Source organism: Schistocerca gregaria, chromosome 4, assembly GCF_023897955.1.
Source record: "Schistocerca gregaria isolate iqSchGreg1 chromosome 4, iqSchGreg1.2, whole genome shotgun sequence".
Taxonomy (NCBI): Eukaryota; Metazoa; Arthropoda; class Insecta; order Orthoptera; family Acrididae; genus Schistocerca; species Schistocerca gregaria.
The window spans coordinates 678,382,170-678,670,527 of NC_064923.1; the positions used below are offsets into that span (position 1 = coordinate 678,382,170).

The window sequence follows — 288,358 nt, forward strand, 5'->3', positions numbered from 1 at the left end:
TCTGGAGTGTACTCTCGTCCGACAGTGAAACGCTGACGGAAAACAGTCCACGCGAAAAGAGAATAGAACCTTTTCTACATCTACATCCACATCCATACTCCGCACGCCACCTGACGGTGTGTGGCGGAGGGTACCCTGAGTACCTCTATCGGTTCTCCCTTCTATTCCAGTCTCGTATTGTACGTGGAAAGAAGGATTGTCGGTATGCTTCTGTGTGGGCTCTAATATCTCTGATTTTATCCTCATGGTCTCTTCGCGAGATATACGTAGGAGGGAGTAATATACTGCTTGACTCTTCGGTGAAGGTATGTTCTCGAAACTTTAACAAAAGCCCGTATCGAGCTACTGAGCGTCTCTCCTGCAGAGTCTTCCACTGGAGTTTATCTATCATCTCCGTAACGCTTTCGCAATTACTAATTGATCCTGTAACGAAGCGCGCTGCTCTCAGTTGGATCTTCTCTATCTCTTCTATCAACCCTACCTGGTGCGGATCCCACACTGCTGAGCAGTATTCAAGCATTGGGCGAACAAGCGTACTGTAACCTACTTCCTTTGTTGTCGGATTGCATTTCCTTAGGATTCTTTGAACTGCGATGGTATAGGAACGGCAGAAGATTATATGGGTAGACTGAGTGACCAGTAAGGAGGTGCTGAATCAAACTGGGTAGAAAAGAAATTATTGGCACAATCTGACTAAAAGAAGGGTTCAGTTTATAACAGACATCCTGAGGCATCAAGAGGATTTGGTAACGGAGCTGATGTGTGAGGGGTCAAAATTTTGGAAGAGTCCAAGCCACAAATACAGTAACGAGGTTCAGATGCATATGTTGTTATGTTGTTGTTGTTGTTGTTGTTGTTGTTGTTGTTGTGGTCTTCAGTTCAGAGACTGGTTTGATGCAGCTCTCCATGCTACTCTCTCCTGTGCAAGCTTCTTCATCTCCCAGTACCTACTGCAACCTACATCCTTCTGAATCTGCTTAGTGTATTCATCTCTTGGTCTCCCTCTACGATTTTTACCCTCCACGCTTTCCTCCTATACTAAATTGGTGTGATCCCTTGATGCCTCAGAACATGTCCAACCAACCGATCGCTTCTTCTAGTCAAGTTGTGGATATAAGTTGCAGTAATAATGTAGGGATGAAGAGGCTTGCACAGAATAGACTATCGTGGAGAGTAATATTAAAAAAGAAAACATTTCCTAATGTTTTGCTAAATTATATTTATTTTGTCATGAACAGGCTTCCGGCTTCTCAGTTCGTCTTCAGGTGACAACTGAATGTCGATAACACAGATAAACGTGATATGGGACTTACACAGATATTATCTGTACAGAAGACACAAAAATGACAAAACGTTAGCATATGAAAGCATTGTAATAATTACAACAACTAAAAAAGGTGGAAACAAACTTTTTCTGTGGAGATACATTTAATTTTCATGAACAGGTTCGAACAAATTTTCTTACAGAAAGGGCCGTTGATTGTAAAATTAAGTACTGGTTCAGATATGTCAATGATGTGCTGTGTTTGTGGACCAGTACCATTACACAGTTATACACATTGCAACGGCATTTAAACTCACAACATAAGAAAATTTAGTTTACAATGGAGATGGGAAGCTCTTCTGTAAATTTCTCGTGCTTTAATATAGCTATTAGTAAGAGAAAAAATTGTTTAGTATTTACAGAGAAAACATAGTTACTGATACGTTATCCCTGCTACCTCCCTGCAACCACACAGCCTCAAACATGCAGCTCTCCATTCAATGGTGTATCGCCTCTTATCTGTTCCATTATCCAAATCAGCTTATCAAACAGAACTACAAACCTTCAAACGCAGCACTTCCGGCAACGGCAAGAGCTTTAACCTGACACATAATAATCTAAAAAAAAGAAGAAAGAATGAATAGAATTGCACCACTGCTGTACGCTGGCTGGTCAACAGCAATCACTCGGTAGTTGGAAAGTCTGATGCAAAATTCCATATACTGGCAAAATGTCAGTTAATGTGTCGCAGCGACAGGCCTACATTTTATAATACCAATAACATATAAAAAAATTTATCCAGTATTAAAGATAAATTGTAACAACTGGCACAGACATAAAAGCATTTGCAAGCAGTATGACAGAGTGTATATTGGTCAGTCAGGCAGAGCAATAGCAATTAGGCTACGTGAACATTAGAGAAGCTGCAGATTTACAGAGGAAGGATTCGACCTTTGCTGATCATCTTTTAGCAGAAAACCAGTCCTATGATGTGCAATGTGAAGTTTTGCATTTTGAGAGGAAATGTGAAAAGATGACCTTACTGGAAATCAACAAACATATGACACAGAATGTATTAAATGTATGTATTAAGTGATCAGGCTCAATGTCCGCTTTCCCCATTGTTAAATTAAGTTTCCGTTACAAACACTAGATTCACACTGTAAATTTATCTTATTTCTGATCATTTGTTAAATGTATTATTTCCACATAAAAACTTGTTTACTCCTTTTGTAGTTAATGTAATTATTGTAATGTTTTCCTGTGTTACCAAATTGTCATTTTTGCATCTTCTGTACAAATAATACACACTACTGGCCATTGAAATTGCTACACCAAGAAGAAATGCATATCATTGGACAAATATATTATACTAAAACTGACATGTGATTACATTTTCACGCAATTTGGGTGCATAGATCCTGAGAAATCAGTACCCAGAACAACCACCTCTGGCCGTAATAACGACCTTGATACGCCTGGGCATTGAGTCAGAGTTTCGATGGCATGTACAGGTACAGCTACCCATACAGCTTCAACAAGATACCACAGTTCATCAAGAGTAGTGACTGGCGTATTGTGACAAGCCAGTTGCTCGGACACCATTAACCAGACGTTTTCAATTGGTGAGAGATCTGGAGAATGTGCTGGCCAGGGCAGCAGTCGAACATTTTCTGTATCCAGAAAGGCCCGAACAGGACCTGCAACATGAGGTCGTGCATCATCCTGCTGAAATGTAGTGTTTCGCAGGGATCGAATGAAGGGTAGAGCCACGGGTCGTAACACATCTGAAATGTAACCTCCACTGTTGAAAGTGCCGTCAATGCGAGCAAGAGGTGACCGAGACATGTAACCAATGGCATCCCATACCATCACGCCGGATGATAAGCCAGTATGGCGATGACGAATACACGCTTCCAATGTACGTTCACCGCAATGTCGCCAAACACAGATGCGACCATCATGATGCTGTAAACAAAACCTGGATTCATCCGTAAAAATGACGTTTTGCCATTCGTGCACCCAGGTTCGTCGTTGAGTATACCATCGCAGGCGCTCCTGTCTGTGATGCAACGTCAAGGGTAACTGCAGCCACGGTCTCCGAGTTGATAGTCCGTGCTGCTGCAAACGTTGTCGAACTGCTCGTGCAGATGGTTGTTGTCTTTCACGTCCCCATGTGTTGACTCAGGGATCGAGACGTGGCTGCACGATCCGTTACAGCCATGCGGATAATATGCCTATCATTTTGACTGCTAGTGATACGAGGCCGTTGGGATCCAGCACTGCGTTCCGTATTACCCTCCTGAACCCACCGATTCCATGTTCTGCTAACAGTCATTGGATCTCGACCAACGCGAGCAGCAATGTCGCGATACGATAAACCGCAATCCCGATAGGCTACAATCCGACCTTTATCAAAGTCGGAAACGTGATGGTACGCATTTCTCCTCCTTGTACGAGGCATCACACCAAAGTTTCATCAGGCAACGCCGGTCAACTGCTGTTTGTTTATGAGAAATAGGTTGGGAACTTTCCTCGTGTCAGCACGTTGTTGGCGTCGCCACCTGCGCCAACCTTGTGTGAATGCTCTGAAAAGCTAATCATATGCATATCACAGCGTCTTCTTCCTGTCGGTTAAATTTCGCGTCTGCAGCACGCCATCTTCGTGGTGTAGCAATTTTAATGGCCGGTAGCGTAACCGGCTGCGCGACTTTGCCTAGTCATGCCAGTGCGACGACGCCGTCTGGGTTTGTTTGGTGCCGGAAGCGTCCGCCTCGCACACGTGAAGCAGCTTCTGGCTACGCCGCGTTGACTCAGAGCGGCTGGAGGCGACTCGTCGGTGATTGGTCGCGCAGCAGCCGGTCTCCCCCTCCGATTAGATAGCCGCTGCCACTCAGTCGCTTCCCGCGCGCGGCCCTATCACCTCGCCAGTCGTGTTAGCTCGCTTCTAGCATCGCACGCGCTCCGCCAGTTTCCGTCCGGCTCAGACATGAAGAGAGCCGCTAAAGACAAGGACAAGCAGGCGTCGTCGGCGCAGCTGTGGGGTTGGCTGTTCGCGACGCGTAGGGGCCTGCCCTCCCTCGGTAAGCGTGAATGAACACACGTCATCTCTACAACACTGGCTCTTAACACCTCTTTTCAGTTCACCTCGAGCGACGTCGCTTTACGCCTTTGTCTCAGATGGGAGCTTCTACTTAGCTGAAAGTTAAGAACACTATATAATATAAAAATTTGTCCTTCAGAAACGCAAGCTGCAGGAGGACGTCAGAGCCCGACAAAGCACTATCAAATATTACAAGTATTCCCTGCGATGAAAACAAAGCACATGTATTACAGAATAATAATGATTATTATTATTACTATCATTGTTATATCAACCAGCTAGGATCATGTAACCACTTCAGTTCTTCATATTTCTTTGTTGCTTTATTTTCCAGTACTCCTCCGCCTTTTCCTCGTGTTATCCTCTTTCCGCGGTCACTGTCTTTCCTGATTTTATTTTTTCTGCCTTTAAAGCTTTCTAAACGTAGTATTTTTCTTTAAAAATGTTGCTTCCTGTTATGAAAAGGATAGTTGCTACTCACCATATAGCGGAGATGCTGAGTCGCAGATAGGCACAACAAAAGACGGCGGCAAATAAGTTTTCGAGCAGCAAGGCCTCTCTGGAAACTCACTTGCTAGAGACTGCAGTCGTTTGTAAGAGATGCGCTTGCGTGAGTGTGTGTATGTGTGTCCACCGTCTATTTCTGACGAAGGCGTTGCTGTCCGAAAGCTTATTTGTGACAGTCTCTTTGTTGTGCCTCTCTGCGACTCAGCATCTCCGCTACATGGTGAGTAGCAACTTTCCTTTTCATAATATTGTTACATTCCATCCTTGATCTTCCGCTGTTTCTTTCTGTTATATCTGGTTAATTTTTCTTTTTTTTTTTTTTCTTTCTGCTTCTCCTTTTCTCATATCTGTAATCCATGCTATTGTTCACTTCTTTTTCCACAAATATAGGAGTCGATTGTGTTTTGTTAGCCTATTAATTGGACAAAGGTGGACAAAGAACACTAACCTCCGCTTTGCCATTACATCTGACATTTCCTTTATGTCTTAGTAGACCTGTTTACTTTTTATTTTCCAACCACCTGTCATTTCTATTGCACCCATTATTTTTCTAATAATGCATCTTTCAACTAATTGCTCGTATATCCTGTACTGCCTTTAGTCCATTACTGACTGCGACACTGAGATTTATTGTACTTACATGGTAGATTTTTTATTTTATTTTTGAGGTGTTACTCTTCTTTCATTACTCCTGTATCCCGGCTTATGACAGGCAACCTTGGAACGCTTCAGGCGCAGGTTGGGGAGGTAGAAGAGTAATTATTGTTGATAGTAAACACAGCAAATGGGTTCACGGTGCTGAGGTTCGTATACAGAGTGTCCCAGGAACAATGGTCAGTACTGAAGGACACGAAAGGAATGATCATTCGAAGCAAGAAAGTCTAGTAAACATTGACTCTAAAAAGCATACCTTAAGGGCTACGACTACTTGTTCCGTAGAAGAGGTGTTTTTCACAGTAGCGAAGATAAACAGATGCTCATAGCTCCTAAGATATCCATTTTAGAGCACATGTTTGCTACACTCTTTTTCCTGTCGTGAACGTTCCTGTCATGTACCTGAATATAGACCAATACTGCTGGGATACCCTTTGTTTTTATAAGTACAACATTTCCCAAGTATTGAGGACTGTATAGTGTGTCAGAGGATAATTCGTGCAGATCCCAGTATAGCGGCTTTCTGTGGTTGGCAGATAGATTTTTATTAGTGCCAATGATTTTCAGGGGCCCACTAAGGTCTTTCAGCATAGCTCCCAGTCTGCTGAGAACCACTGGGACCGCTTACACTGGTGTTCCGGAAGAGTTGCTGAAGTTCTGTTTTCAAGTCCTCGCATCTAGCAAGATTTGCAACTTGTTTTTCGTCGATTTTGCTATCATTTTGGATGGAAACGTCAGTGATCCACACAATTACAATTATTATTATTATTATTATTATTATTATTATTATTATTATTATTATTATTCAAAGAGGATACAAATTATGTACTTTCTTTATGGCTGACTTAACACAATTCTGACAGACAGGTCTGTTTTTTACAAATTTATCCACAGGTTGACCATAAAATTGACTTCTTCTTCTAATATTTCGACTGAATAACGTCCAGCCATCTTCAGAGTGAGCCGAGGTGTTTACCACATACACTTGGCATCAACATACAAATGCGGAAGGAAGGGAACCCCCTACCATCGAAAGTAGTCGCCGTTGTTGAGTTGGCTGGCTTGCTCGCAGCAACTCTGCAGCCTCGATATAGCGCCGATTAAGTTCAGGAAAAGTACCGAAAAACTGAAAGCAACACAAATTAGCAACATTTTACAATAATAAAATAACATTATTACAGATTATGTAATGTGAGGGTAAAGATGCGTGGTAGTGTAGTTAAACGTTCTTGCAGTTATCAGTCTGGTCTTGTCCTGAATCTAAAGATTACTTGTGTAACTTGCAGAATGGCCAGTTCGGCTGTTCTGGGCGGCAACTTTATATATCTCCTGCCGCTGTCGTGAGGTACGGTGTTGAGACTGTCGGACTAACAAGACTGTTGATATACTCTGATAGGACCAGTGCGTCTGCTTGTATCTGCATTTGATGGACGAATGTTTACTTGGCAGTTACTTGCTTGATGTGAGGCGGAAGCATAACACAGTCCGTGTTGTGTTCGCCCTCTATGGCGTCTGACCACATCTCTGTAGCGTCTCTCCATACGCTTGCCTTCCCGTGTGGCTCCCTCGTTGTGTACGCCTGTGTACCGTATCCACTGGCGGACATTGCACCACATTTATTAACTGAAAAATTAAGCTGTTTTCCACATCATCGAAACGTCCATTCTTGAACGTCCTGGTGGTCTTCCTACACACTAATAATTGTTTTCATATGATCTCATTACACCTAATATTTTTAGCTTATAATTTTGGTACAGTGCAAATTTCTTTAAATACGTTATACAGTTCTAAGTAATTTTCGTATTAGTCATTCTCCACTACCTGAGTCCTTCAGTGCTCCAAAAAGTTAATGTAATATTTTCCTCTCAAAGTTTGAGACCTTTTTCTCTCTCCTCACCTCTCTCTCTCCCTCCCCCTCCCCCCTACTCTCTTTTTCCCTCCTCCCCCCCCCCCCCCCCTCTCCCACACACAGACACACCGCCTCTTAAAACTTGGCTCTTTCTTGCACGTCTTAGACCTGATTCCATAAACGATTGTAGATTTATATTTTGGTTTTCATCGAGTCATTTCTGCTCTTTAACGTATGTGACAGACCATTGGAAGTTCTGTTTGCATTTTTAACAATAATTTTATTTTCATCTTTTGTATTATTTACTGTATTCAAGGTGGTTCTGCATCATTAAATTCGTTTATTTGCAAATGCGTTTTTAGAACAACTACTTGATGTATCTACGGCGGTCTAAATCTGTAACTTGGTAAATCAACAGATTCTGTTGCATGTCCAGAAAAGATTGTTTTCTTTTATGAGTCACAATCCTCCAATTGGAAGCCAAGTTCTATTTAAGAGCTTGACTGGGTAGTTATTGTTGACTTTAAATTATCGCTGCGAAGTAGTTATGGCTGTCCTTGGGCAGCGTTGTGTGGTGACCGTTTGTGTTTCGTATCTTTTTCTGATATGAGATGGTCAAGTGGGGTAAAGATTGTCTGCGTGTGTGCGTGAAGTGTAACTGAGTCGGAAAGTGGGTACCAGCCTGCCATTCACCCAGGAGGATGTGGAAAACCGTCTAAGAACCATATCCAGGCTGACCTTCCCGTGTCCCGTAAGCGGCATGTTAGAGCGGTCGTCTGTCCAGGCGGGTTTTGTCTCTCCTATGTACGACAGGCGTCCAGTAAATAACGCGAAACTTTTTTTCTAGGCCAATGTCGGCTGAAAAAATACAGAATTTGTTGTTGGATCGTGGAATATTCCTGCTTCAGCAACCATAGTTTCACGAAGTTCCTATAGGTGACAGCGCCATACGGAGCCTTCAAAAAGGCGTCTGTAACGGAGGTGCGTTCCAAGCGGAGAGCTGTCGCTGAGTTTCTTCTGACGGAAAACCAGATCATCGCAGATATTCGTTAGGAACGTGCTGTACGCCTACGGCGGTCTGGAAGTGAACAAAAGCACGGTGAGTAGTTGGGCGAGACGTCTGACGTCATAGCAAACACAAAACGTCACTGGACGCTTCTTCCTCATCCTTCCCAGAGCTCGGGTCTCACACCCTCTGGCTTCCATTTTGTGGGAAATAGTATGTGGTTGACGGGGAGTTTATTGGTGCAACAAAACCTTGGCTCACACGTCGACCAGTAGAGTAGTACAGGCGGCCTTACATGTGCTCCCATTAAGGTGGCTTAAAGCTGTCATATTTTACAGACATTGTGATTTTAAAAAAACAGGGTTTTGTAGCCAAATCAGTGGGGAGTACTGTGGTGTCTTGGAAACCGGAATAAAACCAGCCTGCTTTCAGAAGAAAATGAGTTGTATTGCTTATTGAGCGCCCTTCGTACATTAGAAATTATAATATGAAGATCAACCACAATAAACCAAACGCATATAAATATGTGATTACAGCTCCAAGTTAAAAGACGTTAGTTTACCAGCCAGAAGTCAATATTTTAAAAATAGCAATATACAAAGTGTAACAAAAAGATATCGCTAGACTTCCAGGAAACATTCCTTAAAAGTAAAGGTAGAAAGTATGTTATATGGACGTGTGACCTGAAACGTTTTACTTCCATGATGGAGTTCTGTTTCGACAATTCTTCAACACAGCCACGTACTTTGAAAACAACCGTCGTCTGTGAACAGCAGTTTTGCACCAAAGAGAGAGTTAACACAATGTTGAATGAACCATTCGTAGAAGTGAACCAGTGTAAGAGAATCTGCTGCTGATAGTACATGTACACGCTGTACATGGTACAGATACAGAAAGTTCTCATGTCGCACTATTCAGACAGTCATATGGTCAACATTACTTGTTGCAAATGGTTCAAATGGCTCTGAGCACTCTGGGACTTAACTTCTGAGGTCATCAGTCCCCTAGAACTTAGAACTGCTTAACCTAACTAACCTAAGGACATCACACACATCAATGCCCGAGGCAGGATTCGAACCTGCGACCGTAGTGGTTGTGTGGTTCCAGACCGTAGTGCCTAGAACCGCTCGACCACTCCAGCTAGCTTACTTGTTGCAGGAAACTGTCTTACTCTGACACTAGGGTTATCGTCATCTGCACGAAGAAGTTCCTCCTGCAGTTGAGGTGTCCTTGTCCTAGGCCTCCCCCACTTGCGAGCAGCAAGCTTATAGATCCATATTCCCTACGACGATGATCAATTGCTTCAAACATCCTCCCGTTGGGCACTGTCATTAATGAAATTTCCTCTGATAGAAACGTTGAGCGCCACAGCCATTACCATTTGCTAATCCATTCATCAAACGGGCATCTGCCAATTCCGCATTTGAGCACACTTTCTTTGAACTGTGTCCAAAACCAAGTACATGATGAACACTAAACTGTTGATGCTACGTGCATTCACAGTCCGTTATGAACACTAAACAGTTCATACTATGTTCCTGATCTTAGTGGAGCAATGAAGCGACTAACATGTCAACATTAGCATCGTCCAATTGGAACAGCAAACACTGGTGGTGAAACTAAGAATTAAACTTACTGTACAGTCTCGCCAAACATAACCAAGAGAGCATTATGAGAACTTCCTATAAAAAAACGCCGCATGTAATGCTGGTACGTTGTGTTCCTGTGCGTTTTCCATGATTGATATGATTACGAAGAGAAATACAAAATGAGTTCTAACGTGGAAATAAAGCGTTTTCGGACCCACGTTCTATAACACATTTTCTTCCTCTGTGTGTGAGGATGTAACGGCACAAGTTGTTGGTTCGACTGCCGTAGGGTAGACCGAATCTGACATGTCGGCTGTGGGCCGGCGTGAATGTTTGTTGGGGCGGCCACCACGACAGGCGAGCTTGCGCAAGTAAAGGTGGCTAGCAAGTAGCAGGCCGCGAGGCCCCGCGGTCAACGTGGTATCTGGGCTGAAAAACGAGCGTGTTCCGGCGGCAAGGCCACGGCTTAAGCTAAGATGGCAGAACCTGTGACTTGGAATATCGTCATTAATATAATTTTAAAGAAAATATGTAAAATGCCTTACGGGACCCCGTGCCCGGGAAGCGAGAACGCTACCGCGAGACTACCAGCGGCGGACGCTTAGAAGCGTGGTAGAAAGAAAACAGTGACAGCTTTGGAACCGCAGCTATGAAACTAGCTCTTTGAACATAAATCCATGCCTGAAGCCTTAAGTTGTTAACATTATTACCATCATTGTTTATAATACATTGTTACAACTGAACCCATCAGGAAACTCGTATTTGTGATACATCAGGTGGGAGAACAGACTACTCCTCTCATTAAAGAAATGTATAAAAATGTTATAAACAGTTTAGTGAATGTAAATACCGTGTGGCTAGGGCCTCCCGTCGGGTAGACCGTTCGCCTGGTGCAAGTCTTTCGAGTTGACGCCACATCGGCGACTTGCATGTCGATGGGGATGAAATGATGATGATTAGGATAACACAACACCCAGTCCCTGAGCGGAGAGAATCTCCGACCCAGCCGGGAATCGAATCCGGGCCGTTAGGTATGGCATTCCGTCGAGCTGACCATTCAGTTACCAGGGGCGGACAATAATTTAGTTAATTTACGTAAATAGTGCCATAAATATGGAATCCTCCACAGGCACACAGGTGATCTTACCAACATGACTTTCCTTGTTTAACTTTTCAATGACGTATATTTAATTCTAGTTGTGATTTATGGAAGAGGTCAAGTCAGTGTTTTGACTCGAATGCCAGAAGTGGCGATTTATATGTTTGATATTTGTTTAAAATTGTTGAAATGATGCATTAGTGATTTTATTAAAGGTTAGCAAACTGAGCGCAGACAATTTCCGTATGTTTTATCAGAAGTATTTCTATGAAATTATTGTGAAAAGCATAATTTGTGATCAAGATGAAAGTATCTGCACTGCATTGAGGAATGGTCGTCTGAACGAACCCTTAAGTAAGCATGCAGAGCAGAGCTCGTGGTCTTTCGGCTTGCGTCTGGAGTTTCTTGTTGAAGTGTTTTCGTCTGGAGTCGGAGAAGTTATGGGTGGTGTGTGTGCTGCGAATGTTCCTTTCGTGTAGCGGAACTTGGGATAACCTTGGACGCTTGTGATAATTTCTAAATCTCTGGACTTGGATTAGAATCTTTAGAGGCAGTTGATTTAGTGTCGCTTGAGCGACTTGAGTTTCTGTTGTACGTCATTGCAATTGTGTGCTTGTAAAGGCTTGTATTTTAACGCACTTATGTTGTGATGGACTTGAAATGATTTATTTGGAATAGCACTGATTGCTATAAAAAATATATTTTTAAATATTGTACACGGCTAGATCAGCAACCGTAGAATGAAATCTTCTTGTACAAATAGTAAACAACCAAGCAGCTGCAAATTGTAAGGCGTATTAAAACCCCTTTACCTTGGTTTCGACTTTATAAAAACGTGTTCTCCAGGAGGAAATGTAGATAACTGGATTACATGTCGTGGCATAGTACGTTAAAATATAGCCAAAAGTCGTTAGTTGAAAACAATTTCACCTCCATAAATTAAAACACGCAGCATGGTTGTCATTTGGTGTATGCACATCCCCACCAATGTACTGCTAGTGCACCAGCGTCACGTACGCAACGCTTGCGCTAAAGTAAGCTTCTCACAAGAGAGGACAATAGTAGTATGCGGAATTAGGCTGCGCACAGCAAATGACGACAAGCATGTTGTGCATGTTGTAATTTATTGTGTAGGTGAAATTTTATATTTGACTGTCGCCCTTCGGCTATATTATAACGTACCTCTGCCACAATACGTAATACAGTTACCTATTTTTCCTTCTGAAAAAAGACAACGTTGAAACCATAGTAAAGTGGTTTCAATAAACCTTACAATTTGCAACTGACTGGCTGTGTACTATTTCTACAGGAAAATTTAGTGTCACTGGGAATGATTACGCTAATGGAAGCGGACTTTGATTTTCTAGGTTTTCGAAAATGTATAGCACTGTTGTACTGTATTGTTCATCGCATGCTGCTGGGTGTAGATGCACAAAGTAATTCCAAATTTAGTATTGCTGATAGATACTGAACATTTATTCAACAAGTCATTTGTATGTGGCCATCATTCGCATACATTGTGCGCATCTGAGAAATGAAAGGGATTCAAATGGGTCTGAGCACTATGGGACTCAGCTTCTGAGGTCATCAGTCCCCTGAAACTTCGAACTACTTAAACTTAACTAACCTAAGGACATCACACACATCCATGCCCCAGGCAGTATTCGAACCTGCGACCGTAGCGGTCGCGCGGTTCCAGACTGTAGCGCCTAGAACCGTTCGGCCACTACGGCCGGCGAAAGGGATTTATGACAAAGTTATAATCAGTCTGTTTTGAGCAATATTGTTATCCTTTGGGATTTCAACCAACGGATCCAACCACGGTTCATTTTTTATCGAATTATTCGCTAATGTGCCTCATTCCTAGTATAATGTTTTGGTATAAATATTATTGTGTTCTTGGACTATAGGGCGACGGTGTATGCCCATCCACTATTGTTGACGGCGAGCCACGCTCGAAGTTAATGGCCGCACATTGCCCGGACTCTGGGGAACTTAAACGGCGTCGTAATTGTTTCTGTCGAAAGGGGTACACGACTGACGAGCAGGAGCAGCAACGCAGCGAGTAACGCCGTAAGGAATGATGCTTGGAAGTCTGGCCACACATTTTTGTCACACCCTGTAGTTTTGTTTGGAAATTAGCTATGCACTAACCGGATGAGATAAAAGCCTAAACTGATAATGAGGGCAGCAGGATCCATTCAATTTGTTGGATAAACACTGATGAGCCTAAACATTACGACCATCCGCTGCATAGCGTATTGGTCCACCTTTGTTAACACGGCACAGCAGACTGTCTGTGTAGCACGGACTCTATAGGTCCTTCATATGTTTGCGGAGATATGCGGCACAAGATGTGTACGCAAAGGTCAAGCATTTACAGTAAATTGCGCGTCGGAGGTCTGTGGGGGTGGAGCTGCGCCATATAGCGCCCCAGATGTGTTCCACGAAGTTCAGATCTGGCGAATATGGCGGGTGAGACATCAACGTGAGTTCACTATTATGCTCCTCGAACCGCTGTAGCACGATTCTGACTTGTGACACGGACAGTTATCCTGCTGGAAAATGACACCAAGCACGGAGTGATGCAGATGACTGCAATAATGTCCACGTAGCCCACAGCTGTCATGATACCTTCAGTAACTACTACACGCATTATGGAAGCCCACGTGAATGTCCCCTGTAGTTCCCCACCGGCCAGCGTCCTTGCGTGGTGCAACTTCCGGTAAGTTCCCAGTAGTTCATTTCCGAATAATTTCATGTTTATGTGGTAAATATGGTCTCTGTGAACGCGTCACTTGGATTTTGATACTAACAATAAATCAGTAAATTACTCTTTGCAGTATGACACCATGTGTACAAGAACAGATAGCGAAACCTTAGAAGACAACTTAGATATGTAACGTGACGACTTTCAAACATAGTGAGTACGCTTACGTCATAGTACTCTTCACTATATGTTTCTCTTGTGTGAGTCTACATAACTGTATCTTTGAAGTAACTGTCTAAATTGTCGGCATCCATGATTATGATTCACGACATACAGTAGAGATGCTTATCAAGCACTGTCGGATACAGCCTCGCATCCTAAGTTACTGACGCGCAGATTCGTTAGTGCGACGATCGTAGGAATGAGGTCTACGTGACTGTCAACTGTAGCATCCTACGCCACACTCTTCACAAAACTCCACGTCAGTAGCAAACACGACTATATTTCTATAAACTTTAATAAACCCCGCCCCCCATCTCCCACCAAGTATCCGAACTTGAGGCCTTCAATCAACCTTGCTTCAATTAGTCTTCACCAGTGTGCGATTTGCAGGGGGGGGGGGATGTGGGGGATTTCCCCCCTCTGCATCAGACCATCCCCTCCTCTGGTTTTAGTTTATGCATCCCAACCTGGGATGTTTATTTCTCACGCACTGGAGTAAAACTTTACATATAATTTAAATTTGTGGAGCCGAACACTGAAAGTTTTTAATAAGTCTTACTATTAATACTATTAAGATGTTTCAGTTTTCTATCATCAGAATAAGTACAGCGTTTTACAAACGTGCCTCTACTTTTTTAATTCCCCTCGTATACCTGTATGTAGACGATTTTGTAAATAAGCTTTACCTATAATGTGCTTTTAAAGATATAACAAGGCATCGCTTTTCTGATAATGCATAGGCGTGAATAGTGAGTTTCGGCATTAACATCTATTTATAAATAGCTGTTTAGCCATGCGTAACACCAAAGTCCAAGCTAGTAACATATATAATTCTACTAACCCCCTAAGACATCCCCCCCCCCCCCCCCCCCCCTGGCAAAAGCACAAATCGCACCCTGGTCTTCACCTAGGATAAAATAGAATTTACTTTTTTGAAAACATGCTTTATAGCAGAAGAGGACATGAGAGCTACCATTACGAGAATTAATGACGTCGTAACAAAAAGTTCTTCTCCCAATCCGATTGATGGGATGAACCTAAACTGGGACCTGAACTTCACTTGGCACAATAACATTTACAACGCCTGTCAGAGCAGTGTGGTGCAGAGTAGTCCGCGACACAATTCCGTCGACAGAGTGACTACAAGATTAAACTAGGACTTAGAAAGTACTGCGATAATTGCAGTATGATCGCCTTCCTCACACACACTTTGTATGTAAGGAACAAACATGGGTGAAAAACTGCACCCATAAGAAATTCGATATGTCAAACAGAACCGTTCCGCACACTGTCCAAATTATTAATATCCTACAGCCTAAATCCTGCAGGTTTCCTAATTCGAAACAAAACAGCAGTACAATTCACCTACAACACACGGCGAATCATAAATAACAGTGGAAACTGACACACGTTCCCAGATATGTGAGTCATTCGAAGATTTCGTAAATAACGGAATCCAGTGCATTGTTCCCGAAGACGTGTGTTCATAAGAGACAAGGGTATCGTCAGGAGTTCCCCATTGAAGCATGATAGGGCCGCTGCTACCTTCTGTGTAAAGGAATGATCTGGCGGATAGAGTAATCAGCAATTTGTGGCAGTTTGCTGACGATGCTGTGGTCTACTGGAAGATGTCGTTGTGGAGTGGTTGTAGGAGGATACAAGATGACTAAGACAAAATTTCTAGTTTGTGCGATACACTAAATGTAGAAAAATATAAGTTAATGCAGATGAGTAGGAAAAGAAATCCGTAATGTTCGAATACAGCGTTAGTAGTGTGCTGAATGACACAGTGAAGTCGTCTAAATATCTGGACGTAACGTTGCAAAGCGATATCAATTGGAACGAGCATGTAAGGATTGTGGTAGGGAAGGCCTCTGTTTCAGCTACAATGTATTAAATTCCACTTTCGGAAGAAATATGTGTAATGCGAACTCCACTAGTTTCATGTTGTTTATTGAAAACTCTGAATCGTCCCCAAAACTTGTTAAGCATCAATTTAGACGAGAAAGTCCGAAACATCAAATGCTACATGGATGTACCGTATGTAGGCACACTAGCAAATCTGACGAGGTGCATTACTCACGTCCATCGGCGCTCTGCGCGTAAATTTCGAGCAGTCGTATCTCCAACCAATGGAAAATTGACACACACCAACGTGAATTTTTGAACTATATGTCGTGTGCATAATAATTTGTTGAAAATAGAATATTTCATCGATAAAACCCTACATTGAATGTCGGACAAATTCAGACACCCAGTTAACAGAATACGTGATATCTTCCTCTGTTTACTCCAGGCTGATTCCAGCATTTTATTAATCAAGTGGATTTCCGAAGCACGCCCAAAAATAACCTCTCAAGTGACTCCTGACGACTGCGGCTGGCGTGTAAAAATACACGCTTCCAGGAAGCAGCTGCCCGCAGCTACTGTATACGAAACGTTCCTTGAGACATCTGACGTACTGAAGACAATGTGCGCGAGCGAACACACGCAAACACACACACACACGAGAGAGAGAGAGGGGAGAAGGATGAGAGGAAGAAGATTCAGGTTTGAACGTCCCGTGATTCGAGATCGGACATGTTCGGATTTGACAAAGATATCACGAGAATTCTACCGTCACAGAGTTAAGGAAAAACTATTAGGTTGGTGCATAATTTCGTAGCGATTTCGTTCTGCATGGTTTTATTCTGGTTGCTATGGTTTTTTTATAGATTGGCATTTTTCATTCGTAGTTCAGTGTTGCCGTATGGGTTTATATATCGTCAAATTGTCATTTGGAGATAGCGAGTGGAGCTGTGCACGCTAGAAAATGGAATGCCAGGTAGAGAAATCGGAACATTTCCAACATATTCTTCTTTTTGAGTTCAGTAAAGGGGTGACAGCATCGGAGGCAGCCAGAAACATTTGCGCCATGTCGGGAATCGCTCGACCGATACGGTCGAGGTTCGAATCCTGCCTCGGGAATGGATGTGTGTGATGTTCTTAGGTTAGTTACGTTTAAGCAGTTCTAAGTTCTAGGGGACTGATGACCTCAGAAGTTAAGTCCCATAGTGCTCAGACCCATTTAAACCATTTGCGCCATCCATGGGGATAATGTCACTAGACAGAGCACAGCAAGAAAATGGTTTTAAAGAGGATGGTTTTGAGGTCAGTGACTCTCCATGTTCTGTAGTGGTTAATAAAAAAAAAAGAGAAGAAAAGGTTGAAAATGTGGGAAGAAATGGTGAATAAAAAGGGGGTTTTAAAATCGTAAATGACCATGCAAAAGGGAAAGAATGAAATGCAAATCGGACTTCGTATTACAGAAAAGTTATCGGACTTCGTGATTCGGAAAAGCTATTGTTGGGGTGGTCCTTGTGTCGTTTCTGAGCACAAGTTAAACCAATTTCCACTACAAAAATTATTGAAAAAGAACAGAGAATAACAAAATGTAACTGACAGGTGGAAATGGCGTAGATAAGAGTTCATCCTTTAGCATGTTAACATGTCTTCTTTCGTGCGGCGTCTAGGTCTTCAAAAATGTCCTACTTCATTTCTGGGTGAAAAGTCTTCTCCGAAATCTTGCAGTCGTCCAGGAATCACTAATTTATACAAATTAAAATCATCTTATACTCAATGCAATTTAATTTACTTTGCTACTTCCATCCTCCGAATTTCATTACAACTTCCACAATATGTCCACACATTAAAAACAGATCAAGACTAGCTAATAAGTTTTTACGTCTGCATTAAGCTTCCGCTGTCGAGAGACAATAAAAGACGGATAGAAAACAAAGAAAAGTTACAATTTTAGTATTTTCTCTGCCGTCGAGCGCTCATACCACTGCGACGGTATAATTTATATCTGAGGGAACGAGTGTAGCACGGCGAAATTCAAAGTCCCACTACAATGGAGATAATGTCTAGACAGAGAACAGCAATAAAATGGTTTTAAAGAGGATTGTTTTGACGTCAGCGACTCTCCTTGTTGAGGAAGACCTTCAGAGTTTGATGAAGATCGTTTAAACGCATTAATCAACAATGATACACGCCAGTGTACTCGAGAACTGGCAAATGTGATGAACTGTGATAATTCCGTCGTAGTGCGATATACACTCCTGGAAATTGAAATAAGAACACCGTGAATTCATTGTCCCAGGAAGGGGAAACTTTATTGACACATTCCTGGGGTCAGATACATCACATGATCACACTGACAGAACCACAGGCACATAGACACAGGCAACAGAGCATGCACAATGTCGGCACTAGTACAGTGTATATCCACCTTTCGCAGCAATGCAGGGTGCTATTCTCCCATGGAGACGATCGTAGAGATGCTGGATGTAGTCCTGTGGAACGGCTTGCCATGCCATTTCCACCTGGCGCCTCAGTTGGACCAGCGTTCGTGCTGGACGTGCAGACCGCGTGAGACGACGCTTCATCCAGTCCCAAACATGCTCAATGGGGGACAGATCCGGAGATCTTGCTGGCCAGGGTAGTTGACTTACACCTTCTAGAGCACGTTGTGTGGCACGGAATACATGCGGACGTGCATTGTCCTGTTGGAACAGCAAGTTCCCTTGCCGGTCTAGGAATGGTAGAACGATGGGTTCGATGACGGTTTGGATGTACCGTGCACTATTCAGTGTCCCCTCGACGATCACCAGAGGTGTACGGCCAGTGTAGGAGATCGCTCCCCACACCATGATGCCGGGTGTTGGCCCTGTGTGCCTCGGTCGTATGCAGTCCTGATTGTGGCGCTCACCTGCACGGCGCCAAACACGCATACGACCATCATTGTCACCAAGGCAGAAGCGACTCTCATCGCTGAAGACGTCACGTCTCCATTCGTCCCTCCATTCACGCCTGTCGCGACACCACTGGAGGCGGGCTGCACGATGTTGGGGCGTGAGCGTAAGACGGCCTAACGGTGTGCGGGACCGTAGCCCAGCTTCGTGGAGACGGTTGCGAATGGTCCTCGCCGATACCCCAGGAGCAACAGTGTCCCTAATTTGCTGGGAAGTGGCGGTGCGGTCCCCTACGGCACTGAGTAGGATCCTACGGTCGTGGCGTGCATCCGTGCGTCGTTGCGGTCCTGTCCCAGGTCGACGGGCACGTGCACCTTCCGCCGACCACTGGCGACAACATCGATGTACTGTGGAGACCTCACGCCCCACGTGTTGAGCAATACGGCGGTACGTCCACCCGGCCTCCCGCATGCCCACTATACGCCCTCGCTCAAAGTCCGTCAACTGCACATACGGTTCACGTCCACGCTGTCGCGGCATGCTACGAGTGTTAAAGACTGCGATGGAGCTCCGTATGCCACGGCAAACTGGCTGACACTGACGGCGGCGGTGCACAAATGCTGCGCAGCTAGCGCCATTCGACGGCCAACACCGCGGTTCCTGGTGTGTCCGCTGTGCCGTGCGTGTGATCATTGCTTGTACAGCCCTCTCGCAATGTCCGGAGCAAGTATGGTGGGTCTGACACACCGGTGTCAATGTGTTCTTTTTTCCATTTCCAGGAGTGTATGTATGCACTGGGGAAGATTAAAAAATCGGGCGTATGGATACCGCATATTGTAAGCCAAAGTCACAAAAATCAACGACTGGCCATATGTGCGTTTCTGCTTGCTCGGCATCAATTGGCTCGTGGACAATACCGACCATTCGTATCCTGTCTCGTTACTGGTGATGATAAATGGTGTCTTTATGCTAACATAAGGTAAAGAAAGGAGTGGTTGTGCCCAGACAAAAGCAGCAACTCCCCGTACAAAGAACTGCGGGCGACAACAAAGCCACGCATCTGGTGGAACAGCGACGGCGTGGTGTACTACGAATTGCTTCTCCGAACTGTAGCCATCAATGCTGACATTTATTATCAACAACTGAGATACCTTGCAGACGCAATCCAAGAACAACGACCAGGGAGATTGCGTGAAGCAGTGCTACTTCACGATAACACCCGACCGCATTATACCAGACTAACAAAGAACACTATACGGGAGTGACGTTGGAAAATCATTCCATTAGATTTTCACCATTTACACTATCTATTGAACAACCTTTAAGGAACCTCGTCTCGAATGAAAATGAGATACGAACAAGGTTCGACGTGTGCTTCGCCTCAAAACCACGTGATTTCTACAGTCGCGGAATCGAAATTTACCCCCGCTTTGGCAGACTATTGTAAATAGTGAAGGAGAATATATGATTGATGACTAAAGTCGCTGTTATGCGCATCTGTTGTTTTATTAAGCTTACGGAGAAAAACGCTACGAACTTATGCGCCAACCCAATAAATCTCGATGGCTGGTTAAACCGGCAAACTCTGGGAGCTCTAAAGCAAACATTTTTCTTTAATGTCATAATTACCTGTGAGCATCATTTAAGCCAGCAAAGGGCGTGATCGCTCTCAGCGCTAGTGCAGTTGTGCAGTGCACGACACGGGGTGAATCAAACGAATGTAAGGAACGGCCTTCATGAGCAATTGTTAAGCGGTTTGACTTGCAGCGTGTGCACAAACTGGACGATATGTTTTCGCAGTGATACCTAGAACAGTGTCATATGAACCTACATTTATGTCCTCTGTGCTGTTTACAGATGAAGTAACGTTGGGCCGTGATGACCTCTTCAATGTCCACAACTCATTTTTTGAGTGGAGTTAAAGCATGTGCCACATTTACTCGCGCTCATCAGTTGCGATTCTACGTGAATGTGTGAGCAGATGTTGTTTGTTTAATTGGACCATATCTCCTAACTAGGCCATTAAAAGACAACCATCCTTAGAATTTCCTCGCTAGAGAATTGTCAGAGTTGATGGATGACGTGCCACTCCCTACATGTTCCCCGGTCGGTTACATATCACTCAAAATGGAGTGTCTAAGATGTGGAGAAAGCACAGAGAGACAAGATATGTGAATCATACAACTCGCAGTGGACCTCCTCGTATGGCAACGCCAACGTTTCCTTCAACTGTCGGCGCCCCACATTAGCTGCCAAAAATATTGAAAAAGACTTCCCCCAGGCAAAAGGAATTCGTATCTCAGGCCGAACAGTGCGTAGACGATTGCATCAGGGTGCTGTTCATTCCAGAAGACCAATGAGAGGTTCTGCACTGAACCAACGGAACCATCGCAATCGAACGACTGGACTCTTGCACATCAACATTGGACCATTTAAGAATGCAATAATGTCATGTTTGCTGACAAGACCAGGAGTGGTTTGCGACCGGACACTAGACGCGTTAGGGTTTGGAGAAGCGCTAGACGACACTAGGAACGCCGATATGTTCAGGAAGTCAAGGTTGTGTTCAAAATGACCACCGGCAGAGGCAATATACGCTTCCAGTCTGGAACGACTGCTGCACACGTATTGCGTTCATTGGAGATATCCGAGCATGCTGCAGTAATACGTCGTTGCTTATTATCGGTGTAGTTAATACGAGGGTCACTCCAAAAGAAATACACACTATTTTTGTAAAAATACAGTTTTCATTCTGCATGTGTGAAAGTTTTACAGTGTGTAGATACATCCTTCCCGCTTGTTTTCAAACTTAGTTCAACCTGTTCCCTTGAGTGACGCCGTCACAGCATGTCTTCAAGATGGCTGCTACACTTGACATTCATCAAAAGCAACGTGCTATCATAGAATTCCTGTGCTGTGAAAACGAGACAGTGGGAAACATCACCAAGAGGTTGGAAAAGGTGTATTGAGATGCTGCTGTCGATCGCAGTACAGTTAATCGGTGGGCAAGCAGGTTGCGTGACGATTGCGTGACGAAAGCGGGCACGACAATATTGAGGATTGTCCTAGCAGCGGCAGGCCTCATACTGCACACACTCCAGACAATGTGCAGAGAGTTAACGAATTGGTGACTGCTGGCAGATGCATTACAGTAATGAATTGTCACTCTACGTTGGGCTAGGGGAAGGGAGTGTTTGCAGAATACTGAAAGTGTTGGCGTTAAAAAAGGTTTGTGCCGGGTGGGTTCCCAGGATGTTGACAGTGGCTCACAAAGAAACAAAAAAAAAAAAAAAAAAAAACGGTATGCAGCGAACTTTTGGAACATTACGAGAATGGCGGAGATAAATTTCTTGGAAGAATTGTGACAGGTGATGAAACATGGCTCCATCATTTTTCACCAGAGACGAAGAGGCAATCAGTGGAATGGCATCATGCAAATTCACCCAAGAAAAAAAAAATCCAAAACCAGACCTTCTGCTGGAAAAGTTATGGCTACAGTGTTTTTCGATTCCGAAGGACTCTTGCTTGTGGATATCATGCCAAGTGGAACCACCATAAGTTCTGATGCATATGTGACGACACTGAAGAAGCTTCAAGCTTGACTGAGTCGTGTTTGACCACATCGGCAAAAGCAGGATGTTTTGCTGTTGCACGAGAATGCACGACCACATGTCAGTCAAAAAACCACGGAAACAATCACAAAACTCGGATGGACAACACTGAAACACCCACCTTACAGTCCTGACCTGGCTCCATGTGACTATCATCTCTTTGGGACACTGAAAGACTCTCTTCATGGAACAAGGTTTGAAGATGATGACTCCCTTGTGCACGCTGCCAAACAGTGGCTCCAACAGGTTGGTCCAGAATTTTACCGGGCGGGTATACAGGGGTTGGTTCCAAGATGGCGTAAGGCAGTTGGAGGGATGGAAATTATGTAGAGAAATAAAAATATTGTTCCTAAAGGACTTATCTACACATTGTAAAACTTTCAAACATGTAGAATAAAAGATGGATTTAAAAAAAATAGTGTGCATTTCTTTTGGGATGACCCTTGTATGTACTTCTAGACAGCATCTTTCAGCTTTCCCCCACAGAAAAAAGCCTATGGGAGTCAAATCCAGGGAACGGATGGACCAATGTGTAGGTCCTCTGCGTCAAATCCATCGATTTGGGAACAATTCGTGAAGGTATGCTATAGTATTTCGTGCAATATGGGCTGGATAGCTGTCACGTTGGTACCACAGGTTCCTCCTAGTCTGCAGAGGAACGTCTTCTAGCATCCGTGGAAGATGATCCGTTAGGAGGCTGCGATATTTCTGGCGCGTTCAGTGTTCCATATACGAAAAACTGGCCTATGAACTGATGGTTACCTATCCCACACGTTTATACTCCATGAAACCGGACGATCCACCTGATGTAACCAACAGGCATTGTCAACAAACCAATAGTGCATGTTTCGGCAGTTTACCTAAACGTGGCTTGATCACTAAACAAGATACATGATTCATTTGGAGTATCCTGCCTTAATGCCCATGTACCGAAATTAACATGATTCTCATAATCTAGGACACTTGCCTGGCTCATGCCACTACCTAATGCGATTGCGCGGGAGTTAACGTGCAGATCAACTGCAACAGCAGCAAAAACATTAACTTCCCTCTCTTCTGTCGTCACTTGTTTCCTTCTGTTACATTGTCTAGGTGTTACAATACCACTTCCCTGAACTGGTTAACGAGGACGATAAATAATTGCCTAGATAGTTGACGCATATAGGAATATCTTGCCACATACAAAAACAAACTGCATTCTTCCTACACTCTCCATTCACCATGAGCACGTCGGCTTTTTCTGTAGTATCGTCCACTCACGACCCACTTTTTGGATTGTCAGACACTGACTAGCAAGTTGCAATACACTCAAGGAAAACACAAGCACACTGTAAGCAAACATTAACAACATCGTACCTAGCGACTACACAGGTTGAGTAGCACAAACAAGTGTCTATGTGGCAACATTTCAAAATATTATATCTCGTAAACGACTCGCACTAAAATCCAGCAACGAAAGCCATTGACATTTTAATTTACCCTCCTTTTTGTCTGTTAACGTCAATAGGCATTGTTCCATTAAAAAGTGTATGTTTGCATAAAAAATACACTTGCTAAGTATTATTACAGACTGTCGATTGGCTAACAATACGAGCGCCAGATTACCAATTCATTCTGTGAAAACAACACATCACTAGCACTTTCCATTTCCGCAATATTTGCGGTGCAAGTTTTTTTGTGATCGACCATGTATAATTGAGAGCCTTTACTGGGAGTCTTCCTCCACCCTTGTGGTCTGCATGTTCCATTTTCTCCTGTTTTCTTTTATTTTTTGTTTATGTTATATATTCCCAAATCTTTCTTTTTAATGCCCGTTTCTTTTACCTTGTCTTGTGCACACTTCCATTCTTCTTAGAAATCTTATTCCTTGAGCCTGTATTGTACGTTCTTGGTGTCTTGTTTCTGGAGGGAAAAAAACAGCAACTACTCACATTTAATAAATTATTAATTGTAAAATGATAATAGTTTTAGAGGTTTGCGATTATAATGTCTTCGAACTCTGACATAATTTAAAAAAACCTTCTCTTGCCACATACACCTCTTGTAACCACGTTGTTAGATGCGTATTTCAACCTTATGTCACTTCTGGTAAAAATCCACGAATCAAGAGTGGTATGCTAAACTCGGTACATGTTGTTTGTCACATGTTACGTAGTACGACAGTTTGGAAAAAGGGAAATTTTCATTGTTCATTATTAATTTGCCACTCCCTTCCAAAAGATCAATGTTTGACCTGAAGAATGAACTCGTCACGCGCATCTTAATAATAAAGAGTCTCTTCTGTTGCTGATAAATGGAAATTCCTGTCACTACAGGTGTAGATTTTTTTTTTCTTCAAATAATTTCTGGATATGCAAGAATGTGTCGGACGATCATGTATAATAGATGTCGGGGTCAGCTGGAATAAAAATACATAAATAATATCACTAATGTGATAGAATATTATAGGGAGCCTCTATCTAAAACACGCATTTTGTATTTTGCCTTTCTGTAAATGTTACCTACATATACTTACATTCATATTCTGCAAATCCATGTGATATGCATGGTAGAGGAAACTTAGCATCATACCACATTTTAGGTTTCTTTCTGTTCCAATTGTGTATGGAGCGCGAGAATAATAGCTGCTTAAATAAATCTGTGCGCTCTGTGATTAATATAATCTTGTCTCCGCTGTCCGCAAGGGTTTGATAAGTAGCGAGCTGAAGAATATTAATAGGTTCTTCACTTAATACTGGTTCTTGAAACTTTGCTCTTGCCTTAATTGTATAGAAATACGAAATCGTGCACTTCACAAAAACCTCAAAAGTACTATTCTATGAGTACAACAACAATGAGTCACAACTGTAATCGGTCAACTTAGACAAACACCTGAGTTTAACAGTGTGTCCAGATGCGTTGAAAAGCTCATAAAACAAAGGCAGACTTCGATTCTTTGGTAAGATACTGGAAAATTTTCACTGTGCAAAGGTATCTGTTTGTAACACCTATATCTCTTATGTCGGTCAGTTGTACAATTTTGTAATATGTTTTATGACATTTTTGGAAGCCTAAAATCTCCTCTATAGGAATCAACAAGAATTCCGAGAACAACGCCGTGTGAAACACAGCTTGCTCTGTTCGTCCACGGCACCCTGAAAGCAACAGATACAGGCACCCAGGCAAATAACGTGCTCCTTAATTTCCAGGAGTCATTCGAGAAAACTCCACGCTGCCGCCTAATGAACGAAATACGAGTGTGCGTAATATGAGAAAAATGTTTGACTGGAATGAGGAGATTATAGCAAACAGAACACAGTTTGTCATTCAGGTCGGAGTGACGTTTTCAGATGTGCAAGTAACTTTGGGCGTGCAATAGGGGCGTGTTACAGGACCATTACTTTTCACAATATATACAAATGACCAAGAACATAACATGGGAAGTTCCATGAGCCTTTTCGCGGATGATGCTGTTGTATAGGGAGAGGTCGTGACGCTAGTAAATTGTAGCGAAACACAGGAAGATCTGCAGGGGATAGACAAATGGTGCAGAGAGTGGCAATTGACCCTCAACTTAAACAAATGCAATGTATTGCAAATACATACACAGAAAAGCCCTTTATTGTGTAATTACACAATTGCAGAATAATCACTTGAAGCAATTACTTCCACAAAATACACTACTGGCCATTAAAACTGCTACACCATGAAGATGTGCTACAGACGCGAAATTTAACCGACAGGAAGAAGATGCTGTGATATGCAAGTGAATAGCTTTTCGACCATTCACACAAGGTTGGCGCCTGTGGCGACACCTACACGTGCTGATATGTGGAAAATTTCCAACCGGTTTCTCATACACAAGCAGCAGTTGCCCGGCGTTGCCTGGTGAAACGTTGTTGTGATGACTCGTGTAAGGAGGAGAAATGCGTACCATCACGTTTCCGACTTTGATAAAGGTCGGATTGTAGCCTATCACTATTGCGGTTTATCGTATCGCGACATTGCTGCTCGCGTTGGTCGAGATCCAATGACTGTCAGCAGAATTTTGAATCGGTGGGTTCAGGTGGGTAATACGGAACGCCGTGCTGGATCCCAACGACCTCGTATCGCTAGCAGTCGACATGACAGGCATCTTATCCGCATGGCTGTAACGGATCGTGCAGCCACGTCTCGATCCCTGAGTCAACAGATGGGGACGTTTGCAAGACAACAACCATGTGCACGAACAGTTCGACGACGTTTGCAGCAGCATGGACTATCAGCTCGGAGACCACGGCTACAGTTACCCTTTACTCTGCATCACAGACAGGAGAGCCTGCGATGGAGTACTCAACGACGAACCTGGGTGCAAGAATGGCAAAACGTGATTTTTCGGATGAATCCAGGTTCTGATTACAGCATCATGATGGTCGCATCCGTGTTTCGCGACATCGGGGTAAACGCACATTGGAAGCGTGTATTCGTCATCGCCATACTGGCGTATCACCAGGCGCGATGGTACGGGGTGTCATTGGTTACACGTCTCTGTCACCTCTTGTTCGCATTGACGGCACTTTGAACAGTGGACGTTACGTTTCAGATGTGTTACGACCCTTTGCTCTACCCTTTGTTCGATCCCCGCGAAACCCTACATTTTAGCAGGATAATGCACGACCGCATGTTACAAGTCCTTTACGGGCCTTTCTGGATACAGAAAATCAGAAGATGTTCGACTGTTGCTCTGGCCAGCACATTCTCCAGATCTCTCACCAATTGAGAACGTCTGGTCAATAGTGACCGAGCAACTGGCTCGTCACTATACGCCAGGCACTACTCTTGATGAACTGTGGTATCATGTTGAAACTGCATGGCAGCTGTACCAGTACACGCCATCCAAGCTCTGCTTGGCCCAATGCCCAGGCGTATCAAGGCCGTCATTACGGCCAGATGTGGTTGTTCTGGGTACTGATTTCTCAGGATCTATGCACCCAAATTGCGTGAAAATGTAAGCACATGTCAGTTCTAGTATAATATATTTGTCCAGCGAATACCCGTTTATCATTTGCATTTCTTCTTGGTGTAGCAATTTTAACCACCAGTAGTGTATTTAGGTGTATGCTTACGGAGCGACGTGAAGTGGAACGACTATACAAAATTAATCGCGAATGAGGCAGATTGTAGACTGAGATTGATTGGAAAAATCATCAGGAAATGTAGCCCATCAACTACGGAGGTGGATTTCAAAACACTCGTTCGACCAATGCAAGTGCGTCAGTATGGGATTCATACCAGGTAGGACTGATAGAGGAAATAGAGTAGATCCAAAGATGAGCAACGCGTTTCGTTACAGGTTCATTTGGTAAGCTCGAAAGCATCACAGAGATGAACAAGCAACTCCAGTGGCAGACGCTCAAAGAGAGGCGCTCTGCATCGTGGTGTGGTTTATTGTTAAAGTTCCGAGAGAGTACATTCCTAGAAGTGCCAACAAATGTATTGCTTCCTTCTACGAATATCTCTGCGAAAAGATCACGAAAATAAAATTAGAGAGATCGGGCTCACACGGAGGCTGACGACAGTTGTGCGAAAAGCACCCTCCGCTACATACCGCAAGGCGTCTTGTGGATTGTAGATGATGTAAGATACTTGTGTGTCCCACCTTAGAATATTACTTTCGTCACTATTATTGGTTTTGAACGAAAGAGGACCATGAAAATAATAGTGTTTAGATCATACGCTACTAGAAAAATTCGTAGTATTAATGATTTCTTATGAAGCGTATTGCAGAAGTACTTCGCCGTCTTATTCTCTCGATGTACGAGGAAATTTCACTCGGTAACGCGGGGAGACTCCAGCAGCTAGTGTGTTGATGGTTCCATTCGGACCTAAAGCCTGTCCACTGTCGCACTAGCCGCCAAACGTGACGTTATGATTCCACGAAACAGTGAGTGTACACCCCTAACACGAAGAGTCCACCGCACGCACAGCTACGAGTGCGGAGTGCCCTATACGAGACAAAATGTGAGCGCCTCAAATGGGCTGATAAGCGCAATTTGTCCATCCTGCTCTCACTTCTGCTGCTCGTTAACTTTCCAGATAGAGAACCTTATAACCATTAACAGGCAAGTTTATGAACAAAAGCTATCTGTTTATTTTTTTGTACAAGGCAAACCATGTCTTTTCCCTATTTGACTTCTGCTTTTGCCGATGCCGTTGTGCGTTCTGTATGCGTCAACCTATTCCACAGGCTGATAAAGAACAATCAGGCTATCCTGTGAAAGGCGATATCTGAGACAAAAGTTAGGCCTACACGAGGTCTGCAAAAAAACGAACATAAAGTGTTCGCGCTCCTGAGCAGATAGTTCTACTGGCGCATTAGTGCGTGACCGTTTTTCCAACTTCAACGATATCCTTTACCTGTGTTGGGCTTCATCTGACATGATCTACTCTTTCCCGGGGCATGAGCACATCAGCCCGTCGTCAAGGTCCTGAAGTGATGTCAGCCGGCCTCCACGTCATCCTCTGCCACTGGGTGTCTGCGGATGCGTTATGGAGGTGCATGTGTTCAGCACATCGGCACGAGCAGTTAACTAAAGACATATTCGATACACTCTCTTCGGACTGAATTGGCTTTTATTCTTAAGATGTTACAGGAGAGTCTTCGTGCTAAAAAAATCTGTATTTGGTGGTGACCACACCATCCATCTCAAGAACAGAAGACACACACCCATGTCCGAGGGAGGACCAGAACCTAGGCCGGGACCAGCCGCGCAGTCGACGACTGCAGCGCCTTAGACCGCTCGGCTAATCCCGCGCGGCTCCTAGGGTTCATCAGAGATCACATCCAGTCGTAGTGGCTGGCGATTGGTGGCATGCAAGTATCTAGGTAACTCACGATTGAACGTTTACAGTGCGTGAGAGATGTGGATGATGTGCTGGCGAGGACAACAGACGAAAAAAAAAAACCCTGCGTATCGAGATAGTTTAGGACACCACGGACAACACGCGGTCTAACGTAACGGATAACTCAATGATAGGGCACAGCCGCCGGCCTTAACACGCCAGAAGTATTAACAACCGCTGATCCACGCAGCCGGTAACTTGGACAGCATGATCGTGTCGTGTATCTAATGGTAATGTATATGGGTCGATTTGACGACGACGAATGCAGCCTGGTAGTGTTCACTCTTGTCGGAATTTCCACGCGTGGATATGTCGATTGCGATGTACGCAGAATCGGAACTCGTCTGAAAAGATGAAGTGGAGGCACCCATGTCTACAGTGATGTCATTGCGCACGCCACAGGTGTTGACACTAGGGCTGCTGATAAAATATTTATATATCGATATTTTTGCAAGGAGAATTGATATATATCGACGATGTTTTTCCCCGATCTATTGTTATATCGATATCTAAATGGCAATCTCGAGTGCTGATATTAATTTTTTATGAGTTTTTCGCAATTTTTGGTAAATATGCGAAATGTTCCTTTTGAAATTGTAGTAGAACATAATTTTACTTTCACTGTCTGAAGGAGCCTCCCATCATGTCCAGTCTTTCTCTTTGATTGTGTGAAGCAAATATAGATGGCACGAAGAAGAAGTCCGATTGAACTGGGAGTGGCTGTGTGAATGGTATAACAAGTTTCAGATGAAAAAAAAAAGAACAAAAAAAACGCAGCTAGAGTGCTACTTGGCCACTTCAGCGTTCCTCAAAAACGGTTGCTCAAAAAGATGTTCATAATCTAAATGAAAAGATTTTGCCGCGAGCGTAGACGTGACAGGAGATATGCTGATGTAATCGGCGCTCGGCGCTCGGTGCTACCAACAGAAACTGTAACGTTCAGCTTCACCACGCTATTTTGAAACCACAACTGCTAGTTCGCTGGCGTTCGCAGAAATGAAATTAAAAAAAAAAAAAAACCACGCAAGTCGACATGAAGTGTTCCAGAGAAATCCGACATGTGACGAAACCGAACGACGGACCCATCGGACACCTTTTATTGTGCTACTTACATGCAGTTACCGTTGTTAGCAGAGTGGGTATCACCAAGCTTGAACATGCGTCGTTTTCCTTTCAGTTCTTGCTCTAAGGGGCATAATTAGGCAGCTAGGTTGTTGATGCACAGAATATCTAACAATAAATCAGTTCTTAAATACTCAGATCTAAAACCCACAGTATATTCACAATGTACAACCGATAGTTTTACAGACCGAAACGTCGATACTTTTTTCGTTTATATGCAGGTACTTTTTTTTCAATGTATCGAGAATCTATAATGATATCTTTTTAAATATCAATACATCAAATTCCCGATATTTTTAAAACTATCAACAGTCCTAGTTGTTATACAGTCTGTGCAGATAACTGTCCAGTGACGGCTGGTTATCACGTGCTAATGCGCTACAAAAAAAAAAAAAAAAAAAAAAAAAAAAGGTTCAAATGGCTCTGAGCACTATGGGTCTCAACATCTTAGGTCATAAGTCCCCTAGAACTTAGAACTACTTAAACCTAACTATCCTAAGGACATCACACACACCCATGCCCGAGGCAGGATTCGAACCTGCAACCGTAGCAGCCTCTCGGTTCCGGACTGCAGCGCCAGAACCGCACGGCCACCGCGGCAGGCAATGTGCTACAGCACACTGTAAAAATCGCACTGAAATTTTGCCATTTCTCTTCGAATGCGAATCTAAAATTGCACTGAAATAACGTCATTTCTCTTCGATTGTGTGCTGGTTTAAAAATAAAGGTGATGGTAAAAAACTATTATACTAAGAAATTTAGTGTGGAAGTGTTTTCTGTAGATGACATCCACATCTACTAGACTACTCTGTTATTCACACTTAAGAGGCTGGCAAAGGGTTCTTCAAACCACGTTCAGACTGTTTCTCTACCATTCCACACTCCAGTAGTGCGTGGGAAAAATTTGTGCTTGAAATTTCGTGAAAGAATATCACCGTAACTAAAAATGCCTTTGTTCTAATGATTGCCATCTTAATTCGTTTATCATATCCGTATCACTCTCTGCCTCATTTCTCGATAATACAAAACGAGGTGCCCTTCTTTGAACTTTTTCGATGCCCTCCACCAGTCCTATCCGGTAAGGATCCCATACAGCACAGCAATACTTTAGCACAGCTCTTTAGTATACCAGTTGCATTTCATAAGTGTTGTGCCAATAAAACGCAATCTTTGGTTTGTCTTTCTCACAACATTATCAATGTAATCGTTCCATTTGTAATTTCTAGTATTTAATCGAACTGACAGCCTTTAGATTTTTCTGATTTATCTTGTGACTGAAATTTAAAGGATTTCTTTGTATACTCATGTGGACGATCTCACACTTTCCCTTTTTGAGAGACAAGTGCCACATTTCACATCATCCAGATTTCATGTCTAAGTCATTTCGCGGTTGGTTTTGATCTTCCTATGACCTTAATTGAAGGTAAATGACAGAATCATCGGCAAACAATCGAAGGGGGCTGCTCAGATTATCTCCTAAATTGTTTGTGTAGATTAGTAACAGCAGAGGGTCCTTAACATTTCCTTGGCGAAAGCCATATATCACTTCTGTTTTACTCGATGATTTTTCTTCGATTATTACATACTGTAACCTTTCTGAGAGGAAATTACGGATCCTGTCGCACAGCTGAAACAACACTACATAGGTACACAATCTGATTAGATGTCTCTTGTGAAGAACGATGGCAAAAGCATTGTGGAAATCTAGAAATGTGGTATCAATTTGAGATCCCCTGTCGACAGGACTCATTGCTTAGTGAGAATAAAGAGCTAGTTGTATTTCACAAGAACGATCTACCAAAGTTTTTATGTTTTGGAAAGGAGTTCCTTTCAGCATCTATACACCGGCGAAGTCATTGTTCCCAGTCTTGGTAGCAGCGCTGAAAGGCTTCAACTGTTGTGGCCTTTAACATGTCGGTCACATTCTTCTGAATGCTCTCAAGAATCCTAGAATAACGTCCCTTTGAGACATTTTCCAATTTCGGGAAAAGAAAAAAGTCGCTAGCACTCAGATCAGGTGAATAGGGGGCTCTGAAGCAACAGGAATGCTTTTGAGCCAAAAATTCTGTGATGGAAGTGGCCGTGTAACATAGGATGTTGTCATGATGCAGCGCCCACTTGTTTGTAATGTAATGTAATCCACCTTTTTTCTGAGACTTTCAAGGTCATGTTTGTAAAACATGTGGTTGGAAATTTGTCCTTGAGGAAGAACCTCAAAAGAACACGCACACTTTTGACGTTTTCGTCCGTTTTTGAAGCTGAAGATCTCCCTGAGCAAGGTTCATCTTCAACGTGTTCTCGGTCTTCCAAAAATGATTTGTGCCAACGAGAACCATTTGCTTTCGATAATGAATGTTCTAGACCAGTTTCAACTCCCCAAGTTTAACACAAAACTCGATGGCAAAGCGTTGCTCTAAATTCCGCTGTTCCATTTTCTTAACACACAACAAAAACACAACTTCACTGACGGCGCTCGCAAAAATTACGCGATGGCTGTGCGGAGCTGAAACTCGGACTGAGCATCTGGTAGGGATGAACACACCGGTCTACACATGTAGAACAACATAGCGTTGTCATATCGCTCGCATTGTTGTCTGTCTCATTATATTTGTCAGGCATTTCGTATATTTAAACAGTTTAATAAATACATAAAATTAATATATTTAATTTGGTTACTACCCTTGTAAGTCAAAAGACTTTGCCACAGCAGCACATCTGTAAAATTTTACACGAGTCGCCACTGTAGTTGTCTTCCTGTAAAGAAGTCCATTTCCTTACCCAAGGAACAAGACGTGGTCGATTTATCCTGCTCGAGCGAGTGAAAAATTGTCTTTTATGGGGCAGTGGTCCCCCAGGCCATTGAGATTCTGCACGGCGTTGTTTATGGTCCTCCTGAACCCATGGATTCACTATTCACATGGCAGTCGTGGGGACACTTAATAACGTGGAACGGTAAACAATAATCTCAGTAGGCCACGATCGTAGCTTTTCTTTTTAATATGGCACGTTTATCATTCCTGAATGAGGAGTAAAAAGAACTTCTCACAAAAAGCAACATTCAGATGCAATTTCTGAATAAGAAACTCGCTGTATAATCGCTCCTTATACACAGAATGTAGATGGCGTTACTCCTATGGCCAGTCAAATGACAACGAAACATAGTACGTAAACTGCTTATTATTTCAAAAGTAATTGCCATTGCTGTTAATACATTTATCCCGCTATGAGGCCTTCATGGAAACGTGTTATGCATTTTCCTACGCAAGCAAGAGAACACTGCAGAAATTTCCCTGGAAATCCCGTCCACGTCCACCATACAGTCCCAGTCTGCTCCCCATGCGGTTTATATATTTCTGGAGCCTTATAGAAAGACATAGGTGGCCGTAGATTTGCCTCGAACGAAGAGGCGCACGTTTGGCTACGATCATGATTCCGTAGGCAACCACAAATACATTTTCCATGAAGGCGTCGACCCTCTTATCACACAGTGGGACTGTTGTATTAACAGTTATAACGATTACTTTTGAAGTAATAAACAATTTACTTAATTTTTTTACCGTCTATCGCGTTTTCATGAGACTGCCTCTTCTAGGAAGGAGATTCAATAAGTAATGCAACATATTTCTTTTTCTGAAGGCAGGTTGGTTTTACTCAGCATTACAATACAGCATATTATTGCCCAATCTTTTAGATACAAAAACTAGTTTTTCAACATAATCTCCGTTCAGTGCGACAACCTTACGCCACTTTACTGCAACGACCTGTTTGCCCATATGGTACCCCTCTGTTGGTCGATGTCGGAGCCAACGACTTGCTGCATCAATAACCTAACCATCACCCACGTATTGCCTCCCGCGGGTTGGGTCCTTCATTATGCCAAACAGAAGGAAGTCGGAAGGTGCGAGATCGGGCTGTAGGGTGGATGAGGAAGAACAGTCCAATGACGTTTTGTGAGATCTTCTCGAATGCGCAGACTTGTGTGAGGCCTTGCATTGTCATGGAGAAGGAAAACTTCGTTTGCTTTTTGTGGCGACGAACACGCTGAAGTCGTTTCTTCAATGTCCTCGAGCGGTCTAAGGCGTTGCAGTCATGGACTGTGTGGCTTGAGCCGGCGGAGGTTCGAGTCCTCCCTCGGGCATGGGTGTGTATGTTTGTCCTTAGGATAGTTTAGGTTAAGTAGTGTGTAAGCTTAGGGACTGATGACCTTAGCGGTTAAGTCCCATGAGATTTCGCACACATTTGAACTTTTTCAATGTCCTGCGAGTAACACAATATCCTTCAGACTTGATCGATACACCTTAGGGAGGACATCAAACAGAATAACCCCTTCAGAATCCCAGAAGACCGTTGCCATGACTTTACCGGCTGAAGGTGCGGCTTTGAATTTCTTCAGGGAGCAGAGGTGGTGTGGCGAGCCACTCCATGGACTGCCGTTTTAGCAAGCGAAGTGGTGGGCGAGTGTGTCACCACTGCCAACAGAGACGTCAAGTTGTGCAGAGAGGTGATTGATTGTGATCCGTCGATCGCCTCGAATGTGAGTATTCGCACGTTCGAACATTGCAGAAGTCACAGCTGTGTGGGGCCGGTTGGCGCGCGAGAGGTCGACGAGTTTTGCGGAACCTTGTTGCGACCATGAATGATGTCCGCCAGATTGCTACGGCTTCGATCCCCGGCCGCGTCGGAGATTTTCTCTGCTCGGGGATTGGATGTTGTGTGGTCGATACGCTCGTATAGTCATAACTGACATTGCACTATCGAGATGGCTGAATTAATGCGTGAAAGAAAAACCCAGACGCCTTGCTCAACGATTCACGTGCTTTTGTTCTGCGCCAAGTGTCCGTAGACATTCTGCAAGAGCCTACGAATATCTGCGGTGCTCTAGTTTACCGCCAAAAGTAACTCAATGGGAGCTCTCTGCTTGGAACGCACCTCTTACAGACGCCATTGCGAAGGCTACGTATAGCGCCACAACATTTCGGAACGTCATAACACTATAGGGACCGAAGCAGGAAAATTCCACGATGTCCAACAACAAATGTCACATTTTTTTCAAATGAAATTTGCCGAGAAAAAAAATGTGTTGCACTATTATTGAACGCCCCTCGTACAGTTGCACTGAAATATTAATAATTTGCATATCCAAACATGTAATACATGCCACTATGACGTCTGTTGCATGCCTTCCTTACGGTGTGGCAATTTTAATGGGAAGTGGTACAGTTCAGATGTTAAAATGGATATTCAACATCTTAGCTGGTGGCTTATTAAGAGATCGTTGCTGTTCAATTTTGACGAGACTAAGAAATGCTCAAGAGTCGTGACCTCCTCTGCCGGATTGTTCTTACAAAAGTGAACCGAACCAAGCGTTCGAGTATAAGAGTGTTGCGCACTTTCTACACTGCAGAGTCGAAGAAAATGGTATAATAACTGAACAAGGATATGTTAGGGCATATCTTTCTGATATTTCCGACGGAAAAAAGGATGATCAGTACCTGACGTTCCGTTACCACTACTCAGTTGATAGCGAAGCACTAGTTCAATTAAACTTTTCAGAACAATATTGTGGAAATGGTCAAAGGTGTACTGCTTCGGAGGTCGTTTTACTTTTCCCCTGGACGGTCTAACAATACCACCACTCGCAAAGTAGGCTTGAAATCAGATTAATAATGTTGCACACGCAGCATATGTTCGCTTTATCGGGCAACAACAAAGTTAATTGACTGTGGATGGTATCGTCAGAATGGAAATAATGAAGTCACTGCAAAAAAGGTCATTAATTTTGGCACTTATCTTGAATGGATTCACACGTAGATTTCGTCAAAGTTGTTATGGCTCATCTTGTTGATTCTAGGGTGATTCCACTTTGACTGCTAAAAGGTCCAGATCTGTATTTTAGCAATTTTTGAAGACCTAACAAATGCGTTTTTCAGGAAATTCTTAATGATCAAACAATCCCAGATCAGAACAATGGTATGGTAGAAATAATTTTTGACTTGATGATTACGAACCACATTTTTATTAAACTTCTTGTAAATTCACATATACACTCCTGGAAATGGAAAAAAGAACACATTGACACCGGTGTGTCAGACCCACCATATTTGCTCCGGACACTGCGAGAGGGCTGTACAAGCAATGATCACACGCACGGCACAGCGGACACACCAGGAACCGCGGTGTTGGCCGTCGAATGGCGCTAGCTGCGCAGCATTTGTACACCGCCGCCGTCAGTGTCAGCCAGTTTGCCGTGGCATACGGAGCTCCATCGCAGTCTTTAACACTGGTAGCATGCCGCCACAGCGTGGACGTGAACCGTATGTGCAGCTGACGGACTTTGAGCGAGGGCGTATATTGCGCATGCGGGAGGCCGGGTGGACGTACCGCCGAAATGCTCAACACGGGGGGCGTGAGGTCCCCACAGTACATCGATGTTGTCGCCAGTGGTCGGCGGAAGGTGCACGTGCCCATCGACCTGGCACCGGACCGCAGCGACGCACGGATGCACGCCAAGACCGTAGGATCCTACTCAGTGCCGTAGGGGACCGCACCGCCACTTCCCAGCAAATTAGGGATACTGTTGCTCCTGGGGTATCGGCGAGGACCATTCGCAACCGTCTCCATGAAGCTGGGCTACGGTCCCGCACACCGTTAGGCCGTCTTCCGCTCACGCCCCAACATCATGCAGCCCGCCTCCAGTGGTGTCGCGACAGGCGTGAATGGAGGGACGAATGGAGACGTGTCGTCTTCAGCGATGAGAGTCGCTTCTGCCTTGGTGCCAATGATGGTCGTATGCGTGTTTGGCGCCGTGCAGGTGAGCGCCACAATCAGGACTGCATACGACCGAGGCACACAGGGCCAACACCCGGCATCATGGTGTGGGGAGCGATCTCCTACACTGGCTGTACACCTCTGGTGATCGTCGAGGGGTCACTGAATAGTGCACGGTACATCCAAACCGTCATCGAACCCATCGTTCTACCATTCCTAGACCGGCAAGGGAACTTGCTGTTCCAACAGGACAATGCACGTCAGCATGTATCCCGTGCACCCAACGTGCTCTAGAAGGTGTAAGTCAACTACCCTGGTCAGCAAGATCTCCGGATCTGTCCCCCATTGAGCATGTTTGGGACTGGATGAAGCGTCGTCTCACGCAGTCTGCACGTCCAGCACGAACGCTGGTCCAACTGAGGCGCCAGGTGGAAATGGCATGCCAAGCCGTTCCACAGGACTACATCCAGCATCTCTACGATCGTCTCCATGGGAGAATAGCAGCCTGCATTGCTGCGAAAGGTGGATATACACTGTACTAGTGCCGACATTGTGAATGCTCTGTTGCCTGTGTCTATGTGCCTTTGGTTCTGTCAGTGTGATCATGTGATGTATCTGACCCCAGGAATGTGTCAATAAAGTTTCCCCTTCCTGGGACAATGAATTCACGGTGTTCTTATTTCAATTTCCAGGAGTGTAATTCTTCTTAATTGTCACATCATTAAGAAAACTGTTTTGTATCAGTCTTCATACATTTAATTTCCACTTTAACCAAACACAAGACTTGACTGGTCTCTTACAAAGCGAAATAACAACTTAAGTTCTGCAAAGTGAAACAAAAAATGCCCTGTGATTCGCGCAAAAAGGGTTACAAGTAAGTCAAAGATTATGACAGTCTCTCAGACATGAATAAACACAAGAACCATATCACTGTAATATATCGATATATCGGAGTACCTATACATTAATAAAACCAAATGTGAATATTGTCACAAAAATATGTCTGTTACTTCGCAGAAAAGTAGTACGATATTACTGGTATCGAGAACTGAGGTTGGAGTACCGTAATGGTCACGTAAATAAAGAACTATTACAACGGTCAGAGCTCACGCATCTACATCGACATAATTACTTTGCTCTTCACAATAAAGTGCCTGGCAGAGGGTTCAATGAACCACCTTCAAGCTATCTCTTTACCTTTCCACTCTCGAACGGCGCGCGGAAAGAAAGGCATAAATGGAGGTATATCTGTGTTTCATTCATGCTTTGTTAGAAGAACCTACTTTTTTTAAGGAGTCCAAATAGAAAGAAAGATACCTCCATCAGATTTTACGCTTAGAAGAGACGGTAAATCTGCTTCATTCCTCACTACAGTCTCGCTTTTCGTGAAACAGCTAACACAAAGCAATCTTTCGAGGACTTTTCCTGCAGCCGAAAATTGTTCACGTCGTTTCCCGTTATCTTCGGAGGTATTGCTGCGAGATAACATCTCTTGAGAGAACGATGCTGTTTTCCTGTTAATAATCTTGAAAGATTTTTTTTCCTTGTTTCGTCCTTATCAGTATCTCTGGACCGCTGAAAGTCCCTTTGTTTCACAGAGAAGTGGACCATACAGCGACGTAGTGTCGTAGTTAAAAGCTACCCTATTTACATTTCAAGCCTTTTCCATATTTACAAACAGATTTATTTTCTCTCGACAGTGAAATCATACAATCTTTAGCTATAAATTGAATGGTTGGAGGTGGATGCAGTCACAAATGCTATTTCATTCTGTTGAAAGTAGCATTACGCGCAGAGCGTTCATTTGTGTGACCGGGAGGTAATTTCCACCTAAACCGAATCCGGCTTCCGTATTAACGAACTAGAATACAGCCCATGATGGGTGTGGTTATTCAGATATTTTTCATTCCTGAATTTGCAAATTTCTTTCTTGCTCTCGTTTTTCCGAAACACAGAGGACAAAATTTACTCGTTTTGAAAGCAGCAACATTAGAAAACTTTTATGGCATTCCTCGGAATTAAAATACAGAAACTGTGTGGTGTCTTCTTCTGTCCAGGTTAACCATAGAACACTAACGCCTCGTTGCCTTTACTAAAAGCTAATGATACGTAGAATGTACATGTAGTTCTTTAAATGGATTAAATTTATGACATTTTATAATCAAAAGCTTATTATTGGTTTGAATCTTTTACTACAAGAACGCGTATTGTACAGAAGCGGTTTCTGAAAAATGCTACATATGTTTACATTGTTATATGAAAATGGCTGCCCAAACTGTCATTTAGATATACAATGATTTAGTAATGGAAACCTCGGTTTGTATGTGTAAAAATAAAATTAGACACGGCAGCAGTATGAACAATCAGCACGCACCTTTGTTTGGTTTTTGCAACACATTAGCTTCTTACAACCTGCACAGTAAATTGTGTCACGCGATTCTCGGTGTAGTGAGATTAAGAACTGTACTTTCTCGCGTTGTTTTGCGAAAGAGGTCTCTGGTGTTCTTGCACATACGTTTATGATGCTGCTTTTATTGAAGTCCTCAGCTCGTTGTTTAGGTTTGACATAGTCTCACTGGATGAGCCAGGCAAATGTGAGCTGTTGATACGATTCTAACATGAAGTTCATTCTTTTCAGTGGAGTTGCCCTTGGAGCTTTTTTGAAGCATGTGCATTATCTTATTGATGCAATATCAAAAAAGCTGTAAAAGAAACACAATGGCTACCTTCGTGTTTTCCGCCCGCAGTTCATGTTCTGGCAGAGTATCGACGGCTCCCTTGGTTTGGTTGTACGTGAATACTATTTTTTTAAAAATCTGAATGGAGGCGTCGTCACGCATGCTTGAAACTAAAATTACAAGTTTGTTCTATCTAGGTTTATAGGAGACGGCTGTCAGTCATATCGTCTGAAAATAAGAAAAGGTGTATCCACTCCGCTGCTGCGGCATTTCACGTCCACAAACTCAGTTCGACACTTTTTCTTACTTTTCTTTATTGTTCCTACAACTGTTAAACCATGATCAATGTTTAGTTTCCTTACAAGAGGCACACTCACAAAAACAGCCTCCACGGTAACATTTGCGTGCAAGCCCCTCAATTCATCTACCAATTTTTCTATAAAATTGTCAGCAACTGCCACTCTATCTGGAGTTGTTCCTTTAACAAGATATGGAATAGCCTTCATCATGTAATTGGTGGCATTATCACAAAACATGACAAGTTTCTTGATTTTTTTTGGCTTATGGCTCATCTAAATCCTAAAAGGGCATCTTCCACGAAAGCCAATGACTGTAAGAACATGGCTTATAGTTTGTTACACAGTTAGTTATAATCGCATCCCACGTGCGTTTGACAGTCCTAGTTTATTTCCTTGGTTTTTCTGTCATCGAATCTGCTGCAGTATACTAGGAACATAAACCTTTCTCGAGACAGTGCGACGATAACGATCGCCACAGAACTCGATACCCAATAGTAATTTAGCAGATAAATGATTATCTTTCATAACGACTCAGACAATCAAGATACCTATCAATGCTTGAAATTCGTCCTTACAAGTATCTCTCAGTGTAGCATTCATTATTTTTTAGTTTTGACTTTGTCTTTAGAACACTCTCATTTATGATATCTTCAGTCAAAAATAGCTCAGTGGAATAGTATCGACGTTTTTAGTGGGTCTAGGTCTCATGTGTATTATATTTTTACTTGATATTTTCCCACCCTGCTTAATTGGTTGTGGTTTCCAGCGGTAACCTGTTTACCCGATGAATTTGTTATTCTCAGTTACTAAGAAGGAAATAGAAGCAAGTTGTTCTTCATTACAAGATGTAGGAAAGGTATTTCGCGAAATTCTTCTCTTTCTTCTTTTATTGGTACCAGCAGAGGAATCTCTCTTCCTTTTGTTGTTCCCACTCTGTCTCTTGGATTCTATGTCATGGATTTTCATCTTCATCGTTTTCTTCCTCGTCTGGGGAAACAGCAGGGTCTCAAAGTTTTTCAACGCTGTCTTCCTCTTCTTCATCTAATATCTCTATTCACCTATCCTCTAACTCCAATTCATTGACAGTCTGATGCATTCAGTCTCTTTCATCAGTGGATGGGACCCTCTCCAATACTTTGAAAATGCGGTAACACTTACCCCGCTCATGCTCAGTGCTTACAAATATTGTATTTCGCATTCATACGGTAACCATTTACACCGAAAAGTTCTTTGAAAAATTAATTTAGTACAACCAAATGCTAAAGCGCACAAGCAACGTAGATAATCTGTAACACCCGTTGACGCTAATGATACGTATTCTTTTGGTAGAAAAATTTTCTACAAGCCCTAACCGGCTAGGCCGGCCGGAGTGGCCGAGCGGTTCTAGGCGCTACAGTCTGGAACCGCACGACGGCTACGGTCGCAAGTTCGAATCCAGCATCGGGCATGGATGTGTGTGATGTCCTTAGGTTAGTTAGGTTTAAGTAGTTGTAAGTTCTGGGGGACTGATGACCTCAGAAGTTAATTCCCATAATGCTCAGAACCATTCGAACTATTTTTGAACAAGCCCTAACCATACGAAAATTTGAGGTGATGAACTTGCTTTTCGTCTCCGTTGTTGACACTTCGACGATTAGCCACTTTCGTTCCCCCTGGGTTCCACTTCCTTACAACATGCTTGAAGCACTTACACTGAAGTGACAAAAGTCATGGGATACCTCCTAAAACCGTGTCGGACCTCCTTTTGGCCAGCGTAGTGCAGCAAATTGACTTGGCATGGACTTAACAAGTTGTTGGAAATGACCTGCAGAGATATTAAGCCATGCTGCCTCTATGGCCGTCCACAATTGCATTGCCGGTGCAGGATTTCGTATGCGAACTGACCTCTCGATTATGTTGTATAAATAATCGATGGGATTCATGTCGGTCTATCTGGGTGGCCAAATCATTCGCTCGAACTGTCCAGAATGTTCAAGCCAACTGCGAATAGGTGTTGCCCGGTGACATGGCGCCTTGTCATCCATAAAAATCCCATCGTTGTTCGGGAACATGAAGTCTACGAACTTCTGCAAATTGAGTCAGTTGGACCAGAGGACCCAGTCCATTCCATGTAAACACGACCCACACCATTATGGAGCCACCACCAGCTTGCAGAGTGCCTCGTTCACAGCTCGGTTCCATGACTTCGTAGGATCTGCATAACACTCGAACTCTACCATCAGCAATTACCAACTGAAATTATGACTCATCTGACCAGGACACGGTTTTCCAGTCGTCTAGGGTCCAACCAATATGTCCACGAGCCTAGTAGAGGCGCTGAAGGCGACGTCGTGCTGTTAGCAAAGGAGCTCTCGTCGATGGTCTGCCGCCATAGCCCCATTAACGCCAAATCTCGTCTCACCGTCCTACCGGACACCTTTGTCGTACGTCGGACATTGATTTCCGCCGTTAGTTCACGCAGTGTTGCTTGTCTGTTAGCACAGACAATTCTACGCAAACGCTGCTGCTCTCGGTCGTTAAGTGAAGGCCATCGGCTACTGCTTTGTCTGTGGTGAGAGATAACGCCTGAAGTGTGTTCCTGGCACACTCTTGGCACTGTGGATTTCGGAATATTGAATTCCTTAACGATTTCCGAAATGGAATGCCCCATGTGTCCAGCTCCAACTAACATTCCACGTTCAAAGTCTTAATTCCTGTCGTGCGGCCATAATCACGTCAGAAACCTTTTGACATGAAAGACCCGAGTGCAAAAGTCAGCTCCACCAATGCACTGCCCTCTTATACCATATGTACGCGAAACTACGCCATATCTACATGTGCATATAGCTATCCCGTGACTTATGGTCACCGCAGTGTAGTGCGACCCTGACATGCACTGCGGAGGTTATAACTTGTAACGGACCACTCACTATATATACATACTACGTGTCATCTGGGTTCTAGGGTGCCAACGAGAAGCCGTCAAAGACGTTTTAGCACAACATACAGAACCATTACAATCGCTTATGGAAATAGATGTTCCAAACTGGAGCCAATTGGGATTATACTACTTTTAATTTGCTAATTTATTTACACTAGTAAGATTAGTGTCAACAGGTCTTTTCTTACATCTAACCAGGCATATTACAGTATTTTCAGAACGATACACATGTTATAGAAAGCCTGGATTTAATATGGGATACAGCACTTAGAAAAACTATAACATAATAATGGAAAACAGTAGTTATAAGAAAGCACAGTTTATGTTAGATCATGAATAGCAGAACCATTAAGAGAGATTACAGTCAGACAGATTTAAAGGCCTGGTACTGGTAGCAGTCTTCACGAGAGACAAGGTGGCAGAAAGAGAGAATGAGGAGTGAGAAGTAATGAGAGAGGGCCAGAAAAAATAGGACGAGCGAATGATAAACGAAAAGAGAAAGAAGCGTGAATGGGAGAAGATGGAAGCGTTTGCTTTAATGACTGACACAGAGAAAACTGGCCCTATATGTTAACAGGGAGAAGTTATGAGGTTGATAAAATGAAGACCGTCTAGTAAATGCAACAGGGCTCTTTTTTTTTTTTTATTGTGCATTGATCCAGGGGCGGATAGCAGACAGACAAGGAGTTTGCGAATGTTTCTGTTTTATGGTGGCAGCAATTAGGATACTAGATTAAATAAGGCTGTGTTGCGATTGTGACTAGATAGATCTCTGACTTGATGTACAGGGGTGCACGCACACTGAGAAGCCGATGAACCAGACATTGCTTAAGATATTTAGGTAACTTTTTTGGCTGGAATCGTCCTAACTATAAAACACTGGCTTCGTCAAGTAGACGGATATTGCCAAATGCGACGCACAGAAGCATCCATGGTTAGGTCTGACCGTCAAGATTCTTTACTGCTCGTGCCGTGTTGAATTATATCGCAATCGTGGAGGTTCGAGAGAGCACTCTGATTGCACAATTGTACGTTCCACACTCTGAAGAGATACGTTTAGAAATTTCTGTAAATTCCTGTAAATACTCATCCAAACATAGGTAGACTTTGCCATGACTGTGGTATTGGTTCAAATGCTCTGAGCGCTATGGGACTTAACATCTGAGATCATCAATCCCCTAGAACTTAGAACTTCTTAAACCTAACTAACCTAAGGACATCACACACATCCAAGTCTGAGGCAGGATTCGAACCTGCGACCGTAGCGGTCGCGCGTTTCCGGTCTGAAGCGCCTAGAACCGCTCGGCCACAGCGGCCGGCGACTGTGGTATTATCTGCAAGCGTTTGGTAAATAAGAAATACTCTAGCTAAGTGCAACTGCTGCAACAGTCCGCTTTTTCTTTTTGTTAACAGTACGATGTCGTGAGTACATCTTTGGCGCTGTCCAGATGCTGCCGGCACGGTAGCTCAGTGTGTTCGGTCAGAGGGTTAGATGACCTCTGTAATAAGGAGGCTGAGAGAATGGATCAACGCTGTACTGCAACGGATGTCATGGGACGTCCGCCCGAACAAATGCAACGAACAATGACGAAAAGAAGCGAGATATTAGAAAATGAAGGTGTTTGCGACACACGCGTCCCCTCAATGTGGTACAATTGAACCACTATCAGCGAGTCAACTGTCAATCGGATGTGTTGCTGGAAATCTCTCTGCAATAACGATCGGTAGTCTGACTTTAACCTGCGAGAGAAGGTTTGAAAATCACAGCTCTCACACTGCTGATCACTGTCCCGCAACAATCCGATTTTACCCACAATGAAAGTCTCCGACTGGGACTTTGGCTTTCGAAGTGTGCAAAAAAGCCACCTGTTGGTGACTATGAACGGAATGTGTCTACAAAGCCAGCGGTTTCTGTACAAATCGCTTTTAATTGCTTAAATTTAAAAGTGGTCGTAGAAACGTGCACTTTTGTTCGTACGTACATCTCACCGAGAGGAACAAAAACAGGTAACACCATTCTACTCTACCACTGGTAGTTTATTTAATAGATTATGTGTTTCCCCACTGCCCGGTCGGTATCCAACTCCCTATTTTGTGCAACCTATGACAGCTATATGAGTTAGTTAAGAATTCAGGCTTCTCTACTGATAAGCGTCGTCGCTACAGAATGCTTGCTTTTTCTCCTAATTTCTCACTAGTGCTTGTCGAACAGAACCTCGCCTTCCCTTCAGTGACTTCCATTTGAGTTCCCGAAGCATCGCCGTAATATTTACGTATTTTTCGAACATACCAGTAATAAATAACCTACCAGTAACGAATCTAGCAGTTCGCCTCTGTATGCGTGGAAAGGGCAAGCTGAGCTTCCCACGAGCGATGTTTTCTAAAACGTGCTGATTTATGGACAGAGGGTTTTCCCTCTCTAGTACATTTATTATATTCTAACTGAGAATGTGTTCCAGGTTTCTGTAGCAAACCAATGTTAAAAAATTTGTCTATAGTTACGCAGGTCCTTTCTTTTACCCTTCTTATACACAGCAGTCACCTGCTGTTTATTCCAGCCACTTGGGACTTTGCTCTGGGCAAGGAATTCGCGGTACATGCAACTAAGGGCCAATGCCGTAGATACTCAACTGACATTCCATCAGGACCTGGCAACTTTTTCTTTTCAACTCTTTCAATTGTTTCTGTGGGATGCTTATTACTATGTCCTCCACAAGGAAGTCCGTGCGATGGTCAGATGACAAAATGAATGCATGATTCTCATGCGTGAATGATTGGGCTAAATTTAGGTTTGCTTTCTTGTACTGCCACAACAGACTGGTCCACGAGTGACTAGGCAGAAGCGTTAGAAGCTCTTTTTTCTACGTAGGACCAGAATTCTCTCGTGTTCCTGGCAGGATTTATTGCTAAATGACGGTGGTAGCTGTTGTAAGTATCGCTCATCAATCTTTTACAGATGCGCGAATTTCTATTAACTTTGCCTGTCGCCATTTCCGCGTTCTCTTTTGAACCGAGTGTGCAACAGCCTTTGCTTCCTCAGCGTTTTTCGAATTTCGTTGTTAAACCACAGTGGGTCTTTTCCTCCTCAATCCAGTTACTCGACACATACTTGCCACAGTATGATTTACAATCCGTTTAAGCTTTGCCGATAATTGCTCTACGTCGATCGTACTGTAACTAAATAATGTCAATTCATTTTGTAAGTGGAGTGCTAACAACTGTCCTCTGCTCGCTGTAGCAGAAATCTTGACTGATTTATTAACTACAGTAACGAAGATCACTATAATGACACCATGTTCACTAATCCGTGTCTCCACACTAACGTTATCGATTACGTCAGGCCTGTTTCTAGCTATAGGGTCTAAAATACTTCAATTTCGTATGGGCTGTCGAACTAGCTGCCTAAGACAGTTTTTGGAAAACGTGTTCAAAAGAACTTCGCAAGACTGCCTGACTGTACACCCTGATGTACTGGAAAAATGAATACCCACTAGAAGAAGCATATCCGAATGCCACGCTGTGCTCAGATTTAGGGGAAAATCGCATCCCTCCTGGACTACCGATAAAGGGATTGTTCCATTTTCGGTGCAGATCGGAACTCCAGTCGAAAATCATGCTGAGGTTGGCGCTCGTCTCGACGACTACAAGGGTCTGCCAATACAGAACCCAAAAATACTCTCCGGATCGTTTAATAATAATTATTATTATCATGGGAAAGATACACTAATGAGTCACAACATTTTGGTCACTGCCCACAGCGAGATAGAATGCCCTCTGATGGCGTTGTGGTAAGTGAAGCACACAAGCGGAGCAGAGACGAATTGTGAATCATTCTAGCGATTATACGGGCCGCTAATGGGGAAATCCACTGACGTAAACAACTTTGACAAAGGGCAAATTGTTATACCCCAGCGCCTGAGAACGAAAATCTCGGAAGCGGCGAAGCAGCGGTTCACGGGGTACCGTAATGAGCCTGTGCCCATGGAAAGTGGCTGAATGACGCTGAAGACACGAGTGAGCGACGAAGTGTTGAACGTCCACGCCTCATCACAGGAAGTGCAAGAGGAAGGCTTGCTCATTCTTTAAAGGATAGATGGTTGTAAAAGGCGATTCAGCTGCCCCTACCGCTGGGTTTTATGCAACCTGCAGTGCCTTCGTATACGACACACAAGATTTTCACTTTCTCTCACCCGCTACACCCAAACTGTCAGTCACACAGAAAAAATAAACATGATATTTTTGTAGGACATTTAATGTAGTTAAAATTTGTACTGGAATGTATACTCGCTAGAGGCTGCAGTTTTCGAATTATTCAAGAAAAACATGCAAAAATGAGTTTCAAACGCATTTTTCTTGAATAATTTGAAAACCATGGTCTCTGGCGAAAACGTACCCCAGAACAAAATTTAACTACATAAAAATTTCTACAAAATTGTCCAGCTTATTTTTTCTACAAGACCAACAGTTTGCATTTAGAGAGTGAAAACAAAAAGCACTCCGTCATCAGGCCACAAGTGGCCCATCGGAACCATCCGACCGCCGTATGATCCTCAGCTAGGATGCGGATAGGAGGGCATGTAGTCAGCAAACCGCTCTCCCGGTCGTTACCATGGTTTTCTTTGACCGGAGCCGCTGCTATTCGGTCGAGTAGATCCTCAATTAGCATCACGAGGCTGAGTGCACCCCGAAAAATGGCAACAGCACATGGCGGCCCGGATGGTCACCCATCCAAGTGCCGGCCACGCCCGACAGCGCTTAACGTCGGTGATCTGACGGGAACCGGTGTATCCACTGCGGCAAGGCCATTGCCATCTAGTGAGAGAGAGAGAATAATAAATTCTTGCACTTGAGTTTTGAAGGCATGGCAGATTGCATAAAACCGATCGGGAAGGACAGCTGAATCATCCTGTGCGTGGCAGATATAATGACGGAGTGCAGTACTGGTGCAGGCACAAGTGTTTCAGAGCACACCATTCTGCAGCCATTGTTGAACGTGGGGCTCCAAAGCAGATGAAACATAGGTGCACCTGTGTTGATCCTCAGTTATGATTGTAGTGGGCACAGCATGATCGATATTGGACCATTGATCAATGAAACAGTGTCACCTGTTTGGACGTATCATGTTTCATGTTATACCAGGGTGACTGTTGCTTCCGGGTACACTGTCATCCAGATGAATAACTGCTTGAAACAGTCCACAAACACAGTCTGATAGGGATAGCAGTATAGTGCAGGTGACCCCAATGGGACCTGCCGTACTAATCCAAGGCACCATGACAGTTATGGGCTACAAAAGATTGTTGCAGACCACCTGCATCCCTTCCTACTTAATGACCTCGCCGATGGCAATGGCATCTTCCAGCAGGATAACTCTCCATGTCGCAAAGCAAATATTGTGCTGTAGTGGTTCGAGGGTGATGATAGTGAACCCACGTTGACGCGTTGTCCACATAATTTTCCCGATTTGAACTTGATGCAACGTGTGTGGGACACAATCGGGCACCAGCTCTGTGCCCACAAATCGTCGCCTCGTAGTTTACGGAAATTGCGTAGCATGTTCGTAGCATGTGTGGTGTATACCTATGGAAACACACCAAGGAATTTTCGACTCTGGTACTGCGTTACATAGGTGGACCAACAAAGACGCCTTGAAGCAACTGGCTAATAGCTTTTACCTCGTCGTCGTACATTTTACTGTCTCGTTCCTTAAAATACACAACAAAGAACCAAGTGGAGACAAACATTCTGTGGTAAATTCTACTTCATTAACAAAACGATATTAAGTTCCGACTTATTCTACAATACGTCATGCATTTTTATCTTATGGTCCGTTAATTTACCGATATCACTGCCACCAGATCGCCTTATAGTAGCTGTGCTAATATAGTCTGCAGACTGCCTATAAAGTTTAAACAAATAGCACAGATAACTGGTTCAAGCAGAAGGAAACACGCAACTGTAGAGTGAGTGACAAACGCACAGTCCACTTAAGTGTATAGCGATTTCAAAAGGATTCACATTGATGCGTTTAACCAAGAAACTTTCTTACACAATTAATTTAAATGATTCGAATAAGGTGGAGAAACTAACTTGGTCTTCATCAGGTGTTGTGTTTATTACAAGTATTTTTTTAATTTATGGCATGGTCGCAAGTTAGCATCAGTTATGTGCATCTTCAGCTTATGTTGTTCGCATACATGTGTAGGGTTGAAGATGCTTAAACGACCAATTCTTTGATTCTACTTCATGTGCTAAAAATCATTAAAGTCAGCGTTCTCTCACTCTTTTGTGGAAGTCTTCTTGCGTCCAGAAATCAGACTATAATACTCTATTTACATTACCAAGAATCCAAATTTGGTGTCCCATGACTCTTCCCTCATAAACTCTTGTATTTTAGAATTAGTCGTATCAACATGATGCGCAAAGAAATTTCTATTCTCTACTTTGAAACAAAATTGCGAGCTACTTTATAGTCTTAGGATTCCCGAAACCTGTGAAGAAAAGATATCTCTTCTTTGTAATCGTTACCTTGAAATAATCTCTGTGATATTGAAACGAGTTTGGTAAACTGTTGCGAAAATAAATAGTTTATTTTCAAGCAAAACTAATACGACTCGGATAGACAAAACTCCATATTCGTTTTCAGTTTTATTTCCGGCCTAAATGAACGGTGCGGTTCGTGAGCTGAAGTCTGTAAATATCAGCTCAAGTCCAGAGTAACAGCAGTAAAGTACTGATACAAGCGACCTCCCTCATCTTTCCCTTTCACAGTACTTGGTTTTATTTACGCAACAAAGTGCGCGAGGGCTGCCTTGAATGACGTACAGCATGACGTCACGCCGCCCGGCGGAGATCTGCTGGCGGAATGCCGTTAGTTACCTGCGTCTTGCGCCACACTTCTGCAATATCGGAGACCGTATCGGCGTATAGCTGACTAGGTTCACACGCAGTGCCGAGTGGCTACGTTGAGGAAGCTCCGCCCCGCTCTGTTGACCTTTAGTCACAAGACGTTCTTAAACCGGCTATCTTAACCGCATTCATAAACGTTCTGAAACTTATTCCCAGCTAAGGGATAGACTCATTAGAAAAGTTGGTTTCCTGAACGGTTTACAAAAGAAAAGTCTCGTTATTTGCTTCTTCTTTGAACCATTAAAATTATCGCATTAGCTGCTATACATCCATACATTTATCCAACATTCCTTGAGTAACGTAAACGTATTTGTCCCTGTGGTCTGAATTGATCGACGATGTGCATTATATTCGACGCCCACATTTGTATTCGGCAATTTCTTATAACGGTGTGTGCCAGAGGGTACATAATACACTACTGGCCACTAAAATTGCTACATCAAGAAGAAATGCGGATGATAAACGGGTCTTCATTGGACTAATATATTATACTAGAACTGACATGTGATTACATTATCACGCAATTTGGGTGCATAGATCCTGAGAAATCAGTACCCAGAACAACCACCTCTGGCCGTAATAACGGCCTTGATACGCCTGGGCACTGAGTGAAACATAGGTTGGATGGCGTTTACAGGTACAGCTGCCCGTGCAGCTTCAACACGATACCACAGTTCATCTAGAGTAGTGACTGGCGTATTGTGACGAGCCAGCTGCTCGGCCACCATTGACCAGACGTTTTCAGTCGGTGAGAGATCTGGAGAATGTGCTGGCCAGGGCAGCAGTCGAACATTTTCTGTATCCAGAAAGGCCCGTACAGGACCTGCAACATGCGGTCGTCCATTATCCTGCTGAAATGCAGGGTTTCGCAGAGATCGAATGAAGGGTAGAGCCAAGGGTCGTAACACATCTGAAATGTAGCGTCCACTGTTCAAAGTGCCGTCAATGCGAACAAGAGGTGACCGGGACGTGTAACCAATGGCACCACATACCATCACGCCGAGTGATACGCCAGTATGGCGATGACGAAAACGCGCTCCCAATGTGCGTTCACCGCGATGTCGCCCTGATAGTCCATGCTGCTGCAAACGTCGTCGAACTGTTCGTGCAGATGGTTGTTGTCTTGCAAACGTCCCCATCTGTTGACTCAGGGATCGAGACGTGGGTGCACGATCCGTTACAGCCATGCAGATAAGATGCCTGTCATCTCGACGGTTAGTGATACGAGGCTGTTGGGATCCAGCACGGCGTTCCGTATTACCCTCCTGAACTCACCGATTCCATATTCTGCTAACAGTCATGGATCTCGACCAACGCGAGCAACAGTGTCGCGATACAATAAACCGCAATCATGATAGGCTACAATCCAACCTTTATCAAAGTCGGAAACTTGATGGTACGCATTTCTCCTCCTTACATGAGGCATCGCTACAACGTTTCACCAGGCAACGCCAGTCAACTGCTGTTTCTGTATGAGTAATCGATTGGAAACTTTCCTCATGTCAGCACGTTGTAGGTGTCGCCACCTGCGGCAACCTTGTGTGAATGTTCTGAAAAGCTAATAATTTACATATCACAGCATCTTCTTCGTGTCGGTTAAATTCCGCGTCTGTAGCACGTCATCTTGGTGGTGTAGCAATTTTAATGGCCAGTAGTGTATATTACCATCATTTCCCCTACCTCCCTCCCTTTTTCCACCATCACGCAGGTAATCCACAGGGAGAGCTACTGCCGAAAAGCCTCCGTTAAGAGCAAGTATCCCAAATTTCAGTTTCTCGATAATCATGCAAGCTGTATGCAGCAATAATTTATACATTTCTTGATTCATCTGCAAGCGTGGTTCTCCGAATTTGAAAAGTAAGCTATTTCACGGTATTTGAAGACCTTTCAATAGCGCTTCCTGGTGGAATGTTTTAATAATTATGTAGAGTTTTCCAGCCTACTTCCTACCGCCCCCCCCCCCCCCCTCTCTTTCCATCCGCTTGATCCAAAATAGTAAAAGTCTCAGACGGACAAGCAGTACCTAAGAATCGGTTGGAAAAGAGTTTTGCAAACGATGTTCTTTTCGGATATTTTCCACTTCGTTAGAAGTCATCCAGTGGATCTTAGACTAGCACCTGCTGAAGCAAAAACAGATTTATGGTCGCTCCACTTGGAGGATATTTGACGATTATGTTAGATTCCACTGACTTATCGACTGCTCGATGATGCTGTAACCAAATAATATCACATTTTTCTGTGTATTTAAGCGCAACGTGTCATATCCTTTTATATTATTATTATTGATACCCAGTCGCCAGACGTTGCACCAAGCATAACCTGAATGTCTTCATGAATTTTCAACAACTTCCTGATAAAACAGTCCCTTGAAATACAAGTCAATCGTTTGCAAGCAGCGTCAAGGCTACTGCATGTGCCATCTGTAAGATAATGTGGATGATGTGGCTCTGTTTATCAGACTGTTAATCCCAGCCACACATTTGGTTCTCTAATCACTAAACACGCATTTTATGAGCCAGGAGATATACCGTAAGGGAAGGCTATCGACGATCTTGTGGTCTCATGTACGGAACAGAGAGAGCTAAATATTAAAAGAGCAGCCCTTGCAAAATCTCTATTGTTCCTTGCAAAAGGGAGAGTCCCCCAAAGAGAAATCATGGGAAACCATAAAATATGTTGCATAATTCTATAACAGATTTACGCATGGGATAAATGTATTCAGTTATGCTCAAGTACTCTCTAACCCCTCTAAAAAAAAAAAAAAAAACTGGTAGTGTCTCCGCCTTTTTATTACCGTATGGGAAGATTTATTGATCTGAAATCAGCTTCTGTCACATTGGCTACTAGTTTATTTTTCTGCTCACAATGGATGTAGAATCGAATGTGTTCCGTATCATTTCCACCCTTTTATAGAGCGACTTAATTGCATGTTACTGTAAGAATTAACGCGATTAAGATTCACGGCAATGTGGCGATTTAAAAAGAGGTACAGAAATGTTTGTAGACGCAAAGTTTACAACAAATTATTTTTTTCTCTGTAAATTTTTGTAAATGCTTGTGCGAAGGAACATGTAATTGATATTTCGAGTGAAGAACAAAGGGTCCATATGCAAATATTTGTACTACCTTTAAAATGTACGAGGGCGTGGCATTCAGTTTTTTCGAGGGCAGCTAGGAGCCGCTGGTTATTCGCTTTTGTCTTTTACAATCCTGGTCCAGTCATGTAAGCATCGTTCTCTGTAGCTGTGAATAATACCTAATACAGTGAAATAACTTTCATTCCAAATGTGTTGAAAGACTTTACTACGATACGGTCCACATATTTATGTTAAAAAATATTGTGCGGCTAGTTCCATTTTTCAGCTTTTGTGGGAGTGACGCAACATTTCGACTAGACACCGATCCGTCTGAAGCTTCGAAGAAGTGGTCCGATAATTTTAACTAATTACCCAGCATAGAGCGGTTTTCAGATCGTGAGATGAAATATACATTTTTAAAAACTCCATCTGTCCACATCTTTGGTTGCGCTGCTCGAAACGCCAATGTGGAATACTTACAACGTGTAAGTCATGGGATACCTCGTAATATCGTGTCGGACCTTCTTTCGCCCGGCTTAGTGCAGAAACTCGACGTGACATACTCAGTTCGTTGGGAGTCTTCTGCAGAAATATTGAACCATGCTACCTCAATAACCGTCCATAATTGCGGAAATATTGCCGGTGCAGGATTTTGTGCACGAAGTGACCTCTCGATACGTCCCACAAATGTCTGATGGCATTCATGTCGGGCAATCCGGGTGGCCAAATAATTCACTCGAAATGTACAGAATGTTCTTCAAACCAGTCACGAACAATTGTGGCTAGGTGACGTGGCACCTTGTCATCAGTAAAAATTCCATCGTTGTTTGGGAACGTGAAGTCCATGAATGACTGCAGATGGTCAATGATGGGTTCGGTTGTACTAGTGGTAAAAGCAGCCTACACCATAACGGAGCCATCACCAGCTTGCACAGTGTCATGTTGATAACTTGGATCCGTGACTTCTTGGCTTTTGCGCCACACACGAATGCTACCATCAGCTCCTACCAGCTGATATCGGACTCGTCTGATCAGGCAAAGGCACCCACGTCGGTCGTCTGTTGCCCATTAACGCCTAATTTCGCTGCACGGTCCTAACGGACACATTCATCACACGTCCCATATTTATTGCCTGTCTGTTAGCACTGACAGCTCTATGCAAACGCCGCTGCTCTCGGTCATTAAGTGAGGGTCGTAAGCCACTGCGTTGTCCGTGGTGCGAGGTAATGCCTGAAATTTGTTGTTTTCGGCTTCCTCTTGACACTGTCAATCTCGAAATATCGAATTTCAGAGTTGGAATGTCGCTTGCATCTAGCTCCAACAACCATTCTGCGTCCAGAGTATGTGGATCCCGTCGTGCGACCAGAATCACGTCGAAAACCTTTTCACATAAATCACCTGAGTACAAACGACAACTCCGGCAATGCACTGCCCTTTTATACTATGTCTACGTGATACTATCGTCATCTGTATATGTGCATATCTCCATCCCATGACTTGTCACCTCAGTGTACTTCATTGATTCGGTACTTATTGAGTGAGCAGAGGTGAAAGCAAACTCACAATATACAAGTCGTAATCAAAGATTTTACCATAAATACGTAAGAGTATTCAAGCTTTAAATGCACACAGCTGTTGGAAATCAGAACCAGAAAGTGGAGGAACTACTGAAAGGTGTAATTCCGCTCCGCATAAGTAGCCTTACTGCTGCACTAAGTGGGCTCTCTATATATCTTGTAAAAATGTCGCAATTCTCGGCGATTTGCAACGGTACAACGTTTCCTAGCGCTAACTAAGTCTGTGATTCTTGTAATCATTTACCACCGTGTTCACACTCCATAGCTCGACTTTATCAAGAGCCTTGTAAATGAATGATTTTTCAATTCCCGCGACAACTTGTGGAGAGGAAACCAAACCATCTTAAGTGATTCGCGTTATCTCAGTAACTAAACGACAGAGACCACGTAGAAATAAAGTGCTTATGAGACAAGTTAAAACATTTTCCCAGTTTCCGTCTTCTTTTTCCTTGTCATTGGTTCGATGCAGCCCACCAAGACTTCCTCTCTTATGCAAATTTCTTCATCTCACACTCGCACTAACACTACCCACCACCCAATGCGCCCCCCTCCCCATGAACCAAGGAGCTTGCCGTTAGTGGGGTGGCTTACATGTCAACCACAACGAGGGGTACCAGTTAACAGGCGAAACAAACGTGTGGCAGCTGAAGAGGGCAGCAGCCTTTTCAGTAGTTGCGGGGGAAACAACCTGGATAACTGACTGATATGGCCTTGTAACACCAACCAAAACGACCTTTCCGTGCTAGTGCTGCGAGCGGTTGAAATCAAGGGGAAACTACAATCTTAATTTTTCCCGAGGGCAAGGACCTCTACTGTAATGGTGAAGTGATGATGGCACCCTCTTTGCTATAATATTTCGGAAGTAAAATAGTACCCCATTCGAATCTCCGGGTGGGGACTACTCAGGAGGATGTCGTCCTCAAAAGGAACAAAAATGGTATTCCACGAGTCGGAGCGTGGAATATTAGGTCCCTTGATCGGGCAGGTAGGTTAGAAAATTTTAAAAATGGAAATGGATCAGTTGAAGTTAGATATAGTGGGAATGGACGAAGCTGGATCCCAGAAGGAACAGGACTTCTGGTCAACATCTACATCTACATATATACTACTCCACTAGCCACCAAGCGGTGTGTGGCGGAGGGCACAATTCGCGCCAAAGTCATATCCCCCCCCCCTCCTCTGTTCCACACTGTTTCTGTCACTCTTCCCCATATCCATATCTCTATCGCTGCTAATTTTGCTTTTCATTTTTCCCAGAGTCGATTCTTCAAAACAATAACTTAAAATTCTTTCTGGTTAGTATATTAAGACGGATGTTTGTTAATAAATTGATCTTATTTCTAAAGAGTCGTTTAGTCATCGCAATTGTGCTTTTAATTTTTTGTTTTACTTCTGTTGTCATCTGTTGCTGCACTTCCCAGGCACCAAAATTCATTTACTTGCCTTAGTATTTTATTTCCTATCTTAATTTTTGCCGCCGGCGGCGGTGGTCTCGCGGTTCTAGGCGCGCGGTCCGGAACCGTGCAGGTTCGAATCCTGCCTCAGGCATGCATGTGTGTGATGTCCTTAGGTTAGTTAGGTTTAAGTAGTTCTAAGTTCTAGGGGACTGATGACCACAGAAGTTGAGTCCCATAGTGCTCAGAGCCATTTGAACCATTTTTTTTTTTTATTTTTGCCCTTACTTGTCTGTTCACTTTATCTATCACCGTTAATTTTGTCTTGTTTGTGTTTAGTTTCAATTTGTGATTGTACAAAGAATCAGACAAGATTTTTAACATACAGTACGTCGCTCAGAATCTGCTAAGATTACTGTATAAAATGCCATGTGATTTTTATTATTAATTTTGATCCCTTTTGTACCGGTTTTCATTGTTGGTGTTATACTTTCTTAAAATAAATTAAACGGATTAGAGAAGATTAACTTCTTTGCCGAGATCATTGTGGCGACCTGGGAAAAAGTTTGTCTTCTCTAATTTGTTATCACAGATCGCCCCTTCCGGCTATAAATGAGTAAATTAAAGTATAAATTAAACACCCAGGAAGAAAGAGGACAGCCCTATCGGACATGTCTTCTTATCCAGGACTATACTAAATTCCATTACCATCTATTTCTGTACTGTGATTTTTGTATAAATTGAGAATCAGTCTTATATCTCTCCAGTCTATTTCAGTTTTCCAGTCTTCTAATCCACTCTATCAAAAGCAACGAGCTAGGTGGGGCAGTGGTTAGCACACTGGACTCACATCCAGATATCCAAAATTAATTTTTCCGTGATTTCCTTAAATCGCTCCATGGAGCTTGTGCTCAAATGACTTCGATGTCGACGGGACATCATACCCTAATCGTGCTTCCATCAAAAGCTTTTTCCTAGCCAATGACTGTCGCATACATTTTCTTGTTTATCTCAATGATACTTCCTAAGATAATTTGCAATGTCTTTGTGGCTTTCCTTGTCCCTCTTCCTTTCTTAAATCCAAACTGGTTATTCCAATTGGTGGATCTTAGCGAAATATTGTCACAGGAGTATTTGGGCTAGTCTGAATGACAGGTAGTAGAGCTAATATCTAATTGGAAAACTTCTGGTCTAATAATCAATTTAGGGAAATTCTCAATACAGTCACATAAGAAATTAATGAACTCCGGTCATCGCTCAGATCCTGGAAGGCGAATTTTACTAAAACTATTTTATGGTTTTAGTAATGAAATAGGTCGATCTGAGTCCTTCGATGAATTGTTCCCTATTCCGGCCGTGAGATTATTGCCCTGTGTGACGGATTTGCGTCCATCACACACTATGGGCAATGTTATCAGCGTTCTTTTTTGTAGACGCCAAGGAAAGGAACGTTTCTCTATCATAAACACCAATGTCCACGTTAAATAGTTCTATAGGCTTAGATAATCGTCATTAGCCGTCATAGCTTAAGAAGCACTCCTTTTAAAGGTGTACAATCTTCAGGTATATCTATATTCGTGGTACCTGTTATGTAATAACATCCAGTCACGTTCCACTAGGAAGTGATCAAGTCACAGCAAAGAACTTCCTTGGTACGTCTGCTAAGCATTCGCCTTGCTGTATTTTCCGCTTTCCTCTGTTTTATTTTCGTTACCTCTTAATTATGTATTATACTCTACCTTGGCCTTGGTTCGTTTAGCTTGTTTTCCTGTCGCGCCTTGTAATCCCCAACATGCATAGCTCTATCGCTGGCCGAGTGAAATCTAGGTTTTTAGTGGTTTTAGCGTTAAAATTCCATATCTCACTGTCACAAGTCAAAACTAGTAATATACACTACTTTAAACTTTTGTTTTTCAAATACAACCGAAGCTTCGTTTTGAAATCCAAAAGCGTCCGAGGCCACTTTCTATCAATTGTTTATTTGTACTGTTTTCTTTTCGATTTATTTGTGACAAATTATATTAGTCTTATTATAATTGGGTTTCAAATAATTTTATGCTTGTTCGGCACATGCTGCCACAGTTGTTGATATTTTAAGATATTTGTAAGGCAGCGAAAAAAATGCCCCTGTCGGAGCATAAAAACGGCGGAATATTCCTCATTAAAAGACTGACAGTAAAGTGGGGAACCAATTGTCTCAATTCTCATTCCGCCTTCCTCACCAAAAAGTGTTGTCATGCTAACATATTTACGCTCTTTTAGCACAGAACATATTAAATCCTTTTACCCAGTCTCTCTTTATAGTTAAGCCTTTCTATTCAATATCTCACTCTCACTGCCACTGTCTACATACAGGGTGCTTATAATTAAAGCTTAACTTTCAAAACGCTGTAGAAATAACACGAGTGGTCAGAATGACGTCAAATTGCAACGGAATACTGTCCGAGAAGGGGGAAAACGTGTGGCAGAAGAAAAGAAATAGTGTGAAAAATGACCAGTAGATGACGTTGTATGTGTCAGAATACGTAAATGAAAACACCTGTCATGCAGACAACCCGTTGAAGTTGGTATAAACACGCCGGGTACACGGCTTTTCCTCCTTTCGCGTCTGCGACGTTCGCTATGACTGTCTCAATGCAGGATCCTCTCTGCTTGTAAAGCTGTATTACAAGAATGATGATTGTGCACACGCTGCTCTGCAGAAGTTCCGGACACTGAAGCGTTTGAAAAAAAGGCGTTGGTCCGATGACTGCCTTGGGTCTGGAGAAAATGATTCAGAAATTCGAAAAGACGGGTTCTTTTGGTGCGAAACCTGGTAGAGGGAGGAAACGAATTGACTCGACGTCAGTGGAAGCAGTGGCCACAGCAATGCAAGAGGCGAGTGGTGGTGTGCAAACGTGTAGAGCACGGAGAATTGCCCTAACATTGGGCGTACCCGTGAGCACGGTGCTTAAAATCCTACGAAGCATCCTTCTTTGCTATCCATTCATAATTACCGGAGTGCACGATTCCTGTTGACTCGCCAGCAACAGACCTTTGCTTTAGAATTTCTTGCTCGCATGGAAGTGGACAATGATTGGCCGTGGAAGATTTTGTGGGCAGGCGAAGCTCATTTCCGTCTGACAGGGTATGTCAATACACAGAATTGTCGAATATGGGCAACGGAAAATCCACACGCAAATCATCCAGTACCACTTCATCCTGAAAAGGTCACTGTGTGGTGATGGTTTACGGGATCATTTATTATACGGCCATATTTTTTCGAAGAGACAAGTGTTACCTGTACCGTCACTGGTAAGCGCAAACACGTCATTCCAGCTCTCCAATAGCGTGGATGTGTGGATGGGATCATTTTTATGCAAAATGGCGCACCTCCGCACATTGTAAATCCAGTTAAGCAGCTGCTGAAGCGCCATTTCGGAAATGCTAGAATTATCAGCCGCCATTTCCCTATAAGCCTGGCCGTCCAGATCACCTGATCTTAATCTGTGAAACTTCTGACTGTGGGGCTATCTGAAAGGCGGTTTGTTCAGAGTTCCGACTGCAAACTTAGCTGCGTTGAAGGCACGCCTTGCGCAACGCATTCTGAACGTGACCCCGGAAACACTTCGATCAGTTGTGGAACATGCTGTTTCTCGATTTCAACTTGTTGCAGAAAACGGTGAACAGCATATGGAACATTTTTTTTTCGCCAGTCACACGGAAATTAATAATCCGATTTGATTTAGACTGATGCTTTTTATGCGGTTTTTGGCCTCAGGACAATTAAACCCCGATGTGATTAATGCTTTTTATGTGGTTTTGGCCTCAGGACAATTAAAAATATATGTGAAATAATGCTTTCTATGCGGTTTTTGGCCTCAGTGCAATTAAAAACCGATTTTTCCCATCCGATGTGATATGACCTTGCCATGGATGGGCTTACATAACTAACAGTATCACACCTGTACATTCATGCACACTGATTAGTACAGTTTGTTTAACGTCAAACGTACACGTTAAGCTTTGTTGTATGATTCATTTGTCATTTGTAGTCGACCACTATTAAATTATGATGCTTACAGCGCCATCTATTGCTAAATTTTGTAACTATTTATTTTTTCTTATGCCATATGTTTTCCCCCTTCACCGATAATATTCCGTTGCAATTTGACGTCATTCTGATCAGTGCTGTTATTTCTACAGCGGTTCCTATTTTTCCCATTGATTTACAGTGCAACCCACTGCCAATGTCTCCTCTCTGTCATACTGCTTTCTTTTGTCTTTCTTTCCCACTGCCACTGTCTCCCAACATTTCTCGGCAGCTCAAAAATTTTAGTGAGTCCAACTTATTCTTTACCATACACCAACATGATTAAAATTTCGGTTAAAAATGCGCCCTACTCTATATCTTCATCATAAAGTTCGCTAGTGTGGGAGGGTTCACACTCCCCAAGATTACGTATGGTGCCTACTCCCAAATATTTTTCATTTCCACAGTCTTCTGTTTCTTTTGCTTCCTCTGCCACTGTCCCCTCTCTCTTCCAACGTCGCCGCATCTCTGCTAATCTCTTCTAGCACTAAAAGCGCGAATTTGTCTGCATTCCAATACTTTGGCGTAGGTGGCGAACTGAGAATTGAGGCAGCTGGTTCCTCACTTTTCCGTCAGAGTCTTTTAAAAAGGAAGATATTCGCCCTTTTTATGCTCTCACTGTAGCATTTTTCCGCTGGCTCCGTTCTTTTCCCTGCTACGGCAGTGTGTGCTGCTCACATAAAATGAATTCTACAGATCAGAAAAGTTTTGACAGTTTTTTTTATATATGTTTTGATACATTTGTATACTGTGACACATATAAAAATCAAATAAATAAGCGTAATATGAGTGTTACACAAAATTGTTCGCTCTCCATTTTTGGTGGATACTTTTCTCACCGATCGCAGTTTTTCGAAAACATCCACCTAATGATTAAGTATCTTAAAAGAGTAAAAATATTATTAGAAATACTTTACTAAATTTGTAGTCTTTTCAGTTGTACATCATTTTCGGCAATCTTAAGTTCTTTTCAGGCCTGTTAAGGTCCTCTGTAGCTCATTTTTTGCTACTGAAGTACCACTTTGAGCATACTTTTATAGACGTGAAAAGTCCATTGTCAGAGACATTCCATCAGAATGTTTTATTGGCGAAAAAATGCTGACTAAAAAGATACTTTGGTGACTTCAGAACCCTTGCGGGGATCCTAGAACCCTTCCCATGTGTTTCCTATACCATTTACAACTATATTTACACCTGAGACCGGATATTACGTGCATAATTACGGTAACTTTAAACATCTGGTTCTCGGTCATGGATAAAGATATCGAAAAAATTTTCAAAATTTGGCAAGAACATTATCTCAAGAACGTATGGTAAAAATGTCGACGTTCCGCCACGTATAAAAATTGTAGAAGTGGCCATCCCCACAATTGGTACTTTTGGTACCAAAAAGTCATGCTTTCCTGGGATTTTCTCGGGAACCGTCCGTGAACAAATATTACTTTTATAAGCCGGCTAAGGTTCACTCTAGATCACACTTAATGCAAAAGAACGAACCGATCTGTTCAATTTGCCTGGGCTGAAGCAAGTGTGTAGTGTTTATATTTTGATCCTGTAATGTGTGGTCAAATGGTTCTGAGCACTATGGGACTTAACATCTGAGGTCATCAGTCCCCTAGAACTTAGAACTACTTGAACCTAACTAACCTAAGTACATCAAACGCATCTATGCCCGAGGCAGGATTCCAACCTGCGACCGTAGTAGTCACGCATTCCAGACTGAAGCGTCTAAAATCCCTCGGCCACGGCGGCCGGCGCTACTGTAATGTAAGATGACTACAGGTGTATAAATGGTCGCTGGGCCAATGACCTCCTAAATCACTTGATCCCTCATGCCTGATCACTAGAATCCGAAATATGAACGCCTGAAAAATCGCATTTCCACCGTGAACGGACCGATTACCATTTCAGCTACTATGCTTGTTTTTACGGTCTTATAAGGGAGCGATATGAGGGAGCCTGTAGCACCATATTCTTACATTGCTCGCCTAATAATAGTTCTTGAAACACTGTAAGTAGGGTTTTGCGTTATGTTTGGCGTCTATCTTCAAGCTTCTGACGGCTCATGTTATTCAGAATTCGCGTGACATCTTCCTGTGAGTCGAACAAACCTGTGACCATTCGTTCAAAATGGACCAAGTGGCTCTAAGCGCTATTTGACTTAAGATCTGATGTCATCAGTTCCCTAGACTTATAACTGCTTAAACCTAAGTAACCTAAGAACATCACACACATCCATGCCCGAGGCAGGATTCGAACCTGCGACCGCAGCAGCAGCAGGGTTCCGGACTGAAGCGCCTAGAACCTCTCGGCCACAGTGGCAGGCTGACCATTCGTGCTGCCCTTCTTTGGAAATATCTCGTATTGGATCCACACACTTGAGCAATATTTTACGACTTTTTGAAAGTGGTCTACTTTTTCCTGGTATCCTTCCAAATAATCGATGTTTGCCACCTGCTTTACCACAACTGAGCCTATGTTATCATTCCGTTTTACATGCCCAGAAATTTATACTCCCAGATATTTGTGTGGGTTGAATGATTCCCTGTGTGACTCACTTATATTGTAGCCATAGGACACAATGTTTCTGCTTTGGTACAAATGGATATTGCTGTTGATACTAGAAGGTGGACATAGCAATGACTGTGTGGTCTGTTTCTTTTACTTCTGCTATTATATAATAACGAATTAAGGGTGGATCCGCCTTTTTGCAAGTAGACAAATTATTGTTTGGTTTTGTCATTCCCAAACATGTTTCACCAGTTGTGGTATTCTCTGTGTTTTTTTATTATTTTTGTGAAATACATGCATACAGGCTATTTTTAAATTTGTGTGCACTTTACCTTTTATTTCACATTGTGTGCGTCCTGTGGCTACCTACCAAAATGAGCCACAGGTCTAAATTAAAGCTTCTATTTTGTATTCGTTGCTGATATGCTGGCAACGACGAGAAAGTATAGTAAAGGAAGGAACCTAAATTCGCATCCTTTCCTCGTAGTAGGAAAACCAGTGTCACAACATCCGAGTGACGCCACTGGCAGAGGTACTGATTGGCCTTCGGGCCAGCACGCGGTGCTTTTTTTTTAATCAGTGTCACAATATCCGCCCCAGTCCACACAAGATTTGAACGCAGATATATAAAGTCTGCTATGTTCCCCATTCCCCGTGCGATAACAAATCTCTGCTTTCTGGAGAACATAGCAAAATTAATTTTTCCTGTCCTTGCCTGTCACTGACATTGATTTATATCGCGAAGTTACACACCGACAGTTTTCCTGTTACTCCATAAACCTTTTCTTGTTACTCGATAGACCGCAACGCGCCTAGAACAACAAATTCTGAATATGTGTCATCAGACAGGGTAGTTTTCCTCCGACCAATCCACTGATCTCTCCTGTATTGGTTGTTTGTTGCAGCCTATTAATGGATTTCAAAATTACTCAATTACTGCATTTCACATTTACCGGCTATGCAAACAACTGTTTCTCGTACAAACCCAAACATGCTTCAGCATCTTTCTGGCCATCGTTAGTAGGTACTCTTTATTCAGCTCTTTAAAATGTCAACATGCTTTAAGTAATAATTATTCTAACGTAATTAGGCCTAAGAGTAGTTTTTATCTGTTATCATTACCTTATTTTTTCTACACTGTTGCGTTATGTACGACCATGTGCACATTACTGTATATTGATGGCTTGTCATTTGCAAGAAAATGATGTTAATGTAAGTTTGCTGAGCGATTTAACAAATCACTTTTGATAACAAACGTAATTTTTTGCGTGGAAATGTTCCGCAACTAATTTTTTTACGACTATTTGTAATTAGTTTGGAATTATCTGTTCTCACCTGTGTTCTCATTTGTTACTGATATGCACACACAAACACAACACATGTTCTTTTCTAACTTTGTTCTCGAGCAACACATCTTCACTTTACAAAACACAGTGTTCATGTTGCTGCTGTGTGTACAGATGGGGCAAGGGTGTGCCAAATTTGACTTCCGAATGTGATGGAAAGGTCAGCAGAAGGAAGAGAGTAACTCTCATGGTAGACGTAGTGGGTATTCTTGGCAAAACCTACAGTGATCATTCGAAAGGTGTTTCTACTTTGCTACTGTACATTTCGAAGTGAGATCTTCGTCAGGGCCATAGTTATTGTGCAAAGACATCCACTACGATGTCAACACGCCAGAAATGCCTGTTTATGGGAATTATAAATCTAAGTTCCGTCCGGACAGGCCTAGGAAGGCCCAAAGGCACTGGCCGATTACTGTGTCATCCACAACCGTTAGGCATCACTGAATGCGGGTATGGAAGGGGATGTTGTCGGCTTTCGTGAATGGAGCCGCTACTTCTCAGTCAAGTAGCTCCTCAATTGGCCACACAAGGGCTGAGTGCCACCCAATTGCCAACAGCGCGCAGCAGATCAAGACGGTCAACCATCCAAGTGGTAGCTAACGCCGACAGCGCGTAACTTGGGTGATGTGAGGGGAACAAGTGAGACCATTGCGACAAGAGGTATGAGAGTTACAGTGCGTTCTAAGCGCAATTTTCAAAACTGTGTTGGTAGTATCTAGAAATACAGAAGAATACATATATATTTTCATTAAAACTTGCAATATACCTTCCAATCATGCATGTACAACAGGAATATACGTACGTTGTAGTCTTCAGTCTGAAGACAGGTTTGATGCAGCTCTCCACAATAATCTATCCAATGCGAGACCCTTCATCTCTGCGTAACCACTGCAGCTTACATCCATTTGAACCTGCTTCCTGTGATCAAGCCTTGGCTTTCCTCTGCTTCCCTCCAGTTCCCGTATGCAGTTCAACTATTATGTGATGCCTCAGGATGTCAGGACGTGTTTTACCAACGGATCCCTTCTTTTAGTCAAGTTATACTATAAATATCGTCCTCCCCAGTTCGAGTCAGTGCCTCTACATCAGTAATCCGATCAACCCTTGTAAACTTCAGCGTTCTTCTGTAGCACAATTTTCAAAAGGTTCGATTTTCTTCTTGCTTGAATTGTACATCGTCCAAGTTTCATTCCAAATCTACACATGTTCTGCAGAAAGTCTGAAATACTACGTCATAGTTTCACAAATTGCAATCAGTAACACACTATAACTCCCGCACATGCGCATTTTTGGCTTCTTGGCATCGCAATGAAGGTTTTTGATGGTGGATCTGTGGCTTCGAAATGTGCGCTGGAAAAATAAAAACGGCACGGAAAAAGACAGCAGAAACACTCTGTGTAGTAGACACGTTCGTGGGGCCACAAGACTGTAAACGGTGGTGAAAGAAATTTCATCGGGCTGTATGTAAAGGGAGAAGAAATGGTAATGTGGCTGAATCATCACAGTGACTTGCATTAAGACAATCACACGTAAGACACAACAGTCGGCAAAGGAAAGGTTTTCAATGGGTTGTTAATCAGGAAAGCTTTTTGATTTACACCCCTGGAAGATGTCCCAGTATAAGTACAGCTATTTATTTTTTACTCATTCGTCGCGAAGAGAAGATGTCGATGTGCGGATTCATTAGAAATAAACAATGCGGATTTGCGTTGACAGCAGCCGCTAACGCATTCTGAAGCAGACAGCGGTACCGATAAGGGTACAGCGTTCCCTCAGCACACTAACCGAGGAACGTAAGCGAGCCAAAAGCGGCTCAAACCTGCATGCCGGATTAAGGCCTGTTGGGCTGGTACATCGCCAGCGGTTTCTCTCTTCCAGGCAAATACTCGACCAGTTACCCATGTCCTACAAGTATCACATGTCGAAACAGTTAAAACATGGGAAGATCTCTAAAAAGTTGGTTACACAATTTACAGACGGAGAGCTACCTCCCGTCTTAAAAACCAGTAAACACTTGATTCTTTAACGAAACTATTTCCCCTGCACAAATCAGCTTCAAACTTCTGATTGCAAATGAGTTAACGTTTACATATTTTACATTAAGGTGGAAGCGAGAAAAGGTTTAGAAAAGATTTTAAATTAGATTTAAAGATTGTTTCAAGCCGCTAGTTGCTCTCATTATCGGACAATGTACGATTGTAATGTCGATAATTTGCATTCCGTTTTAAGCAAAAGCTAGTTTTTCACGCATCTTAATGTTTATGATGTCATGACTCCTATAATGATGTAATGGTGCAGGTGCATTCGATATCCTGGAATCTGTTGCGAATAGAGTTAGTAGTATCGAAGTAATAACTGAACGTGATGCCTCAAGCTGCTTCTGCTGCATGAACAGCGAATATGCAGTAAGTGATAGATTTTCTTCCTTTCACTATTTTTTTCTTTGGGGGGGGGGGGGGGGGACAAGGGGGAAGGTTTGTCAGCGAGGTAAAGTTTCGTAAAAGTGTGAAATTATGTGTAGAAGTCACTAAGTGCTCTCATTTTCAAGTACTGGATGGATATAAACTGAGTAATTTCCGTGCCGTGAATTACGCTTCCTCAGAACATGCATACAGTTTAAGCTGTAATAGCTGTCTTACTATGTTAAACCTTTGACATTTGGTTAAGCGTCTTAATCGATTGATTATGACTAAAAATTAAAACGTAACTTCGCCCGTATAGGCCATGAAAGCACAACGGTTCCGACCAGCCGTCGTGTCATCCTCAGCCCACAGGCGTCACAGGATGCGGATATGGAGGGGCATGTGATCAGCACACCGCTCTCACGGCCGTATGTCAAGTTTCCGAGACCGGGGCCGCTACTTCTCAATCAAGTAGCTCCTCAGTTTGCCTCACAAGGCCTGAGTGCACCCCGCTTGCCAACAGCGTTCGGGAAACCGGATGGTCACACATCCAAGTGCTAGCACAGTCCGACAGCGCTTAACTTCGGTGATCTGACAGGAACCGGTGTTAGCACTGCGGCAAGGCCGTTGACGGTTGATTATGACAACATCTCAAATTTTTAAATTCGGTCAGTAAACATATGAAACGTTGAAAATCACATTTTTGTTGTCCCCTGGAAACCTACAGACAGGCAACGTGCAACTGGGTTGTGCACCGTGAACCGAACCATGATCCGGGTAATCCATTTGGTAACACAAAAGACGAGACTTGCAGGAATGTCGTCCGACTACAGAAATAAAATAAGGCTAAATCCCGCAAATATGAATGATCCTGAGAAAGAGGAATGACGCGAAAGAAACCGCATATTATACAACCATAATTTGCCACAAAGCATAATAATTGTGTGCTAAAGCATTACACAAAGAACTGTAACTGTTAAAACCACGAAGGAATTAGAAGACACACAACAAAATCATCTTTGTGAAATAAATTTAAATAAAATTAGATTGACCTTCAAAGAGTCAGCAATAGTCAGATTCAAAGTATCCGGACACCGCTACGCTGAAATTGCCACCAGATGTTTCGAGAGGCGGACCCGCCAGTATAAAATGAGGCGTTGAGGACACTGTTGTCATCGGAGAAGCAGTAACAGTAACATGGGTCGATCAGGAGTGCTCAGTGACTCCGAATTTGAACAAGTCATCGGATGTCATCTGAGTAACAAGTCCATCACGACTTTTCAACCATTTAAAAGCTGCCCAAGTCGACTGTTGATCATTATTGTGAACTGAAACGCGAAGAAACAGCCACAGCTAAACCAAAATCAATCTGACCTCCTGTGCTGACAGACATTATGAAGAGTGATTGTAAAAAAGCGCTTGAAATCAGCTTGTGAGTTCCAAAGTGTTACCTGTGTGTCCGTGCCTTGGAACCTAAAAAAAAGTGGGGTACAATGCTCGGACAACTTGTCGCAAGCCACACATTTCTGCTGACAGTGCTAAGCGACGATTGAAGTGGTGTTAAGAGCGACGCCACTGGACAGTGGATGAGTTATGACTCACGCTGCACCCTGTGGCAATCCGAAGAAAGCATTTGGGTTTGGTTTTAACGTTTAGTCGTGTGACTAGGGCCTCCCGTCGGGTAGACCGTTCGCCGGGTGCAAGTCTTTCGATTTGATGCCACTTCGGCGACTTACGCATCGATGGGGATGAAATGATGATGATTAGAACAACACAACATCCAGTCTCTGAGCGGAGAAAATCTCCGACCCAGTCGGGAATCGATTGAAGGATTGACATTCTGTCGCGCTGGCCACTGAGCTACCAGGGACGGACTTTGGGTTTGGTGAATGTCAGGAGAACATTATCTGCCATGACGCTTAGTGCCGACAGTGAAATTGTTGTCGTGTTCTTCAGTTCAAAGACTGGTTTGATGCATATCTCCATGCTACTCTATCCTGTGCAAGCCTGTTGATCTCCGAGCAACTAGTGCAACCTACAGCCTTCTGAATCTACTTACTGTATTCATTTCCTTGCCTTCCTCTACGATTTTTACCCCCTCGCCTGCTCCAGTACTTTTACCCCTCCAGTACTTAATCGGTTATCCCTTGATGCCTCAGAATGTATCCTACCAACCGACCCCTTCTTGTAGTCAGGTTTTGCCACAAATTTCTCTTCTCCCCAATTCTGTTCAGTACCTCCTCATTAGTTACGTGAAATACCCATCTAATCTTCAGCATTCTTCTGCAGCACCACATTTCAAAAGCTTTTATTCTCTTCTTGTCCAAACTATCGTCCATGTGTCCGCCTCGATAACTGAGTGGTCACGGAATGTCACGCAAGGGGGCCCGGGATCGATTCCCGGCTGGGTCGGAGATTTTCTCCACTGAGGGACTGGGTGTTGTGTTGTTATTATCATCATCATCATCACCTCATCCCCATCGACGCGCAAGTCGCCGAAGTGGCGTCAACTAAAAAGACTTGTACCAGGCACCCAGTCTACCTGACGGGAGGCCCTAGCCACACGACATTTCAATTCATTTCATCGTCCATGTTTCACTTCCATACATGGATACACAAAAGTGAAGTATGGAGAAGGTAATGTTACGGTATGGACGTATTTTTCGTGCCTAGGGTGCGGTCCCCTTATTGTGCTTAAGAAAACAGTAATTGAAGAAGGATATGAACACATTGGACAGCATTGTGTACTGCGAGCAGTAGAGGAACATTTCGGAGATGGTGATTATTTCTGTCAGCGTGACAGTGAACCTTGTTACAAAGCAACATCTGTCAGGCAATGGTTTGTGGAAAATAACATTCCTGAAACGGATTGACCTGCCCAGAGCTCCGACCTGAACCTAATGGAACACCTCTGAAATGAGTCTGAACGTCGACTTCTCTACAGACACCAATGTTCGATATCACTGCCTTCTCTGGTTTCGTCTCTTGAAAACGAATGAGCTGTCATTCCTCCATCGACATTCAAACACCTCACTGAAAATGTCCGTAGCAGAATTCCAGCCGTCATAAAGGTGATTTGTGGGCATACCCCTCACTGATGTCCACTGAAAGGTGTTCGGATACTATTGATCAGATAGTGTATAAATTATTGTTTTAACATTTTTAATGTGGTCCCACCTGCGTAAAATATTATTGTAAGGTTCAACGTTTCAGCTGGAATAACGCCAATGTCATCTGGAATTCACTGTTTTGGTTCATGCACGGACCGTGACCGATTCCTGCAGATCCTACTCCTGAGATTGTAAAGAAATAACAACACAAATGAACATATTGTTGATCTTTTCGGCAAGGAACTAACATTGGATCTTGAGATAACATCACTGCGTCGTAGAGGGCTACATGCATATCGCTATTAATATCAGGGTTCATAAGAAAGACTCTGCAGTACAAATGTAAGAAAAGACTACAGAATCCCGACACACTGATTCCAATGACTACTGATTTGGATTGATTTCCTTTACCAGAAAAGTAAGGTCCGATTACACCGACCGACGAAACACCACATCGTAGCGTCTTCCTGTAGCTGTGTAAAGTGTGTTGACTTCTGTTCCAGTAATAAAGGACCTGCTGGTTCGCGGAATCCATAAGATGAGAATCGATCTCATCCGGCATCAACATCTAGTTCCCTAAGTTCCACTTTCGACGCTTACCCTCTTTTTAGCAGTACACTTCTAGTGGTAACTGATGATCGCTCTCCTTTGTGTTACACGATTTACAGCTTGTACGGCGGAGAGTTTAAATCCATGGAGAATTCAGCGTACGATCTCACTGGATAACAGGATCTCAACTGCTTGACTAGACGCTGGACGTCGCTCGCGCGCTCTGTAAAACTAATGCAAACGGCCTCGGTATTCTACTGGATACGTACCTATCTCGGTCGCCTTATCGATTTATCAGCGCTGACACAATTTCTTCAGACCTTACAAATCCACGTCATTATGTCTGACCATACACTCACAGGTCAAAATACCCATATTTTCGCAAAACATTTTCTGAGGGTGAAGTATGTCGTTACTTAATCCACAGATTCATTAAATTATAGGTAAATGGCGTGGTTCCCTGTAGTCCAACGTCCTTCTTCTGCTGCGTTATGAATTACACACAGTTGCAACGCCATATTTCAGAAATCATCATCATTGTTTCCTTATACCCTTCGACAGTTACATCTATACTCCGCAAAATCACCCTTCGGCGTGTCGTACCATCACTTCCGCCTTTCCTGTAGCAGTCGTGAATGTTTCGTGGAAAGAACGATTATTGGTAAGTCTCAGAGTAAGCTCAAATCTCTTTAATTTTACTTTCGTGGTCTTTAGTGAGATATACTTAGGATGGAGCAATACACTTGTTGACTATTGTAGGAACGCACGTTTCCATAATTTTAACAGTAAACCACGCTGTGATTCAGCTTCTGCCACTGGAGTTGGATAAGGGTCTTTGTGACGCTTTCGCGTTAACTAAATGAACCTGTGACGAAGCATGCTACTCTTCTTTCTGTCTCCTATTTCCTATATCATTTCTGTCCTGTATGGGTCCCAAACTCAGGAGCAATATTGAAGTATTAGTCTAACGAAAGTTTTGTAATCCACCTCCATCGAGGGTGGACTACACCACCAGTTAGGTCATTTATATACTTACATATTATGAACACTAATGGTCTTGTGTCACCTGGAGTTATTATTCTGTCTGAATTCTTCTCCGTTATCAATACATGCTGTGTTTTGTTTGCTATGAGGTCTTACGTCCAATCATAAAACTTCTCTGATATTCCGTACGCTAGTATTTTGTTCATTAGGCAACAAAAAAATGGCTCTGAGCACTATGTGATTCAACTTCTGAGGTCATCTGTCCCTAGAACTTAGAACTACTTAAACCTAACTAACCTAAGGACGTCACACACATCCATGCCCCGAGGCAGGATTCGAACCTGCGACCGTACTGGTCGCGCGGTTCCAGACTATAGCGCCTAGAACCGCTCGGCCACCCCGGCCGGCATTAGGCAACAGTGCCAACCTCAAACATCACGGCTTCAACCCGGGCGCCGGTGACTGCTGTCATCTGGACCTCATACGATCGTTGTTTGCAGAATCCTCGTTGAATCCAACAGAGGACGTTTTTGATCTCCTACAAGGTCATAAAGTGTGTAGGTACATCCTTCCCGCTTGTTTTAAAACTTAGTTCAACCTGTTCCCGTGAGGGGTGCCGTCACAGCATATCTTCAAGATGGCTGCTACACTTGAGTTCGTCAGAAGCAACGTGCTGTCATATAATTCCTGTGTCGTGAAAACGAGACAGTGGGAAACATCCACAAGAGGTTGAAAAAGGTGTATGGAGATGCTGCTGTCGATCGCAGTACAGTCAGTCGGTGGACGAGCAGGTTACGCGATGAAAGCGGGCACGGCAATATTGAGGATTGTCCTAGCAGCGGCAGGCCTCATACTGCACACACTCCAGACAATGTGCAGACAGTTAACGAATTGGTGACTGCTGGCACATGAATTACAGTGAATGAATTGTCACTCTACGTTGGGCTAGGGGAAGGGAGTGTTTGCAGAATACTGAAAGTGTTGGCGTTAAAAAAGGTTTGTGCCGGGTGGGTTCCCAGGATGTTGACAGTGGCTCACAAAGAAACAAGAAAAACGTTATGCAGCGAACTTTTGGAACAGCACGAGAATGGTGGAGATGAATTTCTTGGAAGAATTGTGACAGGTGATGAAACATGGCTCCATCATTTTTCACCAGAGACGAAGAGGCAATCAGTGGAATGGCATCATGCAAATTCACCCAAGGAAAAAAAAAATCCAAAACCATACCTTCTGCTGGAAAAGTTATGGCTACAGTGTTTTTCGATTCCGAAGGACTCTTGCTTGTGGATATCATGCCAAGTGGAACCACCATAAGTTCTGATGCATATGTGACGACACTGAAGAAACTTCAAGCTCGACTGAGTCGTGTTCGACCACATCAGCAAAAGCAGGATGTTTTGCTGTTGCACGAGAATGCACGACCACATGTCAGTCAAAAAACCATGGAAGCAATCACAAAACTCGGATGGACAACACTGAAACACCCACCTTACAGTCCTGACCTGGCTCCATGTGACTATCATCTCTTAGGGAAACTGAAAGACTCTCTTCGTGGAACAAGGTTTGAAGATGGTGACTCCCTTGTGCATGCTACCAAACAGTGGCTCCAACAGGTTGGTCCAGAATTTTGCGGTGCGGGTATACAGGCGCTGGTTCCATGATGACTTAATGCAGCTGAGAGAGATGGAAATTATGTGAAGAAATGAAAATATTGTTCCTAAAGGACGTATCTACACACTGTAAAACTTTCAAACATGTAGAATAAAAGATGGATTTAAAAAAATAGTGTGCATTTCTTTTGGAGTGACCCTCGTCTAACGTACGCAAGACATTAAGATTAAAATGTTTTAAAAGATATTCACGTACATTGACAATTATGTTCACGTACTACACAAAATACCTTCATGTATCGCATTATTATACTAATCGGTGCTCAGTTGATTGCGAGCTGCCGTTAAGGAATCTAGATAGCTAGCCGGTTAGCAAAACCAGGCGGCACAGTCAAATACGGCCACCTGTCACATAATGAGTATCCCATTGTACTCAAAATCGGCTACGATATCAACATCCGTGTTTTACAGTCTCCTGAGATTGTTCCAGAGTCGTTCGAGAACTTACTTTGCCTGTGTTCACAACAGCACTGCAATGTATTGTACGTTGCTTGTGGATTCAGGTCCGCCGATTACGGTGGCAGCCTCTTTGTAGACTTTTATAAATTTGATTGCACTAAGCTCTCACACATCACCGCAAGTTGAGATAATCGAGAAATTTTCATTCTTTTTTTTTAAATAAAGATCCACTTCTCTGTAACTTTCAGCGCATTTTGAAGAGAGACGCTTGGAGTTGTGAGAGTGTTGTAGCACACACTCTTCCCACTTCAAATCTTCACTTGGTTCACTCACACCCGATGATAAGTCTCATCAAGATTATCCCGTTTATGTGTATGTGTGTGTGTGTGTGTGTGTGTGTTTGTGTGTGTGTGTCGAATCCGCTATCGTGGGTTCACTTTGCGCGTACACTATCGGTGACGGCCGCTCGCCAAGTGTGTCAGAGTGCTTCTGTTATGAACTGTCATCCCCCTTCATTAAAACGAGACCAAGATGTAGACGTTGTATTTATTTTAGACGAGTTATTGAAATTATAAATTAATTTTATGTTAATTGTCACTCATTTGGGTGCAATAACCTCCACAAATTCGGTGTCGGTTCCAAAGACGTTATCACGCCAAAAAGTTAAAGAGACATATTAAGTCAGATAATAGAAAATTACGTTTGTGTGCTATTTCGAGAGGGCCACGAGGCAAAATTAAAAACACAAAACTGCATCTGTCAGCCAATGAAATTCGTCTGCAGCTATGGTACGATATTTCTGTACGAGTAGTTAAGAAATTATCTTTCACTAAGGCGAAGTAAGAATCATTCGGTGATTAAATAAATGCGAAAAATTACTTTCAAGAGTTTCTTTAGCCCAGATCGCCAGTCTTTCAATAAATTAATATGAATACAGTATTCCTACCGAGGAGAATTTCGGTCTCCACAAAAAGAAAAGGACTATAGCACTGTGTGTTGCTGGTTTTCATTTATGAAAGACCTTCTTCACCAAATTACTGTTGTCTGCAAACTCAGTTACAAACTTTGACATTTATAAGCTGTTAGCTTAATATTAGTTTCCCACTATATGCTGAAGTATTTAACCTGAAATAGTCGCATTCGTACCAGTAAACATCGACAACTACTATGCATAACGAGAAAGTGAGCGTTTGTGTCGGCCTAATGTATGTCGATAACAATGATCGAAACAGACAAGCGATGAGGCTTAGGGTTTGAAGTTCCATTAGAATACACACTTACGTCTGTGAAACCTTTTTCGTGCACAGTACAACCCGTTAAACGGACATATTTGAACTAAAATCAGCAGCGGAGAATGCAAAATAAAAAATATATTTTAATCGAACTAATGACTGCCACTACGTCAGATAATTGTCATGGAGTAAATGCGTTTTGGCTGTGATCGCGGTTGCAACTAAAATATTGTATCCCGGTATGTCGTGATGAGCATATTGTGCCTTGGACTTGCTGAAGCGAAGTGCGACTGTTTAGCTTAGTACAGGAAGAGGAAAAAGGCCATACGACTCAACCAGACACCTCAGCTAAGACATATAGTTGATACGTTAATGCTCGGGTGTCCTACATAATGTCCCCTGACTTGAAGACGAACCATGCGAAACTGTTAGAAAAAAACTTCTTTGGGATATTCGCACTTTCTTCGGTCTTGACGAATCAGCAGAGAGAGATTTGTATTGGCAACACCAAGTCTCGCCATCAGGAAAGGACTGTCCACGTTTTTCGTTTCAATCAATTAGCGACAGGCGTCTGCTCGTCGTTGTTTTTTGTTTGGGAGTCAAGGTGTGAGGGACAAACTATGCACACACTTTTGTGTTCTTCAAAACATTCCGCAGAATGATCAGTTCGTTGCTCTATTGCGTTTTGTGACAAAACAACGTTGCCACATTACGGCCGCTCGTCCACTACTAAACTCCAACTGCTTACAACTGACTAGTCGACTGGACATCTCGTTGTTTACAGTTGTTGGTTCATCTGCCACCGTAGCTACTGCGCCGACGTCGCTTATAATACAGGAATAAACTCAGTCTCGGTTGTTGTAGGACGGACAGTGTGTATATTTCTCTTAAATAAATATTCCACGAGTTTTACAAGAAAGTGAACATGTGATGTTTATGTTAATACTATGAATGACTTGTTCAGATTTGTTTTTGACGAAAGCGATTTGCCCCAATTGTTGATCACAAAACTGTATTCAATTACCTGTCATTGTCAGTTTTGTACGAGGTGATTTGTAATTATCAATCCTATAGTCTTCTTGTGGGAACACTTTATTAGCCAAGATTGCACAGATTTGTATGTTGATAACTAGTTTCAGCAAATTAAATTACCATCTTCAGATCACATAGTGAAAAGTAGTAGTGTCTTCAGCGATCTTTGAAGTTAGATACTTGTCATAATCGTGAGTAAAATTGCGAAACACAGTAATGACAAAGTGTTTAACTTGAAAGATTGATATAGACAGTACTACTTTCTACTATTTGATCTGGAGATGACAACTTAATTTGCTGAAACTAGTTATCATTATACACATATTTGGTATCTTGGCTAATAAAGTATTCCCACAACGAGACTACAACAATGAAAATTGTATTTACTGAGTTCCCGAGTCCACACTATACAGCTAGTTACTGAATGAATAAAACAGCGCCCCCTCTCGCTGTATGTTATATGCAGCTGCAATTAAGATGTTGAAATTAACAAAGTTAGGATGCTAGAAGTATATTGTATCCTGTCATTGACAACAGTTACTCATAAAGTTATTGATGTCGCCAGACAATGCAACAACATGTGGAGCCATGTTGATGGATTGTTAGAGTACCTGACAGAAGCAATTCCTGATCGATTAATACATACAGTCGGCTCAAAAGACGCTGTGGGTAATGGTGTATGTACTTAGAACCTGCCTTGGGAAGTACGGGCGGGTGTCAATTTCTCCCAGAAACATGGATTAGGACGGCGAAATTAACAGCAGTTTTGGCGACGCTGAAGTACGCTTCACAACACGTTGATTTGAAGAATATTACACTTTCAGACTTTCAAAAAGTGCTACAAATACTAAAACAACACGGCAAATAACGCCGTCCATGTATATGATAATCCAGCATGCGGAACACTTGCAGGTAAGTAACAACGAAGTTATTTTTATACGGCTAGAAGGTCATTGCGACCTGCGCAGCCTTGAAAGAAGCGATTATCATGGGCAGTCAGGGGCACGAAAAGACCCAGTACTAAGATTCGTAATCTGGTTCAACGACACATCAAGAAACAAAATGGACTGTAAATGTAAAAGATCTCCCTGAGCACTTCGTTACAGTGAAGTATACTCATATATGCGTGTATTCCAATGGGGTGCTATGCAGAGGTGACAAAAGTCATAGGTATCTCCCATCTCTGGCGTGACGCACTACACGGTTGTTTAAACGACATTGGTTGCAAGGGGCGGGAAGACAGAGCTTGCTCCGGAACCGTGCGACTGCTACGGTCGCAGGTTCGAATCCTGCCTCGGGCATGGATGTGTGTGATGTCCTTAGGTTAGTTAGGTTTAAGTAGTTCTAATTTCTAGGGGACTAATGACCACAACAGTTGAGTCCCATAGCGCTCAGAGCCATTTGAACCATTTGAACAGAGCTTGCTACGCATGGCCTCCACTGTCATCTGATCTGATGCCAAGCGATTTTTACCTTTGTGATTCATAAAGGATCACGTGTATTTACACTTTCGCTACAACCTGGAGTAGCTGACTTCAGAAACATGGCTGAAACAGTTATTGCAACAATGACCTCAGACACACCGTTCAAGGTTTGGGAAGAACCCGCCTATCAGCTCGATGTGTGCTGTGTGGCGAATAATGCTCACAATGAATAGTTGTAAGGAAAACTGTTTGAGTTGTTCTTTCATTTAATGTATTTTTATAATAATGTTAAGCTGAATGCAATAAATGCTACAAAGCCTTTAAAATCGGTATGTTCATTCTGAAACACCCTGTAGTATCAGAAACATCCGTTTTGGACATATTTCAAGAGACTGTACTGTTTTCGACCAAAATAAGTTCAAAAATGGTTCAGATGACTCTGAGCACTATGGGACTTAACAGCTATGGTCATCAGTCTCCTAGAATTTAGAACTACTTAAACCTAACTAATCTAAGGACATCACACACATCCATGCCCGAGGCAGGATTCGAACCTGCGACCGTAGCAGTCGCACGGTTCCGGACTGCGCTCCTAGAACCGCGAGACCACTGCGGCCGGCACCAAAATAAGTCAGCCAATTTTAATAGTGACCAGAAGGTAACGTTTCAGAAATTCTTGTTCCACCCCAGGGTAAGGATGGTGGCCCTACATAGTTTCAATTTGGCTTTTTCAGCCGTAAGACTAGTTCTGTCGATGTTCTAAGGAAGCTCACCCTTGACTGCAGTCGTTGCGGGTGCAGTTCAGACCCATAAGGGGATAGGTTCTTCCTTGCTTCACTTTCTTTCTCTCCTAATTCCTCTTCAAATACGATGATATTCCTGCAAGATACTAGAGATTTTCAACTGGAATGGATTTCAAACAACTTGTTATAATCTTGTATTTATCGATGAGGGCTATACTTACCTGTTTGGCACGTTTTGAATTCTACTAAACGGGACAAGTATACTCTGCCGCAGAGTAGCGTTTTGTCACTGTAGATATTCGCACGATTCCAGGTCGATTGTCGTATTGTGGCCTGACCATTTACTTTAGGAGACCGTTCCTGATAAACTTGCGACATGCAGTGTTTCTTGTAAGTAAGGGATCTACCGAACGTCTTTCCTAGACATTCTGGAGAACCACAGTATTTCATACCTACTATTCACTATACTATCTTCCACATGAGCGGCTTTCCCTTTTTCTCGAATGAAAAACACGCAGTTGTGTCTTCGAGTAATTTTTCTTTTAAATTTGAGTTGGTTTGTGCTGAAGTATGTTCATAGATCTTCAAAGGTATTTGTGAGGGCGTTACCCACACATTCAAACTTGTGTCTGGACAGTTAGAACGCGTTCATCAGCATACATGAAACTTTGCTATTGCGGACTACGGGTTGGTCGCTCGCATATACAAGGTTTTCAGTGTCTTTGCATGAAATGTGTAGATCACATCATGGGAACAACTTTTGTTAGGGACAAATGTTCGTTGTTTAGTATTCGCACGCCCTAGGACGACGAGATTTCACCGAACTGGCAGGGTCTAATAACCAACTGCGCTGCGTACTGCCTATCACTGTAAACTGAAAGTGATTTCCAACAAAAAAAACCTGAAGTAAGAGTGTCTCTAAGCGGAGGAAGGATTTCAATTTCCTGGGGTTACCCCCTTGCATACGGCGCGGATGAGTGGATTACAGGCAACACCTAAGCACACGCTCCACACAGATTATCTATGTCCTGCCTTCTCTCAAGAATATAACCAATAGAATAGGACGCCCCACAGCACCGGGAAGCTTCAACGAACGTTATGTTTCCAACAAAACGTGCTCCTAATGACACGATCTGTACCCACTAGACCTCTGATGCAGCTTTGAAACACCCTGTATATATTGAACAGAATTTGAGAAAGGACATTTCTATGGAGGGAGGCCATTCTTGTGTTGTCCCCATCGATTGCGCTGTCCTTGGAAAATGACGGGAAAACTGCGGTGCTGCTAGACCAGGGGTCTCCAAACTACGGCCCGCGTTAGCTGGCCGGACATCCCCGGCATCCGGCCCGCCAAATATTTGAGGTGGTACCTATACTGCCAACAATTGAGTTTCGAGGCCTATCGCGGCCAATACACCGAGACATTGGCTCTGCTACTCGCTACAAGACTACATAACTAAACTTGGTTGTTGCGCCGCTTGAAATATCAATGCGTTGACATACTCTACCTCTGTTACGTCTTGCAGCAATAGTGTTGCTAACAATGATTTTGAGATTTCGTTAACATTGAAGGACGCTTTCGTGAAGAATGTGCAGCGACACACTTTTTTGTCGGTGAAATTCGCCAGAATAAAATACGCCAGAATTTCGGTCAGGTACGTCCACCAAATCAATATTATGTAATTAAAAAATAATCGTAGTTCCCACAACCTTAGATTTTTGCGATTTCATATTTCCTTTAGCCTTACATTACGGTGATCGTGGAGTGCTAGGGTGCTGTAATCCCACTAGGTGGATCTTGGCCCTTATGACTTCGTTGAGGAGGCAATGTGGCCGGCGGACTAAAAAGTTTGGAGACCCCTGTGCTAGACAGTGGCGGCGAACCTGTCTGGGTTAAAATGCTTGGTTACGCAGTAGGCGTGACTAGTAGACTGTTGGTTTACAGTGCCATATACTGCTTGTCTCACATTGCAAGCCTCAAAATTATTTTTTATGAACTGTGTAAGGTTCAGCAGTTGGTTTGTATAACTTTCTTACTAGATCATAATCAAGCCTACCCGGGGACGGAAAGGGCATCAGCTACAGGTAAGAGGTGATTTCAGACAAATCTTTCAGCAGTTTAAAAAGATGGCATGATTGTGAAACTGATATAAAATTGTAAACGTAAGCTTCCGAGACCGTTGTTCTGTGCATCAAATTCTTCGGTATGTGTGACCGCACTGACAATATGTGAAATTGCTTCAACGTTTAGGCCACTGTTGCAAATGGCCTTCGTTAGGGAAGTAAGCAAAACACCCATAGGAAGGCAGTGTGCATCAATGGCCGAAACGCTGGAGGAATTTTACATACTGACAATGCGATCAATAGTTACCATGTAGAATTTTACGGTCAGTGATCCAAAATTCTTTGGGCTGTTTTCTTCTTGGCCAGGCTTCAACAGATCAGTCTCACAGCTCTTTCAACATATTTTTGGAATTTCATATTTGCGCATGCAGCTGTTGAAAAACGTGTGCATTTTTATTGTTATTAAATCTAACTGTTCAACTTGCTCGGTTGGAATATCATCTAAACCAGCTGATTTTCCATTTTCAGTCTGTTTTTATAGTTTTCTCTAATTCTTTGGTTATGAGTCACGTTGTAATGCCATTACTGTCCTCCTGTTCTTCTCTTATTATTTTTTTTTGTGGATAGTCTTCATATACAGTAGTAACCGGTGTACTATTTCATTGGCAGTGATATTTTGACATACAGTAGTTCTTGTTGGATCATTGCTCAGCCGCTTCAGGACTCTCCACGCTTTGTGACTCTTTCTTAACAGAAACAAGTTTCCTATGATTTTAATCAAAATGGCTCTGAGCACTATGCGACTTAACTTCTGAGGTCATCAGTCGCCTAGAACTTAGAACTAAATTAAACCTAACTAACCTAAGGACATCACACACATCCATGCTCGAGGCAGGATTCGAACCTGCGACCGTAGCGGTCGCTCGGTTCCAGACTGCAGCGCGTAGAACCGCACGGCCACTCCGGCCGGCTGATTTTAATCCACTGATCTCTTTTGCCACTCTGGTACAGGAGATGAGTACATTTCCTGTTTACCCAACTTGCTCGCTTTGTGGTCAGCACACCGGGACTCGCACTACATAGGACGGTATTTCAAATCCCAATCCGCCCATCGATATTTAGATATCCCGTGTTTCCCATGAACCGCTTAAGGCGAATGTCGGGGTGGTTCCTTTGCCAGTGATACCACCGACTTCCTTTTCCATCCTTCCTCATTTCAAGTTTGTGCTTTGTCTCTAGTGACCTCATCGTCGACTGGCCGTTAAACCCTAGTCATCCTTTTTAAGCCCTAATCTTCAATTTTTTCCCCTGCTTTACAGTCGATTCGTTTTAGATTTTCTTCGAATAAGTTGCCGTATCCTGTAAGTAGGGTAGTTTGATCTGACGGTAGCTAGAAGACATAAGATGATCGACAACGACAAGTAATAAACATTCTGGGACACCTCTCTGCAGCCATGGTTAAGTTGTTGTTCTGTCGAATAAATAAGATGTTTCGGCGTCCATTTGTTCCTCAAATCTTGGTCAGCGTGCCTTTCTAAAATGAAACCTCTTGCGTCGTCGTACTTTATGACGCATCTCTGTACTCGGCGGGATGTTGAAAGACAATTATTTCCTCTATCACTGCCCAACTTTCCTCGTGACGAACTCACCAGGCGTACCTACTAGACACAATGGCGTCGGCGATAATATTCGGTATCGCTGGAATAACGGAATAAGAACGTGGCGAGATAACGAGTTTCGCGCGCGAACTCCCGAAGACCACTTCCGTCTTACAGTATATTCAGGTATTGCGTCTTTGTTCTGCGTCACACTGTACAGTCACGATCAAAGTTATCTTTTGGCAACAACGGACTGGAACCGCATATGTGGACAGCCCGTTTTCTTGCTCGGATTTGTCAATAAACGCGAAGTCCTCGCAGTAACTACTTCCAGCTTTGCAGAGCGAGGTTTCCTCAAGTATTACGTGTGAGTTGCCATATAAAGACCAGGAAATTAGTAAGTGCCACCAGTCCCCCAGTCCGCATTATAACCCATCTTAGCGCTATGTTTTTACTCATATCTGGCGACTCATAGGAGCCTCTAATATGACCTCTCCTAACTCTTAATTTTCCCGATGCAGGTCCGTCTGCTTTTAGGGAATGTGCAGTGCTTCATATAAAATCTCTCATATTTATACGCTATATCTTTATTTTAGTTTTCGCTATAAAGAAAGAAAAATTCAACGGTTATATTTATAATACCACTAATCTGGAAAACGTCTGTGTCATACAATTAGTGCACAGCGCGACAAGCTATACGAGCCGGACCTTAACCACTCTGCCTTCAAGAGCAGACCGCTTTATCTGTTTGTTTGTTTTTTTTTCTCTCTTTCACACCGTCTGCTAACCTTGCTCCATTATTTCTCGCTCTTCGCCATAGCCAGACAACATCTTCACATTCGATTCCTTCTGTAGAGCGTCCATACATCTCTGTTAGATGTAACTCACATTCGCCAAGATCGATGCAGGCAAGTTTCAGGCACTGTGAAAGGCAGTTTTGTAGCCAGCAGCGTTTCCATTCATCGACGTTACTGAATTCATCTTCAGCAAGAATCCTGGCTGTGATAAGAGTGGGAAGTATTGATTTCAACCTTTTTCGCTCCATAATTCAATTTTGGAAGGTCAGAATTACAAATGGTTCAAATGGCTCTGAGCATTATGGGACTTAACATCTGTGGTCATCAGTCCCTTAGCACTTAGAACTACTTAAACCTAACTAACCTAAGGACGTCACACACATCCATGCCCGAGGCAGGATTCGAACCTGCGACCGTAGCGGTCGCGCGGTTCCAGACTGAAGCGCCTAGAACCGCACGGCCACACCGGCCGGCGTCAGAATTACAAAGTCTTCCGATGTTCAGCTAGTAGTGCAGTCTTCCATCTGATGCTAGGACGTGGAATTTGACTCAAGACAGATAACCAGTGCGTTGGAGTAGATAACATTGACGCAATAAGTAGAACATCTTCTTTTTCACATACGGACTATTAAGCTAGGCAGATGCACAATACTCTTCTGCTGAGTACACCAATACAAGTACCAGTACTTGAAGAGTCTGCTTACGGTCCCCAACCAGAGCCACAGAGCGTATAAAGGATGGTATTTCTGATTTTAGTTCGGCAGAGTTTCGCGTGAAGTGCTCCTTAAAAGAAAATGCCTTGTCTAAGTTGATCTGAAGGTATTTTGGTTACATATGATGAACTAGTTTGTCTCCCTCAAAATATACATCAAGAGCTCTGTGTGCCAATCTACTGGACAGATAAAAACATTCACCTTCCGTTTCCGAAAGTTTTATTTTGAATAGTCATTGCTTAATGATCCACATGACTAAACCTTCTGGACTTATGCTGAAGGAATATAAATTAAACAAGATTGTTGCAAGAACCGATCCCTGCGGTAAGCTATTGTTAACTATTTTTGGACTGCTAGTGTCTTTGCCTGTTCTTATGTCGTTTGAGCTGATGACTTGCCAGGTTTGAGTATTACTATGATTTTTGATTGCTTTATATTTTTATGGCATTGAAATAGTTATCATGATGTCAAAGTAGAATTCCGCTAGCCATCTTTTTACATAGGTCTCTCAGTGCACAAGAAATTCGGGTGGATTCCATCAACCCACAGTGCCTTTCGATCTTCTGGAGTTTTAAGATCAACAGAAATTTCAGATACGGGGGAAGTTCTTGAGAACCCGGATTGGTCATTAGCGTTCTTCTTGAGCGATGTAAGTTTGCGTCGTGTTTTGTACGAGCTTTGTCCCTTAATGCTCTGGATGTAGACAGTAATCCCTTGGTGCTCTGGATGTAGGCAACTTTAGCCGAAATATGGGTGTTGTCCCCTACGTTTATTTTGACATATCATATATTAATTACAATAATAATTGTTGTAATAATAATTATAATTATCATTTGAGTTGTTTTTATTTATGTACCGCTCATATACTGTTCTTAATTATTTATTACTATTATTACTTTTGTCGTTATTATTATTAAAGTACTGCCCGTATAATATGCGCATTGTGATGTCACTCACTAAAGGTATATGATTAGATACGAGAGAGGGCCGGAAGGCGTTGATCTTGCCAGGTGAAATAAATGCCTGCATGGAGGGAACGCTGTTTCTCCCAGTCGTTTCCGCTTACATCCGGGAAACGTCAGTCTTATTGTTATTTGCTTAGGATCTTTTTGTTATTTTCTTAGTAATGGAGGGTCTTTCCCTCTATATCGTGTCCTATTTAACAGCCTCAAAGTAGTTGGCAGCAGGCACAATCAGCCTAAGAGTGGAAGCTGTTAGCTGTCTAGGCATCAGACAAGCAAACTGAAAAGAATCCCTTCCTAAACATAACGTGTAATTTTCTAGAGCCCCATACTGCTTCTGCTTTCGATATCCATAGTTCAAATGGTTCAAGTGGCTCTGGGCACTATGGAACTTAACATCTTAAGTCATCAGTCTCCTAGAACTTAGAACTACTTAAACCTAACTAACCTAAGGACATCACACACATCCATGCCCTAGGCAGGATTCGAACCTGCGACCATAGCAGTCCCGCGGTTCCGGACTGCAGTGCCAGAACCGCACGGCCACCGCGGCCGGATATCCATAGTTTTCATGCAACTTTATCCTCCGAAAGCCAGCGTGATCTGTCTCAAACTATGAATACATCTAGTATCTGTTCCTGGAGAAAATCCGACGTGGGTGTAAGAACAGGGCTTCGGTTCTTCTTCACAGCTACATCTATAGCATACTTTGCAAGCCACCTAACGGTGTGTGTTAGAGCGTACTTCTCGTACCATTAACTGATCGACCTTCCCTGTTCCACTCGCGAATGGCACGTGGGAAAATGATTGTCGGTAAGTCTCTGTATTGGCTATAATGTCTCGAATTTCCTCCTCGTGGTCGTTTAGTGAGATGCATGGGGGAGGAAGTAATATGTTGTGCGACTCTCCTCGGAAAGTGGTTACTCAAAATTTCAATAATAAACCTCTCCGTGATGCACTCCGCCTCTCTCGTAACATCTGTCACTGGAGTTTGTTCGGCATCCCTGTAACGCTCTCGCACCGAATAAACGATCCCGTGACGAAATGCGCTCTTTGTCGGGTCTCCGCTATCTCTTCTATCAGCACTATCGGGTAAGGGTCGCAGATCGATGAACAGTACTTGAGAATCGATCGATCTAGCACCTGGTAAGCACTTTATTCGTGGATAAGTTACATTTATTTAAAACGGCGGTTCTATTACCCTTCCTTGGGGTACTCCAGTAACTACCTTTACATCTGTCGATTTTGTTCCATTAAGAGCGACGTGTTCAGATCTGTTTGCCAGGAAATCTTGAATCCAGTCGCTTATCCGCTTCGATACTGGGTAAGCCGGTATTTACGCTTTTCACTAAATGGCAGTGCGGGACGGTGTCAAAAAAATGGTTCAAATGGCTCTGAGCACTATGGGACTCAACTTCTGAGGTCATCAGTCCCCTAGAACTTAGAACTACTTAAACCTAATTAACCCAAGGACATCACAAACATCCATGCCCGAGGCAGAATTCGAACCTGCGACGTAGCAGTCGCTCGGTTCCAGACTGTAGCGCCTAGAAGCTCTCGGCCAGCCCGGCCGGCGGGACAGTGTCAGATATGCTCCGAAAAGTCATTATTCTTGGGCATAAAACATGATCCACACTTCTACAGCAGATTGATGTCGTCGATATTGGCCTATAATTCTTCTCGTCAAAGTTTTTTAACGATTCTATTGAAATTAACACATGTCCGGCATAATACGGTGTAGTTTGTTTGTTTTTTAAGCGTAATGCCTGTTAAATATTTTTTGATGGTAAAATGGTGGATAAGAAGGTAAAATACTACTGTTAAGCAAAAGTTATTGTCATGCATACATTGTTGATAATGACATTTATTACATGTTATGTATTTTGTAGTAAAAGAGGCGTGATTTTAAACTATGTAAAATATTGGATTTAAATGTATAGAAATAGTTCATACAGAATTCTAATTTCAGCGGAAAAAATCTGAGCTGAATATTTGTAGAAAGGTGTGCAATGTCTTGTCTACTTCCGCGAAAACGCACACGGGGAATTCGCGCAGCTTGAAAAAGTGGGCTAATTGAATGGATCATTTTGACATTCATGTAATGTATTCGCAGTTGCGAATATGACTGCCATCAGCTGTACAATAGAATGACGACAATGAAAATTTGTGCCAGACCGGGACTCGAACCCGGATTTCCCGTTTATCGCTAGCAGCTCTTGTCGACACTGGTCAAGATTTTTACCGTCGCTCGAATTGCCGCCAACCAGAATTAATATCCGCCTGACGTTGCAGGCGTGCCGTGTGCAGACTCATTCTACATAATTGTAAGGTATTGCAGCTCATGTTAAAAACGTAAATGCGTTGTATTATAAATTCATAAAGCTTCGTCTTCTGAAATAGAACAAAATTTCGCGATACTCTTTGTAGTGAAACATGAAGTAAAACGTCACGGCCCACCGGTTGGGAAATGCTGGTGTTCGTTGTCGTTAGCAGCAGAAACTGGAAATCTGACATATTCCATTGGAGACAATGAGAACACTAGCACATCTAGTTGAGTCCAACATTAAAGCAAGCCTGAAAATTTTACACAAATGCGTTGGAACATGGCAGACAAACATAGTGTAAAGGCACAGTGGCCGAATTTACGGATTACAGAAAGTAAATCGGAATCGCAAAAACCGCACAAAGTGAGTTCCATTGTCGCTGTCTTCAATGCAAACAACTTCTGTCATCTGTTTCACTTCATGCTCTACGCTGTCTGGCGCGAGAGTATATCAGCAAATCATTTATTAACAGTATAAAGCAAACCGCCTTTGTCGAGAATACTATGACGCAAGATGGTAACACGTAAGAGATGCGATAAAAAATATGCGGTGAACGCATTTTTTTTAGCCGCAGCTCCTGTCGCTACAACCATTTAGGGTATATGTCGAATAGCCTGATCCGATGAGACAGGCAGCGTCAAGTTGAAACAAGTTCTGAGTTGTTAGCGTAAGAGACGCTAGAGTGAGATTGTGTTTACCGGGTCTGTCGCACATCATGGAACAACGCTTGTGTTAAGTTCTGTTTCAAAGAAGTTCCGAAGAAACTCAAGAAATTGGTGTATGCTCTAATGCTGTGATTCTGAAGACTGTTTACAAGTGGTACGAACGTTCTCAAAGCGGAAATGAATCGGTAGAAAACGAGCAACTGCCCGGACGTCTATTAAACTCAAAAACACAAGAAAGTGTGAAAAAAGTGGCAAAAATTGTTCGTTAAGACAGGCGGATAACTCTTCGAGAGCATACCGTAGACTTAGCGTCTCGTATGGGTCCGTGCATAGCATTTTTTCCATTTTCCATTACTGATAATTTGCAAATGAGATGAATGAGGGCAGAGATTGTTCTCAGATTTTTGAGAGATGAACAGATGGAAATTCGTGTGTCACTTTGCCCATAGTTGAAGGGTCGGTCGTCTTCATTTATATCCGTACTTCATGTCCAAAATTATAACTGGAGATGAAACCTGCGTCAACGGGTATTATCCTAAAACGAAAAGTCAGGGTTCCCAAACGACAACCAGTGAATCTCCTCATCCTAAAAAGGCACGTCAGTCAAAATAGAATATCAAAGACACGCCCATTTTTTTCGTTATTGAGAGCATAGTGCGATCAGAGTTTGTTCCAAGTGGAACAACTGCAAGATTTGCGAAACGATGTACCAAGAAAGAGACCAGAAAAATTGTCAAATGGCTTCTTGCTTCATCAAGACAACGCGCCGTGCCACATCTCGCTTCTGATTCGCGAGTTTTTGGCCGGAAAAAGTATTCCTCTCTTTCCACTTCCGCCTTACGATATTTGGCAGCACGCGACGTCCGGCTCTTCTCACAAATTAAAACCGTGCTTAAAGGAAAATGTTTTAACGCTGTTCCTGCCAATGAGAGGGCCACAACAGAGCAGCTGAACGCCCTTCCAAAACAAACCTCCCAGAGGGATTAATGCATTATTAGCCAACGACAGTACTTTGAAGGAGATTAAATCAAAATCCATGTAAGTGTATTATTTCGTTTCCAATAAAATTATTCGCCGTTTTTTTTTTTATCACACCTTGTAAATAGAATGACTGTGCAAATTTATAATTCGTAATAGGCGTTTTATAATATATGATGGTAATCCCATGAGTAAGGTCTCCTATTTTTCATAGGTACATAGACCTGTTTATTTCTACAACGGTTTACATCAGTTTACAGCTTGAACATTTATCTATTTTTCAACATAATCACCATTTTCGTAGATGCATTTTTGTAGACTCTGTGGCAGTTTTTGTATGTCCATGTCATACCAGCTCGCCACCATGCTCTTCAGAAAGTTATGAACCTCTTCTTTCACCTCGTCGTCGGAGCTGAAACGCTTTCCGGCCAAATGTTCTTTTAACCTAGGAAACAGGTGATAGTCACTGGGCGCCAAGTCAGGACTGTAGGGAGGGTGGGTGATTATGTTCCACTGAAAGTGTTGCAGGAGAGCAACGGTTTGCCGAGCGATGTGTGGGCGAGCGTTGTCATGGAGAATGTGTACGCCCTTGCTCAACATTCCTCTTCTCCGGTTCTGAATTTCCCGTTTGAGTTTTTTCAGAGTCTCGCAATACCTGTCAGCGTTAATTGTGGTCCCAGCGATTCAGCTCCGACGACAAGGTGAAACAAAAGGTTCATAACTTCCTAAACAGCATGGTGACGAGCTGGTATCACATGGGCATACAAAAACTGCAACAGCGTCAACAAAAAAGCATCGACAGAAATTGTTCAAATGGCTCTGAGCACTATGGGGCTTAACATCTGAGGTCATCAGTCCCTAGAACTTAGAATTACTTAAACCTAACTAACCTAAAGACATCATACACATCCATGCCCGAGGTAGGATTCGAACCTGTTACCGTAGTGGTCGCGAGGTCCCAGACTGAAGCGCTTAGAACCGCTCGGCCACCACGGCCGGCGCAGAAATTGTGATAATGTCGAAAAATAAATGTTCAGGCTGTAAACTAATGTAAACCAATGTAGAAATAAACAGGTCTATGTGTTTATAAAAACTATAGGATTTTTGGATTACCCTCGTAGAATTACGTCGATAGTATTCGTCTAACCTTAAAAAATACACACATCTTATGTGGATGATCTATAATGCCCACTGCTGGACAATCATGTGTACTTAATTATAACACCGAGCGAGTTGGCGCAGTGGTTAGCACACTGGACTCGCATTCGGGAGGACGACGGTTCAATCCCGTCTCCAGCCATCCTGATTTAGGTTTTCCGTGATTTCCCTAAATCGTTTCAGCCAAATGCCGGGATGGTTCCTTTGAAAGGGCACGGCCGGTTTCCTTCCCCATCCTTCCCTAACCCGAGCTTGCGCTCCGTCTCTAATGACCTCGTTGTCGACGGGACGTTAAACACTAACCACCATCACCACCACCACTTAATTATAAACAGTTATTTTATTTTCAATTCAGAACTGCTAACGGCAAATCCCTTCCCGCTAAAAAGCTGGACAATGCGTCTGCAGAGCTCCTGAAAGCGCTAGGTGTGCTCCATAGCCATGTGCTGTATAAGTAATCCGCCAGGGGGAAATGTGACGACACCTCTCTGCGTTTACGAGTGCAGCGCCTTATAACAGCTGTTGCACCTCGCTCAACGGTGCCGAACAAAGAACGAGTGGCTGAGCCGAGATCGCGTAGTTACAAAACGACAGAGCAGAATGGCTGCGTTATCTCGGCCAGATACGCTATCTACTCCGCCACTCGCGGGCCATCTAAGCGCTACAAAATAACGTTGTCAGCTCCCAGCCCTCACCTACGTTCCCCATCTCACTCGAGATCGGGTTAGGACTTGAGCGTTGCGCTGTTGTGTTCTCTCAGAGCCCGGAAGTGCGGCGTGACTCATTCAGAGTGCGTCGCCACTGTTGGATTCACTGTCACCTGATATCGTGGCAGAGGCTCAGCTGACTGCAGCTGCTAGTTCTGACCGGTGACGATTCAGGGCATTTTTTCCGGCGTGCCACACCTTCTTGTGTAATCAAGCTGGTGTGGCAAGAATGCTCAATAGTTCGGTTCTGAGTAGATGGGATAGGGCTACATTTTGTTCATGTTCTAGGCTGATTTTGAAAAATGTTTAATCGTCAGGATCAGTGTTGTGTTAGAGGGTTTGATTAGAGTGTTGGAACCTTTTTGAAACACTAAACATTATACTAAGCCCTAAAATAAGCGAAACCTGGTTTTATGTTCGTTCTTTGAATACAACAATTTACTGAAAGGCGTACAAAAGTAGGTATATTAAACACTACTGACTTCTACGACAATATACACTACTGGCCATTAAAACTGCTACACCACGAAGATGACGTGCTACAGACGCGAAATTTAACCGACACGAATAAGATGCTGTGATATGCAAATGATTAGCTTTTCAGAGCATTCGCACAAGCTTGGCACTGGTGGCGACACCTACAACGTGCTGACATGAGGGAAGTTTCCAACCGATTTCTCACACACAAACAGCAGTTGACCGGCGTTGCCTGGTGAAACATTGTTGTGATGCCTCGTGTAAGGAGGAGAAATGCGTACCAGCACGTTTCCGGCTTTGACAAAGGTCGGATTGTAGCCTATCGCAATTGCGGTTTATCGTACCGCAACATTGCTGCTCGCGTTGGTCGAGATCCAATGACTGTTAGCAGAATATGGAATCGGTGGGTTCAGGAGGGTAATACGGAACGCCGTGCTGGATCCCAACGGCCTCGTATCACTAATTGTCGAGATGACAAGCATCTTATCCGCATGGCTGTAACGGATCGTGCAGCCGCGTCTTGATCCCTGAGTCAACAGATGGGGACGTTTGCAAGACAACAACCATCTGCACGAACAGTTCGACAACGTTTGCAGCAGCATGGACTATCAGCTCGAAGACCGTGACTGCGGTTACCCTTGACGCTGCATCACAGACAGGAGCGCCTGCGATGGTGTACTCAACGACGAACCTGGGTACACGAATGGCAGAACGTCATATTTTGGATGAATCCAGGTTCTGTTTACAGCATCATGATGGTCGCATTCGTGTTTGGCGACATCGCGGTGAACGCACATTGGAAGCGTGTCTTCATCATCACCCGGCGTGATAGTATGGGGTGCCATTGGCTACACATCTCGGCCACCTCTTGTTCGCATTGACGGCACTTTGAACAGTGGACGTTACATTTCAGATGTGTTACTACCCGCGGCTCCACCCTTCATTCGATCCCTGCTCAACCCTACATTTCAGCAGGATAATGCACGACCGCATGTTGCAGGTCCTGTACAGTCCTTTCTGGATACAGAAAATGTTCGACTGCTGCCCTGGCCAGCACATTCTCCAGATATCTCACTAATTGAAAACGTCTGGTCAATGGTGGCCGAGCAACTGGCTAGTCTCAATACGCCAGTCACTACTCTTGGTGAACTGTGGTATCGTGTTGAAGCTGCGTGGGCAGCTGTACCTGTACACGCCATCCAAGCTCTGTTTGACTCAGTGCCCTTGCGTATCAAGGCCTTTATTACGGCCAGAGGTGGTTGTTCTGGGTACTGATTTCTCACGATCTATACACCCAAATTGCGTGAAAATGTAATCATATGTCAGTTCTAGTATAATATATTTGTCCAATGAATACCAGTTTATGATTTGCATTTGTTCTTGGTGTAGCAATTTTAATGGTCAGTAGTGTATAAAACAGCACACTATACTGCAGTACCCAAAATTACGTTGTATCGATTCCACTGTTAACTGACAAAATTGTTTCATTAAATGCAATATGAAGTAGTTTTTATTTTTATTTTGACCAACTGCTTAATGTTAGACTTAAAAGATGAGAGCAGAAGATGACTATCAGGTTCAGCATCCAGTTCATTGCAGTATTTTGTCTCTGTAGTTGTACATGCTGAGAATCCCGTTTCACACAAGCATGTTGTTGGGTACCGGAGAAGAACAGTCGGAGTCTGTGTGGCAAACTGTGGATATCCTTCACAAACTTTGCACAAAAAATAAAGTGACCCTATTTTGAACAATGATTCCATGCTTGAGTCTGATATAAATTCGTCAAAGGTTTCGTTTGTCACATTTTCTGGCTTCCGCAAATTCGGCAGATAAAGACCTGACTCCATGAATTCATTTTCAGTTTTGTATTCTGCTCTTGAGGAAAATACTTTTCAAAAGATCGTGCACAGCGTGGAAACATTGGACCAATTCTTCAAACACTTAATTTGGAAATTCTACTGTCACGCCAACGAACGCCTTCATTGTTAAAAAACGTTCTAGTTCTCTCTTGCCAACATAAACAATCCAAAAATCTTATTCTTAATATTGTTATTTTGTTATGAATATTAAAAGCTTTTATGTGTTTTTCTTGTAAAGATAAATTTAATTCACTAACTTTTCCAAATATATCAGCCAAGAAAGCTCGTATGAACAAACAAGTCACATCGCTAAAACAGTCTTTAATTTAAAAGAAATGTCAGTTATAAGAGCTCGTAATTTTGCTCTTAGTTCCAATACTCATCTTAAGTTCTGACGCTGAGATTACCATCTAACCTCAGTGTGGAGCAGTAGTGTTGTATGTCTGTTCTCATAACCTTCACTCAATATTGAAAACAATCGACAGTGAAGAGGGCACGATTTAACGTAATTGATTATTTTTACTACTTCATCGAGAACCAGTTTTAGATTCGTCAGCGCCTTCTTTGTCGCGTGTGCTTGTTCGCACAGGTTACAAAGGCTGGAACTATGGTTTGGCGCTTTACTTTTTATTAGTAACACCGCTCCTGTTTTTTATCAGCCATCGGTGTAATCGTACATCTCGAATTGGTTTATTTCAAAATAACTGTTAATTGTGTTACTCTTTTTCGCATTGTGTTAGCTGGCAGCGATGCGCACATAAGCAAGTCTTCTTCGAGTGCGTATTTATATGGACATCGTACAATTACAGACAATATGGCCAGTCCAACATCAATCGGCTCATCCATTTGCACGACGAATCTGTTGTATTGGAGGCGACTAACTAGTCCTTGTTTTATGTAGCTAACAAGATCCTTAATTCGACGCGAAACAGTGTCGTTCGAAAGCGACACCGTAGAAAGATACTTTGAAGATTATTCATCTATCATACTGTAATGTTGTTGCCTTAATTTGCTATGAAAGCGGTGCTGATATTCAACACCATAAACGTGGGTTAAAAGCTGTGAGCTATCTGAGGAAGTTAACGTTGCATTACTGAGCAACTGTTTCACCAGGTATCCAGTCTAGCTTACCAAATTTCCAATCAGACTAACATTAATTATAATCTTTTAATAGTCATACGAAAACCGATGATACACAGATAAAAAAGAGAATTTAAATAAAAAGAAATAAATCAGTTTATATTTGGAAATTTATTTTAACATTGATCATTGAAATTTCAGCATATTAAACTTGAGTCATAACTAAGCTGGTGCCTTATTTAGGATTGTGAAAATGTGAGTTTGTAATCTTACGGAACACATCAAATAGGGAGCAAAGATTGGGAGACTGCATACAACACTACATTCATAAAATAACACACGAAGAACATTGAAACATATGCAAGAGGAAGTTAACCACAACCAACCGATTCAATTTTCACCTAAAGAAGTTACATTCGTAGCGCTATCCTGTCCGTCATGTAATTACCACACACTGGTATACTAAATTCATATTAACTCTCTGTGAAATCTTCCCGAAAAGAATAGCTGGGGGTTACTTTGATGATTACACCACATGCTTCACTTGGTCAACTTGGTTTACAAAAAGAGTGTAACTCCACAATAATTTTGATAATTAAAATAAATTGGATAGAAAAGCAATTTACAAAAGAAAAACCTCGAACTGGTTACTATCGTCTTACTATTAACCTGATGGGTCAAACAATTGTATAAGCACGTGGTACTGGTCTCACAAGGTATACCCCACGTGGGTTGAACATAAAGAAAAGTTGCTATATTGAAAACTATTGTTAAGACGAGACGTTATAACCTCACGCACATTCGCATTTAAGATTGATGATCTTAGTTAGAGTTTCTGATCAACACGTGGTTCCACTTTACTCACAAAGTAGTGACAAAGCAACTACCGGAAGATATTCTGAACTGTACACTCGAATCACACTGCGTTGCAATTTAAGATAATATTATATATTTTAAGGCTAAACCTGAAATAAAGGTGATTAAATTTTCAGTTAGGCTGAACTTATGAAATCCATTGTCCTACGGACTTGCAGACACGCGCTTAGCCGGAGATCTTACCACTTCAGCCGCTCGCCGCGGACATACTGACCTGCGCTCTTACCAAGGATGCTTCCGTATACAAAACGGAAGTGACCAGAGGGGCAGCTTCATATACCAACATGACAAGGGACGGACAGAACCATACTAAGGATAGAAACCTCTTTACTTTTAGAAAGCGTAGCTACCTGTTCCGACGTTGGTCCTACTGTTCTCTAGCAGACAGGCTTATCTGCTGACATCAAGCATGCAACTAGAAATACATTTGCTCATTCATTCTTTCACACAGAAGGGAAGGGGGATGACAGTATCTTATCATATACAGTATATCAAAGAAAGCGGATGTAGGTTCCGTATGAGACTGTGTGACATGAATTACATATAAACTGTGTTTTAAAGTGTAGTAGTGTGACAGATCGTTCTTGTTTATGTGTAAAAGTAACACGTTTCACTGCTTAGTCTCCTCCCAGATAGTCAGAAACACCACAGTAAATTTATAAGAGGAATTTATGCCGTAAATGACAACAGATTTCAGAAATTAACATGAAAGGAATCCAACAGATACCTTTCAATACGTTGTGTTGTTTGCTGCATATGGTTGCATTAAATTCTGAGCGATATTGTGCGCTTCTCCCGCTTGTTCAATGTTTGTGTCGCATAGTTGATAGGTTTTTGACTTTTAAATAATTGCTCATTCTTACGAACGAAAATTCCTCATTCTCGTCTTTGAAATTGCGGTGTATAGTTTCTAAACGTCAGCACATCTTACCAGGTACCATGGAACTGTTAGGAAGTAGCCTGTTACATAACATGCTGAGAGCTGAGCCGATAGAATCAACAGATCCAAGAATGATGTAAGATTTATCATACTTTTTTCACCTGTAGTGAGTTCTTTTAGTCTCGCTGGATTAGCACCACTCTACTTTTCTGGTTGTTCAGTATATAGGCTACTTTCATTGTATGTACCCATATCCACAATTACTGCCCCAAACTCTTTAGCCACAAAAATAGCTGTCGTCAACATCTGTTTTAAGGTTCCATAAACGCTTAATCTTTTAATATTAATAAGAATAAATATATAAACTGTTTTGATATAATAATAATTTGTTTGCACCAGTGGTGATCACACCGCATCGGCGAAATTATAGTCAAAGAAGTACATCATTTGATAACATTCATCCGAAAATTTGAGAACTATAAGGTGAACCCGATCTACACTGACAAAATTTTGAATATTGCTCAGCGATACTTTCTGAGCGCATTATTTTGGTATATGGCACCCATGGATTATGGTTACTCGTCACAGAGTAATAATGTAATGATGAAACTTCCTGGCAGATTAAAACTGTGTGCCGGACCGAGACTCGAACTCGGGACCTTTGCCAAGAAGTTTCATACCAGCGCACACTCCGCTGCAGAGTGAAAATCTCATTCTGGAAACATCCTCCAGGCTGTGGCTAAGCCATGTCCCCGCAATATCCTTTCTTCCAGGAGTGGTAGTTCTGCAAGGTTCGCAGAAGAGCTTCTGTGAAGTCTGGAAGGTAGGAGACGGGATACTGACAGAAGTAAAGCTGTGAGGACGGAGCGTGAGTCGTGCTTGGATTGCTGAGATGGTAGAGCACTTGCCCACGAAAGTCAAAGGTCCCGAGTTCGAGTCTCTGTCCGGCATACAGTTTAAATCTGCCAGGAAGTTTCGTATCAGCGCACACTTCGCTGCAGAGTGAAAATCTCATTCTGGAAAGTAATTATGATTTATCCGGTTGGGTACTCCCAATCATCTTATTTTTCTGTAAAAATGGTTCAAATGGCTCTGAGCACTATGCGACATAACTTATACGGTCATCAGTCGCCTAGAACTTAGAACTAATTAAACCTAACTAAGCTAAGGACATCACACACATCCATGCCCGAGGCAGGATTCGAACCTGCGACCGTAGCGGTCGCTCGGCTCCAGACTGTAGCGCCTAGAACCGCACGGCAACTCCGGCCGGCCTTTTTTCTGTAAAAATACATTCACAACAGTAGAAACGCCTCTAATATGCACTCTCCGAAACATACAATACGAAACACCGAGTAACTAAAAAAGACAGATGCAAAAGTTCTGTGACGTGGCTGCCATTGTTACGGGAACAGTTCAGTATAACCTCGATGTCCCACTCTCCCGGTGCATTCAGTGAACCGACACACGAAGTGCGCGCCGGCCAAGTCTTCATCAGCAAACTTATCCTTGCTACACTGTTGACTTACAATTACCACTGCCAGAAAACCAAGCCCGAGACAGAAGCGAGCAGTACCGAATGTATGCGCGACGGTGGAGAGTAGCGACAGGATTGCCACAAGTTATTGGAATCGGGGAAATCAGGGAAATTTGAAAAAAAAAAACTCTGGATAAAGCTCACTTTTGTCTCAGTAGATAAAATGGTTTGTTGACTGGGATGTTATGCATCTTCGCTGGCCGGGCGCAGCTGAGCACTGGCTCAGCTTCCTTACTCCCTCGTTCTTACAGCTTCTCCCCATCCTACCACTCCCCTCAGATTGCTGTCAGTGCAACTATCACTTCTTGCCGCTAGCCTAGCAGCTGCCGACGAGAGTCAGGGAGGCGTGAGGAGTCGTTTGTTTGGATCTGATGGTCAGAGACTGTGACGCAGCGGTCGGAGACGGCGGTCATCTATGCATGAATTGTGTCTGAGTGATGGTGTGAAAGTGTGTACTCTCGTTTTCTAACAAAGGTTACGGCCGAAAATTCAGTTCTGAGAGTGTGATTGTCTTTTCTACATATGTGCCTGTCTGCGGCTCAGCGATCATCTTCACGGTGAGTTGCTACCTAACCTCATTAGTATTGATTCTCAGAGTTCTCGCGCAAGTTATCTGTTGGTTGGATTGATCACTGCGGTCTCATTTTATCAGCATGGTGTCTGTGACTCGTGCATAACTGGCCACACGGGTGGACTTCCATGACGGGCCAAATCCGCAGGCTATTTCTGCGGGTATCTATAACGGCCTGTTCATTTTGTGTGTGGCGTAATGCGGCGGATTTTCGCCATTGACCCAGGACTGCGGTGGTCGTCGACTGACCAGAGGCCACGGGCAATGGATTTCAGGAATTTGCTACTGTCTCACCGCAAGTACATTGTACAATGCGGCGTTTTATAGTAATTTTATTTATTTTGGCCCTTTGAAAGTAGTTCATGTGTTAGAAAGTATGGACGATAAGAAAAATAAGAAGAAGAAGGAAAAGAAAATTGTGGCAGTCGCTGGCGATTTGTACGCTACGTACTCATACACTTCTCGAAAGAAAAATCACGCAGAACCTGCTAAATGAAACTGAGGTAATTTACAAGAATGATTGTCTATCGAAGTCGCGGGGTGTAAACGACACATATCGAACGTGAGATTGTAAATCGATCATGCGAGTCTCTTGGCGGGCATTGCGATCAATTACTTGTGATCGTCATTTTTATGTTTTGCGTCGTTCCTTTTGTTGCTCTAAATTACATTCCCCCGCGCTTGGGAAACCCAGAGGATTTCTGTCGATAGTGAGTGTGATGTCTGGTGTTCCTGACTTTTCTTCGGAGGATTCTCTCGCATGGAAAAATCTAACTCCATTCTTATTCAGCGTAAAGAATTGTTTGACCAGCGTAATTCTGCTATCTTGCTGGATTCGAGACTATACGTTGCAAGCAACAGCGTCGGAAACTGGGTTATCTGCTAATACCGCGTGAGACTATTTCCGGTTTTGCAGAGAAGTCTGTTATGTGGTAGTGACAAACGATAGTGTACGAATTGGTGGAGCGAGTAAAGTTGTGGAAGTGGGCGAATTCATACAGCTAGAAGGAAGAACCAGAGAGGACGGCCTTCAAAGAGTGAAATAAATCATATTTTGGTATTTGGTGGAATAGAGAGAGAGAGTCCCGGAAGTGTTTCGTTGTGAGAGTATTGTCCCGAGACAAGGTCGCATTAGGGGGTCTGATAAACCACTTCATGCTGAAGTCATGACAGACGGGTTTCAGTCCTACAAGACTCTGAAAGCTGAAGGATTCGACCACGAGTTCGTCAGCCACTTTACAGAGTTCGTGTCTTCGGATAACCCCAGTGTGCACACGCAGAACATCGAGCGCCCATGGAAGTTTGTGAAGTCTTCTATTAAAAGAGAAGGGCGCCCAGGACAAAGGGACGAACTGTGCTTCTTTCAGTTTCTCTATTTCCACAACTTGCGTTTGCAGAGAAAAGTTAACGCACGTGACACACTGCCGATATTCTTGCTTGATATTGGCAGAGTTTACCCAGGCTAGGGCAAAGAGGGAATTGTCCCTGTAGCGTACACATTACATGGACTTTCACATAACGACAACACCGACGACGAGTAAGGTAAGTAGTCTCCTTTGTAATTACAAGCATTTTTTAACCCTCTTCTTTTGTCGTTGCTGTAGTGACCACCGTAAACATACCCATAACGCCCGCGACGAAAGTCGCATTATCGATCTGCAATCGCACGTCGCGATATGTGCCGTTTGGATCTCGCGACTTCGATGGGCAATCATTCTTGGAAATTACCGAAACTGACCTTTACCCGTACAGGAAAATTCGGCCGCCGAGTTGCAACTCTTCGTTCAGATGACGCCACAATGGCCGACTTGCGTGTCGATGATCATGAAATGATGATGAGGAGAACATAACACCCAGTCGACGAACGGAGAAAATCTCCAACCCGGCCGGTAATTGAAGCCGGACCCACTGCATGGGAGCCAAACATGTTACTACTCACCAAAGCAGGCAAACACACAACACAACTAAAATAAGGAACATTACACAGTGGGTATTCACTTACAATAACGAACACAGTATAACCAACATTTTATTGGATGTCACCTATAGTGATGGTTTACACAACTCTTCCCGACCTTACGCACTTCTTTCAAGAGGCCTACTTTTCTCTGAGGATATTTCCGAACTCAGTGAAGGTATTTTAAATCTGTTTTGCTGCCGCAAGGAAATGAGTATTTTTGTCACCAAATGTGTAACGCCGCTGTGCCTCTCCAAAACATCTGAAATAGTGCAGAACCGCGACTCATCTCTGAAGGCAATGCGGCACCATTCATCAGCAGTCCATACTTCTAATTTCTACATCTACATCCATACTCCGCAAGCCACCTTACGGTGTGTGACAGAGGGTACCTTGAGAACTTCTATCGGTTCTCCCTTCTATTCCAGTCTCGTATTGTTCGTGGAAAGAAAGATTGTCGGTATGCCTCTGTGTGGGCTCTAATCTCTCTGATTTTATCCTCATGGTCTCTTCGCGAGATATACGTAGGAGAGAGCAACATACTGCATGACTCCTCGGTGGAGGTATGTTCTCGAAACTTCAACAAAAGCACGTACCGAGCTACTGAGCGTCTCTCTTGCAGAGTCTTCCACTGGAGTCTATCTATCATCTTCGTAACGTTTTCGCGATTACTAAATGATCCTGTAACGAAGCACGCTGCTCTCCATTGGACCTTCTCTATCTCTTCTATCAACCCTATCTGCTACGGATCCCACACAGGTGAGCGGTATTCAAGCAGTGGGCGAACAAGGGTACTGTAACATACTACCTTTGTTTTCGGACTGCATTTCCTTGGGATTCTTTCAATGAATCTCAGTCTAGTAACTGCTTTACCGGCGATTAAATTTATATGGTCATTCCATTTTAGATCACTCCTAATGCCTACTCCCTGATAATTTATGGAATTAACTGTTACCAGTTGCTGACCTGCTATACTGTAGCTAAATGATAAAGGATCTTTCTTTCTGTGTATTCGCAGCAGATTACACTTGTCTACATTGAGATTCAATTGCCATTCACTGCACCATGTGTCAATTCGTTGCATATCCTCCTGCTTTTCAGTACAACTTTCAATTGTAACAACCTCTCGATATACTACAGCATCATCTGCAAAAAGCCTCAGTGAACTTCTGATGTTATCCACAAGGTCATATACACTACTGGCCATTAAAATTGATACACCACGAAGATGACGTGCTACAGATGCGAAATTTAACTGACTGGAAGAAGATGCTGTGATATGCAAATGATTAGCTTTTCAGAGCATTCACACAGGGTTGGCACCGGTGGCAACACCTACAACGTGCTGACGCTTGGAAAGTTTCCAACCGATTTCTCATACACAAACAGCAGTTGATCGACGTTACCTGTTGAAACGTTGTTGTGATGCCTCGTGTTAGGAGGAGAAATGCGTACCACCACGTTTCCGACTTTAATAAAGGTCGGAGTGTAGCCTATCGCGATTGCGGTTTATCGTATCGCGACATTGCTGCTCGCGTTGGTCGAGATCGAATGACTATTAACAGAATATGGAGTCTATGAGTTCAGGAGCGTAATACGGAACGCCGTGCTGGATCCTAACGGCATCGTATCTCTAGCAGTCGAGATGACAAGCATCTTATCCGCATGGCTATAACGGATCGTGCAGCCACGTATCGATCCCTGTGTCAACAGATGGGGACGTTTGCAAGACAACCCACCATCTGCACGAACAGTTCGACAATGTTTGCAGCAGCTTGGACTATTAGCTCGGAGACCATGGCAGCTGTTACCCTTGACGCTGCATCACAGACAGGAGCGCCTGCGATGGAGTACTCAACGACGAACCTGGGTGCACGAATGACAAAACGTCATTTTTTCGGACGAATCCAGGTTCTGTCTATAGCATCATTGGGAGCGCGTTTTCGTCGTCGCCATACTGGCGTATCACCCGGCGTGATGGTATGTGGTGCCATTGGTTACACGTCTCGGTCACCTCTTGTTCACATTGACGGCACTTTGCACAGCGGACGTTACATTTCAGATGTGTTACGACCCGTGTCTCTACTCTTCATTCGATCCCTGCGAAACCCTGCATTTTAGCAGGATAGTGCACGACGGCATGTTGCAGGTCCTGTACGGGCCTTTTCTGGATACAGAAAATGTTCGACTGCTGCCCTGGCTAGCACATTCTCCAGATCTCTCTGCACTTGAAAACGTCTGGTCAATGGTGGCCGAGCAACTGGCTCATCACAATACGCCAGTCACTAATCTTGATGAACTGTGGTATCGTGTTGAAGCTGCATGGGCAGCTGTACCTGTACACGTCATCCAGGCTCTGCTTGAGTCAACGCCCAGGCGTACCAAGGCCGTTATTACGGCCAGAGGTGGTTGTTCTGGGTGCTGATTTCTCAGGATCTATGCACCCAAATTGCGTGAAAATGTAATCACATGTCAGTTCTAGTATAATATATTTGTCCAATGAATACCCGTTTATCATCTGCATTTCTTCTTGGTGTAGCAATTTTAATGACCAGTAGTGTATATTGTGAATAGCAACGGTCCTACGGCACTCCCTTGCGGCACACCTGAAATCACTCTTTCTTCGTAAGTCTTCTCTCCGTTGAGAATGACATGCTGCGTTATGTTATCTAGGACCTCTTCAATCCAACCACACAATTTGTCTGAGAGTCCATATGCTCCTACTTTGTTCATTAAACGACTGTGGGGAACTGTATCAAACGCCTTGCGGAAGTCAAGAAATGCGGCATCTACCTGGAATCGCGTGTCTATGGCCGTCTGAGTCACGTGGACGAATAGCACAAGCTGGGCATCACTCTAAACCCAGCTGTTTGTGTTGTGGTGCTGACGGTGGCCTACACATCAGACGTTTACATGCTAGTTTGGCTGCTGCTGGTTTCCGACCAATGGTGCGGTATGATACAGAACGTTGTAGATAGCCCATTACTTGTTCTCGTGTGGCAGCCGTGGAGGTGAAGGGTTTACGATGTGCTGTGTGCACAGTACGGCGATCCTCCTTTGTTGTGGCTAGATGTGATCGACCGGGCCTTGACGACCAGGATGCCTGCTTTCAAGGTCCCATCCAGTTCATCATGGGTCCACTGTCACGCCCCAATATCCTGCGACACGAGATGTTGCACGATTCGACCAACTGGCCAAATACAGACCCACAGTGAGGTCCCTTCAAAACTCTGTCAAGTACTGTTAAAGCTGTCTCAGACGAGTACACAGCATGTCTGCGTCCTTAACAGCGATCACTTAACTTCTGACACTTCGCGGCCCTTATACACCATACCAGACTTGGTAACAACACTAAACACACGCAACTTTAATGCACTCTGGTAGCCATTCTGCCTGTCAGAGAGATTAACAACTCTGATATTTCAGTATCCACAGATGGTGTTTGGGCTGCGAAGTTATAGTGACATCCGACCATGTGTTGTGGGTGCTTTACTTTCTTTGTGAGCAATGTATTCGGACATCTCTTAATGTTGCCAAATCTGCCACTGTATCGTGGATCAAATTAAGGTGTAAGTGTAGACACGACGTGATACGATTTTTTAAAAATAGTATCAACAGCAATTGAGAGATTTATACACCCATGTTACACAAAACAGTTCAGAACACTCTTAAAGAAACATCGAAAGCCAAAATTAACACAAACCCTCAAAATCGGTGATCTTTTATAGAAGCTCGAAATTTAGCGCGGACTTCAATTCGAGATGCTTATAACAGTTTCCACAATGAAACTTTGTCTCGAAACTTCGCAGAAAATCCAAAGAGACTCTCGTCGTATGTAAAGTATGCTAGCGGCAAGACACACTCAATGCCTTCTCTGCACGATTGCAATGGAAATACTATCGATGACAGTGCCACTAAGGCAGAGTTACTAAACACAGCCGTCTGAAATACCTTCACCAAAGAAGATGAAGTAAATATTCCACAATTCGAATCAAAAACAGCTACCAAAATGAGTAAAAAAAAGAAAAAAAGTAAATATCCTCGAAGTAGTGAACAAACTTAAATCACTTAACAAAAACAAGTCTCTGGTCCAGACTATTATACAAGCACTTGCTCGACGATGGATCCGTACCCAAAGACAGAAAAGCTGCATAGCTCACACCGGTATTCAAGAAAGGCAATAAGAGTAGTCCACTAAATTACAGGCCCATATTATTAACGTCGAAATGCAGCAGGATTTTGGAACATACGAGGTGCGACAATAAAGTAATGAGACTGACTTTCTTTGCAAGATGTAGCAACCCTGCAGGCTTGCGCAGGCAAAATATCTTTGACCTTGGTCTATAAGCTGCTTCTATTCCAAGCAGCACATCGATGCAACTCTTCAGTCTTGAGCTGTGCTGTAATAAGTTAACACATGTTTGTGTCCCTCGACACGGAAATGGAACCGCATAATATTGCGCAACGGTATGCCATTTCTTTTTGCGTTAAATTGGGTGAAAACGCGACGACAACTTACGGTAAGCTTCAGAAGGCTTTTGGATAGGAGGTTATGTCAAGAGCTCAAGTTTTTCGTTGTCATAAAATGTTTAGTGAAAGCAGAACGAATGTTGACGATGAAGACCGCAATGGACGACCATCAACCTAACGGACAGATGTCAACTTGGCCAGGGTGCGTGAACTCGTTCCATCTGATCGAAGATTATCCATGAAAATGATTGCAGAAGAACTGAACATCAATCGAGAAATGGTTCGTCTAATAATAACTGAAGATCTGCGTATGAGAAAGATTTCTGCAAAAACTGTCCCCAAAAATCTCACACCATAACAGCGAGAAACACTGAAAATTGTGGCAGCCGATCTGTTATAGCAAACGGAAATCAATCCAGAACTGTTGAGCCGTGTTATCACTAGTGATGAAAGTTGGGTTTTTCAGTACGATCCAGAGACAAAACGCCAAAGTTCGCAATGGTGCTCAAAGGGATTACCCAGACCCAAAAAAAGCTCGCATGTCAAAGTCAAAAGTGAAATGCATGCTTGTGTGCTTCTTTGATTCCAAGAGAATTGTTCATAGCGAGTGGGTGCCTCTTGGACAAACAGTTAGCCAATATTACTACAAAGAAATTTCAGAAAGACTTCGTAAAAGAGTTCTACGTGTCCGTGCCAACATTGCTGATAATTGGATTCTGCATCACGATAATGCGCCATCCCGCACTCCTCTGTCAGTACAGCAGTTTTTAACCTCAAAACAAATTTCAGTACTACCACAGCCACCTTATTCACCAGATATCTCTCTGGAGACAACACTAAACTTGACTAAAACGGTAAGCAACATTTTTTTCCACATCAGTCTCATTACTTTATTGTTGCACCTCGTATATTGTCTCCAGACATTATGAATTACCTCGAAGAAAACAGTTTATTGACACGTAGCTAATACGGATTTAGAAACACAGCTAGCTCTCTTTACTCACACGAATGTGCTATCGACAGCGGATTTCGAATTAATTCCGTATTTCTAGATTTCCGGAAGGCTTTTGACACCGTACCTCACATGCAGAATGTAATCAAATTGCGTACTTATGGAATATCGTCGTAGTTATGCGACTGCTTCATGATTTCCTGTCAGAGATCACAGTTCGTAGTAATTGAGGGAAAGTCATAGACTAAAACAGAAGTGATTTCTGGCGTTCCCAAGGTAGTGTTATACGACCTTCGTTGTTCCTTATCTGTATAAACGATTTAGGAGACAATCCGAGCAGCCGCCTTGGGTTGTTTACAGATGATGCTGTCGTTTATAGTTTAATAACGTCATCAGAAGATCAAAACTAATTGCAAAACGATTTAGGTAAGATATCTGTATGGTGCGAAAATTGGTAGTTGACCCTAAATAACGAAAAGTGTGAGGTCATCTATATGAGTGTTAAATGGAATCCGTTAAACTTCGCTTACACGATAAATCAATCAAATCTAATTCAACTAAATACCTAGGAAATTCAGTTACAAACAACTCGAATTGGAAAGAACACAGAAAATTTAATGAGGAAGGCGAATGAAAGACTGCTTTTTATTAGAGAACACTTAGACGATGCAGAAGACCTACTAAAGTTGCTGCCTACACTACGTTTGTCAAATGGTTCAAAGGGCTCTGAGTGCTATGGGACTTAACAGCTGAGGTCATCAGTCCCCTAGAACTTAGAACTACTTAAACCTAACTAACGTAAGGACATCACACACATCCATGCGCGAGGCAGGATTCGAACCTGCTACCGTAGCGGTCGCACGGTTCCAGACTGAAGCGCCTAGAACCGCTCGGCCACTCCGGCCGGCTGCGCTTGTCCATCCTCTTTTGGAGTACTGCTGTGAGGTACATCGAGAAAGTTCAAGAGAGGGGCAACACGTTTTGTGTTATCGAGAAATAGGGGAGAGAATTCACGGACATGATACAGGATTTGGGGTGGACATCATTAAAACAAAAGTATTTTTAGCTGTGGCGGTATCTTCTCACGAAATTTCGGTTACGAGCTTTCTCCTCCGAATGCGAAAATATTTTGCCGACGCCGATCTACACCGGGAGAAACGATCACCATAACAAAATAAGAGAAATCAGAGTTTGCGAGGAATGATTTAATTGTTCGTTTCTTCCGCGCGCTGTTTGAGGGTGGAATAACAGAAAATTATGGTGAAGTTAGTTCGATGAACCCTCTGCCATCCACTTACGAGTGATTTTCGTAGTAGACGTAGACTAAAAAAATATTGAGTAATATTTATGTATGAATGGAGGGCTCCATGTGGTTCACAAGTCGTGCAGCAACCGTAAACCATAAAATTACCAAATATGCAGCAACCAGTCGGAAAATTTTGTTTTTTTTCACTTTTGTAAATCAATTTCAACTGATTAACAGCCATCATCGGTGCTTTCAACCAAAATGTGCCCTTAGTAGTAATACTGTCTTACGCAGAGGTCAAACATAAAATTGACCTCTGCTTAAGACAGTATTACTACTCAGGGCACATATTGGTAGAAACCACCGATGATGGCTGTTAATCAGTTGAAATCGATTTGCAAAAGTGAATAAATAAAACATAATTTTCCGACTGGTTGCTGCATATTTGGTAATTTTATATTTATGTATGTCCTTCAAAGCTTAGAATGTGAGGCCACCTAGATGCATAAGCATACCTGCTAGAAACCATCCTAATCCTGACACAGTGAGTGACAGAAAGGAAAAAGGAATTTTCTGAAATACACTACTGGAAAAAATTAGTACACCTGGGAAAACGAAGTCGATTTTGATTCGATGGCGGCATATGCCACCTGGGGGATAGTAGATGCGATGATAATGGTTTCAAGGTCGTCCGCCAACATATAGCGTAGCGACATGGGTACCAGAGCGCCATCTATGTCTACTTTTTAGTAGGGAATGCTCATAACCAGAAGGCACAGTGTGGTGCGAACATGTGAAGCAAGCAGGCTACGGAGACGCACCCGTGCTTTCCGCAGCCAACTGAGCGAGTTTCAGAGGTGTCAAATTTGGCCTACCGAGTGGCTGTATGGTCCTTTTGGAGAATTGGCACACGAGTTGGACGTGCTGTGTCAGTTGTGCAATAATGCTGGCATCAGTGGTCACATGAATATTCTCACACCTGTAGACGTGTGGATGTCCACACAGCACAGACGCCTGCCAGGATCGTCGCATTGTACGGCCAGTAGTGGCAGGTCGTACAGCTACCACAGCACACCTAAGAGGGCTTATGAGCCCAGACGGGTCAACACGAACTGTTGCGAACCGGCTATTGGCAATGCATGCACACCTCTAGCCAGCAGTACACGCACACCTCGACCCCTTCTTCCACTAACTCCACAGTATCAATGTGCACGGCTTAACTGTACCCGTCAGTGGATCACTTCGAAGATGGAATGGCGATCCGAGGTCTTCCACGATGAAAGCAGATTCTGCCTGCATGCGTGTACAACATAGCCATGTTTAGCCATGTTAAGCGCTGTCTCGTATAGTGCATTCATACAAGACATACTGCTCCCATACCAGGCCTCACGGTCTGGGGTGCGATAAGCTACAGCTCTCTTTCACCTTTGGTGTTCCTGGAGTCATCGCTAACCAGTGCTCGGTACGTGCAGAATCTTGTTAGAACCTTTCTTTTGCCGTTCATAAAACACGAAGATGACGTGTGTTTTCAACAGGATAACGCTCGCCCACACACTGCCTGTGAAACTAAACATGCTCTGCAAGGCGTGCAGCAACTTCCTTGGCCAGTGGCCAACACGACCTCCGGATTTGTCCCCAACAGAGCACAAGTGGGATATCATGGGACGAAAAGTGGCTCTTGCTATCAAACAACAGAAATATGTGAACAGGTCATGGCATAACGTATCCCAGGACAGTATTCGCTATCTGTATGATCGAGTGGATGCCGGAGTCAGCGCCTGCATTGCCGTCCGTGGAGGCTACAGCACGTTCTGATATGGATGTTTCAGCGTGGTTCGATAGCTGGTACCTCAGAACTGCTGGTGCTATTGATCTGTAAAGGTTATCATGTATTCCATATACACTGTTGCAACAACAAACTTGAGTGAATGAAAGCCTCTGAAAGAGTGTACTAATTTCTTTCTGGCTGCATATATGCAAAAAAATCAATGCTAACAAATACAGAAGAGCCTCAAAATCTTGTTTCAGCACTATGATGCTATAACAAATGATGTCTTAAAGTTTTTTGATAGCTTAACTGAAATGTGGTAATGGTAATGACACACCAAAATCACGATAGTAATCCATTTTAGTTGCTACATATTTTATTACAAACAAAAGCATTATAAAATCATTGTAATACAGGAGACTGCCTTACAGGGCCAGATCACTTGGACAAATAACAAATAAATTTCTTTAACCGGAACGAGAACCATAAAACTTGAAATCTGTATATGACAAGGTAAATATACTCAGGTAAAGCTTTACTTAAATAGTATAAATGTCCATACAACTCCCGTCAGAACTCTCATTACTTCCAATCAGCTGAGGAACAGATTAAGGGTAAGAACACAGATCTTTAAAGGTTTGGCTAGCCAGCTTTCCTAAATAAAACTATATACAAATGACTAAAACAATTAAGGAGATGCTTTAATTTTGGCCAAGCCAATCTTCAAATTTACTTAGTTGATTAATCAACAACATTCTTAGAATGATTGCAACTAGAACATGACCGTATGACAATACCCCTAAAATTAGGTCGCTTCAATATTGCGAGTGAATCAGCGATAGACGCGAGCAGACCAAGGATTCAAATCAATACGAGAGATCCACGGGACAGGAAATGACATAGAAATGTACTCAACTTTACACTGCAATTGAACTTCGGATGCTATAATTCTGCACCGGAAAGATGGAATCACACAACAGTGACAACAAAACCCAAGACGTAAAGGGGAGGACAGGGCCTTAAATATCTCTCTGCCCCCGTAGTACTGTGCTCCCCGTGTGCTCGCATCGACCGCTGGTAATTATCTGTAACACAACACACATCAACGGCAGACAATATTCTGAGGCATAACTACACAATGTTGTCTAGAGAACAGGTGAGCAATACAACTGAATAGAAACAAATTAGCCTCTGTGAGGTGCTTGCCCAGTGCCAGTCCTTAACCTTTGATTAATAAGTTCGCTAAAAATCATGACCTAAAGCTAAGATGACAAGCTTTATCTCGGCGCACATTTACACCCCAAACTACTAAATGAACTACAAGGTAGAATAGAGGACGTATCTCGGCGTGTCTTGAGACGCCAGAGCCGGACTTACTCACTACTCGTTGAACTTCTAGCTACGTCTTTAACCACACTTCATGTCGATTGGTTGGGCGTAGCCACACTTCCTCAACTGCCGTCAAGATAGTTAGTCGCGACACCTAGGTAGGTGATAAACACCTAAAACAATTCCAAAGGATTTTTAGTACACTGGCATATTCAATTAAGCCGCACGCAACCCACTGAAGCAACTCGGCGACTCCAATTCAATCGGCCGGCGTAGCTTATGACAGACTCGAAGGAGCTTATCCTTCTGACCTCTAGGAAAACCATACCACCATGGGCGGTGTATCTGCCCTCACGACTCAACACGCCGTAGCCGCTGGCCCCGCTCCTTCGTTACCCAGCAGAGCGCACGCGCTGCCGTTAAATCCACACCGCCAAAGATCAGCAGAAGACAAATAATCATCGATGTCGACTCAAAGATGAAAATGACGATCGATGAAAACTGGCGCCAGAAAACGCACCAGCTCACTGACAGAAGATGTGTCTTTTTTTAAAGGATGTCGAGGTAAAACACGGAAAAGCAAAAATCAGCATGCAACAAACGTAATACAATGTTACTAACGGTGCTCAGATACTACATCTAAAAAAGATTTGTCTCATAAGTTTCTCTATCGCCAATGGCCTTGTATGGTAATGGATTATGAACACGGAATATGAACCTAAATACGACATCTGGAGACGACGTTTAATTAAGTCGCCCTCAACCGGTAGAGTATAATAAAACGAAGCTCTCCGTTGAGTTGGAGCAGAAAGAATATTTCTGCGACTATCAGGTGCAAGAAGACAATCTTGCACTGGATTTAAGACTCTTTTTTTAGCCGAGGGACACTAGTGGCCCCACGGGGCCAAGAAGATATATGAGCCGTGCAACGAACTTTGTCACATCAAATTAGTCGGATTGTCTGCCACACTTCGCGGACGTCCTGGTGCAGGATCCACGGGAAATCAATATTTAATTGAAAAGGATATCTCATGAGCTGCAGTCATGGACTCTACGGCTGGTCGCGGCGGAGGCTCGAGTCCTTCCTCGGGCATGGGTGTGTGTGTTTGTCCTTAGGATAATTTAGGTTAAGTAGTGTGTAAGCTTAGGGACTGATGACCTTAGCAGTTAAGTCCCATAAGATTTCACACACATTTGATTTTTGAAAAGGTACACTCTACAGGTCTTAATTTCGTTGTGTGCTATCAAGAACTTGCATGCATTCAAACATGCACACAATAATTATCAAACTCATCTGAAATAGTTACTCACTCCCCGCCTGAGATGGCTGCTGATTTCGTTGTGTGCTATCGAGAACTTGCTTGCATTCAAACATGCAGACAAGAATTATTTAACTCATCTGAAATACACTCCTGGAAATGGAAAAAAGAACACATTGACACCGGTGTGTCAGACCCACCATACTTGCTCCGGACACTGCGAGAGGGCTGTACAAGCAATGATCACACGCACGGCACAGCGGACACACCAGGAACCGCGGTGTTGGCCGTCGAATGGCCCTAGCTGCGCAGCATTTGTGCACCGCCGCCGTCAGTGTCAGCCAGTTTGCCGTGGCATACGGAGCTCCATCGCAGTCTTTAACACTGGTAGCATGCCGCCACAGCGTGGACGTGTACCGTATGTGCAGTTGACGGACTTTGAGCGAGGGCGTATAGTGGGCATGCGGGAGGCCGGTTGGACGTACCGCCGAATTGCTCAACACGTGGGGCGTGAGGTCTCCACAGTACATCGATGTTGTCGCCAGTGGTCGGCGGAAGGTGCACGTGCCCGTCGACCTGGGACCGGACCGCAGCGACGCACGGATGCACGCCAAGACCGTAGGATCCTACGCAGTGCCGTAGGGGACCGCACCGCCACTTCCCAGCAAATTAGGGACACTGTTGCTCCTGGGGTATCGGCGAGGACCATTCGCAACCGTCTCCATGAAGCTGGGCTACGGTCCCGCACACCGTTAGGACGTCTTCCGCTCACGCCCCAACATCGTGCAGCCCGCCTCCAGTGGTGTCGCGACAGGCGTGAATGGAGGGACGAATGGAGACGTGTCGTCTTCAGCGATGAGAGTCGCTTCTGCCTTGGTGCCAATGATGGTCGTATGCGTGTTTGGCGCCGTGCAGGTGAGCGCCACAATCAGGACTGCATACGACCGAGGCACACAGGGCCAACACCCGGCTTCATGGTGTGGGGAGCGATCTCCTACACTGGCCATACACCTCATCTCCTACACTGGCCATACACCTCTGGTGATCGTCGAGGGGACACTGAATAGTGCATGGTACATCCAAACCGTCATCGAACCCATCGTTCTACCATTCCTAGACCGGCAAGGGAACTTGCTGTTCCAACAGGACAATACACGTCCGCATGTATCCCGTGCCACCCAACGTGCTCTAGAAGGTGTAAGTCAACTACCCTGGCCAGCAAGATCTCCGGATCTGTCCCCCATTGAGCATGTTTGGGACTGGATGAAGCGTCGTCTCACGCGGTCTGCACGTCCAGCACGAACGCTGGTCCAACTGAGGCGCCAGGTGGAAATGGCATTGCAAGCCGTTCCACAGGACTACATCCAGCATCTCCACGATCGTCTCCATGGGAGAATAGCAGCCTGCATTGCTGCGAAAGGTGGATATACACTGTACTAGTGCCGACATTGTGCATGGTCTGTTGCCTGTGTCTATATGCCTGTGGTTCTGTCAGTGTGATCATGTGATGTATCTGACCCCAGGAATGTGTCAATAAAGTTTCCCCTTCCTGGGACAATGAATTCACGGTGTTCTTATTTCAATTTCCAGGAGTGTAGTTCCTCGCTCCCCGCACTCGCAAGACCTGCAGTGTCACGTACTGTGACGTACGTGCACTCCACAGCCTCTCCCGTGAACCTCGGTGGCTCTAGCTGTTAGAGGTTTTAAGAGCTGGCCACCTGGTGGCGCCACTTCTTAATAATAGGTCACTTCTCACAGGGAAATAGTTGAGAGAGTGATGCCGTATGAAGGACTACTTCCCCTCACTCTTCTTTAACGAAGAAAAGATGCCAAGGACAAGAAAATTAAAACATCCAATTTATATCACTCGATTGACACGAGTATTGTATTACATACTGTCTGTCGATCTAAGTGCGGACGACAGCAAAACTTTTCAGTTACCTTCGAATGTCGAAATCGTCGTTTTATGAATTGTTTGGCTATATGTAACAAAGAGAAGGATACCTATTGTTTTACCAAGGGTGGTGCTCGTAATCGCGAAAAATATTAAAAATGAACGCGTGCTAAAAGATCACTATAATTCAAACGGGAGACCCATACAGATTCCATATATGCGGTTACACATTCAGAAATAATAATAATGCCCGTTGTCAGCCTGGCTTGTTCATTGATACCCGCGTTTTATATTTGTATTCAAGAATCGACTTATACCGATGAAAATAATATTAAACCATATCTCGAGATGACAGCTGTTTCTATATTGAGGTAGTATAGTTAGTATAGGTTGGCGCAAATAAAAGTGGCCCGAAGAACAGAGTTGCAGGGCACAAAGAAACACAGCAGATAGGTTTGCCATCCGTCCCGATATATCAGGACCATCACCGTGATGGACCTTCCCCCTACTCGAATATACTGCTTCCCCCTACTTATACCTCCCGTGGAGATCACGAATGTAAAATTAGAGAGATTCGAGCGCGCACGGAGGCTTTCAGACAGTCCTTCTTCCCGCGAACCATACGCGACTGCAACAGAAAAGAGAGGTAATGACTGACATTATACTGAGTGTACTATCCGAAAATTACCTCGAGCAATTAAACAGAGAACCGACTCGTGGAGATAACATCTTGGACCTACTCATAACAAACAGACCCGAACTTTTCGACTCTGTAAGTGCAGAACAGGGAATCAGTGATCATAAGGCCGTTGCAGCATCCCTGAATATGGAAGTTAATAGGAATATAAAAAAAAGGGAGGAAGGTTTATCTGTTTAGCAAGAGTAATAGAAGGCAGATTTCAGACTACCTAACAGATCAAAACGAAAATTTCTGTTCCGACACTGACAATGTTGAGTGTTTATGGAAACAGTTTAAGGCAATTGTAAAGTGCGTTTTAAGTGGCTCGTAAAGTGCCCTCCGCCACACACCGTTGGGTGGCTTGCGGAGTATGAATGTAGATACGTCCCGACATCCCGACAAGAACCAATTTTGCCCCGGTTTTGCAAAATGCTGTTGCACGCTTGGTTCAAGTACGGAAGTAACGCCATTTGTTAGCGCAACAAGTAATTGCAGCCTCAGTTAGTTTTATTTATGTCAACAAGTTTATGGTGAAAAGGTCACCTCACAGATGGCGTTGCATGTTGTGTATTCTGTGTCGGCGATGCAAGCACCTTCTAGAATCCAGATCTAGGGCCATCAGTGGAGAAAATACCAGACTTCTCCAGTAGTATGGGGCTGGAACTATTTAAGCAGCGCCACGCGGAAGAATCGGGCTTTTCCCTTGGAATAATGATATGATAAAACGATTCTTTCTCAAAGTAATACGAACAACGACTAAACGTAATGTTTGAAGTGTTTACTGCGGCTACATACGGCTTGAAGTGCGTGGTGGAGTGTACTTCGGTGACCAAAGTGTTATTGTCGACTGTTTACCGTCTAATAAATTTATCATAGATTACGAAAGCGCCTAAGGATGGAAAGAGAATGTGTCACGTTTTGGGCGATAACACAAAAGAGTGGTCTTCTGTCGAGAAAGGACGTACGGATAAGGAAGCATTGAGTAAGATTTTAGCTCTTTCATCTCAATAACTCACGTACTGAGCGCAGATGTGAGGCATCACATTTCTACGAAGAATCATACAAACAGATACGCGGTAGCATCGACATCGAAGCCTATTTCTACCAGGGAGGAATTGATTATTGCTGCTGCAGACCTAACAGCAGCTTATAAAGTTGTCAAGCATCATCAATCCTTCAGGTCTCCTGAGTGTACCGCAAAATTGAATGCCGTAATGTATCCCGACACCGAAAGTCGCCGCAAAACAGTCTACAGCCAGAACTCAAGCTACAGCGATTGTTAAACATACTCTCGCATCACACTCCGTATCCAAATGCATAAAATATTGCAAGAAGTTTCATTGTACGGCATAGTCACCGATGCATCGAACCACAAGGCTGCAAATAGAAGAGGTGTTACATTTTTCCCATTCATATATTTCGCAGGAAGAGGATACGAACAAAATCTATATGTTATTACGTTTAATTGACTGTTATTATATGTGCAAGTATAGGAGAATAAATTTTTGCGTGCATGTGTCTACTTTTCAATGTGAGTGCAAAGTAACTCTAAACAAGTTATTAAACCTTCCACGATTATTCAGCAGAAAGTTGATGTAATCATCACGTACTAGGCGTAACATTTCCAGTAACAGTTTTTCATGTGTATATTTCTCTCTCATATTAGACACTTCCCTGGATCAGCATCTTGTTTTCTTCTTCTTTAAACACAGTGCCAGAGTCAATGTTAGAAATGCTTTATCTGCATTTGTAGCCAGACCCACTGCTTAAAATGCAAGGGTAAATTGACAGGCTTTCTTGGTACGTGTGTGGACTTGTTTCACATGTCAGTGGTGAGATAACAGCGAATTTTACAGACAAGTTTTCACTTTTACGAGTGAGGGCGTTAACAATTTTAAGAGTTTCATTGTCCATTCGAAGAAAATTGATGTAATCATCGGGTTCTGAGAGTAATGCTTCATTTTAATGGATAAATCTCTCGTTTTAAGCCATTCCTTGGACGGCGTTTGTTTTCGTCTACTTCCTTGAACACAGTACCACCATCAATGCGATAACTTCCTTGTCTGCATTTGTGGCCATTCTCGATTCTGTCAAAATACTCTCGAACACGAACAGCTTATGCTTCAAAGTGAGGTTAAACTGACAAACTTTGTTTGTATGTGTACAGGCTTGTTTGATAAATCCGCGGCTAGATCAGGGCACATGTGGCAAACATCTTTCCTCTTTTGTGGAGCCTTCAGATCTATAGCGACCTACGGGATGATATGGTAAGGTCGGATCTTCTGTAGCTCTGTCGTATAATAACACTCGTCAGCCGCCCTTTGGCCGGCCGCGCTGGCCGAGCGGTTCTAGGTGCTTCAGTCCGGAACTGCGCGACTGCTACGGTCGCAGGTTCGAATCCTGCCTCGGGCATGGATGTGTGTGATGTCCTTAGGTTAGTTAGGTTTAAGTAGTTCTAAGTTCTAGGGGACTGATGACCTCAGATGTTAAGTCCCATAGTGCTCAGAACCATTTGAACCGACCTTTGGACTCCACCTAGAGAAACTTTTGCTTAGGTGCATCATAATGCAGACTGTTTTTTATTAAGCAACAAGTTATGATGGAGTACTTAGAACTCTATAGGAATGCTTCTGACAAGCAGTTTTATGTCAGAAATCAGGCACTACAAATCCTTGCAGAGACACTAAATGCAGTTGCAGGTATCTGAAACACAGATGAAGGAAACACGCTGCGCTACATGCAATGAAAGACATGCTACCGATATGTCAAAACAGAAACAATTAATTGAGATGGCATAGTCATTACTTTAATGGAAAAAAAAAACAGCTGAGATATATGGGCGGGCTGTTGACCAACAACTTCGGGAAATGAATGATGTTCACCGATGCATTGCAGGAAAGGAAAAATAGTATTCGATGTTTTTCTTATGGAAAATTAGGAAAGCTCACTGTACAATCATCAACAGCGGATTTAAGTGATACCATTCAGTACCTTCACCGCCATTATCGGCCAAGTACAGATACGCTTGTTCCAGCGGTATATGCAACTCAACAGTCCCCCAGTTAATTCAAATATACGCAGTTCTACTGCACAACTTGAACCAGAAGAACAAGAATCCGAAAAGAGTGCCTGCACTGTAAATTAGTTTCTTGTATTTAAGAGGATTGGGTTGATTTGTTGGAGGTGGGAAGAGACCAAGCAGCGATGGCATCGGTCTCATCGGATTAGGGAAGCAAGTCGGCCGTGCCCTGTCAAAGGAATCATCCCGGCATTTGCCTGGAGCAATTTAGGGAAATCACGGGAAACCTAAATCAGGATGGCCGGACGTGGGATTGAACCGTCGTCCTCCCGAATGCGAGTCCAGTGTGCTAACCACTGCGCCACCTAGCTCAGTGCACTGCGCAAAGCTAATAAGCAAGTAGGTATTGTAGTCAGTCATTATCGCTCGATTTTTTCGAAATAAATTTGTTTTTCGCTAATAAATATCGGTTTTCGTTTGATGATCTGGTAGGAACTAGGCGCCCTCTATCGATCGCGGAGCCCTGGGTACGTGTCTAGAGTGCCCAATGGAAAAGAGGGCTCTGACTGTGAAGGACAACTGTAAATAAAAATTGGCCACTTGCGGGTAGGACTCGTGCGCGCTGAGAGTTCTGTACAAACTTAATTATGTATATACAGAATGAGATTTTCACTCTGCAGCGGAGTGTGCGCTGATATGAAACTTCCTGGCAGATTCTGGAAACATCCCCCAGGCTGTGGCTAAGCCATGTCTCCACAGTATCCTTTCTTTCAGGAGTGCTAGTTCTGCATGTTTCGCAGAAGAGCTTCTGTAAAGTTTGGAAGGTAGGAGACGGATACTGGCAGAAGTAAAGCTGTGAGTACCGGGCGTGAGTCGTGCTTCGGTAGCTCAGTTGGTAGAGCACTTGCCCGCGAAAGGCAAAGGTCCCGAGTTCGAGTCTCGGTCGGGCACACAGTTTTAATCTGCCAGGAAGTTTTATGTATATACAGTTTACACGTTCCGGGAATCGACGGTATCGACGATTTTTGCCTATCACTATTGATTCTGGCAAGATATGGGTCCCAGGGAGTCCAAGACATTCGAGATTTTTTTTTAAATTTCTAGTTCGAAGTCGGATAACAAAGGACAAAACAAATATTTTTCCGTGTGATATAATTACGAATTAACAATTTCGGATTGTTGCCTTTACTAGCACTGTGAAATCTTACTTCTTGCCAAATTTCATGATTCTAGGTCAATGGGAAGTCCCCTATAGGTTTTGATGAATTGAGTTTTCGGGTATCAAAATATGTAAGATAAATGGCAGTATCTTTTGACTGAAGTGATCTAGAAGCTTAAAATTTTTACATCGCCTAGGGAGCATAGCGGTTAGTATGTGACACAAATCTGAACTTGATACCCCGAAATTTCCAGAGAGAATGGATCCTAACAGACGGACAGACGTATAAAAATGTGACGAAAAATATTTTTCCATATTCTGTAATTATTAATTAACAATTTTCGGATTTTTTCCTTTACTTGTACGTTAAAATCTTGCTTTTTGGCAAATTTCATGGTACTAGGTTAACGGGAAGCACCCTATTTGATGAGTGTGTTTTCGGGTATCAAGTACGTGACATGCATGGTCATATCTTTTGACAGAATCGACCCAAAAGCATAAAATTTTTACTCCACCAAGGAACCATAGACATAAATTTGAACTTGATACACCACATTGTTTCCGAGAAAAAGGATCTTAACAGAAGGACAAACAGAACAGAGGATTAAAAAATACCAAAAAATATTTTTTCGTGTTATACAAATATAAATTAACAATTTTCTGATTTTTCCTATACTTTTATTGTGAAGCCCTGCGTCTCGTCCACTTGTCAAGATTCTAGGTCAACGGAGAGTACCGGTACCCTATTGGTTTTGAAGAGTGAGTTTTCGAGCATCAAAATATGTGGCGTGGCTTTATCTTTTGATTGCATTTATTTAAAAGCTTAAAATTTACAGACACACAAACGGACAACAAGTGATGCTATAAGGGTTCAGTTTTTACAAATGGTTCAAGTGGCTCTGAGCACTATGAGACTTAACATCTGAGGTCATCAGTCCCTAGAACTTAGAACTACTTAAACCTAACTAACCTAAGGACAGCATACACATCCATGCCCGAGGCACTATTCGAACCTGCGACCATAGCGGTCGTGCGGTTGCAGACTGCAGCTCCTAGAACCGCTTGGCCACCCCGGCAGGCTCAGTTTTTACAGATTGAGGCACGGAACCCTAAAAGGGCTGCTAAGATCAAGTACGGGAACAGGCCTACCGTTTCTAACTAGAGCAACAAGTACACAGAAACCCCTCAAAAGCTTGAGTTAATTCTGCAGTCCAAATTTAACTTAGCACCCATAATAGCTGAAAGTACTGCTAACAAGGCCTACACACTGCGGGAATATGTGGACAAAAAAGAGTTAAATAGTTGCAGAAATGTTATTTCTTTTTCTTGCTTGGTGCCCTCTTTATGTGGCACAGGAGTATCAAATTCACTTGTAGTTATTTCTTAAAGAGCTTTCTTTTGTTTATTCTGATACTGTAAAGAGTTTTCTTTAGTTTATTCTATTACTGTCTAATGCTCTATGTAAACAAGGATCAGCTCTGGGCAATATACCACAAAAACAGCACCTCAGAGTTTTGGATTGCAGACTTCGCATTGCGCGGGTTTTCTCTTATTTGTTCATTGTGTATTCATGTAGCTGCTGACTAAATTGTTGCATAGCGTATGTCATGTTGGTAATTTCTGTCCGTACATCATACAACAATCAAACTGATAACAATGGACTCGCTTTCGTTTCTCTGCACGTTCTTCTGGTGACTGTTTACTGTGTGGTGTGTGCACTTCACAAACTATGAACCATTCAGCGTACAACACACCAAAACCCATATTCTCTCATCACATTTTGTCTCCTGATTGTGAATCTCAATTGCCCCATCCAACACATACCACCTTTAAAATAGAGAGGAACGATTCCTTCCTCATGCGACGCAAGTGAGCTCTCTAACCTATCCGATTGACGATAGTGCAAATCAAGTGCATTGTCTTCGGTGTTTACATAAGTTCATATCGATCACGGCACGCCACAGGTTCCACAGACTGACGAACGCGTGTGTTTCGGAACTGGTATTACCGCCCAATGCGGGGCGAATGTGCGCTACATACATTGCCACCGACACTCAACGGCCACCAGACTATGAACTACTTGCCCTGACGGTACAGTACGTTCTCTGATTCTGTATACTATACATCTTACACTGTTGTCTTTCAGAGTTACAGCTGTATCACCCGTGACAGCCAACCATGCGTTCGCATCTTTCATGTCGTGAAAACTCCCCCCTCCCTCACGGGCACATCACATCATGTTCTTCCTCTGCACAAAAGCACGCCACTGCTGCATTCGACAACCAAGGTCGTTCCCACCATGTCAATCAACCGTGCTCTAACGCCTACCATGTCATATGCCACATGTGGTCATCACCTTGACATCCCCACGACGACATGGGGCGTCACTGATCAGGGACACCATCTACTGCTTAATCAAGATTTCGCCTCTCTCAGTGCCCTCGTCACTTTCGAAGCCTCTCGGTCTTCCAAATCAACTTTCATCTATACAGCGCCTCGACAGTAGCACGCTTCCTAAACTACCGCCCTCTCCACCCCCACCGCGGCTGAAAGACAACCACCACACCTGTTGGTTCACCTTGGCTGACAACCTCTTCAACCTCCATGGATGATGACTCACGTCTTGTCTGCTCCACATGGACTTCATCAGTGATATAGTTCTCTGGCCTCCTACTCTGTTGCCAAAGCAACAATAATCGAGCATTTGCCACGCCCTCCACCTGAAGCTATTCATTGCGTTACATATGAGGAAAGCGTGGGATCACAGACTCCATCCCAACGCGTAATGCTGTTGGTTGATGTGGAATTCACGCCTGGAGTCAGGTTATCGTGTTTGTTGTTCGTTAAACTTCCATACAAACTGCAATTACAACTATTTTCACATGCTTGAGATTCCTTAGATCCTTGGAGGCTTAAGCTCCGCCTCACAGATCAGCTCTACAGCATTCTCCAACATTCTCGCCAACTTTAGTGGTCGCGTGGAGGGTAGGGATGGCGCTATCAAATGCTCCGTCACAGTCCGCTCCAACTCTCCCAGCTGGCAGAGACGGCACGAGAGCATGTGTAGTACTTCGGGAAGCCCCACAGCCACCTCCTGGTAACCTTCATGTACCACCTGCACTGAGCCCACAACCATTTCTATTCACCGCCGAAGGCTCATCCGAACACACAACACATCACTCAGAACCCAACTGAGTCCGCACAAGCGACTCATGGTGGCCTCCTCCCCCCCCCCCCCCCTCCTCCCGTATCCACTATGTTGATTCCACACTACATTTGGCGATGCAGCACTGTCGACCTAACTGCACAAGTCCAAACTTCGCTTGTGGATTATATATGCGCCCCTGTCGCTCCATCCCGACATTGCATCTTATGAAATGAGAGTCGGCAAACGCCAACTCTGCTCTAGACGGTCGTCTCAATGCGGTGGACAACATATCGAATTTAAGATTTCTGATCCATATGGGTGCAGAGATTAGCACCATACCTATTACATTAGCGCCTGCTCTGACCTTTCAAACCAAGTAAACTTTATGTGCTGCTAACAACTCAAGTATCGCTGTCCTTGGCGCAGTAGATCTTAAGATGCACCATACTCCTCATCTAAATTTTTACCTGTACTTCCAACGTTACAGACATCGACAAACCTGTGCTTGGTATAGACTTTCTTACACGTTTTGGATTATCACCAAATATTCAGTCTGGCTCCCTAACATTAACTACAGCTCCCCAGCCTTAGCTCTCTCTCTTTCTCCAAGTGCTCCACTTTAATGGCTCAACCCAGCTCATCATTGGTCGAGCTTATGCCCAAGCTCTCTGTTTCCAAAGCTCTACGAGCCCACAATGCTGCACTTGGCCAACTGATTGACACAACAGCCTTGCAACTGGCACGAGCTCATCAGATGCTATGTCAACTCACTGACATGCATTCATCATGCTCCGAAGACAATGCAACAGCTATGCTCACGTTCTCTACAGCACCGCCTCCCCCACAGGACTCTAAGGTCTGTGACAGTTTGCTCCCAGTGCTTCTCCCAGTGCACCCACCCCTCACAAACCAACTAAACCAACTGTGACGCTTTTCCTGCAGTTTTGAACAGTGCACTCGTAGCTGTGATTACTAATGGTACTTGTTATACACTCCTGGAAATTGAAATAAGAACACCGTGAATTCATTGTCCCAGGAAGGGGAAACTTTCTTGACACATACCTGGGGTCATATAAATCACATGATCACACTGACAGAACCACAGGCACATAGACACAGGCAACAGAGCATGCACAATGTCGGCACTAGTACAGTGTATATCCACCTTTAGCAGCAATGCAGGCTGCTATTCTCCCATGGAGACGATCGTAGAGATGTTGGATGTAGTCCTGTGGAACGGCTTGCCATGCCATTTCCACCTGGCGCCTCAGTTGGACCAGCATTCGTGCTGGACGTGCAGACCGCGTGAGACGACGCTTCATCCAGTCCCAAACATGCTCAATGGAGGACAGATCCGGAGATCTTGCTGGCCAGGGTAGTTGACTTAACCTTCTAGAGCACGTTGGGTGGCATGGGATACATGCGGACATGCATTGTCCTGTTGGAACAGCAAGTTCCCTTTGCCGGTCTAGGAATGGTAGAGCGATGGGTTCGATGATGGTTTGGATGTACCGTGCACTATTCAGTGTCCCCTCGACGATCACCAGAGGTGTACGGCCAGTGTAGGAGATCGCTCCCCACACCATGATGCCGGGTGTTGGCCCTGTGTGCCTCGGTCGTATGCAGTCCTGATTGTGGCGCTCACCTGCACGGCGCCAAACACGCATACGACCATCATTGGCACCAAGGCAGAAGCGACTCTCATCGGCTGAAGACGACATGTCTCCATTCGTCCCTCCATTCACGCCTGTCGCGACACCACTGGAGGCGGGCTGCACGATGTTGGGGCGTGAGCGGAAGACGGCCTAACGGTGTGCGGGACCGTAGCCCAGCTTCATGGAGATGGTTGCAAATGGTCCTCGCTGATACCCCAGGAGCAACAGTGTCCCTAATTTGCTGGGAAGTGGCGGTGCGGTCCCCTACGGCACTGCGTAGGATCCTACGGTCTTGGCGTGCATCCGTGCGTCGCTGCGGTCCGCTCCCAGGTCGACGGGCACGTGCACCTTCCGCCGACCACTGGCGACAACATCGATGTACTGTGGAGACCTCACGCCCCACGTGTTGAGCAATTCGGCGGTACGTCCACCCGGCCTCCCGCATGCCCACTATACGCTCTCGCTCAAAGTCCGTCAACTGCACATACGGTTCACTTCCACGCTGTCGCGGCATGCTACCAGTGTTAAAGACTGCGATGGAGCTCCATATGCCACGGCAAACTGCCTGACACTGACGCAGCGGTGCACAAATGCTGCGCAGCTAGCGCCATTCGACGGCCAACACTGCGGTTCCTGGTGTGTCCGCTGTGCCGTGCGTGTGATCATTGCTTGTACAGCCCTCTCGCAGTATCCGGAGCAAGTATGGTGGGTCTGACACCCCGTTGTCAATGTGTTCTTTTTTCCATTTCCAGGAGTGTACATTCAGAACTATCGAGGGACCACCTGTACGACAAAAGGCTTGCCACCTCAATCCCAGAAAAGTGTGCCACACTAAGACAGCTCACGGCAAACTTCTTGGCGCTCGCATTGTATGTCCATCATATAGAAATTAGTCTTCCCCCTTGCAACTTGGGGACTACAGGGCTCTGAACTCTTGCGGTATCGTAGATAATTATCTGATTCGACCAATTCAGGGCTTCACCCAATTGCTCAGTGGTGCATGAGTGTTCAATGTACTTCACTGCCGCAAAGTTTACCACCAAATTCCGATGTTCAAGGACGATGTTTCTAAGGCCACTCTAATTACCCCTTTTGGACTTTTTGAGTACTTTTTCATGCCATATGGCCTCAAAAGCGAGGCCTGGACTTGGCAGCAGTTTATTGAGTCCTTATTGTTATACATCCAATTCGCACACACTTATCTGGATGACACTTTGCACTTTTCTTCCACTGGCCGGAAAAGCGGACACCATCAGGCTCAGTTATGGGCCACGTTCCGAAATCAACTAAGAGAACTCACATCTAGCTCGTGACAGTGTAAATTTCCAATGCTATACAGTGTTGGATAAGGATGTCCGACTGATGTTTGATTGCATCGAGTTTGTTCATAACCTTCCACTACCAACGGACCACTCTGAACTGCTAAGATTCCTGGGCATTATAAACTTCTACTGCCATCACCTCCCTTGTACAGCCTCCATCCAGGCATGACTTACTGATGCTTGGACTGGATAAAACACCTCTAATGCGAGGAATGTTCATTGCACTGATGACAAGATCGAAGCACTCGACGCTCTCAAGTCTGCTCTCTTCCATACATTCAGACTGGCTCACCCGGTACCTGACACTTGAATCTTGTTCACTATTACCCGCAAGTAATACATCAGTAGGTGCGGTTTTACAACAGCACGTCGGTGATGCCATTGAGCCTTTCAGATTTTTCTCGAAAAAACTTTCGTCTGCTCAGCACAAGTGGTCAATTTTCGACCGTGAAATGTTGCGAGTGTATGAAAGGTTGCGACAAGTCTAGTATCTTTATCAACCACCAGCCACATGCAGACGCCATCTGCAATCCTGGCACAGAGACCTACTCAGCCAGTGTTCTACAGATGTATGCCATATAATCGGTTCTGACAATGTCGTCACTGACTTCCGGTCCTGTATGAACATTACCACATTTCCCATTGACATTGACGATTTTTCCCACCTGCAAACAGACTACACTGAGCTTTCAGACATGCTAAAGTACACAAAATACGCTCTGACTGTCGAGCCGCTCCTATTACTGGGCTCATCCACCCCCACTGTATGCGACGCCTCTACAGGTACTCTCTAACTGGTTGTGTTTTCCCCTTTCTGACGGGTGGTTTAGCATCCCTGCACGATTTCGCCCGGCCATATACCAAGGCCAGTGGTTATCGAACGACTCATCTGGCTGGGAATTAAGAATGACTGTTGCGACTGGATGCATGCCTGTAGCCTTTGCCAGAGGAGTAAAGTTGGATGTCACGCACGGTTCTCTCTATGGCAATTCAGCATACCCAAAAGATGCCTACCTCATGTTCCTGTTGACGCTGTCAGCTCACTCCTTCCCTCTGAGGGCTTTTAATATGTACTCTCGATCAGCGACTGAATCACAAGATGAATCAAAGCTGTCCTATTTAATGTTATGGCTGATTTGGTCACCCATGCCTTCGTCAACTCCTGGATTTCTCCCTTTAGTTGCCTCTCATCGAAAACCTCTGATGAGGACTGCCAGTTCAAATCCTCTCTATTTGCCAAACTATGCAAGTTGTGTGATATTCACAGGTTCCACACCATACCTACCACATGCAGAGCAGTGGTCTTGTGGAGCGTTGGCACCACACCTTAAGGTGGCACTCATTTGCCATGGTAGTTCCTCGTCAGAGATGCTACATGGATCATCCTGGGAATATGCGCCACCTACAAAGAAGATGTACAAGAGTCACTAGCCGACATCCTCTATGACGAAGCACTCATCCTTTCTGCTGAGTTTCTTGAACACTCTCACCTCTCCACTTTAGTTGTCAACTACACAAACATATTTCAGACATCTGTACTCCGCTGCTGAAACCACATTCAGTACCATGAGTCTTCATTCACAAAGAATTCTACCTCTGTGCTGATGTTATGCTTCAAGGCATCTCCATCTGTGCATCCTTCCAGCACTCATGCTTGGGCATTACAAGATCCTCAGTCATGGAAAGAACACATCAGACATACTACTAAATGGCAAACGCCAAACAGTCTCAGTGTACAGGGTAAAGCCAGTCTGGTTGTTAGCCAATGACCTACAAGTGCCTGTTTCCACAGATTTGCCAGATGTGGTCAAAGACATCTCTCCCTCTGATTGCATTAATTACGCCTCTGCATGAGATACAATGCATGAAGTGTGCTACGATTTTGCCCATCCATGTGAAACTCCTGTCTATACTCCTTCACCCCTGTCCAGTTTAGTGTTTACTGTCGACTTCACAGATGTTAACCGTGATGGACTCTCCACTGAGATTTGAAATGGCACTGTCTTCATTATCATCGTCTCTCCACCAATGCACCATGACGCCTCAACAACACACGTAAAGCTACTGAACTCTTCTGAACTTCCTCTAGACGCCGAGCAGGACTACGTAGTGGCCAAAATCTCAAGTGATGGCATTCTCTCAGTTGTTGTCCGTCTCTGCTTGCACCTCATGAACCTCACTCCACCCGCCTGTGGGTCCGGGGGTTAGAATAGGCCCGAGGTATTCCTGCCTGTCATAAGAGGTGATTAAAACGAGTCTCTCACTTTTTGGCTCTACACATGCAGGTCCCATTTTATGGTTTGACTTTCCACTTCCCAAATTCTGCAGAAGTGCGGGCCATTTGGGGAAGGATGCCCTATGTGGTGCACCTGTTATCCATAGTGCAATTAGATTCAACTTTCTGCTTCTCTTCTTGTCTTGGTTTTGCATCCCCACTTGTAATTGAAGTATCTGGGCAAGGACACCTTCTGGGGTATGTCACCTTCTTACATTGTCTCCTGTTCTCTTGTGACACCATGACAATATTGGATTTCTCGTCACCCAACATCCAGCATGGTAAGCAGTCCATTGTGGTTGGTCCATCATGTACCCATTTGGTGGTAGCCCCCTGACAACACAGAGGGTTGCACTGCTGATACCTGAGCTGTAAACTACCCATGTATGCCAAGGAGTAGATGCCTGTCTTCCTGGGCATCAAGACTCCCAGCAATGGCCATCGTGCCAGGTGGCCTTTGCTGTGGCTGGGTGGCGCTGATGGAGAGAGCCTCTGATCAGATGGGTGGCATCAGGGCGATGACCTACAATGAAACAGACTAAGTCATCTTTTGCTGAGGACCGAGTGGCTCCAGCCGTCTCTAAGAAAGGAAAGGTTAATTTCAATGCTGACAGGTATGACCCTAAATGGTTCCCCTCCCTAGCAACACCGTGGGAGGAACGTAGGGCTTCAGAACGACTGGATCCATATTCGCCTGTTACTTAGTGTGCAGCAGAACTGATGGGTACCACTTTCTGCATATGAAGCCCCTGTTTTTTGTTGAGCACCTGGAGGATAAATTTAGGAAAGTGACAGCGCTGTCGAGAATGATGAATCAGTTCGTTTTGATTCAGATGCCATTCACTATCCAGTTCTTGGCGTTACTCGCCTGCAACAAGTAGGGGGGTATTCCTATTTTGGTCACTCCCCATAAAAGCCTCAACATGGTCCACAGAGTTATTTTTCAATGCGACCTCCTGCTGCAGTCCGACGACGAGCTACGTGCCAATTTAGAGTGGTGGGGGTGTTCATTTTGCCCAGCGCGTTTACTTGGGTTGCTGCTGGTACCCCCCCCCCCCCCCCCCCCCCCGCTCTAGCACTCCCCCACAGCTCTGCATCTGAGGATGAGGTGGAGATTCTGGCATCCTCTGAGGACCTAGATCTCCCCAAAGCCTCAGATGCAATGGTACTGGATGCCAAACCTCAACCAGTGGTGACAGCTGATGCTGAGGCCTAATTTGCCTCCTTAGTCACTTCATGCCAACCCAGACGACAAAAGCGTCATTCTCCAGTGGAACTGTGGCAGCTTTTTCTCTCGTCTGTCTGAGTTACTTCAGTTTTTAAGCAATACACCTTCTTTTTGAATTGTCCTTCAGGAAACCTGGTTTCTGGCAATGCGGACGCCTGCCCTTTGTGGCTATCGGGGGTACTACAAAAACCATCCTGCTGTGACAGACCGTCAGGTGGAGTATGCGTGTTTTATCTTACCTCTATCTGTAGCGAACCTGTGTCCCTTCAAACACCTTTAGAAGCTGTGGCTGTCAGGGTGATAACACTGCAAGAAATTACCACCTGTAACATCTACCTCCCTCCAGATGGTGACACACCGCCCCACGTCTTGGCTGCACTCATTTCGCAACTTTCCCCACCTTTTCTCCTTCTGGGTGATTTTAAAGCCCATAATCCTTTGTAAGGTGGAACCAAGGTTACTGGCCATAGCGCAAATGTTGAGGACCTACTAACTCAACGCGACCGCTGCATCATAAATACACGTGCCCCACACATTTCAGTGTGGCACATGGCACATTGGGCCATTGATCTCTCGATCTGCTGCCCTGGCCTTCTCCCATCTATCCACTGGAGAGCACGTGATGATCTGTATGGTAGTGACCACTTTCCACTCTTCCTGTTTCTACCCAAGCATCCGTCCTCTCGATACTTGCCCAGGCAGGCTCTTCCCAAGGCTGACTGGGACACTTTCACAGCCGCTACCACCATTTAATCTCCTTTGCATGCCACTGTAGATGAAGTGATTCACACCATCACTAATACCATTATTGCCACATCTGAATCGGCAATCCCTTATTCCTCCGGTTGCCCCTGGTGGAATTCAGTGCCTTGGTGGTCGCCGGAATTGTTGAGGGCATTAGAGACCATAGCCGGGCCCTCCAACGTCATAAGCGCCACCCCTCATTGGAGAACCTTATTGTTTTCAAATTTCTTTGAGCCCAAGTTCGCCTCCTCATCAAACGAAGGAAGCAGGGGGTGTTGGGAACGCTATGTCTCAACCACTGAAGCACATAGCTCACTCTACCAGGTTTGAACCACGCTCCACTGACTTGGCAGCTATCAGACCCCTACAGGTGTATCTGGAATTTCTACAAATGGAGCCATATCTGCCGATCCAGACGTAATTGCAGAGCATCTTGCTGAGCATTATGCTCGCATCTCTGCATCTGAGAATTGCCATCTCACTTTTCGTCTCCTCAAACAAAGGGTGGAACGACAACATTTCTCTTTTGCTCTATGCCACCAGGAGCCTCATATTGCTCTCTTCAGTGATTGGACTTCCTCAGTGACCTTCCCCTAGCCAAGACCACATCCATTTGCAAATGTTGAAACATCTGTCAGCGGATTCCCAACGCCACCTCCTTGCCATCTTCAACCATATCTGGAAGGATGGCGAATTCCCATCGCAATGGCGGGATTCCATCGCTAAAGCCCAGGAAGAACCTACTAGATGCTGATAGCTATCATCCTATCAGCCTCACCAACGTTCTGTGCAAGCCGCTTGAACATATGGTGAGCTGGCGGTTGTGTTGGCTCCTTGAGTCTCGGGGCCTTTCGGTCCTGTCCTAGGGCGGTTTTCGCCAAGGATGCTCCACCATCGACAACTTGGTGCACCTGGAGTCTGCTATTTGATCGGCCTTTTCCTGGCGCCAACACCTCATTGCCGTCTCTTTCGACAAGACGAAGGCCTTTGATACCACTTGGCAACACCACAATCTCGCTACTCTGCACGAGTGGAGTCCCAGGGGCCCGCTGCAAATTTTTATACATAACTTTTTGTCGCTCCGCACTTTCAGAGTTCACGTCGGTGCTTCCCACAGTGCACCCATACACAAGAGAATGGAGTCCCACAGTGCTCTGTCCTGAGGGTCCCACTCTTTTTAATTGCTGTCAATGGTCTTGCATTTGCAGGAGGATCGTTAGTATCTCCCCTCCTATATGCTGGCAATTTTTGTATTTCCTACAGCTCCTTTTCTATTGTTGCAGCTGAACGCCAGCTGCAGGGAACTATACAGAAGGTGCAGTCGTGGGCCCTCACTCACGGCTTTCAGTTTTCAGCTGCCAAAACTTGTGTCATGCACTTCTATCGTTGTCATACCGTACATCCCTATCCAGAACTTTATCTCAATGACCAACTGGATGTAGTGGAGACTCACCGCTTTTTGGGACTGGTATTTGACACCCACTTAACTCGGCTTCCCCATCTTTGTCAGCTTAAGGACAACTGCTGGCGGCACCTTGATCTTATTCAATACCTGAGCCACACTGATTGATTATGGTAGAACTGGGAATCGCTTTGCCTTCCATGTCCGGTCCCTTCTTAATGAACACGATGCTTTCCCCTTATCACCTTTCCTGCGGGTCCTCTTCTGTACATCTCTATGGTCCATACCTCGGCTATGGCTTTAGCTGGACCTATTGCAAGGCCCCAAAGGCTCAGTTCCACCTGAGGCCCTCCGCCGGCAATTTCTCTCTTCTTGGTGAGTTTGAGGGCTCAGGAATAATCTACACAGATGGAGCTATGGTCGACAGGCTTTTTGGCTTCACTTACACTCAGGTTGGCCATATTGAACAATGCTCCTTGCTGGATGGCTGCAGCATTTTCACTGCAGAGTTGGTTGCCATCTATTGTGCTATTGAGCATATCTGCTTCTGCTCCGGTGAGTCCTTCATCACGCATAGTGACTCCTTAAGCAGCCTACGACCTCTCAACCAGTGCTTCCCTCGACACCCTTTGGTGATGACTATCCAGGAGTCTCTTTATGTTCTATGCAACAGTGGACATTCAGTGACTTTCATCTGGACCACAGGACATGTCAGGACACCAGGAAATGAACTTCCTGGTCACCTGGCCAAAGAGGCTACTAGTAAACCATCTCTGCTGATTGGCCTGCCAGAGACTGATTTGTGATTGGTCTTCCACCACAAAGTTTTCACTATCTGGGATATTGAATGGTGCACCCTCAGTACACCAAATAAACTCTCTGTTATCAAGGAGACAACAAACATATGGCAGTCATTCATGCAAACTACTCACAGGGAATCTGTTGTCTTTTGCTGGTTCTGCATTGGCCATATTTGGCTAACACATGGTCACCTCCTCCGTCACAAGGACCCACCTCGGTGTCACTGTGGCTCCTCTATAACTGTTGTCCACATCTTGTTGGACTCCCCAATTTTAGCCGCTCTGTGGTGGAGTTTTAACCTTCCCAGCACCCTACATACAGCGTTGGTGACAATACCTCAACAGCAGATTAGGGTTTATTCTTTATTTGTGATTTACCATCTGGCCCTCTCTCCAAGGCCTCCACTCATCCTCCATTTTAATGTTCTGTCACCCTTTCTTTCCATTTGTTTGTCTTCGTATTCGTCCTTTCCCTATGTGTGTTCATCTCATCTTGTCTTTTTGGTGTGTACATTTTAGTGTGTTGCAGAGTGCCTGGATCATCCTCTTTTATTCTTGTGATCAGCCAGCCCAGACCATCTGCTCTATGGTTTTAGTACCTTCCCCTACCTTCCCTTGTGGTGTATGTTTTCCCCGTTTTTTGTTCATTTCTTATGTTTTCTCTTTCAGTGTGGTTCCTTTGCCCCTTTTACTTTCCCAAACTCAATTTGGGTGTTGTTTCATCTTGATCCTTGTTTGCATCAGGAAAAGGGACTGATGACCCTGTAGCTTGGTCCCTTTATACCCCAAACCAACCAAACACTCCAGTTGATAAATGTTCCACTTCTGTGTGGAACATCACCTTCCTCCACCTATGTGCCTTCAAGATTTCATTGTGAAAAGCATCTCCCATTCAGGTTCTCCCCCATGCTCTGCACTACCCATGGGGAAGGGGGGGGGAGGTGGGGGGAGGAGTTCTCTGTGGCAGCTACTGACAACAAAAACAGCACCTCCAAGTTTTGGCTTGCAGACTCTTAGCTCTAAGTTCTTTTTGTGATCTTTGCACATCATAGATCTTTTCATATTTGTTCATTGTTTGTTCTTGCAACTAGGGAATAAACTGTTGTGCAGTGTCTCTCGTGTTGGTGATTTCTATTCCTTCACTATACAACAAAGGGACAGAAAATACCAAAAATCTTTTTGTTTCTGAAGAAGTATTTATGTTATCAATAAATATGTTTGTAAAATAAGCCCATGGCTGCACAGTTCCAGACCAAATCCCAGTCCACCTAAACCATACACTTGTTGAAATTCTTATGTTCACTTCGCAGTAGCTTTAATAGTTACTGATAACAAAAAAAAGTTCAACTGAACTGCAATGATCACAGACATGATTAATTATACACTCCTGGAAATGGAAAAAAGAACACATTGACAACGGGGTGTCAGACCCACCATACTTGCTCCGGACACTGCGAGAGGGCTGTACAAGCAATGATCACACACACAGCACAGCGGACACACCAGGAACCGCAGTGTTGGCCGTCGAATGGCGCTAGCTGCGCAGCATTTGTGCACCGCTGCCGTCAGTGTCAGCCAGTTTGCCGTGGCATACGGAGCTCCATCGCAGTCTTTAACACTGGTAGCATGCCGCGACAGCGTGGAAGTGAACTGTATGTGCAGTTGACAGACTTTGAGCGAGGGTGTATAGTGGGCATGCAGGAGGCCGGGTGGACGTATTGCCGAATTGCTCAACACGTGGGGCGTGAGGTCTCCACAGTACATCGATGTTGTTGCCAGTGGTCGGCGGAAGGTGCACGTGCCCGTCGACCTGGGACCGGACCGCAGCGACGCACGGATGCACGCCAAGACTGTAGGATCCTACACAGTGCCGTAGGGGACCGCACCGCCACTTCCCAGCAAATTAGGGACACTGTTGCTCCTGGGGTATCAGCGAGGACCATTCGCAACCGTCTCCATGAAGCTGGGCTACGGTCCCGCACACCGTTAGGACGTCTTCTGCTCACGCCCCAACATCGTGCAGCCCGCCTCCAGTGGTGTCGCGACAGGCGTGAATGGAGGGACGAATGGAGACGTGTCGTCTTCAGCGATGAGAGTCGCTTCTGCCTTGGTGCTAATGATGGTCATATGCGTGTTTGGCGCCATGCAGGTGAGCGCCACAATCAGGACTGCATACGACCGAGGCACACAGGGCCAACACCCGGCATCATGGTGTGGGGAGCGATCTCCTACACTGGCCGTACACCTCTGGTGATCGTCGAGGGGACACTGAATAGTGCACGGTACAGCCAAACCGTCATCGAACCCATCGTTCTACCATTCCTAGACCGGCAAGGGAACTTGCTGTTCCAACAGGACAATGCATGTCCGCATGTATCCCGTGCCACCCAACGTGCTCTAGAAGGTGTAAGTCAACTACCCTGGCCAGCAAGATCTCCGGATCTGTCCCCCATTGAGCATGTTTGGGACTGGATGAAGCGTCGTCTCACGCAGTCTGCACGTCCAGCACGAACGCTGGTCCAACTGAGGCGCCAGGTGGAAATGGCATGGCAAGCCGTTCCACAGGACTACGTCCAACATCTCTACGATCGTCTCCATGGGAGAATAGCAGCCTGCATTGCTGCGAAAGGTGGATATACACTGTACTAGTGCCGACATTGTGCATGGTCTGTTGCCTGTGTCTATCTGCCTGTGGTTCTGTCAGTGTGATCATGTGATGTATCTGACCCCAGGAATGTGTCAATAAAGTTTCCCCTTCCTGGGACAATGAATTCACGGTGTTCTTATTTCAATTTCCAGGAGTGTATAATTGTCTGGATTCAGGGATTGTGGATTCCTGTTAACTACATGGAAAATTGCAATGTTCATTGTAAAGTGAATGACAAGTAGTAAGGCCACTATTGCTGCAGGTGTAGGTAACTGTTTGGTTTGAAAAATACCAGCACAGTCAGGTAAATACTGAAAGGTTGAGTTGTTCTTTGGTTTCCAGCCAGGAGAAGACAATGATGAAACAAACTATTTCAACAATGTACCTTGCCTTCATCTTCCGATGCAGCCAGCACGATGAATGAAAAAATGAAATGAAATGTCGTGTGACGAGGGCCTCCCGTCGGGTAGACCACTCACCTGCTGCAAGTCTTTCGATTTGACGCCACTTCGGCGACTTGCGCTTCGATGGGGATGAATGATTTTGCTAAATTGTGCTTCTGTTACATTCAAATTGCCCACCATACCCTATCTTGCCACTGGCTACATGCAGCATCAGGTACAGTATTGGTGGAGAGCCATTATCACTGGAAGCTGGGTAGGAACTCATCCCCCATTAGTTGCAGAAGTCACTCTCGGCTAACGTTGTGGCTTCATTTGGTGGAATACTGGCTCGCACACTTTACTGAAAGTGAAACCACTGTTCCTATTCATCTAGCCATCAGCTACTCATATCTTAACAGGCTCCTTTAAGGAACAGTCCCAAAATGTCTAAATTTTTGTTAGCACCTCCAGTTTTTTCACACACTGTGTCCGCAATACAGATTTTGTGGGTTTGTTGAGTTCAGTGTGTCTCCCGTGCTTATAGATGTTAGGTTTATGGAGACCCAAGTCCACATTCACTGGATGTAAGAGTGCTTGTGTTTTTCGAGGTGGATGGAATAGGCATTTGTGTTACGCTGAATTAAGATTTTGCTGATTTTATTTGATATTTTTCCAGCATACAGTAGGAATGCCATTATCTTATTCCCTTGTTGTGTTCTATTTGCTGGGCTTGTACATCCTGCCTAATGGCACATCAGATTTGTGTCTTGCCATATCCTTTCCTCTCCAGTACTCCATTAAGACGGTTATGCTCCTTTGGTAGATTTTCTTTGTCAGTTATTTTATGAAAGTAATATGCCCTTTCCCTGTGAGGGGTGATGACAGCAGCTGGAAGCTTGCAGGAACAAATCATTGTGGGTAGCCTTCCTGTGCACACTGTTTCACACAGTACCAGTGCATTTGACCAGAATGTCTCCTAGAGATGGCCTCCTTACTGTTGCCTGATTTTTGGCAGTGGGTTGATGCTCTCTCTGCAGCTCAATCTGGCTGAACTGAGTGCAGTGCAAAAGCCAATCAAGTCTCAAAGCAGGAGAAGTCTAGCAGCAGTAGAATAACAAAAGTTGCAAGATGAGCAACAATGGACCAGAATCAATCTCACAGGAAAACAGACTGATGATACAGTGAAATCAGTTCTCCTGAAGAGACTCAGTTTTACACCAACAGGAACTGGTACATATCACTGGCACAGAACAATTTATATCCATCCATCCCAGTGACAATGTGGAAGAAAAATGTGGAAAAATGTGCCACATGCTCACCAAAGCCATTTCACCAAAGGCAATCACCCCAAAAGCAGGGGGAGGTACCTTGTAAGAAGTATGGAAAGGTTTTAAAATAATCAAGCAAATGTTATTGTACTTCTTTTGCTATCAAAGTACAGTAACAGCAAATGCCCAGCAATCCAGCATGCAGTAAACTGGAATGAAACCTGACTAATAGTGTAAAAGGGAAGACTGCTGAGCTTTGACCACATGTTGTTGCACTACTAAGGCTCCGATTTTCTTAAAGTACACTAATAAGACATCCCCATATAGCCTATTGTAAGAAACACAGGCACCCTTATACAATGCCTGGTCAAACTTCTATTGGCAGTTTTAAGTCCCACCATCGGTGAATGTCAACGAGGCATTAGAAACTCAGTGCACAAGGCATGTTCAGAAAATTAGTGTATTAGATTTTTATATTTTCATTTAGAAAACTGTGTATTTGAAAAAAATTACAGGATATTGTTGATACTCTTGTTAACTATTTTTCCACATAATCACCATCTCATTCAGTGCATGTGGTGAGCCATGGCACAAGCTTTTTGTGCCGTCCTTGAAGAACTCTCCCACCAGCTCCTCCTCCCACTTCAGAAACTCTGTCTGTACCTGCTTGTTGGTTGAAAATTTTATTTCACTCATGTGTACCTTCAGGGAGATGAAAGGATGATAATCTGAAGGTGCCAAGTAAGGGCAACAGGGAACTACAGGAGAGGAAGAGGGGGTGTAGGAGCTTCTAAACATACCAACCAAATGAATCCAAGAGTATCCTGGTGGCTAAGGCAGTGTCAGGGCAAGTGGTCAAGCAACAAGCACACTCCTCTCATCAACATTCCCCCCTTTTGTTTTGAATGCTCGTCTTGAGTTTTTTAGGATCTTACAGTTTTGTTGTGAATTGATGGTCTCCTTCTGAGGCAAAAATTGTGTTTAGTCTCAAAAACTGAGGTCTTGATTTTTTTTATCCAAAATTTTGGTTTTGATTTTTTGGCAGATGGAGAAGTGACATGACACCACTGTTAAGACTGTCTTTTTGTCTCAAGCATGTAATGAGCCACCCACATTTCATCTCCATTCACTATGGGGCTAAGAAGATCCTCGCCTTCCAATTCAAGTCACTCAAGAAACTTGCAGATGCTACTGAATTTTTCTTGTGCTACTCTGCCAGCTGTTTTGCAATTCATTTTGCACAGTTTCTAGTATCCAAGAGTTTCTGTGAGTGTATTGTGTAAGGAAGTTTGGAGAGTTGAGGAAACATCACAGAACTTTCATCCACTTCTATCGGCAGTCTTCACAAACAGTTTCATCGATTTTTGTTGCACCAACTCATCAGTCAAAATGGAAAGTCTTCCTCTCTTCTGTTCATCATGAACATTTGTTCTGCCCCCATTAAACTCCCTGCACCACTTAAATACACTCCTTTTGTTCGTAACACGTTTGCTGTAAACCAATTGAGTTTGAGAAAAAATTTTGGTATATGTTATTCCTTCCATGAGCAAACAAGTGGATCACAGCAAGTGACTTGCAGTTGGTAGAATTCTTATCAACATTTTTCACATAACTGGATACTACAATGTGAGTTTACCTGCTACCATGTGACTGCAATGCTTGTTCTGGTCATGCACTCCCCTCTACCACAAAATGTTGCTAACCCTCAAGAAACAAAAAACCACAGCCCATTATGGTCACAGTATACTTACTTTCTGAACATGCCACATACTTCATTCAACAGCTACAAGAACACCTTGTAACATGGACCTTTATGGATGCCTCTGACATGGGGTGCAAAAGACATTTACTTCTTCAGACATGTTGATAACCCTCATTTTGTGTGACCACATGGGCATGAAAGGCTTCAGGATAGGAGTGTTGATATTTTTGACAAATATAGGGAATCTGATGCAGCAATATTTAAAAAAATATCATTCTCAGCTCTTGATATATTGAGAAAAAATATCAATATATCGCCGAAAAAAATATCGAAGTATTGGCCCACAAAAATATCAGTTTAACATTGTAAATATACTGCCAGTTTTAAAGCTGTATATTTAAGTATTGATTTAAATAAAATAGAAAGAAACTTCCACATGGGAAAAATATACTGGCGCTTTCCCGCTTGGTAAGTCTTGGAATCTTTGTTTTAAAGTATTGATTTATTATTAGATATTCCATACATCAACAAACTAGCAGCCTGCCTGTCTCCCTTAGAGCAAGAATTGAAAGGAAAACTTTGCACATACACACTTGGTGATAACTACTTTACCAACAATGGTAACTGCATGTAAGTGACACAATAAAAGGTGTCCAATGGGTCCATTGCTTGGTTTTGTCACATATTGGATTTGTCCAGAACACTTCATGTTGACTTCCATGTTTTTTTCCATTTCTGCCAACACCAGTGACCTAGCAGCTGTAGTGTCAAAATTGCATGGTGAAGCTAGTACTGCAGTTTCTATTGGTAGCACCAAGTGGTGATTATGTCAACATTTCTCCTCACACATCTCCACATATCATAAAGATGAATCTTGTCATTTATATTTTTCTTCATCATTTTCAGCAACTGATTTTGAAGAAATTGTTTTTGAATACAATGGGTCTGCTATTTCTTCACATCGAAAATCTCATTATTATATACCCCCCCCCCCCCCCCCCCAGTGCAGTCAGACTTCTTCTGTTATGCCACATATACCTGCTACACACAGTCAAAGACAAAGATTGGATGTGATGAAAGCTCAAAAAGTAGTAAGACTCCTTAATACAGTGAAAGTAAATTAAGTTCTACTACAATTTTAAAAGAACAAATTCAAGTATATAAGGAAAATTGTGAAAAAAATATAATGTAAAGTAAAAATATTGTCACTTGACATTGCCACTTCAGCATCGATATATCGGGGAAAAAGTATCGTAGATATATATCGATATTTTTGGGAAACATATTGATATATCAATATTTTATCAACAGCTCTACTTCAGGAATTCATCCAACATTTGAATTCTCTGCACACTGGAGTCAAATTCCCTATGGAGGTGGAAGAGAATGGGAAACTCTCATTCTTTGACATCTTGGTCAAATGCACAACACATGACAGTAAGGGATACAGTTCATATGAGACAACCACCCACACAGGCTTGTACTTGTATGCTTTCAGGTGCCATCATTCCTCACACTGTGAGAGTGTGTTGCTTACTCTGGTCCATAGGCCTCATGTAACAACTGATGAGCCTACCAATGGGGTTGAAGAAGCCATGTTGAAGAAGTACAGAGAGATAAATATCTTCAGGCTGAAGGCACAGGCTGAGCAAACAGAACAAAACTATGAAAATATGTCAGGAGCACAGAAGACACACAAAGCATACAAGTTTTAGTTTTGCTGAGTCTCTATCATGTTGCAGTGTTTCGCAGGGATTTTGTGGATCCCATATTCAAACACTGTGAATATTTGCATTTTCACTCATATTATTAATAGTAAGGCAGGAGAAACAGTTTGTCCTTCATCTTTCTGACCACATTGGCACAACATTCAGTACAGTTTTGTTTGCCATTTACACCAAAAACCTAAACAAATTCTAAGTAGTAGGGCTTGTATACAAAAGGAATCTAAAAACATGTTATACAGAAGTATTCTTAATTCTCTACTAGTCATATTGGTTGAATTTCTGTGATTAAGCACAAAATTTTCATCAGACCATCTCTTCACCCCACCTAACACATGTGGTCAGTCCACTTCATTTTTTGTAGATATATTGTTGAAACTGCTTAAATCAGAGCCTTATTCTTTTCCTAGTTGCTGGGTCAGTGCTGAATCAGAGACAAAATTCTGTCTGTACTAAAGCTGCTGACTCATTTCTTCTAAACTCAAGGATGCAGCAAACCTTAAGCTATAGGTTAGCCATTGGTGTAGCAAAACAGCTTAAATCACTAAACAAAGGCAAGACCCCTGGCCCAGATATTATACCAGTCAGATTCCTTTCAAAGTGTGTGGATACTATAGCTCCATATACAACTGCTCGCTCATCAAAACATCTGTACCTAAAGACTGGAAAGTTGCACAAGTCACACCAATAACCAAGAAAGGAAATAGGAGTAATTTGCTGAATTACAGACCCATATCACTAAAATCAATTTTGGGACATATGCTGTGTTCAAACATTGTGAATTACCTTGAAGAAAATGATTTGTGTGAAACAAAACTAGCTCTTTATTCTCACAAAATAATGGGTACTATCAACACAGGATGTCAAACTGATTCCATATTTTTAGATTTCCAGAAGGCTTTTGACATCGTTCCTCACAAGCAACTTCTAATCGACATGTGTGATATCATCTCAGCTATGCAGTTGGATTTGTAATTCCTGTCAGGAAGGTCACAGTCTGTAGTAATTGACTGAAGCCATCAAGTAAAATGGAAGTAATGTCTGGCATTCCTCTTCTGTTCCAAATCTATACCAATAACATAGGTGACAATCTGAGCAATCCTCTTAGATGTTTTCCAATGATGCTCTCATTTACCCTCTTGTAAAGTTATCAGATGATCAAATCCAATTGCAAAATTATATAGACAAGACATATGTACAGTATAAAAATGTCGATTGACTCTTAAATAATGAAAACTGTGAAGTCATCCACATGAATACTAAAAGAAATTTGCTAACTATAAACTCTATTAAATACTTAGTGATTAAAACTGTGAATAACTTACATTGGAATGCTCACATAGATGATGTTGTTGGGAAAGAAAACCAAAGACTGAAATTTATTGACACAACACTTAGAAAGTGCAACAGGTCTACTAAAGAGACCACTTACACCATGCTTGCCTGGCCTCTTCTGGAGTGCAGTATGCAGTGGGGGATCTGGATCAGATGGGACTGACAGAGGACATTGGAAAAGGCCAAAGAAGAGCAGATCATTTTGAATTACCATGAAATGGGAGGAATACTGCCACAGATATGATACTTAAATTGGGGATAACAATGATTAAAACAAGGGCACTTTTTCTCATGAAATTTCAGTTACCAACTTCATTTTCCAACTGCAGAAATATTTTGATGGTGCCCAACTACATAGGGAGGACTGATTGTCATAATAAAATAAAAGAAATCAGAGGTCATACGCAAAGATTTAAGTGCTATTTTTTCCATATGCCATTAGAGAGTGGAATGGTAGTGAAATAGCTTGAAGATGGTTCTGTGAACCCTCTTCCAAGCACTTAATTGTGAACTGCAGAGTAATCATGTCGATGTAGATGTTGACCTTACTGATAACTTGTCCAAACTGGCTCTACATCTACATCTACATGACTACTCTGCAATTCACATTTAAGTGCTTGGCAGAGGGTTCATCGAACCACAATCATACTATCTCTCTACTATTCCACTCCCGAACAGAGAGCGGGAAAAACGAACACCTAAACCTTTCTGTTCGAGCTCTGATTTCCCTTATTTTATTTTGATGATCATTCCTACCTAAGTAGGTTGGGCTCAACAAAATATTTTCGCATTCGGAAGAGAAAGTTGGTGACTGAAATTTCGTAAAAAGGTCTCGCCGCGACGAAAAACGTCTATGCTGTAATGACTTCCATCCCAACTCGTGTATCATATCTGCCACTCTCTCTCCCCTATAACACGATAATACAAAACAAGCTGCCCTTTTTTGCACCCTTTTGATGTCCTCCGTCAATCCCACCTGGTAAGGATCCCACACCGCGCAGCAATATTCTAACAGAGGACGAACGAGTGTAGTGTAAGCTGTCTCTTTAGTGGACTTGTTGCATCTTCTAAGTGTCCTGCCAATGAAATGCAACCTTTGGCTCGCCTTCCCGACAATATTATCTATGTGGTCCTTCCAACTGAAGTTGTTCGTAATTTTAACACCCAGGTACTTAGTTGAATTGACAGCCTTGAGAATTGTACTATTTATCAAGTAATCGAATTCCAACGGATTTCTTTAGGAACTCATGTGGATCATCTCACACTTTTCGTTATTTAGCGTCAACTGCCACCTGACACACCATACAGCAATCTTTTCTAAATCGCTTTGCAGCTGATACTGGTCTTCGGATGACCTTACTAGACGGTAAATTACAGCATCATCTGCGAACAGTCTAAGAGAACTGCTCAGATTGTCACCCAGGTCATTTATATAGATCAGGAACAGTAGAGGTCCCAGGACGCTTCCCTGGGGAACACCTGATATCACTTCAGTTTTACTCGATGATTTGCCGTCTATTACTACGAACTGCGACCTTCCTGACAGGAAATCACGAATCCAGTCGCACAACTGAGACGATACCCCATAGCTCCGCAGCTTGATTAGAAGTCGCTTGTGAGGAACGGTGTCAAAAGCTTTCCGGAAATCTAGAAATACGGAATCAACTTGAGATCCCCTGTCGATAGCGGCCATTACTTCGTGCGAATAAAGAGCTAGCTGCGTTGCACAAGAGCGATGTTTTCTGAAGCCATGCTGATTACGTGTCAATAGATCGTTCCCTTCGAGGTGATTCATAATGTTTGAATACAGTATATGCTCCAAAACCCTACTGCAAACCGACGTCAATGATATAGGTCTGTAGTTAAATGGATTACTCCTACTACCCTTCTTGAACACTGAATTTGGATGAGAACACTAACATTCAGTTGCACAACTATCAGTGCTCTAGAAGTGGTAGCTAAAACATCAGATCCTCTTCCTGTCAATGATGTGGAGACTATTCATATTCAACTGATATTTTATGAAATAAAAATTTAATAAATTGCTCCATATTTTTCAATAATGGTGTACATCTCTATTAATTATTAGTAAATTATTACTTTCTTGTGTGTCTTGTTTAAGTTGTTCTGCCTCTCTTCATGTGCCTGTTTCACTCTGCTCAAGTTGTTGTACAGTGTATCCTAACTTCTTTCTGACAGTTTTTAACTCTCGGTTAATTGATGTTACTGACCCATACTAGTTGCTTATTCTCTACAACCTCCACCCTTTTGACATGCACCTGCTTTGAGTTCAACTGTATTATTAAGAAATTTCTTTTAAAACCCAATTCATTCTTTAAATTACACACACACACACACACACACACACACACACACACACACACACACACACACACACACACACACATATATAAAATAGAAAGAAACTTCCACATGGGAAAAATATATTAAAAACAAAGATTCCAAGACTTACCAAGCGGGAAAGTGCCGGCAGACAGGCACATGAACAAAACACACAAACACACACACAGAATTGCTAGCTTTCGCAACTGATGGTTGCTTCTTCAGGAAGGAGAGGGAAAGACGAAAGAATGTGGGTTTTAAGGGAGAGGGTAAGGAGTGATTCCAATCCCGGGAGCGGAAAGACTTCCCTTAGGGGGAAAAAAAGGACAGGTGTACACTCACGCGCACACACACACGCACACATATCCATCCGCACATACACAGACACAAGCAGACATATTTAGGCAACAGTGTCATTTAGGCAAATTTGCCTAAATATGTCTGCTTGTGTCTGTGTATGTGTGGATGGATATGTGTGTGTGTGTGTTTGCGCGTGAGTGTACACCTGTCCTTTTTTTCCCCCTAAGGGAAGTCTTTCCGCTCCCGGGATTGGAATGACTCCTTACCCTCTCCCTTAAAACCCACATCCTTTCGTCTTTCCCTCTCCTTCCTGAAGAAGCAACCATCGGTTGCGAAAGCTAGTAATTCTGTGTGTGTGTTTGTGTGTTTTGTTCTTGTGCCTGTCTGCCGGCGTTTTCCCGCTTGGTAAGTCTTGGAATCTTTGTTTTTAATATATTTTTCCCATGTGGAAGTTTCTTTCTATTTTATTTTCATCATCATATATATATATATATAGATAATATCAAAATACACCAGAATTATTAAATGTGAACTCTTTCTTAGTACAGCTCAACATCACAATTGTGGTTACCTGCAGAAACCTAATTCTTGTTTTCATATCAAATCCACTGAAGAGGAATGTGGACTTGAGGTACCTTATTCTGTCCGTAAACTGGCAACAATACAGGGTTACTGTTGTTTCAGAACTAAGAAAAGAAGAAGCCACAGTGGGAGCTGCATCAGAATGTGATTTAGTCATCCCAAAAGAATGCTTTGGAGATTTGGATATGAATTACATTGAGAGCTGCCACTTCAAAATAATTAAAAAGGGTGAACATGTAGTCTTGGAAGATGTGAGTAAAAAAGGCACATTTATTGATGAAACAGCTGTTGGCAAAGGAAAGACAAAAGTATTGGCACACAATAGTAAAATTGCATTAATAGACAAGACAACAACAGGTGAATATTAAACAGCATATTAAACGTAGTTTTCCAAAATGACTAAAAAATTCAAATTTTCATATTAACTATAATACATCACTGCTCTTTTACATGTTTCAGTTCTTGTTTTTATGGACAAAAAGACTTGTGATATGTGTAATTATCCTCCAACCATTAAGGATAAATATGCAGTATCATATTTACTTGGATCTGGAGGATTTGGTAGTGTTCATGCAATATTTAACAAGGTATGTAACACCCAAATTTAAATAGTAACAATTAAAGTATGTAACATGTATTCCAGGAGAAATAAAATAATAAAAGTAAATGAATGGGAGAAATAAAATATAAAAATAAATGAACAACTGAGAGGTTAAATATGACTGATAATGTGCAAATTTCAACTTTATTATCTTTTTCCTTCCCAGGAGCAATATCATTCAGGAAATAGAAGCCAAGCCTCTGAGTCTGTTTTGAGTGCTAGAAGGGGAAGTTAAGTGTCAGCACTGCACAGTTTCATTATTTTCTTATTTGAAAATTGCAGAACCTGTTTTCACTCATGAATAACATTACAGAAATTTTCCTAATTTAATGAAGTGCCCTCAGCCAACAATTATGTTTTAAAAGCATATTTTCTTGTGAGTAATTGTCATTTCATCTTTGCTGTTGATACCCTTTTACTTATGGGGCGACTATAATTAAACTTTTGCTACCTGAGCCAGTGTAGATGGAAAACTATTTACCTTAGGGCACCCAACTTTATAGGAATAATGTTCAGACTGCACCCTGCAGGATTTGCATTGTTAGTAGTGTTTATGTCATGACTTGCTATTAGGCACTGGTACTGGTGCAGTGATGTAGGGCTAAAGCACAAGCATCAGTGTGCATTGCAGTTGCCAACAGTAAGCATGGAAGTATCAGTGCAGTAAAGGAATATGGAAAGTCCTCTTCTACACAGGGGTTGAAGAACATGATTTGGAAATTTGAACAAACTGGCGATTTAGGAATAGCATCTGGGACAGTCCAACAGCCAAATGCACCACAAATTGTTGAAGAGGTTATCTTGCCATAGCTGAGAATGCTGGATGCAGTGTGCAATCTTTAAGCAGTGCACGAGCTGTGTCATGACAGCAGAACATTCTGTGGTCCACTGTTCAAAAAGTGCTGTGAACAACTGCAAACTGGTGTCTCTAGTGCAGTTCCAGGCTCTCATGGATGTGGATGGCCATCACAGTGAGCAATGTTTGTAATCTGTAATGTAAACATGGTATGCAATTAACAAGTTTTACCCTCTCATATTCCTTTCAATGATTTATTTGTTATTTCTCTATTGCATGTCCTTACAAATGGTTCCACAAAGTTTCATTGTCCTACAGTTATGCATTTTTCATGGTGGCCTCTCAAGTAGTGAAAGTTTAATTATAACAGTGATGTACATGCTTTGATGTATGTTAATTTGCAAGCTAATTTGCAGACAAAAATAATACATATAACATTTCCTTTTTCAGAAAAGCCACAAGGGATATGCCATGAAAGCAATCACTCTCCATCCTGGTGAAGAAAAGTATGCCAAATGGGAGGCAAAAATTCTCAGAGGGTTGAAACATGTAAGTATGTAATTTTACTGAAAATCAGATACAGAGTCTTCAAGCAGTTTGAAATGGCACAATATGCCACTTATGTCTATCAAACTGTCATTGAAGATGTTCAACAAAGACTGACCGTTATTTTCTGTTGTGTCTGATAGCATTGATAAACAGAATAATTATCTTACATTCCTGGTTAATCAGTTGATTCTTTATTTTTTCCACAGATAAGTTAAGTACGGAATTGTTCAGTTGATTTGGGATAAGTTAACTGCAATACAACAAAAATTATTATATACTGCTGTTTACAAAACATACAAACATTACTGGTTGTCAAATTACAATAAACAGAAGTGAAAACAAATTACAATAAACAGAAGTGAAAACAAACATAGTGATTCATATGAAATTATGGCACATCCATACTTAATAGTTAATTTAAGTTACACAAAGACACACTGAATAGATTGACTTACATTAGAACTTCATATCTAGAAATTCCTTCGCAGAAATAAGCAGTGCTACAATAATATTCATTGCAATTTGACTATCATTTGTATTGTTAATGTGTTTGATTTGACTAATCTCTACATTTCAGTTCCCATGCATTTTACATATTGTCATACAATTTTGTATTTCGGGTATGATAATGTGACTTTTGTTTCTTGTGCCATAGTAGTGGCAACTGAGGTTTTTATTTATGTGGTGACTCCAAAGGCTTCATTGTGAAACAAGTCAATGTATTTGTATATATTGTTGAACACTATAGTGTAAACATGCATAATCAAACAGCATGTGATTCAAGTGCATCAATGTCTGGCCTAGAAAGGACGCCTCACAACCTGGACAGATGGTGCAGCAAATGCTGTGCCATGTGCACAACAGCCCAATATAAGCCCAGCATGCTGGGCCCTCGGCCTCACTTGTGTTTACTTACTTATTGTATGCTCACCTGTGAGACTGTATATTGATGTGTTCTATAGTTATGAGACTTTGTCCCATTCTATACTTCATGCATTGTTATTGTGAATCTCTTCATGTGGAAACAGAATAAAACTTGGTTTGCATCCGAACAGTGTTAAAAGATACTTGGCATTGAGTGCAGTATTCTACTCAAGTGTTCCAAATGTTTTGTTTCTTGGTTTGATAAACAGCTAACATGTCAGTGGAAGAAATTCTTCAATCTCTTGTTGAACAATAATAAGCTCTCACTGACCAGCAGCAGGCTCTCTCTGTGGCACTGAACAATTTGGCAGCCTTGTTGACATGTCAGGTTCAACTGCCACAGACACAACCCCCATCGTTTCCTCTGTATGATGATTCCATCAAAGATTGGGATGCATATTAAAAACACTTTTGATAACATTTTCAAATTTTTAGAGTCGCCAGTTCCAGCTTGTATAAGACTTTATTTTTGTCATGGATATATCTTCGTGTTTATCATCTTTTATGTCAGCTAATTCCTCTTTAGGAACCTGCCAGTCTCTCTTTTGATGAAATGCATCAGTTGCTCTCTAACTGTCATTATTTGCTTAGCCATCATTGCCACTTTGTTATTGAGGCCTATCAGGACTCATATGCTGATTCAGTGGTTCATGATGCTATAATATGCTTGGCCTCACATGGGGAAGCTCATGAATGTGCTTCACATTCCTCTCTCACGGATGGTCTGAACATTGCTCTGTCTTTTGAAGGATCTAGGATGGTAGGAAATCAGATAGAAGCATGGTGTGCAATAACTGCCTTTGCTTCCTCTCCTCCTCAGCCACTGTTGGTTAGCTCACATGGGTAAGACGATGTCTCAGCTGTGTAACTGCAACCTCTATGCTGCATGGGGTAGCACTGACTTAAGCAGCAGCAGCAGCAGCAATTACCATCGCAGTAGTGGCCACATGCTCTTCTTCCATCTTTCCCTTATTGTATTGTTCAATATGAGCGGGTTGCATGCCAAAAGTGTTGGGTGACATGAAACCGTTGCTCTCATTGGTCGTTGAGTTACAACAAATAACAAATACCTATACTGGGACAGTTTTATACTTCCGTGACATACAGAGCAGTTGTTTAGCCTTTGAAGTTTCTAGTGGTGGATGATGGCAACACTAAAATCAATTTTTTTGTTAGATATCTTCAAAATTTTTGCTAATTTTCAGTTTCTGACACAAAGTGCATCTGGCACCAGATCAAGTTCCATATCAACAATTCGATGCACTCTACTCATTATATTCCTCCCTGTTCTTGGAAGGTCTGGGGTGTGCTTCCAATTTCAAGACCTAGGTCGTAATGGAACCAATAGCAGGCCAACTGTTTTTTGTGTCCATGCAGTACCAGTAGCTTTATGGGGACATATCAGATTGGAACTGGATCATATTATGTCTTTGAATGGTGTCACACCTGTCTCCTTGTGTGAATGGTCTGCTCCATTGGAAACTCTCACAACAGCCTTCGGCTCTATGGTGATTTTAAAGTATCTGTAGATTCACAATCTATTACTGACACCTAATCCTTACCCCATCCAGATGAACTCTTAGCATGGCTTTCCGGGGCCAATATTTTTCCACAATAGACTTCTCAGAAGCATACTTATGACTGCCTCTGGATGATGATTTCAAACATGTCCTTGTTGTGAATACCTCCTTTGGGTCATATCAATACCAGCACCTGCCATTCAGCATGGGTAGTGCCATTTTCCAACGATTTTTGGAGCAACTCACATCCTCTGTGCCAGGGTGTCTTAACTAACTGGATGATATTGTGGTCTCAGGTTCCTCAACAGATGAACATTTGCGGAAGCTTAGTGTTTTGTTCATGGTGCTACAGGCCGCAAATTTGAAATATAACTTGGACAAATCATAATTTCTTCAGCCTTCTATCATCTGTCAGTTTTGCAGTTTCACATGCTTGCACCAGGTCACCAACATGTCGAGGCCATTACAGCTCTGCTGCATCCTACCATTGTCAAAGAGTTGCAAGCCCTTCTCAGGAAGAGTGAACTACAATAAATTTCCTCCTGGTGCAACCACATTAGCCTAGCCACTTGATGCTCTCTTACGTAAAGATGTTTGTTTTCACTGGCCACCCACCTGTGCGCATGTTTCGCCCTATTAAAGTCAAAATACAGTTGGATTCTTGCTTGGTCATCTCCCAACCAGGCCAACATCTTGTTCTGGCCAGACACCTCCCAGTATGGCCTCAGAGCTGTCACCATGCTCAAATATGCAGATTGTCCCTAAGGCCATATTGTGTATGGTCCAAAACTGAATCAGGCCCAGCAGTGCTACTCGCAGATAGAAAAAGAAGCCCTTGCTATTTTATATGCACTCATAAATTTCATGTTTTCCTATACAGTTCTAAGTTTCATTTTATTTTTGATCATAAACCTCTGGTTTCTTTTCTCAGTCCTTGGATAAAGCGGCCCATTGCCTATAATATGGGCTCTTGTTTTTATAATGCTATAGCTATGACATTTATTTCTGACCCACAGCACAACACACTAACAAGGATGCTCTTTCTCAGTTGTTGTTTGGCCCTGCTCTATCATTTGATTAGGACGAACTGTTATGCCAAAGCCCAAAACACTATGGATGCTATGTTTGTTTGTGTGGCATGCAGCAGAATGGATGGTTTTTACATTACCAGTTCTCAGATTTTGGCAGCTGTCACAGCCAACCCTTCTTCCATCAATTTGCCCACCATGGCTGGCTGGATAAATCACTGGGCAAAGCATCGGATCCTTTGTGTAATAATTATGCTTTCTGCCACTGCCTCTTGGTTCTTGATGCTCCACAACTGTTGGCTACTGAAGAGTCAGCATCCAGGGTAGTAATCTCATCTCCATTGTGGTGGGATGCCACGCACCTTCTCCTCCCGGACCATTGGGGTGTTTCCCACACAAAATTGCTGGCCCACCACTACATGTTTTGAGCAGCCACTAGGAACATATTCATGCTGATTTTTCTGGGTCTGTTGCTCGACTCTTTTTAGCTTGTAGAAGTTGATGCTTCCTAAAAATTTCCATATGTTGTTCGTTGCCTGTCCACATCCACAGTAGCTATGATCGCTGCCCTCTCAAAGATTTTTTCCTTAGAAGTATTGCCATATATGCTAGTGGCAGACAACAGCCCACAGTTTGTGACTCAAGATTTTGAAGACTTTTGTACAAAGAGTGGAATCTGGAATGTTACAGCTTCTTCCTTTTATCCCCAGTCCAATGACAAGGCAGAGTGTCTGGTCTGTACATTAAAAACACAGTTGAAAAAATACATCACTCATTCTTCTCCTAAGGAAGCCCTCAATAGGTTCACTCCAGTTAGCGACCATAGCCCGGCAGAGCTGCTACCCAGCCACCAGCTCCATATGCTGCTTTATCTGCTCTGGCCGACTCCCACCCATGCCCAACACCTGTCTTGCAGTGTTTCCATCCTGGCTCTGCTGTGTGGACCTGCAGGTCTGGCCACACCCTAAATGGATACCAGTGGTCATCCACCACTGCCAAGCCCACCGCCTCTGCACTGTGACCATCACTAGTGGCTTGGTGTCATAACGCTATGACTAGATCCATTCATGCATGACTGACCATGCACCAGAGAGCCCTGCAGCCACCTCCACCAACTGCACCAGCCCCTGTGATGTGGTCCATGCCTCCTCAGCTCATGCACCATCTTCACTCTGTATGCTGCTGTCACTGGGTAGAGTAGCATGCAGCAGGCTGCCTCCATCTCCACAGCCCCTGTTGCTGCTGTTTCCATCTTCTATGCTGGCTCCATCACTAAGTGCCTGCCCAGATGTGGACATGGATACAGCACCATTATAACAATTGCTCCTTTATGGCTTCTTGCAGGGCAGTGGGCACTCCGCATGTTCATGCCTTTGCCATTTCAGACAATATTCTCCTGTGCCAGCATGATACCCGGTCCAGCAGTCATCACTTGCCGATTAGCACAAGTGGGAAGCAGTGTTGTAAACCTAAAATGTGAGTACACATAATCAAACAGCATGTGATACAAGTGCCTCCATGGTCGGCCTAGGGAGGCCAACTTACAGCACAGAAAGCACTGTGGCATGTACACAACAGTCCAATTTTAGCTTGCACACTGAGCACTTGGCCTCACTTATGTTTATTTACTTAGTGTATGCTGACATATGAGACTGTATATGATATGTTCTATAGTTACGAGATTTTGAATGGTTCTGCACTTCATTTAGTGTTATTGTGAATCTCTTCATGTGGAAGCAGAATAAAAATTGGTTGGTGTTACTTCCACTATTGCAATTTTACAATGTTACAAGATATAGGGATGCTATGGGCAAGAATTTAAACTTTGCAAAGTGATCTATATATGTTATATTTATTTTTAAATGAGATTACTCTCACTGTCTGCTTCTGTCATTTGAAATAGTATGAGTAGCTATTTCCACAGAAATGAAACTATAGCTCATAACAGACTCAATTAAGGCATGGTACATAACTCTGAAAAGTCAGCATTGACTGTACCTGTTCCTGATTACAGTGAGAAACAGTTTTTGCTAAGATTTTTTAGCAGTGTGTCTGTACACAATTTTTGCCTTAAAGTATCACTGATATGCAGGCCAAGAAATTTTGTTTCCTGTACTGTGCTAATTTTAGTTTCATCAGTATGTACATCTGGTCTGGATGGAGGATTATTTTTTCATATGTTGATTGCTTTTTGTGTGTTTATTAGAAAACTGGCTGCTGCAACTATGTAAGTGGAGAATATGTTCCTGGACCATTTCTTGGTGTGTGTGCTCATCACTTGTTATCAGTATATTGTATCACCTGCATACAAAAATGAACTAAGTTTGGGTATATGTTCTGGAAGGTCATTTATGAACAATGTCAAGAGGTCAGGGCCCAAAGCAGAGTCCTGCAGGACACATAGGTTTTACTGAGGGAACACCAATGTCTCTTCAATCTCAAATACCATAGCAGTTTCCACATCTGTTTATTCTTATAATACTCTGGAATGCTAAGAATAGTCTAGGCTAGTGTGAAAACTGAAAATAGACCTGCAATACTTTAAAAAAATGAGACTAAATTACTGGCCATCACTTTTCTTCAAGAGGTGAAATATCTAGTACTGCCACGAGACACATACAAAAGTACAAAAGCTATCCTAGATTTTAACCATAGTGTGTAGTCACATTAATGTGACAACCTGTCAGATGGCTGAATAACCACCTTTTGCAGTGCATACATGCAGGAAGAGTATCATTGAGGTTCCAGAAGGTGGGATGTGGAGCCTTGCAAACTCCAGTGCAGTGGCCAGGTTTTGCGGTTGAGGGTCCATGGCTCAAACTACATGATCAAGGTGGTCCCACAGATTCTTGATTGGGTTTAAATCTGGAAGTTTGGGGGCCAGGGAAGTATCGTAAACTCATCCAGGTGCACAGCAAGCAGTGTGCCATGTTGCATTGTCCTGTTGGTAGATGACATCATACTGAGGAGAAACAAGCTACATGTAAGGTGGAAATTGTCCCTAGGGATAGATGCATACTTGTCTTGATCCATTGTGCCTTCCAGAATTGTGAGATCACTCAGGGAAAATCATGAAAACATTCCATAGTCAATAATGCTCCCTCACAGTTTGCTTTCAGATGTCCTATGCCATACACACCAATGGCCATCTTTCTGATTGAGCATAAAATATGATCCATGTGAAAAGAACTCTTGTCACCACTCAGTGGACGTCCAGTTGTGGTGTTGGTGTAAAAAATTCCAGTCTTCATCGCCAATAAACAGCAGTCAGCATGGGTTCATAAAACAGGCACCTGCTGTGGAGGCCCATTGGCAGTATTATTCACTGAACAGTCATTGAGGAGACAGTGTTGGGAGCCCCTTGATTTATCTAGGTGGTCAGTTGCTCAACAGTTGCACCTCAGTTTCGGAAATGCTTCCACCCTTGGTTCAAAAACCCCTGATCATGCTCATTTAGACATAAGTTAAACTGCTCCAGTCCCACATTACAATGATGACTGCACTATTTCCTGCATCCTCTAACCCATTTATATAAACTCCACTGCTAGTGCTACCACCTGCAGTGTTAGAATGGTTATTGCATATTGATATCAAACACAGGTGGTGGTCACATTAATGTGATGGGACCATGTAGTTTCATCCTTGAGGAAGACTGAAGGATAGGGCAGGTTGCTCAGTTGGAGAGATTCCACCTGTTGTGAGGACAGAAGCTTCAAGTGAATCTTCCTTCTCATACTAGAATGATACTTAACATTTGCAAACACAGTTTCAAGCAAGACATTTGAGTCAATAAATATTGCCAAAAATGTAGAGCACTTTCTGTCTTAAGTTTTAAATTTAGCTAACAAACATTTTGTCACAGCACTCCCAGAAATCATACAGATGGACATGATCGCTGTATTCAAATCAGTTAATTGTACTGAGCAGTTCTCAAACATACTTTCTTGATATAAATAATTTAAATATACTATAATAATATTATGAAAAGTATAGTTGCTGTTCATCATATAGCGGAGATGCTGAGTCACAGACAGACACAACCAAAAGACCATTGGAAAGTGCATTCTCAGCCAACAAGGCATTTGTCAAAAATGGACAACATGTATACATGCGCACGCCCACACACACACACACACACACACGACCACAGTCTCCGGCAGCTGGGGCCAGACTGCGAGCAACAGCACGTTATGTGAGAGATGACCAGGTGGAGGTAAGGGGGAGGCTGAGGCAGGGAGGGGGAGGGATAGCAGGGTAGGGGGACGTGCAGTCAGAAGGTTAGACAGAGGGTGGGGGAGAGAGGGCAGAGTGATGGGAAAGGAGAGAAGTAAAAAGACTGGGTGCATTGGTGGAATAAAGGGCTGTGTAGTGCTGGAATGGGGTGTGCCTAAGGATTTGAGAAGAGACTGGAGATTCTGCTGGATTTATGGAATGGAGTCACTGTGGCAGGGTTTGTAGGTGGATGAATCTGACATCTGGTGGAGTCCTTCTGCCAGGTAATCCTTGCGAATCAAAAGAACAGTGGTGGAGCCTTTGTTGTCAGCAGGTAGTATTAAAAGATCAGTATCAGTTTTTAGGTTGTGGATTGTGGTTCTTGCTGTGTCTGTAAGGTTAGTTTGTATATCGAGGAATTTGGGGAATGATGGTGAGGTAAGGTTCCAGGTTAAGAAATTCAGGAAAGTTAAGAGGGTAATTTGGGGTAGTGGGGGTGGATCATGGTTGGATGAGGAGTGAACTGAGTCAGACAGAGATGAACATTGGTGTTTTGGTTGAGTCAGATGGGTAGCGTTGGTGGGGGTAAAAAAAAAAAAATAAATAAAAATGTATCCACTGCAGGGACTGGGAGGAGAGAAGGTCCTTAACAAGTCCTGCATGACTCAATTTGGGAGTAGGACAAAAGGTGAGGCCTTTGGAAAGGACTGATACTTATGTGGGGCTAAGGCTTTTGGAGGAAAGGTTCATGATTGTGTTTGGGTCTGTTTTGGTTCTGCATCCTGTGTGGTGGTGGGAGGAAGTTTTGGAGGGTGGTGTAAATGTAGTAGAACTGCAAGACAGGGTTTGTCAGTTATGAGGGGACATGGGGGAAATTTGCAGGTTTTGTAGGGGTGATGGACAGTGGCAGTCCAAGGGAGGAGTAGGAAGTGAGCAGGATGGATAGTGTTTTTAGGTGGTGTTGTGCTGATGCTCCTGTTCCTGGAGGGCAAGAGTTTCAATGTGTGTTGTGGGATTCAGAAATTTGGGATTACATAGCAGCAGAATTTTATGGATGGAGAGGTTTCAAATATTAGGCATATTTTTTGAATTAACTAAATCATTTGACTGTGTTGATCACAAAATATTGCTCCAGAAGTTGGACCATTATGAAATACAGTGAGTAGCTCACAATTAGTTCACCTCTTAATTTAGCAACAGACAGCAGAAGCTGTGATGTGGGGTCTGAGTGGGGTGCAGTCAATTGGCAGGTGCCCCAGTGATCAGTGTTGGGGCCACTCCTGTTCCTTATTTATATAAATGATATGCCCTCTAGTATTACAGGTAACTCTAAAATATTACTGTTTGCTGATGACACTAGCTAGGTAGTAAAGGATGTTGTGTGCAACATTGGCCCAGTTTCAAATAGTGCAGTTCATGACCTAAGTTCATGGCTCGTATAAAATAAACTAACGCTAAATCACAGTAAGACTCAGTTTTTACTGTTTCTAACACACAATTCAACAAAATCTGACGTTTTAAGTTCACAGAATGGGCATATGATTAGTGAAACTGAACAGTTAAAATTTCTATGCGTTCAGATAGATAGTAAACTGTCATGGAAAGTCCATGATCATCATGTTGTTCAAAGACTTAATGCTGTCATTTTTACTATTCGAATGGTATCTGAAGTGAGTGATTGTTTGACATGAAAATTAGTTAAGGTTGCTTATTTTTATTCACTTATGTCATATTGTATTATATTTTGGGGTAACTCTTCCTATTCTAAAAGGATATTTTCAACACAGAAGTGGGTGGTTTGGGCAATAAGTTGTGTAAGTTCATGAACCTCTTGTCGACCCCTATTCACAAGTCTGGGTATTTTGACATTGGCCTCTCAATATATATATATATATATATATATATTCCATACTGTCATTTCTTGTTAACAAGATTAGCTTATTCCCAAGAATAAGCAGCTTTCACTCAGTTAATACATGGCAGAAATCTAACCTGTATTTTGATCAGACTTCCTTAACTCTTGTACATCCATTTTCAATAAGCTACCACTCAAATTCAAAAATCTTAGCAGCAATCCATGCACTTTCAAACCAAAACTGGAAAGTTTCCTCATGGCTCACTCCATCTATTCTATTGAGGAGTTCCTTGAAAAATTAAGCTGATTCTTGTTGTATGTTGATTGCATTTACTTAAACAAATGGTTCAAATGGCTCTGAGCACTATGGGACTTAACATCTGAGGTCATCAGTCCCCTAGTCTTAGAACTACTTAAACCTAACTAACCTAAGGACACCACACACATCCATATGTGAGGCAGGATTTGAACCTGCAACTAGCAGTCGCGTGGTCCCGGACTGAAGCGCCTAGAACCACTCAGCCATCACAGCTGGTTACTTGAACTTTTGGATTGACTTTTTTTGGGTTCATAAATATTTTATTTTTATCTATTATTACTTATATGTTGTAACTTCATGTCCTGATGTGTTCCCTGACCTTGGAGATTTGCTCCTCAATTTGGTCCTATGGAACTTGACGTGTAAATAAATAAATAAGGTATTGCAAGTAGTTTCAGGGCTGCCTTGTATGGTTTTGCAGGCCTATATTGGTGAAGGCTAAGGATTGGCGGGATCTTAACAGATTGATGTCATTTTGGAAGGAAGGGTGGCAGCCAGAGAAGGGTAACTTGATGGTAAGGTCATGGGGGGGGGGGGGGGGGGGGGGAAGGATGGAGGGATTCCATGAGCCAAGCAACAATGCAGGAACAATATGGGGGACTGGGTTCTGGCTAGGGATAAGGAAACTTTTCTATATTGATGCAGCTGGAAGGAGCAAGGATCCACAATGGTGGAAAAAAGGTGTAAAAATATGTAAATAACGTATAAATATGTCTGCAAAAATCGCAAAAATATACCCAAACATGTGTGGAAAATGAAGAAAAGGATGAAACAAGTGGAAACCATATGAAATGTGAGGGAGTAGGCAGATATTGAAAGGTGAAAACAAACTGAAATTTGCATAAAGTCGTAATGAGATCAAAGAAACAAAAAATAGTAATGTGGGTAACAGGTTTGTGGGTGGCTAAATGTGAAGAAGAGGGACGGCAGATGTGACTAGATTAGTTGAATGTAGTAGGTTCGAACTGAAATAGAGAGGAGGAGTTGGGGGTGGCGAGAGGTTGGTAGGACGAGATACCAGTTCGTGTGGCACAGGAAAGGTACAGGAAATAACATGGCAAAAAGAAGTGAAAGTGACTCAGGGAGAGTGATTGATTTTAAGTTAAAGGATTAACACATCAGAGGGAGTAATGTGGGACATGAGATGCTACATCAATAATGTGCATGATCTTTTAGTCCTGTGTTGAGTGTGACCAATATGGTTGATACAATGTGTCTCATAAGTAGAGTGTGTAGTGCAGTTTGTAAGGCAACAAGAGAAATACAGAAAAGAAGAAAAAGGATGGGCACTGATTAAAGAAATGCATTAGAAAATAGTAGCAAAGGAAAAAAGGAAAACAGCACTGGGTTAGGATGGAAGAAAAGCCATAAGGCAAAATCAAACACTAGAAAATTCAGAATGGAAGTTAACAATATTAAGAGGAGGATAGTTAATACTCACCATATAGCAGAGATGCTGAGTCGCAGATAGGCACAACAAAAAGATTGTTGGAAAGTGTTAACTCCCCAGAATTTCTTAATCTCAAGCCTTGCCTCATTCCCCATTCCCACAGCATGCAAACTAACCTTAAATTCCACAGCAAGAACTGAAACCAACCACCTAAAAACTGATCCTGACCTTATATTCATAACTGATGACAAAGGCTCCATGCCTGTTGCTCTGAACTGCAAGGACTACCTAGAAAATGTTGGATTCATCCACCTACAAACCCTACCACAGTGACCCCTTCCCAGAAATGCAGCAGGATCTCCAGTCTCTCCTCAAATCCTTAGGCCCATCCTAGAACCTCCCCCCGAAGTCCATCTCTCTCCTCACCCATACCCCTCCCCACAGTCCTACCTTGTACATGCTAAATCTAACCACCAACGATGCCCTATTGTGGCTGGCTACTGTGCCCCGACTGCTTTCAAAGACCAACATATTCAGTCTGTTACTGGAACCTACACTCCTATATAAAAGATACTAACCATTTCCTCCACTGAAGCTCCGCTGTTCATTTACAACACAGTGCCCTGCTTGTCAATATTGATCCCACCTCCCTTTGCACTAAGATCCCTAATGCCCATGGCCTTACTGCGATTGGGCACTACCCTTCCTAATGCCTGAAGGATTCCAAACCAACAACCTCCTTCCTAGTCACCATGACCAACTACATCCTCACCCACAATTATTCATCATTTGAAAGCATTTCCTACAAAAAGTCTGAGGTGCAGCTATGGGAATCTGCATGTCACCATCTTATGCAAACATATTTATTGGCCATCTAGAAGAATCCTTCTTAAATACCCAGAAACCCAAGCTCCTCACCAGGTCCATGTTCATTGATGATGCCTTCATGACCTGGGTCAAGGGTGAGAACACCCTATCCACACCCCTGCAGAACCTCAACACTTTCACCTCCATTCAGTTTACCTGGTCCTACTCAACCCAACAAGCTGCCTTCCTCAATATTGATCTCCACTTCAAAGATGACTACATCAGTACCTCTGTCCATACCAAACCTATCAACCTCCAGCAATACCTCCACTTCAACAGCTGCTACCCACTCCATACCAAGAAGTCCCTTCCATACAGCCATCTGTAGTGGCGAACAGTCTCTCCCAAAATATACTGAGAGTCTCTCTGAGACTTTCACAAATCATAATTACCTTTCAAATCTAGTACAAAAATGGATCCCTGCACCTTATCTTTCAAGTCCCCACCACCTCCTAAAGTCTCACCATCTGGCCATTCCCCTCATGACTCAGTACCACCCAGGACTGAAGCAGCTGAATTACATTCTCTGCCATGGTTTCGACTACCACTCATCATATCCAGAAATGATAAATGTCCTACAATGGTATTCCACCACCCAACAAACCTACACAATATCCTCTTCCATCCCTACACAACCCCTGCTCCCAACCCCTTTCTTTATGGCTCATACCCCTGTAATAGACGTAGATGCAAGACCTGCCTCATACATCCTCCCACCACCAGCTAATTCAGTCCAGTCACATACATTATCTATCCTATCGGAGGCAGGGCTACTTGTGAAACCAGTCATATGCTCTACAAGCTAAGCTGCAACCACTGTGCCGCATTCTATATGGGCATGACAACCAACAAGCTCTCTGTCCACATGAATGGCCACCGACAAAGCACAGCCACAAAAAATTGGACCACCCTGTTGCTGAGCATGCTGCCCAACATGACGTTCTTCATTTCAATGACTATTTCACAGTCTATGCCATCTGGCTCCTTCTGAACAATGCTTCATAACCCTCCTGGCCTCAACATTCATTAGTCATTTCCCTTGCCCATCTAGCCCCTTCCCATTCCAGCACTACACAGTCCTCTATTCCACCAAAGCACCCAGTCTTCTTACTTCTCCTTTTCTGTCACCCTGCCCTCTCTTCCCCCACATCCTGTCTAACCTCCAACTGCACTTAGCTGCCCTGCTCTCCACCTCATCACTGCACATTCCCTCTAGCAGCACTTAACCATCCCCACCCCTACCTTCTTCCCTCCCCCTCCCCACCCCATCCTTCTCCTTACTCCCACCCAGCTGACTGTTCCATCATGCACTGCTGCTCGCAATCTGGTTCCAGCTGCCAGAGACAGTGGTCATGTGTGTGTGTGTGTGTGTGTGTGTGTGTGTGTGTGCATGTGCGTGTGTGTTGTCTATTTTCAACAAAGCTCACTTTCCGGCATTCTTTTTGTTGTGCCTGTCTGCGACTCAGCATCCCTGTTATATGTTGAGTAGCAACTATACTTTTCCTACTATTGTTACATTCCATCCTGGATTTTCCATTGTTTAACTGAAATAGTGTCTTGCACAAGCCATACACCAACAAAAATGCAGGAGCCTCCTTGAGACATAGAACTGTTCTCTAATGCCACCATTCATTCTGTTAATGTATGTATCACTTACCAATATCGTCTGAATAATACCACTAATTATACATCTGGAGATTGTGCACACATTTGGGACTGTCCTAATTTGTTTTCTTGTTTCACTCAGAATTCCTTCCTCATTGCTTCAGTGAATCGAATATATATTGACTTAGATTAAAACACATTTGTAGTTGTTTTCCATTTCATTTCTATAATATAAATGTAAATAAATTTGCATTTCCTTTATAATAGCTGTTAATCATGTATTACTGAAAATTAACCACAGGTAATTTTTTTATGCTGATAACACCTGTAGATGAAAGACAGTATCATGTGTGGAATTCACTTTTTAATAACAAATCAGTCTTTCTTTCTTTATTGCAGCCATGTGTTATCTCAATGGAAGATATGGTATTCCACAACAGAGATCTTTATATTATCTTGGAACTTATGGAAGGTGGTGATCTTGTCAACTGGATTCAACCACGCCTTAGACTCACTGAGAAGCAGACAAAATTAATATTTTATCAGTTGTCACGTGCCGTTGAGTACATCCATAATAAAGGCATCTGTCATCGTGATCTCAAGGTCAGTTATAAAATAACTATTTGAGAAATATTACACATGCCTGTTCCTGTTGCTAAATAAGTGACACTTTGTTTCACAGCCAGAAAACATTTTACTGATGGAAAGAAAACCTGAGACCATAATTAAAGTGAGTGACTTTGGAGTTTCAAAAAATGAATGTCTCCAGAGTGCCATGGATACAAAAGTAGGTACACCATTTTACATAGCACCTGAAATACATTCAGCTGCATCCAGGGGAAAGACATATACGAAGCAAGTTGATGTATGGAGCATGGGAGTCATTCTGTTTTATTGGTGAGACAGATAACATTCCACTAGTTTTAAATTTATTGTAAGAACTTGTTTAATAAAAGCTAAAGAAACTGAATTGTAATGTCATGGATGGAAGGGGATAGTGCTGACCATAATCGTGTATCTTTGTTATTTTTCTTAGTATTTTTTACATCTTCGTCTCTGTCATCATATTCCTGTCCTTGATCTCTTCTCTGTTTCTGCCTCTTACTTTGGCAATATTCTGTTTTATACTTTACCTAAAATACCACTGCACTTTATCACTCTCCCAATTATAATATACTTAAAGAAAACAAACCACTGACATATAGTTAGCCACTCCATTCAGATACACCATTAATTCTCAAACTGATATTACTATGAAACAAAGTCTTTGCCTTTCAAATATTTGTTGCATATTTCCTATCCTCCATTTCAGCTGGATAAACAAAATTCTATGAACAGGAAAAAAATAATGCAAGTGATCTCAAAGTAATTTACTGAAGTTAACACAGGAGGATTTCAATTTATATCCATGTAGGATAATGTATATGTATTTTTCTTTAATCCCCTTTCACAGACACTAAAAATGTATTCTCAGTCTCTTTTTATCTTATGAGATCACTATCAGTCAGGTCATAATAATGAAACATGCAGTTGATAGTTACTGAAACTCTGATTCTAATTGAAAGATGCAATATAACACATGCAGATTCCTTTCAGCCTCATGATAGTTTACCCCTCTGTAATAAGCCACTGTAAAGAGACAGGGTGGAAAAATGTCAAACCTTTTTTATAAGCTTGCGTGTCTGGTATTGTATGGGGTGGTCACACATGCTCATGTTTATGCCTTTATTTACATCAGTGAATAATCCATGGCTCAGAAACTGTATATGCAAATTACCAAACTGTAATTAACTAATAAATGAATGAATCTGGAATTAGTCAACAAGGTAGAGCCATTTTTAAACTATTTAATTATTTGTTATTGTCTTCCTAAATAGTTCATGTGTGCACTGCACACCAGAGGCTGTTACCCAGGTATCTGACTGTGAGTGGGGTGCACACAAGGGATTTCTAGATTGGGCAACTCTCCATCCAGTCCAGAGACCTGGAATTATCAGTGTGAGATCCAAAGGAATTCTCCCCACAGTCAAGAGTTTTAAAAACCTAGTAATTAACTGTCAAAGGACTTGCAATGAAGTGCCAGAGTTTGAAGTGCTGCTAAAATAAAAGGAAACTCCCAAGCTACTAGTTAAGCTGATTAAAACCTGAAACTGACTGCAGTCATATTGTTCGAGAAACCACAATAACAGGCTTGGGGCAATGGGGGGTGGTGTATTTGTTGCACTGGATAAAACAATCAAATCCACCAAAGTAGAAACTGAAGCTGCATGTGAGATTGTTTAGCCAATACTCAATATCAGGGATGGACATAAACTTATAACTGAATCCCTCTATGAACCACCAAACTAACCCACTGATGTAACCAAAATACCTTAGTTTACAAGTACATCAAATTGTATCATCAGAGGAGGAGACTGTAATTACCCAATAACCAATTGGGATCATTATAGTTTTTTAGTGGTGGCATGTGATCAGACATCTGATGAAACATTACTAAATGTCTTCTCTAAAAACTACCTAGAATAGATAGTTCAGAAACCCATTCATGATGGAACTATATTAGGTCTAATGACCACAAGCAGACCTCTTTGGAAATGTCCACATTGAGAATGATATTGGTAACCATGAGAAGGTTGTAGCAACAATGATTACCAAAGTACAAAGAACATCTAAAACAAGTATAAATATTTGTATGTTCAGTAAACTTGATAATGATACTGTATTGCCATACCTTAATTAAGAACTTGAAACTTTTAGCTCAGGACAGGAGCACTAGAGGGACTATGGCTCAAGATAAAAAGAACAGTTCAGCGTGCACTGGACAGATATATACTCAGTAGCACGGATAATAATGGGAGGGACCCTCCATGGTACAGTGTCACTGTACAGAAACTTCTAAAGAAATAAGAGACAAATGAATAATATGTGTAAAACAAAACATATGGCTGTAGATAGAGAGAGCTGAATGAAACACTTTCAGCTGTCAGGAGTGTGAAGCCTTCATTGTCGACCATTACAGAATATCATTAAAAAATTCCCACAAAATGCTGGTCATATGTAAGGGCTATTAGTGGTACCAAAGTTAGTGTCCAGACACTCATACATAAGACAGAAACTGAAATCGAGGGTAGATTAGGAGAAACAGAAATGCTTAATTTTATTTCAATGTTTCTTTACGAAAAGAAACTCAGGAATATTGCTCCAATTTAATTCTTATACCACTGCAAAAAAGAGAAGCAGCTCCATGAACAAAAAGAGCTGAATGGAGAAACAGTACTAAGTAAAGGAGGGAAAGCTAAAAGGTGAAAGGAATGTGTGAAGGGGTTATAGAATTGAAATGAACTGGAAGGAAATATTACAGAAAGAGAAGAGGAAGTAGACAAAGGTGAATGGGAGATAAGATGCTGCAAGAAGAATTTGACAGAGGACTTGAAAGGCCTAAGTCAAAATAAGGCCCCTTGAATAGACAGCATTCCCTCAGAACTACTGGTCGTTGCAAAGCCAGATGACAAAACAATCCACATGGTGTGCAAGAGGTATGAGACAGGCAAAATACCTTCAGACTTCAAGAACAATGTAGTGATTCTAATTACAAAGAAAGCAGGTGCTGGCAGATGCAATATTACCAAAATATCAGTTTAATAAATCACAGCTGTGAAATATTGACACAAATTATGTAGTGAAGAATGGAAAAATTGATAGAAACTGACTTCATTCTGGAGAAGTGTGGGTTCATGAGAGGCACTGCTGACCCAACTACTTACCTCAGGAAATAAGTTAAGGAAAGACTACCCATCCTTCATTTCTATACTTACAAACAGCTTTTGACAGTCTTTAAAATTCTGAAGGTAGGAGGGGCAAAATACAGGGAGCAAAAGGTTATTTACAACTTTTACAGAAGCCAGATATAAGAGTTGAAGGACACAAAAGGGAAGCAGTGGTAGAGAAGGGAGTAAGATAGAGTTTATAAGCCCATATGTTAGTTAAAATATGTGCTACAGTAGGCCTAACAAAATCACAAATGCTGATTTACCACAAATTAGTTATGCACAGGACAGTGATAACTTCCAAAAATTCTCAAAAATATTTATTTTATTTCATAACTAGCTTAGTGCCAACTGCTTCACTCAAGTAGTATGCATGGCCAGCAGATTTTTTTTGTTTTCATTTCATTGAATTTTTATGTTGTTTACAAACTGCAACACCTAAGCTTTTCATGCTAATTAAGACCATATAAGCAAGTTTCATCCCCTAACAAATATTTCTTTACATCTGAGACGTAAAATACAAATTTTTCATAAATTTATCTTTAAAATTTTTTGAATGTAATGAAATTTTTGTTAAAAATGTTCATCCCCTCCAGTAACACTGAAACACATATATTTTTACTTCTAAGCAAGAAGTAAAATGCCAGTTGGCATAGATGTAGCTTTAACAATCCTTCAGTAGTTCTTTGGTATTTATTTATTTGCAAAAAAAAAACTATTGCTCACTGTTTTACCCCTTTAATGGCTGAATTGCAAAAATGCTGAAACACTTATCTCTTATTTCCTGATGTAGAAACCAAATACCAGTTTTCATAGTTCTAGCTTCAAAATTCCCTTAGTAACAAAATACTTTCAAAAGGCCTTTCACCACCTTAGGAATACAGTTTCAGACAATTCCTTCTTAAACGATGCCTATGGCATAAGGTCCACACCTTCTCCAAACTGCAAGTCTCTAACCTCAGCAGTTTGGGCTGGCTGATGATGAGTCAGTGAATGAGCCTGACCCTATAATTTCCAAAAGCAGTGAAGCACATATTTTCATCTCTAATTGGGAAGCCAAACACAAATTTTCAAAGATTTAGCTGTAAACATGCTTTCACAATGAAATATTTTCATAAAAACATTTCAACCCCTATTTCATCCTCTAATAGGCTGAATTTCCAAAAACAATGGAACAATGGACATGCATACCAGTATGTTTTATTTCTAGCAGAGAAGCCAAATTGTAACTGATAAGGCAAAAATGCTGAAACACCTATTTCTTTATTTCGAACTGAGAATAAAAAAATAAAAATAAAAAAAACCACTGCCTGTGCACAGTTTTCTATACTGTAATGTTACTGTTTCATTCAGAACACAACACTTATTTAAATGTGAAGAAAGACATGGCAATGATAAATCATGTAATATATGTCCTCCTGATTTTTTTGACAGCATTCATGTCTCTTGTATTTAAGAAATGAATAACATTAGTTATTTTACAATAAAAATCATTTTTAATTGGCTGAGCTATTTTAAACATATGTAAATAAATATTAATATAAATGGAAGCTATTATAATGGTGTACATGGATAGCACACAGCTGAAGGTACTTTGTGAGCATGCAAAGTTCCAACACCAATATTTCAGAACAGCACTTACTTTAAAAGCATGCCTCATATATCTTTGGAAAGAGTGTTCTCTAGATAGCAAAATTATTATGGCTGTTCAGTTTTTCATGTTCTCAGTGGTTTTTTTTGCCAGCTATTATCAATTCAGCTTTGTCGGTGTGTATTTGCAGTTAATACTGTTTGAACACACCAGCCAGTATTTTCAGCATTGAATCTGCCACAGAAACAGTGCATCAGCAATCAAATGCATTGTGCTCTTCACCATTTATTTTAATTCTCTTTGTACTGTCTAACAAACACAGTAGAAATGTAAAAACATACCATCATTTGACCATCAGACAGACTCCTGTATGGACGATAGTAATAAGCATCCCTGGCGTAAAGAAACAATTGAAAGATTCGAAAACAAATAAACCACCAGGTCCGGATGGAATCCCAATTCGATTTTACAAAGAGTACTCTATGGCATTGGTCCTTTACCTAGTTTGCATTAGTCATAGATCTCTTGCCCAGCACAAGGTCCCAGGTGACTGCAAAAAGGCACAGGTGACTCCAGTATATAAGAAGGTTAAAAGTTCGGACCCAAAAAATTACAGACCAATATTCCTAACTTCTGTTTGCTGCAGAATCCTTGAACATATTCTAAATTTGAATATAACAAACTTTCTTGAGACTAAGAAGCTTATGTCCACGAATCAGCAACGTATTAGAAGGCATTGAAGCAATTCAGAGGTGGGCTATGTGATGAAGCAAGCTGGGACCTCTTAACTTACTCTCTTGTTCTGCCATCTGCCTCCTTAAATTATTTTATTTTCATTTTTGCCTAATTACCATTAACATACATTAGTATAATCTGCATTTCCATAAAAGAGAAAGGTTGGTCCTCAGTCTTAAGAAATGTGGCACCAGATCAAATTTTGTGCTTAGTTTTGTGTATGTAATCAATTTCCTAATACAGTTTGACAATTCCTAATTAATATCTTTTGGTGTCGGGTGATATTACATTACTGTGACCATGGCAACATTATGCATTACCGTGGCCAAGAGTGGGTACATCTGGGTCTTTGTATTTGTGTGTGTAAATAATCACACAAAAACCAGTGTGACAGCTCAATAGCTAGTAATATCTCTCTGCTGTTACTTACATGTATGTGCCACAAACCAATCAACTACAGATGGGCATTAGCTTTTTCGTTTATGATTTTCAACCTAGAATCTTTGTTATTGTAATAACAATATCATGAAAAGGATAGTTGCTACTCACCATACAGCGGAGATGCTGAGTCACAGAAAGGCACAAAAAAAAGACTGTCAGAATGTTAGCTTCCGGGTAACAATGCCTTTGTCAAAAATAGCGCGCGCGCGCACACACACACACACACACACACACACACACACACACACACACACACACAACAAAAAAAAGACTGTCAGAATGTTAGCTTCCGGGTAACAAAGCCTTTGTCAAAAATAGCGCGCGCACACACACACACACACACACACACACACACACACACACACACAAATGCAACTCTCAGCCACATGGCCACAGTCTCTGGCAGCTGGAGTTTGGCTTCAGCTGCCAGAGACTGAGGTCATGTTGGTGTGAGATGCATTTGCACGAACATATGAGTATGTTGTCTGTTTTTGACAAAGGCCTTGTTGGCCTAAATCTCTTGTTCCAACAGTCTTTTTGTTGTGCCTTTCTGTGACGCAGCATCTCTGCAGTACGGTTAGTAGCAGCGATCCATTTCATTACGTTGTTACATTCCATCCTGGATTTTCCATTTTTTGTTACTGTAATATGTTATGTGAGTTCATGCAGTTTGAAACAGTGATGCATGTATTAACAATGTGACCAGCCTAACTGATTTTAATGCTATTACTGTCGCAGCCTGAGTGGATCATTGCCATTCCGTGATCCCATTGCTATCATGAGAGGGCAGTATCATATTACCAAACCACCTGAAGTGTGGGTAAATGTATCGTATCCTGCACAAGAACTTGTGGACAGTATGTTGAAAAAAGACCCAAATCAGAGGATTAAAGTGAAACACATCTTGACGCATCGTTGGCTACAGGTGACTATTATTATTTATCAGCTACTGGTTTTAATATATTAACAAATTTTACTGTTCTCTTTACCTTTATGTTTTCATGACTGTCTTATAGTTGACTGCTTTTTAAAGAATACACCAAATACCCATTATTCCCCATAAACTTTGCTTTCATTACAGGACATTCACATTCAGTAATTTTCTATTTTTTCAGTGATGTAGTGTGATCTTACACTCACTGTTTAAGTTTGTCTCCAATTTACTGACTCAAAAGATTCTTAAAAGATGGGATCATGAGACTGCAAGTATCCGTAAGATAAGTATTGCTATGAATGTGGTCATGAATGAATTAACATGGAATGAAATTTAATGCAAACAAATGTGACGTCCTGGTTAGAACCAGAAAGTAGGATAGAATAACTAGTGGAATAATGAATGGAAATTAACAATTAAAGGAGGTGGAAAGTGTCAAATATTTGGGAATTGTGACAGAGGAAAATGGAAGAAATGAGATCAGTGAACATGGCAGACAGGCCAAACCTTTCCTGCTTAGTGTTAGGAGCCTCGTTCGGAACAAAGACATCCTACAAAAAAAGCAAATAAGTAATATATACAAGTTCCTACATCCCAGTACTAATACACACATCTGAAACATCAGTAATGAAGAAAAGAGATGCAATCAGGTTACAGGCATGTGAACTGAAGTCCCTCATAAGAAGGACAGGAGTAACAAGAAGAGATAGGATGAGAAGTTAAAGGGTAAGGAAAATAGTGAAAGAGGAACCCCTACAGAACAGGAAGAAACATCAAGACCAAGATTGTATGAGCACTTTAAGAGAATGGGAAATAAGAACATTCCCAAGAAGTTACGTGAAATGTAGATATGAAGTAAAAGACCAAGGGATAGATGGCTGAAAGGTAAAGGAGGAGTGTATTAAAAAAACATATGAGGACTGGACCATAGTGAACACGAAAGATGGTGGGAAAACATGGCTAGATGGTGAGGCTTATATTTCAGACAGACCCAGCATGGGGCCAGAAACTGTTCAAAATGATGATTATGATGATGTGATTATTTTGTCAAGGCAAGAGAAAAAGAGTACTCCATTACCATAAAATGTTTAAGACCTCCAAAGAATACTTTGACATGCTCGTACAGTGTAAGGGATCATTTTTATATAGAAGAGAGTTCACAAAGTAAATGGGAAGTTGCAGATTCAGATTTTTCAGCTGAGGATATAGAAAAATACTATCCTAAATAGGAAGATGTAAATGACTTGATTACAGACCTTGGTTTCACAAAGTCAAGGACCGAGCTTCTGACATCAATATTGAAGCAATGGAACTTGTTGGATGAAGGTGTGCATGCCATAACAAGAAAGTGTCACTAAGAATTTTTCCCCTTCATCAAAATGAGCTATGCTTCTGCCACAGTGTGACTGGTCTGACTGGCACTGTTGGAATAGACTCCAATCCAAATGACTGGTGCCTATTTGTAAACAGCTCATCAAACAGATTCTTAATGGGTAAAGATACCCATCCCCTCCTCAGACTCACTCAGTTCATCTCAAAGCGGATTACACAAGCATAAACTTCTTGCTAGAATTTGTAAAATGTATGGTTACGAGGTAATAGGAGACTTCAAAATTGTGATATTTCTAATTGGTCTCCAAAGTGATTTTATTTAATTATTTTTATTTCATTCCCTTCATTGGACCACTCTTGTTAGTTATACAACGGTTTATACATGTCATTGTTATTCAGTAATACAATATAGTTCAATAATAATTCAATAAGACAATTCAATAGCACAGTGGTTTTAAAGGGATTATTGTAATTTATTATTATATGAAGGGTGTTTTGCTCTTCTGTCTGCCCAATACTTCTTCATTCTTTCACATTGTGTCATTATTGTCAGGTTTCTCTAAAGTAATTGAAAGAGTAATGTATGAAAGGCTAGCTGACTTCCTGAATAAAAATAAAATGCTGACTAATGCTCAAAATGGGTTTGGAAAGAACAGATCCACAGAAACGGCAGTCTTCCAGTTCATGAACATGGTTCTAAATGCATTGAAAAAGAACAAATTAAGCTGTGGAATATTCTTAGATTTATCTAAAGCATTTAATTTAATCAGCCATGACTTATTGGTTATGAAACTAGAATGTTATGGGGTCTGTGGACTTGCCTTCAAATGGTTCAAGTCTTATCTCTCTGATAGGCAACAGAACGTACAAATATGTCATGAAGGCAAAGAGCATCTTTCAGATTTAAAAAAAAACTGGCTATGGAGTGTCCCAGGGTTCCGTGTTAGGCACTCTGTTGTTTTTGGTGTACATAAACGATTTGCCACACCATCTGACAGTTGCAGAAACAGTAATGTTCGCTGATGACACTAGCATTTTTATAAAAAGATACACTGAGGATGATCTACAGCAGAGTGTCTCTAGGACAATAAATGGGACAGGAAAATGGTTTAGCAATAATGCTTTGATCATTAATAAGGATAAAATGGTATTGATGAATTTCAGAAATATTAAAAGTAAAGCTAGAAGAAGAGTAAAACCTGAGTTAGGGAACTATGATATTGCACAAGCTCCATACACAAAATTCCTCAGTATATGGGTGGATGAGAATTGAGATGGGAAAACCATCTAGAAGTTTTGAATAAAAAATTAAGGAAATGCTGCTGTGTGCTAAGAATACTTCGGGAATGCTGCAACACTGAATCATTGCTGTGTGCCTATTATGCTTACATGAACAGTTTCCTTAGATATGGTGTGATCTTCTGGGGAAATACAGGTACGGCAAAACAAGGTTTCAAACTTAAAAAAAGGGCTATTAGAATAATGAAAGGGGTCCCCGGAAGAGTGTCATGCAGGGAAATATTTAAAGAATTTAAAATAATGACTCTTCCTAGCTTCTACATCTGTGAATGTGTATGCTTTCTGAAAACTCACCAGGAATTTTCAACATTAAATAATCATGTTCATAACCATGAAACAAGGAACAGGGGTGATTTTCACGGACACATCCACAAAGGAGCACTCTACCAAAAAAAGTGTAAACTGCCAGCCCAAAATACTTTTTAGTGCATTGCCTTCTACAATAAAGAAAATTAAAGAATTTCATAAATTCAAGGTAGATCTTAAACCATTTTTACTAACATATAGTTTTTATAGCATTGAAGAATATCTGAATATGGAAAAGTAATATTATTTATATATGCTGATATAAAATATTTGTATTTATTATCCAAGGTTTTGAAACAAATTAAAGATAAGAAACTATATTGTAATTGACTACATCCATACAATGTATATTGTTAATGGATGAATAAAGAGATTGATTGATTGACATATTTTCTTTCTTTCTTCATCTGAGGTCGCTCTTCCTGTAGCCCTTTTATTGATCTTCATTAATTAATTAATTAATTTATTTATTTATTCCATGTGATCTGATGGTACATAGTGTGTTGCAGATGTTGGAAAATATCAGTCAACATTGTTAACATATATTAACATATAGTATCATAATGTACTATTATTGCTCAATGTTTTCATTGTAACATAAAATATCAAGATTACGGTTCTAAGTATTCATTTATAGAGTAAAAATAGTGACACAACAAATATGACTTCACTGCTTTGCTAAATTTTATGTTGTCTTCAATGGACTTAATACTAGTGGGAAGATTCTTGAACAGTTGGAGGCCCATGTAGAAAGCTCCCTTTTTACACAGTTGAGTGTTTGTACGTAAAACATGCAGATATGAGTTTTGCTTTGTGTTGTGTTTATGTCTTTCATTATTTTATATGACTCTGGAGTCAGTTGGCACTATGTGGTTTCTGAAAGCTTGGGTTGTGTCTCTTGCAGTATCCTAGTTCTCTCTGTTTTGTTTTTTAAGTCATCTGCTGTAATTTGGAGTTCTAGTGTATTTTCCTTAATTTCTGTGATCCATTTAATGTTGCTCTTACTATTCCACAATTTGTTTATTATATCAGTACTAATTATGTTTCGTGGTGTTCTGATCAGATGTCCAAAGAATGAGATACACTTCTTCCTGATCATGCTTATTACTGGTTCTATTTTCTTGTACACTGTTTCATTGTAAGCTATTCTCCAGTGCCCATTTACTTGATATTGTTTATTTATGCATGTCCTGATTACTAAAGGTAGAAACAAGTGTATTTTGTCAGTTTCTGGTATATTAGATGTTTTGAAGATGGTTTCAGCTGTGTAAGTTATTTCTGGTTGTGTAACTATTTTATTATGTTTTAATTTTGTTCTATGGATAGGTTTTTTGTCATGTGTGTTTATGGTAATGTAATTTGCTTCGCCCAGTTTTTTTTATTCTGTTTTGCCGTAAGGTTTTCTTATTTACATTGTAAGTTACAATTTCAACAAATATTTAAATTCATCAACAATTTTGATTTCTTGTTCTCCTGTTGTAATTTTGTTTCCAAGTGGTGGGTCAGATAGCATAATCTCTTTTTTTCCTTCAAATGATATTCTGAGGCCAATTTTATGTGTTACTTCTTGTAGTGAATTAACTTGTTGCCTGATTTCTTGAACATTGTTGGCTAGGAGAGCAAAATTATCAGCAAATCCCAAGAAGTTCAAATTTATATTTCCAATTCTAATGTGCTTTGGATTATCATTGTACCATTCTCTCAGTAAGTGTTACAGGGCACGGTTGAACAGTACTGGTGAGAGACAGTCACTTTTTCTTAAGCCTGTTTTTTTTTAAGGAATGGTTCACGAATTTCTTCTCTAAACTTAACTTTCAGTTTGGTTCTAGTTACAGTAAGTCCTGTTAATTTAATTAGTTTTGGATGGAGTCCCAGGTTTCATAAAACTTTTGGTACTGAATGTCTATGGAGGCAGTCATATACATTCTACAACTCTGCAAATGATATTGCAACAGACTTGTTCCATGTCCTGTAGTATGCCATAATCAATTTTAAACTAATGATTCGCTCTGCACAGCTTCTCCATGGTCTGAAACCTACCTGCTATTCCCCTAACTCCTGTTCTAGTTGTTCCTTGATTCTTCCATACAGGATCTTGGATAAAATCTTGTATGTCTAGGTTAGGAGAGAGATTCCTCTGTAGTTGTCTGGGCTGCTCTTATCCCCCATCTTATGTAGGGGGAGTATGATGGCCATAGTCCAATGTTCAGGTCGATTCCTAAGAGTTCTTTGTGTTCTTCACAATTCAAAAGTTTATTATATGCTTTTGCCATCATTTCAGCATTTTCTGTCTGCCATTCTTCCACCTTCATCATTCAGTATTAGTGTTTATGGCTCGTAATGTTGTAGTTGTTTCCCAAAGATTTTGTATCAGTTCCTGGAAATGATTTTTTGGTAATTCTCTTCTATAGGGTTTATTATGTCTTTACAGAATCCTCTTTTAATTTTCCTAATATTTTATGCATTTTTTGTTTAATTTTTGAGGTTGATGGCATTTTCTTCAGTTTTGTTTATTTGCCACCTTAACCATGCTTGGTGTCTTTCTTCATGGAATTTGTCACATTCTGGAGTCCTCCACACAGGTGTACTTTGTGGTTTCAAGTGAGCTCGTTTCTTTAGACTTGGTACCAGTTCTTCTAGATCATCTGTTACTTTTATGGTTTGTGTTATTTGTTGGTATTTGTCATTTTTAATTAGCTGATATGGGTCATACCTCCTTCTTGTTTTATTAGTTCTCTGCATTTTTTCTTTGATGGTGTGGATTTGATTTTAATTTTAACTAAGTAGTGGTCTAAGCCTGTGTCTACTCCGCTCAATACTTTAAAATTGTACATTTCTTACAAAAAATTGTGAGGAGGTCCCAAAATTTATGTTCCTCCCCCCTTTGATTTTGTTATAAAACGTTTTTCATTTGTAGGAGATGAACATTTATAATTATGTAGGTTTTGTTCATTGTTTTAAAAGTCAGAGTTGCAATTCTTGGTAATATTCCTCGAAAATCATTTATTGAATCTATTATTTTTATGTTCACTATAAATCCTGTACCAAATTGGGGTCATTGCTTCATAATCCGTTGTCTTGGTTTCCCATTATAAATACTATATCCTTGTGATTCGAATGAGACCTCAAATGTGTTTCTCATTCATTGGCCACTATTAACATTTTTTATTTATTTAATTCATCTGTGACCTTCTTGAGTTTTCCAGTCTTAGGTAGTGAGTTCGTGTTGTGTTGGAATATAATTTATTTGCTTATGCTGAATCTTCTTTTTGTGTGTCAGTAGGCATTTGGGTGATTGCAAATATTCTAATGCATTGATTCCTTCTAGTTGGCTACCCACCAAATTTGATGTAGCCTTTACCTGCTTTTCTGGGCAAGATAGTGACTTTTTTTCCCAAAAAGATCTTTCCATATTTGACTTTCAAAGGTAATTAACCTTAGCTGGAACACACTCTGATTTACAACTGTGGTTGTTAACCACAGAGAGTGTCTTTGGTGCATGAGAGCTACTTTATTTCAGTTAAGTTTGCCAGTAAGCTGGTTAGGACCCCCCACCCAACACCTGGGATGTGCCTCATAAATCACCTCTCCTCTTGCTATGACAGCATAGTAGGTGATTTTACTATTGTTTTCCTGCCTTCTTTCCCTTTGGGGTAGCAGAGACATTAGGGCTCCCTGTAACAGATAACACTGACTAAAGAGAAATTAATTCCGTGTGAGAAAGGCTAATGTCAAGCTGGAACCATTGGTAGACACACAAAAGGTGCTGATGCCTCTGTGACTCGTAAAGCTGGATCTGCAAAGCTATTGTTTAGAGGTGTGACTAATAATTCAGCAGTCTTCAAACACCTGCAAGGCTTCTTTCCCGAACTGTCCAAGACACGAGGTTGAAGCTGGTGTTTTTGCTTGACAACAGATAATGATCACACAATGCAAGGAATTTCCAAATATGCTAGTCATAAGGAAAATATTGCTTGAAAAGGGTTTATAGCAGTAGTTTAGGGTATTTTGGACAGACATAAGTCCGAAAAACATGTGCAACTAGTCAAGGCTGCAGTGAATATCTTTGACATAGGGAGACACATGATGCCCTACAAAATCCATGTTCTTGAAGCTCATCTAGAGTTCAAAGAAAATATTGGAGCATACTGAGGGTTGAGAGGGGAGTGAGGCAGGGTTGTAGCCTATCGCCAATTTTATTCAAACTATATATTGAGCAAGCAGTAAAGAAAACAAAAATTTGGAGTAGAAATTAAAATCCATGGAGAAGAAATAAAAACTTCGAGCGTTGCTGACGACATTGTAATTCTGTAAGAGACAGCAAAGGACCGGAAGAGCTGAACGGAATGGACAGTGTATTGAAAGGAGGATGTAGTCTAATTAAGTCAGGTGATGCTGAGGGTATTAGATTAGGAAATGAGACACTAAAACGAGTTAAATGAGTTTTGCTATTTGGAGAGTAAAATAACTTGATGATGGTAAAAGAAGAGAGGATATAAAATGTAGACTGAAAATGGCAACGAAAGCATTTCTGAAAAAGAGAAATTTGTTAACATTGAGTATTGATTTAAGTGTCAGGAAGTCGTTTCTGAAAGTATTTGTGTGGAGTGCAGCCATGTATGGAAGTGAACAGTTCAGACAAGAAAAGAATAGAAGCTTTCAAAATGTGATGCTACAGAAGAATGCTGAAGATTAGATGGGTAGATCACATAACTAATGAGGAGGTACTGAACAGAATTGGGGAGAAGAGGAATTTGGGGTACAACTTGACTAGAAGAAGGGATCAGTTGGTGGGACACCTTCTGAGGCATCAAGGGATCACCAATTTAGTACTGGAGGGAAGCATGGCGGGTAAAAATCAGGACGTAAGTTGTAGTAGTTATTCAGAGATGAAGAGGCTTGCACAGAATAGAGTAGCATGGAGAGCTGCATCAAACCAGTCTCTGGACTGAAGACCACAACATCAACAACAACAACAACAACAACTGGAAAAGCAAGGGGGATGCTCTCGCTAAGATAGTCTGGATTTAAAACATCGCTCTATTTTTTATCAAATACTCTTGGTGTCAACATATAAATATGGCAGGAAGATAACCACCTACCACTGAAAGCAGGTACTGTTATGAGATGGCTTGTTTGCGTGTAGCATTTAAATAGCCTATATGATGTTGCAGTGACTGTGTTGTTCAGAAGTACAATGCAATGTTCACAGGCACTGGGTTACTACAGCCGTTATGAAATACATGAAATGTATTCACAGTTGAGAATATGGGCAGCCATCAACTGTGGAATATACATTACCCAGGTTTTTTTTTAATTATTATTTTTTTTTTTTTACGTTATCAGTGTGCCATTCTCTGTAACTACTGATTCTGGCAACCCTTTGACTGATAACATTCCGGGCAAGGTTTGAACTGTTTTCATAAGTTATAGTTGACATTTTGACCACATAATGCAATTTACCAAATGTATATGTTACAATCAGGCTGTAGTTTTCCAAAAATGGGATTCTATGGTCTATGTATTGTATTTGTGCATACGTTCTTAGTGTTTGCCCATTACTTTAATAAACACAATAAATACACATACCAAATACTTTAGTCATCAATAACATATTCTCCTTCAACAGCCTGCCAATGCTGGGGTAATTTTTTGATTCCATGTGACTATAAATCTTTGATTTTGAGGTGAAGAACTTGTCAACTCATGTTTGGAGCACATTTTCATCTGGAAAGGAAGTTCCCTGAAGGTTGTTTGACAGAGAGCAGGAAAGGTGAACATCTGAGGGTGCAAGCACGCACTTCACAAAAATGACGAAGGAATTTGTGGTGCATCGCTGATGCTATGCTTAACTTATTCTCTAAAAAGAAAGCTAACTATCAACAGTGCAGGTGGTATGTGGTACCCATACACCCAATATTTGAACCTCCCTATTACACATAAATGTCTCATGATGGTGGAGTGATCACAGTCCATCAGATTTGCCAATTCTTGAGTACAAAGATGCGGATGATTGTGGCTTAATGCATCTAAATGTTGTTCATCAAAGCCTGAAGGTGTTCCAGAACATAGAGAGTCTTTAATGAAAAAATGATCCTCCTTAAAATGAGAAAACTATTTTTTGTGCTATGTCCACTGGCATTAACCCCATAAATGACACAGTTGTTTCTGGCTGCCTTCACTGCTATCACCCCTCTGCTGAAATTAAACAGCAGAATATGTCAGAAATGTTCTGATTTCTCCATTTGGCACTCTCTTTCTAGTGTCTACATGTCCACTCACTATCTCCAAACGACAAAATGTAAACTCAAATAGCAACAGTGAACTAAAAAAATTACAATTGATAAATTAACCCACAGCAATTGGAATACCAACATGCAAAACAGAAATGCCATGAACTTATGCAGCAACCTAATATACACATGACCAGAATTCTGATGCCTGCAGCCATGATAAATATTGTCTTAGGGGAACTGACTGGTATTTCTGTGTAAGTAACATTTAGCCAGCATCACTAAAGTATGACTCCCACATGGCATTAATGCAGTATGTGAAGCACTATCAGTTTTAACAGTTTTGAAATCACCATTCGTGTCTTCCTGATTCTGAATGCACCAGAGTGACACCACTGTAGACAGTTAGAGCATGTTTCATGTGACAGTATGATTTAATTTCTGGTTGATTGAGTAACTCTTTATCTGAAGGACACTTTGTTTTAATGTGTTACTTTATTTCGGATAACACTGATTTCTTTGGAACAAATTTGTTATCAAAATGGCAACAATAGAAAATTTTCAACAGTGTCTTGATTCATGATACCTAAAGCAAAACATACATCAGCAGAATTGAAATTTTTATCTAGCCATATGTGGATCTGTAAACTGTTTCATAATCACTGTTTGATGAAAGCAGTGCCCCTTGCTGTAAGCACTGTAAGTATCCACCAATGGCTTGTGATCTGCAAGTAGAACGGACTTCTGCTGTAAATGTACTCATGGAACTTTTTGGCAACAAAGACAATAGTGAGAGCTTCCTTTTTACAGACTAAAATTCCTCTGAGCAATTTCTGCTTTTTAGGATGTGAACACTATTAGCCTTTTTAAACCATGTTGTGTATGTGACAAAACTGTGTCAATTTTGTATTTTGAAACATCTGCTGCAATAGTTAACATTTTAGTTGGATGGTATTTGGTGAGACATGTTGGTTTTGGCGAACTTTTGTTTTAATTTATGAAATGCACATTGTCATTCATTGTTCAAGATCCATTTTGGTCCTTTTCATAAGAATTTTTGAAGTGATTCACTTATGGATGCTGCATGTAGATGAATTTCTGGTAGTAATTGATTTAACCTAGAGTGACACACAATTGTCTGAGATCTTTGGGAACCAGAAGGTACTTAATAGCTTCATCATGTGTCAGTGTTGGTCTGATGCCTTGTTGTGACAGAACACATCCAAAGTATTGGACTTCCCACTGAAAGAATATGCATTTATCCTTGTTACATTTTAAACTGGCCACTTGTAAAATCTTAAATATGCATACCAAGTTATGCAACAGTTCTTCAACAGTGTTCCCTGAGACTATAATATTATCTGGGTAGTTCATAGCATTAATAGTTTTCCTAATTCACTGTTCCAAGTATTGCTGAAACAGACATGGTGCACTGGCAATCTTTTGTACTGATGAAGTCCAGATGTAGTACTGATGACCAAGAATTTCCATGTATCCTCATTGAAGGCAACTTATAAGTGGGCCTCCAAATCTAGTTTTGCAAAATATACACCACCAGCTAATTCAGACATTAGTACATCTGGTTTTTCAATTGGATATTAATCAGTTATTGATTGCACAATGACTGTAACCTTAATAACCCTGGAAATCCTTAATGTACCAATCAATATATGTAGACGATAATTGGCATAGCTCATCTGATACCAGTAATGGGTTGTGTAATGCCATTCTGTTCAAGCTGATCAAGTTCCTTTTTCACTTTGTCCTTTAATGCAAGGAGAATGTTGTGTACTTTACAGCATTTTGGCAGAGTGGTTGGCTCCAGTGAAATGTACATTTTGTAGTTTACAATGCTAGTTGTTGCTTTAGAAAAAAAATGGTATATCATTACAACAGCTTTTGCTACTCTTTGCTACAAACATCAGTAAGAATATGACTTATCCTTTCATAGATTGTGAAGTCGATTTTCTTGAATAAATTAAGGTCCTGTCAATTTGTCCCTTTGACCACTATAATTCTGATCTGCTGTGTAAATTGTTTGCATGCAACGGCCGTTATGGAATGTTTGATCAGTGTTTGCTTATTGCTGTATATAAACAGAAGCTTCAAAATCCAATTATTATTGGCGACCTCAACTTTTTGAATACTTGCAGATTAATCAGATTAATCGAAGAGCCCACATCAGTTTGAAATATCAATGGTACTTTATTTGACCAGTGTGTCACAGATAAAGCTTTGTCATTATCTGAGACAATAGCATTCAGTTTACTATTTTATTTCTTTACTCATGCTTATCTTGAACATAATTAATGTTACCAGAATTTTTATTATGAATCACTTCCATTTGTTATGGTTTCTTGTTACAGCGCATTTGTGTTGCAGAGTTCAGTTTCACGACCTTTCTTTTTGTAGTGTGTGTGCATTGTGCATTTCTGAAGAAATAATATTCACACTTGTGACTGATATTACAGCATGCACATGAATGTAATTTCCCTCTATGGATCTGCTTATGAACTGCAATAGCCTGCGACTAATGCACATGGTCATGCTCAAGTTCTGACTATGCAGGCTATTGTTGTTGACATACTGCAAACACGCTAACATCTTTGAACTAGAACACATCAGTGGAGGCAAAAACATCTACTCATTTTCCCAAGGTAAAGGCAAACATTCCTGCAATGATGGATTAGTTAAACTAAAAAGGTCTTTCTTTACTTCATGCTCAGGAAAGTGCATGATAAGAATGTTATGAATGAGAGAATCAGTGTAAGACTTTTTTCAGCTCTTATTTCCACACAGTAATTTGCAATCTCTAGTGAGCTCCTATAATAATGCTATCCCCTCTTTGTAAGCATGATTGGGTGTTTTAAAACAATGGAAAAATTTATGCCGGGTGTGTCAGGTGGGATGGGAAGAGGGAGAAAGAGGTGGGAGGCAGGAAGAGAGTTTTGGGATGAGTATCTAGTGGCATGGAGGGAGGCAGCTGGTTTGCTGGGTAGGAATGTGGGAGGGAGGGATGGCAGGTGCATTGGCAGGCATGTGGTACATGGATACCACAGCCGATGAAAAGTGGCAAACAGTGAAAATAATGCAAAGACATGAACTGGGAGGGGGTGAGAGAACAGAAGAAGGGGAAACTGTTGGGTGGAGGGTGGTGGGATAGTGGGCCATTAGAGATTGAGCCAGGAGATATACAAGAGAGAAGGATGTGTTGCACAGATAACTCTCACCTCATTTCGCAAGAGCTAGTGGTGAAGAGAAGGATCTAGATGACCCAGGTTATGAAGCAGCCATCAAAATTGAGCATGTATCACTGGATGGACTGTGATCACTCCACCATCATGATACATTTATGTGTAATAGGGAGGTTCAAATATTGGGTGTATGGGTACCACATACCACCTGCACTGTTGATAGTTAGCTTTCTTTTTAGAGAATAAGTTAAGCATAGCATCAGCGATGCACCACAAATTCCTTCGTCATTTTTGTGAAGTGCGTGCTTGCACCCTCAGATGTTCACCTTTCCTGCTCTCTGTCAAACAACCTTCAGGGAACTTCCTTTCCAGATGAAAATGTGCTCCAAACATGAGTTGACAAGTTCTTCATCTCAAAATCAAAGATTTATAGTCACATGGAATCAAAAAATTACCCCAGCATTGGCAGGCTGTTGAAGGAGAATATGTTATTGATGACTAAAGTATTTGGTATGTGTATTTATTGTGTTTATTAAAGTAATGGGCAAACACTAAGAACGTATGCACAAATACAATACATAGACCATAGAATCCCATTTTTGGAAAACTACAGCCTGATTGTAACATATACATTTGGTAAATTGCATTATGTGGTCAAAATGTCAACTATAACTTATGAAAACAGTTCAAACCTTGCCCGGAATGTTATCAGTCAAAGGGTTGCCAGAATCAGTAGTTACAGAGAATGGCACACTGATAACGTAAAAAAAAAAAAAAAAAAAAAAAAAAAAAAAAAAAAAAAAAAAAAAAAAAAAATCCTGGGTAATGTATATTCCACAGTTGATGGCTGCCCATATTCTTAGCCACAGTTTGGTGGAGGCCATTTGTTCTGGTAGTCAGCTGGTTCCTGGTCATACCAATAAAAATAACTGTGCTATGATGCAGTGGATCTGGAAAATCTCTCCCATACAGGCTCAGCATCCATGGACTGCATATATGTAGCAATGACAACTCCCTTATCCAATACACTGAAGGTCTCATGAGGGTCTCCAGAGACAGGCACTACCTCCCAAACCTTGACTGCAAACAGATTTCCCATTTCATACTCTCACACACCTGTAATACTCCCACCAGCTCCAAGAATCAGCTACAAATCAAAGGAGTGCTGCCCATGTCAGCCAGTACCACTCTCAACTGGTACCATCCTACATCCATCTACACAACATCCTAGTCCATACATATGCCAATCCCGTCTCATCCCTTTATCATGGGAATCATATCCCTGTGGAATATCCAGGTGCAAGACACACACAATACACCCACCCAGAACTTCCAACTTATCACAGGCTTATCTTACCACTAATGTGAAATTCTTCATGTTTTTTTGTTTATTTGCTACTCAAGTATATGATTTTCCCACCAGTCCACTAAATCTGTCAGAATTATTACAAATAAAATCATGAGATTTCATACCCTCACATTGTGCAACATATCCTTTGCACCCATAACCCTCCTGGTCTCAATCTCTGTTGCTCCGCTATAACCACCCCTCTGCCGAATATCTCCCCCTTCCTCCATTCTATCGCCCCTTCCTAATTAATGTCTCAATGTCACCTGCATTGTGCACTGTTTCCCCACTGGCTTTGGCACCTGTCTATCACATGCCTAGCCTGTGCACCTGCAACTCCCTCCCTGCTGCATTCCTAGCCATCAAACTGGCTGCCTTCTTCCAAGCTACTAGTTACTGACACCAGGCCCTCTTCTTGTGTCTCATCCCTGTCTACCTCTATCCACCCCACCCGACACAAAACACCCAACTCATCACTGCACTTGCCAAACTGCAGTCACTGCAGTCCCTGCATTGTGCATCCAGTTGCACCCTGCAGTGGCACAGGCATTGTGAAACTAGCTGGCACTGTGGAGGGGCGCAAGTGCACATTATGAAAAGTCGCATATCTGACATCAAAGGTGGAGAGAGGTTTACAAATAGGAGTAGCATCCCCTTGTTTGAGAGAGACTGTAGCAGGGATTAACTGAGAGCCGACCATGTCACTGGAGGCAGTCCACCCTCATCGGCACGATGCACTGAATTGGTATTTTTTCTGATGCTGCAAAGTAAAACCATGTATAATTGTGTGGGAAGTGACTTTGACTGGGCCACAATAGTTTTATTTTGAATGGGTGACAGTAACTACAGACTAAGAAATGATTAGCTCAGATTAACAAGGCTCATGTCAATGTACTGTGTCATGTCTCTTAACTGCACTTATAAATAGGACTATGCTCACTATCTTACTGAGGATATTCTTAGTTTTGTGGTCAATATTCACAGATGCCCTTATGAGCATGACTGAGTGGAAACATAACAGAACTGGAGAATGTTATCCTGAATGATGTCAAGCAGTTTCTTAAATATCCTGGAATTTTGCGTATAAAGTCCCATGCCCATGTCGTAGCACATTTTGTACAGGAATCATTGAATGTGTGGCTGTATTGCTTGTTCGATAGGTTATCTCCCACTGGTGTTTCAATTCATAGAGTGTACTGTGTGTGTGTGTGTGTGTGTGTGTGTGTGTGTGTGTGTGTTTGTGTGTGTGTGTGTGTGTGTGTGTGTGTGTGTGTGTGTGTTCTAGCTCAAGAAAGGATTTATTCTGAAAGCTAGCAAGCTTTTGTATGGGCCTATCAATGACTCAACACTTCTGCTTTTCGGTGCATGGTCTCCTTTCCCCTAAATTGTTCACTTTGTAACTTGATCACCTATGTCTTAACACTGCATGTTTGTACAAGTTAGGTGAAAAGCACAATAACTCAACATCCCTACCAAAAATAACTCTCTGCAGTAGTGGCAGTTTGAGCTACACACAATCACAATCACAGTGTGAAGTGAACCAACCTACTTGTTTTAGCAAGTCAGCACACATTAGCCATGCTGCAGCCTGCCAAATTCACCTGCCTCTCATTCACTGCATAAATCCTGATATTGAATTCCTGCTGGTTGCACATGCATAAAATGCAAAAAAATCCCTCTTGGGATTGGCTCTCCACCTGATCAGAAAGAAAACAACACATAACAAAGTTAAGGCTGTGATGATACTTGGCACGGAGATGCTCGTTATTTACCATTGCCTTTCCCTATATTGAGCAAGCTATTCAACTGATATGCACCCGTCTAGCTCTAAAATAAACTGGTTTACAGATCTCAACAGACCTGGCTCCAGAATTTGATTCTGGCTTCTGGCCAATACAGCTGTGGCTGCATAACATTCAATTGCGTGACTCCTGAAATTGATGCTGGCAAATGATCCTATTATGTTACACTTAGTTCCATTGATTAAAATTCCGCTCCCCTCAAGCTCTATACATTTTGCTTCTGCAAATACTCCCCACTCAAAACAACTTGCTATTACTACTACCAAATTCTCATAGGTGGAGAAGATACAATGCATCCCGACCCATTGCAAACTCAATTTTGGCTCCATGATGTCCCTAGGACAGTCTATTCCTTTCCCCCTGGCTAAAAATAACTGCACTGTGCATGTGTCCTATATTTGTAGCTCCACAGATTTTCCTCCATATTCACTACTTTTGATCCAAACTCAACATCGATTGTGTGACTACTTTCATCCTTAAATTTATATTATATGAACTGGTGCAATAAGCACGACTTTCCTGACCCAGCACTGTTGATAACTAAAAATTTAAACAGGAAATCGTATGACTCTGACATCGTTCAACACATATTTACTATGGCTGGCCACAAAATTTACTCAGACGCATTTACTCCGATGCATTTATTCCACCAGAACTGCGTTTGATTTCTCCTTCAACAACACTCCACATATGTCAGATGCTACACTTCCCTTTTCAGTGACGCATTTGGGAGGATGATGGTTCAATCCCGTCTCCAGCCATCCTGATTTAGGTTTTCCGTGATTTCCCTAAATCATTTCAGGCAAATGCTGGGATGGTAGCATTACCAATTGCCCCATTTTATACTGCGGTAAACTTCCTTTCCACTTTACTGCGTCTTCCTGCCTTTCCAAAGCCTTCGTATTCGCCTTTTGTACCCTTTTCCAAACATCCCAAATTGTTCTCACAAATTGACGTACAGATTCATCAGTTCTTCCTTTCTGTAGCTTCACTAAATCAAACAGTGACGACATTTTTCACCTGTACACTACCTCATATGGAGACAAACTGGTATTTGTATGGATTTTTGCATTGTATGCACATACAATATGCTTCAAATACTTGTCCCACTGATGATGATGAGAATCCACATAAGAACTCAGCATCTTTCTGATTGTTCTGTGTACTCGTACTGTCCTTCCGTTGGCCTGTGGATGCAACAAGCTCGTCCTCAACTTTTTTACGTTCGACAACTTACACAGTTCCTTCATTAAATCTAACATGAAGTTAGTTCCTTGGTCAGTAATTATTGCCTCTGGTGCACCAAACTTCAAAATCCAGTTGTTTACTAATGCTTGAGCGACCATTGCTGACTGTTGATTTGGCATAACCACCATCTCAAATAGCTTGAAAATGGTCTATTATTGTCAAAACGAATCTGTTCCCCAATGGTGTTCGCCTAAAAGGTCCTAAGACATCAATCCCCAGAAAAGAAAATGGGCATGTCACTTCTGGTAATCATTGTAACTGTATTCGTTTCTGACTCAAATCTGCTCTCTGTACACATGGTATACAATTCTTGACATAGACACAAATCTGTTCTCTGCACACATGGTATACAATTCTTGACATACTGATCCACATCCAGTTTCCTACCTCTCCACCAATACCTCTCCGCCACTCTCCTATTCGTCGCTCTACACCATCCATGACCAGATAACACGTGATCATGTGCTTCCTTTAAAACCTCATCCCTCAACTTCGCTGGCATAACTACTCTTTGTCCTAACTTCGTTTTCCTGCACAGAAGACCTACACATTAAACTGTGGCTGTGTCCAATATGATTTACAATCGTTGTCCGCATCCTGTAATTTTTACCATACTGCTAGGTAGGTCATAACCTATGACTTTCTTCCCAGGCTTGTGCACCACCTCATAGTCGAATTCACTAAGCCTCACAGCCCATCTAGTGAGTCTAGTGAATGGATCCTTCAACCCCAACAACCACTTCCACGCAGCATGATCTGTCACTACCCAAAATCTTCTCCCATATAAATAACATTTAAAATATGTGATTCCATAGATTACACTAAGAATCACGCTCTCTGTTGTTGAGTAATTCTTCTCTGCTGCATTCAACTGCCTAGACACGTAGACTACAGGATGTTCTTTCCAATCAATTTCCTGACGAAGAAAACATCCTAATGCTTGATTTGATGCGTTGGATGCTAGTATAAACTCCTTTTCAAAATCTGGAAACACCAGAACCAGACTTGATGTTTACACTTCTTTCAGTTTGTCAAATGCTTTCTGATACTCTTCTGTCCACTCCAATTTTACGCCCTTTCATAACAATCACGTCAATGGTTGTGCTAAATCTGCAAAACCCTTCATGACCTTTCAAAAGAAATTGCAAATTCTGATGAGTGACTGCACTTCCTTAACTGTTTTTGGTTTCTGAAAATGCCAACCTCGGATCTGTTCGCACTCTGTCCTTACTGATAATATGACCCAAATATTTTACTTCTTCTAATGCTAAATTTACACTTCTGCAGGCTCAACGTCAAATGAGCTGCTCTTAACCTCATAAAGACTTTACTTAACTGCTGTCTATATTGCTCCATACTACAAGAAAACACTAATGTCATCCAAATAGACGAGACACTGTCGTGGTTTCAAACCCCTCAACACACTAGTTACCTCTGAAATGTTGCCAGAGCGTTTTTCAAACCAAATTGTATTCTAATGTAGTGGTAATGGCCTCCACGTGTAGAGAAAGAAGTTTTTGGACAATCCTCTGGAATCACCTCTAACTGATGATAACCACTTGTCAAATCCATCGTAGAAAACTACTGGCACTGTCCTAAGTGATCCAAAGTCTCCAATATGTTTGGAATGGGGTATGCGTCCATTACTGTCTTATTATTGAGGTACCGGTAGTCAGAACAGAACCTGTATTTCTTTGTTCCATCCGCAGATTTTTAGGCACAATGACAGTGCCCACTGCCCAGCAACTATTACTATGCTCTATAATACCGTCCGCAAGCTGCTGATCAATGAAATCCTCCACATTCGGATGAAAATACCTCAGTACTCTGTATGGTTTATGGTAAAGAGGTGCTTCATTCCCTGTTGGTATCCTATGTTGAACTAATGGAGTTGCTGATCCGGCCCTTGTGGAAAAAACAAATCCTTAAATTCCCACAATAATTCTTCCATACACTCTCGTTCTCCTCCTTTCAAATGCTTAATTTTGTCATGCAATGCAGTTCTATGGGCAGTTAGTGATCACTTCGCCTACCTCTCGAACACCAGTCTTCATCATCTGGCTCATCTAAATTTGCTACTAAAGCTCCTTTCCTGAAATTTGCACCTACAGTGCTAAAATTATCCACGTTCACAGGCACTACATGCTTGTCATTGCCCTCCTGTATGCGTACAACCTTATTTTTCGCAAAACAACCCAATGGACCCAAAACTTCATTATCCTTCGATGGTTTAATAACACATTCTGTACCAACAGGTAGATTTGACTCCACACTTATCCAAAGTGACTTCCCGGTGCCACCAGACACACGCTAATGTGAATTAAGCCTCAATGCTAATATATGCGGTTCAATTAGTTTGTTCGTTATGCTGAATGCCCCTCGTGACAGCTCTGCATCGACAACAGTTTCCCCTAGCTGAAATAACATTCCACCAAGTTCCACAGTTCGTTGTCCAAGGTCAATTTTGGCATGATGTTGATGCAAGAAATCCACTCCTAGGATCATGTCATAGCCCTCGGTTACCCATGGTAATACCTCCATGCATGCATCAAATCGACTTTCCCTATGCAAAAGTCAACTGTCACTGACCCCAAAGGTGTGGCCTCCTTATCCTCCACTCCACGCAACCAATAACAGGGTGTATACGTGGACGAGGAAAAAAAAATTCCCGGATTTTTCCCAGATTTCCCTGTTAAAAATACACTTTCTCCCGGATGAAAATACACCTTTTCCATGTTAAGTAATAGTATACTTTTCTTCGGAACTGTAAAACTTATCAATCCTTTCAATGGTTGTGGTTTTGTACACTGGCATAGAATTTCCCGTCATTTTAGAAAACTAAACTCAGGGGGAAAAAACACGTTTTGGAAAGATGTCTGGTGTGCAGCAACATGTACACTGCATATTTCGTATTACGAAAGTATAAATTCGAATTCCACGAAACACCGCATGTTTCTTTCCGGAGGCTTGAGATCAAGATTGCATGCGCCTTTGTAAGCCGGTCGTAGATCATGTCAAGCGATCTCACCAGCCGATGACAGTGGATATTCAGAGTATAGGACACGTTATGTAGTCAGCCAATAGCAACATCACTGTTAAGTAGCGCGAACACACAAATAGGGAAAGGTAATGGTTTAAATTAATATACATAGTGTTGCTAAAAGAAAAGAAAAGCTTTCACGTACCCTATAATATTGGCCTCTAAGATTAATAAGCTGCAAGAGAAGATAGGCTTTCACACGTGATGTTGATCTTTTTTGCACATGTTACACTTTGAGATACATCACAGAAATGTGCCAGTAAATTTTTTTAACGACGACATAAATGTCTGATCTTCTGGCTCGAAAATATTCTAAATGGTCGTTCTCAAAGATTTGAATTTTGAATGAGAGTCAAACGCTCTGTGATTTAAGAAATTCGTCGGACATTCGTGCACAGAGTTCATCTTGTGTAAAAGGAAATTTACTTTACTTGAAAGTAACACTTTTCAAACAACCATTCAGAATATTTTCCCGTGACTTGTCAGAAATAGATTTGTTTCATCAGTTGCACCAGATGACAGGAGTCGCCATGCTTGCGCAGCTACAATGACACAGGGAGCTGGATTCTTTCGTACGTGTAAAACATTAAAAGATGTTACATTATGTCATAAAAGAAACAAGACGTTAGAGGATACTCCAAGAGCATGGGAATTTTGTGAACCCTACTAATTCGGCTTAAAGTGCACATTCATATGTCCAGATTCAGATGTACCAGTACCGCATTATCTCATGCTTGGTTCTTTATTATGGCATAATGTCATATGTGCTAGATGATGAAAACATGAACTTGAAATGCAGTGAACATTTGAAACTAGGCAATAGTGTGAAATTAAACACTTCTTTCAAATAAATTGACTACATCAGCAGAAAAGATTAATAAAAGTCAAATTTCTTTAACAAACCAACAAAGATAACTTCATTGTTCTGCAAGGCGATTAATGCTTTCAGAAAGGTAGAAACAAAATAAAATCTGAAACTAATAACTTATTTTAGCCTTAATTAATTATGAGTATGTATTTTAATTAACTTGGTAGCTCCCGACCACATAAATCCGTTTTGTTTTCATTTGACATGAGAACAATAAATGAAGAGGTAACAGCAAAATCACTTAACGTAAAAATGAGTCACGTGGAGGCTACCACCTCCTCACTACAACTTAGACTGCTCTGTGCATCAGGTCCGGATCTATGATATTTCCGAACCGGGCCAATATTAGATAGTGGCGCTCCCCATACCTCGAGCATTTGAGGAAGGACACCAAAAATTTTAAAAATTGACTTTTCAAAAATATCTTCATATTGTAGCGCACATCTTTCTGAGTGTCTGATACATAAAACATATATGATCAAGGCAACGTAAGACATGTTACTTGGTCTTAAGTGTGCCGAAGTGCAATGCCACACCTCTTCACACATCATTCTTCCATCGCACTTCTCTGTATTTCACTCTGTGAAACTCAAACGTGTAATATTTTGTAATGGGTGCCATCAAACTATATTCATGCCAGTGGAAATTAAAATGTCCTGTGGTGCCTCTCCTGCTCCCAGTCGGCCGGTTGACATCCTGCCCCACTTTTAAAAAAAATCTCACAATTAATAGTGAATGGGATTATTTGTAACCGGGAGCACAAGAACTCTTCAGAAAATTTGCAGTCTTTACTGCCTATTAGCTAATAACTTGCTGTTCTGTGTGACATAAAATTATATATAGGATACATAAAACAAGTAAGGACAAGAGACAAGCAAGACAGTACACATTTCTTCAATCTTTAAGTCCTAGCTTTTTTTCTCTCTAATCTTGCCACAGCTTTATATGACGTATTTTCCTTTCTGGAAAGAATCTATTATGCCATCAAAGTTCATCAACTTTTTGCTAGATGAAAAAAATGTCGTTGTCTAATACCAGAAAAGCTGTTAATACAAATAGTACCCAAAACTGGTGTGGTTTCTCGATCTGATTATGTGTATTTTGTCACTGTCTGCTCGATAAAACAAGATAAGCCTGCCTAATATTGCAGCAGTTGTTACACACACCAAATAAACGAGGCTGTATTTGGCACAAATGGTCATTTTTATAACACGACAGAATATAATTCATGATGTACCAATATGAAAAGCCCATTAGACCTACTACAATCAAAAAGTTTTATGATAGGAAATAATTTCACATTTCATTCATACTCTCTAGCTTCTGAAGCATGAGATCGAAAAGTAGTAGTATGTAATTTTTATATAAATTTGGAATTGTCATATACTTCCATAATTTGTGACAGTCCCCATTTCTTCTCCTTCCTCAGTCTAACAAACAATCTTGTCTTCACTAATTCTGTAACTATTCCTGTCAGTGTCAAAATTTATTCTCTGGTTAACTTCACTAACCCTGCCAAAATCACCATTTTAGTTATCCCGCATTTGTTCTCTGGTTAGGCGTTATTAAGTGCTCGTACAAAGCGTTTTCCGCGCTACTCCCAGAAGAGAACTGTAGCAGATGCTAGCCGGGGACTGTAGTGTATCGGTCTGGCCAAAAAATTTCTGTCAAAATTTCATTTTCTTGGATACACGCAGAAGACAACACGTAATCTTAGTTGCCTGTTTTTCCTGTTAGTCATTTATTTCCACTCTGACAGCCTGAATCTATGGAAATCGCTAGTAATTATAACAATGCTGATGATTTGCAAACCCAGTCAACCACATAAACAGCAACTGTCATTCACCCTTTCAGCTTTATTTGCTCAGCTCGTATAGACCCGTCCCCTTTTGTGTGTGGAAAAGTATTTTTCTAGATGCAACGGGGATTCTCCTGGCAGAGACATCACATACACTATGCACGCATTCAAAAATCAATTTACGATTCATTTAGGAATCTACTTAGAATTTGATCAAAAAAGTTCAAAAATCAACAGGGATGCGTTCACAATCATATGAGTAATCGATAGACCAACGTGTGCTGGATGCTAGGCGCTTTGTGAAACAAGGTCTTTTTCCTCAATAATATGTACTTCTGTAGCCAGAAGTGGGAGAAGATTCTACTCATACGCGACTCAACTGCACGTGCGTGTAAACTCATCCGTAACCGCTCAAACGAATCTAATGTAAACAGTTGTGACGTCACGCTCATCAGAGGCAATTTATTATAATTTTGCAGTAGTGAGATACAGTAATATTCTTTGTTAGAGTATTGGTTCTTACTAGTCAAAGTTACAAAAATGTAACCAAAAACTAAAACAATGAAAAATTCCTGGAATTCTAAAAAATACCTGGGTTTTTCCCGGTTTTCTCCTGGATGAAAAAATTCCTTGGTTTTTCCCAGATCTCCCGGTTGTCCTGGGTTGTATACACCCTGTATAACATGGTGGTCTAACTTCCTTTGTCTCATTATATTCTTAGTAGCCACTGACACTTGTGCCCCTGTGTCCAACAAAATATTAAACTTTTGAGATTGTACGGATCCTACTATTGAACATTCCACTTCTGCATACATATTCGTAGCATTGAAATTAAACAGGAGCTCTCTTAGGTGGGTCTTGGGCTCCCTCTGCGATTTAACGCTTGTCTACCTCTGCTATCTCCACTTCATCCTCCACCTCTTCTTGTATTCCTAGGTGACTGGGTACATTGCCTCTGCACGTGTCCCGTGCAACCACACTTATAACATTTTATACCCACTGCAAATACTGATTGCCTCTTGTGTACCTCTGTTGCCATGTCTATTTCCTCACATTGAACTGCCAGCTGAATGGCTGAATACAAATCTTTTGGAGTCCCTTCATGCACTTTCAGTGACATTTGCGTGGGTAACCCTCTCAAAAATACATCAAGTGCCCTTTGCTCGGCCTCCTGCAACAGAATAATAATCGCTTCATCACTCTGACCCAACTCGTAAGTATACTCAGTAATTTCTCGTATCCTGTCCAGAAATTTCTCCGTTGGGTCCCCCTGTCTCTTTCTCATTGTACTTAACCTCTCTCTAAAGTACCAAACACTATTCTGTTTCTTGTACCTTTGTAAAAACCCTTCCCTTAACTGCTTAAACTGTCTTGCCTTCCTTAAGGCCTCAGAACACCTTACATATGTTTTCGCTTCACTCGTTAATCTAATCTTGGCTATATGTAACAACTGCTCACCAGTCCAACCATTCATCACCGCTGAAGTCTACAAGTCCTCCACAAATGAACGCACATCCTCAGATGTCCTTCCAGAAAATGGAATAATTAAACTCATGGCAGCTGCATAAATCTTCTGCACCCTAGGCAACAATGACTGATCAGATGTGGTTTCATGCTCACTTCTACATATTAATTTATTTCTTAACTGCGTATTCTCTGCTGTCAATTGCGCTACTTTTTCCAACAAAATCCACAAAGTTTCTGTTTCCAACACACCTTGCATCCTTGACTCTGCCATTGTGTTGCTTTTGTTCCCAGTTAATCATTTTGTTTTGGGATTAAGTACAAGAATAATCTGACCTACTACAGCTCTGTATCGTCATACTCAGTATCATCATAAACCAATACAAAAGTAATCAAATGCCACACAAAAAAAAAAAAAAAAAAAAAAAAAAAAAAAAAAAAAAAAAAAAAAAAAAAATATCTTATTGCCCCAAATACACTAACACTTACTCTGACAGCAAAAAACATTAAGCCCAAGCACAACATCTACATTGCGACTTTTGACACTTCATACTCAAAACACAAACAAAAAAGAAAGAAAACGTCCAACACCCAAAAGAACAATTTTGACAGCACTCACTCACCACATCTTGTGACTGTACTGCAGGCGGTGGACTTGAACATCATACTGGACAGACAACGCCCACTATTCTGAACTATTCTGACACCAAATGTAGTGGGTCGGTGCCAGGAGTTGCCGTATTAAAACTCGACAACAAATTTCCAAATGATTTATTTGATTCCACTACAGTGCTCCGTTCACCTTGGTCTGCGTCACTGGGCCTTGCTATGCTGAGGAAGCACCCCAGTGGCCTGTGCAACGTAACACTGTGTTGTGTCGGCCTTGGCCACCCAGCTGAGTTCTGATGATGTCAGGATGGCTGCGCCAGCAGCTGACTCAGCGCTGCTCGGTGTGAGCCATGGGTGGCCAGCTGCGTTCTTCTCCTCACCGACGTGGCTGAGATCGCGGCGGCCAACAAGCGCTTGCTAAACAGCGACCGTATCTGCGGCTCTCACTTCGGGAAGTCTGGCATGTGTAGAGATCCGAGACGACTGCCCGTGGTAGCAAGCCAAAGAGTGCCCCGCCCTGCCTGGCGTCAGCCGCAGAGGGTCAAACCAATGACCCACCATGGACTGGGATGCTGTCGCCCCATGTGTTGGTGCGTGTAGCCCGGCAGTGTGACATGCCTCGCCATACAGGAGAGCTGCCACACTCAAATGAATCTCGTTAGAAAACAGCACTATTTATACTCGGATGTACAGTTCTGTTTTGCTAATGCACCACTTTGCGTCACGTATGCACAACATGCTGCCTGTGACTTGCACCATGCAAAGAGCTGTGTGTGTGTGTGTGTGTGTGTGTGTGTGTGTGTGTGTGTGTGTGTGTGTGTGTGTGCGCGTGTGTGTGTGCGTACGTGCGCGCGCGCACCTTCTCTGGCAGTTCTACACCCCTGTGGCCTCTATTTGCCTTTGCAACTGCTGGTATGTGTAATGCACTGCAATCCGGACTCCACCTGCCGGTAACTTGTGCTCTGAATATCGCACAAAACTAACTTTCCCTATCCTAAATGGTGGTGCCACTAAAATACTGTAACCAGACATTGGACTGAGATGCAGATTGCATCAATAAATTGCAGTCACATATTTTACAACCTATGACACAATAAGTTATGCTTTCCTATAATGTTGAGGATTACGTAATATTATGTTTGGAAGTGTTTGTGAACTTGAAAATAACATGTTAATGGTGTGACTCAACTTGAGTTTCAAAATAAAATTCTGATTTATATTTAATTTCTGTATATGGTAATGCTACCAGATCTATTTCAGAACATAGCTTGCAGTGATCCATCTATGAACACCAGTCTAGACCTGACCCCAGTGAACAATGATCATCATAACTTGAAGTGCGCCTAGTTAGTCTCTTCTGGGCAGTAGCTTCAGACAAGTGTGGATGCTGTCTTGAAGTACAGTGTTGATACTGCTGAACTAATGACTGAGTGGAGTCATGCATCTATTTAGATCCACATGTGTTGGATGGTTGCCCACCTGGGAAATAAGGCAGAAGCATAACATAGCCTGGGTTGTGTACACCTCTATGGTATGACCATACGTATGTTGTGCCACACTGGAGGCTTACAGTGCATTGTGTTGCCCTCTGTGTGTATGACTGTCTACGATATCTCTGTCCTTGATAACTGCTCTGACAGCCAGTCTCATGAAAACGTGATGGGAGATTACATCTGTGGGTTGACTTGTAAATCTGATTTACAATACAACTGTAAATCTCAAAAAGTCACTCATGTCCATGTTTCTTCATTTATATAGGTCATACTTGATAAGTATTCTGGTTTTTAACCCATTGTGCAAAAAAGAAAATGTAACTTCCTATCTTTCCTAATTAGAAATAGGTAACTATCAAAATATTATTGGCATATTCATAAAACCGAAGTTTGAGTTCAATAAATCATATCTTTCATATTTCTGAGACACAAACAGTTGGAAAATAACAAGTACAACACAAAGATAAAAACACTGTTACATAGTGATACCAACTAATTTCTGAGTCCTGAGCAAACTGTGGTTTACCTTCAACTGCAGTTTTTAGTTAGGGAATGTGAGGCTTGGCAGAGACTCAACAGATTTTTGGCTTTAATGTGATGGATGTTACAATTTTCAGTGACCAATATGACCTTCAGTCTTGGCAATTTTTGATGTGTGATAATTGTGGTTCTAACCTAATCTATTGTAAAGAGAGAAAAAATTACATTTAAAAAAGTTTACCTCCACGACAACCAGCATTGCACAAATAAAAATATTAGTGAATTAATGTTTTGTCGCATAATAATTCACAATACTTGTAAAAATCATTTATTGATTGTCTTTGTCTGTCCTTTTTAGTCTTCTCAATGTTTCTCAGTGGAGCACTACCGTTTGGCATAGAAAAAGTCAGTTCTGGTGCAATATTCCTGGACGTGCAAGTTACAGCCAGGCGCGGGCCTGTTTACAGTGAGTTACACTCACCAGCAGTTGTGAAGTAAAACAGATGACACAGGGGCGTAGAACCACCGGAAAAAGTACATGCAGTAGTTTGCATGGTGCAAGCCACAGGCAGAAGGGTCCCACTGGCCAATCTAAGTGTTATGAGTTCGTGACGCAGAGTGGTGTGTTTAGCAAAACAGAGGTGCACAGCCACATATAATTTGGTGCTGGTTCACTAACAAGGCATTCAAATGTGACAGCTCTCCTGGACAGTGGGGCATGTCACACCACCGGCTACACACAGCAGCAGATGAGGCGCCAGCGTTCCAGTCCACAGTGCGTTGCTGGTTCAATCCTTCGACGCCAACACAGGGTCTGTAGCAGGCAAGGGCCGCAGATTCAGATGCCGGATTATGAGGGCTTGTTGTCGCCATGTTCTTAGCCACATTGGCGAGGAAGTGCATGGCGGGTCACCTTGCAACAGATGGGGCTGATGCAGCAGAGGTGAAGGCCGCTGAGCCGGCTGAAGGTGCACCCTCACATCCACACACCTCTGCGGCCGTACAAGGCCGACACATTAGCAGAGCACTTGACAGGTCATTGAGGTGGCATCCTCAGCATTGTGGGACCCGGTGACACAGACTGAGGGGAATGCGGCACTGTAGCTGGAAACAATAAATCTCTTGGAAAGCTCGGACAAGCCTTAATGTGGTGCATTCTACCTCTTCTCACTACATTTTGTGTCAGAAGTGGGATTTGGTGTCAGAATAGCTGACATCGTCTGTACAGTACGATGTTCAAGCCCACCGCCTACATTATAGTCACAGGATGTGGTGAGTTTTGACAAGTTTTCTTTTGAGTGTTGGACGTTTTCTTTCTTTTTTGTTGTTGAGTTTGGCTTATGGCAGGCCATTGTAGATTTTTTGCATGGGCATAGTATTTTTTGTTCTCAGTGTGTTAGCATATTTGGGGCAGTAAGATTTTTTTTCCCCGAAGCATTTAATTAATTTTGTATTGGTCTGAGTATGATGTTACTGAGTGTGATGATACTGAGGTGTAAGGAGTTGGGTTATTTTTGTACTTAATTGTTTTGTTTCGGGATTAACGGGGAACCAAAGGAACACAATGGCAGAGTCGGGAACACGAGGTGTGTCAGAACTAGAAGTGGTATGGATTTTGTTGCAAAAGGTAGCACAGTTGACAGCAGACAATACACAGTTGAGGAGCAAAATAACATCTAGAAGTGAGTGGGAAACCCCATTGGATCAGTCATTGTTGCCTAGGATGCCACGGCATGAGATTTAGCCATCTGCTGCGAGTTTGATTATTCCGTTTTCTGGCAAGGCATCTGAGGATGTGCATTTGTTTGTGGGGAACTTGGAATATTCAGCTGTGATGAATGATTGGTTGAACAAACAGTTGTTACATGTAGCCGAGATTAGATTAATGGGTGACGTGAAGACATACGTAAGGTGTTCTGAGGCCTTAAGGAAGGCAGGACAGTTTAAGCAGTTGAAGTAAGGGCTTTTACAAAGGTACAAGAAACAGAATAGCGCTCAGTAACCGGGATAGGTTGAGTGCAATGAAATAGAGACAGGGGGAGACAGTAGAGAAATTTGCGGACAGAATAAGAGAAATTAACGAGTACACTTATGAGTTGGGTCAGAGCAATGAAGCGAATGGTGTTCTGTTGCAGGAGGCCGATCAAAGGGCACTTGATGTATTTTTGAGGGGGTTACTGGCACATATATTGAGGAAAGTGCATGAAGGGGCTCCAAAAGATTTGTATTTGGCCATTCAGCCGGCAATCCAATGTGAGGAAATAGACATGGCAATGGGGTACATGATAGACAAACAGTGTTTACAGCAGGTATAAAATGTTATAAGCGTGGTCATACGGGACATGTGCAGAGGCAATGTACCCATTCACCGAGGAATAGAGGAAGGGGTGGAAATCAGCAGCATGGAGGATGGAGAAATGGAGTTAGTAGAGGTTGACAATCGTTAAACGGCAGAGGGGACCCAAGACCCACCTAAGGGAGCTCCCATTTAATTTCACTGCTATGAACACGTATGCAGAGGTGGAATGTTCAATGGTAGGATCCGTAGGAACTAAAAAGTTTAAGATTTTGTTGGACACAGGGCCGCAAGTGCCAGTGACTACTAACGGTTTAATGGGACAAAGGAAGCTAGACCCACCATGTTATAGGTTGCGTGGAGTGGGGGATAAGAAGGTCACACCTTTGGGGTCAGTGACAGTTGACTTTCGCATAGGGAAAGTCCGATTTGATGCATGCATGGAGGTAGTACCATGGGTAACCGAGGGCTATGACATGATCCTAGGAGTAGATTTCTTGCATCAACATCATGCCAAAATTGACCTTGGACAATGAACTGTGGAACTTGGTGGAATGTTATTTCAGCTAGGGGAAACTGTAGTCGATGCAGAGCTGTCACGAGGGGCACTGAACATAATGAACAAACTAATTGAACCGCGTACATTAGCATTAAGACTTAATTCACATGAGCGTGTGTCTGGTGGCACTGTGAAGTCGCTTTGGGTAAGTGTAGAGTCGAATCTACCTGTGGGTACAGAATGTTTTATTGAACCATTGGAGGATAGTGTAGTTTTGGGTCCATTGGGTTGTTTTGTGAAATGTACAGGAGGGGAACAATGGGTGAATAGTTCGCATGAACATGGATAATTTTAGCGCTGTAGACGCAAATTTGAGAAAAGGAGTTTTAGTAGCAAATTTGGATGTGCCAGATGATGAAGACTGGTGATTGAGAGGTAGGCGAAGCGATCAACCACTAACTGCCGATAGAACTGCATTGTGTGACAAAATTGGGAATTTGAAAGGAGGAGAAAGAGATCATATGTAAGAATTATTGTGGGGGTTTAAGTATTTGTTTTTTCCGCAAGGGCCGTTACTGGCAACTTCATTAGTTCAACATAAGACACCAACAGGAACGAAGCACCTGTTTATCGTAAACCATACAGAATACTGAGGTATTTGCAGTCGATTGTGGAAGATTTCATTGATCAGCAGCTTGTGGATGGTATTATAGAGCATAGTAATAATTGGTGGGGAGTGGGCATTGTTGTTGTGCCTAAAAAGTCTATGGATGGAACAAAGAAATATAGGTTCTGTTCTGACTACCAACACTTCAATAATAAGACAGTAATTGACACATATCCCATTTCAAACATATCAGAGACTTTGGATCACTTAGGAGAGTGCCAGTACTTTTCTACGATGGATTTGACAAGTGGTTAGCATCAGTTAGAGGTGGCTCCAGAGGATCATCAAAAAACTGATTTCTCTACTCTGTAAGGCCATTACCAGTACATCAGAATACCATTCGGTTAGAAAAATGCTCCTGCAACATTTCAGAGGTAGCTAGACAGTGTGTTGAGGGGTTTGAAACCATGGCAATGTCTTGTCTATTTGGATGACATTATAGTGTTTTCAAGTAGTATGGAGCAACATAGATAGCAGTTAAGTAAAGTCTTTATGAGGTTACGAGCAGCTCATTTGATGTTGAGTCATAGAAGTATCTTTTTGCATTAGAAGAAGTAAAATATTTGCATGATATTATCAGTAATGACAGAGAGTGAACAGATCCGAAGTTGGTACAGGCTGTAAGGGATTTTTGGGAACCGAAAACAGTTAAGGAAGTGCAGTCATTCATTGGAACTTGCAATTTCTATCGAAAGTTATGGAAGGGTTTTGTAGATTTAGCACAGCCGTTGACACAATTGTTATGGAAGGGTGTGAAATTTGAGTAGAATGAAGAGTGTCAGAAAGTGTTTGACAAACTGAAAGAAGTGTTAACGTCAAGTCCGGTTCTTGTGTTTCCAGATTTTGAAAGGGAGTTTATACTAGCATCCAACGCATCAAATCAAGCATTAGGGTATGTTCTTAGTCAGGAAATTGATGGGAAAGAACATCCTGTAGCTTATGTGTCTAGGCAGTTGAATGCAGCAGAGAGGGATTACTCAACAACAGAGAGGGAGATGCTTAGCGTAATCTATGGAATCACATATTTTAAATGTTATTTATATGGGGGAAGATTTCAGGTAGCAACAGATCATGCTGCATTGAAGTGGTTGTTGGGGTTGAAGGATCCGTCCACTAGACTTGCTAGATGGGCTGTGAGGCTTAGTGAACTCGACTACGAGGTGCTGCAGAAGCCTGGGAAGAAGCACGGTAATGCGGATGCACTAAGTAGGAAGGTGGCAAAAGTAGAAGTCATACGATATGACCTAGCAGTATGACACTAATTACAGGATGCAGACAATGATTGTAAATTGTATCAGACACAGCTGCTAATTAATATGTACAATGGTCTTCCGTGCAGGGAAACGAAGTTAGGACCAAGGGTAGTAGTGTCAGCATTTGAGTCAGAAACGGATACAGCTACAACGATTGCCAGATTCTCTATGTTGGGGATTGATGTCTTAGGACCTTTCAGGTGAACACCATCGGGGAATAGATACGTTCTGACAATAATAGACCATTTTTTGAGGTATGTGGGAATGGTGGCTATGCCAAATCAACAGGCAGAAATGATTCTTCAAGCATTAGTAAACAACTGGATTTTGAAGTTTGGTGTACCAGAGACAATAATTACTGACCAAGGGACCAACTTCATGTCCGATGTAATGAAGGAACTGTGTAAACTGTTGAACGTAAAGAAGTTGAGGATGAGCGCATTGCATCCACAGGCCATCGGAAGGACAGAACAGTTACACAAAACAATCGGGAAGATGATGAGTTTGTACGTGGATTCTCATCACCATCAATGGGATGAGTATGTTAAGCATATTGTATGCACATATAATGCAAAAATCCATACAAATACCAGTTTGTCTCCATTTGAGGCAGTGTAAAGGAGAAAAACACCACCATTTGATTTGATGAGGCTTCAGAAAGAAAGGAACAGTGAATCTGTGCGTTAATTTGCAAGAACAATTCAGGATTTTTGGAAATGGGTACAAAAGGTGAATACGAAAGCTTCGGAAAGGCAGATAGATGCAGTGAAGCAGAAAGGAAGTTTACTGCAGTATAGAGTGGGGCAATGGGATGGGTAATGCTGTCCAGCCCCTATATGTGAAAAGGGAAAATGAAGAAGTTCCTCACGAGGTATCAAGGTCCATACCAATTTTTGAAACCACATCCCCTATTAATGTTAAGCTCCAACTGCCAACTAGAACAACGATAGTACACATTGGGTGGTTGCAGGAAAGAAGAAGAGAGAGTGAAGAGAGGTGTTAAGCACAGAGAAAACCAGGAAGTTAGAGTACAGCATGAAGTACCATATGCTTTGCAATCCAGAAAGTAGTAGAGTATCTGTATTTTTTTCTTGTTATATATCATTGGGTTTGCGCAGATTAATTAGGCATTGTATTTTTGCATACGTATTTTCGAGTAGAACCTGTGGGGGACAGCAGTCTTTTTGAAGAGGGAGGAGGGGTGATAGTGATCACTGTCCTCAGGTCACTGAGAAGGGGAGCATTGAGCAAGCTTGTAGATGTAAAATACTGAGGAGGCATGGCTGATCCCGGCAGTAAACAGCCAGTATGCTGAGATGACAAGAGAGGAATTATGAAGCTGCCATAGAGGGAAGGTAACGGTATGTCCAGCCAGGGTGATAAGCACCAATCCTGACACATGCACGGTGCAGTTATTTTTAGCCAAGAGGAGAGAAATAGACTATCCAAGGGACATCATGGGGCCAAAATTGAGCTTGCAATGGGTCGGGATGCGATGGATCTTCTCCATGTATGAAAAGTTAATAGTAGCAGCAAGTTGTTTTGAGCAGTGAGTATTTGCCAAAGCCAAATTTATAGAGCTTGAGGGGAGAGGAATTTTAACCAATGGAACTAAGTGTAACATAATAGGACCAGCCTTCCACCTACCAGCATCAATTTCAGGAGTCACGCAACTGAATGTTATGCAGCCACACTTGTACTGGCCAGAAGCCACTTTAGAGTTTTGCAAAGGCAGAATCTGACCTTGTTAAATCAAACTCTGGAGCCAGGTCTGTTGAGATCCGTAAACCAGTTCATTTTAGAGCAAGAGGGGCGGATATCAGCCGAACAGCTTGTCACAACATGTCGCTTAGTATAGGGAAAGGCAACAGCAAATAACAATCATTTTGAGCACCTCTGTGCCAAGTGTCTTCGCAGCCTTAACTTTGTTATGTGTTGTTTTCATTCTGATGAGGTGGAGAGCCAATCCCAAGAGGGAACCAAGGGTAGTCCAAGTCCCAGTGGATTGGATACCGAGGGCGTGAGACGAGTAGGTAAGGAGTTGATCGAGCAGTGGTCGTCTAGCAAGGAATTTTTGCATTTTGTTTCATGTCACGTGTTTTAAGGAGCACTAGACCACATTCAAGTTTGCTAAAAGTAAGGAAATATGTCATAGGTGCTGACCCAAACAAGAGTTAATTAAAGGTCGACCTGGGGCTGGGTCTTTCCAAATGGGGGAATAATGTAGCGGCACTACCGTTTGGGATAGGAAAAGTCGGTTTTGGTGCAATATTTCTGGACGCGCAAGTTAAAGCCAGGATCGGGTCTGTTTACAGTGAGTTAAGCAGCTGCAAAGTAAAATAGAGGCCACAGGGGTGTAGAACCACTGGAAAAAGTACATGCAGGGGTCTGCATGGCGCAAGTCACAGGCAGAAGGGACCCGCCGGCCAACCTAAGTGTTATGAGTACATGACGCAGAGTGGCACATTTAGCAAAACAGAAGTGCACAGCCGCATATAAATAGGTGCCAGTTCATTAACATAGCATTCAAGTGTGACAGCTGTCCTGGACGGTGAGGGATGTCACACCACTGGCTACACACAGCAGCAGCCAGTGGTCTAGTACATGGCGGGTCACTGGTTCAACTCTCTGATGCTGACACGGGGTCCGTACCCAGCCAGCAGCAGGCCACTCCACAGCTTGCTACCGCGGGCATTCATCTTGGCTCCCAACACATGCCAGAGGCATCCTGAGGTGAGGGTCGCAGATTCAGACACCGGATTATGGGTGCTCGTTGTTGCTGCGTTCTTAGCCATGCTGGTGAGGAATCTCGCCGCGGCTCGCCTTGCAGCGGGCAGCGCTGAGGCGGCAGAGGCAAAGGCCACTGAGTTGGCTGCCAGCGCATCCTGATGTTGACACAACTATGCAGCCGTACAAGGCTGACACATTATCAGAGTGCTTGACGGGTCGCTGAGGTGGTGTCCTCAGCATTGGGGACCCAGTGCTGCAGGCTGAGAGGAACACGGCACTGTGATTGGAAACAATAAATCACTTGGAAAGCTCAGATGAGTCTTAATATGGTGCTTTCTACCTCTTCCCACTACATTATTTTCATTGTTTAAAGAGAGAAAGCCATGATCATAATTGTGAATGTGCATTGACTTCAGAAATGATTTGTTGTGAAACTTTCTTCCCTAATTATTTCCGTCCTTTAATACTTTGTTTTGAAGAATATGTCATAACACACAAAACTTTGAATTACAAAAACTTTTCAATAAAAACATTCCCCTCTATACCACATCAGCTCACATCACATGCCTCTCAACCACATTCTACAAAAATCACCTCGCAACTATGGACAATTGGTCAAAAAGGTGAAGAGTTCAGTGATGTATTTAGCTACACAAACATGGTGATTTAAATTGATCTATACAACCAAAGACAATTTTACATAACTGGTAATTTTGATAACTGGTGCTATAAATGTTATAAGTGATCATGAAAAACTGTAGAGGTAACAGTATTATTATCAATAATAATAATAATAATAATAATAATAATAATAATAATAACAGATGTTTTCAAAACTATAAAATACAATCTTCTGTCTGAAACAACTTCTCATTATTAATTTTCACAATGGAATATAAATGAATTATACTTTACCATCTGTTTGATTTTAAGTGAAAATAAAAAATTAGTATTGTGTGTAAACGTTATTGGATCAGGTGGTGACTGTTATTTGTACCATGTTGTACACTACGAATGAATGTATCACCGACCACTTCCATTACATGCTGGGCAGTTGTGTTGCAGTTTAGAGTAACTTAAATTTTTTCACACCATTTACAAGCATAGTGGTCATATGTACACAAATTATGAGACAAGGTGCATTTCAAATGTACTTCATGTAAATTCTGTTTGCTCAAATTTCTCTTTGCACAGTGATTCTTGTGAAGGTGAATGTTATTTTTTTATTATTTTGTACTGGAAAAATGAGATGGAGACAGTTATTGTGTAAGAAGTAAGTTTTCAAATTGTCATAATTTGAAGGAAAATATTCATTTATAGTTTGTGTTGTGTTGTGGTCTTCTGTCCAATACTAGTTTGGTGCAGCTCCCCTTATTAGGCCATCATTTGAAAGTTTCTTCATCGCTGCATAACTATGGTAACTCACATTTGTTGGTCACCCTACCAAGTTTTTACTGCTCGCACTTCTCTCCATTGCCATATTACTATTCCTTGGCTCATCAGTTATTATTCTGTCCAAATAGTGAAACTCATTTATTACTTTTAGTGTCTCCTTCCCCAATCTAATTCCCTAAGGATTGTCTGAGTGAGTCAGACTACATTCCACTGCCCTTATTTTACTTTTTGAGGGGTTCATTTTATAGTATCTGATGATGTAAAAATTTGTGTCTCATCCTTCTCTACTCTCTCCCCACCTCCATCTGCCCTGGGAAATGCTCTCTATAGTTGATAATCAAAAATCAATCTTACCATGGCTGTGAGAGGGTGCATTTGCATGTCCATATGCTTGTGTGTGTGATTGTGCATATTCCTGCTAGAATAAGGGCAACAGCTAGAAAGCTAGTGTAAATACGATTTCATGTTAGCAAGTTTCCATACTCCACACATCAGTTTACCAAAGGTGAGAGGTTGTCTTTCCCTTATTTTATGTATTATTTCATCCAGGAATTTATGTTATTGTTAGACATATGTATGTCTCATTCTCAGCTGTTTTACACCATACAACTCCAGAGAGGTAGCTAAATTTATCTGTTGTATTCAGCCTTTTAGTCTTAGGTCACAAAACACATCAACAAAATTACCGGCTTAACTGCAGTGCTTATTTTCATGACCTTGTTGACACAATGAAGAGCATACGCTGATGTGCCAATATGTGTTGCCCCCCTCCCTCTCATTCACAGATGTACAAACAGTATTTTTATACACATAATGTGACATGCATAAACATAAAAGTTGGTTTAAATTGGCCCATTTTAACTCCCACACCACCCATGTGGAAGGTAGGTGTTTCTTACTCACACAGTTTTTCTTTGCAGACAGTAAATTACATGTGTTACACATTTGGTTGAAATTGATCAAGTGATTTAGGAGGACATGTGGAACATATGTACATTTTTATGAAGGCATGCTGAAAAGTAAGCCACCAAATTTTTTGTTCTGTTCTCAATTCAGTTGAGGTATTACACATTGTGCATGTTACTCAGTTGACTTTCCCACTTCGCTGACACAAGCTGCAACCCTGTGCCACAAGAGGGGTTCAAATTGTGGAGTGTATTATGGTAACATATAAAGAAGCTATGTCGATGCATGAGAAACAGCATCCTGCCATCGAGTTTCTAACCATCCACACCTGAAGCACTTCCTTCAACATAACAATGCCAGACCAAGCATGTGCTGCAACAATCCGATGCCTTCTAATAATTTATGTAATACACACATATATAGTTAATAGAGGCACTTTTTTGCAGGCGTAATATAGGTTCTCAAAATCTTTAGATTAAGGCTATTTTTGGTGCTTGCCGCCTTTGGTAGTTTTTTTTTATTTTTGCAGGACTCACATAGTGCCACAAATAAAAAAAATGACATACTGTGTAATTGCAAATTAAACCTTTTCTGTGGATAACATAATAAGGAGTAAATGCAACTATGCAGAGAATGGTTTCAGATAAAACGTAGCTGTGATACAGTCACGTTATTTTGACAGATCTCCTGGTACTGTAACTGTGGCCTGTGTAATAAATTTCTAAGGGCTTTCTTTTCATTTACAGGATAAAGAGATGCAGGAAACTGCTGACAGACTACTTGGCAAAAATAAACCTAAAAGGGAACGTAAGATGTCTGCTCCATCAGGAGAATCGGATTTAAAAATATCAGAACAGAAACTAAAGGTACCAGAGGAGCACAGACGTTTCAGTTGGAATTTAAAACTGCCAACTAGATTACAACAGAAGGACGAAAATAAGAGCCAGCCAAATGTTTCACCAATAAAGGAGGCAAGAAATGAAAGGCCTCTTCCAAAGCCACGAGGTGTATTGCAGTTCATGAACAAGGGCAACAATAGAAACGTTCCAGAGAAACCTGCCAATCTTGCCCTGGAAATGGACCCTGAACATAAGGTACCAATGATGAAAACTTTTATAATTCTTTGCTTCTTATGATACAAGACCATTTAGCTATCAGCTGATTGCAAAGTAGGAGGGTGTATGGTAATTACAAGCTATTATATTTGAAATAATATATTCTAGCATTATGAACATTTATTATTACTGTTGCAGTGTTGGTTAATGAACAAACTTTTTGTTTTTCATCCATGTATTTTTTTTATTTGTATGCAGTGTTGCAGTGGATTCAAAAAGGGTAGCAGTTACTTTTAAGTATATTTAAATTTATTTATTTATTTTAAAGAGCACATAGAACCACTAGATAACTTTTATCAACTTGTTTTTATTTTCCCCATTCTTCATCCTGTAACAATGAGTCTATTGCTCTTCAAGTGTCCACATATTTTTTTCTTGGTTTCAGACACTTTCTGTTAGTTGTTTGGGTCCATTTTCTCTTTGGATGCCATCCTTGTAGTTACCAGTAGGTCAACAACTATTTTAGTGGGATCCTTGGTATTGACTGGTCATTGTATCTTCCTTCTTCCTTTTTTTAAATTCCTCATTTAAGTTGTCGAAGGTTTTCTTGGTTAAGCATGTTTTGCCCATTTCTGTTGTTGTTGTTGTTGTTGTGGTCTTCAGTCCTGAGACTGGTTTGGTGCAGCTCTCCATGCTACTCTATCCTGTGCAAGATTCTTCATCTTCCAGTACCCACTGAAACCTACATTCCTCTGAATTTGCTTAGTGTATTCATCACTTGGTCTCCCTCTATGATTTTTACCCTCCACGCTGCCCTCCAATACTAAATTGGTGATCCCTTGATGCCTCAGAACATGTCCTACCAACTGATCCCTTCTTCTAGTCAAGTTGTGCCACAAACTTCTCTTTACCCCAATCCTATTCAATACCTCCTCATTAGTTATGTGATCTACCCATCTAATCTTCAGCATTCTTCTGTAGTACCACATTTCGAAAGCTTCTATTCTCTTCTTGTCCAAACTATTTATCGTCCATGTTTCACTTTCATGCATGGCTACACCCCACACAAATACTTTCAGAAACGATTTCGTGACACTTAAATCTATACTTGATGTTAACAAATTCCTCTTCTTCAGAAACACTTTCCTTGCCATTACCAGTCTACATTTTATATCCTCTGTACTTCGACCATCATCATTTATTTTACTCCCCAAACAGCAATACTCATTTACTACTTTAAGTGTCTCATTTCCTAATCTAATTCCCTCAGCATCACCTGACTTAATTCGACTACATTCCATTATCCTCGTTTTGCTTGTGTTGATGTTCATCTTATACCCTCCTTTCATGACACAGTCCATTCCGTTCAACTGCTCTTCGAAGTCCTTTGCTGTCTCTGACAGAATTATGTCATTGGTGAACTTCAAAGTATTTATTTCTTCTCCAAGGATTTTAATACCTACTCTGAATTTTTCTTTTGTTTCCTTTACTGCTTGCTCAATATACAAACTGAATAACATCAGGGCGAGGCTACAACCCTGTTTCACTCCCTACCCAACCACTGTTTCCCTTTCCTGTCCCTCGACTCTTATAACTGCCATTTGGTTTCTGTACAAATTGTAAATAGCTTTCGCTCCCTCTATTTTACCCCTGCTATCTTCAGAATTTGAAAGAGACTATTCCAGTCAACACTGTCAAAAGCTTTCTCTAAGTCTATAAATGCTAGAAACGTAGATTTGCCTTTCCTTAATCTAGCTTCTAAGATGAGTCATAAGGTCAGTATTGCCTCACGCCTTCCAATATTTCTACAGAATCCAAACTGATCTTCCCCGAGGTTGGCTTCTACTAGTTTTTCCATTCATCTGTAAAGAATTAGCGTTAGTATTTTGCAGCCGTGACTTATTAAACTGATAGTTCAGTAATTTTCACATGTGTCGACACCTGCTCTCTTTGGGATTGGAATTATTATATTCTTCTTGAAGTCTGAGGGTATTTCACCTGTCTCATACATCTTGCTCACCAGACAATAGAGTTTTGTCAGGACTGGCTCTTCCACGGCTGTCAGTAGTTCTAATGGAATGTTGTCTACTCCTGGGGCCTTGTTTTGACTCAGGTCTTTCAGTGCTCTGTCAAACTCTTCATGCAGTATCATATCTTCCATTTCATCTTCATCTACATCCTCTTCCATTTCTATAATATTGTCCTCAAGTACATCGCCCTTGTATGGACCCTCAATATACTCCTTCCACCTTTCTGCTTTCCCTTCTTTGCTTAGAACTGGGTTTCCATCTGAGCTCTTGATACTCATACAAGTGGTTCTCTTTTCTCTAAAGGTCTCTTTAATTTTCCTGTAGGCAGTATCTATCTTACCCCTAGTGAAATAAGTCTCTACCTCCTTACATTTGTCCTCTAGACATCCCTGCTTAGCCATTTTGCACTTCCTGTCGATCTCATTTTTGAGATGTTTGTATTCCTTTTGCCTGCTTCATTTACTGCAATTTTAAATTTTCTCCTTTCACCAATTAAATTCAATATTTCTTCTGTTACCCAAGGATTTCTACTAGCCCTCGTCTTTTTACCTACTTGATCCTCTGCTGCCTTCACTACTTCATCCCTCAAAGCTACCCATTCTTCTACTACTGTATTTCTTTCCCCCATTCCTGTCAATTGTTCCCTTATGTTCTCCCTGAAACTCTGTACAACCTCTGGTTTAGTCAGTTTATCCATGTCCCATCTCCTTAAATTCCCACCTTTTTGCAGTTTCTTCAGTTTTTATCTACAGTTCATAACCAATAGATTGTGGTCAGCGTCTACATCTGCCCCTGGAAATGTCTTACAATTTAAAACCTGGTTCCTAAATCTATGTCTTGCCATTATATAATCTATCTGAAACCTCTCAGTGTCTCCAGGCTTCTTCCATGATTCTTCTTTTATGATTCTTGGAGCAAGTGTTAGCTATATCTCTTATGATTCTTGAAGCTAGTGTTAGCTATGATTAAGTTGTGCTGTGTGTAAAATCTACCATGAGGCTTCCTCTTTCATTTCTTACCCCCAATCCATATTCACCTACTACATTTCCTTCTCTCCCTTTTCCTACTGCCGAATTCCAGTCACCCATGACTATTAAATTTTCGTCTCCCTTAACTATCTGAATAATTTCTTCTATTTCCTCCTACATTTCTTCAATTTCTTCGTCATCTGCAGAGCTAGTTTGCATATAAACTTGTACTACTGTAGTAGGCGTGGGCTTTGTGTCTATCTTAGCCACAACAATGCGTGTTTGTGTTATATCAGAGAATTTCAAACATCCTTTCCATCCAATGGAACTAAGTTGTACCATCAAGGAATAAAATTCTTCTGAACTTTAGCATGTCCACATTCTGTCAGCAATCTTGGGCCAAATATTTTCCTCAATATTCCATTTTTTGAATGATATTCATTGTTAATGCTGTCTCAAATGAATGCAGCACTTCTGGAAGAACAACTGTTTGTTAGTGGCATAGTTTGGCTCTGGTGGAAAGTGATTTCTTATTGTAGGTTAGGTTCTAAATATAATGGATTTTTTTCATGACACCTACACTTACTCCAATAAATCTTTTTGTGATGTTCTCCATCTATCTATCTATCTCTTACATTTCAAGTACCAGTACCTTGTAGCTTTCTCTCGTACTCTTCTACATTTACACCTATATTCTGTTAGCCACTTTTTGGTGTGGTGGAGCATATTTTGTGTACCACTGTCACTTCCCGCCTTTGCTGTTCTAGCCGCAAATGGTTTGTAGGGAGAACAATTGCCAGAAAGCCTCCAAGTGGGCTCAAATAACTCTAATTTTATCTTCATGGTCCTTTTGCAAGACATACATAGGAGGAAGTAAGTATTTGTTGACTCTTCTAGGAATGTATGTTCTCAGAACTTTAACAGTTTGATGCAGAATGCCTCTCTTGCAGCATCTGCCACTGGAGTTGGTTGATCCATCTCTATGATGCTCTAGTGCTTACTAAATGAAACTGTAACCAATATACTCCTGTAGTATCTTCTCTACTTCACCTATCAATCCTATGTAGTATGGACCCCATACTGATGAGCAGTATTGAAGTACTGGTTGCACAAGGATTTTCTAAGCTGCCTCCTTTGTTGGTGGACTACATTTCCTGAGGATTCTGCCAATGAATCTCTATGGCATCTGTCTTTCCTGCTATTAGTTTTAAGAGGTTGTTTTACTTTACATCACTCCATATGCATACGCTAAGATTTCTAGGGAAGTAACAGCTGTCAGGGCTTATTCTGAAATTCTGTAATCATACAATAATGGGTCTTTCTATCTTGTATATGTGATAGGTTACATTTGTTTATGTTGAGGGTCAGTTGCCACTCCCTCCATGAAGTGTCAATCCTTTGCAGGTCTTCCTGCATTTCGCTATACTTTTCTTGTGTTGCAAATGTCTCTCTGTAAAACAGCATCATCCGCGAAAAGTCTCCTGTGACTTCCAATGTTGCTACTACGTCATTTGTATATAACGTAAAAGGTTATGGAATTATAACATTCCTTTGGGGTACATCCAAAGTTACTTTTATGTCTGAAGACTTCTCAACATTAAGAATGACATGCTTCTTCAACAATCATGACAATGTCCTCTGGAGCTCAATGGATTCTCAGGCTCAACCTGTCTCTCTTTCTCAACACCACGTAATGGTTGACCCTTCCTCATTTCCAATAGAACTTGGAATAGAGCATTGGTGTTGTTTCTGAGGTTTAATCATTTCCCTGGCAATATGCTCCAAAAAGCTCCTGTGCAACAACTGATCAAACTGCTATTGACTTTCAGATTACAAAGTGCATTCACTGCACATATATTCAGAAGGGCAAAAGATATCACCATAGGCCATCTTCTTGTGGTTCTAGCCCCATCATTTTTTGACACTACTGATCTACTAGACTCACTCCAATTTTGTGTGTTTATGAAATGTGGTAATTTCGGTTTTCTGCTCATCATCAGTACTTTTGCCTTTCTCCTGTTGGATAATGGTGTAGGATAGGACCTTGCAAGTAGCTGAAATCACATCCAATTCAAAAACTTGCAGCAGGCCACTGGGCCATACAAAATAATAACAGTAATAATTATCATCATCATCATCATCATCATCATCATCATCAATCACACCATCATGATACATGGTTTATGTAGTGAGTAGAGTTTTATTTTTCTTTGGCCAATATGACACAAGAGTGCATTTGCTAATGAAAGCAAACATTGAAGAGTATCTGTCTTTGTCCTTATTTGGGAGCATTTATTTTGGAAGATCTCTTCTTCTTTTCTCATCATCCTCATGTATGTGAATTTCTTTTCTTCTGGCATTGTCTGAGCTAACTTCACACTGCTGAACCTGTTGTCCTGTTACATTCCTAATTGTTACAGAAATAATTTCACCCGCTGGCATTACTGACATGAAACTTTCTTTCAGACTACTGTCCAACATATGGTTCCAAATTAATTGCATAGTCAGTCTTAGCATCAACAAGAGCAAATATTTTAATCCATATTTTGCAGGTTTAATGGATTTGTACTGCCTAAAGGAGCATTTCCCACTTAAAGACACAAACTATGTGCCAACTATAACATATTCACTTGGTGAGAAAAGTTCAACATCTTTCTGGTTGGAGCTAGTTTACCTTCCACATGCTGAAAATTATGCGTATTTACTTGGTCAAAACAAAACAAAACAACATTATAGAACCCCTATTCCACTGTAACAGTTGTATAATCATTCAAAGAAAGTTTAAGTTCATTAGTGTGAAATTACCCCAGTCGTGCAATACTTGTTGGAGGTGATTTTAAAGTACTGAGTATAGAATGGGCCAACAGCCTTGCTGCAGTGGTATCGCCGGTTCCCGTCAGATCACCGAAGTTAAGCACTGTCGGGCTGGGCTAGCACTTGGATGGGTGACCACACTGTTGGCAGTCGGGGTGCACTCAGCCCTTGTGAAGCAAATTGAGAAGCTACTTGATTGAGAAGTAGTGGCTCCGGTCTCGGAAACTGACATATGGCTGGGAGAGTAGTGTGCTGACCACGTGCCCCTCCATATCCGCATCCAGTGACACTTATGGGCTGAGGATGACATGGCGGCCAGTCGGTATCATTGGGCCTTCATGGCCTGTTCGGGAGGAGTTAGTTTAGTTTTTGAGTATCGAATGGGGCATCTATGGATTCATTGCAGGTGTTACAGACAGACAGTGTTGTGAAGTAGTTATGAACATGTTTTCTGAAAATTGTCTCGAGCATCTAGCTTGACAGTCAACAAGTAATAGAATTATTTTAGACCTCATAGTTACCAAGAGGCCTGGCCTTGTTGATGGTGTCAGTATAGAGTCACGGATTAGTGATCACGATATGACCGCAGTGACAATGGTTACCAAAGTTAATACAGCCGTCAAGAAGGTTAGGAAAGTGCTTTGGCTAGAAAGAGCAGATAAGCAGTTGTTAGCATCCCACTTAAACAATGAATGGATATCAATTAGTTCCTGCATGATGGACATAGAGGAATTATGGACAAAGTTTACCAGACTGTAAATCACACTCTGGGAAAGAATGTGCCGAGTAAGTGGACTAAAGACAAAAAAGACCCACTGTGGTTTAAAAACAAAATCCGAAAAATGCTGAGAAAGTAGAGATTATTGCATTCTTACTTCAAAAAAGAACATGCAAATGATGATACGCAAAAGTTAATAGAAATATGTGCATCTGTAGAAAAACTGAAGCATGAAGCATAAATATTCCACTGTCACAACTTAGCGTAAGATCTTGCCGAAAAAATTCTTGATCTTCGTAAAAGCGGAAGGAAGGCTTCTATCCATTCACTTGTTGACCAGTCTGATGTGGTAATAGAAGAGAGTAAAAGGAAAGCAGAAGCTTTAAGTTTCACATTTAGGAAATCATTCTTGCTGGAGGACTGTACGAACATAGTGTCATTTAACTGTATCACAGATTCCTGTACAGAGCGCATAGTAATAGGCACTCCTGGCACAGACAAGCAACTGAATGAATTGAAAATAAATAAGTCACCAGGTCTAGGGGGAATCCCAATTTTGTTTTACAGAGAGGACTCTACACCAGTGACCCCTTATTTTGCTTGGATGAAGGGCAAAAGGCAGCTTCCATATGCCTAGGTTTCCAGAAAGCATTTGACATGGTGCCCCACTGCAGGCTGTTAACAAAGGAACAAGCAAATGGAATAGGTTAACAGATATGTCAGTGGCTCTACAATTCCTGAAGAAATAGAACCCAGTTTGTTGTCATCGATGGAATGTATTCATTAGAGACAAGTGTCTCATCAATGGTGCCCCAAGGAAGTATGTCAGGCCAGCTCTTATTCTCTACATACATAAATAATCTGACAGACAGGGTGAGCAGAAATCTGCAGATGTTAGCTCATGGCATTGTGGTGTACGGGATGGTGCCATTATTGAGCGACTGTACAGAAACACAAGATGCCTCACACAAAATTTCTAGTTGATTTGATGAATGGCAGCTTGCTCTAAATGTAGAAACATGTAAGTTAATGCAGATGAGTAGGAAAATAATCCCATAATGTTCAAATATAGCATGAGCAGTCAGCTGTTTCGCTAGGCATGTTGATTCAATATCTAGGTGTAAAGTTGCAAAGCAATGTGAAATGGAATGAGCACATAAGGCCAGTAGTAGGGAAGGGGGACATTCAACTTTGGTTTATTGGTAGAATTTCAGTAAATATCAATTCATCTATAACTTATCTATAAAGGGGACCACATATAAAACAATATTGTGACCCATTCTTCGGTACTGTTCGTGTGTTTCGGATTCCATCCATGTCAGATTAAAAAAAGACATTGAAGCAATCCACAGGTGAGATGCTATATTTGTTACTGGTAGGTTCAATAAACACACAAAATAATGGTGATGCTTTGTGAACTCAGGTTATATTCCCTGGATGGAAGACAACATTCTTTTCGAGAAACAATATTGAGAAAATTTAGAGAAATGGCATTTGCTGCTTACTGCAGAACAATTCTACAGCTGCAAACACACATTTCACATATGGACTTCAAAGATAAGTCAAATTAGGGCTCATACAATAGCATATAAATAGTTGTTTTTCCCTCACTGTGTTTTGTGAGTGGAACAGAAAAGGAAATAAACAGTAATGGTACAAGCTACCCTACATCTCAGGTACCATACAGTGGCTTGTGGAGATAGCAGTCGTGTGTGTGTGTGTGTGTGTCTGCAACTTAATACATTGTCTCTATGGTGACTAGCACTCTATCCTGTTCATAAACGCGAAATCCCAAAGATTGGCTAAAATTTACAGACGCGCGAAATTTGGCACGGACTTCGATGCGAGATGCCTTTAATAGGTTCCACAACGAAACATTGTCTCAAAATTTGGTAGAAAATCCGAAGAAATTCTGGTCGTATGTAAAGTACACAAGCGGCAAGACGCAGTCAATACCTTCGCTGCGCAGTGCCGATGGTACTGTTACCGACGACTGTGCCGCAAAAGTGGAGTTATTGAACGCAGTTTTCCGAAATTCCTTCACCAGGGAAGACGAATGGAATATTCCAGAATTTGAAACACGAACATTTGCTACCATGAGTTTCTTAGAAGTAGATACCTTAGGGGTTGCGAAGCAACTCAAATCGCTTGATACGGGCAAGTCTTCAGGTCCAGATTGTATACCGATTAGGTTCCTTTCAGATTACGCTGACACTATAGCTCCCTACTTATCACTCATATACAACCGCTCGCTCACCGATAGATCTGTACCTACAGATTGGAAAATTGCGCAGGTCGCACCAGTGTTTAAGAAGGGTAGTAGGAGTAATCTATCGAACTACAGACCTATATCATTGACGTCGGTTTTCAGTAGGGTTTTGGAACATATACTGTATTCAAACATTATGAATCACCTCAAAGGGAACGATCTATTGACACGTAATCAGCATGGCTTCAGAAAACATCGCTCTTGTGCAATGCAGCTAGCTCTTTATTCGCACGAAGTAATGGCCGCTATCGACAGGGGATCCTAAGTTGATTCCGTATTTCTAGATTTCTGGAAAGCTTTTGACACCGTTCCTCACAAGCGACTTCTAATCAAGCTGCGGACCTATGGGGTATCGTCTCAGTTGTGCGACTGGATTCGTGATTTCCTGTCAGGAAGGTCGCAGTTTGTAGTAATAGACGGCAAATCATCGAGTAAAACTGAAGTGATATCAGGTGTTCCCCAGGGAAGCGTCCTGGGACCTCTGCTGTTCCTGATCTTTATAAATGACCTGGGTGACAATCTGAGCAGTTCTCTTAGATTGTTCGCAGATGATGCTGTAATTTACTGTCTAGTAAGTTCATCCGAAGACCAGTATCAGTTGCAAAGCGATTTAGAAAAGATTGCTGTATGGTGTGTCAGGTGGCAGTTGACGCTAAATAACGAAAAGTGTGAGATGATCGACATGAGTTCCAAAAGAAATCCATTGGAATTCGATTACTCGATAAATAGTACAATTCTCAAGCCTATTAATTCAACTAAGTACCTGGGTGTTAAAATTACGAACAACTTCAGTTGGAAGGACCACATAGATAATATTGTGGGGAAGACGAGCCAAAGGTTGCATTTCATTTGCAGGACACTTAGAAAATGCAACAAGTCCACTAAAGAGACAGCTTACACTACTCTCGTTCGTCCTCTGTTAGAATATTGCTGCGCGGTGTGGGATCCTTACCAGGTGGGATTGACGGAGGACATCGAAAGGGTGCAAAAAAGGGCAGCTCGTTTTGTATTATCGCGTTATAGGGGAGAGAGTGTGGCAGATATGATACGCGAGTTGGGATGGAAGTCATTACAGCAAAGACGTTTTTCGTCGCGGCGAGACCTTTTTACGAAATTTCAGTCACCAACTTTCTCTTCCGAATGCGAAAATATTTTGTTGAGCCCAACCTACATAGGTAGGAATGATCATCAAAATAAAATAAGAGAAATCATAGCTCGAACAGAAAGGTTTAGGTGTTCGTTTTTCCCGCGCGCTGTTCGGGAGTGGGATAGTAGAGAGATAGTATGATTGTGGTTCGATGAACCCTCTGCCAAGCACTTAAATGTGAATTGCAGAGTAGTAATGTAGATGTAGATGTAGATAAATGCTGAGTGAATATTTTGCTAGATTCCCTGTATTTCACCAGTTTCCAGAGATTAATAATCTTCTTTCTAGGTAACTGTCAGAATTATTTTATTATTGGAGAACAAAGAATCTGAATAACACTAAATTATTTCAGTGCATTTTGTTTTATGTATCACTGTTTCAATTTCATGTTTGTCTTGTTGACTTGCTGCTGCAAATACCTCCATTGTTACAGGAAAGTCCAAGGAAAATTGAACCAGAAAAGAGAAGGGAAGCAGATGGGCCCAAAGTACCAGTAGCTATGCAATACAGACAGTCACCAGAATACAGACCTCCAAAGAAAACTGAGAATACTATGCTGATTAATGTAAAGAAGAATTTAAAACCTGTAAGAAAACTTTAAAAAATATAGTACTGTTGCTGGTCACGTTGTATAAGGTTGTACTGTGAAAGTGTTTGAGACTACCAATATGTCTCCAAAGACCAAAGACTTTATAGTACTGTTGCAGGTCACGTTGTAAAAGGTTCTACTCTGAAAGTGTTTGAGACCACCAATACATCTCCAAAGACCAAAGACTTCAACAAATGTTTCACAATATATATGAGTTTAGTTCCTATTTCATTCAGTTGTTGCTCATTGTAAATAAATGGAGGATAGGGAATTGACTATCCCTGTGCAGAATGCATTGTCTTTTGTGAAGGTTGTGAATTACATATCACCATTATTATTTTCAAATGAAAAGTTTACAATATATTTTAGATTAAGTTATGATTAAATTTTAATAAATAATTCTACTGAAATTGGGAATTGTTTTATTTTCATCAAATAAAATAATTGCAGTCTGAAACAGAAAAGCTAAGACATTTGGATCAGAGGATTTCCCAATCCCACATCATACCGCAGTTCTGTTACTTTGTAAATTTATATTTTTCCTGAATGAATTGCTCTTTTAAGAACCATAAACATATTAAAAAAAAACAGCACATTTTGTTTTTAGAAACTAACAAAGGTCTGTTAGAAAGTGTAAGTTTCATTATAAAATCCTGACTACAGTGACAAGGTTTTGTATATTCTTCATTTTGGAGAATAAAGTTATTTTGGATATGTTACAAAAACAGTGCTGCATAATTTTAGGCTTTTCCAGCACATTATTATTTTGAAATGTTCTTGGGTATTCAGCAATGCGGCATCATACAAGTGGTGTGATATTTTGGCAAACTGACTAGACATCTTCAAGTAGTCCTGACAACTGACTATCTTCCACTAAGCACATGATTATGTATCTCCTTCCTTCCCACCAGCTGTCGATCATAACTTATTTGGAAAATGCTGTCTTTATTAATTATTTCATCATGCAATCAGATCTCTACAGATTCTATTAAAATGTAATCCTATAATCTGTTGGCCTGTATTAATAACTTGGGTGTCGTCATAACTCATACAGTGCTGTGTGAAAGCTGACTGTTGGTTATTCTTTATCTGCGTGACACATGTGCTCTTTTCTCCATCATCTTGATTATCTGGGCTCTGTACATTAGCCTACATTGGCACAGTATGCAGCAGACCTCTGGTTTTCGGAGTCCTAGGTCGTCCTTTACAGACTCAACAAGTCCTTCATCTTGGTGGCTATCAAAATATACAGTTGACACCAAAATATACAGTTGACACTATATTTCCTGAGTATTCTCATAATTTTCACCAATGTACGAATGGCATTTAGGATTAAACACTGTAGCAACAGGTTTCTCCTCTTCCTCTGAATGTTATGGACTATGACAGTTTGGTTTTCCAGCAGGCTAGATGTGGAGGTGGTTGAAATTATTCTTTTGGAAAACTGTGTGCAGCTGCTGCAACTTTGAAATCAACTGCGAAGATCCACCCAAAGATGCATACATAGACAGGAGTGCCCATACGAAAAGTGGTTGCTTCTTCTTTAACTAAAGCAAACAGTGGTAAAAAAAAGGTGAAGCACATTCAGTGGAGATGCCTATGCAGCAACTCCAGTGGACTGGGACCTTTATGTTTGTCACTCTGCAGGAAACCTGGACAGCACCGAGACAGCTGGTTCAGACATGGCTGTCATAACATCTGACATTTGGGTCTTAAAGGTGTGGACAAAATGTTCCATTAAGCTGTTGGAGAAGGGATGAAAATGGAAGAGTCATAATGTGCCTAGTGCCATTACAGGTGCAAAATCCCCAGAAGGCAGCCACCGTAAACTAAGGCTCAACTAACAGGTAAATAGAATGACAGGAGGAAAAAAGAAAGAAAAAGGCAGGTACCTTTGATAGATAAACTTTCTCCATGGCTTTCGTAATAGTAGTATATGCTGCAACTTGAAGATGTGTAGAACATGGGAAAAAGAATCTACAAGGATGAGCCATCTGGCTCCCATGAAAGGTCTGGCAAAATCCGTGTGGAGGGAGTTCTACAGCTGAATCAAGTCTAGCCAAGGGAAACAACTGTGGAGTTGCTGGCTGCTGTGTCTGACACTACATGTAGCAGTGAGTGACCTGTTTCTTGTGACAGGTCCTCCAGTGAGACTGACTGACGAACTGTAACACACCTGACAACTATCATCATCCTGTGTCAGCAGCAGAATGCCTTGGCAAATCGGGAAAGGGTTGCCTCTAGATCACTGCATCCATATGGTAAATCTGCATGAGTAGAGTTTATCTACATCACTCACCATGCACAAGCCTGCAGAGCACATGGCTGGAAGTTCCCTCACTCATTATCACGTGGTGCTCACTCGCCAAGTGCTGGGTAACAGCTGTCTGGCCACCAGGGCCACACAGCTAGGGATCTACACGACTGATGAGTAAATCAAGTAAATGAACTAATGGGTCTCATTGCAGTTGATAATATGAACTGCTGTGAGCAGAAAGAAAAAGGAGGTGTAAGGTGTAATGGTAGGCAGAGATAGGGATAATTTGAATAAATTTCTATCTGGATAATTATTCAAATACAAAGATCAGTCAAACAAATTTATTCTTGAATACATTATTTGCAACTTCAATTATGAAGGACATGGAAAGCAATTGTATTTTCTTTGTTTACTTTTTGTGTCGAATTCTATGACTAGTTGTTACTCCCTTGGCTCAGTGCAGTTTCTGTTTTATAAATGACTTGTCAATGGACTGACATAAATGTGCCATGGTGTCTCAGTGGGTTAATCTGCAGAGAAATGGTGATGAAAAATCATGAAGGAACAGGTAAATAGAATGACAGGAGGACAAAGAAAGAAAAAGAAGTTCCTAACCACAAAACTAAAACTTTTGCAGTCGATCCCCTGTTGGTCCTATGATTTTTTTAATGTTACTTATCACTTAGTTCATTTCAATCAATGAAAAAAATGCCAAGTTAAGTTCCATTGTTGTTTTTTGGAATGAACGTTGGCCCCCTTCTCACTGGCTGTATAAGTCAATTCAGACCCAGGAGAAAGTTAAAGGCACTCCACCAAGCCTAATTCAGCAATGTAGTATTCAGGATAACCTTAGCAGTTACACTATCGATACAGCCCAATTCAACTGACTCTTCACTTGCCAGTACTCCCCCTTGCCCTGCTAACTTGTAGAAATTCTCTATGTAAGCAGCCGAAGGTGAGAATGTAGCTAACAGAAACTCTTAATCTGCAGCACCTTTCTCCATTGCACCAAGATTGCTAACACTTTTGGATATGGGTATCATGTTGATATCAATATGCAGTCTCTCTTATTTGTAGTCACACAAAATGAGTGAACAAAGTTAGAACTCTGGTTATAATGATTAACATCAATAGAACTAAAACGTAAAGAACTCCAAAAACGTCTGTGGAATGTTGCTGGATGTCCAAAGTAACCCAAATTCTTTTAAGATTAATTTTGAGCCAGCTTGCCATTAGAATATGGAATAGTTTTTTGTTCCAAGATGCATCTTTGCAGTTAAACAGAGCTCTAAGACTCAAAAATTTCAGAAGAGACACCGAGTTTGAGTACAGAGTTCATAATACTGCAAAACACTGGCAACTTTTGTATCATAGCTTACCTGTACTGCTGTCCATGACCAAGCATAGCTTCCAACTACAGTCACATAACAGTCAAGGAAATTTCAAAGAAATCGGGTGACAAGTTTCAAATATGTTAAACATAAAAAGAAGATTTTTGTTTGGATTGTGATTTGAGAAGTGAAGATAAGGAATCACATTGAATTATTTGCCAAAAAACTATAGTGGAATTGATTCATTCTCAATTTTTGCTTAAGAGGATTGTGATTTGGATATCTTATATCATTATCGAAATAATGCAAAATGCGGAATCTGTGTGTTTCAATAATGAGAGACATTGCTTCCTTCTCCATTCATGCATAATGTTCTTGAGCCTGATTTAAGGGTTTGCAAACAAATGATGTAGTCCTTTCTGAACTGTGTGACATTTATGGGACAGGATGACCCTGATGCCATGAGAAGAGAGACCCTTTTTCCAAAATCAGTGGCAACTGAGGCTGATACATTGTTAAATACATCATTAAATAAGGTATTGACTATAGGTAAGTTTCAAAATTTGAAATGCCTGCTGAAAAGTCAGGGGCCATTGAAAAGGAGTGCCCTTTCAGCACAACTGATTCAGAGGACAGGCAATGTACAAGGAATATGAAATCAGGAAGTAAATTGTGTCTTTGTTTGTGGAACCTGTAACCATGATTTTGTCAAAATAGTTGCATTGGGGGATAACTGCCATCTTGGGCTCCACAGCCAACGGAATCTGGGAATAAGAGTCTATTACATCAGTTTATGAAAAGAATTGGCCATCATCTAATATAGAAAATAGCTCATTGTTCTGGGGAAGGGAGTAGGAACCAACTTCCTTTTGAGCATTGACAGTAAGTTTAAGGTTATCACATGCATGGGATGCTGTACGTCATCTACTGGAGAGCCCCATTGACTAAAGGAAGTAGGTAACAGTGTTTGCAGTTGTTCTAACCTGTCTTAATTCCAATTTCACTTAGGCTTGAAGGGCCAAAGATCTCTGACAGACTTTAAAAATGAAACAGCACTGTAAATTCCAGGCTGTCCCTACAAAGGCCTCAGGGGCATTCACCTTCATATGTATGCTCTGAGAAACCTGACATCTTAACTGTGGACAAGAGAGACATTCTTACAAAAGCTGATGTGACAATCAGCAACAGGGTGAACATATTTCCGTTCATCAAAAGATGTACAAACAGTGTGCTATGTTTCTTTCCAGTATTGAGGCATAGTAAGTCTAGATGATACATTTGTTGTATTTTTTTCTGTAAATTTGAACCTGTTTACCATATCTTCTAAGCACATGTTTGGCTTGGATGGCTATATCGTGTTTTGCATCACTGAAGGTCAGATGTCATAGTGTGTGACCCTATATATTATAAATGCTTGCTATTGGCCTGTTGAATGTACTAATGAGCTGTGTTATGGTGTAACATCAGGTTTTTAACAATAAAAATGTTTTATAGTGCTTTGTGTCATATTGTTGGAGTCAATACAATTTATGTTGCATTAATACAACACATTACTGTACATATTAATTTATATCTCCTAATTACATTGTCAGCCAACTTGATTTTTTACTGTGCTGTATAGAGTAACATGAAGAGGCAAACGAGAAGTCCAGGTGCAAAATCTGCTAAATATGTTTGTTGATTTTGTGTTGAGCACACTGCCATACAGACTTTTTCAGCACCTACATGATGGAATAGGTTTCAGGATGCAAAATCCACTATAAACCATTTAAAATTGCTGTTGCAAAAGCTGCTAACTGCACGTTGTCTTCTGGAGCAAAGCCTGCTAAATGTTCAGCATTTGCAAAACCCATGATATTAAACCAGCATGGCATTCGCCGTGCCATGTCCAGATGCAAAGCACACCAATTGACATCAGACTTACCAATCTAGACATTCAAATTTAAATTTCAGTTTCTTAGGATTAGAAGGACTATTTTCTTATGCAGAGTTATGTTGGCTGTGCTGTAGCAAACGCGTATGCAACAGTGAAACTCTTGCTGCCGATGCACTGTCGAAATACACGCTGGTTATCACAGTTCAGTTGATGAGTAGGGTATGTGTTTAAAAATAAATAAATAAATAAATAAATAAATAAATAAATAAAATAAAAAATAAATAAATAAAAAAAATCATGAATAGCAAAAACAAGAAGTATTGTCTAGTTTGTGGAGAACCCTTCGACAATTTTGAAGCTGGAGAGAAGAGCATCCTGAGAAAAGGCCCAACACCAATCACCGCAGGTGTAGAACTTTCAGAAGCCAAAGTCAGAGACATCAAAAAGTTTTTGGAGCTCCACTTTGGTGAAGACTAGGTGACCAACGACAAACTCAAATTCTATATTGATGTGTCAGAGGAGCAGGAAGGCACTCCTATAGTCGTTCCTGCCACTACCAACATTCAGAATGAGGAAGAAGCTGGAAGCCATTTTGAGTTGCTGGACAGTGCTGAAGTCGGTGACACTGAAAAGCAATTTTCAGCCACTTTCATTTTCTAGAATTTTTTGTCACTGTTTTAACTACGTTGAAGCTTTCCAACAATTTTATCATTACCTAAAATTTTACCAGTGTTTTACTACGATATAATTTGGAACTTCTACAATATCTTGTGATGTCGAAAGCACGATGGAATTTTTTAAATAAAACTTAATGTTGAACATTCCTTTTTGTTCTCTTTTTTATGTTAAATATGTCAGTTTTTTCTGGTAAAATAATGTCACCTTCATATTTTTATAAGCAAACTTTATAGAATTTTCAGACTTTCTGTGAAATAAAATGTATTCTGTTTATGTTCAAAATAATTAAATTCCATTCTCCTGTCATTCCTAACTTATGAACGAATAGTGAGTTTTGCAACTGATATTTGTTTTGTAATTGAACCGACACATTTCTAAAACCTGCTAACTGCATAAATCAGGTGCAAAAACTGGTCAGTCAATATTTCACTGAAGATTTCAAAACATAAAACTTAATAACAGATTTGAGCCATTCACACCGAGTAATTAATTATTTTTTAGTTATTTGTTTAAAAAAAATAAGTCTTTTATTAAAATACTTTGGATGGGGCAAGTTTTCCGCAATTATATCAGTTTTGCTTTTGATGCAGTTAAAGGCTTTAGCATCTGGACTATTCAAATATATTTTTTCATCAATTTTGAAGGCAACATGTTTTGAGATACCGTACTCAAGGCCAAAGGTAATGAAAAATTGCATATCATTGAAAAGCTTGTTTCAAGACCCTTCAAAAATCACCTTTGTCAGAAAAGAAGTTACAGCTCTTTCAATCAAATTTTCCGCACATTTTTAGAACTTTGAATGGCCATTACACCCATTTTACTTATGGTAAGACTCTGTAATTTGATATTTTTCATTCTCTTGTCATGTGCAAGAAACACACAAAATTGTATGAAAATCGCATTAGAGTATCTACCAAGTTTCACTGCCATACAGTTATTACTGCCCACACTCGAACTTGGTGTTATAATGATGCTAAATCTAATATAGATGTAAAGTGAAAATAGTCAAGGCAACTATGTAATACCAGAAAATGCTGCACCCAACATCTCTGAATCACACAATGCAGATTAGAACAGGGCTGGCAGGCTGCCACTGATTGAGGCATGTTTATCATGTCAGGATCAATAGGAAGGTTCTGTTTCACTATGTATGTATTCATTGGGGCCACTGTAGACACTTTAAAATCAGTAAACAGTTTGCTGAGTGGGTTGGGAAATTTCAAAAGCATGACCCCTATGTGCAACATCTCTGTTAACGGCAGATCTGGATAGCATATGGCCTGTGTATACATATCTCTATCAGGGGAGAGACAAATTACAATATCCTTAATTAAACTTCCTACTTGTGATAGGTCACAAGTACAACAAATTTACACTTCCTTCTCAGTTCCCGAAGATCTGCAATCTATGAAATGTAGCTTCCTCAGTTCGATTTTCAATGCTGCAAAAATCCTAATCGAGCTGCAATCATGTGCATTTAGCAGAAAAACATTCCACCAACAAAGTATAAATGTCTGAACAGTACCCAACAGCTTTGCCATTGGCACAAAAAGTAGGTCTGTCAGTTATCTCAAGTAGTTAAAGAAGAATCTCCAGTAGGTCCAGGTGTAGTCAAGGCTCAGCAGGCTTTCGACAAAAAACCATTGGTTTCAGAAAAAGTAGGGAAAGGAGGTAAGCCCTGATGTTAGGTAATATTCTTGGGTGAGGTGTAGGTCATCTGTTAGGTGAACATCCTTGAAATAAGTACCAGGTCACAAATTTTTTCAGAGAGGTGTTAGAGGATACAGGTACTTTGTGCAGAGATTTACAAAAGGAGAATCATGTTGTAATAGTGGCTAGAGCAGGGAACTGTATTGACAGGGACTACAGCTATAGTACTGGGAGTGACCTAGTACAGACAGCTTTAGTAACAAATGATACAAATGTTCTGTTGCTTTGAGACATTATGACTGGCACCAGTTGAACAGCTCTGCAGCTATGGCCAACATGGAGTTAGATCAATTGCTTCTGTCAGATGCTGAAGCCATCAGCAGTTCATAAGGGTGGCTGGCAGAAATGATAAAGACTGCTGGCTTTGAGTGTTGGGTGCAAGAAGAGCTCTTGAAACCAAGAGCTGGCTGAAGCCCAAAGCAGAAAACCTTGGAATATTTAGCCAGCCATGGAACGTATTCTGAAAGACAAATTAAGATGCCATAGGAGGAAGAGCATTCACTGCAGAACACAAAAATATTTTGTCTATCAAAATCTGGACATGTGTAACAGGTCTAGGTGAATTCAAGTTTATACCAGATATTTTGCTGGCCACCCAATTCCACCATGACAGTTTTAGAATCATTCAGAGAAAGTCCTCCTTCAATGATGCAGATGTATCCACATCAAGAAATATTAGTTGAGGGGACTTCAACCTACCGAGTACAGACTGAGACATATTTGGATTTATTGCAGATGATACAGACAGGCAATCATGTGAAGTATTTTTGAGCACTTCTTCTGAAAACTTATCTTTAGCAGCTAGTTCGAAAGCCACACATATTGGAAATATTTTAGGTCTTGCAGATTCAAATAGGACTGACCTTGTCAACAGTGTCAGTATAGAAAAGGATTAGCGATCATATCACAGTTATGATGGTTACTAAAGGTAAAAAATCCATCAAGAAGGCTAGGAGAGTAGGTTTGCTAGAAAGAGCAAATAAGCAGATGTTAGCATCCGTCTTACGAGCCAAGTAAGTGGATTAAGGATTTAACAACAAAATTTAGAAATTACTGAGGAATCAGAGACTGTGGCACAATCGTTTCAAAAAAGAACATGCAAATGACAACAGGCAAAAGTTAAGAAGAAATTTGTGCATCTGTTAAAAGAACAAGGCTTACAACTACCTCCTTCATACCTCAGAAAAACATCTTGCCAAAACCCCAAGAAAATTCTGTTCCTACATAAAATTGCTAAGTGGTTCAAAAGCTTGTATACAGTCATTCATAGACAAGTCTAACGGGGCAGTAAAAAGACAGTAGAAGAAAAGCCGAAATTATTAAAACTTGCATTTTCAAAATCATTCCTTCAGGAGGCTCACACAGACATACTGTCATTTGAGCTTTGTACATACTCCTGTATGGAGGACACAGTAATAGGCATCCCTGGCATAGAGAGGTAACTGAAACAGTTGAAAACGAATATGTTGCCAGGTCCAGACAGAATCCCAATTAAGTTGCTCTATGGTATTCTCCACTTCCCAAACAAGTGGAAAAAAGTGCAGGTGACTCCAGAATGGACCCACAAAATTACTGACTAATATCCTTAATGTTAGTTTGCTGAAGAATTCTTGAATATATTTTCAGTTTGAATATAATAAATACCCTTGAGCCTGAAAAGCTACTGTCCACAAATCAGCAGGATTTAGGAAGTATCGCTCGTGTGAAACAGCCTGCAAACCATGGATGAATGGCAACAGGAAAATTCCATATTACAAGATTTCTGAAAAGCATTTAACACAGTGCACCACTGCAGACTTAACAACGCACATGGATTAGGTTCCCAGATATGTTAGTGGTTCAAAAACTGCTGAAGCAATAGAATCCAGTACATTGTCCTTGATGAAGAGTATTCATCAGAGACAAGGGTATCTTCATGAATGCCCAAAGGGAGTGTGATAGGAACCGTCTTATTCTCTATATACATAAATGATCTGACAGACAGTGTGAGCAGATATTTGCTGATGATGCTGTGGTATTTGGGAGGGTGTTGTAGTCAAGTGACTACAGGAGAATATAAGATGACTTAAGCAGAATTTCTAGCAGTGAGAGGAATGGTAGCTTGCTCTAAATATAGAAAAATGTAACCCAATGCAGATGATTATTTATGTTCAAATACTGCATTAGTAGTGCACTGCTGTACACAGTCTCATCAATTAAATATCTAGGTGTAAGCGGTATGGAATGGAATGAGCACCTAAGGGCAGTAGTGTGGAAAGCAAATAGTCGACTTCAGTTTATAAGGAGAATTTCTGGGGAGTGTGCTTCTTCTGTAAAGAAAACTACATACAGAACAGTAGTGTGACCCATTCTGAGTACTACTGCAGTGTTTGGGATCCCCAACAGACTGGATTAAAGAAAAGCATGAAAGCAATTCAGAGGTTGGCTGCTTGATTTATTACTGGTAGGTCTGATCAACACATGAGTATAGAAGATGCTCTGTGAACTGAAGTTGGAAACCATGGAAGGAAGATGTTCTTTTCACAGAACACTACTGAGGAAATTAAGAGAACTGGCATTCAAAGTAGACTGCAGAATGGTTCTGTGGCTGCTATTTACATTTCCATGTAAAGGCCAGGAAAATAAGAGAAATTAGGGTTCATATGGAGACACACAGACAGTAATTTTTCCCTTGCCCTATTTGAGTGTGGAACAGGAAAGGAAAAGACAAGTAGTGGTAAAAGGTACCCTGTGCCACGTACCAGATGGTAGCTTGCAGAATATGTATGTAGATCTGTGAAAGTCACAATCATAATTGTTGAAGCAAATATAATTTATGATTGTTTACTCCTGCCTAGTGTTTGGAGACAAGATTTATATCAGAGTGCAAAGGAAGCAAGCAGAGAAGAAGCCGAAAATCCGAAATAAACAGATATTATAATATGAAGTAAGAACAACAATGTATAAGCCACATCTCTATTTCATCACAATACTTGGACATGGGATGCAAAATCCCATAAGCTGATGTTCAAATTGAACAGGATTTATTAACATTTTCAGTGAATAGGCATTTGATATCACTCTCCAAAACCAGTGCAATTAATTAAATGTTCAGCATGACATAGTAGCTAAAAACAACAGATGAATAGTGCAAGAAGTAGAGCCGCACATATCCCCCCCCCCCCCCCCCTAGAAAATATTCTAGAAAAAACAATAATAGACACTGTATTTCTATCAATACAAAAGAATCTGGAAGTAATATCTTGGTGATTCAAGTTAACTGGAACCAAGCAGAGCTCAAATTTGGTAAAACACAAATTACACAAAGAGTGACAATTTTACAGAGGTTTTATTTCAAAACAGATTCAGAACTTTATGTTCACAGTATTATTACAGTAAATGAACTTACTTAATCAGTTAATATATTATTTAGTGTTTGTTTCAGAAATAACATTCTACTAGAAACTTAAAACATTTACAGTAAACATATGTGTATTACATAAACTACTGTATATATTTCATTTCCGGAAATAATATTCTATAGTTTTTTGTTTTTGTCAATAACATTTGTTTTTAGCGGCATATTCCTGCCACCTTTGTAGAAGAATAGCATCAGTTGGTGTTGCCACACACTGCTGCTCCACATAGTGTAGTGTTAATTCTAATGATGCCATTCCACGACTAACTTTGTTGGCATCAGCATCATCCTCTTAATTTTCATCACTAGAATCTAGGTTTCCTTTATTCACCATTTGCACAATAGTACTGTTGGTCACTTCATGTTGATCATCTTGGTTCAATCAGATTTGCACTTCACTGTCGTCTGCACTTTCACATCCAGAAAGATGTCGAACAAGATCTAACCACTTTTCACTTTCTTCTGACAGTGTCATTGTCGCCTTCATTTATTTCCCACTATGTTTCTCCAAGAGGATTTCCAAAGACTTTTTCTGTTTTTAAAAGAACTGCAGCTCATTAGACAGCATCTTCCAAATTAATTTTTAAGGCCAGCTTCTACTGACAGTGGCTCATCTTCTGTAGAGTATAGAAGTGATTGCAACTTCCATCAACATATTTTTTTTTTTCCAAACACGCCAGTATTTCTTGGTCCACTGGGTGAAAAAGCCTAGTAGTGTAAGGTGCTATGAGGGTTGCCCAAAAAGTAACACACCACATTTTTTTCTTCAACAATTCTTTATTGAACATAATGAGAATGACATACATGAAATAATTGTGTTTTATCTACACACACTATTTATCCACATTATCTCCATACCATTCTATGGCCCTCCTCCAGCATGAAACAAGGGTTTGTATGCCCTGTTATTTACACACACTATTTATCCACATAATCTCCATCCCATTCTATGGCCTTCCTCCAGCATGAAACAAGGGTTTGTATGCCCTGTCGGTACCAATCCTTGTCCTAGTGGCAGAGACAGTGCTTCACTGCATGAGTCACCTCGTTATCATCCTCAAAACGTCATCCATGAATGGCACCCTATAATGGCCCACACAAGTGGGAGTCGCAGGGAGGCAAGGTTGAGGGTGTAGAGTGGATGGGGTAACATTGTCCAACCCTGTTTTGCGACGTGTTTAGAAGTCCTCAGACTTGTGTGGAGCCGAGCATTATCGTATTGCAGCAACACCTCCTGGCTTACTTTGGCGCTGAAGTCACTGGAAGCATGTCTTGAATTTCGTTAATGTGTTGACATATGCTTCTGAATTAATGGTACCGCCCCTTGCCATCACTTGAATGAATATCGCACCTTCGCAGTACCAGAACATGGTGATCATGATGTTACTGGCAGAAGCAGTTGCTTTGAATTTTTTCTTGTGTGTGGAGTGGGAATGCCGCAATTCCATCAACTGTCGATGGTGAACCCAGGTTTCATCACCTGTCACAGTCTGGGACAAGAGGACCTCTCTCTCGGCTTCAAAATGTGGCAACAAATCTTTTTTTCTGTGTGATTTGTGATCAACTGTTAGACCACGCCGACCCGTCAAGCACACTTTTGAATATCCAAGAGTGCATATCATTGCATCCACACATCCTTTGCTGATTCACAGATACAGCGCCAATTGCCGAGTTGTAATGTGTCTGTCCTCATGAAAGTCAACATCAGCTCACTGCAACATGTCAGGCGTGGTAGCCGTGGGTGGTCTCCTCGACTGCTTCAAGATGTAGAGATCCGCCAAACCGCCTTCTGATGACCTCACCCTCTGTGCCCAGTGACTAACTACTTCTGTGGACAGCAGATACTCAATAGACTTTGCATAGGTGGTTGTGATTATTCCTCACAGTTTCTTTCTCTGCAGTGAGAACTTCAATAATCACATGTTGCCTTGTAACATTTCACCTACAGACACCATTTTGAAACTGTCCTGCTGCTATGCTATCTGTCAGAAGTAACAAACTTGGGGCACTCACTCAGTAGACTTCAAATATCACCTTCATAACGTTTTACATTCATAGGGTTTTCAGTTGAAACTTACAGGCTGAGAGGTCGTAGTCGATGTATAAAATTTCCACCTACTGTTTCATCTCTATCTGCGGGAGACATCTTCTGAGGTGGTCCGGCTACTGCCACTGAGGCTCCAGGTACTCTCGCATTTGTAGAGCATATAGAGGGCACCACCATTCATCATGTGATGCCTATGGTATGCCTATCGTTGGAAGGCGTCATCATTCTCGATTAAGAGCAATCGATTGTCATTCTGCTGGCACTTACGGTCAAGCCTTCATGAAAATTGGATATATCAGCAAAGAAATTGATCGAGCCCTCCATCAAAGAAGAAAAGAAGCCAGAAGTCCAGAGCAACAATGGTCATCTACTGGAAAAGGTTTCCTACCGTTCATTAATAAAGTCACGGACAGTATTGGGAAAGTTCTGGCCTAGTATGGGATTGAAACAATCTTCAGACCCACCAAGAAGATTAAGGAATATTTAAGAACTGCAAAAGATGCCCGACACCCCCTAGCAACATCTTGCGTATACAAAATTCCATGCAGTTGTGGACAAGTATATACTGGAGAAACGAAAAGAAGTGTAAACACCCACTTAGCCGAACATAAACGAAACTGTCGCTTAGGACACATCGAAAAATAGGCCGTAGCTGAGCATGTTTTTTGAGATGGGAACCATAAAAGTAAATTTAATGAGGCAAGTGTTCTAGCACGAACACCCCACTGTCATGCGCGCATGTATAGAGAAGCAATCGAGATTCACAAACATCACAACAATTTTAATAGGAAAGAGGAAGTTTTAAAGTTAGACAAAATATGGATGTAGATGTTGCGCCAGCAGAATGACAATTGATTACTCTTAATCGAGAATGATGACGCCTTCCAACGATAGGCATACTGTCGGCATCATGTGACAAATGATGGTGTCCTCTATGCACTCTACAATTGCGAGAGTACCTGGAGCCTCAGTGGCAGTATCTGGACGACCTCAGAAATGTCTCCCGCAGATGGAGATGAAACAGTAGGTTGAAATTTTATACATTGACCATGGCCTCTCAGCCCGGAAGTTTCAGCTGAAGACAACACCAGCCGTAAAAGCCTACATTGTATGACTCGTAGGGTTGTTCTTGGTTGAGAGAAAAGAAAATGTGGTTCATTGCTTTCTGGGCAACCCTTTTTGTAAAAGAATTGCATAAATTTCTTCACTGAAAAGCAGTCAACCAGAACAAGGATATAAACTTTCTCCTACCCCCCTCCCAAAATCTCTGTACCAGTTATTGGACTTCCTTTAGCTTGTAGTTGAGTAAACCATGACCAGTGGCATCACCAATCTTTTGTAATCTGAAATTTTCATGGTTTTAAAATCTGTGATTTTTCTCTTTTTTTAATAGATGAACAAGATCCTTTGCCACTCTTTCATGGTTTCCTCATTGTCCCATATTTTCAGTATTAATCTTTTGTCTCCAATGAAACAAATTCACTCTTCTGAGTGAAAAATGTGTGGAACAATAATAAATATGTAACATGATCTGATTGTACATACACTGCACTAAACCTGAGTGGGCATTGGCTGACTGGCACTGTGTGAAACAAAATATTAACAGCTAAAAAAGTGGGCACGATTATAAACTGTGCAAGCGTATGCATCTGAGCTACTGATCACACCATCTCCTTGCATATTTTTGATTATATCGATGATATTCTTTTGATTTTTTTAAACATAGTAATCATCCATAACCCATTTCGGGTTAAACATGGCTCAAATTGCCAGTTCTTGAATTATCGAAGTTGTACTGTACATTTATACTACCAGTAACTGGTTGTTACTGTTGCTTTCGGCAATGTGCAATTTGACTTGTTTCGAATCCCTGAAGCCCCTCCTACACACAAAGATTTATGAAACTGTGTGAATGAACGAAACTTCATTCACACCCCATAACATGAGAAATGGCAATGCTTTAGTGTTCTGGTAAATTTGTAAATTTTCTGGGTTAGGTTGCTGAGACCTCTGGAAGTTCTGGTAAGCTGCATTTACAGAAATTCGGAAATGCTGATCATTATACAATGGTGAATTCTCAAACAAATTTGTTCGCCTAGTAACAAAGTGTACATATAACATGGGAAAGTCAAGCCATGCCATAAAGTCCATAGACATAACATGCTGGTCAAGAGTACATTTATATGTTCCGCAAACCACAGTGAAATTCATGGCTAAAGTTCATTACCATTGTACCACATAGTGGTTTCTTCCAATTCCAATTGTGCAAGGAGGACAAAAAGAATAACTATTTACACTGATCTTTGTGTGATCTCATCAGTCTAATTTTATCATAATGGTCCCTACGGTAAGGGTATGTAGGGGGTTGATATATATTTTTTGTTTGATACTGGTTCCTGAAACATGTTTACTAGGCTTCTGCAGGATAACTGGCATCTGTCTTCAAGTATCTGCCAGTTATAGTTTTCCAGTAATTATGTGAGTCAACCAGACCTGTGATCATTCACATTATCATCCTCTGAATACGTTTACTATCCCCTCTTAGCCCTACGTGGGATAGGTCACATATACTTTAAGAATATTCCAGGATGGGCAAACTATTTTGTAGGCTGCCTGGATTTTACCAGTTTCCCACCAATGAACCAAAGTCTGCTACTTGATTTACCCTTGATTGAGCCTATGTGATCATTCAGCTTCATACCCTATAAATAATTAGACGGGGGTTAATTAGGAGGATGCTGTCGTCATGAAAAACAAAACTATCATTCTTTGGGTCGAAGCATGGAATTTTAGATCCCACCATCAGGTAGGTAGATTAAACATTTTAAAAAAGGAAATTAATCGGTTGAAGTTAGATATAGTGGGAATTAAAGAAGTGCAGTTACGGGCTGAACAGGGCTTCTGGTCAGTTGAGTGTAAAGGCATTACTGTAACAGAGATAGAAACGACGCCAATACCCACTGTAACAGTAAAAGTTTATATGCCTACTAGCTCAGATGATAATGAATTCTGTGCAGAGAATAATTTAAACACTGCAAACACTTGATTTAAGGAGCATGAAAGAAGGCTATTTACGTGGAAGATACCAGAAGACATCAGGAGGTTTCAGACAGATCACATAAGTCAGAAAAGATAATTTTGAAATCAGATTTCAAACTGCAAAACATTTCCTGGGGAGATGTCATGTCTGACCACAATTTATTGGTTATGAACTGAAATTAAACCTGAAGAATCTGTATAAATGTATGAAACAAGGAAATGGGACTGGGTTAATGGAAAGAACTGGAGATTGGAATAGCTTCTGATGAACACAGAAAATGAATCCAATTGAAGATGAATCGGTAGCTTTGTGATACTCATAAGACGATGAAATACATAAAAAAAAGACAAGGCTTGGTAGAAATTTTTGGCTAACAAGCATGATATTTAAGTTAATGATGAAGGATAAAATATAAAAATGTACAACATGAGACCCATGATGAGAGAAGTGTAAAATATCTAAGCAGGGTGAAATGCAAGGCTGCAGAAGCAAGCAAGATTTGGGAAAAAGATAGATGTTGCCCCTAAGAAAATCTAAGATTCCTTTGGACAAGAGAGATCAGGTAGCAAGCCAGTATTGAAAAACAAAGGGAAAGGTGGGAGGTATATACAGAAGGGCTACAGTGAAATGAACTTAAAAGCAATGTTACATGAAGGGAAAATTAAGTAGATAAAGATGGGAGGGGCCAGATGATACTGCGAGAGGAATTTGACAGAGCACAGAAAGATCCTAGCTGAAACAAGGCCTCTGGGGGTAGACAACATTTCCTCAGAATTACTGATATCCTTGTGGGAGGCAACAATGAGGTAACTATTCCACCTGTTTTACAAGATCCATGAAAAGGGTAAAATATCCAGTATCCCCATAGACTTCAAGACGAATGTAATAATTCTAACCCAAGAGAGGCAGTCATGTTTACAGAACATTAACAGTAACTGTTTCAGAAAAATGGGAAAATGGCAGGAACCGACTTCAGTGAAGATCAGCATCGATTCCTGATAAATGTAGGAACACATGAGACTATACAGACCCTACAACCTACCTTAAAAGAGAGGCTGAAGAAGGGCACACTTACGTAAGCAGAATTTTTAGATTTAGTGAAAGAGTTGAAAATGCTGATTGGACAACTTTCTTTGAAATTCTGAAGATATCACAGATTAAATAAAGGCAGTCAGACATTACATACAACTTATACAGAAACCAGACTGCAGTTATAAGAGCTCAAGGATATGAAAGGGAAGCACTGGTTGAAACATTTAAGGGTTGCTGACTACATTCTAATTCCGCCAGGTGAGATGAAGGAGTTCAAAGAACTGTCAAACAGCTTGAGCTCCATATAAATAGTGCAATCTTCAGTTAAACCTAATTGTCACATTTTGGCCTTTGTCACTCTCTGCAATTTTTTCCTCCCCCACTCCACTATCAAATTTATGATTCTTGATGCTTCAGGATATGTCCTGTCAACCAATTCCTCCTTTTAGTCAGATTGTGCTATAATATTTGCCCCAATTCTATTTAGTACCTATTAGTTAGCTATTCATTCTAGTCATCTTATCTTCTCAAGCAGAACATTTAAATAACTTCTGTTTTCTTCTTGTGTGATCTGTTTACCTGCTCAATAACAAAGTCATGCAAATGGTCAGCATGTTGATGTACTTTGTGTGGAGAAGATCTACTATAAATGTAGAACTGGTGTGTACAATATTACATATTAGAGGTCACAGTTATGAACCATATAACCTGCAAATAACTAACCCTGTCCATTCCAATGGATAGTGTTTTGAAAAGAGGTTATAACATGAACAGCAACAAAAGTACAACACAGGTAATGCAACGTAGGTAAGGTGATGCTCTTTGATTTAGATTAGAAAATGAGATCCTAAAAACAGTAGACATATTCTGCTATTATGGCATAAATAGAGACATAAAATGCATTCTCGCAATAACAAGAAAAGCAGTGCTGAAAAAGAGAAATGTGTTCACACTGAAAATAAATTTACAATAGAAAGCATTTTTAGAAGGTATTTGTCGGGTGTGTGGCATTATAGGAAAATGAAAGATGGAGTTATTGGCAGGTTATGTGGTTCATAACTGTGTCCTCTAATTTATGACATTGTACATGCCAGTTCCTTAATTATAGTACACCTTCTCGGAACAAAATATGTCAACGTGTTTACCATTTGCACGACTTCTAGTTATCAAAGCAGAAAAAAAGATCAGACAAGAAGAAAACAATTGCTAGTTAAATGTGATGCTATATAAGATCAGATGAGCAGATCAAATAACTAACTAAGCTGTACGTAACAGAACTGGAGAGAAAAATTAAGGCAGAACCTGACTAGAAGGAGGAATTGGTTGATAGGACATATCGTGACGCATCGAGGAATCAAGCTTGGTGTCCGCCTGTTCAGCTGAGTGGTAATATGTTTGCCTACCATTCAACAGGCCAGGGTTCGATTCAAGGTTTTCTCTGCTCATTGACTGGGTGCCGTGTTGTCTTCATCATCACTGACACGCAAGCCACCCAATGTGGCATCACCTGAAATAACACTTGGGACTCAGCAGCCAAACTTCCCCAAAATGGGCCTCCCAGCAATTAGTGCCACACAACCATAACGATTTTAATCAATCTTGGTGATGGGGGAAGTGTTGGGGATGGGGAGGGTAAAAACTACAGAGGGTGACAAAGGCTACAACACAGTATTTTTGTTTAAACGAAGGCCGAGTAGTTATGTAGAGATGAAGAGGCATGCACAGAATACACTAGTATGGAGATTTTATCAAAAAAGCCTTGGAGTTTAACACAACAACAAAGTAACTTTTGGGCATGCCAATCAACTGTTGTGTTCCATGATGTGTAAACAGTTACTATATTAGCAATGTGAGCTACACCACATTATCCAGATTCCCAACACACCTGGACACACACCCAGTGAAACGGTAAAAATATTTCTGAGGGAAGATTGGGAACACTCCAAGAAATCAATCTGTGCTCAAAATTTTGATGGCAGTAAAATAAAACACAGTAATTAAAATTTTCTGATGGAAATTAGCAGACATATCTAAGATCTCAACTAAAATAATATGAAGGTGTTATTCAAAGCATTTTCTCAATCTACCAAACTATTAAAGTAAATCAAACTTCAGCAGTAGAAGACTGCCTGATGAAAGAAAACTTACAGACTTCATATGAAACGTGAAGAGTTGGTCACATACACTTGTGAGACAAGGCTAACCAGAGACGTAGCTGTGTGCGGGTAGGAGGCAGCATGGTTTAGTTCTACTGACACTAAAGGCAGAGCTACACTCAACTAACTCAAAATTTAAATATAAATGTTCTGTCACAAAATATATTTTTCACAAAAATACTATAGATTAATGTCATTCAAAGGTGGTGCATTATATGTGAATTTGCAGGAAACCACCAGGCAGAGCACAGAAAACCACATCAAATCCATGTCATGTTCATACACAGCATAATCTTAACACGTTTTTCTTTCTTAGGCATCAGAAGTCACCTAGGTACAATGGTGACACTATTGTTATTAACACACTGATGGCCATAAGGCTGCTCAGGCCACAGAGAGCCTATTGCCACCTGCCCACCGGCAGCCACAGTAGAGCCTCAACTGCTGCTGCGGCTCTGGCTGGCAGTTACATAACCAGCACTAAGTGTGCATTTGTCAACATGTTAATGAGAACAAAAATATGTACAATGGTTTGTGACGTTAAAACCAATCTATCTATAACTCAAAGCAATAATGTGAAAAGGACACATTTCTACTCAGCATTTGGTGGAGACACCGAGTTACAAAAGGCACAACAAAAAGAATGCTAACAAGCTTTCAGCAAAAAAGCCTCCTGAATTTGAAAACAAACACACACACACACACACACACCAAAAACCACTGTCTCTGGCTGCCGTAAGCCAGACTGAGCTGCAGTGCCCGATCTGATGGTTGAAATAATCTGGGTGGTGGAGTTAAGGAGTGTGGGAGACAGTAAGCAGCTGCTTGTGGGAGCACACAGGAAGAAAGGTACGGAGTGGGCTGTACGAAGGGTAGGCGGGAAGGGGAGCAGAAGAAAGAAGTAGGAAGACTGGGTGCTTGGAATAGAAGGCTGTGTTGTACAGGGAGAGTTCCCTCGTGCACAATTCAGAAAAGCTACTATTCCTCCCTGTCCCTGCCCTAGCCACCTCCTTAATCCCACCACCCACACTGCTTCTCACATCATGCGCTGTAGCCCAATACGTGGCTTCAGTATCCAGAGACAGTTGTGTGCTAGTTGTGACAGTGTGAACCTCGGAGTTTTTATTTTATTCAGAAGAAAGTCCTTTGGCTGAAAGCTTACTCGTCTAGCAGTCTTCTCGTTGTGTCTGACTCGGTATCTCCACCTTACAGTGAGTAGCAATCCATCCTTTTCATAATACTGTCATCATTCCATCTTGAATTTTCCATTATAGCTCACAACACCAACATTAGTACAATCTGAAGGCTTAGGCTGTTTGTATTTAGAAATTCACTGTTGATACAGAACTAGGGTATGGCATGCATATCAATAAAATTGAGTGTGCTGCCCGTGAACACAGACTAACATTAGTTATTACTACTTGATTGCAGTTATCAGATTCCCAGTCAGACTGGGTTTCTGGGCAGCAAATAGACTGCATTACGGCAATACTTTTCTGGGTTATATATTTGGAGCTCCAACATTTCACACAACTTCCTGTGAAGCTGCAATACTCCAAAAATTCTCAGTACTTAATTTTTTTGGTGGCGTTCTACTACTGGGTCTGAAGAACAGAACTTAAGTGCATTTTGTTACTGGAGTTTGTGGTCAGTATTCTAATTTATAGCATACCTTTTCTATTTCTTTTTGCAATTTCTGTAATATTAGTAAGTATTTAAACACCGACATTTCAGCATAACAAAAATTAACCAGTCTGTACTTGCATGAACCTTGATTAATATACTGGTTGTCACAAACACATTAATGGATGCTTTACTGCCAGGCCACAAGTGGGAGCTTGGTGGCAATGTGTCAAATATGGTCCAATGTAACTAGAGGATTAAAGCCAGTTCTCCAACTACTGGGTGGATTGAATATTAAGAAATAAAACAATGATTTCTGACAACTTAAGTTTATTTTCTGGTATAATAATTTACATTCATAATTCTTCATACTTATTCTGTAATGGTTGTCAATCTTAACACAAAAAGGAGGATTGCACATTTGCCCCTACAGCCAATTACTACTGATTATCTAAGGGTGGGGGAGGCAGAGCGTAACATGATTTAACAAAAAGGTTTACATATTTGCATGACGAAGTAGGTACATTTATTGTTGACATTCTGTACCATACTTCTTGGGTGATCAGCTGACTGGTTGCATCAACTTGTCACGAACTTTGTGATTTTCCGAACACCATCTTCAGGGAAAGATGATGAGTTCAAAACTGACAAATGCTGTGAGAAAATGCCACCATTCAGATCACTCAGAAGATTTTTGCATTGGTATGCGCCAAGGAAGCCTCCAATTGAGGGTCCACACAATAATAAACAATCAAATGTGTTAATATACATTATAAGTAGGAAATATTCCTAAAAAATCTGATGAGTGTTGAGACTGCTTTCAACACTTTTAATCTTGTAACTAACACTAATCAATTCCCGTCTTCTGCGGAGATATAACAGCATCACTTCACTGAACACCCCCCACCCCCCCCCTGTAAGACTTGATTTAATATATTAAATAAACGGTTTACATTTTCAGCAAAATTTTACTAAGTAGGGGAAGCCACATATATACTAATTTCATAACTGGCTAAATGCAATGTTTTACCTGGCCCATACATAGACTTTTCCTACACAGTTTCAAACAATGATTTGAAAATATTGTCCAGAAAGGTTGCTAATAATGAAGCAGAGAGTTTTAATACTAAGTATGAAAATAAATGATGCCACTGTGTTCAACTAGTTTGAATACTGCAAACCTACCTGCAAGTATCTTCTTGCATTGCTATCACACGTTTTTTTTTACTGATTTACAGAAGAAATGCGATTGTAGAAAGCTACGAGTCTGTTTGGCATTAAATGTAATACCATGTTAGTAAACCACAAAATATGAGTTTGTACTGAAAAGATTTCATCCCAGCTTACTTTAAAAAACTGGATCTTAACGGAACTTTTCCCGACAGTCCCAACTGTTTCACTGTCCTTTGATGCTACTTTTTAAATTGTCAACAGTGGGTCTTTCAGACTAGTTCACCTGAAGTGCTGCAACGCATTATTCGTCAGTTATCTACAAAAATCTACCTAGGGAAAATGTGTAACTTTGTTGAACTAAACATTATTTATGACGACTATATACAATCTATTTACACATAACAAAAAGTTTCATCGGCTTTAACTAGTGTCATAGGAAATACCTGACAGAACTCTGTAGTCAACAATTGTGACTATAACGGCTATTGGCGTTTGCTTAAACGAGCTGGGCTAACACATGGTATCCATTACAGATCAGTCTGCCACCACAGGGTGGCCCTCCCGTCTCCCAGCTGTAACTGTCGCCTATTGTAGCCTAGACAAACAAATGTCAACACACAATTTTTTTTTTAAAAATTATGACAATCGTTGGCTTCAACTGACAAAACGTGTGACGTGAGAGCATCCATTAACAGTACGTCACCAGTTAATACCAACGACTCGTACCCAACATTTGAATTGGTCCATTTTTAGCTGTATGTCTATACCAACCTTAATGTCTTACTCAAATACACCACAGCTAGAGAAGTCATGTTTTGTGTATCAAAATTTGCTAATACAAAGAATACTGTTCCTCTCGAGAACATTAACTAATTAATTGAAGAGCAAAAGTTTTTTTCCATTTAAAAAACGTAGACCTTGGCCTTGAAGTCAAATCTTTGCGCAACAAGCATTTTGAACATGGTACACTTACGCCACTACGTTGCTAAATCAAAATTACAATATACAATGGAAGCATTTTCGGATTACTATTACAATACAGTAAACTGATTCTAAGTAGTTGTGTATTCCCAAACAGCTTCAACTTATCTATTAGCTAGCCACATGGATAGTTGCTGTTATAATTAGAGTATTAAAACACTAAAGAAGTGAATTTATTTTTCTGAATGTTCACATTTCACACACCACGATCAATCGGGGCATAAAAATACCAGTCACTAAAGAAACAACAACTCCGTTGGAATTTGAAGGCAGTTTATAAAAGCAAAAACAGTTATGAAATTACTGCCTTTTTCTCTAAACACTTCCTTACATTTTCGACACGTTCTATGTCTTTTTTAAAATTTCGCCATTTTTGTTTCAGATTCTCCATTTCGTGACAAATACAGCCACCAATTAGCAGTTCGGGTTTCTTGTGCCTTGTTCTAAACATTCGCTCTGCGACAGGTTGCTTCCTTCTTTCCAAGGCCGAGCGCAGTTCTTCATCGACTTTTTTTTTAATCTTCATAAGGTCTTCTCGCCTAATTGCCTGCAGTTTAGCCCTATACTGTTCTTTCGACAGCTTCCCGTTATACTTACGAACGAGCGAGTCCACGGACAATTGTCCATAAATTTCACGCTTCCTCTGCATTCTGAGTTTCAGCTCTAACGACCTGGGCACTGTTCCTGCTGGAAGCGATATGGTGCGGCCATCCTCCGCACCGCAGACAGGACAGCCCTTCTCAGTAGTTTCCACCTGCGCACCTCCGATCAAGACTCCCTCGTTGAAAGCTGTAAAAAAGAGGAAAATTGAAAATTTCATTGAAGTTGGCCTAAATGCTTTCGTGGGTAAGATATTAATCTTAAACGAATTTATTACTGCAGTGCAGTAATTTTGTATCACTCTAGTAGAAAAAAGAAAGTCTCACCTTCCATGGTTTACTAGTGAGGGAAGATCTGCTGCTACGCTAAACAAAACCAAATCGATTAAATGCAGAGGCTTCCAACAGTCCACAGCAAACGTAGAGACTAAAACGTGTTTTAGATTTCACAGATACCACTACTCTACGAAACTGAAGACGCTTGCTATTCCCACGTGCTCCTCGAACAGACAGAACTATTATCCCGATCGTAAGTACAGTTGGTCGATCGTTGGAATGACGTCATTTCCCCCACGTCATAGGGACACTGTGATACGGATACGTGAGGGTACTATGCATCGAAAGTTGGCGCGACAATTAAGAATCAAATCACGTCGATCCCGCATCAACCCCTGGTGTGTCGGATGGCTGGTACAACTCGAGGAAAAAGGAACAGTTTACTTTTAATTTCACTTCTACTTCGTCCCGCAGACTTCCAAGTTCTGTCCATCAACTCTTAGTATCTGCAGTTTTTAAAATGTTTGGTTGGATATTATCTCTAATCACATACTAGGAGAGTTTTTCCTTACTACGCATCTGTTTCATCAAATCTTTGACATAGGAATGGCTTCATTATAACATTACACAGTTTAAAATATATGGTATGTTACTGGTGCAGTAAACTGATTCAGTACCATAAGTAATTTCAAGCACATAATACATAACAGTTAAACCCTGCAAGATTACACACTAAAATGCATGTACAATCAAATACATAGTGCAATAAATCACAAAGCTATTTTTGATACATGATAGAAAGAGGGAGAAATTGGTATTTATGTCAACAGATATTCATTTACACGTAATGGCACATATCCTGCAAATGCGGTTTTAGAGCCCTAATGAAGTTTTGTATATATTTTCTCGTCTTCTTGTGGTGGGAATCTTTATTGTGAAGTTGTTTTCCCAGTATGTAGAGGCCCATTTTTTCTAAAAGTTGTCACTGTGGAAGTCAAATGTTTGCTTGCAGGATGTTTGATTTGTACATACTGCTTTGTTTTAGACTCTGAAATTTGCTTTATGTAATTAACTACCTCAAGAATGTACAAGGATGGCAGTGCTAGTGTCTGGAGTGCTTTAAAAATGGGTTTGCAAGAGTTCCTGGGTTCTGTAATTTCAACTGCCTTTATGGTCCTCTTTGTGCAATGAAACTGCTTTTGCTTATTGGCGACTTCCTCCAAAAAATTGTCCCATATTACAGCAGTGATTCTGCTTAGGTATAATGCATGTTTTTAATGTTTCATTTGTTGTACACGAAGGAAGCATTTTTACATCATAGCGTATTGTGCTTAGCTTCTTGCTGATATAATTGAAGTGTGTGTCCCACTTCATGTTTATCTGAATCCATATTCCTAGAATTTATGTTGAGATTAGAATTTCTAATTGCTTAACAAATAGATTTATAGTGAGAGTAAACAGGTGTTTGTTTCATGTGGTATAAAGGTGCATTATGCACTGTGCCAGTTTTCTCAGTGTTAATAACAAAACTGAACAAAATCGTTAGTGGTGAACCATTCTGCAATGTGTGTGGTTCAGTTTTGTATTTGATATTGTACTGCTGCAGCAGTTTCATGTTTTGTCAATATATTTGTATTATCTGCAAATTTTATATATTTCTGTAAGTTGCTGAGTGACTACTTCATTGGCAGATCTTAAGGACAACAGCGGACCAGAAATAGAACCTTGGGGTCCACCATATTTAGTTAATTTGGTTTTAGACAGGTAGATATACATAATGTTTTCTTCATGATACTTGATTTCTACTATCTGCTCTCTGATTTTCATGTATGATGTCAACCATTCGTGAACCAAACCCTAATTCGTACACATTCCAATTTTTGAAACAGTAATTTGTGGTGTCTCACATAGGTTGTTGTGATGTCAAATATATTGCCAATATTTGTCTTTATGATCTGGTGTCATAAATGCTTCATTAAAAAAAATCAAAAAAGGCAATTTCTGTCGATTTGTGTCTTCTGAATCCTTTTTGGGTACTTACTTTTCTCGACAAACGTAAATAAGTATTTTGTAGGATGTTTTCTACAGTATTTTAGAAAAACCAGACAGCAAGGTACGGGTCTGTAGTTCTTTTCATTTCTCTTATCTCCCTTCTTGAACAGAAGCCTTACATTCACAATTTTTAGTTTTTCTGGAAAAACACCACTACACAGTAAGAAGCAGATTAGATTAGATAAGATATACTTTTCATTCGAATACATCTATAGTGAAGAGATCCTCCAGGACTTAGAACACGTCATAAAAACAAGAACACATGGTAAATATTTACAAGGGAAAACAGAAATCCTAATATACCTCACAAAGGTCGCGAATGAAATGGTCATCATGGATGTGAAAAACGTAGAATTTTCATTTAAAAACTAAAAATAATTTGTTACAAAGTATGTAAATGTTCAGTACACTCAGATAGTATATCAGCAGCATGCCACTTGGATCTAATAAGAAATTCCTCAATGAATTAAAAGAGGTTGGTCACCAATAAATCCTTTAGGATTATCTTAAATTTGACTTAATTAGATGTTAAATTTTCTATCACTGCTGGCAACTTCCTGAAAATGTGTGTTCATCAATCATGAGCACCTTTTTTGGCCAAAGTAGATGATTTTAATTTTTGTGAAGAGTAGTCTCCTTTCTAGTATTGATTACATGATCTGAGCCATGAGTTTGACAAAGATATACATTTTTAAAGACGAATTTCATTGAGGAATAAATATATTGGGAGACAGTGATTAGTATACCTAGCTCCCTAAACAGGCCTCTTCAGCCTGTTTTTGAGTTCACACCGTAAATAATTCTTATTACACATGTTTTGATGCGGAAAACTTTAGTTTTCTTAATAAGTTACCCCAAAACTTAATCCTATAGAGACGTTATGTAATGAAAGTAGACATAGTATAACATGATTATTGCATTTGCCGATCTTTCTAGGTTGTAGTTGATTTGCTTTTTATTGCAATGTTTTTATCGCCCACATATAAAACAAATTTGGCATCTGTTAACCTAACAGATGAAAGATCTTTGTATACACAAAAAAGTAATGGCCCTAAAATGGAAGTAAAAAGGTGAGTTAGAGCTTAGTATATATTTTTAAATGTGTCAACGTGAACACTGTATATGTCTGAGGAAAACTGTGATTTTAATTTCTTCATACACATCCAGTCACATTAATGTGACCACCTGTCAAAACCCTTAATAACAACCTTTTCCAATGTGGTCTACTACGAGACTTGCAGAAAGAGAGACAATGTAATTCTGGAAGGTACCAACAGGGATGCAGAGCCTTGCTGCCTCCAGTGCAATGACCAACTGCACTAGGTTTCTCAGTTGAGAATCCATGGTGTGAACAACCAGACTGAGATGGTCCTATAGATTCTGAATGGACTTAAACTTGGTGGCCTTGAGAATATGGTAAACTCCTCCCGTTGCTCTTTGAACCACAAATGCACACAGTAAGCTGTGTGACACATTGCATTGTCCTGCTGATGGATGTCATCATGCTGACAAAAAACAAATTGCATGTAGGTGTGGATGAATTGTCCCATTGTGGGATGGTACATGCATAAAGAACACAGTTCGCAGGTAGCCTTGAACTACAGAATCTATTTCTCTAAGGAAGCAACAAGAAAACATGAATAACAGAAATTGAATCTCTACAAAAAATGAGAGATTTTCCTGATCTGATAAGAACAACTGTCACTCTGTGAATACAGTTCTAAGAAGGTGCAAGAGGAAACGCTCAGTCTGATACCACAGATTACTCTCCATGGTCAGAATTAGTTGTGATCACGATTGGTGGTGCATTTGCTTTGTCTTCATATGGTAGTGCTGTATCGGTGACTAGTTGTATACTGGGTGGTAGACTCAGCAGCACAGTCTATTAAGGAGCTCAGGCTTCAGTCCTATATAGGCCAACCGGCGTAGGGATATAATGAAATGACCGGCGTCATATGGCTTAGAGGATGCGAAATAATGCCAGCTGTGTCCAGTGATAGTGGCACCCTCCACACTGAAACGGATGGCACAGTGAAGTCGAACAGTGTCAGCTGCAGGCGTCTGGTGTGATAGCAAACCCGCAGGGCATTGCTAAGTGGCAGATGTGCCAGAACATCAGGCACCAAAGGTAGACAGCATTTCTCTTCCCTTCAAAGAGAGATGGCGAAGCAGTCTTCGAATTTATGGGGGCTGTACTGGAGGCAACAGTCAAGGACATACCACTCGTCTTCCCTTTGGACAGCAGGCTGGGGAACTGGATGGGGAGCATAGGCGCCATCAAAGAGGAGAGGCCACTGCTCTGCCTGGAGAATGGACGAGATGGTTGGGGCCATGACCAGGAGTGAATGGCACAGAGTGGCAGTTAGGTAGAGGCATGTGGTGAGCGCGAAGGTGCCTGTTGGGAAGCAATCCCCATGTGTGAGAGAAAGCAGATGTCTGGAAGCCTGGAACGAGAGACGAGGGTGGAACATAGGAAACAGGCAGGAAGAAGAGCTGTGAGTGGGCCATGTGCATGCCCTTTGAATGGTGTGGGCGGGCCTGTGATTGGTGCAGAGAGTGCAGGCGGGCTGGTGGAATCCATGGAGGGTGCCGCCGAAGCCAGCAGCATGTGTCCTGAGGCACTGGAGAAGGGGACAGACAGGAGGTGCTTGGTACAGTACTAGAAGGCATGCAGCGTGAGGCATTCTGAGGTTGTCTGTGAGGAGGCCTGAAGAAAAAAAAAAAACAAAAACGTGCAGAGACGTTATCGAGCCTCTTCTCTTTGGAGGAAGATGGTGAACCCTTCTGGAGGTGTAGACAGTAACTGTAGTGGAGGCCACAGGCAAGGACATAGCAGTAGACATGATCCCCAAGGGTATATTCATACCTGTGTTGACTCACTGCGCTTTCCATAATCGTGAGATCATCCAGGGAATGCCAAGGAAACATTTCCCTGACTATAACTCATGCAGGTTATTCGCTTCACCAATGGCCAGACGTCCTATGGAGCATATAACGGATTCATCCGAAAAGGCCATATGTCGCCATGCAGTGAACATCCAGTTGCAGTATTGACGTGCAAATTCCAGCCTTGCTAGACGATGAGCAGCAGTCAGATTCAGTGCATGAACAAGGCACCTTCTGCAGCGATCCATATGCAGCAATGTTCACTGAACAGACTTTGTGGAGACACTACTGGTAGTCTCTTGGTTCATCTAGATGGTGAGTTGGTCAACAGGTGTACACTTGTTCACCCGTGCAAATCTCCTTAACAGTCATTCCACCCTTGGCTCGAAAGTCAATGATGGTGCCCTTTTGACATCAAATCAATCGCTCCATTTCCACATTGCACGAACGACTGAATTGTTTGCAGTGTCCCCCGAAGTGCTTTATACACCCTCCACTGCTAGTACTGCCACCTGCCATAATTTTAATTAAGATCTGTTTGTGTCTTTTAAAATAAGCATAAAATTCTGGGGTTGTTTAAGTTTTTTTTATCTGATAGAGACTGATTTGATTTGATTTTGGCAGGGAGCTAAAACAGTTCAGGTCTAACCCACCACTGCCTGCACAGATTCCGAGATTATTGTGCAGTATCCCTCCCTTTGTATCTAGTAAAGACAGACAGTGCCCTTAAATAGTGCAAGGAGTCCCTTTACCACATTCTGTATCCTTTGCTCTCCAATGACATTCATTCGAAGATTAGATGTGATGCAGTTTCTTCAATCTCATCACAGATCCTACATTTAGGGTCTTCTTCCGTTATACCCATTGTGTGTATATGTTTTTTTTTTCTCCACGGCCGCTCATCAGCTCAGTCATGAGTTTGATCTCTTTCCTGTTCAATCCCAGGATTACAGAGCGTCTTCCAAAACGTGGGCATCATTACCTTACCATGTTTTTGTTTATGGACCTTGGTCCAATATTGTACGTGCTGTTTCCTGAGCCAATTCGATAGTTCTCCTCCACGTATGCCCTGAATTCAGTAACTTCAGCTTGGAATACAGAGGCCAGTTTTCCTAGAGAGATGATGCCCTCCAGTCTGAACCCCATACACCCCTGCCCCAACGCCTTGGTCTGATTTCGACCCATCAGTGAACCAAACAATGTCCCCCATACGATGTTGAACTGTTTTTCCCACTGCTCACTGCTTCCAATTATTATATTGTAAGAATTGTTGAAGCAGTAGGGAATTATTATACAGTCGGCAGGTATTTCCCCAGCCATTTCTGTGTTTACCTCACTCGCTATGTTAGTGTGTGATTCTGGATATCCCAATGAGATCCAGTTTTTGCCAGTTTTAAGTCTGTATGCCCAGCTGCTGCCTCCACCTTGACCTAAACGTGCAGTGGAGACATGTCTACCATGGCTTCCATCCCAGCGGTTGGCGTGCTGCTAATTCCGCCAGTTATGGCTAAGCATGGCAGTCTCTGCACCTCAAAAAGCTCCTTAGCTGCAACCCGCTGTTCTACCTTCTTCCGCCACACTACAGCCCAGCAGGAAATCCTAGGTCTAACCACTGTGGTGTATATCCAGTGCATACCTCAGGGGCTTAGGCCCAGTTTTTATCAGTACTTTTTGCTCTGGAGCAGGTACTCATAATGTGAGGAGTCCACGTTAGTTTCTCATCTAAGGTTACCCCTAGATATTTCACTATCCCCTTCACAGATAGAGTTGCATAGAAGAGCTTTGGATTCCAACTTGAGTGTTGGATATGCCTCTTCGTAAATGGCACCACAACAGTCTTCTTAGGATTAACCCTCAGATCCTGTTTAATGCACCAATTTTGCACAATGTCCAATCTTCCTTATGCCATATTTCTAACTGTGTCAGTAAATTTGCCAAGTACTACTATTACAAGGTCATCTGCGTATCCTTGGTAGAAGCATTGCCTGGAATTTAGTTCCTCAATGAGTCCGTTCACCACTAGATTCCACAATAAAGGGGCTAGAACGCCTCCTTTTGGGCAGCCTCTAGTGGTGTTAATTACCCTCTTTTCATTCATCATGGTAGCCTTTACCTTCCTTCCAATAAGCATGGCCCTGGTCCATCTACATATAGTGATCCTTAGATTATGCCCCTCTGCTGCCATTACCATGGAATTGAAAGTCGTGTTACTGAAGGCCCTCTCAATATCCAGGAAGATGCAGAGGGCTATTTCTTGGAAGCAAAGTGTTTTCTCCACCCTCCCAACGAGTTGGTGGAGAACTGTCTCAGATGATTTACCTGGTTGATATGCGTGTTGTTTTTAATGTAGAGGGGGCCCTAATTATCCTCCTCTCCCCTACATATACACTAACCAGTTTTTCCAATGTTTTGAGAATGAAGGACAGACTGATTAGTCTCATATCCTTAGGCTTGGTATGATCAATTGTCCCTGGCTTTGGTATGAAGACAACCTTCACTGCCCTCCAAACATTGGAAATGATTTCTACTGCTAGGCTAACCCTGAATAGCCTGCACAGGACTCATGACTTTCTCTCCTGCCTGTTGCAGGAGAGCTGGAAAAATTCCATCTGGGCCATGTGGCTTGAACGGTTGGAATGTTCCCACAGCCTACTGGATTTTATTAAAGTCTACACACTCCTTGGTTGATTTCCAGTCCTCTCTTCAAGTGCTTGAGAACCATTGTCTCTCTAGGATCACATTCTGGTCTGTGTTGTCCAGCAGAGCATATTAAGAAAAGTGAGTCTGGAGGAGCAGTTCCAGTGTCTCATGTGCTGTCTTTGTATATTCCCCAACCTCCTTCCTCAACGTATCTCCTGGATTGATTGGTACTCCAGTGAGGATTCTGTGAAGCCTGGCTTGAACAGCTGAGCTCTCCACTTCCTCACAGAATGCCTTCCAGGTTGCCTTCTTTGCTTGTCTGATTGCAAGGTTGTAGTTGACAAGGGCCTCACGCTATTTAGCCCATTGTTCTTTATGTCTCACAATCTTAAAGAGTCTTCGTGCCTGTTTTCTTTGAATTTCTAAATTATTATTGCACCAAGGCACACTCCTATTTGTGCACTTCTTGTTGACTGTGCAGTTGTCCTGATATGAGGTTACTATGGCAGAGGTAACAGCCTCTGCTACTTCCTTACTACTTGATTTCTTATCGATATTTTATTTTCCAATAAGCCTAAGTCAATGTCCCTCCTATATGTCTCCCAGTCTGTTTTCCTGGGATTCCTACAGATCATGGTCTGTGTGATTCCCATTTCAACCTTGAATTTAATGTACTTATGGTCCAATGAGGATGGCTCTAATATCACATGCCATTGTTTGACATAGCTACCCATCATCTTGGAACCAAAAGTTCTGTCAGTTACTTCTTCCATTCTGCTATTCCTGAATGTAGGTTTACTGCCCCTATTCAGGACCTCCAAGTTGTTAGCTAAAGGTGTTGGTGTCCTTGCTGCCCCACACTAGGTTGTGGGCTTTGGCATCGCATCCCACCAGTCTCCTCACCTCCAAAGGAGGAGGAGGAGAGCTGCCTTTGTAAGGAAGGTATGATGAGGCCAAAATAATTTCCCTAGTGATACCTTCCTCACGTTGCTGCATTTTAATGGTCACTAGGTCGCTAGAGCAAAAATCCATCACTGGCATGAAAAAATTCCATTTCTTACATAGATGCATGTTTTGGAGTTTTTTAGATTTCTATTATAAATCAGCTTACCTCCAGTGCCACCGAGGCTCGATGTGCCCCCTCCATATATATGTAGGGTTCTTGTATCAGGGCCACGTCCACTTCCCGCCCCCTCAAGCAGAGGCTCAGGACAGTAGAGACCCCTTTCCTGTGCATATCTAGTCTCCGTCTTGCTGCCATGGTTGCCTTTGAGGTCTTTGAGAACCATGACAGTGACCTGCGAGAACCCTTAAAAAAAATTTCAGGTCCTGCTCTTACATTGCCTTCAGGGGCTTCTCTCCAATTTCCACCACCATGGTTCATCCTTCTGGTACAACCTTCTCGTAGATCACTCTCGAGTCTTCTGTCGAGACTTTTGGGTTCTGAGCCCCTATTTTCTCGAACAGAGTCTTAGGAGAGACATCGTTAAGGATCTTTGGTACACATATTGGTACCTTTGTGGTCTTAAGAAGTTCCCCTGCCGTCTTGACCAGCAGCTTTGCATCTTCCCACAGGGATATCATGGGCACCTTATCCTTAAGCTATTCCACCATGTGCACCCACTCACAGACAAAAATAAGGGCACTATGATCTAGACTGTCTTGAAGTTGGTTCCTCTACCAGCGTCCCCCCCAATCTTTTCAAAGAAGGCCATCTGTACAGATTCCTCCTGTTGCAAGGTCATGGCCACCAGGAAGGCTCCTGGCTAACAGCCATCTCAAAAACCGAGACTGCAATACTATAGGTCTGTTCCCCTATTTCTTTTCTCGGTTTTTTTTTTCTGGGCTCACTCATCCAGGGAGGAGGGACTCTTAGATTCCCCCATTATCCTCTTGCTGCCTGTCTTCGACATTGTGGAGGTCTGTTTATCCCCTCCAACTTGAGACAGTTTTTCTTGGCGTCTTAAGTTCAAGTCCCTTTAATTCCCTCCACTTGTTTTTAGGAAGCAATTCTTTCCCTTCCTTTTACCTCTGTTCCCTGGGTAGTTTCCTCCATGGGGCCCAGGACAAGGTTTTAATCTTGATTTGGTCCAACTTCTCGATTACAGTTTTCATTTCTGGCTCAGGTCTAGATCCTGATTCAGTAGTGGGAATGTTTTCCATCAGTCCTGACACCAATGTTGGATGTTTGAGGTCTCAGCATGCCCCTCAGTTTGTTTTTCTTAATTTTCTTTAACCGAGTCCTATTTGGTCCCACGAGATATGGAGATCTACACGGTCCACACCATGAATTCCCATCATGGTGTAAGGCTACTTACTCAGAGAGGTCACCTGGAATCCCTGAGGCTCCGTTTGTGGCACATCTTCCCATGTGCCACACACCCTTCAGCACAGATTGCATCACACCATGGGTTGGTCCATTCGCTGAGGCCTTTCTGGCAGTATAGGTCCTCTACCTTCAGCATAGACCTCAGCTTCATGTGGTTAAGCAAGCCTCTCCACCCAAACGGACAGTGCTTCATCAAGATGGTGTCCCACAGAGAGGTCTGATAGAGAAATCTTTTCTCCTTCAGTGAAACTTGTATGCCTGGTGCGAGCCAACAACTTTTTATACTTTGTCATGATTTTCCTTTTTCTGCTTAGGAAGCAGTGCTAGTGCGATTTAATAACTTTGTTTTACTTCCAACAGAGCCACATCGTTGCACAGAGCAGATTTATGATCTCATCACCTTCTTTTATATGTTTTTATTCCATGTCTTGTACAGGCTGTTTGCAGCATTAATTGTATATTCAATAGCAGTTTCCAGTTTCACCACTCACGAAAGCAATGTGTCAATAAAACAACTTTAGCACTGTGTTTTAAATTTAGGACAGACTCAATTTCAAAACCATGTTTTCACTTACAGAGCCAAAATATCATAAGCAACTTATACGCAAAGGGTTACATCATCAGTTTCTAATATCCAATATCTTGTGGTGATATACGATTTCTACATGCACTCAGTTCTCTACTATGGGATTCTATTCTGGAGATCAGAAGTAGCAAACATGGAAACAATTTTTAAACAACAGTAAGAACAATAAAAATACTAACTAAAGGTAGTAGTTGGACTCATTGTAAAGAACTATTTTTAAAAAACTAGCTATCCTTCCTACACCAAATGAGTGTATCTAATATATTGCTGTGCAAATCAGGGCAAACTTTACTATACTTTCACTAATAGTGGAAGTTATAAATAATTTTCTGAGTGTGTTATATGATAAAAATTGTTGTTAGTGTCTTTCTTTATACACAGCATGATAAACAATGTATTTTTGGTGCAGTCTCTCCTGTCATGACTGGTCAAAAAAGAAAACAACTCAGACTCCTCCTAAACAGGCCCCAGAAGGTCCAACAGTACTGACCAACTGCCATGTCGTCCTCAGCCAGAATGCATCAATGGATGTGAATACGGAGGAGCATGTGGTCAACACACCACTCTACAGGGCTTTGTCAGCTTTCACGATTGGTGCCGCTACTTCTCAATTAAGTAGTTTGTAATTTGGCCTGACAAGAGTTGAATGCTCTCCTCTGATGACAGCACTCGGCAGACCCCGACTGTCACCCACCCTAATGCTAGCCAAGCTCGACAGTACTTAGCTCTGGTGATCTGATACAAACTACTGTTACCACTGGCTGCACGGCCATTTACAGTCATGACTGGCAAACAGTGCACATCTAGTAGTCTAGTACATAATTTGGAACAAGAGCCAGTTTGGCATCACATTACAAAGAAAAACAAACAAAAAAACTCAGACATATTTTCTGTCTGGGAATAAAATTGTATAATGAATTTCCCAGGGAGATAAAAAAGATTACTAAAATACACATATTTAAAAAGGCAGCTAAAATATTCTTCAAAAGTAATGCATACTACACAATTAAAGAATACTGATACAACTCAGACCACTAATTAACATTGAATGGGTATAACTGCAACACTCTGTCACAGTACAATGCATGATCACAACATAATGCTTTCACAATAAAATCATGTGCCAACATCTACAGTTCATGTTAATAATGCCTTGTGATTATTCATAGCTCAGCACCTTGCTCATCATGGGGCAATGCTTACTCAGTTTTTCAGGTGGACTGAGGGAAGGACACTGAGCTGTGTTTGGGGCATAGCTGTATTCTTATGTGCCTAGAATAAGTTTTCTAAACAGGCGAGTCGGTACAAGGTGAATAGCAGAATATTAGTGGTCTAGGAGTCACTAGTGGGAGTCCCCAGTGTTTGCAGTGACATACTGAAAAACTACATTTTATGTTGCAAGTTAACAGGAGCATGTTGTGTGTAAATCAAAGAACATTGTACAATAGTGACCAACCAAATGAGTCAGTGCAATTGTTAAGTCACTGACTTCTTGTTTGAGAGAATGGAGTTTGCCCCATCTGGCTATTGTGATTTAGGTTTTCTGTTATTATCTTAATTCATGTCAGGCCAATGCAGAAATGTTCCTTCTTCAGGACCATAGCCAAACACCTGTCTTACCCTTGTAAAAGTGTTGCTTATTTGTATATTCTCATTGTGTTACAATGAAAAACCCTGTATCGTTGTGAGGAAACCCCTGTGTTTAAAATTAAATCAGATCAAATCATATTATTTACAAAACTTTCAAAGCCTTTAAAGTGGAAGTGACAATGCCAGAAGGATAACCTTCATGATTTAGGGCGTAAGGAATGTATTGCTCTGATAAGTTATCCTTGTCGTGATAAACTATGATTTGCCTGATCTTTGCCTATGTCCACAAGAAATGTGATGGATGAAGTGGTATTTAATTACTGAGTGAGTGTAATTAAAAATTCTTGCGCATTTTAATTGGTATATAAACATGACTATGTTAGTTTTTGCTAACTGGTTTTGTGTTAAGACTAGAAGCATGTGGATTCCAGTGTTATAGACTTGTCTTTTATGTGGTTGAATTACATGCAGTAGCTAAGCAAAATGTAATAAACAGTGTGAAAAATATGTACATCAATTACTGTTGTGATCTGATTTTTAATTTAGCAATGCTTTGATGTGTTTTGTTATATATCCTTTCCATTGCTTTGATTGAATTCTTCTGAATTAGAAGAAAAGCATTTAAATTTCTGATGTTTCACATAGCACTGATCAGTAACTTAAACAGATTGAAAAATGCAAAATATACTACTCTTACATATTCTAAAGTTACACAGGTCATCAGTCCTCTCATAAAATTATGCCATTCTTTGTAAGCTAATTTTAATGTGTTTAACAAGAGAGTTTGATATTACTGTGTTGGCAAGTATAACTTCTAAAAACAGATATGTATTTTATTCCTCTATTTGGCACTTTTGAATAAACTGGTTATTTTTTTAGTTTAATAGAAAATCATTTGCTTTAAATCAAGGTCGTGCACTTCCTTTTACCAAATTCGAGGTTTTCATAAGGACATCCAATACAGGCTTTACATACGAAAATTGTATCATATGAATACAGATATTTCTTTATACCATTATTTTCTGATAATTGCAAAGGAATAGAAGATTATTTTATTTTGATCCCTGTAGCACACCATTTGATCCTCATGTGAGTTTTACAGTTGAGTCCACAATTCACAACCTGCTTTCTCTTATAAAGATATGATCTGACTAGCTTTAAAGATTTGCTGCAAATTTCACAGCACTCCAGAGAGTAAAACAGATTGGTAAACACAATGGTAGCTTTGCTAAGATCACAGAAAGTAATCCATGTATGATCTTCAAATTCTGGGAAAATGTATCTCACTAAAAGGCACACCTGATATTTCATTCATATAGCCAAACTCTGATGTGCTTTTTTATACCAATACAGCATTCTAACACATTATGTTTACAAAGAGTCTGACAGTTACAGGCTTTGGTCAAATCAATCTGTAGTTAGCAGGTTCAGATTGCACCTATCCTAAAAAACTGAGTCACCCTGTATGTGTTTTTGGAATCAGAAAAGACATCTTCTGCAAGACATAGTTTTATAGAGTACATGTTAATTATTTCAGAGAGCTTCTTGACATTTTGTAATGAACAGTTACAGGCTTTGGTCAAATCAATTCTAGTTAGCAGGTTCAGATTGCACCTATCCTAAAAAACTGAGTCACCCTGTATGTGTTTTTGGAATCAGAAAAGACATCTTCTGCAAGGCATAGTTTTATAGAGTACATGTTAATTATTTCAGAGAGCTTCTTGACATTTTGTAATGAACCCCATGATATGAACTTCTCGTGTGTCTGACAGTGGTAATTTTTTCATATTTCATTCATTTCCCATGTTTATTAAATGACGATCTTTGAGATTATGATTGAAATTTGTGTTATTAACATAATCTTTGTATGTTACATTATATTTATAGATCATCTTTTTGATTTTTCTCTACATGGTATACAAATTAATTATTGTAAATCCTAGCTCGTATAATGACTATATTATTGGGCTTTCTGGTTTCATCTTAGTTCTTAGTACTGATTTTTGCTATTCATTATTAAATTGGTGATGTATCTTTCTTTAGCAAATTGCAGCAAATTTCTTGTGTAATTTTTTTACTTGTTTTTACATCTTCACTAATTTCATTTGCTTCTTTAAGTTCATTCAGGTCCTTCAACAGAAAGGGTTCATTTGTAGATTTTCTAATTCTCTGATGTACTACAGTTTTGCCCTTTTTACTCTATTATTAGCCTTTGAAACAGAGTGAGGATCTAAGATATTTGCTTATATTTAATCACTTCAGGAGGTTTCATAGACCACTTAGGAATTATGTACATCTTTTAAATAACGCAACCCATTTAGATATACTGAGCTAGTGTATTAGTTTGCTTGTATTGTATTTTGTTAGTACTAAGGTATTGTTTCATTTTGGAAACTTTTGTAGTTGCTTATTCCTATTTCAATACTCATATAGAATATACTTCCTTTCTTTTGCATCAGATTTCACTATCAGTGTGAATGCTTTTTTTGTTTTAACTATTACTGCTTAATTTTCCTGAAATGGATTGTGTAATGTAAGTTTGTGTCTGTATGTATCACTTCCACAAGATTTAAAGTTGTTTAGGATTATGTATAGGTGGCCTGACTTTAGGGTATGAATAAGCGGTTTCAGTTACATTGATGAAGCAAATAACATATGATCTCACATCCACATTCTATGAACAATAACACTGGAAGTGCAACATCATAAGCTATCAGAGTGTGCACGTTCATTGTATCTTTATTCATGAGAAATATACTGTTTACATAATATGTGGCAATTTCGAAAACGGTCACCATGTCTATTAAGACATTTACATACACTCATCGTTCCTTTCCTCAATAGTGCCTGATAAATGCAGTTAGTTTCTTTAATAACAATGGACTCTTCTTAAACTTTCAGTAATGTAATCACACAGCCCACTTCAAAACAGATCGATAATAAATAATTTAAAAAAGCTATGAAACTTGAGACAAGTTCAGTTCAGTATACTGTTTGGCTTCACTTTCTTTAGCAACATACTTTACAGTTATGCACCAAAATATATTCAGGAAATGAACAAAACAACGCTAGTGGGAATGCAGTTAGTAATACTTTTGAGTACACAATGGCCATGATAGATATAGGAAAGATATTATGCGTACACCACTTCTGTAGGTACTTGCTCTTATTCTGGTACTCATGTAGAACAATTTTTTTTAACAACAAATGGAATTCAATTACCATTTTCAAATACTTTTCACAGAATTTTTAAACCAATTTGTTATTTTCAATAAGTAAGAAAATTAATGCAACTTGCTTTTGTTTATACTACTGAAGTGCACAAAATCATTTATTTTACTGTGTTGGTCTCAAGATTTCATAGAAAGTCCTTCTGCATAACGAGCACTAAAATTTTATATGGTACTTCTATATACTTTATCAAAATTCGCTGTTACAGTGCTGAAGTTCATATCTAAGAAGCCAAATGGGGAAATTAGCACTGCTAATCCAGCATGGTTCAGTCAATGCTACAACAACAATTTGAAATAACACTGTTTACACATTGGATGTCAAAGGCATATCCATGGATTTACAGGCATAGCTGGCACTTTACCAGAAGATAGTGAGGTGCTGCATTGCGTGCAGAAGATAGTGAGATGCTGCATTGAGTAGGCTACAATGTAGGTTAAACACTAGTTCCATTAAGCCTATTTCCATTTATAGCTTCCAAGTGGCACTTCAGTTGCATGAAATACCAGTTATTCTAGTTCAATATGTTACAATGAACCGTGGATCTCATCATAACTTCTTCTTGCAGTTTAGACACGCAGAAATGGTCCTCTGATGCTTCACTTTAAATTCACACCTCCTTTTCAGTACCATAACTCATAATATTTGATGATCCAAAATGTTTACTGATTGATGGCTGGTACTCGATTAGACTGTACAGATTAGTAGCCACGACTCATCCATTCCAGAACAACTTTGCATACAGTGCATTCCTCCTCTCAACTTTTCGCTTTGGCACCTTTCCACCTACTTAAAAAAGGGGCTCCCCCCCCCCCCCCATGGATTTCATTGTCTAGTGTTTCATTGCTCATACCACCTACAACCTCTACAGATAGATAAACACATTTACATTAATGGTTACAAAAAATCATGATGCAGTAATCATAAATAATTATCAACAACCAACAAAAAGTTACTTTACCAGCTTCAGTTAATAGAATAAAGCAGACCTTCTATACAGCTCTTACGCTGTAAGATCTTAACTTAGGTTTTAAATTTAGTACTTATACTAACTGATCTGAGAAAATAAATTACTTTAGATTGGAACGAATTATTGGCTTAGGACACTTATCAGAAACATCGTCCATGCACGCTCTTAGATTTTTGTTTCTGAATTCACATAATGGAATTTATGTTGTCTTACTATTTTCAGTTAGTCTTTTATAGTAAGCTCTTCCTCTTTGTCACATAACTGAGAAAATTGTCCAAAATGTCTAGAAGTATATATTCATTTGCATCAAGTGCACAGCAGATATATTTTAAAATAACTTTCATCCAGTCAACATAAAGAATAACAAATACTCCAAGAGCTGCAGAGTAGCACTGCTGAATGGAAGTAGCAGACAGTGTGAGGCATGGTGGCACATGATATGACACAAGTCAGGCAAGGAAGCTGTGGTGAACAAATGTTTACTGGTCCTTCAGTGTCCGCTGTGTGTATCAGCAGCATTAGAGGCCACACAAGAGCTGTCCACATAGCCACAGTTCTAACACAATACAATACAGCTAACACTCTCACTTTAAAGGTGATTTCACGGAAGCACCAGGTGATTTACTTTCCATATCCCTACCACAATAATATCTACAAAATTATATGAATGTTTGCTAATAAAGCATAGTTCAAATTAGATGAAACACCCGTTAATTTAACACATATTTGCGGTAACCGCTGCTTTCTAGAGAGCCACACTTTCAAATACATTCTCCACCAGATATGTCACCACGTTTCCTACAGCCACCACTGCTGCATGATGGTGTTGCGATTAACGACCATGCTACCACCAATGAGATGGAAGCATCCCCTCTCTGGACCTCCAGTGGTAGGTGCACTTAAATTCAGACATTCATGTGTTGACCCAATTTTGTGTGTTTGCCAGCTGAATAAAATTTACAGGCTGTCATAGTGGCCAGGGCTCGACGTCTTCTGAACAGACTTTATATTGAAGAGTGACAGAATTATAAACCTTTTGTAGCTATGTATATTTCTATATTCAAATGTGCTGTTAGCAAGTATTGTTTTTGCTATTCGATATTAGATGTAGAATAAATTATTATCCGAATTCTCTGTTCATAAACAGCATCAGTTCCTCACTCCTGTATCCACTAAAGAACCACACAGTGTGGAAAGGAAGACGTGACAGACTGGCAACGAGAAAAAAAGATGGAACAGGACAGCAAAATTTTTTTCTTTCTATTGAATAATTTTTGTGTATTATTGAGTTCAAATACATACTTCGAAATGTTTAACTTGAGATGTTTAAGAAATCACGGCAAACTAGGGAGAGCAATGTCTAAGTGCTGATCAGTGTGTAACTTCTCTTGTTCAGTTTCAGAGTGAACAAATAAAAGAAATGCTTTCAGAAGTTTCTTGCTTCATACGAGCGCAAGCAGTGTAGCAGACTAGACTCTAGCGACAGCGAAACACGGGAAGTGACGTAGATCACAGAAGTTAACACATCCATTTGAATGCGTCTTCGACCATAGATACCATGATAGATACATGGTCGAAAGAAGGCGTTGAAATATTTAACTTGGAAGACGAAGTGTTTGGCGGGTATGGGTAAGAAGATCTGTGTTTGTTATTGTTTTCGCAGTGGTGGAAGATGCCGTATGGAACTTAACGTAGTAAGACAGTAATAGGATTTGTGTTATTGTGATTTCTAAGAGACGAAAAGCGGAACACAAAATTGTTCAAGGGAAAACAGGAAACGTAATATACATTCGCATTCTTAGAGGCAGACAAGCTGATCGGTTAAAATGATTGTGGTTAGAATATCGTATTTTCCCATAGGACATAAATGTGTAGGATTATTTAATACTGTGACGTATGTCATCAAGGTGAACTTGTAGTGTTGTACTCATGAACGCTATAAACGGCAGATTTAGCTCTATAGCTGTGTTGTAATCAACTTAATAATGTTGTAGTGGCTGTTGGAAGGCGTCTTCAAATGTAACTCTCATTTAAACATGTTGAAATGTTAAGTATTGTAGTTGTTGGACGTTATTTTTAGTCACTGAAGTATAGAGCGGTGAAACTCGCTTAAAACAGGAAGAGAAATGTAGAAAAACTGGAGATACTGTGGGGAATTCGCCATTGTAAAATAATATGCTGAAATAGCAGCTAAGGGTTCATATGAATGTCTCGCCTGACATTAAGAAAATTCTTAAATCAAATCAGTGTCTAGTATTCACTCTTTATTATTAAACATAAGGACCATTAGGGATTCAACATTCCATGCAGAACCAATCACAAAATATTTTAATTTCATACTTTTCAGTTTTACTTTTGAAGAAATGTAAGCAACTCAGCCAAAAAATATAATCCTTGTACTTACAATCATTAGTAGATGGACCATTGAACTCTTCTCAAAAGTGCAAAAAGTGCATGCTCGCCGCCCCCGCCCCTCTCCCCTCTCCCTTTCCAATGCTGGTGTAATGAGTGATGTCATGCTCACCATATTGTATGTGTTTGAAATAGAGTACACCATGTGGAGTCGTGATTTTACGCCAGTCTACTTTTTATAACTGAGAAGAAGATCACTATATATATACTGATTTTGTTCTTTGGATATAGTTTGTGTGTGTTTTGATTAGTTAAAAATAATGAAGAGTTCCAAGGACCATTGGTCTGTTTCTATCAAAATGGTGTAGATTACTTTGGTTTTACACTATGTGTCTGTGTTTATGGCTACATACTGGCTGTTTAGATTACCAGCTAGCTTATTGGCTGAAAAGTAATGATAATGAACATATTCATCTCTGTCATTGCTCATGTTACTGTTACAGAATGTTTACATCTACTTTTAAATAGTCTTTTTTATACCACAAGGTTTTTGTTAAATATCCATCTTTGGTTTTATTCTTCAATTTTTACTTACCATCACTGGTTTTAAATTAACAAGCGATTTATCATCAGATGGTACATATTTACTGCATATTTGCAATATTCTTGTGTCTCATGTAGTTATGGCAAGAGAACGAAACATATACACACTGAATGTGGTTAGAAGTATGTACAGTTCACACTGGGCCACAGCTGCAAAACTCCAACAAAGCTGCAAACATGCAATAAATATGTACCAGCTGATGATGGTGATTCAAAACTGATCTTGATAAATATAAAAATTGAAAAATAATACAAAAGGTGGCTGACAGTAATTTCTGGAAAGTTTTAAATTTAGCACCTCTCAGATTATATTAGTGGGATAATAATTAAAAAAAAAAGCCTTTGTAGCCATTGTTGAACACTTTTGTGAACCTTTGGCAGATTTCGTGATAAACAATTATGTTTTCTTCTAAATTTTGATTAAAATAACCTCTTGGTTGACAGACAGCTATGGTGGCATTGGTTCGTTCCTTATATACATCATTCCACATACTTAGAACAAACAAGAGCTGCGCATGCAATGCAAATAGAGCAAAATATACATTCAGATTACTTTTATTGTTGTTGTTGTCAGCAGCAGTGGGAAGTAAATCAGTGGGGATGGTGGATAGGGCAACAGTTAGCTTTTGCCTTCCTGTGCATTGTACTGCAGTGGAGAAAGCTGTGTGGTGCCTAAAAAATCAGTCATTATAGCGGGCACATAGGTGTCAAGAGAGAATGGCAGTTGGCTGACTCTTAGCCATTGCCACAATCACAGAGTTATTTTAATTAAAGTGTAGTGTAGTTGTGAAAAAAATCATTTCAAGCTGAAATTTGATCTGCACTATCAGTAAAAGACGTAAATATAACTTTTGTGTAAGCTTTGCATCCTTAACTGAGATTTAACAAATTTATGTACTATGGTCTGAAGATATTTGAGAAGGTCCCATTTAACATACAAGTAATCATTTAGCTCAGCAAGCTGAAAGGAAAATTTAAAACATATCTCATTTGTGTCTCTTTCCACTGATTATCTTACTGCACAGAATTGATTCCTTCTGTAGATGGATGGCAGGTAGTGTGTTGTCCTATGTAATTACATATTTAGGTTAGTTTTCTTTGAGAAAATACTTGATTAATGAAGTAAATATTAAGTTCCTTATAAGACATCCTGCAGCTACCTAATATAACTGAAGTAGCAGCACCTTTCTTTCTAATTCACAAGAACACATTTAACTGGCATAAACAGAACTAGCATTGAGCAGTATTGTAATAGTTTCTTGTTAATATAGTGTACAGCTTAAGCAGTGTTTGGTTGTCTTTTTCCTGTAGATTCACCTTCTTGGTGGTAAAGTAGAAGAAATTTCTATTCTTGTTCACCTTCTTGGTGGAATGTACAGAACATGATGAATGAGTAAAATAAATTTCTATTCTTTTGAAATTGTGATGGTTTATTTATGTCATACCATGTTAGTAAAGGTATATAATGTGAGGGTGCTATTAGAATGCTTAATGCCTTGAACACACACGTACATAATGACGGTCAGTAAATCCGTAGCATCACTATCTTCAGCTGCCCTGTTGCAATGTGAATGCTATACAGGACCAGATTAGCTGATTTTACGTTCCACCATTTAACAACTTAATATGTGCTCAAATTTAAGAGTTTCTACTCCTAGGTACTTCATTTGAGACGGATTTGCACCTCATTGGTGACAGGGTGCTGTATTCTACATACAAAATCCATGTTACTGATCATTACATAGGGTTAATTCTTTTCTAATTTGATATCTAGTGATGTTATTCTAATTTTACATTCTTATTCTACTTATGTTTATTCTTTCCATTAGTGACATGTTCTATCACAAAATATTCAATAATTTATTCAATATATCTTTGATTTATTTTCAGAAGCACATTGCAAATCCAGTACCACAATGGAGTGACTACAGGATTGCACAACCAAACGTTCTCTGCCACCACCCTATATTTTCTGTGATGGTTACTAGGGATAGACAACAGCCAGTACCCAAGATCATAATTTTTATTTTACCATTTGTGCCAAATTAATGTGTGTGGTAATATATTGATGTTATGTCATTGTCTGTAGTAGTATCATAGATACACTTTAAGAAAATGAAATGGTTTATGTTCCACTGTGAAAACCCACTGTCATAAAATGTTTATTGATGTGGATGACACTTGTTTCTCTTGTTTTGGAGCTACTGTTGCAATGAATGTGATTTTTTTGTATGACATGTTAAAAACAACAGTAAAATAAATTTGTTTATTACCAAGGGAGTTATGTCTTTTACATATGCTGTATTGACCCATTTTAAAGGTGTGTTGTTAACAATCCCTGCTCTGTTGTTCAGTCCTTGCTCCCATCCCCAGTCAGAGAAAGTAATTACAGAATCAAGAATCATTCCATTGTGTGTGTGTGTGTGTGTGTGTGTGTGTGTGTGTGTGTGTGTGTGTGTCTGTGTGTGTCCGTCCAAGGATTATATTTTTTGGCTGAGTTGCTTACATTTATTCAAAAGTATGAAATTAAAATATTTTGTGATTGGTTCTGCATGGAATGTTGAATGTTTTGTTATAATATATTCAATTATTCAAAATTTATTCCCTTACTGTGAACTATTAGACATCAACTGTATTAGGTATATTAGTGACGTGAAAATTTTTGCCGGACTGCAACTTGAACCTCATGAAAGATTCACTGTGTATATGTTTAGAATAAGGTATAATGAGCGAATTGTAACACATTTGGCCAGTGATACTCAGCTTCTTATTTGGCATGTGTTCAGTTCTTTTTCTTTGATTCTTTCCACACATCACGTCACCTCTCCTCTCGTAACTTTAGATTGATCAGTCTCAGAGAGTACATAATGGGCTATGAAAATTAACACTTATTTACAACAGTTTCTTCTAGATATGTTCAGTTTGGTTTGACATTTTGGATGTGACGTGATCTTGAGGAAATAATAACAAGTAGAAGTAGTAACAGTTATGACCAGTGCTTGATTTATAAAAAAAGAAGAGGTACCAGTACTGTGACTTACCAGAAGAATTGGTATGGCATAACATCACAAATCGAACACTGGTTATAACAACAAAAACAGTTGTTTGGTTTAAAATAGGAATGCTAGTAACTGTACCTAGATGGTTTGTCTTCTCTCAGCAGTAAAAAAGGAAGATTTATGTTTGACAGTATTATGAAAAGGATAGTTGCTACCCACCATATAGCGGAGTCGCTGATTCGCAGATAGGCACAAGAAGACTGCCAAACACAGCTTTCAGCTAAACAGGTCTTCATCAGATTTAGACAGCACACAACACAACAAACGCAACATGCGCAGATGTGGCCACAGTCCCTGGCTGCCAAGACAAGACTTTGAGCATCTTGCACTGCTGCTCACATTCTGGCCTTGGCAGCCAGAGAGACACAGACACACACACACACACACACACACACACACACACACACACACACACACACACACACACAAAAAGCAGACATATGTCTCCCGGGATTGGAATGACTCCTTACCCTCTCCCTTAAAACCCACATCCATTCGTCTTTCCCTCTCCTTCCCTCTTTCCTGAAGAAGCAACCGTTGGTTGCGAAAGCTAGAAATTTTGTGTGTGTGTTTGTGTGTTATTTTATTGTGCCTGTCTACCGGCGCTTTCCCGCTTGGTAAGTCTTGGAATCTTTGTTTGTAATATATTTTTCCCATGTGGAAGTTTCTTTCTATTTTATTTAGTATGTGTTAATTAAGAAATCCCAATCTAATTATGGATCTGCCATTATAGATTTATCATTGAGTCAACAGCAGAATAAAAAAATAATTTGAAAGTGATGTTTGAAATCAAAATATTTTGTGGTTGGCTCTGCATGGTATCTGAACCCTGTCACATTTGTCTTTTTTTTTTTTTTGTTGTTGTTGTAATATATTTGGTTACACTGATGCAAAATGTCAGAAAGAGTACACAAGATGAAAGCTCCATGAAAACAAGACTGATGGAAAACTCTGTAGCATAGTTTAAGCAACCTGCCAATAAAACTCCTGCCAAGGCTGTATAGAGTACGTTGTAGAAGTATCGCTGGGAAACACATGGTCTCCATAAAATCCTAATCTCTCCCCATGTGATTTCCATATTTTTAAAGTGTGGAAGAAAGACATTCATGGCTTTGCTTCAGATAAAGAGGTGCACGCCTGGCAACATTTTTCAACAAAGTGTTGACACTTGTAAGGCAATTACAGTAGAATAAATGTGTTAACAACTATGGCAAGTACTTCAGTATTAATTCGCTCACAGCTGCAATCGGCGCTGACTTCGGTCACACAGCTTGAGGCTGTTGACAATGGGCACCACTGTGGGGAGCCGGACTCGGGTATCACGAGGATGTCAACCTCGTCCCGTCTGTCCCCAGATCGGTCTGCCGCTGTGGTTGCCCCGGTTGCTGCCCGCAGTGGGGCTGAGCCCTCGCCTGTGGTTGATTGGGAGGTCGTTCCAAGGCGTGGCAGGCAACGAAAGGCGTCCCCGAAGGCTGATCAGAAAGCCTCCCCAGTGCGTCTGACAAACAGGTTTCAGGCACTGTCTCTGGCTGAGCCAGATGCAGCTGCCTGCCCTGTTTCAGAGGATCAATCTCAGCCTTCAAGGTCCAGGCAATCGCAGAGGGTGGGCTTACTGGTAGTTGGGAGCTCCAATGTTAGGCGTGTAATGGGGCCCCTTAGGGATACGGCGGCTAAGGAGGGGAAGAAATCCAGTGTGCACTCCGTGTGCATTCCGGGAGGAGTCATTCCTGATGTGGAAAGGGTCCTTCCTGATGCCATGAAGAGCACAGGGTGCAGCCAGCTGCAGGTGGTGGCACATGTCGGCACTAATGACGTGTGTTGCTTTGGATCTGAGGAAATTCTCTCTGGATTCCAGCGGCTATCTGATTTGGTGAAGGCTGCCGGTCTTGCTTACGAGATGAAGGCAGAGCTCACCATCTGCAGCATCGTTGACAGAACCGACTGCGGACCTTTGGTGCAGAGCTGGGTGGAGGGTCTGAATCAGAGGCTCAGACGGTTTTGCGACCGTATTGGCTGCAGATTCCTTGACTTGCGCCATAGGGTGGTGGGGTTTCGGGTTCCGCTGAATAGGTCAGGAGTTCACTACACTCAGCTGGCGGCTACACGGGTAGCGGAGGCTGTGTGGCATGGACTGGCCGGTTTTTTAGGTTAGAAGGCATCGGGAAAGTGCGGGATGGGCTGCAATGTCAAAGGGTGCTTGGCAATTACAGGACGTGCTTGGATCAAGGAACAGTCGGAATTATAGTTGTAAATTGTTGTAGTTGCGCTGGAAAAGTCCCTGAGCTTCAAGCGCTAATAGAAAGCACAGAAGCTGATATCGTTATAGGTACAGAAAGCTGGCTAAAGCCTGAAATAAGTTCTGCAGAAATTTTTACGAAGTCTCAGACGGTGTTCAGGAAAGATAGATTAGGCAGAATTGGTGGTGGAGTGTTTGTGTCTGTCAGTAGTGGTTTATCTTGTAGTGAAGTCGAAGTAGATACTCCGTGCGAATTGGTGTGGGTGGAGGTTATACTTAACAGCCGAATTAAGTTAATAATTGGCTCCTTCTACCGACCCCCAGACTCTGATGATACAGTTGCGGAACAGTTCAGAGAAAGTTTGAGTCTCGTAACAAATAAATACCCCACTCATACGGTTATAGTTGGTGGGGACTTCAACCTACCCTCGGTATGTTGGCAAAAATACTTGTTCAAAACCGGTGGTAGGCATAAAACGTCTTCCGAGTTTGTCCTAAATGCATTCTCCGAAAATTATTTCGAGCAGTTAGTCCACGAACCCACGCGAATTCTAAATGGTTGCGAAAACACACTTGACCTCTTGGCCACAAACAATCCAGAGCTGATAGAGAGCGTCATGACTGATACAGGGATTAGTGATCACAAGGTCATTGTAGCTAGGCTCAATACCATTTCTTCCAAACCCATCAGAAACAAACGCAAAATAATTTTATTTAAAAAAGCGGATAAAGTGCCACTAGAAGCCTTCCTAAAAGACAATTTCCATTCCTTCCGAACTGACTATGCGAATGTAGACGAGATGTGGCTCAAATTCAAAGATATAGTAGCAACAGCAATTGAGAGATTCATACCTCATAAATTGGTAAGAGATGGAACAGATACCCCGTGGTACACAAAAAAGGTCCGAACGCTGCATGCGAAGCTCAGAAGAACGCGAAATCCCGAAGATGGGCTAAAATTTACAGACGCGCGAAATTTGGCACTTACTTCGATGCGAGATGCCTTTAATAGGTTCCACAACGAAACATTGTCTCGAAATTTGGTAGAAAATCCGAAGAAATTCTGGTCGTATGTAAAGTACACAAGCGGCAAGACGCAGTCAATACCTTCGCTGTGCAGTGCCGATGGTACTGTTATCGACGACTGTGCCGCTAAAGCGGAGTTATTGAACGCAGTTTTCCGAAATTCCTTCACCAGGGAAGACGAATGGAATATTCCAGAATTTGAAACACGAACATCTGCTAGCATGAGTTTCTTAGAAGTAGATACCTTAGGGGTTGCGAAGCAACTCAAATCGCTTAATACGGGCAAGTCTTCAGGTCCAGATTGTATACCGATTAGGTTCCTTTCAGATTACGCTGATACTATAGCTCCCTACTTATCACTCATATACAACCGCTCGCTCACCGATAGATCTGTACCTACAGATTGGAAAATTGCGCAGGTCGCACCAGTGTTCAAGAAGGGTAGTAGGAGTAATCCATTTAACTACAGACCTATATCATTGACGTCGGTTTGCAGTAGGGTTTTGGAGCATATACTGTATTCAAACATTATGAACCACCTTGAAGGGAACGATCTATTGACACATAATCAGCATGGCTTCAGAAAACATCGCTCTTGTGCAACGCAGCTAGCTCTTTATTCGCACAAAGTAATGGCCGCTATCGACAGGGGATCTCAAGTTGATTCCGTATTTCTAGATTTCCGGAAAGCTTTTGACACCGTTCCTCACAAGCGACTTCTAATCAAGCTGCGGAGCTATGGGGTATTGTCTCAGTTGTGCGACTGGATTCGTGATTTCCTGTCAGTAAGGTCGCAGTTCGTAGTAATAGACGGCAAATCATCGAGTAAAACTGAAGTGATATCAGGTGTTCCCCAGGGAAGCGTCCTGGGACCTCTACTGTTCCTGATCTATATAAATGACCTGGGTGACAATCTGAGCAGTTCTCTTAGACTGTTCGCAGATGATGCTGTAATTTACCGTCTAGTAAGGTCATCCGAAGACCAGTATCAGCTGCAAAGCGATTTAGAAAAGATTGCTGTATGGTGTGTCAGGTGGCAGTACCTGGGTGTTAAAATTACGAACAACTTTAGTTGGAAGGACCACATAGATAATATTGTCGGGAAGGCGAGCCAAAGGTTGTGTTTCATTGGCAGGACACTTAGCAGATGCAACAAGTCCACTAAAGAGACAGCTTACACTACACTCGTCCGTCCTCTGTTAGAATATTGCTGCGCGGTGTGGGATCCTTACCAGGTGGGATTGACGGAGGACATCGAAAGGGTGCAAAAAAGGGCAGCTCGTTTTGTATTATCGCGTTATAGGGGAGAGAGTGTGGCAGATATGATACACGAGTTGGGATGGAAGTCATTACAGCATAGACGTTTTTTGTCGCGGCGAGACCTTCTTACGAAATCTCAGTCACCAACTTTCTCTTCCGAATGCGAAAATATTTTGTTGAGCCCAACCTACATAGGTAGGTTTAGGTGTTCGTTTTTCCCGCTCGCTGTTCGGGAGTGGAAGAGTAGAGAGATAGTATGATTGTGGTTCGATGAACCCTCTGCCAATCACTTAAATGTGAATTGCAGTGTAATCATGTAGATGTAGATGTATTAATGAATTGTTTATCTACTTTTTTCCACCTTTTTCGTATTGATTTGACTACCGGTACCCATGTATGCACTCCCTTAAGTTTGCTTCTGTATATCTGTGTACTATGTACGAAAGTGCTCTATTATTATTTTACAGCATTTTATTTTTTTAAATACCATGTTTCCCTCTGAAACTTGCTGCTGTGTGCTGGGTTAAAGATATCCCGAATTTGGTAGGTTTTCATAATCCAGCTAGATTACCTGCAGTGCTAAAGCAATCAACAGTAGCTTCATAAACACTGATTGACATGCACCATTGATACAAATTGATACTTAACAAGTTGAAGTAGCCACATTTGCTATAAATCTACTCCTTAGACAACTTTATTTCTTTTTTATATTATGCTGGTAGTAGATGTGCCACATTTACATAAATCCCCAAAACTCCTATTTAGATGATGTTTCAGTAAAATTCATTATCTATCAGTTTAACTGAGTTCTGGTAATGCCAACACTGTCTGTGTGTTCTTTTAAGAGAAATCTGCAATTTGCTTTATTCAGAAGCCATATGCTCAGGAACATATTATGAGCTAATAATTGTTAATTCCAGAATGACATAAATTATTTGAAAGCCCTCATTTCACTCTATCTGTTAACATTTTATTATTTGTGCAAAGTCATTAACTAAAATGTTATTCATAATTAAAGTTTCCTGTTGCAGAAAATAATATTATTATTTCAACCTTTAAATATGTTTATAAAATCATATGTGTAGTTATAATTTTCTTGCTTTTATTTTTCTGAACTAGAAAATAGCTTTGGTTACCAGAGTAATTCGACAATTAAGAAAAGGAGACAACTACTATCCTGTTAAATTTACAAGAGGCTTGGTAAATTCCCACGGCAGTGCGCATGATATGAATAAAATAATCCACCCACCTTTTTCTGTTTCCCAATCGTCTATCACATAGATAAACCAAATTATTAGTTCCTTCCCCATAATGTCATTGCCACTAATTTCAAAATTGTTCTATTTATATAGCAATATGGATTTAGGTTCTAGTAATCGTTGCGGTAACTTCTTGATGGCAGAGTCATGATAAGCTAGCTGTTTTCATCTTAATATCTCAAGTTAAAAATCCATAGAGTGTACTCATCCATTCCACATTTCAATGCCAAAGTCACTAATATGAGCAGATCTTACTGTTACAGTCACTCAGTGTAATTATTTAGTGAGCTTGTTTGGAAAATCTGTCTGTAGTCATCCACATAACTTCTTTGTGTTAAAGTGTTAGTAAAGCTTCAGTGAGTGAGTTCTTTCAAATGCTATTTTCTGAAGACTTACTGTTTTGTAGACTTGGATGATGACTTCACCATGGAAAGAACCTGCCACTGTTAAGACTTCAAGTGTAGTAGCCGACTTGGTTTATTTGAACTATAAAAATAGTTACAGCAGAAGTTAATCTTCATCATTGTGTGTTTTGGCACTAAGAAATGTGAAGTAACCTCATGTTTAAATCAATGATGTCATGTTCATCATTGAACTAGACTACATCTTCAACCAATTTCAGAGAATGAGACTTCAAAAGTTTGGCATTACGAAAGAATACCAGCAATATAACCAGCTCAGTAATGTTACATAGTGTGGTTAGCTTTCCTCTGGGCAACTGTAGAATCCCTAATGATAAGCTTCCTAATGATGCACTAAACATAAAATGTGGCGACCCATACAACCAAGTATGAGAGGGGTGCACATTAAAAAAAAAAAATTGTAATCAACTTCCTTTCCCACTGGAAAAACAGGCTGCCCAAAACTGCAATACTAAATGCGATACTGTACAGTGCACTCATTGACACTTGAAGTGTTTGTTTCCATTTTGTAGAAATTTCTATTCTTCATATACAAGATATGCCTATAAGAGTTACTGTGTCAATTATAAGTTCATCAGGCAAATTTAGGAAAACTAAAATTACAAATGGGGGCTAGATACCTATACAAAGTGCTAATATGCATATCTTACAATGAAATTATGGAGTAGTCTACATACTAATGCAATGAGTTTGTTGAGGCAATGAATCCTTAAACAATAAACACATTCCAAGTACAGGAAACCTTGGCCAAATAGTGTTATACTCCTGAAGGCTAAATAGAATAAATAAAAAAGTACATGAAACCTTTCACTGCATTTGTGTAACTTTCTGGATTAAAATTATCTTTCGCAGATGAATAATATTGAATTCAGTTTGTGTTAATCACCAAAATTTTAATTAATTCAGGGATAAGCATTATAGCTCTTGGATCAAACATAATTCCTTCCTTTTGACAAAATGGTAGCATGTTCTAATAATATTTCTTTGGGTTAGTGCACACAGTAACAGAACACTGCTGTTGTAAATTAGAGCAGTAATGTTCGCACCAGATCTACGTCCACAAAGGTGCTATCCAGCATAAATATTTTGTGATATGTACCTAAGACAAAGAGCTACAAAAAGGACTCTGGATTAAGTAGGTATAATCTTCTGTAGGAAGTACCTCATGTCAGAAGATGATATAAAAAAACATAAAAAGGGTATGTACTTTCACAGTTACTTTTTATTTTCTGTGTACCATTAAGATTAATCAAATATGTGTAATAAGATATCTGATCACAATACTATTACGCCAGACAAACAAAATTTCATGAATAAACACATGTGGTACGACAGCCTGCCAAGGTATTTTAAGAGCAGTAACTGAAATTTATACAGGTAGTGAATAAGCAACATGGATTGTGAACTTCTCAGTACTGTATGGCATAGTCCAAAATAAAAGAACTGTGAATGTATGACTGAGAGACAGCAGAATCCAAAACCTGAGTCTTACAATTCTGCAAGTGGCACCAGTTGCACACCTATTGCAGTAAACTATACATTAAATCATGATCTCAGTTTCAGATATCACTATGAGTGATTGACACTTACAACGAAAATCAAATGATGTGCATCTTATGTACTCAAGTAGAACTGACAAAAATTGTTTGTGTAAACATTTTGAAATCCCACTTTTGAAATGTGAACAACAATATTTTAGAGTCATTGGCGAATCTAGAAAATGGAAAAAGGAAACTGAGCAGGCAAGAGAGAGAGAGAGAGAGAGAGAGTGGGAGCATACTGGGACATAGTAGAGAGTGGATAATAAGCTGCTAGTTGCAGCATCTGTAGGCTACGCTGGGGCTGTGGGGGAAGTGGAGTAAAGTAGAGAAGGAAAAAGGATTCTGCCTGTCCGCTGGTGGGGTAGAAGGTTGTGTAGGGCTGGAGTGGGAGCAGGGAAGGTTGAGATCAGTGTGGTGCCTTAGTCTCAAATCAGTATTTATGTCTCCAAGAATATATATCCTTTCCTTAGACCATTTTGCAAAAAATAAGTTAATTTTCTCAAGGACTGCCCAAATGCTTCAATATTAGTGTCTGGCATACAGCAAAAAAATATAGTTATGATTTTTAACATGGGCTATAACAGTGCAGCTGCTTCCATTGCAGTTTTTAGGCTTGTATCATCCACACTAAGGACACGGTATTGCACAAGTACTGTAAGCCCACGAAACTGATTTATGTAGTCTCTTCTATGATGCCTCATTGGTAGCCTCATTTGATTTCACTTTTTCATATATTGTTTTCAAGGTCCCATTGTTGGATGATGACCAATTTCTTAACGCCATATGAAAAAAAAAAATACTACTCAGGATAGACTATAATTATTAACAATAATTTGGTTAGTAAAAAGTGTAGTGACCTAGTGTATATGGAGTCATTTTACGCATCTGCATTGGCACTAATCCGTTTATGGGTACAAGTGCAATACCGAACATCATGGGAGATTACACAATTTTCATAACTAATGGCTCAATCAGTTAATGAAGTAGCACAGAGTCAAAATTTGCAATGTAAAATGTGTCTAATTCTGAACTTTAATGATAATTATCTTGTAAGTTAATTATTTCCACAAAATTTTAACTATGTTAAATAAAAGTAGGAATGCTAGTCTTTACAATGAGTGGTATCACCCTTACCAAATATGTTTATTAGCTCAAAATGTTTTCACTGCTATTTACTACGGCAAAATTTTTAATCAGACACAACTTTTAATTAACATGGTTCTAAACTAAGTGTATTTTCGCTGTCGGATACTGAGACTACAACTGTACCAATGAAACCTGAACTAAATAACAAACGGGCAGATTTATGCCTACATCACATACAAAGATTACTGAAAATCAAAACCAAAAGACCCCCACAGACAGAAGAGAGAAAAAATTATTGGTAGTAGTTGGGGTGTAATTAGAGCAGATAGTGGATGCCAGCACAATATGCCACAGTATGCCAGGACCATCCCCCGTGATATGTACAGTTGTAGCTAATCTTCACTGAGCCAGTGTTTATTAACACATAATGTAGTCTTCTTGTTTACAGAATACTAAGAATACCAATTTTATTTTTTAATGACCTGACATTTATATATGTCATCACCACAAAGGGGTAAAGGTGGATTCTTAGGCAGTAGCACATCATTGTCTTCACTTATACATAGTCTACTGTTATACAGACATTGCGTACATAAACAGCAGCTACCTCCTTGATTGCATTGAATCCAGATGCTCCCAGCAAAGTAATTTGCTCAGAACCACCCATAAAAAAAATCACTGTTCCTTTCTTGTTCTGGCAGACTCTCATCCACAGTGACTTCTTTCTTTTCATCCAAACTCTGTGTATCTGTTTTTGCAATGTCCTACTCATATACTTGAAATTTGTAATACTGCCCTATGAAAGAAATGTAATTGTTTCCTTTTTCATGGATTTGTCTATGCATTTGTAGCAGTAACAGTAAATATGAAAACATTACCAAACAATGTAATTTTTAAATTTTTAATCATTCCATGGAATATAAACAAACAGTGATATACTGAAGTCATGTAATAATACCAGTTAGATCTTCTCAACTATTTTTCATGAAATAAACTATAACTATTTATTGTATGTGGTCAAAAGACAGTATGACATTCCCCCACTGCATTATTTTTTTTAATTTTTTTTTATTATTTTTTTTATTTTGTTTTTTTTTTTAGATTACGTACAATGTATGAAAGTCACTCAAAAAGAAATGCACCTTATTTCTGTAAAAATACAGTTTTCATTCTGCTTGTGTTGAAGTTTTACAGTGTGTAGATACAAGCTTCCCGATTGTTATCAAATTTAATTCAACCTGTTCCCTTGAGTGGCACTGTCTCAGCATGCCTTCAAGATGGCTGCTACACTTGACATTCATCAAAAGCAACATGCTGTCATAGAATTTCTATGCTGTGAAAACGGGACAGTGAGAAATATCGGCAACATGCTGAAAAAGTTGTATGGAGATGCTGCTGTTGATCACAGTACAGTCAGTCGGTGGGCAAGCAGGTTATGTGATGAAAGCGGGCACGGCAAATTGAGGATTTCCCTCACAGCGGCAGGCCTTGTACTGCACACACTCCAGATAATGTGCAGAGAGTTAACGAATGGGTGACTGCTGACAGGCACATCACAGTGAACGAATTGTCATGCTACGTTGGGATAGGGGAAGGAAGTGGTTGCAAAATACTGAAAGTGTTGGCGTTAAAAAAGGTTTGTGCCAGGTGGTTTCCCAGGATGTTTACAGTGGCTCACAAAGAAATGAGAAAAACTGTATGTAGTGAACTTTTGAAACCATACGAGAATGGTGGAGATGAATTTCTTGGAAGAATTGTGACAGGTGATGAAACATGGCTCCATCATTTTTCACCACAGACGAAGAGGCAATCAATGGAGTGGCATCATGCAAATTCACTGAAGAAAAAATTAAAAAACACACCTTCTGCTGGGAAAGTTATGGCTATGGTGTTTTTCGATTCCGAAGGACTCTTGCTTGTGGACATCGTGCCAAGTGGAACCACCATAAATTCTGATGCATATGTGACGACACTGAATAAACTTCGAGCTCGAGTGAGTCGTGTTCAACCACATTGACAAAAGCAGGATTTTTTACTGTTGCACGACAATGCACGGACACATGTCAGTCAAAAAACCACGGAAGCAATCACAAAACTCGGATGGACAACACTGAAACACCCGCCTTACAGTCCTGACCTGGCTCCATGTGACTATCATCTCTTTGGGAAACTGAAAGACTCTCTTCGCAAAACAAGGTTTGAAGATGATGACTCCCTTGTGCACACTGGCAAACAGTGGCTCCAACAGGTTGGTCCAGAATTTTACCGTGCGGATATACAGGCGCTGGTTCCAAGATGGTATAAGGCAGTTGAGAGGGATGGAAATTACATGGAGAAAAGAAAATATTGTGCCTAAAGTATGAATCTACACACTGTAAAACTTTCAAACATGTAGAATAAAAGATGGATTTTAAACAAAATAGTGTGCATTTCTTTTGGAGTGACCCTCGTATGTCGTGCACTCATGAGATACTTGTTTGTTATCCCAAATGTGCTTTATGAATTTACCTTGCAGTTCATTTTTATAACAAAAAATGCACTAAATATGGCATGAACATAGACATCATACGGCTCTACAAATCAATATTTTACATCTAGCTCCAAATAGCTTGGCAGACACACAGCCCCAGGTGTGTCTATCTTTTTGCTACAAAGGAGTGACCATCTTAGTATGCAGTAATCTGCTGAGCAGTGTGCTTAATACACTATTAGCAGTTGCATTCATTGTTAATAGGGTGATTTTATTATTAGCCACTTCAGTCAGTTATATTATTAGTCATACTGGGATGAACTGTCTGTATGATCTTTTGCAGACTCACTAACTGTAGCTTAGGAGTCCTGCTTTTGAGTAGGCCTCGTTCAATGAACTGAATTCCCCCTACCAGATAATGCTCACACACAAAAAAAACCCCCGCCACTTCCACTGTACCCACCCATACAATACTATCTGCACAGGTATGGGACAATAGCTTACTCTTAACACTGCTTTCATATTTAACTTGGCCACAAGTAATAGAACTGTCACCTAGCCACCCTAACCTAATCCTCTGGTTTCACTACAGGTCTGTCACCACAACAAAATGCCTATTCAATCTTGTTATGTCAGTGTTCATTTACGGTGATAAAGTAGGTGTTTACACAACCTGAAAATCAATTTTCATTAGAATAAAGCAGCTTAAATGTAGTGTTACAGAAGAATGGGTGAAGATTATGTGGGTATACTAGATAACTAAATAGGTGGTATTGAATAAGTTTGGAAAGAAGAGAAATTAATGGCACAAGTAAAAAATGAGACTGACTGTTAGGACACACCCCGAGGCATCAAGGAATCATCTACATCTATGTGATTATTCTGGTATTCACAATGAAGTGCCTGGCAGAGGGTTCAATGAACCACCTTCATGTTGTCTCTCTACTGTTACACTCTCGAATGGCATGTGGGAAAACACACACTTAAATTTTTCTGTGCGAGCCCTGATTTCTCTTATATTGTTGTGATGATCATTTCTCCCTATGTTGGTGGGTACCAACAGAAATATTTGGAAGAGAAAACTGGTGATTGAAATTTCATGAGAAGATCCTGTTGCAACAAAAAACACTTTTGTTTTAATGATTGCCACTCCAATTCACGTATCCTGTCTGTTACACTACCTCCCCTATTTTGTGATAATACAAAATGAGTTACCCTTCTTTGTACTTTTTCAATGTCATCCGTCGGTTCCACCTGATGCCGATCCCACACTGCACAGCAATACTCCAGAATAGCGCAGTCAAGTGTAGTATAAGTATTCTCTTTGGTAGACCTATTGCACCTTCTAAGTGTTCTGCCAATGTATCACAGTCTTTGGTTTACTCTACCCACAATATTATCTATGTGATTGTTCCAATTTAGGTTACTTGTAACTGTAATCCCTAAGAATTTAGTTGAATTTACAACCTTCAGATTTGTGTGACTTGTCACGTAACCGAAATTTAGCTGATTTCTTTTAGTACTCATGTGAATAACTAAACACTTTTCTTTATTCAGTGTCAATTGTCACTTTTTTCACCATACAGATATCTTATCTAATCATTTTGCACGTCATTTTCATCATCTGATGACTTTACAAGATGGTAAATGACAGCATCATCTGCAAACAATCTTAGATGGCTACTCAGATTATCTCCTATGTTGTTAATATAGATCAGGAACAATAGAGGGCCTATAACACTTCTTGGGGAACCCTGGATATTACTTCTGTTTTACTCGATGACTTTCTGTCTATTACTGTGAACTGTGACCTTTGACAGGAAATCGTGAATCCAGTCGCACAACTGAGGCGATACTCCGTAGGCACGCAGTTTGATTAGAAGACACTTGTGAGGAACGGTGTCGAAAGCCTTCTGGAAATCTAAAAATGTGGAATCAATTTGACATCCCCTGTCAATAGCACTTATTACTTCATGAGTATAAGGAGCTAGTTGTGTTTCACAAGAACAATATTTTCTGAATCCGTGCTGTCTATATGTCAATAAATTGTTTTCTTTGAGGTAGTTCATAATGTTCGAATACAGTATATGTTCCAAAACTGTACTGCAAATTGACGTTAGTGATACAGGCCTGTAATTCAGTGGATTACTCCTACTCCCCTTTTTGGTTATTGGTGTGACTTGAGCAACTTTCCAGTCTTTAGGTACGGATCTTTCTGTTAGTGAGTGGTTGTATAAAATTGCTATTTTATCAGCATACTCTGGGAGGAACCAGACTGGTATACAATTTGGCCTGGAGGCCTTGCCTTTATTAAGTAATTTAAGCTGCTTTGTTACACCAAGGATATCTACTTCTATGTTTCTCATCTTGGCAGTTGCTCTTGATTGGAATTCAAGAATATTTATTTCGTCTTCTTTGGTACTGCAGGGAATTGGGTGGTATAAAAATTACAGAGGTGCACCTAGGTTTGACTACTGTAAGCAGGTTCAAATGGATGGAAGTTGTGGCCTCATGGCAAAATGTAATGGAAGATGTGCCTTAAAACAAAATGTATCCAAGTTTCCTGAATAAATTAATTACAGTTGCAGCCAATGCTTTTAAGCAAATATAAATTTGTATCATTATTATTTTCAATTAACTATTCTCAGTTCCAATATTTACTATCAACAAAATTTGGTATAATAGTCAGTGGATGTAGACCCACTTATAACATGGTTCCAGCAAGTTCAACAAAGTATATATAAATATAAAAAAAAGCATCCGAACCGCCCTTGAAGGCCCAACAGTACTGACTGGCTGCTGTGTCATCCCCAGCCCTTAGGCATCACCGGGTGTGGATACAGAGGGGCACGTGGTCAGCACACAACTCTCCCAGCCATTGTCAGCTTTTGTGACCAGTGCCACTACTTCTCAGTCAAGCATCTTCTCAATAGGCCTCACAAGGGCTGAGTGCACCTCGTTTGCCAACAGCACTCGGCAGACACGGATGGTGACCCATCGAAGTGCTAGAGGAGCCCAACAGCTCTTAACATCGGTGATCTGATGGGAATTGTTCTTATCACTGCGGAAAGGCTACTGGCCGAGAAAAATATTGGTTTCATTTTCTATTGTGTTCTGACCAAAGGAAACTAGGGTGCAATTGTCTTCCACATGTTCCTTGGTGTATTAAATAACTCACAGATTTCAGCATGTTTACACAAAAAACATTAAATACAAAATAATTTTTAATCATTATGAGCTCCAAATAGTTATGTTATCTGTGTAGTATTATTCCTCCTAGCAGATTTGTATGTTTGCGATATTTTTTTATTTCAGTGTTTCAAAATCACTGACTAAAAAATTGGCTATTTAGAAATTGTTTTCCCATGAATGAAGAGTATTAGATATGTATTTCAACACTGGAAGCAAGCTGTACAGGATACACCCTGAAGGCAAAATTCACATCCTTTGGCAGTACTTTGTCAGTGGTGTTACTTATGCAATATACCTTATGCCCTTGGTCCCTGAAAACCAAGTCGAACCTGGAATGTTAGTGAATGCCAGTGTAACAAAATCTCAATCAATACTGTAATGTTTAATACAATTATAATTCCACATTTAGCTCATCTTTACTCTCGATGCATTTCCTTTGCCACAACTGAATAATAAATCTGTAAAAATGTAAAATCACATTAGAGTGTCTAGATATGCTATCAATACCGTACAAATTACAGTGAGTACTGTTGTCTGCTAACAAAAATAGACACTACATTAACCATTGTTGATTAGCATGTTTATGACTTTAATGTAGAATAGAAGCAAATTCTTCAGAAAATGAGACGTTAATACAAAAAAAAATCTTTATACACACATCATAATAAGACTTTAATACAGCATCAGAATAATTGACACAAAGGATGAAACTCAAGAAATGTACTGAGAACTGTTTTTCACTTATATGAGAAATAAAACTACTTTAAATGCTCACACCATAAGCTATTCATTTTACAAATCTTATATCTTTTGCTTACCATCCCATGATTGGAATACAGTCATTCTTTGAGCACTGCCATAACATACTCTTCCTGCTCATGTATCTTAAATAAGCCAAAAATCTGTAGCCATTCTTAAAGCATTTAACAATGTCTTCTGCTGTTTTTTATGCACATTCCTCAAGCATGCAGAATCAGTATTTATGCTTAGTCTGAGAGTGTTGAGAAGTGGATGGGGTGACTTCTGTGAATGATGTTACTTCCCATGTTTTGGTGTGGGAAGAGTCTTTTGTTGATTTTATAAAGTTCTGTTGAATCATATTTAAAATAAGGCACCTCTTTTAAATTACATATTTCTAGTTTGTTAATGAAGTTACTATAGTGAACATGGATTCAACATATTTACAAAGAGAATCATCACATTTGTTGATGTACTTCAATGGGAATCCTACACAATTTCATTGTGAGGAGCATACGATCTGCTGAGTTGGAAGCAGCCTGGTGCCTTCCGAAGGAGGCTTGCCACCTACTGATCAGCCCACCACTGGTGAGCACAACCAGAATTGTGATTGATGGCAGGTCGGTGTGCAAATGGGAGTCACAACAGCCTACCAAATTAAAGATCACTCTAAACAACACGAGAGACACTGACACCCCAGGTGGTCATCCACAATGATCACTCTGATATGAAAGGCAAAAAGGTGATGTTGGCCAACTGCACAACATAAATTATGGGGGCTACCTGGGAGGATAGAGTCAGATCAACTTGAGCAGTGAAGACTGATGAAACAGTGATAACTGATGAAGTAATGCACTACAAAGGGTAGCTGGCACAGCAGGAAGAACTGAATCATAGTATTAGCAACTTCAAATAAGATAAAAGACACCAAAGACTGAGTCATCTGTGAGACACCATGGCAGATCATTTTGGCTACCATACTGGAAAGGAAAAGATTAGTCCCTCCTAAGGCTGGAACTGGAGAAAAAAACCCCAAGGTGTAACATTATTTACTTGTTAATTTCTTATAATATTTTATTTAGCTCTACATGTACCACATATAAATTTATTGTTCTTGCATTTTCTTTAGCTATATGTATTATCTGTGTATAAAATCTGTAACAACAATCTAAAGAAATAACTTAAAATGGTAAGACTGAACAAGAGAAATTACCCACTTTTTGCAAGAAAAGGGATATAAATGTAATAAAAATAAAAGTTGTTAAAACCTATGTCTGGAAAGGGTACTTAGCATGCTCTCAAACGACTTACTCCTCTGGTGAAGGGGGAGGGGTGATAATGTTCTTACTTTGAGTTTTGAGGGAGCTGTGATAGCAATGGAGCAGTTTGTGTTTGCTAATATCAATAAAAGTACGATACAGTGTTAAGCCATGTTGTTAATGACATGCCATACCAATGGTTCTAAATATGTGTTACTCAGGGAATATAGTTGATAGTTATTTATCTGTGTTATTTCTTTGACATAACATTAAGAATAATCAATGGACAACCTGCCTTTCTTATACCCCAGGCAAATTAAGAAAAATAGGGGAAATAATTCATAAGCTTTTGAACCTGTAGGAAAACAGTTATACTGGATGTAATAGTGAGGAACAAAAAAGTCCCCTCCCCTAGTGGGTGAGCGTCTACCTCCACCACCCCTTAATTCAATTTTTTGATCTTTATTTTCCTGTTTTATGAAATACAGTTCATCTTTCGAAGTCATCTATTGTGACAAAAAATATTTCTAGTGAAATTCTGCTCAAAGAAGTTCATATGCATGTTTTAACCAAGACAAACATGTTAGGATTACAGGAGACCACTCACTGAAAAACGTAAGTATTGATTTGTTGATAGGCACAAACGAAAGAAAGAAAACTTGCTAGCTTTAAGATTTATAATTTCACAAGCTAGACTAACAAAAACAAACTCTCTATCTCTCCACGCTGCCAGTTACACTGACAGTGTTAGTGCTATTTTGATTTTGTGGCAGGTGAGCTGATTGTGGTGCGGTAGTGTCAAGCAGGGTGGGTAGGGGGAAAAGAGGTGGGAGGGCAGGGAGATGAGCTGGTAATGGGTAGCTAGTAGCTCGGACAGAGATGGCCAGTTTTCCAGCTAGGATTGTTGGAGGAAGGGGTGACAGGTATATGAGCTGGTACAATTGTAGCGGCCAGTGGAAAGGGGCACATGCTGAAAGCAATTTAACTTGGGAGGGGTAACAGGATGGGGGGGGGGGGGGGGACAGAAATTGTTGGGTTGAGGATATGGGGACAGCAGGTTACTGAGGGTTGAGGCCGGGATAATTTCAGAAACAGAGAATGTTTTGTAAGGATATCTCTGGTCTGTGTGGTTCAGAGGAGCTAGTGCTGGAAGGGAAGATCTATATAATCTGGATTGTTAATCAGTTATTAAAATCAATCATTTATGTTCAGCTGCACATTGTGCCCCAAGTATGGTCTACTTTCCTTTCGGCCATAGTTTGGGGGTGGCCATCTATCCTGGTGGACAGCTGGTTGATAGTCATACAATACAGAAAGCTGTGCAGTGATTGCACCAGAACTGGTATATGATGGCTGCTATCACAGGTGGCCCAGCTTCTGATGGGGTAGGATAAGCCAATGACATGACTAGAGTAGTAGGTGCCGTGTATGTGCATTAGGCAGATCTTGTACTTTGGTCTTCCCTGTGTATATTATCTCTGTAATAAGCAGATGAGGATGAGAGTGGCACAGAGATACCCTAGGATGATGTGTAGGTTGGGTGGGCAATGAAACACCACTTTAGGAGGGGTGCAAATGATCTTGGGTAGGATGTCCCTCTTTCAGGGCAGGAAGGGAGATGAAGCCCTGATGACAATAGTGTTTCACTTGTTCAAGTCCAGACTGATATTAGGTGATGAGGGGGCACTCCTTTTAACTGATTCTTGGGGATGGTGGGAGGGTTGCGTGTGTGTGAGGATATGGCACTGGAAATTTGTTTGTGGACTAGATAGGGGAATGTTGCTGTCTGCGAAGGCCTTTGTGAGCCCTTCAGCATACAAGGCAAGAGAGTTCTCCTCAGAGCAGATATTGCATCCACAGGTGGCTAAGCTGTATGTGAGGTAATTTTTTTTTGTGTGTGTGAAAAGGATGGCAGCTGTTGAAATGCAGGTAATGGTGATGGTTAGTGAGTTGGATGTTGACTGAGGTGTGGATGGAGCCATCATAGAGGTGCAGGTCAACTTCCTCTGCAATAAATCCTACAGTGAAAATTGGGATTTCTCTGAGGAATCTAGAAAATTGCTTACTTCTTGCAAAGTGGCATCAAACTTGGCACCAAGAGTGTGGACCCCATTTCAAACAGAGGAGGGGTTTGATGCTAATTTAGCATAGCAGTCTTTATGATAACAGTCTTCTACAGCTACTGGACACAAAACATTGTTGTTCAGCAACTTTTCTGCAAAAATCATAATTACATTTCTCTGCTTTCTCAGGCAGTGTGTGTTTCAACGTTAATTGTATCATTGCCAACAATATCTAAGTGAAACTTTGGGGAATGGGGTTCAGTGATCTGGAAAAGTGCCTAACACCAGCAGCCAGATGCGTGCCAAAAGATGTTGCTGAGGTCTCCCATCACAGCACTGCATAGCAGGAGAGCTATCAGGCAGATATTGAAAACCTGTGGCTGCATCATATTTACTGCAACAAATAAACTGCAGTGGTGCTCTGGTGCTCTCTTTTTATTTGGTCATCAGCCCACTCAGTTACAGATATGAGATGACAGTGTAAAATTTCACCCGACCCTCCCCCCTTGAAAAGAAAACCCTCACAAAAGTCTAGACCTGCCACTCACGAGCCATAAACCATGAAGTGAACTGTCATAACCCTCTCTCAACCACATCATTTACATTAGCTATAGCTTAAGTTACACAATCAAGTCAGTGCCCCCCAACTAGACATTTCCATTTCAATCACAGAAATTTAGTCATTAATATTATCTTGTTAAATACACAGAAGCATAGTCTCTATTAAGAAGTTATTTTTAACAAACATGTTTGCAGAAATAAGTAAATTATTGCCTCAATCATCCTAACATGATGGATTTATTGCATCAGAAGACCTGAAATTTTCACAACCTTTGCTCCTGAAGCATAAACCAGGTAAGTAACATAGCTGTATCATATGTTACATTATTTTAAACTGTATTCATCCAAGACAAAAGAAGTGACTTCATTCTTGTAGTTTTATGTCCAAACAAGTTGATGGTCTCTGATAAAGAATTTACATCATTGTACTATGCACCTGATAAACAAACGAATTCACTGTCTTAGCAACAACCCATTTCAACTTCTGTAACTCTCTCACTGTAATGTTACTGTAAACTTGTTACCTACAGACATACTGTCACTGAAGAAACAAATACAATATATCCGACTTTGCTTTTGCATAAATGTGGGCAGGCACAGGTCATTGTTGTGTGGAGATCACTTCTTGTACCAAGACTTCAGCTGATGGAAATTGGAATGATCTCTTCGGTGACAAACTGTTGCTCACTAGAAAGTGGTGCATCAACATGGAGATCTGTCTTGACAGATATTCACACTCCACCAATTGTTGATTCTCTGCAAGCCTTCCTGCACTTTGCTGCAGTCTTCCAGCTTCTCAGCCTCCATACAGACAAATAGCCTCGCATAACTACTGGAGATCCACTTATGCAGTATTCCATTCTTTTGCAGTTACATGGAATTTCCATATTTTTTACTTTGTTCGACTTAAGCAGTATATTTTCCACCTTCATTTGCATTGTAAGGAAATGAAAATCCATCATTCTGGCAGAAACAGCTGTGCCACGTGTGGCAGCAGAAGAAAACCAGGAAAGGAAAGCAGATAAACGGAAACATATAATAGCCATGAAATCAAACTTACTATACTTCAGTTACCATTAAAATCTTTTTTATATATACATTTAGTTTGGGAATAATTCTCAAACATACTGATGAACAGAAACTGTCTTCAATTTCAATTAAGAAGAAATCTTCTATTGCAAAAACACTTTGTGTAGTGTAAGCCAACTTTTGGTCAAAGAATCTCTCAATTTAATATCAGTTTCAAGTTTATGCACTGAACAAATTTCCTCTGTTTATTTTCTTTACTTACCACTCAGTTTGAGGCAACATTCAGTTGGCTGCTATTCAGCCACAGATCTGATGCGAAAAGCCTTGAGGAAGATTGTGTCCATCTTGATGGAGACCACATAGTAAGAGATAAGCTCTGTCTGTTGGTAGAAACCTGATAGTCTATCCTTACTACTGTTGTCAATGATACATTAAACACTAATCTGCACACAATGGAAAATCCATTATGTAATTATGACAATGTTATGAAAAGGGCAGCTGCTACTCACCTAGAGGAGATACTGAATATATGTTGTCTAATTGTGATGAATGCCTGTTTGGCTGAAAGCTTCGTTTGACAATCTTTTTGTTGTGCCTAACTATGAATCAGCATCTCCACTATATAATGAGTAGCACCTATCCTTTTTATAATATTGTCAAACAATCTTCCTTTTTTATTACTGAGAGATGACAAAACAATCCAGGTACAGTTAGTGTGACTATTTTAAACCAGATAATTGCTTTTGTTGTTATAGCCAGTGCTTGATTTGTGGTGGTATACCATACTGATACCTCTGATAAAAAATGGTTAAAATAATGTTTTAAGACATTAATAAAAAAACAATCCATGGTAGGTCACAGTACTTGTACTACTACTTTTTTTACAAATCAAGCACTGGTCATAACGGTTGCTACTTCTACTTGTTCCATTTCTTCAAGATCATGTCATATCCACAATGACAAAAAAAAAAAAAAAAAAAAAAAAAAAAAAAAAAAAAAAATCTAGAAGAACTTAGTGTTCATTTTGAGAGATCATTATGTACTCTCATAGACTGGTCAATCTGAAGTTACAAGCAGAGGAGAGGTGAAGTGTGGAAAGAATCAAAGGAAAAGAACTGAACACACGACAAATAAGAAGCTGTGTATCATTGGCTAAGTGTGTTACAATTGGCTCATTATACCTTATTCTAAACACATATACAGTGAACCTTTGCTGAGGTTTCTAGGACAGATGAATATTCAGTATTTCTTCATCCCATTCACATTTCTGGAAGTTATGCAGTCAAAAGACTGGTTCAGTAACACCTGACAGCAAACCCAGAACTTCATGGCATATTTCCTCACAAGAGAGAAATGTAGGTTCAAGTCCCAGTCCGGCAGAAATTTTCATGTCACTAATGGATATTACATTTGTACCTAATACTGCTGATGTCTAACAGTTCACAGTAAGCTAATAAATGTTGAGTAATTGAATATATTATAACAACACAAGCTTGTGTCTGCGTATGTGCGGATGGATGTGTGTGTGTGTGTGTGTGTGTGTGTGCGCGCGAGTGTACACCTGTCCTTTTTTTCCCCCTAAGGGAAGTCTTTCCGCTCCCGGGATTGGAATGACTCCTTACCCTCTCCCTTAAAACCCACATCCTTTCGTCTTTCCCTCTCCTTCCTGAAGAATCAACCATCGGTTGCGAAAAGCGAAAGCTAGTAATTCTGTGTGTGTGTTTTGTTCTTGTGCCTGTCTGCCGGCGTTTTCCCGCTTGGTAAGTCATGGAATCTTTGTTTTTAATATATATTAACAGACACATTGATTTGGCACAGATGGTAAAATATAAAATAATGATCTTTGGTATACGCCATGGCCAAAAAATATAGTGTGCTGGCAGAGAACGATGGTTGTAAAATCCTGTAGGTCTGGTGTGGTACTGGATCTGTGATGTGTTTCTGAAAATAAATCAAATATATACTGAATGAATTATCAAATACTTTTTGAAACACCCAGGCAGTATAGAAAAGATCAAAGATATGTAGAATATCATCACTACATGTCAAATTGACCTATATAGCTGAATAGCAGCTCCCGATCCCATTAACTAGGATCAAACACTTCCCTTGCCCTATATAGCTCAAAAACATCTCCCGATACCAATATCAACATACACAGCCACACATTGGGATCGAACAAAAACAACAATTAATTTTACTAAAATTACCACACGATGTACAGCGAACAACACTAAATTAACCTTCACACAAAATCGTTAACTCACTGAAATGAATTCCACTACAAACACAGCCAACACTCGAACAATTCTGGATAATGGGCAAAAGCAAACTTAGCCCATTGCACCACACAAATGAAAACCCTGAACATACCACCAGAGAGCACAACAAACCACAACATGACGACATCTACAAACACACCTCACTCACAAACCAAACGCCGCACCATCATGATGTCACACACAACAACACCCTTACGTCACAGGTCAAAGCCGACGTGTGGGATCGGAAGCTTCTGTCGACCTGAAATCCCTTTAATGGTAGTCCGCTCAAGCACGAGCCCAAATATTTTTGGCTTAGATGCATTTGATTCCTCCGGATCAGACGTACAAGACAATGTACATGCAGTTGACACAAAAGTTTCCCATGCCACAATTCAACAACTACATGACAAGATAAGCATGTGACTGCATGTGAGATCACTCTCTAAGTTTTCATATATTTTTAGGTTTCAAATACATATTTTAAAGGTTTTTGTGATAATATTTACTATATAAGTGACTTATTATTGGTTTCTTCATTCACCTCCGCCTTTCTTGTGTTGTGACCTGATATTTGCGAGTGTTACATATCAAGCAACTTAACCTCTTACCTGTGTTTACTTTCCGCACTGACCAGTTGCAGCTGTAGCGGCGCATCAAAAGCTAAGTACTAATTAATTGTTTGTATATAGTGGTTTATTTAGGAACTCTAGTAGTCTTCAACTGGTGTTCTTGGTGTTTTCTGGTGAAATAATTTCAGAAGAAATTTTTGGGAACTGTTTTCAGTTTCGTTACTGTGTCATTAGACATTTGATTTTCTTTCTGTGTTAGTATTTTGATATATTCTCATTTGCTGTTGATTAATACTGTTAATAATACTAGTTACTTCCCTTGTAGAGTAAGTTTGTGATTATTGTAGTCAGTTTTTTAACATCTTCTTATTGTACTAGCGGAACTTAGATAAAGTAGTTTTCTTCTTTCAATAACCTTAACATTTTACCATGAGTGAGAAATGTGGGCTTTGCCATAGGTTTGTGAGCAGTGGATTGCGGTTTGAGACTTGTTCGAAGTATTTTCACTGGGGGGAATTCTGGTGAGATCCTCTCCTGGAACTGCAGGTTATGTAGCAAGAGTAAGTTGATAGAGGAGCAGGAGCGTAAGATCTGTGCCCTTCAGCTGCAGTTGAAAAATGCACAGGAGGAGCTAGATAGGATGAGGAGGGAGAAGGGGGTTGGGGAATGGGAGCTGGTTGTTGGCAAGAGATCTGCTAGGAGAAGGAGATTTTCGGATAGTTTTACTATTGGTGTTTGCAATAGAAATGACCAACTGTCAGAGTCTAGTGGAGAGGAATCTCTAGTAGCTGTAGATGTAGGAAGTATGCAGCAGACCTCAGCAGTTACGATGGCTAGGACAGTTGCAAAGTCTAAGAGAAAGAAGAAGGTTCTGCTGTTAGGTAGTTCTCATGGTAGAGGTGTAGGCCAGCAGTTGCAGGAAGTGTTGGAAAGTGAGTACCAGGTCACCAGCATTGTGAAGCCTGATGCAGGATTGGCTCAGGTGACTGTTAACATAGGGAGATTATGTAGGGATTTTACTAAAGAGGATCAGGTAGTTATTGTGGGTGGAGCTGGTAATAGTATTGATAGGGATGGGGAGTATGAAATAGATGGTGACCTGGAAAAGATAGCCACTCAGACTGGCAACATGAATGTGCATTTCGTGGAACTGTTTCAGCGTCACGATCGGCCTCATCTTGATACAGCTGTCAATCATAATAACATGAGACTTGGGAGTGCGCTGTTGACAGAAGGCATGAGTCACATTTCAGTGGTGTCAGTGGAGTCTATCAGCAGGAAAGGTTTCACTAGACACGGCCTGCACCTCAACAGGTATGGAAAGGGGAGGTTGGCAAAGCTTATAGGTGACAGCATAGGTGGGGGTGGTGGAATCACTCATGGGAAAATTCCTTTACTAGTGGGTGTTAGAGCTGCACCTTTTTTAGATTGAAGTCAGCTGATAGGTATTCCTGCTTAAGGGAAGTCTCTCTAACAAAGAAACCACTTTCGACAAAGCTTAGGTATTCGAGTAATGAGGGAATTAGTTTATTTCATCAAAATATACAGGGTATTAGAGATAAAGTTAGTGAACTGCTTATAGATGTTGACTATGACTTAAATAAGGAGATAATTCAGAGGCTTCCTTTACCAGGATACTGGTTGGCAGGCAGCTTTTCTAGGAGCTCTTTGTGGTGTGGGAGAGTAGCCATGTATGTGAAAAACAGTATCCCATTTGAGTCCATTGATGTTTCAAAGTATTGCACTGAAAAGGTGTTTGAATGTTGTGCAGGTGTGGTTAAATTTAGTGGAGTCAAACTTCTAACTGTTGTTATTTATAGATCCCCAGACTCCGATTCACAACATTTTTTGCTAAAGGTAGAGGAGGTTTTTGGTTCACTTTATAGGAAATACAAAAAGTTAGTATATGTGGTGACTTCAATATTAATTGTATAAGTGATTTTGCAAGGAAAAGGATGCTGGTAGACCTCCTTAATTCATATAATCTTATGCAAACCGTGTTCTTTGCAACGAGAGTGCAAGCGAACAGTAGAACAATCATACACAACATTTTTGTTTATTCCTCATTACTAGAAAGGCATTCTGTTAGCAAAAAAGTGAATGGCCTTCCAGATCATGCTGCACAAGTTTTAACTCTAAAAGATTTTTGTGCTGCAACACATGTTAAATATAGTTATCAACTTTTTAGAAAAGCTGATACAGTTTCTGTAGAGACCTTTGTAAACCTTGTGTAAGTTTGAGATCCTCTGGTCGACCCCTATTCAATAGTCTGGGAATTCTGACATTGCCTTCTCAGTATATATTTTCTTCAATGTCGTTTGTTGTTAGCAATATTACCTTATTCCCAAGAGTTAGCAGCTTTCACTCAGTTAATAATAGGCAGAAATCAAATCTGCATGTGGAATGCACTTCCTTGACTCTTGTGCAGAAAGGAGTGCACTATTCTGCTGCATCCATTTTCAATAAGCTACCACAAGAACTCAAAAATCTTGGCAGTTGCCCAAAAGCTTTTAAGTCTAAACTGAAGAGTTTCCTCATGGCTCATTCCTTCTATTCTGTCGAGGAGCTCCTGGAACAGTTGAAAAATTAAGCAAATTCCAGTGTTACATTGTTGATTTTCTTTATTTAAACTTACAAATTGTAGCCTGAATACGTTTCTTGGATTTCATTTTATCTGTTTCTACTGTTGTGTTGTAATTTCATGTATTGACTCGTTCCATGACCATGGAGACTTCTCCTTAATTTGGTCCCACGGAACAATAAATAAATAAATAAAATAAAATCAACAATGTTGTACTCTAGGATATGCAAATATTTTCACGCTCAAATTACACTGGAAGCTAATTCACAACCCAAATTTTTCTGCACGCACCTTGTGCTGGATGCAATATGCGATGACATGGCTACAGAAATTCAGAGGCTGGAGCCTGTTGGCGTCTTAAAATCTATTTCAGCAAGTCTGTGGGCATCATCCTTAGTCGTCCTTCGTAAATCAAATCAGAAGATTTGTCTTTGTGCGGATTTCAAATGCACAGTAAATTCACAGACAGTCATTGATTCATACTTGCTCCCGCGTATTAAGAAAATTTTGGATCGTCCACCAGGAGAAAAGTTATTCTCAGAAACTGATATTGCAGAATCCTATCTTCTATTACAATTGGACAAAGAGACAAAGAAAATTTTTGTTGTTAATATCATGTCGGGTTGTTGAATACCAGCGCCTACCTTTCAAAAGTGCTTCTGTGCCTGTGTTGTTTCAAAAATTTCTCAAACAAGTAACGTCCAAGGTACTTTCTTGTCTTAATTACACTCCTGGAAATGGAAAAAAGAACACATTGACACCGGTGTGTCAGACCCACCATACTTGCTCCGGACACTGCGAGAGGGCTGTAGAAGCAATGATCACACGCACGGCACAGTGTACACACCAGGAACCGCGGTGTTGGCTGTCGAATGGCGCTAGCTGCGCAGCATTTGTGCACCGCCGCCATCAGTATCAGCCAGTTTGCCGTGGCATACGGAGCTCCATCGCAGTCTTTAACACTGGTAGCATGCCGCGACAGCGTGGACGTGAACCGTATGGGACTTTGAGTGAGGGCGTATAGTGGGCATGCGGGAGGCCGGGTGGACGTACCTCCGAAATGCTCAACACATGGGGCGTGAGGTCTCAACAGTACATCGATGTTGTCACCAGTGGTCGGCGGAAGGTGCACGTGCCCGTCGACCTGGGATCGGACCGCAGCGACACACGGATGCACGCCAAGACCGTAGGATCCAACGCGGTGCCATAGGGGACCGCACCGCCACTTCCCAGCAAATTAGGGACACTGTTGCTCCTGGGGTATCGGCGAGGACCATTCGCAACCGTCTCCATTAAGCTGGGCTACGGTCCCGCACACCGTTAGGCCGTCTTCCGATCACGCCCCAACATCGTGCAGCCCGCCTCCAGTGATGTCGCAACAGGCGTGAATGGAGGGACGAATGGAGACGTGTCGTCTTCAACGATGAGAGTCGCTTCTGCCTTGGTGCCAATGATGGTCGTATGCGTGTTTGGCGCCGTGCAGGTGAGCGCCACAGTCAGGACTGCATACGACCGAGGCACACAGGGCCAACACCCGGCATCATGGTGTGGGGAGCGATCTCCTACACTGGCCGTACACCTCTGGTGATCGTCGAGGGGACACTGAATAGTGCACGGTACATCCAAACCGTCATCAAACCCATCGTTCTACCATTCCTAGACCGACAAGGGGACTTGCTGTTCCAACAGGACAATGCACGTCCGCATGTATTCCGTGCCACCCAACGTGCTCTAGAAGGTGTAAGTCAACTACCCTGGCCAGCAAGATCTCCGGATCTGTCCCCCATTGAGCATGTTTGGGACTGGGTGAAGCATCATCTCACGCGGTCTGCACGTCCAGCACGAACGCTGGTCCAACTGAGGCGCCAGGTGGAAATGGCATGGCAAGACGTTCCACAGGACTACATCCAGCATCTCTATGATCGTCTCCATGGGAGAATAGCAGCCTGCATTGCTGCGAAAGGTGGATATACACTGTACTAGTGCCGACATTGTGCATGCTCTGTTGCCTGTGTCAATGTGCCTGTGGTTCTAGCAGTGTGATCATGTGATGTATCTGACCCCAGGAATGTGTCAATAAAGTTTCCCCTTCCTGGGACAATGAATTCACGGTGTTCTTATTTCAATTTCCAGGAGTGTATTTTGGTGACATGAACGTCTCTGGACAAACAGCAGAACAATACCTTAAAAATATGGACTGTCTTTTTTAGGTTTTAACAGAGACTCGCCGCAAATGTAACTGGCAGAAATGCTCTTTTTTCAACATAACGATTGAACACTAAGGACATATTATCGACGCCAATGGCGCTCCTCCTTCGAAGAAACATTTGCAAGCAATTCAGCAATTGCCATCTCCTAAAAATTTATGTGAATTGCAACCCGCTCTTCGACAATTGACTTAGTATACAAAGCTAATTCCTAATGCAGCACAAGTTGCCGCACCTCTTTTCCGTTGGACACAAGTCTGTGAACAGCTTTTCAAAGACTGAAAAATGCACGCTTTGCCAAACATGCCTGATGCTCTATGATCCGCTTAAACCATTTGTGCTTGCAGATTATACCTTGTCCCACGGAATCGGGGCGGTTTTAACCCACATACTCGACGAATAGAACGCATCATCGCAATTCCTTCCAAGACTTTGAAAAGTGCTCAGATTAACTGTCATCAGCTGGAGAAGGAAGCCGTGGCTATAATAAAGATATGGTGATACCAATTTCATGATTATTTATATGGCAGAAAATTTTTCCTGGTCGCAGACCCTAAGCCTTTGACTGCACTGTTTCATCCATCGGGACAAGTTTCCAACAGCATGGCGCAAAAGCTTCCATGCTGGTCATTATTATTGTAAATTGTTGTTGTTGTGGACTTCAGTCAAGAGACTGGTTTGATGCAGCTCTCCATGCTACTCTATCGTTTGCAAGCTTTTTCATCACCAAGTACCTACTGCAACCTACATCCTTCTGAATCTGCTCAGTGTATTCATCTCTTGGTCTCCCTCTATGATTTTTACACTCTGTGCTTCCCTCCAATACTAAATTGGTGATCCCTTGATGCCTCACAATGTGTCCTACCAACCGATCCCTTCTTCTGGTCAAGATGTGCCACAAATTCCTCTTCTCCCCAATTCTATTCAGTACCTCCACATTAGTCACATGAGTATGGGGACAAATTTCGTCTCATCCCACCCGGCATTGTTGCCAAATTTAATCAAGATTGCGGATCCAAGATGGTGGTGGTAGATATGGCAATGTCGCAATGACATCATGGCGGGAAGTTCAAATTCCAGCAGGACAATGCCACACACCACACTACCTGCACTAACTGCCACCAGAGGGCACTGTTGTCCCATGGTGGTCTGGGGTGGGGGGAGGGGATGGTGGGAAACAGACTCAGCCTGATCTGGATTGCTTTGCTGGAGGGAGGAAGAAGTGTACTTTATTTATTTTAGAACAATTTATTTAGCGATTGATTTCATGTAGTTTGTTTATTACACTGCTACAAAACACTCGCTCTGACGTGCGTAGGGTCACAATACACAGCTTACTGAACTGCAAACTATGCGCAAATTATATAAATCATGCAGTACAATGATGTACAGACATGAAAACAACACTTAAATTACTGTAGTAATGCAGTACATCGCATACGGACCTACAAACTACATGTAAATCACCGAAATAATGCATATATAATGCTCTGCCAACACGTTCACAACGCTTAAACTGCCGAAAATAATGTAGTGCACAAACACTCATTGCACGTAAAAAGCGCTCCAACACACGCACATGCCGATGCTGCTGCGAGCCTCCAACGGACAGACGATTGCACGGGGCATGAGACATTGCTCTCAGGCCACTATAGCCTACAGCGAGCAGGTGAAAGTCGTGTCTATTTTCAGGTATACAGTTAGAGTTCTTCGAACGTTATACTGACATCACATGTCTATGTAAATTAGAGGCAAGTCACCCTCTAGGCACTGCGTGCATGTTTACTGTTGCTAGTGTGATACCTCTCTACCTGTGGATACTGATGTCACAAGTTGCACTATAGAAATCTGTTCCAATGCTCCCCAGAATAGCAC

General features: G+C 41.3%; 1 protein-coding gene, 1 long non-coding RNA gene, 1 other non-coding gene and 1 pseudogene across 3 annotated transcripts; 2 read left to right on the plus strand and 2 right to left on the minus strand.

Moving 5' to 3' along the window:
- Nucleotides 1-4,165: 4,165 nt before the first annotated feature.
- On the plus strand, nucleotides 4,166-212,656 carry LOC126267226 (ovarian-specific serine/threonine-protein kinase Lok-like). Its single transcript, XM_049972209.1, has 9 exons — nucleotides 4,166-4,347; nucleotides 141,365-141,619; nucleotides 141,722-141,849; nucleotides 143,110-143,208; nucleotides 157,328-157,531; nucleotides 157,611-157,825; nucleotides 164,201-164,387; nucleotides 201,403-201,750; nucleotides 212,091-212,656. Exons 1-9 carry the CDS (start codon nucleotides 4,254-4,256, stop codon nucleotides 212,256-212,258), a joined length of 1,698 nt encoding a protein of 565 aa, XP_049828166.1. The 5' UTR covers nucleotides 4,166-4,253; the 3' UTR covers nucleotides 212,259-212,656.
- Nucleotides 47,688-47,805, minus strand: LOC126268457 (5S ribosomal RNA; annotated as a pseudogene).
- Nucleotides 116,122-116,196, plus strand: Trnas-cga (transfer RNA serine (anticodon CGA)). Its single transcript has one exon. It is a non-coding gene; the product is annotated as a tRNA-Ser (tRNA).
- Nucleotides 212,657-236,093: 23,437 nt separating the features above from the next.
- On the minus strand, nucleotides 236,094-236,705 carry LOC126266704 (uncharacterized). Its single transcript, XR_007548907.1, has 2 exons — nucleotides 236,474-236,705; nucleotides 236,094-236,336 (listed from the first exon to the last, which is right to left on the minus strand). It is a non-coding gene; the product is annotated as an uncharacterized LOC126266704 (long non-coding RNA).
- Between the last annotated feature and the right edge of the window lie 51,653 nt (nucleotides 236,706-288,358).

What these genes read in the sequence shown, in the direction of transcription:
- LOC126267226 (XM_049972209.1), top strand. Translation starts at nt 4,254, where the DNA reads ATGAAGAGAGCCGCTAAAGACAAGGACAAGCAGGCGTCGTCGGCGCAG. An exon ending in TAGGGGCCTGCCCTCCCTCG is followed by an intron (nt 4,348 to 141,364) that starts GTAAGCGTGAAT and finishes CTGTTGTTTCAG; the next exon opens with AACTAAGAAAAGAAGAAGCC. An exon ending in TGACGCATCGTTGGCTACAG is followed by an intron (nt 164,388 to 201,402) that starts GTGACTATTATT and finishes TTTCATTTACAG; the next exon opens with GATAAAGAGATGCAGGAAAC.